The 288,358-nt window shown below is 37.3% G+C and overlaps 7 protein-coding genes across 22 annotated transcripts in view; all 7 read right to left on the bottom strand.

The window, feature by feature from the left end:
* The window catches only part of pde10a (phosphodiesterase 10A), a 145,718-nt gene extending 67,942 nt beyond the window's left edge, over positions 1-77,776 (bottom strand). Inside the window, exon 1 of one of the 5 annotated variants that reach the window (XM_048205811.1) lies at positions 77,505-77,776. Coding sequence is in view for 4 of the 5 variants with exons in the window: in XM_048205807.1 (XP_048061764.1) it covers positions 76,614-76,848 (235 nt within the window). In the remaining variant the exon portion in view is untranslated. Of the gene's footprint in view, positions 1-45,890; positions 46,669-76,613; positions 77,472-77,504 lie in introns of those variants that run through there. The other 4 variants (XM_048205807.1, XM_048205809.1, XM_048205808.1 and 1 more) reach the window with 4 other exon arrangements.
* A 9,968-nt stretch (positions 77,777-87,744) lies between these two features.
* On the bottom strand, positions 87,745-90,499 carry LOC125277439. Its single transcript, XM_048205806.1, has 4 exons — positions 90,058-90,499; positions 89,345-89,425; positions 89,043-89,123; positions 87,745-88,299 (listed from the first exon to the last, which is right to left on the bottom strand). Exons 1-4 carry the CDS (start codon positions 90,174-90,176, stop codon positions 87,963-87,965), a joined length of 618 nt encoding a protein of 205 aa, XP_048061763.1. The 5' UTR covers positions 90,177-90,499; the 3' UTR covers positions 87,745-87,962.
* A 17,725-nt stretch (positions 90,500-108,224) lies between these two features.
* Positions 108,225-117,397, bottom strand: tbxtb (T-box transcription factor Tb). The gene is made up of 8 exons (XM_048205803.1): positions 116,570-117,397; positions 115,966-116,230; positions 115,708-115,842; positions 115,530-115,591; positions 113,998-114,059; positions 113,620-113,796; positions 109,632-109,761; positions 108,225-109,165 (listed from the first exon to the last, which is right to left on the bottom strand). The coding sequence occupies exons 1-8, from the start codon at positions 116,773-116,775 to the stop codon at positions 108,901-108,903; spliced, it is 1,302 nt and encodes a 433-aa protein (XP_048061760.1). The 5' UTR covers positions 116,776-117,397; the 3' UTR covers positions 108,225-108,900.
* Positions 117,398-117,551: 154 nt separating this feature from the next.
* On the bottom strand, positions 117,552-158,163 carry si:ch211-130h14.4. Of its 11 annotated transcripts, none has more exons than XM_048205796.1 (14): positions 157,595-158,163; positions 157,122-157,223; positions 151,269-151,391; positions 138,371-138,526; positions 133,577-133,663; positions 133,326-133,461; positions 131,353-131,468; positions 128,762-128,863; positions 119,278-119,364; positions 119,023-119,123; positions 118,874-118,937; positions 118,408-118,553; positions 118,199-118,322; positions 117,552-117,866 (listed from the first exon to the last, which is right to left on the bottom strand). In XM_048205796.1, exons 2-14 carry the CDS (start codon positions 157,206-157,208, stop codon positions 117,825-117,827), a joined length of 1,371 nt encoding a protein of 456 aa, XP_048061753.1. In that variant the 5' UTR covers positions 157,209-157,223; positions 157,595-158,163; the 3' UTR covers positions 117,552-117,824. The 11 variants fall into 11 exon arrangements, with proteins under 11 accessions (XP_048061753.1, XP_048061749.1, XP_048061748.1 ...); XM_048205792.1 differs by having other exon boundaries at positions 133,577-133,666; positions 157,122-157,243; positions 157,595-158,159; XM_048205791.1 differs by having other exon boundaries at positions 133,577-133,666; positions 157,595-158,159.
* Positions 158,164-158,283: 120 nt separating this feature from the next.
* On the bottom strand, positions 158,284-160,576 carry prr18 (proline rich 18). Its single transcript, XM_048205805.1, has one exon. It carries the CDS (start codon positions 160,191-160,193, stop codon positions 159,429-159,431), a length of 765 nt encoding a protein of 254 aa, XP_048061762.1. The 5' UTR covers positions 160,194-160,576; the 3' UTR covers positions 158,284-159,428.
* Positions 160,577-162,763: 2,187 nt separating this feature from the next.
* sft2d1 (SFT2 domain containing 1) lies at positions 162,764-190,476 on the bottom strand. The gene is made up of 8 exons (XM_048205790.1): positions 190,278-190,476; positions 188,964-189,050; positions 187,788-187,873; positions 180,936-181,017; positions 180,174-180,209; positions 180,016-180,074; positions 175,323-175,352; positions 162,764-163,254 (listed from the first exon to the last, which is right to left on the bottom strand). The coding sequence occupies exons 1-8, from the start codon at positions 190,341-190,343 to the stop codon at positions 163,215-163,217; spliced, it is 486 nt and encodes a 161-aa protein (XP_048061747.1). The 5' UTR covers positions 190,344-190,476; the 3' UTR covers positions 162,764-163,214.
* A 1,784-nt stretch (positions 190,477-192,260) lies between these two features.
* rps6ka2 (ribosomal protein S6 kinase, polypeptide 2) lies at positions 192,261-253,777 on the bottom strand. Of its 2 annotated transcripts, none has more exons than XM_048205788.1 (21): positions 253,389-253,777; positions 235,648-235,764; positions 233,958-234,039; positions 232,166-232,246; positions 231,632-231,711; positions 223,846-223,952; positions 221,594-221,631; positions 221,339-221,481; positions 218,463-218,533; positions 218,200-218,288; positions 216,470-216,534; positions 216,237-216,339; positions 215,753-215,883; positions 204,363-204,488; positions 204,068-204,157; positions 201,321-201,479; positions 200,999-201,160; positions 200,596-200,672; positions 198,472-198,589; positions 196,859-196,996; positions 192,261-193,753 (listed from the first exon to the last, which is right to left on the bottom strand). In XM_048205788.1, the coding sequence occupies exons 1-21, from the start codon at positions 253,485-253,487 to the stop codon at positions 193,628-193,630; spliced, it is 2,202 nt and encodes a 733-aa protein (XP_048061745.1). In that variant the 5' UTR covers positions 253,488-253,777; the 3' UTR covers positions 192,261-193,627. The 2 variants fall into 2 exon arrangements, with proteins under 2 accessions (XP_048061745.1, XP_048061746.1); XM_048205789.1 differs by having other exon boundaries at positions 204,363-204,485.
* Between the last annotated feature and the right edge of the window lie 34,581 nt (positions 253,778-288,358).

Genomic DNA, 288,358 nt, shown 5'->3' with positions numbered 1-288,358 from the left:
GCACCAGATAATTGCTGTTTGTGTCTTTCTTCATATTAACCTGATAACTGTCACCCCCTTTTTTGAGCATAGATCTGAAATTGATTCCTGAATGCTTTCGAAAACAGACCTAAGGTTGCTCTCTTTAAAAAGAAGACACATTGCAGATTATTGCAGAAGTGAAAGCAGCCTAAAAAATGTATGTTTAATAATTACAGAAGTTTACTGTAAAGCAAATGCACTCATTTTTCATTTTATACAAAAATATATATTTTAGGTAAAGTCTACTTTTCCGCTTATTTAATATAGCCTGCTGAAAGGAGTTAAAGTACTCCTATGGTAACATAATTAGGGCTGCACGCTTTATCTCGATTAAACCGCACACGATTTGGCAAAGGCTGCGATTGTTTTATGCGCAGCTTGTCAGAGCTGTACGGCTCTGCGATCAGTAGTAAATGCTTCTTCATCTGAAAGCCAGAGGGCGCTCTTGCACTGGAACTCCAAATATGCACTGCCACAGAAGAATATAATACATGTTATATCACTGTAGCTGAATAAACAGAACATTGAAGCGCTTTGATTGATTAAACATGATTAATAAACACACGACTGCCTTATTCTGTGTAAGAAGCCACATCATCTCACAGAAGGATGCAATAATTTACAAAACTCATAAACTTCTATTTTATTCACAATAGAATATAGATAACATATCAAATGTTGAAAGTGAGACATTTTGAAATGCCATACCAAATATTGGCTCATTCTGGATTTCATGAGAGCTACACATTCCAAAAAAGTTGGGACAGGTAACAATAAGAGGCCGGAAAAGTTAAATGTACATATAAGGAACAGCTGGAGGACCAATTTGCAACTTATTAGGTCAATTGGCAACATGATTGGGCATAAAAAGAGCCTCTCAGAGTGGCAGTGTCTCTCAGAAGTCAAGATGGGCAGAGGATCACCAATTCCCCCAATGCTGCAGCGAAAAATAGTGGATCAATATCAGAAAGGAGTTTCTCAGAGAAAAATTGCAAAGAGTTTGAAGTTATCATCATCGACAGTGCATAATATCATCCAAAGATTCAGAGAATCTGGAACAATCTCTGTGCGTAAGGGTCAAGGCCGGAAAACCATACTGGATGCCCGTGATCTTCGGGCCCATCACATTGCTGTAGCACATCAATGCTACTGTAATGGAAATCACAACATGGGCTCAGGAATACTTCCAGAAAACATTGTCGGTGAACACAATCGACCGTGCCATATAGGTCAAAAAAGAAGCCATATCTAAACATGATCCAGAAGCGCAGGCGTTTTCTCTGGGCCAAGGCTCATTTAAAATGGACTGTGGCAAAGTGGAAAACTGTTCTGTGGTCAGACAAATCAAAATTTGAAGTTCTTTTTGGAAAACTGGGACGCCATGTCATCCGGACTAAAGAGGACAAGGACAACCCAAGTTGTTATCAGCGCTCAGTTCAGAAGCCTGCATCTCTGATGGTATGGGGTTGCATGAGTGCATGTGGCATGGGCAGCTTACACATCTGGAAAGGCACCATCAATGCTGAAAGGTATATCCAAGTTCTAGAAAGAACATATGCTCCCATCCAGACGTCGTCTCTTTCAGGGAAGACCTTGCATTTTCCAACATGATAATGCCAGACCACATACTGCATCAATTACAACATCATGGCTGCGTAGAAGAAGGATCCGGGTACTGAAATGGCCAGCCTGTAGTCTAGATCTTTCACCCATAGAAAACATTTGGCGCATCATAAAGAGGAAGATGTGACAAAGAAGACCTAAGACAGTTGAGCAACTAGAAGCCTGTATTAGACAAGAATGGGACAACATTCCTATTCCTAAACTTGAGCAACTTGTCTCCTCAGTCCCCAGATGTTTGCAGACTGTTATAAAAAGAAGAGGGGATGCCACACAGTGGTAAACATGGCCATGTCCAACTTTTTTGAGATGTGTTAATGCCATGAAATTTAAAATCAACTTATTTTTCCCTTAAAATGATACATTTTCAGTTTAAACATTTGATATGTCATCTATGTTGTATTCTGCATAAAATATTGAGATTTGAAACTTCCACTTTGCATTGTGTTTTTATTCACAATTTGTACAGTGTCCCAACTTTTTTGGAATCGGGTTTGTACTGCGCGCACTGCTTGCCCATTGCCATAACTGAATGACAGCTATCAATTCACAAGACATTTTGTATACAATGTATGGACAGAAAAGATAGCATCGATTTTACCGTATCAGTTCGAGCCCGAGTCCGACGATGAAACGTCTGAAGTAGTCGATCAACCAGAAACTGATTCGCAATTACGACTGGAGTATGACGTTTCTATATGGTAAGTGTCAACTTAGTTATTTATGAGACGCGATAGCAGCGTCACTGTTATACTTTATGTAGGTGCACCTGTGGGAACTGTATCAGAATGCCAAGCGAAGCTGAAAACCTCTAACATAAGATATAGGCCAGATGTGTACAGACTTTTTCGTCATAACTATTAACAAAGAAAGATGGCTATATCATTGTTTGACATTACAAGGGGTGTTTACTGTTTACAGAGAGAATACTTCAGCTAGTTAGCGTGGACTAGCACCTTAACATCCTATTACAATACAGATAGAGCTCCACTATACTGTAATAATAAAAACACAGAGGAAAAAAAAAAGTTTGTTTTGTATGTTGTAAACTGACAGGTTAGCCGAGCACAAACGTCAATAGCTGATAATGTATTACACTTTGTAAAAAAAAGTCGTGTTCCATCCTTGATCATTACTCCAAGTAATAAGACAGACAAGCTGCATTAATCGACAATACTGGACCCACATCTGAATAGCAGAACTACAGAAATGTGAGTTAGCCGGTTAGACATACAGACGAGGGTGTACGTTACACAACATAACATACAAAACCACGAATTTTAAACGATCGCTAGAAAATATAAACATAGATTATTAATCTTACATACAGGTTGAGATTCAGAGGAACAAGCTAGTTCAAATAAACTGGGCATTGATCCATATTTTAAGACCAAGCATTTTGTGAATCTGTGTTAAACTCCCCGAGGTTTGAGAAGCAGTCATCAGTAAAATGACGGGAACACAACAAAAGATTGTACTGCTGTGGTATTGTTGAAAAAACGAATTTTCCCTGGTGTATGTGTGCGTAATAAGTGGGCAGGCAATATGCTAATGTTTCGTTGTGACGTCACAACGGAACATCTTGGGATTCGTTTTACAAACGACTCATTTAATTGACTCAGAGTCGACTCTTACTTTTGGGAGACAATAACTTTATATACGGTGCACTTTCAGATTTAAAACTTTGCAGGATGTTTTCATTCACTTAGAGCTGTGTTACACACTGCATGAAAGGTCATTTTCAAAAATCCATATACTGTATCCATGCTTCTCATGTCTGGAAAGATGTCTGAGGCGTGTTGCTTTTTTAAATGTACATTATAATCCACTCAAACTCGCAGTGCTTTCAGATGGATTAGCATTTGGAGCCATACTTCATTGACAAGCTGCACATAAATAATTACAGCCTTAGAATTACGTTTGAGTTCAATGTTATTTTTCGCATCGTGCGATAAATCGTGCAGCCCTAAACACAACGTCCAATTTCAAAACTGTTTTCACAGGATAAATGTGGAGTGTTAAGCTTTCGAATGATTCCTAATTTATAATGATTACTAAAATATGTGATAGGAAAAAAGCCAATAAAAAAGGCCTACCAAATGTCCAGGCTAAAATATTACATGTATATCGGATCTGAAATATAATATTTTATGATACACTATTTGACATTAAACACTTGGGAATTTGACACAAGTTGTGACATGCTATATGCCATATAAAACTATTGCTAATTATCTTGCACGTAGTCCATTTGAAAGACTACATGGAATAATTTTGTTCCTTTAACCCAAGTGTACTGCATTCGGGTCCATTTTAACCCGGAAGAGGTACACACACTAATATATATATATATATATATATATATATATATATATATATATATATATATATATATATATATATATATATATATATATATATATATATTTTTTTAATCCATAGCTTTTAGTACAAAGATGAAACTCTGTAAGTTTGCTAAAAGTTTTTTTATACTTTTAAACAAACAAACAAAAAAAAAATTGTAAGAAATAACCATTAAAAATAAATTGTTACACCTTTTGCGTTCAGGTCTGTTTTGACTCGAAAGTGTGGCTTTACTCATGAAATTTAAACATCTTTCCTACACTCACACACATTTTTCCCTTCCCACTGGGTCCGCATTTTTTTTTATAAACTTGCTTGCACATGCACACTCAATAATTCTGGAATTAAAATAAAATGACAAACAAATTAATGTCTTAATGTGTAAGTAACCATAAACCAAATAGTCTAAATTTGACAAAGAAAAGATGGTTTGGAAAAGAAAAGGTCCACATTTCACTTTTCTGCCACCTACTGATGAACAACTGCAGCATGAAAAAGATATTTAAGCTGTTTATCATCATCATTTTTTTCATATGAAAGTTAAAGTTTATGCAAGTAAAATTATTTAAAAAAAAAAAAAAACATTATAGAGTAATATTGATGTTGTTTACGTAGGTTTCATAAATTTAGACTGTTTAGAGCAGTCACAAGTTTCAAATGAATTTAATTAAATCCAATGGAGTTCATACTGCTAATTCTCATATTATATGTTGTTCTAAATTTCATCTAATGATATATTCAAATAACATTTCTCATAAATATTGATAAAAACATATATCTTTCTTGCATCAATTTTTGCTGTAGTTCTTGAAAAAAAAAATACATTTCAAAGAATTTCTAATTTAATAAAAAGGATGTAAATGAAGTAATAGCATGGTAAAAGCATGGTAACATTCAAAACTTTAAAACTTTTGTGCATTCACTCATTAATGAGAAGTTACTGATTAGATACAACATGGTTTTAGATGAAAGATATTAAGTTATGACTGTTTTATAAGCTTACGCCGGAATGCAAAAGGTGTAGGCCTATACAGTTTTCAAAAATGCATGGCACTTCATACCAGTATGGTGATTAAAAAGTAAAAAACTGTTTAATTTGAAAAACTGTTTACACATGAGCAGCATGATGTGTGATGCTGACGTAGGGGCCAGCCAATATGAGTAGGCATTCTGACGTAGAACACGGAAACTCTGCACTGCGTTCATTGCGTCAGCTGCATAGAAGACTGACAGGGGAGAGAAGAAATTTTTGAATTGTTGACCTCAAAAGGTGCATGGACGTTGATGTCTATGTATGGATCAGATACCCTCGGATTTCATCAAAAATATCTTAATTTGTGTTCCGAAGATGAACAATGGTCTTACGGGTTTGGAACTACATGAGGGTGAGTAATTAATGACAGAAATTTCATTTTTTGGTGAACTTACCCTTTAATGATGTTTGATTTTTTTTTTTTTTTTTGGCCGATTCTGATATCTTAGAGAGCAGGGTGGCTGATGGCCCATAATTCATATTTATTTTACTTGATATGTAATAAATCAGAAATAAATTATTTGAAAATGAATTAAAAAAGTAAAATTACTTATACTTCAGATGGCAACATCTTGATTCTGAAATCCTTTTACAGTATTTTTCACAAGGAAGTAAACACACTTTTACCAGTTAAGTTTGTGTGCACTGCGAATCATTTTTTTTTTTTTTTTCAATTAAAGACAAGGTAACATTAATCTTACGGACACTGATATATCGGTCAACCATATTGTGAGGTTGGTTGGGATACTCAAACAAACAGAGTCATTTTTAAAATACCACATAGTCAGTGTTTAATAGTAGATGCTTCTATTAATGGTGTACTTATTGTTGTCTTTGTATATTAAACTGAGATAATAGCAAATGTAAATATTTTAACACTGAAAAAATAATTCACACCCTAGCTTTAAGACGAATGGTGCACAGTCACAGCACTTAAGATGTATTTTTGTACAAAACATTGTATATTTTAACCTAAAATCTTGATGTTGAAAACCCGATGTGAGTCACCCCTACTTATAATACTTCCTCTCCTTATCCTAGTCCTTTTTAAAGGCTGCATAAAACAAAAAATAGGGCACATATCTGCAGCCCTTTGGCACCCCATTACAAAGTCCACCTTGCACTGTTCCTTTTCATTGTTTGTTCTGTTACAGGAAAATGAGCTTTAAAAAATATTAGTGGTCTAATCACATGCAACATCATCAAAGCTTCTGCATGCATCACATGACGGCAGAGATCACAACAGCAAACCAAAGCAACAGCCCAAAACCACGAAGCACTCAAGACTCACCACCCTTTCTATCCCTGCATAACACTTTAAACAGCCAATGGCGATGACTGGACTGCCGTGCCCCATCGGGTTTTTTCTCCACAAAGTCAAAAACAACCTTTTTCACTTCCCCAAACAGAACTGAACTTTAATGAATGTTATCGTAATAAGCTGGAATAGAAATCAGCTTTAGTTTCTTTGTTCCACATGTGAAGGTGAAGCCAAATTCAAAGAAATATGAAGTAATATTCAGTGTACTGTTGTGTAAATTAATGATTTTATGGTTATTAGTGGTATTTATTATGTCAAGCTTCACTATTGCTCACAATCAGAGTATTTAAATCCAAAAGTTGCTGTTTGAATTTAAATACGCAGTTGCTTAAGAGACTGGACCATTATTGCAGTGATTATTATGTTTCTAGCATGTTATATGTTTGGCAACAGTTCTTCTAACCCTAATTGATGGAGTGTGTAGCTTTTCATATCTTAAACAACCATGTAAGGAAGACGTATCATGTCCATACTCCAGGATGACAATGTCAAGATTCATCAGGCTCAAATTGTGAAAGAATGGTCGGGAGGGAGCATGAAGAATCATTTTCACACATGAATTGGCACCTCTGAGTCCAGACCTTAAATTCACTGAAAGGGATGTGCTGGAGTAGACTTTACAAAGTGCTTGACTCTTGCATTGTCAATACAAGATCTTGATCAAAAATTGATGCGCATTTTGATGGAAATGACATTTGGTGCATAATTTTTAAAAGAACTTAAAGGTGCAATATGTAAGAATTTTGCAGTAAAATATCCAAAAACCACTAGGCCAATGTTATATATTTTGTTCACTTGAGTACTTACAATATCCCAAATGTTTGCAACTATTTGGACTAATCGTGAGAAAATTGCAAATTTAACCAAGGCTCCGGGACGTGTGAGGAGTCGCCTGTCAGTGGCATCATACCCGCGTTACCCTCGGTTTCTGGTTTTATTTTGTAGAAACCATGGAAACGCCAAAGACGCTTTAATATATTACATGTTTTAATAGACAAGGGAACAACTGTTTTTATATATTTAGAGACAGAAAACGAATTATTGTTATATAGCTCAACACGTTTAGTCTTATTGTTTAAATCTAATTTTCTTGATTTTTACCATTACCAATTTTTCTTGAGTACCAGGCTTTACCATGCCTCAGCTAACATAGCATAATCAGATGCAGCTTTATTTTTAGTAACAGTAATACAGAATTTTCTCCATCATACAATACATCACACTGCTCCGGGTGTGTTCACGGTGTGTGTGTTCACTGCTGTGTGTGTGCACTTGGATGGGTTAAATGCAGAGCACAAATTCCGAGTATGGGTCACCATACTTGGCCACATGTCACTTAATACGGTTAATTGCATGCCATTTATCAACACAAGCCATCCAGCATTTAATATGATATTATAAAAATCGATCTAGCTTACTGCAGTGTGCAACAGTGTCTCACAGCAACCGAGCGAACGCACAGAGTAACATTATAACATAATTTTCAACACACTCAAATGTATCTAATATGATAAACAGAGCTGCGTAACCTCATACTCATGACCAGGGGTGCGTTTCCCAAAAGCATCGTTAGCCAACTAACATCGCAAGTTCCGTCGTTACTTACATAGTTCAACGATTTGGTGTTTCCCGAAGCCATAGTTCAAACCAACATTTGCAAACTGCGTTGCAAACTTGTGTGGTTGGAACGCCAGCTCTCGAGCTGTGGTTAGAAGCATAGTTTCTTGTTTTTATGACATGTGGACTTAATAAATCGTTATCTTGAGCAAAATAAGCAAGCTTACATTAAGTACAATGTATATATTTTATTTCGAATATATACAAATTTACATATTTATATATTTTAGTTTGTCAAGAGAGCTAAAGCACCATTTTTGGAGAGTGTGCATGTGCGTACGTGCTCTAGTATGTCAGAACAAGCATTTGATTTAATCTGAGAATAAAGCAAAATAACTGAGGAAAATGAGAATTAGTCCTCTAATGCCATGTCCGTAATTTATAGCAGAAATTATAGCATTAATTCGACCTCAAACGGATTCATTTAAAGAAGATATTACTCCACCACCCGCGTGACGTCATTCACCAACGTGGTTGAACGACAGGTTTGCGACAATACGGTTTCGGGAAACAGCCGTGACTAGCTAGTTGATTTGTTCAACGATGCATCGTACTATGGTAGTTCAGCAGCGAGTTACATCGTTGTTCGGGAAATGCACCCCTGAAAAGCGGAAGCAGCGCCGGCGACTGTGGCATAATAAAAATTTCGCTACTAGTGAGGCGTGTGTTGCGCAATCGCTCCAGCGGCCTTTTTCAGCTCCCACAACACTCGGTCTTGCTCTGCTTCATACTACAGTAACGTTAACCCTTTAACTGATTTCTCAACCGTACGGTAGACCTTACTTTGAGTGTGAAAAAAATCAGTCAAATGAAGGAGATGAGACAAAAATCTACCACAGCTCTATTGTCCCACCCCATTATCTGCTTTTGTCATGGAGGGATGGGAATTTTCAATTTTCAGGTGACCGCATCAGTTTGCACACTTCAGTCGGTCACACGAAAGAATGAAGTTGCTGATCGGTCATCGAATAATAGGGTTAAACATGGTATCAGTTAAGGAGGGAATCAAACCACAATGTTGTAGTTAGTAGGGTAGAGTCTAAACAATAGAAATCTGGCAAAATATAAGATAAATACAGAAACACCTGTTTGCCATGACTTTCCAAAACTATGCGTGACCGTACGGTTGATATGTCTGTAAGGGGAAAAATAGCCAGATGGTAGGAACTGAAGTGTTACAATAGGGTCATCTAAGAGTGGATTATGAGGATGTCCATAGGGATATATATATTTTTTTTTCCTCAAGCAGACATAGTAAAAACTTAATGGAATATAAAATACAATTTCATAAATGTTACTCACACATACATTTATGCAGTATTTCATTTTGCGTATAGTGGAAAGGAACTGATCGGGTAATGAAAAGTGAGTGTTACATACAAAGACACTTTACTATCTCATGAGGCCTTGGAAGAGGACTTATAAATTGCATGGAAGCAACACAATTTACATTGCAATGTCAAAAATGGCAGATATAGCATGTCTGGATTGCATTCATATAGAACAGGGGTGGGTAAACTCGGTCCTGGAGGGCCACTGTCCTGCAGAGTTTAGCTCCAACCCTAATCAAACACACCTGAACCAGCTAATCAATGCCTTCAGGATTACTAGAAAACTACAGGCAGGTGAGTTTTATCAGGGTTGGAGAGCTAAACTATGCAGGGCAGTGGCCCTCCAGAGTTTGCCCACCCCTGATATCAAACATATTTTTATATTAGTGGCGAACTAAATTCTTCTTCAACTGTAGTACTTTGACAGAGATTTTGCAAGTTTTTAGAGAAAACTGATGAAGAAGAAGACTATTATGGCAACAGCAATAGTGTCCATTTTGCAAATATTGGTAATTCATTTCACAATGTGTGAAATCAAGCAAGTGTAGCTAGTATTTGCATTCACACTCCTACATATGGTATGATTTGTTTCACACTGCAAGCTTCAGCAGAGCATTAGAGAGTGCTTATAAAGTAACACATGTATAAAAGCACTCTGAAATGGTTGGTTGTACCTGTCAACCAAATCAAAAAATTAGGAAAAATTTTGAACATTCAGGAGCTCAAGTAAAATGACTAAAAATAGAATTTATGGACGATAATTAGACTTAGATATTTTACAAAACTTGCAGTATTCCTGTTGTGAAAAATTGCCATATTACCTGAATTTACTGAAATTTGCTGAATTTATTGAAATGGTAATGAATTAAATTCACTGAAAATGATCTGGATATCATATTGACCACCACAAGACAATATGTAATGTATAAATGTTTTTTTTTTTTTTTTTTTTTAAATAAACTTAGTTTCATGTGGATCCTGATAATTATGGAAGGTATCTAAGACATATTAACACTGTTACAGGTATGTTTATTATTCAGAAAAGCCCATAAAATAGTACTGCAAATGTAAAAAATGTGGTCAAAAAGATTTACCATAAACTGACATCTCAACCGTACGGTAGAGTTTTATATCTTTTAGATAAAAACATACATTTTGACAAAAAACAGCTTGAGGTAATTTTTTATATGTTCAATAATAAGAATTTTCAGAAAAAATTTTTTTCATTGGCTCCATCTAGGGGTGAAAGTTAAAGGGTCGCATTCATGAACATGATTTCTTCCCGAGTCCTATCCTGATTATTTTCCACCGGCTGTGAGGTGAAGACCACATGTCCCAAGATTCTGCACTCAAACTTGGCGTCATCAAGCTACGCCTTTGTTTTGAATAGGCCTCTAGCGACCTCTAGTGTACAGAAAATCTTACATATTGCACCTTTAAAAGAACCGTAGCCAAACAAATAGCTACTTTTTTTTTGTATAACAGGAATAATTCATGAAATGTAATGATGCTGTCTCACAAAATTTCACTATTGTGCAACATAATATACAGTAAAATTATATTTTGTGAAAAGCACTATACAAATGAAGTTGAATTGAAAATTGAATATAATAGGCAGAATAATATAATAAAAAAAAGAATTCATGAAATTTAAAGGGATAGTTCACCCCAAAATAAAAATGTTGTCATCATTTTCTCACCCTCATGTTGTTCCAAACCTGTATGAGTTTCTTCCCACATGGAAAAAACCTATATAAACATATATGTTTCAATATAGGTTTGATATAGGTTTTTAATATATGTGACATATATAAAATTGGCCGTTTTCCTATATTATATGTACATATATGTACATATATGCACACATATATGTACACATATATGCACACATATATGCACACATATGTACACATATATGCACACATATATGTACACATATATATATATATATATATATATATATATACACATATATGTACATATATGTACACATAATATAGGAAAACGGCCAATTTTATATATGTCACATATATTAAAAACCTATATCAAACCTATATTGAAACATATATGTTTATATAGGTTTTTTCCATGTGGGACCAATTTCACGTGTTCGTGTAGCGGTGTGTTTTCTGCGTTGTGTCGTAATCAAAGACAGACTGCGAAAAATCTTGCCATCAGGTCCTCACTTTATTCTGTATAACACAAATGGCAATATATGAGGACTTGTGCAGCATACAAACAGCATGCGGCAGCAACGCACAACGCTGAGAAAGAGAGATATTAAAAGTAACTTAAGTAAAGAAAAATAATCAACGAAACATCTGAATGTACATCACAGAGGGGTTTTGGATTACAATCATACAAATATATCATGTGAATTCAGCTGTTACATGAAACATGGCCTTAATTGAATCACCGCAAAAACTTTGTGCGACCTACCGCTGTGATGTCTCATGCAGACTGGGAAGCAGCAAAGTGCGTCAACACCCCAAGTCAGCATGGTGGCAGGAAACCCCAAATATGGTCATGGCAAGTGGAATCACAAAATAATTGTCTAAATACATAACTGCTACATTCGTACATACATAAGTTCTTGCATAATTTTTTTCGTTAATTCTTAGTTTTTGCCTTGATAATAGAAAATATGAGCTAGGCATCATGTATGACAGTCAAAAATGAGATATGAGCTACAAAATGACCAGATCCTGCCATTAGCTATATAGAAGACATATCTTGTATGTATAGGGCATATATATGGATATGAAGAAGCAATACAGGAGACCTATATTTCCTGTATATGCACATATATGCACCTCAATTTTGCCTATATGTGGCATATATACACATATATGCAGCATATATATAGCATATATGCAGTATATATGCGCATATATGCAGCATATATATAGCATATATGCAGTATATATGCGCATATATGCAGCATATATATTATCATATATGTGCATATATGCAGCATATATGTACATATACACTGCATATAGATTTCATATATGCGCATATATCCACATATAGGTTCTTTCCATGTGGGTTTCTTCTGTTGAACACAAAAGAAGATATTTTGAAGAATATGGAAAGCAAAGCCCCATTGGCCCATCAACTGTTTGGCTTTCCATATTCTTCAAAATATCTTCTTTTGTGTTCAACAGAAGAAAGAAACTCATACAGGTCTGGAACAACTTGAGGGTGAGTAAATGATGACAAAATTTTCATTTTTGAGGACTATTCCTTTAATGTACATTTCACTATTGTGTGCCAAACGCCAAATCAAATTCCAATTTAACATCCTGTGTGGCCAGTGTTATTCAAATTCTAGTGTTCTAGTGTAAACTCAAAGGGAGCCAATGTTTAAATTCTGAATTTTGCCCAAACACTTGATCACTGTGGCTGTGAGCTTTGCACAGGCAACACCACTTACATTTTCTTTCATTTGCAGAAAACGTAAAGATCTACCTTTATATTACTGTGCTAATTTCTGCCACATGAAGCCACGGGACACACAGCAGCACTTTAGAAATGTCCCCATTATTTATTCATTTGCTAAGCAGATGCACTTATCCAGGGAGGCTGGCACTTTTCACACTTTCTCTTGTGTGGCATCTTCCAGACATGGGGAAGTGATCATGGTATAACTTGGACATAGAAAAGGTTCAAACAAAACAGCGGCATTTGTTGCGTCCCCTGCCAGTGGTACTTGGAAAGCGCTGGCTGCACATCAGTACAAAACATTCCTCCTGGGTTGCAAAATCACTTACTTCACACAGCACAAGAGAAGCTCTGGGTCTGTACTTTTTTTTCCACAGTGGGCAAAGACACAACACAAAAACAAGGAGAACTATGATCAAATGATGAGAGTGGTGATATGTAGACGTAGGCGCTGATAATGTCTCTTAGAACAGCCCACGCTGTCCTTGAACACAAAGAGCATTTGTTCCTAATGAACGTCTGAAACTCAAGCTAGCAACTATAAACTGTAGATGATGTTATGATATCAGTCATCACAGCAATGTGATCATACAGACACTCCCCTTTCAGTTTGTTCTTTTAATAAATACAAGTGATTTGTAACATCAACAAAGATTATATTTTGATAGCAATATTTTGAAATGACCAGATAATTTGTGGCCTACGCAGATTTTCCCATTTGAAATTAGATTTGCATTTCCTGGAGCAGTAAATGAACAGTGTTATAGTTTTAGGTATGTTTAGGTTTCAGAATGTAAATTAAATCCTACAGCTACAGCTAAAAGTGTGAAGCACGGCGCCAAGAACATGATAAAATGTATATTTTGAATGCAATACAAGTCGCTTTGTATAAAAGTGCCTGCCAAATGCGTAACTGTAAATGCACCAGAGCCGCTTTGCTGGTTTCATGACACACAGTGTGTGTTTTCAGTATTTTCTCTTTTAATGAATCACCACACAATCACTATGCTGTGTAAAAGAGGCTAGAAATGGTTAAATAAGTTCAAAGAAACCAACCAGTTGTATGTGACATATATTCCACGTGTCCTGGGAGTATACGATAGGGTTTGAAATTTAACCGAAATTTTACTTATTATTTAACGAAAATCTTGACCTTGGCCGTTGGTCTTCTGTGCACGGCTGTGCGTTCGTAAGACTCTATTAGCGCCACAGTTCACTCCGACTCACCTAGAAAATGCACACAAGTTATGAAAAATAAAAACATGACATGAAATACAATCCATGTACTTTCTTCTCTGAGATGAAAATATCCGTTGTGCTTGTCGCAACAAAAAGTTATCGCGTTCACATGTGTCAACTGCCATTCTGTCAGCAGACAAGCGAAGTTCTGTTCGGGAGATATTCAACTTAGTGGAGAAACTACACTGATACTTTTTGGGGATTTCTAGGCATTGCATTTCGATTCATCTTGATTTGTTACAACTTGTGTGCTTTTTCTGGGAGAGTCGGAGTAAACTTCGGTGCTAATAGAGTCTTATGAACACGCAGTCGTGCACAGAATACCAACAGCCAAGCTCAGGATTTTTGTTAAATAATACATTAAATTTTGTTTTTTCACTAAACCCTAGTACAGAACACATGAAATATGTGACATGATCATTCTGTGATACTTCTGCATCTTTTTTTAAAGCTTGATGCTTATTGTTATTCACTGCCATTATAGGGACCTTTTTTAAATGCATTAAAACAACACCAGGGCAAGTAAATTATGCACTCTTAGCCCGGATTTTATATTTACTTAAAAAATATAATTACAATATACTTAAAATATTTAAGTTTGGTTGCATTACTTATAAAATATAAGTATATTCTACTAATTTGTAGGTGTATTTGAATGTGTTAATAAATGTAAGTTAAACGCACTTAAATTATGAAGTTTTTCTCCTGACCACGCCTCCTACACACTGGTTTGCGGCAGGTAATGACGCCATTTTGTCGTGGTGTGTGTGAATTCTTTAATGACGTCACTAAAACAGTTTTTTGACTAACCTCCGCCCACAGGAATACAAGAGTTGCGTTTGTAGAATGTGTTTGTCGTCATGTCGTCGAAACGCTGTTATTTTCATCCCGCAGTCCAATCACCGGGTCTGATTCCGGCTCAAATTGATAGGGTAAAATTAAAGACATGTTTACAATAACACTGAGCGCGTGCATCTCCACGTTATGGTAAGAGGCGTGACCTTTCCGGGCAAGATGCGCTAAACTGCTGTCGAATCACAACACAGGAACCGCTGGCACAATCAGAACTCGTTACGTATTTCTGAAGGAGGGACTTCATAGAACAAGGAAGTCATCAGCCCGTTTTTATGACAGTGGAAACAGCGGTATACAGATAAGTAAATTATGTGAAAAATACTGTGTTTTTTTACACGCGAAACATGAACACATGTTATATTGCACACTATAAACACAATCAAAGCTTCAAAAAACCATGAAAAACGGGACCTTTAAAACCAACCAGACAAGCAAAGTTAAAAGATGATCAGGTGGTGTTGATTATGTTTTCACATAATCATTATTTGATCTGAATCACTGAACTCATTTAGAGCCCAATCTCTGAGTTAGATTTACATTGATTACAGCGGCACTGTGATTCTACAGCGGAAGATCAACTTTTACAATACAATTTTTTTTTTTTTTTTAAAGTTGTCCTTATCACAAAAAAAAATATATATTTATAGGCACACACAGACATCAAGAATCAGCGTATGAATCTCAACAACGGTGACAAGCAACATATTCTGATAAACAGATCAACTCTGAACATTAGAAAACAAGCTACTAAAAAGTCACAAAAAAAACAGAAAAATTTAAATAGTGAGAATAAAGAAAATGACTAAGACAATTCAGCTCATAATTTATTCATGCAGCAATGCATGATGGGAGGCATGGATGAATTTTGATTGGTGGCAAGTTAACTTGCTTAGTACACTGAACTTAAATATACTAGGTGTAATAACTACAAAGTAATTAATATTACAAAACATTACAAGTTAAATGAACTCGAATTATTAAGTTAACATTACTTAATTTTTTTAGGGCAACCAGTTTCCTCAAATTTTTAAAGTAAATTCAACTTATCCGGGCTAACAGTGTATTCAGAAATAAATAAGACAAATAAATAAGACAAAATTTGTCTGACCACTGATTGGTTTGGTCTGAATTAATTGCAGAAGTTCAAAACTTTACATGCAGATGTATATGTACATGATACAGCATTTGATGTTTAGAACCAACTCTAAGTGGAATGCTTGGAAATATCAGCACTGTGCTGTTTTGCAAACAATTGAATAAAAAGTGATTTTTTTTTGAAGAAGAAGTTTAGATCAGGCTTGTGGGAAATCGTTTCAAAGGGATCTGGTTTCATCTGCTGCCTTAGTGACATTTGCTGTTTATTTCATCAACCCGAGATTCCACTGAGCAGCTCTTCATCTTTTTGCACATGCAATGAGAGTACATGTGACGTGAATGAACATCGAACCTCTGGGACCAGTGCTATCTCATGGGCTTAAAACAGATGCCTCTCGACCCACGCGCTCCCAACTGATGTGGCCCCCGCTGCTCGGATCAGAGATGGTACGCAGACAGTTGGCCCCTAATTAGGATACAAAGCCCTGCCTTTAATGTGTTGAGGTTTAATGTTCAACCCTTGTATCACACAGTCAAAAGTGTTCCCTCTTGGGATAATGATATGCCTAAATGACGTCACCCTGACTCAGTGTATTGCTGATGAATCAACCCATCCTAAACACTAAGTCATCTAATTAGACTGTGGCTGTGACCTAAAAAAACATGGAACAAGTTACCATGTTTGGAGTGTACAGTAGAGTTTAGACACTGGATATTCACAACCGCTGTCTCATCCCTTCAAATACAAACGTAATTTGTTTATTTATAGGAAATCACCCTCCAGTAGAGGGAAACAACAAATATTTAGTTTCATATTACATGGCTGATACAGGAAGAACGTGACATATATTGAAAATCTATATTTATAGTGACGGATGAGGCTCTTTATTTATACGGGGCAAAATAATGTACATATTACAGTAATTTGACAACAGGAGGGTCTGGGGAATTATACACTATATGACCATAAGTATGTGGACACCCAAACACCACACCCATATGTGCCTGTTTCATTTCAAAAACCACTGGCAGTAAGAAGGTGCTGGTCCTCCCTAATAGCTTTCACTCTTCTGGGAACTTTTCCCAAGCTTTTTTGTCAGCTGAACCCCTTCGACATAAAATATTCACTTGAAGTACCCCCCGAGATTTTAAGATAACATTTCAAAAATTTTATGACACTTTTGCATGTTCACGGTTCTCTGGTGTTGGTTAATGGTCACATGGCAGTAAAAAGATAAAATACATTATCTTTCACAAAATTGTTTCAAAATTTTTTGACGATTTTTTGTTTCCAAATGGAAATAGTTAATTTTAAGGGTGTTCGCACTTGTGTTTCATCTTTACAAGGACCAACTAACACTACAAGTTAAAATGCCAATATTTACTGTATGTCTTCAATTTTTCACTTTCAAATATTCAAGCTTTTAACGTCAAATCCTTGAGCTTTTATTTTGTTGGAAAATTGCTGAAATGCTCTAAAGTTTTGTCCACAAAATTGCAAATTATGCTAATGCAAATAAATAAAGTGATTTTGCATTCTCAAATGCACAAGTGCTTGCAGAGATCACTGCAAAAAATGCTGTTCTTACTTAGAGTTTTTGTCTTGTTTCTAGTCAAAATATCTTAAAGTTCTTGAATCAAGAAGCATTTTCTTGACAAGCAAAAAATATTTTCTTGTTTTCAGGAAAAATAAGTCAAAATTGAGTGAGTTTTTCCTTAAAACAAGCAAAATAATCTGCCAATGGGGTAAGCAAAATAATCTTATTTCAAACCAAAAATAAGATATATAATCTTGTTTTCAGTTTGGATTAAGATTATTTTGCTTACCCCATTGGCAGATTATTTTGCTTGTTTTAAAGAAAAGACTCACTTAATTTTGACATATTTTTCCTAGAAACAAGAAAATAATTTTTACTTGTCAAGAAAATGCTTCTTGATCTAAGAATTTTTATATATTTGGACTGGAGACAAGACAAAAATTCTAAGTAAGAACAGCATTTTTTGCAGTGATGGAAATTGTGAGAAGCAGCATTTACTGTGAACCAAGCTAAAATCACAGTATGCTGTGTTTGCACACATGTAAATAAACATAGTGCCACACAGACTGTATACTCTTTAATTACAGTAAATCACAGCCTTTGGTTTGATAATCGCGATTTGATTATCGCCATTTCAGTTTTATTTTGATTAACTGTGCAGCCCTACTTGTTTATTTGTTTGTTAATTTAATTAATTATTAGCTTTTCATTATCTGGCGAACCACTGAGGATCCATCACTGTCCCCTGTTTGAGACACCTTACACTAGATGTTGGAACATGGGGATCTGCTCCCATTACACAAGGTCAGTGATGTTGGGTGATGAGGATTGGCTTTCCAAATCATCCCAAAGGTGTTCAGGTTTGTTCAGCATGTCAAGTTCTTACAGTCTTAGTAAACTATTTCGATCTGACATTCATGCTGGAAGCATAGAAATCTCCAGAATGTCACTGTATGGTGTACAATTAAAAATTAATTGTCTAACCAAACCTGATTAAATCTACATACATGTAGAGTATGTATTAAAGAAATGTAGAGTATGCCCTTCAAAGAAAGTTAAGCAAAAATTACATTTTGTCATTGTTGATTTTTTCTTCTGTGCAACAAACACACACACACACACACACACACACACACACACACACACACACACACACACACACACACAAAATATATTTCGTCGAAAGTCAAAGTAACTCTTTTCCATACAAACAAAAGTGGACAGTTATGACCATTTTTCCCCTTTGTCCTGGCACACTAATCTCATTCACACATGTGAATGGTCACGTGAGAATCAACAATGGCACGTCTTTAGCCACCAAATTTGAATATGTACAATTACAAATACTGTAAAATTTAAGAATTTGAGATGGATGAAAGTTTGCTCTGTTCCTCAGGCAAAGCTATCACATGACTTGTGGAAGTCTTGGATTGAAGACTTGGAATACAGCACACAAGTCAGCAGTTTTTGGTCTCTGTCTGCTTTTATTGTATGGAAAGTAGTATGTTAAACATATCCTTGGTTCCATGGAAGAAAGAAAGTCACACAGGTTTGGAACATGAAAATGAACTATTGCTTTAAAACACCATTAAAGCACTTTTAAAAGATTGTAGGGCACTTTTTGCCCTTAGAGGCCTTCAGTGGACCAAGCTGTAGTCTCGGTCTCAGACAGCACGCCTACTAACCACCCACTATCCATTCACTGAACATCTGATGCACACTGGACACAAGCTTTCTGAAGCTTTTATCATCCATTTAAAATGTATTTATCTCTGTGCAGCATGTAACAACAAAACAAAACTGTGTTTGGTCACTTTACATGTTGGTCAAATAGTCTCTTCCAGAATAAGCTGCATGGAGGACCAGACTTTATGCTGTTAGTCACAATCTGGCAATGCAGACTAACCAAACTACAACTCGTAGTGCTAGTGCTGTGTCTGATATTCACTTATAATAATAGCTCTCAGTAGGACTGCACAATTAATCTAAATTAAACTGAAATCGTGATTTGGCTTAGTGTGATTATGAAATCGCAAAGGCTGAGATTTGTTTCATCGATTTTTAATTATATAAATATGTACAGAGCGTGTTAGAGCAGCTTTGTGATATATGTGTGTGTGTGTGTATATATATATATATATATATATATATATATATATATATATATATATATATATATATATATATATATATATATTAGGGGTGTAACGGTACACGTATTTGTACCGAACCGTTTCGGTACAGGGCTTTCGGTACGGTGCACGTGTGTACCGAAGCATTACATTGCAACCAATATTCACCACCAATAACTGCAATAAGCTCTGCGTTTTGTTACTTTCGATAAGAAGTCATCCTTCAAATTCTGTCCACGAAATCATGAAGTTTAAACAGAAAATGCCATTTTGACGTGCTTTGATGTGGGGTGACAGATCACTGTACAGGCGCCTCAGTTCAACCGGCAGCGCGAGCACGGAGCGCAAGTGAATGTGTTCATCTCTTCCTCCTTAATACTAGTTACAGAATAAACATGAAAGAACATCTGAAGGTATGTTGCAAGATTCAGTACAACTTACTGAAACGGTCATATCTCATGTAATTGCTCATTCAGTGTTTCAACGGTGGAAAGACATCAATGAAAGCTTCCGTATTCAACAATATGTCATGATGCATTTACCTCAGAAAAGCCATTCAGTGTTCACAGCTTGTTAGTTCGCTAGAGAAATGAACTCTTTCGCTTAATATATGCACTGTATTAGCCAATATATTCATTATTTTACTTAACCTTTTAGTGATATCCTGATTAGGCTATTTAATGTATGTTTAAATAAATCTGATGTTAAAATAACAGCCACTGTGTAGAAATGATTATATTTCAACAACGAATTGGAGTAAAAACATTTAGAAGTTAATGCAAAAACTGCCTTAGGTGCAGCTTACAGGTTTGCATACAATTTGTTATTTGAGTGTTGATTATTTTATCTAAAAATAAAAAGCAATTGAATTTAGGCTAATAGTTTGGGCTTCTTTCAAGTTAGGGCTCCCTACATAGTTTATAGCATTAGCAGAGATCATTTTTTTTATCCTTAAGAAACTTTTAGTTTTAATTTAATTTAATATATTTAAAGACAAAAACACAATTTGTTCAGTAAACCTCTGTTTAATAATAAAAAAAGCAATTTTATGTTTAGTTTTCTCTCCACCTGCTGTACCGAAAACTGTACCGAACCGTGAGTTTTGTGTACCGTTACACCCCTATATATATATATATATATATATATATATATATATATATATATATATATATATACAGTGCCCTCCACAAATATTGGCACCCTTAGTAAATATGAGCAAAGGCGGCTGTGAAAATAAATCTGCATTGTTTATCTTTTTGATCTTTCATTCAAAAAAAAAATCACAAAATTCTAACCTTTCATTGAAGGAAAAGAATTGAAAATGGGTGGAAAAGCTCATTATGAAATAAATGTTTTTCTCTAGTTCATGTTGGCCACAATTATTGGCACCCAATTATTGCAATGTCCTTTTCCCAAGATAACACCTGAGGCGAGATAAGAGACCATTCCTCCATACAAAATCTCTCCAGATCCTTCAGATTCCCAGCTCCATGTTGGTGCTTCTTCTCTTCAGTTCACTCCACTCATTTTCTTTAGGTTTCAGGTCAGGGAACTGGGATGGCCATGGCAGAAGCTTCATTTTGTGCTCGGTGACACATTTTTGTGTTGGTTTTGATGTTTGTTTTGGATCATTGTCCTGATGGACGATCCAACAACTGCCCATTATTGGATTTCTAGCAGAAGTGGTCAGGTTTTGATGTTTTATCTGTTAGTATTTGATAGAATCCATGATGCCATGTATCTGAACAAGATGTCCAGGACCTCCAGCAGCATTAAAGATCCAGCAGCATATTTAACTGTGGGCATGGGGTAATTTCTATCCATGTGTGCACCAAAGCCATCTGGTGGGTTTGCTGCCAAAAAGCTATTTTTTTTAGTTTCATCTTACCACAGAAGCCGGTCCCATTTGAAGTTCCAGTCTTGTCTGACAACTGAATATGCTGGAGTTTGTTTTTGGATGAGCAAAGAAGGATTTTTCTTGAAACCCTCCCGAACAACTTGTAGGTGCTGTTTGGTAATTTTTTTTAGGCTTTCTGAGACTCAAGACTCAACTAATCTCTGCAATTCTCCAGCTGTGATCCTTGAAGAGTCTTTGGCCACTCAAACTCTCCTCACTTCGCATTAGGTCAATTTAGACACACGTCCTCTTCCAGGCAGATTTGTAACATCTTTAGTTGATTGAAACTTCTTAATTATTTCCCTGATGGTGGAAATGGGGATTTTCAATGCGTTAGCTTTTTTCTTATACCCATTTTCTATTTTGTGAAGCTCAACGATCTTTTGCTGCACATCAGAACTATATTATTTGTTTTTTCTCATTGTGATGAATGATTAAGGGGATTTGTCCTTTGTGTTTACACATTTGTACTCCTGTGGAACAGGAAGTCATGGCTGCACAATTTCATGCTCCTAGTCACCCTGGTGTGCTAAAAAATGTAAATGTGAATGGGAATATACTTCAGAGATATTTTACTAGGGATGTCAATAATTGTGGCAAACATGTATTGGAGAAAAACATTTATTTCATAATGAGCTTTTTCCCCCATTTTCAATTCTTTTCCTTCAATGAAAGGTTAGAATTTTGTGATTTTTTTGAATGAAAGATCAAAAAGAGAAACAATGCAGATTTTTTGGTCATATTTACTAAGGGTGCCAATATTTGTGGAGGGCACTGTATGTATATATATATATATATATATATATATATATATATATATATATATATATATATATATAAATAATATAAAGTTTATTTTAAATATGTGTTTAATGGCATCTTATAAAAGTGTTTAATCTTATAAATATGTGTTTAATGGCATTCTTATAAAAGAACTATGAATGAAGGCCAGTATCCCTGATACCAATACTGATACTGATGTCACTATTAAATAGATTTCTTAAATGTATTTTTTCTCAATTTTAGCCATTAATTATAACAATTTAAAATTACAGTATAATTGTAAGCCATCATAACATTTAATAATAAAAAAACAAAAAAAAAAACTTCTAAATGTAAGTGAACTTAAAACAATCTTCAGGTAAACCCATTATAATAAATGTCACATTTAGCTGTGACTTTAATAGAAATAGCAGGGCTCAATTTAGTGGTATCCTGTGAAGCACTGTATTAAAGTGATCAAGTGATGTCACGCGTTTTTAGGTCAAAACATTTTTTGTCACATACAGCAAACATCTCCTCACTATCCGCTAGCTGCCTGTCCCCTGAACACACTGTAAAAAAACGCGGTCTCTATAGTCGCCTCAAGCCCCAAAAACGGCAACAACAACTACCTGGTGCAGCCTGGACCACGAAACATAATAAACATGCTCCAGCCAATAACCGACAAGAATGATTTTAAATGCGCGTTCATGACTGTTTCAGGAAGCATGGAGGGGAGGGGGAGGAGGAGGAGGAGGGAGGGTCTAGCTAGCCTCTGTTTTGTTTGACAACACTTCGAACGTCAACAGAAAGTTACATCCAGCCAGGATCGCTTAGAGCACCTTTAAAGGCTGAACGCGTGTGGATTATCAGCTCCACTCTGGAGCCAGTAGCGCATAGGCCTATATTTATTTTATTTAATCGCAGTCTGCACGATTTGACAATCGCACTAAGCCATATAGCGATATTGATGGTATTCGGGAAGTTGTGGCCTAATAGTTAGTAACCTGTGGGTCGCAGGTTCGAGTCTCAGTACCGGCAGGAAATGTAGGTGGGGGGAGTGAATAAACAGCGCTCTCTTCCACTCTCATTACCCACAACAGAGGTGCCCTAACCCCCAACAAAGAGTATAGAACCCAAGAGGCAACACTCTGATAATTTGTGGGTAACAGCCACTAGATGGCGCTCCAGTAGCGCGGCCGCCATTATGGGGTGAAAATACTAACTGGTCCAAAAATCCAAAAAGTCCAAAAATACTAACTTTTATTTTACCAGTTGTGGAATCCAACCATTCATCCATCGGAGGTAACGTTAGCCTACTTTATTGAGTATTTCCTTTTATGCAACTTTACACATTTGTTAATAGTAAATTAATAATTAATAAATTTAAGATCATCATGTTTGCAGCGAACAATATATTTCAGACCTAGTGGAGTAATAATAATAATAGTATCACTAGGTCTGAATTGAAATATATTATACGTTTTAATGGATCATGCTACAAACATAATGATGCATTGCTGTGTCCGTTATCGCATAATTCCCACTTTTAAACTGTTAAAAAGATTTGAGTGATAGTACATAGTATTCTGTGTTGTCATCATTCAGGTTGGATTTCAGCTTTAATGTACATTTTGTTTTAAAAAAGCAGCTGATATTGCCATAGAAACTAGTGGACTGACGAGTCACTTTCACCCCAAAATGGCGGAAACGCAGGGCGGCTGCTGGACGCCGGTGTTGCAATGGAACTTTCTATTGAGTGTCGCTTCTTGTTAGTGTATATTCTTTGCCCCCAATCGCTCTCTTGGTGCCACTGCAAAAATGGCTGCCCACTGCTCCGGGTGTGTGTTCAATACTCACTGCTGTCTGTGTGCACTTGGATGGGTGAAATGCAAAGCACAAATTCCAAGTATGAGACATCACACTTGGCTACACGTCATGTCACTTTCACTTTATATTGTCCAGCCTTAGAACAATGAATTCAAAAGTGTATCAGTTCGTTCATGATGTCAAGCTTTGACATCACAAAAAGCACACAAGTAAGTCAACTACAGAATGGTTGAAAACAAAACACTTAAAACACTTAAGCCAATTGAGATGCTGTGGCATAACCTAAAGAGGACTGTGTTATCAGGACAACCCAGTAATATGCATACACTAAAACAGATTTGTCAGGATGGATGGTCCAAAATTGGTCAAAAGTCTTAAAGCAGTTACACCAACTGTTCGCTAGAGCTTGCTGTTAAAGGAGAAGTTGCTAAATTCAAGGGTCCATGTAGGCCTACTTTTTTCAGCCTGCACTGTGAACTGGGCCACATTAATGCACGGGCTTGCCTGGGCTTAAGCCCGGGGCTCCGGGCTGAGGGAGGGCCCTGGTGATGCCGGAAAAAATAAAACCGCATTTTATAACGTGATGACTGTCCCTTTAACATCGCTTTGCTTTGAATACATGTGCGGTCCTGCGCGTGAAGTGTACCAAGACACGCCGTGTCTAGCAGCAAGCAACTCACAGTATCAGTATATGGACAACACGGACAGACTCAGTGGCGCTGCCTGTGTGCGTACACTCATAGGGCTCGTTCACACAGAACGCGTTTATGCTTTGAAAAACGCGAGACGCGGAACCGCAAGGTCTCAAGATGCTTTTTAAATCTTTTTTTAAACTGATTTTAACTTAGCTGAACTGATTCATGGCTTTAGAACACCATGTCATGCGCGAGATGCTGCAAGACACGTGCGCAACGGTTCTGCACGTCCTTCTAGCGCATGTTTACATAGAAAAACAAAGAAAAAGTAGCGCATTGGAATGGAAAAGCACATTCTGTGTGAACAGCCCCAAGGAAAACAATATGTTAGAATTTTAAAGACGTGGTGCGGCGCTACGCTTCTTGACCGACGTGCTACCCTTCACTCACTGAACCCTGCAGTCGTCAGTAGTCCAATAAAAATACAAATCATACAAAAATACAGTTTCTGAAAATGTTCAATGAGGTACTGTACTTAAAATGTTGAAATGTTGAAATTAACAATGAACAATACTTTTATTAACCTTACAGATGGAATCTTATTATAAATTGTTACCATTTCATATAAATCCAAACAGTCATGCTTAAAGATGACCATCTTTAAATATCTACACAAAGGCCATAACATTGACATTAGACACACATTGTATGTATGTATACATTATTTGCTTCCATTTTACACTTTATTTGCTTCCATTTTAGAACACTAATTATTATTATAATAAGATTTGTATTGTATTACAGTGATGATAAAAGAGAACTGAAATCGAATGCATTTCTGATTTGATTATATATATATGACTGCTGCATGACGATACAGTTTGCTTTCTCATGACACTAGTTTTAATTATGCAACTTTGCTGCATAACGAATCGATAAACGTGACCAGCTGGATATAAACTAATGCAAATAGATGGTAACAATCATGACATTAAACATTTGGGTCGAACTTGCGTGTGTTTTTGTCACATTGTTTTAAAGATCAAAGTGCAGGATAAAAAAGTAATTTTTGCCTTAAAGAATGAATTGATTCTGAACTGCCGAAATGAGTCTTCAGCAATTCCAGTCTCACTTCCTGTTACAAACCTACATAACAATGTAAAAATGTGCGTAATGGCAGCCGGTTGCTCACGAACAACTATTTTGATCCGCCTTCAAACACTGAGACTGGAAGAGTTTGGTTTGTGTTGTTGACATGTTCACATGACATATTAGCAAATCCACTTTGCATGCACTTCCAAAAGACAAGGACTCGCGCTGGAATTGATACGGTAAAACTGACGCCTTTGTTACTGTTCGAATCTGTGTCTCATTTCACAGGCTGCGTCCTCCGGAGCTCGCATTTGAAGGCTGCATACATCATTAAGGATGTCTTATTTAAGAAAAGTAACCATAATAACATTGATGGTTATTCCTTGTGAGGTGCAAAATGCTGTATTTTCTTTCTTTCTTTGCAATCCAACGGTTGTTTTTCTTAAATGAGCCGGCCTCAATGAAGTATACAGCCTTCAAATGCGACCTCCGGAGGATGCAGCCTTCGAAATGAGTAGCCTGTACAAATAGTTCAGACTATGTGCCAATATGTAGTTCATGCAGTGATATTTATATTTTATAACAGACCTATAGGTTTGGACGTTTTGGTAATGGTATTTATCCATGCAAAATAAAAGGCTGATAACTTTCACTTTGTGATTAAGAAGATTGAGTGAATGTAGGTAATAGTTCTGGTGGATGAAGGGCCCCCTCAAGAGGTAAAGCCCAGGGGCCCCTTGTAGTCTTAATGTGGCCCTCACTGTGAATGATCAGTTATTGTACTCAATATAAATGTGAAAAGTACAATTGTTTGTGTGTTGTTAGTTTAGTCAGATTTTTGTTAAATTAAGTTTAGATCACATTTTATGAGCAATCAATGCAGAAATCCAGATATCACAAACTTATTCATGCCACAGTATAAGAGGAAAACAAACTGCATTCATGTCAAATATACACTGACAGCACACTTGAGACAAATGAGAGAGAATCCTGGAGAACTGTTAGTCCCAATGACCGGCTTGAAATGCCTGTGGATTACACTATATTCTATCTTGAGGAGCCCTCATTTCCTTTCTGCGTATGTCCTTATTCTATAACGCTGCTCCTTTTTTTCTTTTCTTTTTTAGATTAGTTCTGCACAGCCTCAGATCCCCCCAGACATTTTAATTGCGTCATCCAAGTTTTTTTTTTTCTCCTTTTTTAGTTCTGCTTTGAGTAAAAGAGTAATACTTCTTGAGAGAGGGGCCATGGACGTCAGTTATTCATTGCGACATCTGATCTTACTTTACGTGTCATAATGTTTAATTTTCAACATTCAGGTCTGATATCATGGTTTAAATTTGAGTATAGACAGTAGAGACATGGCCTTTCCAAAGTTAAGAGACTACTGAATAATCTACTAAGATTTCTAGTATAGTTGTGACTGTAGTGTGCAATGTTGTTATTCATAATATGAAAGTATTTAAATTACCAATGAAATACAGTTTTAATTTAAAGCATCAGTAGACAAACTGTTTGTAGACAAACTTTATGTTGGCTTGACAAAGCCAATCCTAAAAGTTTGGAGTAGTTTAAAAAGCTTGAAGTTTTCAGTTTTAAGTAGATTTAAAACTTTGACATGTGCAGTCTATGACGCAAACAGACTCTAACATGCATGAGTACACTGATAGCATAATTTAGCACTTTGCTAGCATATTTTAGCATGTTGCTACAATGATTTTGCATGTTGCTAAAATGTTTCTAGCATGATTTAACATTTCTAGCATGTTTCTAGCATGAATTGGCACATTGCTAACATGTTTCAGCATATTGTTAACACAATTTAACTTGTTGCTAGCTTGCACATTGTTAGCATGGCAAAGCAGACATAAATATGAATGAAAGCCAAAATATTAAATGTCACAGATGTATATTTATTGAGTAATCCACTATTTTGTTGTCAATTGTCAAAATGACAATTTTCACCTGAGATTTGGAGCCAATTTACAGGGGTGTAAAAATGACTTTAGAAATATGACAGTATCATCATTTTATTTTTGCACAGAGATCGGTAGGTCTATTAGTAAAATCTGTTGACTTTATCAATCTTTGTTTCATTATATGTCAACAGTGACAAAAAATGGCAAAAAAGCATGTGTGTTTTTGCCTCAAGTTTGCATGCCTGTAACTCAAGAAGTATTAAAGATATCTTAATATCCTTTAGATTCTGGTTCTTAAAGGTGCTCTAAGCGATCCTGGGTGGAGTAACTTCCAGTTGACGTTCGAAGTGTTGTCAAACAAAACAGAGGCTAGCTAGACCCTCCCTCCTCCTCCTCCTCCCCCCAGCTCAATTTTCAATTTTACCCATTTTCAGTGATCGAAAACCAAATGTGGTTAACTTTGCACACAGCTGATACTTATTGCATTTAGAGAGGAATGTCTAAAGAATAAATAATGTTTAAACTATAAATGTATCTGGTTTCCCTCTATCAAAAGACTTGCATAAAACATCCATCTGAGTGCCATAAATCCACTGAAAATGGTTAAGTTGAGGCATATTAACTTGCTCTCAAAAGTGTATTTATAAGAATCTTTATTTGAATCAGTTTTAGAGATATTTGGGAAATGGGATTTTGTTCATTTTAACAACTTCTGAAGCAACCAAGAGCTAAAATACGCAGTATTGTAACTACACGTTACCACATTGACATCCCTATATCTATATGAGATTGATCCATATAGGGCCTTAAAAATGAAGATTCCAAAAGAAAAGTATTTGTTTTTGATAGGTGTGTTGTATTCAATTGTTTTGATAGAAGGAAACAAGATACATTTCTAGTTTCAGTGTTATTTGTTCTTCAGACATACTTCTTTATACACAATAACTATCAGCTGTTTAAAAAGTTAAGTACATTTGGTTCTTGACCATTGAATATAAGTAAAATATATTCAATGGTAAAATGTAACAATTTGGACATGGAGTCACAATGGGGTTCCAATATCTATGGGACTGAACTATATAGGGCAGGGGTGTCCAGACTCGGTCCTGGAGGGCCACTGTCCTGCAGATTTTCACTCCAACCAGCTGTAAAACACCTGCATGTAGGTTTTTAGTTTGCCTAGTTAGACCTTGATTTGCTGGTTCAGGTGTGTTTAATTAGGGTTGAAGCTAAACTCTGCAGGACATTGGCCCTCCAGGACCGAATTTGGACACCCCTGATATAGGGCCTTAAAAATGAAGATTCCAAAAGAAAAGTTTATCAAAAATGAGAATCTAGAAGGATATTAAGATATCTTGAAAACTTTTAATTACAGGCATGGCAATTTTAGAAAAAGAATATTTATGGCACTCAGAAAGGTATGTTCTATGCAATTGAGCTGATAGAAGAAAATGAGATACATTTCTAGTTTCAACATTATTTTGTTATTTAGATATTCCTCTTTAAAAGAAAATAGTGTCAGCTGTATGCAACATTTGGTTTTTGACCACTGAAAATGTATACAATTTAACAATTTACTCATGGAGCCACATTAACATGCTCATATCTCTGGTATTGAATCATGGCCTTTAAAATTATGATACCAAAAGGAAAGTTTGTTAAGAACCAGAATTTAAAAGGATATTTTTTAATATTTCGAGTAACAGGCATGCAAACTTGAGGCAAAAAAAAACACAAGTGCTTTTTGCCGTATTTGAACTGTCACTTTAGGCATATAATGAAACAAAAATTGCTAAAGTCAACAGATTTTACTAACAGACCTACCAATCTCTGTGTAAAAATAAAATAATGATGCTGCCATTTTTCTAATGTCATTTTTCATTTTTCTCTAATTTGACTCCAAATCTCAGGTGAAAATTGTCATTTTGACCCCCCTCTACATAATAATGGATTACTCAACATCTGTGACATTTAATATTTTGGCTTTCATCACTATTTATGTTTGTCTTTCTACAGAATAAGCCTTTTTATTGACAATATGTAAACAGCTATTAACAAAACATAAAAAAATGAGACCTTCCCTGACTTCCTAGGTTGTCTATGAAAACCTGAAGACATTTATGTGAAGGACTTGCATGTTTTTTGCTGGAAAACTAAAAGGATGACATTTATGCGAACTCCAAAGAGCCTCTCTTCTGTTCTATGACACATTAAATGAATGCTTATATAGTATTTAGGATAATTCCGAAAGAGCTGTTCTTTACTGTAATGTCAATGTGTCATAAAATGAAAAGCGATTCATTAAAACTATAGTCTTACACAGCCAGATCTATATAGTCTATAGTCTCAAACATACATTTTAATCTATCAAAACAGTGTAATTTTAATTACTGTGTTGACATGATGCAGGTGAATTGCAGAGCTGGTGCAAACATATCCACATCACTATGATCAGATGCTTTCTTAACTTCCTCTTTCTTGCAGCTGTCATTTTTGTTATGTGTTAGCAGTGTGGACACCATTGGGACTTTCTTTAACAGTATAATGCTACAAGGTATTTCCAACTTCTTTTTACTTCTAAGCAAACAATGAAAAATACCTTATCTGTCCATCTATCGGGCCTTGAATCACGTTCAGTCTCTTGCACATTACGTGTGTGCAAGTGCAATCACAAGCAATAAGTTCCTGGCTGCAGTTCACTTAATGGCCACTGGTGTCGCTAAAAACAAGGTTCCCTTTAGATTGGGAACTCGCACTGTGTACTCAAGAGCAGTGGTTCCCAACCACGTTCCTGGAGCCTCCCTAATACAGGTGCCTGTTTATCAAGGTCGTACCAGTAATCCCATTACAGACTGTTGTCAGCCAATGCATTGTTGCTTTTTTGGTGTTTCAGACACCAGTCACGCTGAGGGCGTTCCCCAAAGTGTCCTCTAAAGGATGCAGTGTCTTGTTCTACTTCTCAGGGAACCATGGTTAAGCCGGGGACATACCTAACGATTAGCTGAAACATTCTAAGACTGAACTGAACACACATACCACTTGTTTCCTTAGACTGGAGCCGATTTATATACTCACACATGGAATTTGAACACCGACTGTAATCGCAGACTGAACGCGTTTGAGCGCGATCAGTCATAAGTATCAATTTACATTCATAATCAGCCTTACAATCGTGTTTGCAAAAGTGTGTGCGTGGCTTTACATGCATATCCTGAGATGGTTTGTGAATTTTATATATAACCCCTCTAAATAGTCTTGGCTCATTTGAACCTTCCGTCAATGTAAGTATATATTTTTAAATGGGAGTTTTAATTGAATGTTCATTTTTGAATTTTATGATAATTCATCACATCAAATAGTTTTTAACAATAAAAATGCATTTCTTTGTATACAATATGTATCAAAAAATATAACATTTTAGATTTAATTATTTATTACATTTACAAACTAAAATAAACTAGATTCTATTATTTTTTTAAATAATAAAATCAGTACACTCGTGTTAGAAAAAAGTTTATAAAAGTTAACTTTTAATATTATATATTAAATATTATAAAAGAACTTCAAAATAAATTAACATTTATTCATGCCACCTAACCCTATGTAATTTCTGTATTAAAGAAATTACTCTCAGAACAATTCAAACCTGAAATCCCACCTAAATGCAAAGCATGTTCATGTGAATCCACAGTCAGCGCAGCACCAACTGTTATTACAGGCCACTACTCAGGGCAGACAGTACAGGATGAACAAAGAGCTGATCACTCAGGATGCTTTTTTGAGTTCAAAAAAGGCAACACAACAGAAAGAATCAGAATGCAAGGGTTTTAAGATGCATTTTAAAGGCATTTTTATTAGCTTTAAAATAGGCTTAGTCTTAAAAACAAAATGCTCATGACGCAAGACACTGAAAAAACAGCAATGTGTGGCGCAATGGCCAAGAACCTGACAAATGTCTTCATAGATCATAAATTTAAAAAATATAATTGGCAGACTCCGTCTTTTGTGAAACTTTCCCAAGTTAGATTCACAAATAATTTTTCCTGAATTTAGGTGTCTGCTCAAGGTTAATGTTTAACCAAAGATCATGGCACATTCAGACTCTGCTGGAGGACTTACAGAAAAAGCACGACTTCATACGCACGTCGCACACTATAAAGAAATCTCTCTTATCACTGAAGAATCCAGATGTTTGCTTACAGCATGATAACACGTGTGCCAAACAATAAATACATGCGTAAAACCATAAAAGATGTTAAAATGACAGATAGTCTAATCGTTTAGCGCTGTGTGACTGCTGGCCGTCTGAGCGTCTCTATTCCCCCCACACGACTCGAGAGATGTAAAAATAAAACACACTGTACAGTAAATCCTGCCAGAAACAGCATCTTTCTCTATCCATTCCCTCACATAATTCAAAAGCTGACAGACCTGTTTACAAAGCATTGTCTCCATTATTTAGGGAATGATGTGTGGAAAAACAGGAGTGAAAAGAAGGAACTACTTCATTGGAGTCATAATATCTTCCTTTTTACAAGGTGAGGAGGAGGTTACAGTAGGGTGACAAGACATCCTGATAAAATCTTATGAGCCATGTACCAGCCATCTGTAACTCTGTCCAGACAGAGGTACAGATGAGACACTGTCTTGAAAATAAGTTTTAGCTTTGGCTTGATTGCTGTAAATAAACATTTTAAGGACTCAATATCAAAAGAGGAGTTTAAGTTTAATATGTGTATCCAAAGATCTGATGCATCCAAACTATTTCTACTTTATTCTTTACAAACCATTGGGAAATAAAACAAATCATAACTTAAATCACAGCAGGCCAGATTCGTACTCTGGTCGGCCGCATATCTATGACTTGTTGCAAATTTTTTCACCTAGTCACCCTAGATTTGAGAGGCCTATAAATGTGTGGGGTCAGCCTCTTGGTGCTGGTTTCCAAAGAGTCGGGGAGCTCTCAAAACCGTACAGTGACCAAAAACAGCAGAGAGCAAAACTCAAGGAACGCCTGAGAGAGAAGAGCTGGTTTATTGTGAACTGCTCTCTTCCTGGAGTGGTGTCAAGGGCAGACTGCCAAGGTTCTACTTTTCACTTGCCTGACATGATTGAGGCGAGTGGGTGCGTGACGAAGGTGTGTGTGTGTGTGTGTGTGTGTGTGTGTGTGTGTGTTGGGGGGGGGGGATGCCTGCGTCAGCTGTGCTCCTGGGACTCCCCTGCCAGAGGTGGGAAGAGCATATGTTTGTTATCTAAGGAAGAGTTTCAGTGTGTCTGAGATAGATAGATATAGATAGATAGATAGATTAGATAGATAGATAGATAGATAGATAGATAGATAGATAGATAGATAGATAGATAGATAGATAGATAGATAGATAGATAGATAGATAGATAGATAGATAGATAGATAGATAGATAGATAGATAGATAGATAGATAGATAGATAGATAGATAGATAGATAGATAGATAGATAGATAGATTAATTTGATTAATCGTGCAGCCCTACTTAAATATCATTAAAACAAAAACATTTCACCAAACCATTTTCCATAAAATTCCATAAAAAAATACTTGTTTTCAGAGAATGTTTTGTTGAAAAAAAATTATATATATATATATATCACAGGCTGGCCCACACTAAAAGATTTTAAAATTTTGTCAGATTTTCAAAATGTGAGAGACCACAAACATGACAATAAAAAAAACATAGATTTAACAGTTTTGTTCATATAGTGTGTGGAGTGCCCGTGATGTGACCAAGACAGATTCCCAAACAACCAGAGTCCTGACTGTGACCACGGGAAACCACGGGAAATCTCGGGAAATCTCGGAAAATCTCTAGCGGTCAAACGTGACTTTAGAGTAAACAAACATGGCTGACGACGGGCAAGAATAACTGGCAACAGTACTGTTTGGACTGCTTTTTACAGAAAATTTGCAGGGGGGAAAGAAAAAGGTTTGGATTAAGTCATGGATATTGTGTGAACATGGATTTTACATGTTACAGTAGGGCTGGATGATTATGACCTAAAATCAAAACCTCAAACCCACCCCCCATAGTTCACTTACAAGGTTTGTACTGTAAATTTGCTTGACTATTAAAGGTGGGATATTTTTTCCTATTGAAAGAGTGCTCTGACATAACAGCTCACTTTCAGCAGTTATTTTATCTATGGTTCCTAACATTTCTTACAGATTTCTACTCGTTGTAAATCAGATACAGATAAATTAGCACAGTACCAGTACGTAATGAGAGCGATTGCGTATGTGAATTAGTCATACCGTCTCTATTAATTGTGAAGCTGTGGGTTGTAAATATTTACTTCAAAAGTAGAAAAATATATGCTATAATAACTTTTGAGTTTCTAAGCTACTTAAGTGATAAATCACAGGACAGCACTGACAACTAGTTTCTGCATTGCTCTCAGTGTGCGCGATCTTCACGTTTTTTTGCAGCTACAGTTTGTATGAGTGTTCAAAATAACCGACATGGGAAAATTACGTCGGTTAGAGGTTCTGAATTTCGGTTTCGATTAATCGTCCAGCCCTATGTTACAGCGCGAGCTGGAGGTGAGTCTTCCATCAGCTCGCTTTCCGAATGGGTATCGTTTCGTTCCATGTGACAATCTACAGAGTGCGTGTGCTTTTGTCCTCGGGGTTCCCCCACACAACAGCATTTCTGATTGTAAATATTCAACATGCTGGATATTTACAATTTGAGATCAGTGCAGCCCCGACGTTCTTCCGAGCACATTCAGTCACTCTTAGCACACCTCACACCACAGAAAAATCTGATAATCTGTAGAACCGTCAAGATAAAGGGGAATTTACCTAGGCTTGTCAGAAGAGCCAAAAATCGGCCCGATTATCTTGTGGGTGCCTTTAAATGGGGACATTCCATAGACTTCAATTATTTTTATATACAACTAGTTATTGATAATATATAAAATATATTTAGTTTATTTTTATACCATTTTCACAAATGAAGATGCCCCCAAATGGAGATTTTGTCAGATTTATCTCACTTCTAGGTAATAAACACACAGGTTTGTTTTGCTATCTTAGTGAGGACATTGCATAGACTTCCACTGATTTTATATCAGGTCAATGATATTTTCTATCCCCCTACACTACCCCTACTCCTAAACCTACCCATCACAGAAACATGTGCACATCATTAGACTTAAATGAAAACCTCTTTTGGCTGAGATAAAATTAGTGAGGACCAGTCAATGTCCTCACTAGTGGGTTGTGAAAGCATTTCACAATGTAAGTGAGGACATTTTGTCCTCACAAGTATAGGCAAAAAGAGTACACAAACACACACACACACACACACACACACACACACCCTCTCTCTCTCCAGGAAACAAATGCATATAGTAGATTTACAGTAACATGACACACACAGTGACTTTCATGGAAAAGTAATTTGCATTATTTCCACTCTTGTGGCTGTGGTCATTAGGAGGAAAGGGTACCGGCAATAAATGGCCAGCTGAGATTGAGATAAGCCGCCGTTGTGTCTGTGTGCTCCCCAACTAGAGTCCTTTACACCATGTTCACAAGGCCTTGCCCTTTATAAAACCACAGCCAAGTTATTCATACTGAAATGCTGTCACTGTAAATCGACCTCTAATCTATGTGCGGTTTGCATCCAAACTCTTGTGATTAGGAAGCTCTGAGAGGTAAAGTGGAGAAAGTTTCCCATCATTCCCATACAGAGTGAGAAATTAACTTTTTGCCCTCAGTGGCAGTGAATGATGAATTTTTTACCAGTCAGTTCAAATATATAATTATCACCATGTATGAGAAATCAAATGCACAAATCCTAATGAATGTGAGTTACATTCACACTTACTTCTAAGTGAATTCTTTTTCAACCTCTAAAGCTGTTGTGCTAGCTTTCCTGTTCTATGTCTCTTTGAAAATGTTAAAAAGAAAACATCCCACTCTGGTTACAATGCATAAATGAGAACAACATGTCTAAGTGTCGAAAACATGACCTTTAAACGTCTGTTACCACAGAATGAAACAGGTCAATATTTTAGCTTCACTGTGATTAATGTGTAGATAAAACTACAAGACACACTCAGATGCCTGACATATTATTGGTCATTCAGTGTATAATAATAAAATATTACTAGTAATAATACTACTATTTCTACTGCTAATAATAATATAAAATGTGTTAAGATCTGATAACCTGCTGGGCTCATGAATATTAATTACGTTGTCTGCGTTCACTCAGAATGATTTGCTAAAATCAAAACAGGGACGATAAGTAGGTGAGTGTTATCCAATGAGATTGCCGCTTGTGGATTATTCTCATTCACTAAGAAACCAGTCAACATAATAATTTGGAATAAGATGAAAAAAAATATAATTTGCATGTAGAGCTCCAATTCTATGTGGCATATAAGAATGAACTTCATCTCCAGAGCTGCTCTGTGAGTGAATTCACAAAAAAAACAAACAAAAAAAAAAAAACAAAAAAAAAACATACGACTCCAGGGGGTTAATAAAAGCCTTCTGTACTGTGCATTGTGTACTATGTCATGGAAGTTAATGCTTGGACGTATGTCGAATGCGTATGGCTGTTGCGCAGGAAGCTCATTATTTTACTTTATAAAATTTTAAATAAGGAAATTTGTCTGACACAAACGCATTGATTCGCTTCAGAAGGCCTTTATTAACCCCCTGGAGTCGTATGGATTCATTTTTTTATGGACGGATGCATTTTTTTTTTTTTTGGGTCTTCAAAATCTGGGCAGCCATTCACAACCATTATAAACCTTGGAGGACTAAGGATATTTTTAAAAATATCTCTGATTGTGTTCGTCTGAAAGAAGATAGTCATATCCACCTAGGATGGCTTGAGGGTGAGTAAACCATGGGATGAACTATCCCTTTAATGAGTATCACACAATTTTTGTCCATGTATTAAAGGGATAGTTCACCCAAAAATGAAAATTTGATGTTTATCTGCTTACCCCCAGCGCATCCAAGATGTAGGTGACTTTGTTTCTTCAGTTGAACACAAATGCTGATTTTTAACGTTGCCGTTGCCGTCTGTCAGTCAAATAATAAGAGTGGACGGGAACTCGAACGATAAGAGTCTAAAACACTTCCATAGACAAGTCCAAATTAAACCCTGCGGCTCGTGACGACACATTGATGTCCTAAGACACGAAACGATCGGTCTGTGCGAGAAACCGAACAGTATTTATATAATTTTTTACCTCTAAAACACCACTATGTCCAACTCCGTTCATCACTCGCTTAGTGAGGCCTGACCGCGCTCTGACAACGGCAGTGATGTCTCGCGCTTATACTTCAATGAGTGCTAGACATCACTGCCGCTGTCAGAGCGCGATCAGACCTTACGAATCGAGTGCTGAATGTAGTTGGACATAGTGGTGTATTAGAGGTAAAAAATTATATAAATACTGTTCGCTCATGTCTGTAGCACAAATAGTGCGAGATAAGTTACATGCCAGACTTTAAAATGCCCTTATTATGCGGTTTCGAATATGACCTTTCATGCCATGTGTAATATATATGTTTGTGAATGTAAAAGGTCTGCAAAGTTTTAAAGATCAAAATGCATGACAAATAAAGTTGTCTCCTAAAAAAAAAAAAAAAAAAAAAAAAAAAACGAGAGTCGTCAGCAATTCCAGTCTCACTTCCTGTTACATACCTACATAACAATGTAACAAACTTGCATAATGCCTGCCTATGGTCTTCACTGGCTGCCCGTGAACAACATCTACTTTGACCCGCCCTCAAGCACTGTAATTGTAGCTGAGACAGTAAGAGTTTGGTTCGTTTTGTCGACAAGACGCTGTTTTCAGGGAACTTTAATATTTAGGGTTAGGGGTATGAATATAATGTATGCACACTGTACAGTATGAGAAATATATAAAACAGGATTCAGTGAATATAGGGGTTGGGAAATGACAATTGATTCTAATGCAGAACTGGATCAACCCACGGCAACAATTTAAAAGAAGCCCATCTGATTTCAAATATCAACAGTGTTTCTCAGAAATTGCTTATTGCATCTTTAAGTGGAATCAGAAGCAGAATTGTTAAATTTCTCACGATTCTCATCCGTACTTCCTGTATGCCTCTGTTCAAGCGATGGGGGATGAGTGTTTGATCTGACAGCGCTGCTCTCGCAGGAGGCCAAAGATGCCGATTTTTACCCGCCACATCTGGAGAATTCCTGTTTCCAGCAGAGCAGTGGGACCAAAGGAAAGCTCTGATGAGAACAGCAGACTCACAATCTGCTTTTGGAGTACCCTAACACAAGGTCATAAAGGAGCTCTGGAGTTCAGTGTCAACTGACATCATCAGAAGAACAGGGTGCTGAGTAACAGAGAGTGTACTCATCCCATGGAAACTTTATATGATGAACCACGAGTCTATCAAATGAGACTCCTTAGTTTTCCACATTTCAAAAGTTCTTCTACTGTCATCATAATGTAGCTGAAATATTAATTTAAGTAGATCATTTTAATTTACTGTAAAAGGCTTTGCTAAAATTGCTTTGGTGAACTGTTTTAGGTATCAAAACTGGTTACTGTTTGGGTGATGACAATGAAAGAAAAAAAAAAAAAAAAAAAAAAACTTTAACTGATGATGCCTAAATCAAGCCACTAACAATGCCAAATTAGAAGAGATAAGCAAGCACTCTTCAACAAGCTAATGTTATCAAACAAATCTATGACAAGTAAACTAGATCTGGACAACAACATGTTCTCATTCAACTAAATAATACAAAATCACATACTACTCATTACAACAGCAATAAGCATTAGCCTCAGATACAATGCCGTATTATGAATAATTGTCTAACTGACTGCATGTCGAGAATTCCATGGGGAAAAGTGAAGGAGGAGGAGCACAGCGAGGTAAAAAGTGTCTTAACCCCCAGTAAAAAGGGTCTAGAAACGCCCCTGGTTAACACTACTGATCGCTTAGTGGCCCTTGTGGCACTGAGAAAAAGAATGCTACTCGTACTTGCATTGCATTATGAATTGCAAAGTGACACATTTCGGAATGCAGCAACTTACAAAATCGAGCTTGCGTAGCTAGAGGCATTTGAATTCATGAACTTGTATTCCCTTGAGAAAAAGAAATACACTTTAGAAAAGAGTATTTATTATGGAAATAATATACTTTAAAAGAACATGCGCAAGGATTGTTCATTCTTAGTTCATATCAACTAAGTAGTTAACTAATAAAACCTTATTATAAAGTGTTACCAAATTAGTTTAAGTGCATATATAAATTCAATTAGTTGAACTTAAGAGTGTTTTTTTAACCCCTTTAAGAAGGACTTAAGTATTGCATAATTATATCTTTTGTCTTCGGAATACAGCTAAAGTACACTATAAATGTCCTGACAAGCATTTATGAAATATACTTTGATGTAATTTCCACTGAAAAAAAAAAAATATATATATATATATATATATATATATATATATATATATATATATATATATATATATATATATATATATATATATATATATATATATATATATATATACATATACATATACATATACATATACAGGTGCTGGTCATATAATTAGAATATCATCAAAAAGTTGATTTATTTCACTAATTCCATTCAAAAAGTGAAACTTGTATATTATATTCATTCATTACACACAGACTGATATATTTCAAATGTTTATTTCTTTTAATTTTGATGATTATAACTGACAACTAAGGAAAATCCCAAATTCCAGTATCTCAGAAAATTAGAATATTACTTAAGACCAATACAAAGAAAGTATTTTTAGAAATCTTGGCCAACTGAAAAGTATGAACATGAAAAGTATGAGCATGTACAGTACTCAATACTTAGTTGGGGCTCCTTTTGCCTGAATTACTGCAGCAATGCGGCGTGGCATGGAGTCGATCAGTCTGTGGCACTGCTCAGGTGTTATGAGAGCCCAGGTTGCTCTGATAGTGGCCTTCAGCTCTTCTGCATTGTTGGGTCTGGCATATCGCATCTTCCTCTTCACAATACCCCATAGATTTTCTATGGGGATAAGGTCAGGTGAGTTTGCTGGCCAATTAAGAACAGGGATACCATGGTCCTTAAACCAGGTACTGGTAGCTTTGGCAGGTGCCAAGTCCTGTTGGAAAATGAAATCTGCATCTCCATAAAGTTGGTCAGCAGCAGGAAGCATGAAGTGCTCTAAAACTTCCTGGTATACGGCTGCGTTGACCTTGGACCTCAGAAAACACAGTGGACCAACACCAGTAGATGACATGGCACCCCAAACCATCACTGACTGTGGAAACTTTACACTGGACCTCAAGCAACGTGGATTGTGTGCCTCTCCTCTCTTCCTCCAGACTCTGGGACCCTGATTTCCAAAGGAAATGCAAAATTTACTTTCATCAGAGAACATAACTTTGGACCATTCAGCAGCAGTCCAGTCCTTTTTTTTAGCCCAGGCGAGACGCTTCTGACACTGTTTGTTGTTCTAGAGTGGCTTGACACAAGGAATGCGACAGCTGAAGCCCATTTCTTGCATAAGTCTGTGCGTAGTGGTTCTTGAAGCACTGACTCCAGCTGCAGTCCACTCTTTGTGAATCTCCCCCACATTTTTGAATGGGTTTTGTTTCACAATCGTCTCCAGGGTGCGGTTATCCCTATTGCTTGTACACTTTTTTCTACCACATCTTTTCCTTACCTTTGCCTCTCTATTAATGTGCTTGGACACAGAGCTCTGTGAACAGCCAGCCTCTTTTGCAATGACCTTTTGTGTCTTGCCCTCCTTGTGCAAGGTGTCAATGGTCGTCTTTTGGACAACTGTCAAGTCAGCAGTCTTCCCCATGATTGTGTAGCCTACAGAACTAGACTGAGAGACCATTTAAAGGCCTTTGCAGGTGTTTTGAGTTAATTAGCTGATTAGAGTGTGGCATCAGGTGTCTTCAATATTGAACCTTTTCACAATATTCTAATTTTCTGAGATACTGAATTTGGGACTTTCCTTAGTTGTCAATTATAATCATCAAAGTTAAAAGAAATAAACATTTGAAATATATCAGTCTGTGTGTAATGAATGAATATAATATACAAGTTTCACTTTTTGAATGGAATTAGTGAAATAAATCAACTTTTTGATGATATTCTAATTATATGACCGGCACCTGTATATACATACAGTCAAACCAAAATGTATTCAGACACCTTGAACATTTAATTCATTATTACAGTTTATTCACTATAGTTAAAAAATGCTAATAAAATATGGCAAGATCTCAGCGTGAAACTGTGTCAGAATAAATTAATCTTAATTATGTCACATAACACTTAAGCAAAACATGGTCAGGTCAAAGTGTCAAAATAATTTTTGGTTCCAAGTTTTTATCAATTTTACTGGTAGTCCACATGAAGAATTTTTGGGTATAATATTTCAGTTTACTTTATTTTGCTATCCCACTTACATAAATGAACTATAGTGTCCTGCACCCACTAGTAAAATGATAACAAAAATCGAAAAAATGTGAATAATTTTTGATTTGGTATACATACATACAGTGTACTTTTTCAAACCATGATTTAAAATGTACATTAAAGTAAAACTTGTAATTTGACATCATTACAAAATTGAGTTTTTAAAAGTGTACCTAAGTATTATCTGCAAGTACAGATTTTTTTTTTTTAAGTATACTTTTAAATTTTGAAGTACACTACAAGCGCACAGGACAGACACAAACTTGCATCACCCGCATGCCAATATATGCCATGACTAATGTGCTTTTGGATATGCCAAAACTGAAGTCAGTGGCATTGTTTGTGAATGAAGGCATGTCCTGAAAATTTCCAATTCCACGTATAATGATCTAATGTGTTGTTCTAATGATAAAACTAATTCAAGCAAGCTTTATACATAGCCAAACAAATATGTAATGTTTACAATGTTTATTTTGCAGTAGAAGTGGAAGCAAAAAAAAGGAATTTAGTTTTCAACTGCTACATCATACACCATTTTTATTCTTTTTTCCACCAAACAGCGAACAGCATGAATAAGATAGTGGGATATCTTAGGCAGCAAGAACACATCTACGGCCTTCAAATGATTGATGAAGGCAGGACAGTAGACAGGACATTTCACAAACATGTTAATGCCTTGCTGCCTCCATACAGTAAATCAAGAAAGATACATTTGAAAACTTTGAAATTGTTCAATTGTCCACTGGCTTTTTTGGCCTTTTAATGAGATTTTCAAAAGTGCGTCTTGCCATTTTGTATGTCTGGAAGAGTGCTGAATGTACATCACGTGAGGCAGTTTCATTGACTCGTACGTAGTGAAAGGCCATTTGAGGAGGGAATTCACCGGGATGATTAAATGACATCCAGCTGGGGGAGGAAGTGTCTTCGATGAGCGTTTCCTGCATGACAATGCAGTGTTCTTCATTGAGTTAAGCACTCTGTAGATGGCCTGTCAGATCATATTAGTGTTGACCTGGAGTAGCCTCAAAAACGGCCTCTGTGGAGAGGTCCATCACACACACTATGGCAGAGCTGATATAAAACAACACCACACCACCGGTAACATGACTTGTCCCAGACATTCTGATAAAAAAGCTGTCGTAAGACTGAACAACTTTTTCCAGATCTAATCTGTGAGATGACATCTTAGTACATACTTTCAAATTAAATTTGGATCCAAATTAAATAACATGCGTTGTGTTAGTTTGGCTTCATTCAGCCCATTATTTAAAGGGTCATGAAACCCTAAAACACATTTTTTGAGATGCTAACAGATATGTACAGTTTGCACATTAACGAAAACAACAATAGCACTCGATTCTATTTATTATTAAGAGAAAAGCGGTTATTTTTTTAGTTTTTCATAGTATTTCGTTCTTCCGGTTAAAAAAGCAAAATTGAACCAACGTCACGAAAAGTATACGCGTTAATCTAGAGTGGTGATTGGCTACAAGTACGCATCTACATCATCAGTTTCTGAGCTTTTCTCTGCATTTATTCATGAGAATGAACTGTTTTAATCCAATCACTGCACTGTATTATGCATGAGATCGCATTACAGCAGAGAATTCAAATGTCACGAAAGACCATTTCAGCACTGTTCCTTCCCCTCTGCCTCTTCAGCTTTGTTTTCGGATACATGTGTCATAAGTGTATGTTTCCTCAGCACAGTAGCACAAAAGTGTTGTTTGCATTTTTTCCCGTGATGCAGTCAGAGCTGGAGTTTGACTACCAACACACGGAAAATATGACTGTAACAATATTTAATATGTTACTATGCACTTGGTAATAAAATGATTTTGGATATAATGCAGGCATCCTATTAAAAAAAAAAAAAAAAAAAAAAAAAACTGATAAATAATGCACTCAAGACTGATTTGTAAGTATTTCTGACTATTTCATTTAAAAGAAATCACTCATTATATTCTATTCTCTCATTCAGATTCATTGGTAACACTTTACAATAAGGTTCTATTTGTTAACATAAGTTAACTACATTAGTTAACATTAACTAACAACGAAAAACACTTCTAAAACATTTATAAATGTCAATGTTTATTAATACATGATTAAAATCAAAAGTTGTATCTGTTAATATTATTTAATGGACCTGAGCTAACATGAACAAACAATGAAGAGTTGTATTTTTATTAACTAACATTAAATAAAGATCAATAAATAACAAATGTATTGTTCATTGTTGGTTATTGTTAGCATTCATTGTTAGTAATCATTGTTAGTTCATGATTAATTCTAATATCAGTTTATGTGATTTCATGAGACTTATAAGAATCCACAAATTCAAAATTTCAATAAAAAAACTACATATGCCAAAATATGTTAAGTAGAAATCAATGCTGAATTTCCATTGTTTACGTGTGGTGATCTGCTGATATCAGCAGCCTTGCAGACAGCAGCAGGAAGCCCAGACTCAGCACTGTCTCTGAGAGATGCAATGACACACCAGCCGCAAGCTCACTTCAACACGCCAAACATCTTCACTACCACACTGCTCTTACTCCTGGAGTCTTACCACATATTGCAATAACACTAATGTATAATAATAATATATTTTTTTTATATAGTCTTTACATTCTATTATTGCTGATTGAGAATGCTTTGCTGGGATTCTCCATTAACATTTAGTTAAGCAGCTAAATTATGCAGCCTGTGTCATGTCCCAGTCTCATCCCCCTTTCTCTCCCTCCACCTTCCTGCTGGTCTAGACTATCCTGTCTAATAGAAACAAACGCGCTCATAAAAATGAGTAGAGAAACTGATAATAAAACTAAATTGCCTATATAGTTAGCATAGCAAAATAAATAGGATTTCCGGATCTTTTGTTGCTGGTGTCAAAGGCCAAGCGTCCAATCAAAATCAATACAATATTTTGATGCAAATTATTCTCTCACTTGCAATCTAGTCAAATCAGGCAGATACTGTACGTTGCATGACATGCTTGAAAGAAGTTACACAGAGTGAAGGAAAATATGACCCGGACTATATTAAATACTGCTTCACTTACAGCGTGGATAAACATGGTTTGTGCAGACCACAATGTGTTATGTGCTGCGAATTATCATCTGCCGACAGCACGGACCCATTGTAATTCATAAGACATATTATTAACTAAAATAAAGGCGTTCCAAAAAGTCTTGTTAATACTTCTGCATATTGATAAGCCTGCGCAGTTTAAGGTGGCATTGAGTTCAATGTGTTTTTTAATTACTTTTGTACACTAAACAATTTTGTTAAATTCAAGAAGATTAGCAACACTTGATTTACAATTAAGAAACCTAGATCCTAAAGCAACCAGTTTTTCGTATTAAAAAAAGGTCTTAGTTTAATAACTAATTTTTCAGTAGCACTAAAATTCAATAAGTGGAAATATGCTGATACACTCCCTAAATAACCACCTTTTACCCTTCATCTTTACACCTTTTTTAAAAAACCATTTACCTCATAAAAATAGGGTAATGTATCAATCTCCATCAATAATGGAGAAATCTCCTTAGCCAAGAGAAACACCTCTTCACAAAACAGCTCAAATGGCAAACTGAGTGATTCACTTTTATAAATACTAATAACATGAATAATTAATATAAACAGATTTTTGATGCAAAAAATGGCCTGTGGCTAAGTCATCACACTACATGTAAAGTAAATCCCGTACCATAAGAGAAATTATTCTGGCCTTTTATGTCTGTTGTTACTTGCAGGAACATGCTCTAAAGTACGAATAGTATGCATTTTGTACGTATCCTCTGAGACTGCAAAGAAATAAATCTTGCCTATGAGAAAACATCATAAGCAGGCAGTTCATTTCAAGGTACTATAACCTCAGCAAAGTCTATGACATTGTTGCTTACCTGTCTGTCATAGTACCACCTCACACAGCTTACGCTGTGCTCTCATGTCAATTGGTTCAATACTAATTCTGTCATGATATTCTTCAGAGGAGTTCACCACAACAACATCTGTTGTCCTGCACACACTTTGAGCTGTTATGCACTGTGGAAAATAATTCCAATAATTTCTCTGCATGTGAAAATAATCAAGGGCTAAATTAATTACAACAGGTAATTTTTAAAAACAGGTCCACTTTTTAGTCTCTGCATTTCTCGGCTTGTCCTGCATTAGATTACTCCAAAAAAATGACACTGGTTAATTAACATTCCAGTAGACAACAGTTGACTTGTGTCTTGTCTTGTGTATCCTCTCTGTGCATTTTAAATGAAAGAGGAAATCACAAAAACAAGTTTACTGCCACACTTAATTCAAAGGAAGAGACATTACCCTCTCTCACATGTATGCATGTCCCCACCCAGCTATTGCACACACACACACACACACACACACACACACAAAACTTAATATAAACACAAATAACAGGTGATGACAGACAACATCCAAATAACTTACTGTAATGGACATAATCATTCACGCTATATCTTGCAGCCGTTGCGCAAATATTGGCACCCAAACTTCACGTTGGAAAATAAAGCAAACCAAAAGTTTCCCAGTATGCAGCTGCAACGCAGTGCAAGAGCGCAACAAAAACGTTACATTTTACAACACCCTTAGATCGCAAGAAAAACAATAATTATACCTACTTGAGCCAAGGAAACAGTCCGTAAATCTTCGGAAACAGCTTGTGGAAGGCGGACCATCTTCCATGTCTGACCGCAAGCGAGTAATGATAACTCTTGATATGATATGCGTCTAGATTAATGTCGACCCGCTGCTATAAATGAAACGATCCGACCCTGAAACACCGGATGACATCAAAGCGCGTCAAATCTAAAAGACGCTATAGAACGCTGTGTTTTACGCGCACTGATGTATCTATGTCCAGTATGTAGACGCGCCCGGTCCTCTCCTCCTAGTATAATGTTGAAAAATGAAGCCAAGAATCGAGTGGAGCCGGAGAACGGCACTGAGAGCGGCGGCGTTCGCGTATCTCCTCCCCGGCTGCGCCGCACTCTGGCGCAACTGCTCTGCTCCGGACTGCTGTAGTGTTTTCCCACTGCTCGGGGGGGAATGGGGGCGTCATTTCTCAGGGTTGGACATCTTCTTATGTTATAGTGTCGAGGCAGGACGTTGGGGAATTAATATGAAAGCAGTGTGTAAGGACAAATGGGTGTTTATAAGTGCTACCTTCCACTAGAGGCCATTCTTCGCGATAAAGACATGTTGGTGCATTTCGGGTACATACAGTTCGGATTTGTTTCTTTAGCTTCTAGATCTCACAGTCACAGTGAGTATTTTAATACGCGTAATACTGTTTGTGCGTAAAAATCACGCTGTCAGGAGCCATAAACGAGTGCATATATTGCGACGAGGCAGACAGCAGAACTGGGGAAATCAACTGTTTGCTGCTGCGGACTGACGCGCTCTGACGTCAGCACGCGTCAATGATTCTGTGTGTGTGTTTGTGTGTGTGTATGAGAGAGAGAGAGAGAGAGCGTGTGAGAGAGAGAGAAAGAGAAAGAGAAAGAGAAAGAGAGAGAAAGAGAGAGAGAGAGAGAGAGAGCGTGTGTGTGAGAGAGAGAGCGCGCACTCGTGTGTGTGTGTGTTTTGTGGGTTGAGGACAAATCAGTTTTTCGTTTTGGTACAGCTTAGGCCTACTAATAACAAACTACTCTTGCAGAAACGACGTTTTTCCACTCAAAAAAAAAATGTATATTTGCATAAATATATAAACTACGAAATGACCACTGTACCCTCAGATATAGTATTATTTTTTTTAAAACAACATTACAATGAAAACAATGTAAAAAGCTTGTAGTACTGTGGATCTGAAAAGAGCAAAACTTTCATTTTTACGTGATAGTATGCGATTTTGAGATGCAGAACACATGATTTTAAAGTTTGTTTTACAAGAAAATACTATTTTAGTCTTTCTACTTCAAAATCATGTTTAATTCAATGCGTTATTTTCCTGCGTAATTCCTAACACTATAATTCAGTCTAGCAAATTCAGACCATGTGTTAAATAAGCATTTAAGCATAAGATTCTATTTTGTATGCTGACCCATTCAATATAATATTAGCTAATAGAGCATACATTCATAAAACAAAGACAGTAAAGGGAAAACCAAAAATAGGCCAGGACAACAATCAGGGAAGTGGTTAAATCAGTGTTATATAAAAATAGAAAAAAAAGATTGAGTTTTATTTCATTTTTTATCCAGTTTTTAAATACATTTACAATTAAATGTTACTGTATTAAAATAATTTCGCCCTTGGCCTATAATCATACTACATTATATTTTATTTGGTTTTATGTACTTATGTGATTTCTGTGTTTACATTTTTTGTTTGTTTTTGTTTACATTACATTTTTGTGTGAAGTCATAGTGCACAGTTAAGTATGATCATTAGCCTTATATTGTCCAAATTTATCACAGCCAACACAATGTCAAATACAGCACTAATAATAATTAAACTCCATCATGGTTTAATAGCCTTTTGAATATACACACTATATAGATAAAGCATCTCATAAATGCTGTTTTATTCTGTAGCACCTGAAGATGTGTAGCTTTAAGTGCTTCAGACCGAAAGAACAAACATTTAAGATAACTATGCTAAAATATGACAACAACCAGTATACACCGGAATAAAACTGGTTTCCATTTGCCATGCAAAAATTAAATAATGATACAACATCTGTTTTCACTAGTATTGTTTAAATCATTTTAAGTCAATAATGCACTTTCGCCTTCATCTTTGATAAGTTTCAGTTTGTTGCTTCAGTATGGTGTGCACAAGTTTGCAGCTCAGTTCTTTGTAATTATTACAGGAGTTGGGTTTCTTTACCAAAATCCTTTTTTACCCTGAGGTTTATTCAAAGGATTTCCTGTATCATTTTGACGTCCCATTGACGTCTGTTGGGCCCCACACTTTCCAAAACTTAGAAATATTTCTTCATCTGGTGACTGAGCACTCAGACTTTTGAGTCAGTGGAGAAAATAAGTGCATGGTCAGACATGGTTAATCTATAAGACTTGCAGTTAATTTGTTTAAAACATTAGAGAAACTAGTTTGAGAACACAGTTTGAGTGTTTTTGTAATGTGACTCCTGTTTAAACAATTCATTGCTTTTCGGTTGCTTTCCGGATTGTATATCAGTGTGAACATCACTGGAGCAGTTTCTCATGGAGTTCTCCCAAGTTCATAACAAGTCTGCAAGAACTGAATGTCTTTTTGAAGTCACTGTGGGATGGAATACAGTAACATGCTCATTTGCAATCTGATGATTGATCTGTGACTGGCCAACCATCCAGGGGTGAGTTTCCCAATCATTAGCTAACTGTGGTCGCAAGTTCTGTCGTTACCAACATAAATCAATGATTCGGTCTTTCTCAAAACCATAGTTCCAACGAGCATTCGCAAACAGCATCGTAAACTTGTGTGATTGGAATTACAGCTCTCGTCCTGTGGTTAGAAGCATAGTTTCTTGTTAGTATGACACGTGAACTTACATAGATCAAGCTCTTGGGCACAATAAGCAAGCTAACGTGCAGTACATTCATCTATCTTTCATTCCATTTAAAGGGGCTATATGTAGAATTCAGAAACCCTTGTTATTAGCAAAACCGGTGGTCATTAAAGGATTAGTCCACTTTTGAATACACTTTTCCTGATAAATTTACTCACCCCCATGTCATCCAAGATGTTTGTGTCTTTCTTTCGTCAGTCGAAAAGAAATGAAGGCAAATATTCCAGGATTTTTTCTCCATATAGTGGATTTCAATGGCTACCAATGGGTTGAAGGTCCAAATGTCAGTTTCAGTGTAGCTTCAAAGGGCTTTAAACGATACCAGACGAGGAATAAGGGTCTTATCTAGCGAAACGATTGGTCATTTAAAAAAAAATACAACCGTTTATGCTTTATAAACAAAATATCGCCTTGAACGTATTTTCTGTTTCCGCATTCTTCATAACACTTACGCTGAATGTTCTACGCCTTCCCTATTCAACTTACGGAAAAAAACTAAACTGGCGCTGCGTTCGTTCCATAAGTAGAATAAGGAAGGCGTAGGACATTCAGCGTAAGCATTATGAAGAATGCGGAAACGGAAAGTATGTTCAAGGCGTTCTTTTGTTTATAAAGCATAAACGGTTGTATTTTTTTTTTTTTAAATGACCGATCATTTCGCTAGATAAGACCCTTATTCCTCGTCTGGTATCGTTTAAAGCCCTTTGAAGCTGCACTGAAACTGCAATTTGGACCTTCAACCTGTTGGTAGCCATTGAAATCCACTATATGGAGAAAAATCCTGGAATGGTTTCCTCAAAAACCTTAATTTCTTTTCGACTGATGAAAGAAAGACATGAACATCTTGGATGACATGGGGGTGAGTAAATTTATCAGGAAAAGTGTATTAAAAGTGGACTAATCCTTTAAGTGAACTGCAGCCAGCAACTTACAATACAAGAGTGTTGCCAGATTGGATGGTTTTGAATTCGATTGTGCGGGGAAAAATGTATTTGGGCTGTAAAATTTGGGCTGGTTCGGGATCAGTTTGGCGGTTTTCAAAAAATTTTATTTTATAGGCTAATTGGTTAACCATCAAAACCTAAGTGTGCATCTACTCCATCCAATCAGTCATCATGACGTTACTAAACTCACAAGCCCACTGCAGGGTTGGCTGGTGTTGGTGTTGACATCCCCGATGAGTCCGCACTTTTAGCCAATCAAGAGCGATATCAGACAGACAAGATAATTCATGAGTGACAAGTTTTTAGCCAGTGCTCGAAGTGGGCCGGTATCAGTACCAGCACCTTTTATTTTTCCACTTCAAGCACTAGCATGATAAGGGATCAGGATTAGGGATAAATTCTACTGTACAACAGTAATATATTTCTGACACAATTACTTCAAGTTAAACTGAACTTTTATTTTGATGGGTTGCTGTGAAGACTTTCGAGTTTCTGTGAGTTTATGATATGACAATAGATTTTCTCAAATGAAATAAAATTCTTACAAGGTGATTCTGGAGATGGAGTTCATGCATTCATGACCTCATATATTGAGGTGGCAGAGGCTGAAAAACGGCGCGAGCGTCACGCGTGCTTCAATGTGTGTGCGAGTCTAGACATATGCCGATATTCGGTAATACGATTTATCACGATAATGAATATACAACATATTGTTACCGTGGGCACCTAAAAATACTGTGAATAATTATTTATTACGAATTATTCACATTTTTATATTACATTTTAAGAATGCTTTACCTATTAGTTGTATAAAATCCAATCTAATCAAACCGCTGTATGCGGCGTCAAAGAGGCACGTGCACAATGTAACAAAGCCAATGTACATATGAAGCACATGGTAGAATGAGTGGAAGAGACGCGCTGAATGAAAGTGCACGTTCACTCTCTGACAGCAGAGGGCGCTGATGGAACAGCAGAAATGCTGTGGTTACCCCGGAAACCCTGTTAACAAAGCAACTGCACTAGTGAATAGTTTTTAAAATGCTTCAAACAGCTATTCAGTTTTTTGTAATCTCAGTGTTGTTCATCACAACACCAAATACTTAAAGGGATAGTTCACCCAAAAATGAAAAATTGATGTTTATCTGTTTACCCCCAGGGCATCCAAGATGTAGGTGACTTTGTTTCTTCAGTAGAACACAAATGATGATTTTTAACTCCAACCTTTGCCGTCTGTCAGCCGTATAATGTGGGTCAATGGAAACTTCTTTTATAAGAGTAAATAAAACATGCACAGACAAATCCAAATTAAATCCTGCGGCTCATGACAACACACTGATGTCCTAAGACACGAAACGATCGGTTTGTGCGAGAAACCGAACAGTATTTATATCATTTTTTACCTCTAATACACCACTATGTCCACATGCGTTCAGCACTCGTTTAGTGAGGTCTGATTGCGCTCTGACAATGGCAGTGATGTCTCGTACTTATACTTCAATGAGTACTAGACATTACTTCCGTTGTCAATAAACTTATAGCATTTATTAGCATTTAAAATAGCATTTATTAATCTTAGTTAATGTTAATTTCTAGTTAATGTTTATTAACATTACTAAAGTCAAAAGTTGTAATTATTATTTAATGGACCTAAAACTAACAATGATCAGGTTGTATTTAACTAATATTAACAAAAAATAATACCTTCTGTAACAAATGTAGCTATTGCTCATTCTTAATCTTAGTTAATGCATTAACTAACGAGACCTTATATAGTGTTACATGTTGTTCTTTATAATTCTTTTGCACTTTAATCTGCTTGAAACATTTTACTTTATAATTTGTGTACTGCATTATTGTATTTAAATGTTCAGTTTTTTTTTTTTTTTGTTATAAGAAAAAGAGTTCTTAAACCTGTTATACTCTGACAATGTCACACTGTGTACTCACAGGAATACAAAGGAGAACAGGTAAATATCAAAAATCCAAGTTTAATCCAAGTTTAATCCAAGTTTAATCCAAGTTTAATCCAAGTTTAATCCAAGTTTAATCCAAAAGGCAGGCAGGCAGGAAACAACACAACATTATAAGACGGTTGAAACAGGAACTTATATACACACAGGGGAATTAACTGATAACGTGCAGCTGTGAAGATGATTAGTGTCCATAGTAACAAATGAGTGTGCGCAGGTGAGGGGCAGGAGGGTTGCTGGGAAATGGAGTGCTAGTGCTGGTGAACGTGACAGACAACACTTTTTTTGCAACTTATTTCAATATTGTGATAATACCGTATACCGTGATAAAAGCTTTGATACCGTCACATGCCTATGCACATCTATACCATTCATTCACACAGAACGTGCAGGATTCATATTTAAAGTCTTTTTGCGGCTTAATATTCACAGACATTAATCAATTTTATTTAAAGCTGATGTCTGCGATTTTTGGCCCTCTAGTGGTTAATAAACAGAACTGCACGCGTCTTGCGGAAGAACATTGTAGCCGGAGCTACTTTTCTCTGTGTATGTCTATGGCGAGTCACGCAGTTACTGTGATACTCTGCGGCGGGTCCTACCAGTCTGGTCTGAAATAGTCCAAATATAAACACTTATTATAAGTGTACCATAATGATTCAGGATAAGACAAAAACACGGTTTGGAAAATGGATTCATGTTGTATATTCTCATTATATAATTTTTGTACATTTTTAACACAAAAAAAGTTGCGGACTGCAGCTTTAAGTGTACAGACCTACTTTTTATTTATTCATCAAAACTATGACAAATTCCGTGACAATCCGCGTTATGCAGTAAATTCTGTTTTTATGACTGGATTCTGGGATTCCGTCCGTGTTTCTCGCGTCGTAGAAATCATAGGGCCCTGTGATTTCAATCCTTTTTGTCTTTTGTTGTTTGATTAACATTAAAACACAGACAGCAGCACAGCAGGAATATTAGATTATGGATTAATCTTGGATTATGTAACAGACATTATACAGCTCAGTGCCTTCATGCAGTTAATTAATAAACCATCGGTTTGTTATATTGGCCTTTTACATGCTATAGCCGACATGCCGATGGTTATAAATTGATCAAAAATTGGCCGATAAATATCGGCGGTAGGGCTGGGCGATATATCGCATGACATTGTCACGCGCATTTCATGAGTAAAGCCGGTTCACTGATTACCGCTAAATCGACATCACCTGCTTTCAAATGCAGCGGCATTTAATAGACAGAGCCGTAGATCACTGATAAGCTACGCAATATCGCGTTCATTATCGAAGGCGATTCATCTGCGATATGAACGCGATATTGCGTGGCTTTTCAGTGATCTACGGCTCTGGCTATTAAATGCCGCTGCATTTGAAAGCAGGTGATGTCGATTTAGCGGTAATCAGGGAACCGGCTTTACTGACGAAATGCGCGTGACAATCTCATGCGATATATCGCCCAGCCCTAATCGGCGGCCGATACACCGGTGCATCTCTAGTTTAAACGTCGGAGGTTCGATCATGTTACTGCAGTTTCAGGAAACAGTCGTGACTAGCTAAAGTCACAATGAAATCAAAATATTTAATTCTTGTTTTTTTAAGGAATATTGCAGTATTTATTATAAATTATGTATCCGTACACATCCTAATTTTTCTTAAAATTAATGTGCACTCATAATCTTTAATTAAAATAATCTCCCCTGCCTCTTGCAACATCTTCTCTTCTCTGATGATGTGTTTACTAGCACGAGGGCGGGACAACAATCCAACTTCTGTTTCATGCTGACTTTAATTTCTCCAATGATGCAGTGTAATACAGTGGTTAAGCAGCAAGATACATTGTACAGGACTGCTAGATAGTCTCTAGCATCCTTGCAGCCCAACATAGGACAAGCGGTTTGGAAAATGGATGGATGATTGTATGTTAATTAATAGCTGTACAGAAAGGTGTCCTAATCAATTTCCTCTCTGACATTATGAAGGAACACAATCCATTTAAACTTACATAAACTGGGTCATTCAAATCAGAGATCCTGTGCCTGTATGATTTGACATACAGCAGCTCTCTAGTTCACCACTTCATCGCTTTTACCATGCAACCACACTGTAAATAGTTGTGTATACCCTGGCAGAGCGAATTACAGGGTAATAACCATATGAAGGAACCTGCCCTGTAACACAGTAAGACGCCACATCAGAGAAGACCAACAGTGACGTGGGTGGGGAGCTCAGGGCTGATGAATGCTGATCCATTAAGAAAATGTAAAGCAGAAATGTCAGTCAGGACTTTGTGGACAAGACATAAAAAGAGTAATTTTACAGCTACCTCTTTTTTCCCATTCTAACCACCCAGTGTTTAGAGCCTGGAGGCAGAGGAAATATTCACAGACCAGACTGTGGTTATTATGTCATGCGGCTTTTAGGGATTTCCTAAGCTCTGTATGTTCAAGTGGTATTACTCTCAACATCAACGAGCTTAGAGGTGCTGGAAATGAAGATGTGTATGTATCAGATGTTTATTGGCATCCTGTGACAGAACGATTTTGTCTCAAATGTAAAATTTTGTATAATATAGTTTCTTGCTTAAGTATTAACTGTTTTATTTATCCAAAAGTATTTTGTCACTGAAATCCAGTGTTATGATTCTGGTCACAGGCCAGAAAGATTATGTGAAACATGAGCACCAATTTTCTTTTGCAAATGAGTGAATGTGGTTGTGATGATGTGACATGGGCATGGCAAAAGCTTAGCTTATGAATATTATTCATGTTACACTTAAATATTTTACTGTTGCGATAAATAAATAACCTATATGACCTACTGATCCAGAGATCAGGCCATTTCTAAACCTATCTTCATTCATCTGTATTTTTTGTCAGTTTTCTCAGAAGAGACTTATTTTAAATGTGTACATTTTCACAAAATGTGTTGATTTGCATTATTAAGATACATTCATCTGAGTAGTTTAGCACTGTTTACTAATACCTTCTGGGTAAAACTTTGTCTAGTTTTGTTGGCTCCACCCACTGGCCATCAAATTCTTCAGCCTACTGCTTTCTGCACAATGCACAATATTTTCTGTATATTGACTACCATTTTTTACAGTACAATACGTGAAACTGTATGCAGTATATGCAATGATAAATCTTTTTAAAAAGTGTTCCAATACTGTCACCATATCCTCACAGCATTGCATTATTAATTCAGCAAGTTGTATTCATGTCTTAAATAAATATTTATAAATATTATATTGCACTTTTAATTTTATTGAACAATGTCATAATCTTTGGCAGTCAAATCATGAGTAAAGGATAATGTAAAAAAAAAAAAAAAAAGAAAAAAAAGTGCCCGACTACTTCTAGGTAACATTCTTTATTGAAAATGGAAGGTGAAATCATGCACATTGCATTAGTTTTGCACACACGCAAACATTATTGTGAAAGTGATTCAAAACCATCTTCACAAAATGGATCATAATCATAAACATAAAATAAATAATAAAACTGTTGTGCAAAAACTTATGAAATACATTAATTTGTTTCAGTCAGTGCAATTTAAAAATGCAATACTTGCAAACAATGGCACATTAACCAAAACTACATATTAATTTATGGTCATTTAAGTTATATATAAGGTATATATATATCTTGGCATAGTGATTGACAACAACCTAAGTTTTGAAGCAAATGTATCGATGACTTTATTTTATAAGTCCTTTATTGAATCAGTGTTTTCTTTTTGCCTTGTAGCTTGATTTGGCAATCTTACATCGAGAAATAGGAATAGGTTGAATAGCCTTAAGGTGGCAGGAAAAGTTACAGGAGTAAGTCAAATTTAGTTTTAAAGGGTAGGTAACACACACTGTTTCTGCCTCTCATGTTAATTTTGAGTACCTATAGTAGGTAGTATTGCATCCTTCATATCTCCGAAAAGTCTTTATTTTTATCATATTTATAAAAAATAGATACGCTATACAGAGTCTTTCTGAAAAAAGCAGAGCTCCTGGAGGCATGCCTGTCGTGGGCAGAGCTAAAGAGTCACGAGTGTGCGCAGCTCTTGCGATCGTCTGCAAGCTGCAACATCATTATAAATAAAAAGGGAACAAAAATTTTTACAGACATTTAATGCAGTTTTACTCACCGCCTGCGATCTGCAAATCCAGCATCGAACTGGGACTTGTTTACAAAGCATTCATCACCGAAATTCCGGGAACAAACAAACATACGTGCACAACTCCATTGCTGACCTGGAAAAACAAACTTCATCAACTGTTCCCTTAAAGGATTTGAAATGAAAACTAGGTGTATATAACTTTCTTGTTCCTAATGAACATAATTGAAGAAATATTAATAAATATCCTGATGCATCCGAGCTTTAAAATGGCAGCGAATAAGGTTCACGAGTATGAGCTGAAAAAAAAGCTTCCATCGTCATCCATCCATCATAAATATGTGCTCCACGCGGCTCAGGAGGGTTAATAAAGGCCTTCTGAAGTGAAGCGATGCGTTTGGGTAAAAAAATATCCATATTTAAACAAGTTATGAAGTCAAATATCGAGCTTCCACCAGACCACCTTCCGTATACACGTTACGAAGAAAGTGTAAACTGGCATCACGTCAGTTACACTTTTTCCGTAAGTTGAACAGGGAAGGCACAACAGGGAAGGCACATTTGAAAAATGCAAAACAGAAGCATTTTCACTATTCGGCTGCTTACACAACACTGCTTTCAACTAAAAATGTAAAACTTTTCATGCGATTTGGCCGTTCATTTACATGACAATGGCATTTGGGTGCCTGAAAACGTAAACCTTTAAAAATGGGTTTCAAAGAAGTGTGCCACACGAGTCCTGAAAAGTGAGGCCAAAGCGTCTCAATTTCCCCCGAGTGGCCAAAATAGGTCATAAACCCCACCCTCTCCATGATATGTAATGGGACACGAGACAAACTAAACAATCAAATTACACTTTAAACATTTTTTTCCAAAGACCATTTCTGTCATTTTAGGCAGATTTTATCACTGATGTTAGTTCAAGTGTTTGTTCTATAAATAGGTTTGGTTTCAGTTAGTTATTTGATGCTATAAAAATGGGGGTGAGACGTAATGATTGACAGCTGATATTGACAACTTCTCTGAGTGAAGAAGTCACTGAGGCACCAACAGACTTTTCTCTGGATTTTCGTGAGGAGAATGGAGCTTTAACTTTAATTTCTACATTTCCAAAACTGTTTATTTCACACCGACATAATGAGTTGTTCTAAGTGTGGGCGGGACCTTGGTATTGCGGCTCTACTTCGCGCTCACTACTGCGCAGACTCCAAATTCACTATGCGCAGACTCAAGACTCAAGATGTCAGCGCCGTATTGGCACACTGGCAGTCTCAGATACTACAATGGAAGAAAGTGAAGGTGTGTTGTCCATCTTTTTTTACAGTCTATGGTTTCAAAGTGCAAGTTTTTGAAAATTGTCTGTGTGTAAATAACAAAAACGCAAATCTGTGAAAATGAGACGTCATGCACATGCGTATTACATGTTCAGTTTTTATCGCGTTTTTAGCGCGTACCTTCAGACATTTGGATGCCACTGTATGTATGATCTCATGTTACATTTTGTTCATCTATAATTCTGTAAATATAAAAATTCATTTTGTTTACTTTTTCAAGCATTACTTCAGAGAAGATATAAATATGGTGCAGTCTGTTAAACTAATTGAGAATTCTCTGTACTCTTTAATAAGCAATGTTCGAAATGCCACCTATAGAAATGTTTATAAGATATTCCAACCTTAATGATGCAATGACAAAACATTTAAGGACTTATTGATAATTAAATGGATGAACTACACAACAATGATTTTCCTCATCCTCTCATTCTAATTTAAATTCCAATTCAACATCCTGTAGACAATTCAATTCAAATGCACACTCTGAATATTGCACAAGCCCTCTTTACAGATACACCCACATGCACATGTACTTAAAACCCACAACCACAACACATGATTTTGAACTCCACCTCTACGTACTGCTGTGCAAGGTTACAGGCTTCTATACTGCAATCTTTAAACACACACACACACACATTCTCTCTTTCTTTAAACGTCTGCTGTGACAATCCACAGGACAGCCGGGCCATTGACGTCAGAGACAGGCCTATGAAAGAAAATGAGTCCCTAGAGGCTTGAGGGAACTTATACTCATCTTCACAGCTAGTAACTATTTCAACAACGATGATAAGAGGCACGCATTTAGCCCCTATTTACACAGCGCCTGAAAAGAAAACCCCAGAATGCATCCAGACTATAATGACATGCATGACAGTGCTTTCATACACAAACCATTTGTGGTTTTCATATTATTATGTTCTAGATCATGACTGTAATTTTTCCCTGGACAGTTTTGTCTTTTTTAAATAAGCTCCACGTTGCTGCCTGTGTCATTCATGTTGTCCTTTGTGCAACAAAGGAAGAGCAATACTAGATAATCAGCAAATACAGATAAAAACCCAGTTTAAAAAAAAAAATGTGTATATCTAGTACTGCATGTAATTCTGAAGCCATTCAATCTCAGTGATCATTGGTTAAATGAGATTCACTGACGTACCGCTGATGCATATTGAGATTAGAGTGACGTTAGGGCAGCGTTATAGTGTTGCGTGAGCAGTGCCGTAAAGAGAATATGAGCGGAAGGTGCCACAGTAGCAGAGCACGGGGGGAGACACCACATTCATCTCTGTCGGCCCACCGTCATTAAACTGATCTAGGACAGGACTAGCTTCAGCATTTATACACTATGAAATCTTCCATTCCTGAACAAAAAATAATTTGGTTTTAAATATTTGACACATTCAATATGATTGGTTCATTTTCCTTTTTCTTGGGGTTGGGCTCTGCTGACTAGGGCCAGTAAGCATCTGCCTAGCAACCACCAAGAATCCCCTAGCATCTGCATGAGTTTTGGAAACACTGACAGTGTGAAACTTTGCAAAACTGACACTGTTACTGAACTAAACTGAATCAATATTGATCTAAATTGAGCTGAATAATGACACTATTGTCTTCAGTAGAGCAGCTTTACTGCTGAAATTGAATTAGTTTCAGATGTTCATAATTATAATAATTTTCAACATTAACACTGTTATTTTCCTGTTTATTACTGTGAAGCTGCGCTTTGAAACAATCTGTGTATGAAGTGTTATATAAATATGTAGCCCTCCTTTTTTGGGTGAAGTCACCATAAAGTCAAAATTGACGATTCCTTTTTATGGAATATTGCAGTATTTATTATAGATGATTTATCCGTGCACATTTTTTTAATTCATGTGCCCTCGTAAACTTTAATCAAAATATCTTTGCACTGAGCAAACAGATTTTAATAATTATCAGATTTTAATATATTTATAATATATAAAAATTATATAGGCTTTTTTAAAACTTTCTTTACTATTTATTTACATATTTATACAAATCCACAGAATATGTTGTCCAAATATTTTGGTCGATTTGAGAACATTTCTATGCAGCTGAGCATTTAGTCTGCACAGCATAGATGGACAACAAGTAGAATCCACATATAGACCTCATGTATCCCTGACCCTTTTCAGCATTGCGCTCATTGTGTTCTGTATTCTGGTTTGTATTTCCACAGCATGAAGGTAAGACCTTATGGATTTATGAATGAATGTGAAAGTAAAAGTGACATTTGAAGGCCAAGTATAGTAACCCATACTTGTAATTTGTCATCTGCATTTGACCCATCCAGTTAGTTCACACACATTAAGAGTAGTGAGTAATGAACAAACACACTGCAATCTGTGGACACACACACACACACACACACACACACACACACACACACACACACACACACACACACACAGAGCAATTGGCAGCAATTTTTGCTGTGGTGCTCAGGGAGCAATTGGGGGTAAGGTGCCTTGTTCAAGGGCACCTCAGTCATTTCCTGCCAGTATTAAGACTCGAACCTGCACCATTCGGGTTACTAGCCTGACTCTCTAACCCTTAGGCCACAACTGCCCAATCATGAATTGCTCGTTTTAAAATCTTCCTAGTCTACTGAATTTTGTTGTGACATCTGCTTCAAAAATTAGAATGCTCATATGATAACATTCGTTAACTCTACAATAAGTAAATCCACTTCACCAGCTGACTACTCTTCCACAGCAATGCCATAAAAAATATACAGAGCTATCGCAAAAACTAAAGTTCAAACACAAAATTCTAAAGATGGCTGCACGCTTGTTTCTCTGGTGCATACGGTAATAATTCTTATTTCAAAGTTTCTTTATGTTCATAATATTAATAAAGCTTGTACGTCCACAAGGTGCCAATTATTGTACCATGGCCTATTGTTTTGCAGGCCCTCTGCCCTCCTCCTTTTGGAGATCAGGACCAGGAAAAGCTATATATATATATATATATATATATATATATATATATATATATATATATACAGCTTTTTGTACCTTGTGGACATACACATACACTTTTAATGTGGAAGGGGAAAGCCTTGCAGAAAAACGATCTTGAAGAAACTCTAATACTGAGCCAACCTGGCAGTTAACTGGATCCAACTGTCGCATTCTGCACCAAGAAGTGAAAACTCTCCACTTCAAGGCATAATGTTTCCTTGTGGAGGGAGCTCTGGAGTGAAGTATGGTCTCAACAACCTCAGTTAAGAGACCCACAGGTTCCATATCTCGGGGCAGGGGTGAAGGACTATGCCTCCCGCCTGAGACAAAAGGTCCCACCTGATCGGAATCTCCAGGGGAGAGCCATCGAGGAGGGACACTAGGTCCGAGAACTATTCGACTCGACCAGTATGGCATTACTATAAGTAGGCTTACTCTGTCCCGCCGGACCTTCTCCATAACTCCTGGGAACAGAGTAATCACAGACGTGGCCTTGGCTATGTCTGTACCACAGCATCCGGGGGGCTGGGTATGTTAGGGAAAACCAAAGTGGACAGTACGTCGTATCCTGAGACACGAACAGATCCACTTCTGCTTAGTCTCCATTCCCCAGGCCTCAGCCAATGTCTCGACAGGATGTCTGCTCCTACATCCTGGTACCCAGGGATGTATACCGCTCTCAGAGAGAGCACCACAGGAGGATCTGGTGTGCCAGTTTGCATAGTGGATGCAAACACAGACTCTCCTGGTGATTTATGTAAGAGACCGCTGATGTGTTGTCTGTGTGAACAACAACATTATGGCCCCTTATTTCTGGGAGGGAGTACTTCAATGCCATGAAAACAGCCATAATCTCCAGGCAATTTATATGGCACGAAAGATGATGACTCCTCCAAAGACCCTGAGCTGAGCGGCCCTCCATTACCATTCCCCAGCCTGTGAGAGAAGCATCTGTCGTGAGCGTAACGCGATGACAATGAGCTCCTAACACAGGAGCCTGGGACAGGAACCAAAGTTCCCTCCATATAACCAAGGCGTGCAGACACCGGCGTGTGATGTTGATCATACGGAGTGGGTTGACCCTTGGGGAAAACCCTTTGGTCCTGAGCCACCACTGCAAGGGTCTCATATACAGCAGGCCAAAAGGTATCATGTTGGACGCAGCTGCCATCAGAGCCAACAGTCTCTGAAACTGTTTCACAGTGAGTGACTGGCCTAGCTGTATCTGTTTTATGGCTGTAAGGATTGTAGAAACATGAGCAGGCGAAAGTACAGATTGCATCGTTACTGATCATCTATTAGATCTATTGTGACAAACCAGTCCTTGGATCTCATTTGAGTCACGATCTGCTTCAACGTCAACATTTTGAACTTGAGCTTCTTGACTGAACGATTCAGAAGACAAAGATCTAAAATAGGATGCAACCCTCCATTTTTTTGTGAACAGTGAAGTACCAACTTTAGAACCCGAACTCTCTGTCGGATAGCAGAACCCGTTCTATTGCTGCTTTTGCTAATAGGGACTTTACCTCTTGTTCCATCACCAGAGCCCGCCACTTCCTGTCATACGGGTACAAATGAACGGCATGCAGACGCACTCACACAGGTTTGTGCTGAGGAGCCAAGAGCGTGTCCCGGTCGGTCAGCGCTGTGGCAGGAGGGACACAACGTCTTATTCCCTCCATCAGGGAATGGAGGTTACACAAGTAAACAAAAGGTTCCCTATCTGTTGTGTCGAATGACGACACTAGGGGTGTCCCTATGGAAAACACCACAGCACTGACATTTCTGTTCTTTAATTTTTTTGGGGGAAGATATCAACAGCTGATGCAGACCAAGGCTGCATTTCTCAAAAGCATTGTGAGCTAAGTTGATCATAGAGACCATTGGTGCCAATTGGAGCATTGAGGAAGCACTCTTCCTCCCAGATGGGAGAAAGAAACTACAGAGACCACAGCCTACCCAAATGGGTGGTTAGTATGTGGAGAATACATCACATGGACTTACCCATGTGGAAAGAAGTCCTTGTGGTAGGTCCAACTTGAAAAGCGAGGGACAACTACAAATGCAGTGATTGGCAGCAGAGACGGAGCCTTGCCTAGGGGAGGACACAAGTTTACCAACAGGGAAACCATATCATAGACAATATGCAACAGGGACTCAATACATATGAAGCACCTAGCTCCAGTACACAGGCTGACCTGATAGGGGCATGCATTCATGAGTACTGGGCCTGGCATTGAATTATTCCACCAAATTCAGCTGCCACAGGGTACTAAAAGTTTAAGATACATCCAAGGTTCGCCGGTCTGGAAACTCACAAGGATGAAAAAGCGCATGTTGTCACCTCAGGGAGAGGAAAGGCGCTGTGTACAAGGGGAGCATCAAGCCCGTTGCCCCGCAGTTTACCTGCTCATACCTAACAACACACAGGATGAAATTGGATCAACTTGGAGATTGTAAAATTTTGCAAAGAATTTTGCTAGGTGTCACCCAGCCTGCTGCTCTGCAAATGTCTGTTAGAGAGTTGCCGTTGGCTAACACCCAGGAGAATGACACAGTCTTCGTGGAGTGTGCTTGAACTCCAAAGGGGCACGGCATATTCCCTTATGCTTGATAAGCCAAGGTTATAGCATCCACTATTCAGTGGATCAACATCTGTTTGGAGACAGCCTTCCCCTTCTGCTGATCCCCGAAACAGTCAAAGAGCTGCTCCAAGCTTCTGAAGCTCTGCATGTGGTCCAGACAAATGCGCAAAGTGCGTACTAGACACAGCAATGATAAGGCTGGATTTGCCTCATCTTGAGGCAGCACTTGCAAGTTTAGCACATGGTGTCCAGGAGCCCAAAGCTGCGTGCCCATTGCATACAGTGGACCAGCCCTTCTTAGACGTGACCACAACATGCCTGGACACTTGTTCTAAGGGAACCCCTGCCCATAGAATTGCAAGGTCTGTCCAAGAGCTGAAAGCACGGCAACAGATTGATTGCCAAGTGATGTGTCCTGCACCACTATGCCAATCTTGGGACTTGAGCCTGAAGCCAGTGCTAAAGCGGTCTCATATGCATCAACCTAAGCTGCGTAACTGCGCCAACACCATATGCCCCAGGCGCCTCTGAAATTGTTTCATTGGAACCGCTATCTTCCCCTTGAATGCCATCATGCTCGTTTGTCACAGTGACCAAGTCCAACTCCATCCCAAGAAAACAGATACTCTGCACACCTGAGGTGTTTGAGCACCAGGTCCCTGTGCTCAAATAATAAATCCTGAGAGTAAGCTAGAATCAGATAGTCATTGAGATAATTGATAATGCGAATGCCCACTTCCCTTAACTGGGTTGTAACCTCTGCAACCTTTGTAAAGATGTGAGGTGACAGGGACAGCCTGAAGGAAAGGACCTTGTACTGATATGTCTGACACTCAAAAGCAAACCGAAGAAACGGTCTATGTCAAGGAGAGATTGAGACATGAAAGTACGTGTCCTTCAGGTCTATTGCTGCAAACCAATCCTGTTGGCGAACGCACATCAGAATGCACTTCTGTGTCAACATCATGAATGGGAGCCTGTTGCAGGGTCCGATTCAAAACCTGAAGCCCACTGCCTTTTTTGGTATGATGAATTAAAGGCTGTAAAACCCCTTCTTCATCTTGGCAGGAGAAACAGGCTCTTTTGCATCATTCACCAAGAGGACTGCAATTTCCGCACACAGAACAGGGACATCCTTGCCTGCCACTGAGGTAAAGATGATGCCATTGAACCTGGGCAAGCGCCTCGTGAACTAAATCGTGTAGCCAAGTCTGATTGTCCTAATGATCCACCGCAATGGGTTGGGAAGAGCTAGCCAGGCTCCCAAACTCTGAGCCAGAGATACCAGAGGAATAACCATTTTTGACATACCTGTGGTAGGGTGGAGATGTGGAGCAATGGCCGTCATGCCAGGAAGCTGTGGGTCCCGATCTCGTGGCTGTGGGTGTATTGGAACACATATCTTGCTCCGTGAACCCCAACAGGAACCAGTCAGTGGCAGGTGAAGAATCTTCACATCCTTGAAATGCACCATGCTGACCTGTGTGGGGTTCTAAGCGTGCTGTAGCTGGATGTGAGGATGCAAGAAGTTTGTCTCCATCATGACCCAGGGAACGTGGAAACTGCTCTTTTTTTTTTTTTTTGAAAATTGCTTTTTGTCAGCGTCCCTCATCTCAGCAAGGTTTAGCCAGAGATGGCATTTCAGGGGCACGAACATGGACATCGTCTGGCCGAGAGACCACGCCGTGACCTTAGTTGGCTCAGCATGGCATGCAGGTTGGAGGCAGCCTGTCCTGCAGCACTGTAAGCCTTCGCAGTCAGAGACGAAGTGACCTTGATTTTGCCAGATGGCAGCACTCTGCGGGCACAGGTGCACTGCAACTGCATGCTCCACCTGGGGAATCTCTGTGTACCCCCTGGCTGCCCCACCGTCAAGGCAGAGAAGCTTGTGAAGTGTGACTGGGCAGTAAAAGGTGCCCTCCACAATTTTGTGAGCTCCTCGTGCATTTCCAGGAAGACCCCAGAAACCAATCATCCAACTGTGAGTGCTCAGGACAGGGTGGAGGAATCCACTCTAATCCAATGCCTGCAGCAGCCTGGGCAAGCATGGCTGCCAACTCGGCGTCACACACTCAGACTGAGCCACCGCACCTGAGGGTGGGAGCTCAGTCGAGTTTTCTGCGTCAGAAGGCTCTAGCGCACCCCCCGATGATATTATCGACAGCTCGTCCTCATCTGAAGCCCAAATGAAAGTCTGTGTGCATCATGAGACGCAACCAGGAACACCACCAGATGCAACATGCAAGAGGAGTGGGAGGTCCATGGGGACTCACCCAGCAGAAACACTCTCACTGTAGCTCTCGTGTTGTCCTGAGCTATAGCCGCAGTGTGGGTAGCAGCTGAGGTTTCTCCCTTTCTTACCAGAAAAGAGAGATGTGACCACAGCGTTACCATGGTCATGCTCTCACAACTTTATTTTATCTAACGATTAATGTTTTTTTTTTGTATAGGTTACCTCTATAAATATTTGAGATGTTTGATGCCACTATTTTAATAAGTTACAAGAAAACTTATGTGTTATTCTATTTTCTGCTAATAAACTATATTCTAAAATATGATTAATGAAACCTCTGGTTTCTCCAGACTTCAGTCATTGTCAGGATACTCTTCAAGCTGACAGCATTATCAAATTATATACTATGATAAATATCAATATTGTTCAATTTGGGAAAAAAAATATGATCGTATTTTTAGGCATATCACCCAGCCCTAGATGGAACTGCAGCTCTTGTCCATAGTTAAATACAAATAAATATTTATATAAAAATATTTCTATTTTATCTTTTTTCTTGTGCTGCTGGAAAGTACAAATCCTAAGTGATCGTTGCTCACTAACTTAAAGCCAAAGAAAATAAGAAAGGGCATCACAGACAAAGGAGGGGGACCTTGCCTCTCCCATTTTAAAGAGCTTCTGTATTTTTCTGTACAGAATCTCCCAGAATATTGTATCAGTGGTCGGAAGGCAAAAAAGCAGAGGCTGATTTCTTGGATTTCACCTCAGTAATGAGAATTTTGTCACACCAATAAAGCCATTAAGTTCAGCAGATACCCAAACCCACACATGTCCGTGATGGCTAAATGTCAGACAATTCTCATAATCAATCAGCCCAGAACACCTGACACAGTTTTCCCTAAACATTACCTTTCTACGTCATTGTGACTCTCTAAAGACAATTTGGAGGACGACACACACACTTACTCTCTCGCATATGACATCCACTGAGACCAGTGACCTGGAATTTCAGAGAGGCCGTTCTGAACCTGAATCATTGCCCTCATTAACTCCAAGAGCTGATTATGATGATAAATATGACACACGTCACTATCTCCTGGGCTCTCGTGAAGGGGGGGAAAAAAGAATAAAAAAAAAAAAAAAACAAGCACGGATTTAGGCACTATATATTCCACACTGTGGTCTACTGACGTCAGAGAGGGATGTCTAAAAGGGCTTGCTGTGCTATAACATCAAAGCTTGCACAATTACGGCTACACACATTCTCTTTCTTCACACTTCTTCCTAAGTGTGTGTGACATTAAACCAAGCACACGTAACACACCCCTGTTCTCTGAAACGCACAGTATGTGCTTTTCATGTCTTCCAATCCTCTTAAGAATTCATTAACAGTTTTGGATCGTATGACAGTCACAGAACCACACACTTAGATTACTTAATTTGAATAAACTGATTTTTTTGATCATATTTATTAATATAATAAATAAATATAACTAGTAAATAAAAATACTGTTATGAAAACATAATAAAGAATACTTCAATTTAATATAATTTTTAACACAAATGTTTAGTACAAATTATTTTCTATGTTTTTTAAAGAAATCTCTTACACTCAGCAAGGCTGCATTTATTTATCAAAAGCACAGTAAAACAGTAATACTGTGAAATATTATTACAGTTAAAAATAATTGTTTTTAATACATTTTAAAATCATTTATTCCTTATTCTTATGATGGCAAAGCTGAATTTTCAGCATCATTACTCCAGTCTTCAGTGTCAAATGATCCTTCAGAAATCATTCTAATATGCTGATTTTATGCTCCAGAAATATTTTTTATATTTTTTTCAGGATTATTTGATGAATAGAAAGTTCAAATGAAGAGCATTTATTTGAAACAAAAACAATTTTGTGACAATTTTAAAATCTTTACAGTCAGTTTAATGCATTCTTGCTAAATAAGAATATTAATTTCTTTAAAAAAAAAAAACTTACTTGACCCCAAGTTATTTCACTGTTTTATGTGGTACATGTGTCCATGTGAGCTTTATGTGCTCAGTAATTTCATTATATAATATGTCAGAGGCTTCAAAGGATGGATGCTAGCATAACCTCTATTCTCTTAATCATTCTCTTTATCAACTCTCTTTTTTTCTCAATTTAAAAAATAGAAAAAACAGCTTGCATGCTCGCTACAAATCTTCAAGAGGAAGAGTTTGAGTCTGTCAGCACTCAGCACTGTACGTACTGCACAAAATCATCCATTTCAACCCCCACTTAACGTCTGCAGCACCGCTTGACACACGAGTGATGTCATACTGCCTGTCAGGGTCCTTCCTGCCTGCTTACAGGATATTTTGTGTATGCATAAGGGCTCTGAACAAAGACGTTATATGGCCTCCTGTGTCTCTCTAATGCTGCCTCACAAACCCCTGGAAAGTACATGCCATTCTCATGGAAGTGTGCCGTTTTCTGTGCTTAAAACAAACTTGGGTCGCAGAGCAATCTCAGAATAATGCATTTGTTCTGCAGTGGTGAACAGTCTCCATCTAATTTGAATTCCTCATGAAATTAGGCCAGCACAATAATTGCAAGGAAAATACACACAGATAATGACTGTCCTGTTAATGCCATTAGGTGTTTCTTCAAATATGGGCACTTTTATGTTCCATGGGGTCATCTTGGAAACTTTTTACCATGCCTTCAGCATTTATTTTTGCTACTTTTTAAAATATAATATAAAATATAAAATATTATTATTATTATTATTTTACCACAGACCCAGACATTTAATCTTAAAATATAGAGAAATAGTTTTTTACATTGTGAAAGCTATGATAATCTAAACAAAATGTGGAATACTTGGATTAACTTAAATTTTTAAACAAACTGCCCCAAAGTTGTGGCATCATCATTCATAAAACAAGGCATGTTATGAGTAAAAATGCTAAGAAAATTCACTGTAAATATCACTTGTGAACATAATATATATTTGTGTGTGTGTGTGTGTGTCCTTTCCAGTAAACTCTTTTGTCAAATTATGTAAAACATGAAAAACTCTTATTTAATTTTGTGTATTTATAGATGCTGGTTATGAAATTAGCCTTATAGCAAGACAAAAGCCATTTTTATTCCAAAAATGTTTGAAATTTTCATCAAAGTCATTTCCGCCACTTGCTATTAAAACAATACACACAAAACACATAATTTAAGATGTGGCGGAAAATATATTTTGGTGGAAATGTTCATTAAATAAATGAGTGTAATAAGTGTGTTTTTTAAAGAGTTGTTTTCTAAAAATCCACATGTAAAAAGTGGCCATGAAGAAACACTCTATTCAGCATGTTTACATGCCTTATTTATAATCCAATAACCATAAAAAGGTACTTCATGTTTTACTCTTGAACTTCAGTAGTGTCACTGCTAAAACTGTACAAATGATACAAATGTAAATGCAATTAGCCATGAATAATTCGACTGTAGAGTATAAAACAAGCAGTCGTAATTTAATGGTAAGCCATTAGAAAATAACATTCAGACTAATATATATATATATATATATATATATATATATATATATATGTGTGTGTGTGTGTGTGTGTGTGTGTGTTAGATTTGAATGATCAGAGCTTTGTGTTTAAAATAGACATTATAAATAAATAGACATATATAATAAATAGACATTCAAGAAAACCAGGTGCAAGAAGCCTTAAATAATCTAATTACAGTACAAATATGTAGTAGGTCAAAAAAGAATTAAGAAAATGAGTACAAGAAATGAGTTTCTAATATGATTCAACATACAGGATGGATATTGGTATCAGAGGGCAAAAGATTATATTCTTCTCTATTTATTCATTAAGAATATGGGATGGGTCAGATATTATTTTTAGGCTAAGGCTTGCCTCAATACAGTCTGCCCATATATTGTTATAATAAGATATCATTAATACTCATTTTCAAATAGCGAACAGAATGAGAGAAATGTATATTAATATGGGGAAAGCTGGTTTAGACTAATGTTTTTTTTTTTTTTTTTAGTTTGATTTTTTAATCTTCTGTACTCCTACAAATCCATAAGTGAGACTTTTTTATCTGATATTGGATTGGATATAATTATAATTGGATATAATTTAGTATTATTACTAATATTATTAAAATGGCCATTATTGCAATGATACACTTTTGCTAGACAACTAAAACATTCAAGCTGAACATTGTAGCTGAAAAACAGACTCATTGAGTTTCCTCTCCCTTTAATAAGACATCTAAGCTTGTCTGTCTATCACAAGCTTTGACAGTTCTGGGAACAACTGTATCTGACATTGTACTGTTGTGAAGAAGAGAGAAGTGTGAGAGATTACTCGATTCGTTATTTTAATCTGTTGACATCTCTGAAATATAATTTCTGATCAAAAAGATTCTAACATAACAAAAGCAAAATCTTGTTATCTCCTATTTATTCAAAAAGTAGGAGAGACCAGGGAGTGTTGTAACATTTAGTTTGAGCTAGTTGTAAGAGGAAATATTCAAGTAGAATATTAAAATTAAAACTAAAATATAACTAGTAGTATATGTATTGCGGTAATCAAATTTATTTGATCAATATAAGTATTTGGCTACGCCTCCTCAATATATCACACCATCTTTTCAGTTTACACATTGAACTTCAACATACACGTAACAGTTTAATGAAAAGGAAACAAATACAGAAATAAATTTACCTCAAATGTTTTTTTTTTGTTTTTTTTTGTTTTGTTTTTGTCTTTTGCACATATTCTTACAATTACTGTCACCTCAGGAGGGTGGTTATGGGGACGTTTTGTCCCCATAATGTAGGGTTTACCATGAACACACACACACACACGTTGGGTTTTCATGTTTTATGGGGACTTTCCATAGACATAATGTTTTTTACACAGTACAAATTGTATATCCTAACCCTAAACCTAAACCTACCTATCACAGAAAACTCTCTGCATTTTTACATTTTCAAAAAACATCACTTAGTCCGATTTATAAGCTGTTTTCCTCATGGGAGCAAAAAATGGCCCGACAAGGAAAAAGATTTTTAATATTGCCATTTTTGTGGGGACATTCTGCGTTTACCAGGACCACACACACACACAGGTTTGTTTTGATATCTTAGTGAGGACATTCCATAGGCGTAATTGTTTTTATACTGTACATTCTATCCCCCTACACTACCCCTACTCCTAAACCCATCACAGAAAACATTCTGCATTTTTACATTTTTAATAAAACACTGTTTAGTATGTTTTTAAAGCTATTTTAAATATGAGGACTCATGAAATGTCCTCATATTTCATGTTTACGTCGTAATACCAGTGTAATACCCATGTCATTATACAAATTTGTGTCCTCATAAACCATGAAAACAAGCACACACACACACACACACACACACACACACACACACCTACACACACACCTACACACACACACACACACACACACACACTACATGGAGTGTTTTAATCATATGTGATTAAAGGTGTTTTAGGTCATCATATTAATTCTATCATTTATCTAAATTGTAGCATATATAACAGATCATCATATGACATGGACATTTTCTTACATTCACTATTCTTTCTTTCTTTCTGTTGATTATATACATATATATATATGTATATATTATATATATAATTTACAATTTACAATCTACTAATTATAATGATGAATTATAATAGCTGCATGCTTCACTGCCTGAGAAGTGACTCAATCTTTTAATGCCATCTAGTGGTTAAAAGCTTTAGCTACACCTTAATTTTTTTCTTGGTAACAATATCTTTTATTTATTGACAATAACATTAACAAACATTATTGCATTATGCTAAACATTACTAGTTTATCAGTTAACTAGCCTAATTTTCATCCTTTTCCACATCCTTGGTTTACTGCACCACTGTACTTCCTGACAGAGAGACTTTTGTTTCATGATGGTTATGCACTGTATAATCATAAATCACACAATTCATGTTTTAAAACTAAAAAATTAAACGCATTTTGAAATAAATATTCATATAAAGATTGTTGATTCTTTTTAAAGACATTTCGCATTGTCTGTCCTTTTACAGACCCCCCAGCGGAATCTTCACAGATTATGTCTTTTTTTCCATAGATTATATATTTTTTGTGTGCTTGAAATGTTATTATAACTGTAAGAAGGGCAGTGCAAGCATCATACAGATGATGCAGATCCTTTTTTACAGTGTCAGCGATTTCCTGGGGTTTCTTTCAGCTTTCTGTCATCTAACATATTTTTTTAAATATTTGATTTAGACTGATATATCAGCCATATCAATTATTGGCCAATATTTGAATATTCTGACATACTCAAAATGACCTTATTAAAGGTGGTCAACCCACCTAGTGTCAGTTCCCAAATCTACCAACAGCTTTTACTATATTTACATTATATCATCAGCCATATAAAATTAAAGCCCATATAAACACTATGAAACTACCAACTATACACTCAAAATATCAAACTTTTCCTGTTTGATAATATATTGAAAACATTCCAGACATTACGTATTTTACGTAATATATAATGTACGTAATATACGTACATTTTACGTATTTGTAAGTGGTGTTTCATTCACACAAACATGTCTGTTCATTCACCATGCTGATATTACTGGTCAAAAGTTTGGAATAATCACAATTTTTTTTGTTTGTTTGTTTTTAAAAGAAGACTATTATGCTCACCAAGATTACAATTATTTGATCAAAAATATTTTTTGATCAATGCATTTATTGCATTAATTTGATAAAAAATTGGAACTGTTTTATATTGTAATATATTTTAAAATGTAATTTATGTGATGTCAAAGTTGAATTTTCAGCATCATTACTCCGGTCTTCAGTGTCACATGGTCCTTCAGAAATCTAATATACTGAAACATTTTTTATTATTATCAATGTTGAAAACAGTTTTTGCTGCTTAATATTTTTATGGACACCATGATACACTACCATTCAAAGTCTGGGGTAATTTTATTTTATTTATTTTTTTTACTTTTATTCAGCAAAGATACACAACATTGATCAGAAGTGACAGTAAAGGCAAATATAATGTTACAAAAAATATATTACGAATAAATGCAGTTCTTTTTAACCATTTTTACTGTATTTTTGATCAAATAAATGGCCTTGGTGAGTATAAGAGACTTCTTTTAAAAACATAAAAAATTAAATCCATTATAACAACAATATACTAAATAAAATGTAGAACACATTTTATTTGTATATGCCACGACAGTCAGACATATATACATTGTACAACAAATATATACAGTATTGGCAAAAAAATTATGTCCGGAGGGTATTGGTTTGGGGATTTGTTTTTAACAACCCCAAAAATTTGATTAAACCATCAAAATATGAGGAAAATATATATATATATATATTTTTTTTAAGGGGGGGGGGGGGTTATAACACTATTTCTTGCATTCTGACTTATTTACACTGTTAAAGAGTTGGATTCTACTGCTAAACATGGCCAAAGTTTCAAAACACGAGTTGGACGTATGACAGAGTATTTCTGTGCCAAAAATACTCTTCCAAATCCTCACAAACTTCTGGGGGTTTTTTCCGAGTATGGGCCTGAGTGATGTAAACAGGGGCAGAATTCCTTGTACGGGTACTTCTCCAGGAAGGGCGCGTGCACACGTTGACTAGAGAGAGAGCAAGAGTACGCCCATCAATGCGCGTTCGGCTTTACAGAAGTCATCGGCAGCGCTGCACAGGTCACAGGACTGCACGAAATCAACAACGTCTCCACAAAGAAGTGTGCTTTTGGTTGTGAGGGAAAGATAACCTTGCCTCCCAAAGAACCCAGCGTTAAGTTGAGCTGAGAGTTTTGTTCTCACGCGTTACATTGATATACTCTCGATATTTGTCATTAAAATAACCATAGAAACTGATAGGTGCAATCACATTTTAATTGGTTAAAATGAACAGAAAATATATCGTGTTTTTCTGTGGCTGTTCGAGCCCTTGGGATTGGTGCTTATGGTTTCATAAACAAGGCCCAGGTTTACAGATTGTTTGAAACTGAAAGACGGAGTGGTCACAGCGGTAATGATCCCGGTCATGAGTTGGAACAGCAGGTGGTGAGTAAAACTGCTTCAAATGTCTGTTTTGTTGGCAATAGGCGCTTAAGTGCATATAATGTAAACAATGTGAACGTAGTGAATTCATAAATTCATAATTCATCATTCACTATACGCTATATTCATTATAGTGATTCAAAAGTTATCCATGGATAACTCAATGGTGTATTGCGTGTGTTTAAATATATTTGTTTAGCTGACCATTGATAGCTTGCAGCCGATCTCTACACAAAAGCTGCTTGTGACAGCTCGTCACTCTATCTCCGCTCACAACTACACGCCTCCAGGCACTCGGCTGTTTTCAGAAAGACTCGGTACAGCGTATGTATCTTTTATAAATATGATAAAACTAAAGACTTTTTGGCGATATGAAGGATGCTTTACTACTCTATAGGTACTCAAGATTAACATGAGATTGGCAGAAACTGTGTGTGATTGGTTAAAGGTGTTTATCTGACAAAATTATTTGGCAAAAAAGTGGAAAACAACAGCTACAGGTTTTATTTTACTATGCATAGAAACAAAAATCTCAAAAGAAAATGCATACATTGACTACATAATCATCAGTTATTAATTTAATCCTGTTTTTGTATCACAGCCTTCTGGTCAAAAAAAGAATGTTTGTAACCAAATAGTATTTTTTTTTTTTTTATTATTATTATTTGTATTTTTCAATGGTGTCCCACAACTGTTTGGTTACAAACATTCTTCAAAAATGTATTGCTTTGTATTCAGCAGAACATATAGCCTACTATATATAAATGATGACAGATTTTTGAACTATCCCTTTAATATGTGCTTTATAATGACTAATAAACAGCCAATGTCCTAGTAATATGCATGCTAATAAGCAACTAGTTAATAGTGAGAATTGGACCCTAAACTAAAGTGTTGCCTGGTTTTATACATACAGTAGAGTTATGTAGACATTGTTAATGATTTGTTTATGAGATCATGATGGACATGGAGCACTGTGTACAAGCTTGCACAGTTACGCAGATGCCACGCTCCACAGGCTAAAGGAAGTGCCCGCTTCCCCGTTCCCGCTAGCCAAAGGGAAACTCGCATTCTGGCTCACGCTCACAGAATGCAGCCAACAAACCTGCTGCTGGGTCACACAATGTGTGTAAACAACATGACAGTGCTCCCCCAGTCACCCTGAGAGAGCGAGAGAGGCATGACCTTCACATGGATTTCACATAGCAACACAGAGCCATGGTAGCAAAGCTTGTGTGTTGGCATATTTTGGTGTAGGGATTCATATCAAAGATGCTTAAGGTGAATTTACACTCACACACACACACACATTTATATATAGTAAATTTATAGTTACAAAATAGATTTGGATCAAAAATGTCTATGTAAATACATTCTGAGGGGTTTACATTCTTCAAAGGCCCAAGTCAACAAGACATGTTGTGTAGTGCATGGACGACAATGCTAATATGATGCATTATAAATGCAATGTGTTGTGATGTCATGATACTCTGAAAGAATCCAGTGTTTATAATTTATGCAAGCAATGCTAGACATTTTGTGCTTGACAGCGCATTATTGAATTCACCCTGTGGGAGTCGATGGAGGCTCCTACATGCTATCTTGCACTTCCACGTCTATCTTCCTTTCAAAGTTCTTCTCTTTTTCACGTGTTTGATCCTGAAATATAGTGGCTCACTCAAAAGTGTTACTCTAGTTCTCTGACAGAATGTTGAAGCTGAAAAAGCTCAGCGCATTTCAGCGCAAAATCAAAACAGACCTAAACTTTTCATGAATAAACTTTCCAAATTTTGACAAAAAATGTTGAATGGTGTAGGGGAGAGCGGGGTAAGTTGTCACACTTTTCACAATGTCTAACATTTACTGAGCACCATACATCACAATGGTATAAATGTCATACCAAAAGAAAGAAGGAAGTCTTGGGCACATATGTTGTATTCATTACATTTTCATATCTTATCTCATTACAGAGTTGTAGACTGTTGAATAGAGAATGTGCACTTGTGACAATTTGCCCCTTCGGCGGGTAAGTTGTCACACTAGATTATCTAAAAATAAGAACACAACTACTTTATTGTTATTATCAATATTATTAATATATTAATATATTAATTCAAACCAGAACTGGAAATATAAACAATCATGCCTAGAGAATTTGGAAAAACTATTATTTCAATCCAAACAATACACATTTCAATCAAAACACATTAAGTGGCAAGACCACTTTACTTTAAACTTTAAACTCAAATTTTCTCTGGCTTGCACATAGATCCATGATAACTGAATGGAATACTGCAGATAACGCGCTTAACATGTTTAATCTCTGAACATAACTGACTTAACATGTTGAACCTCTTTTTTGAGCATGTTCTATGTGTTTATTTGTACTGGGGCAAGTTGTCACATGTGTCATTGAGACAACTTGCCCCAAACTGACATGTGTGCTAATGTCTTTTATTATTTTTAACATTCATACCTAACAAAGTTGTATTGCATAAAATTTAAAGTGCAATTTTTTTACTTTTTAAGCCAAAAAATTAGAAAAATTGTGCTATCCTCAGATTAGAGCGATCTTGACCACGTGTGACCAGGAAGTTGACTATGGAAGAAGAAGTCATACAAAGTGGCTATTTGATTTTTGAGATAGAGCCTCTAGTTTTGGAGTTATGAAGAGTGTGACAACTTACCCATGTGGCAACTTACCCCGCTCTCCCCTACACATAGCAGTTAATTTCTGTCAAGTGTCCTTATTAATTATTTTAACTGTAGTTTTCTACAATGTATTTTTCTGTTACTATATTGGACAGATATATTGCCTGGACTAAGGAGCAGGTTTTTTGGATAGTCTATGAGTTCAGGTTTTCTCTCACGAGTGGACGAGTTGCGTGATTTTGCTCGCAGCTAGAGGCGGATTTTTGAAAGTCAAAGCATCTGTGTTTTTTCTCACTCCTTCCTTCATCACTCTGAGCAGGTTTCTCTGACTAGAGCGGAAAAGGAAAACATGGAGTGGATCTGGAGCCGAGTAATTACAGGACACTATACAGCTCCACTCCTGTTTGCTGTCATCCAAGCTTTCAGTCTGTGCATTGCTCCGTGACACACAAAGTTCGATGCTGAACTATCTATCTATCTATCTATCTATCTATCTATCTATCTATCTATCTATCTATCTTATGTGCAGTCACTTGTCCTTACCTAATATATAAAGAATTAATACAACAGAGGGTTAAAATATCAATCATTTCTGCCTACTAGATTTAGACCAAGTTAGAGGAACATTTCCAGAGAGTCTGAGGGAAAACAAGAGGTTAAATTAGAAAATACTATTATGTTTTTGCTTGTACATTCTAGGGTCTCTGAGACCCCATTCATAACATTAAGTCAGTCTTAACAGTGACGCTTGGGTTTGAAATACTGCGCAAGCTGCATACTGATATGTGCTGATATGTTTTCAGAAAAGACCCTACCATGAGAATTCAGTCTAAGTATGGAGGAATTAGATCATACCTTGTTGAAGGGAAACCTCAGTGCCCGCAAGCTCCCCACCGCCACCACCACCGTCGTCTGGAGTTTTGCGTTTCTTCGACATTGGCGGTCTAATATGACGCGATCTCTGTTGCCTGTTTGTTCTTGGCTCAAAACGGATATACGAATGAGGACGATAAACACTCAATTGTCTGGGCAAGCACATAAAATTGGCAGGATGTCGACAGTTGAAACCTTCACAAAGCACGATCCCCATTCATTCGGGCATCCACAGTTCCCAATTCTCTCCACTACGAAACAAACGCAACGGGAGCAAAAGTTGGCATGGTCGCGGGTGATGATGCTGGTAAAGCAATGTGTGAATTAAAAAAAAAGAAGAAGATGATGACGAAAGAAGAGAAAAACGAATATATAAAAAACTTTAAAAAATGTTAAGCTTCCGGCTTAAAGCATAAGAAAAACGCACGGATTTCCCCTGACAAATGAGAGATGTTGCTACAAAAGTGATTTGCGCATCACGTGTGCCCGGGATTATACTGAAGCAGAAAAGTACGCATCCACGACATTTTGCAACTCAAATCGCTCTCGTCTCTTCGCAGTAGCACGAACACCCACAATGTTGACCATGTTGTTGTGATACACAGCAGTACTAACATTTTTCAGGTATGTTATCTCAATAACGCCCTGTTCAACTGTCAGTCAGCCGAGTTCGCCTTACAGCCAGTGAACTTCTTGTAAACGAGCTGCAAAAAGTCGATTTGAAAAGTCACCGTTGTCTGTTACTCAAGTCAACGCAAAAACAAGAGTCATCTAGGGAGATTTTCTCTTTGTCTGTATGGGTCCAGTTTAGAGCGATGGCAGAGCTCCAATCGATACCATCAAATGCTGGACGGACAGAACACAACACTGTACCTTTGCTCTTACACAGAAATCATCTGTCCAGCGATGCGTTAACGATGTTCGCCTTGTGTTGAGCACGCTCTTCTCAAAACTTCTTAGTCCGGTTGCTAGGAAACCACCACGGATTCATGATTTTAGCGCTCTCTTGATTTTAAGTGACTTCAACTTTACGCAGATATAGTTTTCGTAGTTTTTTGAGCGTAAACGCTCTGTGTGTGTTTGGTGGCACGAAACAGTTTAAGAATTCTGTATAGGCTCCATCAGCAGCAGCATCATCAGGGCTTTAGCGTTTCCATTCCAGAGACAGGATGACGTCAGTAGCCTCCTCCGCAAGTGGTGCCAAGGCTACAGCTTAGATTGACTCAAAAGATAATCTCGTTTATTTTACGCAACAACATTTGAAATGACCAGGTTGTCTGTAAACCTCACGTGTGCTGGCTCCAAGTGTCAGATGGACCTTTTTTGTCCAAGTTTGATAGAAAAAAAGCCAAACAAAGTTCCAGTCAGTCACTTACTTTGTTTGCAAAAATCACACTGGAGATGCTAAGTGCTCACGTGAGGGATTGTAGGCTGTGTTGGTTGGTTTTAGGTTTACTGGACAAGTTTCATCTGGTCATACTGGTTTAAACCATGTAAGACCAGCTGGTTTAAATTGTTGTTAAATTGCTGTTGTTGTTTATTTTCCTACCAGTTACTCATACGTATCTTTAACAAAATGTTAAAAATCGTGAAATAAAAAAAGCGTGTGCGCTGAAAAAAAAGTGCATAAAATAACATTTAGCCTAATGCTTTACCAGAACACATTCTAAATTGCACGTTGTCGGGTTACTAAATATAGATATCTTGCATGTAAACGCCTGCACTCATTAATTGCTGCAGTCTATTTCTTCGTTTGTCCCGTGTTTCTGCCATTAACACTAGACCCTAATCTCTTTTTTTTTTTTCCCCCGAAAAAGGAATCCACTTTTCAGGATTTCAGTGACGTGACATGACAGCTATCACTTAATCGTCACTTGCCCCCTGCGTTGTTGCCAAATTTTTGGCTCTAAACATATCGTCAATATTGCACTCTTCAGAATAAAAATTAAGACATTTAACCACAAGTCCAGCTAATACGACTGTTGGGCAAATAATGTCTGATTTTTAGCAACAGTCTAGTCGGATAAAACACACATAAATCTAATAATAAGCGACTGCTGTGTAATATAACGTAGGTTCCTTCGTAACCCTGGAATTAAATAATAAACATTCATAACTCTGTATTTTGTAACTGGCTGTATTGTGAGAGGACTATATCAGATCACCCTGGCACTTCGAGTGACGTTCGCCTCCAGTGTTTTCTGTGGGCAAACAGCTCCCCCCCACCTCCCCAAATTCACTGCAGCTCTATTGACGTCAGAGCTGCTTGCGTCAATGCTCTCTCTTTGACAGAAAGAGAGTTCCCCCCCCCCCTCCTCTTGGATCCTAATAGGATTATTATAGAAAAATGCCCACAGGCCTTTTCAATGCTGGTAAAATGGCAATTTCAGCCACTCGCGTGATGCATTACATTAAAATGTGAAATAGAACTATAATACATAATCTATAAGTGTGACTACTCTCTACAGATCCACATGTGGTCTAAGCTCTGTGTGCTCCATACATATTGTAGTAGCTATTGTTTAGGCCCATAATCTAGGCGCACTATTCACAACATGTAAAATTACAAAATAGCACGTGTTTGTGCAATACAACACAAATTAAATGTAAAAATTAAAACAAAATTTTATGTTTTCTAGTAGGGGATCAGAATATTACCCCCACCCCCCTCTGAGAACACATTAGAAAGCAGATTAATCATTTCTGTGTTCGTGCAATACGAAGCAGCTATGACGTAATTTAAAAAAAATTTTTTTTTTTTTTTAGGCTTGACTACTCTCTCAGACAGTGCAGCATCATAGATACTTTGTTCTTGCGTGATATGTTATGAGCAGTTCAGGAATGGTTTGCAAACTGGCAAATGCTCCTTTTTTCATTGTCCTTTAGCAGTAATCGATCATATTCCGATCCTAGATGTTTGTTTGGTTCATAGAGTGTTCCAGCTGTGTTAAAATAGCCTACACAGCATTTAGCATTGGCTACTACACCACATTAAATAATAAAATAATACATTCTGGTCATCAAATTTGATTGGCTGACCACTGTTATTCAGTCCATCATCACTGGAACAATTTCACAGTTTTTTAAGACAAACTTTCAGCCTATTCAATAGTCACAATGTATAATTCAGTTTTAACACTAAAGTTTGGTCTATGCATACAGCCGAATGCACAGCCTTTCAAAGGTGATGTTTCATCTTACTGCTGCTCCCCATGCCATGCAGCACCGCTCTGTTAACTCAGAGACCCGAGTTCCAGGGTGTTGTTTCCAAGCTGGAAGGCTGAAAAATCCATTCCATTTGAGATACATTTTCCACACCGGTCATGACCCTGTCAGTTAATTACACAGCAAGCATTCACCATTTCAATGTGTTTTAACTTTAAAATACAAACTTTAACATCTAATTCCAACACTATGCAGTGTCTATGCAGCTTTCGTGTCCTAAAGTCCCAAAATGCACTGGGTATGTACAATTGCGCGTGATGCAAATTTCATCATCAGCATAGAACGTGCCAGGCCAGAATCAAATCACAGATATCCCTTTTCCACCAGAATGGTTTGTGTTCTGGTGCCAGAGCTTATTCTCGTCCAGGCGAACTGGAGCTTGTCGCTAACCGGCTGTGTGTTTCCACAGCCTTGAGGAAGGAACGGTGATGTAATGCTGCTTATAATGCTGTTATAACCAGTCTAAAATCAAACAGTGTGTGTCCCGGTGTTTGTGCAGACAGTACCTGTTTTGCTGCTCACTGTACCAGAAATAATTCTAGCGTACCGATAGCTCAAATAAACTCCTGGTACTCTCATCTGTCCTTTTCAGAGATATATTGAAACTGAAACAGTAAAAAACCATTGCGTGGAACGGTTCGAGAATGGACAAAGGCCAGGAACCCGCACCAGAGCTGTGTCAGTGGAAAATGGGTATGAGAGTGCCTCTGAAATTAGTGAGGGTTGTCCAAAAGGCCCTCAATGGGTCGAACACGTATATAGTTAATTTGGAAGTGTTATTTATTATGTCCAGGAAGTGTGCTGTTTATTATTAATGTTACTTTGAGATGCTGTACTATTTTGTGATGATGATTTATTTTAGGAACCCCACCTAGTGCAAGATGAGCATTTGTGGTTGAATAGTATATACATTTTTATTCTTTTTAGAAAATGACCAATCGTTTTGCTAGATAAGATCCTTATTCCTTGAATTGGGATCGTTTAGAGCCCTTTGAAGCCTCATTGAAACTGCAGTTTGAACCTTCGACCCGTTGTACTCCGGCGAAGTCCACTATATGGAGAAAAATCCTGGAATGTTTTCCTCACAAACCTTAATTTCTTTTTGACTGAATAAAGAAAGATATAAATATCTTGGATGACATGGGGGTGAGTAAATTATCAGGAAATTTTAATTCTTAAGTGAACTAATCCTTTAAGCACAGCATGGTATGAACACAGATGAGAACGGGAATCTAATGAATGCAAAGGAGGTACACAACAGATGGCACATATACTCCACTTAGAGACTTAAACCTGTCATCATATCTCTACCTTCCAGATTTACAGGATTAGTTCATTTTAAAATGAAAATTACCCCATGATTTACTCAAGTCATCCTAGGTGTATATGACTTTTTTCTTTTAGACGAATACAATCTGAGTTATATTAATATTTGCCCTGATGCTCCTAAGCTTTATAATGGCAGTGCACGGAAACCACCTGTTTGAAACTCAAGAAAGTGCATCCATCCATCATAAAAGTACTCCACACGGCTGCGGGGGGTTAATAAAGGCCTTCTGAAGCAAAGCAATGCATTTGTGTAAGAAAAATATCCATATTTAACACATTATAAAGTAAAATAACTAGCTTCCGCCTTCTGTATTCAACTTAATAAAAAGGATAACTGACGTCGACTTGTTTCGTAAGTTGAATACGGAAGCCGTAGGATGTAGTGTAATCATTTTGAACTGTGAGAGGTGTTACACTTTCCTCCTAAGTTGAATAGGAAGGAGGACCGGTGGAAGCTAGATATTTTATTCGTTCATTCAGCTTTTTTTATTTCCGGACTCAAGGTCCATTAGAAAAGAAACATACAAAAAAAAAAAAAAAAAAGACAATTATACCAATATTTTCTCATAGATGTTATCGGATCACACTTTGCCTAGGATTCGACAACAGCATAATAATAGCATTCTGTGAATTATCTAATTCTGTAATTATCTAATTATCTAATATTCTTACTCTTGACATACAAAAGATTACTTGCACTGCTCCACCTCGGTTTTCTCAAGAGAATTCTCATACAATCATTGTAAGCAGTCTGAAGCTTACATAAGCTCACTTTTTTAAACTTGACCCATAAAGGAGCAGTATAAAAAGAGGTACAAAATGTTCTAAAAAAGGTTTATCTTAATCTGATCTGAACACATATAAAATTTTCTTACCAACATATTGTCTTGGGCATATAGCATACAGCGCTGCCTGTACATATCCTCATTATCACCCATTTCATCATTAATTATATGTCCCAGATACTACCCAGATATTATTTTACTTTATAATTTTTTAAATCTAGATATTTTTCTTCAGAAGGCCTTTATTAACCCCCCATAGCCGTGTGGAGTACATTTATGATGGATGGATGCACTTTATTGAGTTTCAAACAGGTGTTTTTATTAATTATAGGTGATTATTAATATAACTCCAATTGTATTCATCTGAAAGAAGAAAGTCATATACACTTAGAATGGCTTAAGGGTGAGTAAATCATGGGGTAATTTTCATTTTAAAGTGAACTAATCCTTTGCTATCGTGGATCTACCTGAGGCTTCTAGTCTCTTCTATGAGCAGACAGTTAACGTTACTGTATGCCTGCCTCACACAGCGTGCTCAAAGGTCGAGTGCTTTGGTCACCTTGTTTAAAAGCTATTTCATCTATATTTTAAACTTTGTCATGTAAGTGTGTGTCCAGTAGGTGTCACTCTTTGGTAATTGGTCACAGAATATAGGTGGGATCCTTCCCTCAGGTAACAGGTGTTGCTGCAGGGAAGGTGGACGCAGTTTTTTGACCGCTACGCAAAGTTATGCTATGCCACACTAAGCAAGTAGGAAATCTGTACTGGTGAAGAACTGGAACTGTGGATTTATTAACTGTTTGTTTGGATTCTTCCTTACTTGAAATAAAGACCATTGACGGTAAAATAAATCTACGACTGTGAGCATATAAACTTTGCAGTGAATAATAACCCAGGCATGCACATCCATTAACAAGCACCGTCCAGCATCCCTCAGCTGCTTTAAGTAGTAGACTTGGCTGCCTACATTTGGTCAAAAAACTGTATTTACTCAAAAGAAACCAAGTGGATTATTGGAAGATTATTGGAAGAACTTCACATCGACTTTGTTTACATCTGAGATCAGCTGCAACCACGACAAGAGGACACAGCAAATCTGTGGATTATATGTGCACATCTTTCCTTTTGGGCCAAGGACCATCTACCAGCACGAGGAAAGCAACCGGAGCTGCTCTACATATGTCAGCAGAGGAACTTTGTTCAAACTTGGTGCCCAACGTGAAGAGGTATGTTTAGTAGCGTTACTAATTGTTGAATGGCCATTTAATTTTGTGTGTCACAACATGGGGTGCAAATCCAATGCATTGGTTGTTAAAGAGGATAACTAACTTTGCAAACTAGTTTCATTGTTGCTTCGATCGTGCTTCTGAATATTCTGTGGATTATGGAGACAGCTGAAACTGAGCACAGGTCTATGGAAGCGCTTCAGTTGTACAATGGTGTTTTTAATGATGTTGATGTTCAAACAGACAAAAATGTGTTGTGGGGAGATCACGTGACCCACCGGTAGTAATGGCGGTGTAGTTTGATTGCTCCCTGACTCGGTATCCCTTATATACTTCTCAGGTAAACCATCAACACTTGGTTAGTTTTGGTTGCTCTACTCATGGTGCAACGAATGAGGATGGCAAAACGTCAATTAACGTTGGCTTCTCCAGAGAAAAAGAGAGTTAAAGATCCTAATGTTCCTGAGGGGGAACTTCGTGCCATTGTTGCAGATGAACTGAAGTTGCACCTCAGCTTCGTCAGGGAACTGTTCAGGAAGAATTTGCCCCGATAGCGGATATTGGAGTCCTGGAAGAGGATGTTCGTCTGATAAGAAACAACTTTGACAACATGCAGGCTGCTCTCCGTAACACGAAAAAAGACACCGTGGAAATCCAGGTAGTAGTGGACTCCCTTCAGGAAAAGTTTTGATTTGAAGAATTGAAGACAAAAGCCACCAGTCTAATGTCCATTTAGTGGGACTTAAAGAGGGTGTAGAAGGAGATGACCCTCTACGATTTATACAAAATCACCTTCCTAAATGGATTCCCTCTCTCGCTGGCAAGGTATTGGAGATCAAAAGAGCTCACCGTATACAGCGAAATCAACCCCTCGTACATTCATCTTCAGGATGCTGCGGTATCAAGATCGGAATGCGATCCTGAATGGAGCCTGAGGTGTTGGACAAATACTTTATAATGGATCTCTGTTGCTCTTCTTCCCAGACTACAGCAATCAAACTGCGTACAAAAGGAGATCGATGGCATTGGCGAGGAAGAAGCTAACCCAATTGGGAATAACATCTTTTTTGCTTTATCCCACGGTAGTGAAAGTCACTCACCGAGGGAAGGTTTCACTTTTGGAGACACCGGCGGAGGATCCCATCGCAAATTCTTCTCTGAAGGGAGTTTCAGTGCCTGTGTCACGAGAATCCGAGGATAGTGAGCACGAATCTGCAGTTCCCATGGAGGACCTTAATGAGACGGTTTGACTGACTATTTTTTCATCCGAAAAATGACCGGGTCAGGCGTTGACGGACAAGCCAGACTGCTAGTTGGCTGCGTATACAAAGATGTACTACAGATGACTGTTACAGATCCCTTGTTCCCCTGGACTCCAAATCCCATGATCCTCCTGTTTCATCACCTGCACTCACTTCCCTCGTCAGCTCCTCATCATCACTCATCACCTGCACCTGGACTCTATTGTCAGCACTCCCATATATTGCACTCACTCCCTTCACTCCTCGTCCGTTCTCTGTTTATGTTAAGTGTATGTTTGGTGCCTCCTGCCTTGTTTATTAAAGAAGTGTATAATTGTGGAAATCCGTATCTGCCTCGTCTCTCTACACCAGTACACGTAACAGAAGAACGGACCAAAAAAACGACCGGATTTTCCACAGAAAAAAAAAAATGGAGACTTCCACCGGCTCCCTGGATCCAGCTCCTCCAACGCCTCTCACCCTGACAGCCAGCGATCGCCTTATCGGGCTCCTGCAGGTAGGTCGTTCGCTGGAGAGGTATGTGGAGGAGTTCGTTGAGCTCGCTTATTTGTCGGACTGGCCTGAAGCAGTTTTGATCTCCCTGTTTTTGGATGGATTGGACGACGACACTATCCGTTTGGATGAACCTGTTTTTTGTTTCTCCTTAAGCGAAACTATCAATTTAATTTTGTGGTTAAATGGCTCCAAATTCTGCGTGGATAGGGTTCAGGATAAGTGTTGTCGTCCAGTCCATCCAGAAACACGGTGGGCCGGGCCAGTCAGTCAATCTCCGTCTTCCTCCGCATACCCTTCCAGCGAACTCCCTGCCTGCCCCATGCTGGACCCACATTCCTCTACTGGGCCCAGAAAGCAGAGGAGGAGGAAGCTCCAGTGTCTCCAGGCCGCTCCAGTGTCTCCAGAGCCCGCTCCAGTGTCTCCAGAGCCCGCTCCAGTGTCTCCAGAGCCCGCTCCAGTGTCTCCAGAGCCCGCTCCAGTGTCTCCAGAGCCCGCTCCCGTCCCTACGGGGATTCTAATTGTGTATGAGGGAATGGATTACAAACCTCTGCCAGCCTCACACAAGCCGCCCAGTGATGCGGCCTGGCTGATAGACTTCTGGGCCGAGCCGAGTTCTCCAGTCTCCGCCGAGCCGAGTTCTCCAGTCTCCGCCGCCGAGCAAGCAGCGCCAGTCTCCGCCGCCGAGCAAGCAGCGCCAGTCTCCGCCGCCGAGCCAAGCTCTCCAGTCTCCGCCGAGCGAGTATCTCCAGTCTCCGCCGAGCAGATTTCTCCAGTCTCCGCCGAGCCAAGTTCTCCAGTCTCCGCCGAGCGAGTATCTCCAGTCTCCGCCGAGCAGATTTCTCCAGTCTCCGCCGAGCAAGCAGCGCCAGTCTCCGCCGAGCAAGCAGCGCCAGTCGCCGCCGAGCAAGCAGCGCCAGTCTCCGCCGAGCAAGCAGCGCCAGTCTCCGCCGAGCAAGCAGCGCCAGTCTCCGCCGAGCAAGTTTCTCCAGTCTCCGCCGAGCAAGTAGCTCCAACCCTCTCCGAGCCTGCGGCTCCAACCCTCTCCGAGCCTGCGGCTCCAACCCTCTCCGAGCCTGCCGCTCCAACCCTCTCCGAGCCTGCCGCTCCAACCCTCTCCGAGCCTGCCGCTCCAACCCTCTCCGAGCCTGCCGCTCCAACCCTCTCCGAGCCTGCAGCTCCAAACCTCGCCGAGCCCTCAGCTCCAGCCGCCGCCGCCGCCGAGCCCTCAGCTCCAGCCGCCGCCGCCGAGCCAGCCGCTCCAGCCGCCGCCGCCGAGCCAGCCGCTCCAACCACCGTCAAGCCCTCAGCTCCATGCTCCACCGCCCTAAGGCCCACTCCTGCCCACAGAAACAATCCCTTCCTCAGACTTTTAAAGAATCTCCTTAAATTCCCCATGTATTTTTTGGGGGGGGCCTAGTACCCGTTCCGGTACCTGTGGGTGGGGAACTCCTGGGCGGGGGTTCTGAAGCGCCAGAGCCCACCAGGGCACCTGACCCTCCATGGCAGCCCGCTGCACCTGACCCTCCATGGCAGCCCGCTGCACCTGACCCTCCATGGCAGCCCGCTGCACCAGACCCGCCATGGCAGCCCGCTGCACCTGACCCTCCATGGCAGCCCGCTGCACCTGACCCTCCATGGCAGCCCGCTGCACCAGACCCGCCATGGCAGCCCGCTGCACCTGACCCTCCATGGCAGCCCGCTGCACCAGACCCGCCATGGCAGCCCGCTGCACCAGACCCGCCATGGCTGCCCACGGCTCCAGACCCGCCATGGCTGCCCACGGCTCCAGACCCGCCATGGCTGCCCACGGCTCCTGACCCGCCATGGCTGCCCACGGCTCCTGACCCGCCATGGCTTTTGAGCATGCCCTGGAGACCTCCACTCCAGTCTACTCCTCCCCCTGCACCGGCATGAGGTCTCCAGGGCGCCCGCCCCCTCCCAGTTGTTACATCTACGGCGCGAGGACGCGCCTACCGGGAGGGGGAGGTACTGTTACAGATCCCTTGTTCCCCTGGACTCCAAATCCCATGATCCTCCTGTTTCATCACCTGCACTCACTTCCCTCGTCAGCTCCTCATCATCACTCATCACCTGCACCTGGACTCTATTGTCAGCACTCCCATATATTGCACTCACTCCCTTCACTCCTCGTCCGTTCTCTGTTTATGTTAAGTGTATGTTTGGTGCCTCCTGCCTTGTTTATTAACCCTCTGGAGTCTGAGGCTGATTTTGGGCCCTGGAGAAGTTTTGACATGCTCTGACATTTGTGCTTTTATCAGTTGATTATAAACATATTAATGACAAAAGTGTCATTACACTGTATTCAGCACAAACTAGGCTACCATAATATGTGAGGAACATGTATGTACATGTTTGTGTTTTTTAAAGGAATAATGTTTATGCGTGGTTATTGAAAAAAAAAAAAAAAAAAGTAACTGAAACAATACCTCAAAATGCATACTAAATGTTTTTTCACAAGACTTTTGAGAATTGTATATTTTAGTGTAGAGTTTTTGCTTCAAAATGATGTGGAAATGATCCTCCCTACTCTGACACATAAAACATTGTATTGATTTTAAATTTCTAAGACACTTTTTGTTTAGCTAGGCCATATGCGAAGAGGTGTGACTCTTCATGAATAATGAAGTGATTTACACCTGGGGAGATTAAGACCCTGCCCTAATGAGCCGCATAATGAGCCATTCAGTCAGGAATGTGACTGAGTCAACTAAGAAAATGCAAAGACAAGACATATCATTGTTTTTTTCTTTTTTATTTAAAATAAAGTTAACAATATAATCCACATATAAACTAGGGTCAAAGGCACATTTTGTGTATACAGGCAAATAAAGGTAAGGTTTATAAAAAAAAAGCCCACTTTTACACCCTATACATAACCTGCTAGATCACATATAGATAATCTTTGCAGCCCAATGGTCAGTGAGAGGTGGTGAACAGAGAATCTGAACAGTCACACATCTGTGTGCCATTTTTGAAAACAGTTCCTTTTCAACTGAAGACACAAGTAAATGTCACATGCCTGGCATTTCCAAGGTGTGTCTTGCCTTTTACCAAGCTGTACTTTGCAAAGCATGCAGTTCCGACGACCAGCGGTGGCATTATTCCTTGCATTTTGAACATTTTGAAGAGACTCTTAGGAGTGTGTTCATCAGCAGGACGCAGCTGTGGTCCAGGTTCCCGTGCAGGTAGGAATCTCAGAGTCTGTGGAACCATGTCAGTGTCATTATCTGTTTTCCATGACAGAGCTGAATGCCTGTTGCTTGTCTGAATGTTTTTCTTGGCCTTTTTTGCAAGGGGTTCTGGAGCACTCTCATTAGGGCTATAGCTGGAGAAAAAAAAACAGTGAGATGGTTATTACACAAGGAGCTATACTATTTGCATCATCAATAACTAATACTAATATAATGTTTATTATTGTATATATTAACATTACCAAGCACTAATGCTAATATATTGTGCACGCATAAGAAAAAAAGCCATACAGACACATATATACATACACTACTGTTCAAAAGTTTGGGATCACTAAGATTTTTAATGTTTTTAAAATACGTTTTGTCTGCTCACCAAGGCTACATTTATTTAATTAAAAATACAGTAAAAACAGGAATATTGTGAAATATTATTCCAATTTAAAATAACTGTGTACTATTTAAATATATTTCACAAAGTCATTTATTCTTGTGATGTCAAAGCTGAATATTCACAATCATTACTCCAGTCTTCAGTGTCACATGATCCTTCAGAAATCATTCTAATATGATGATTTGCAGCTCAAGAAACATTTCTGAACAATTGTAAACAATAAATGTCTCTTGAGTAGCAAATCCTCATATTAGAATGATTTCTGAAGGATCATGTGACACCGTAGACTAAATAGTACACAGTTATTTTAAATTGGAATAATATTTCACAATATTACTGTTTTTACTGTATTTTTAATTGAATAAATGTAGCCTTGGTGAGCAGACGAAACTTATTTTAAAAACATGAAAAATCATACCGATTTCAAACTATTGAACGGTAGTGTACATAGGCCTACCATATAGTGGGTGAACGTGTACTTACTCTTTCTCATTTCCGCCTGTGTTGCTGGGTGCCCTCTTAGTGGGAATTGCAGGTGAATGTGAGAGTGATGGATCCACATTCCTAAAAAAAACAAATTGTAAAAAAAAAAAAACCTGTTATTATTAGCATATAAGATACTACTCTCATACCATTACCTATGCATAACGGACAGGAAAGTAACAGGTATACAAGCATGCTGTATATGTCTGTCAACTGGCCATTACCGGACAAAGTGTGCGAATGTGTAAACGTTACAGTCTGCTATATCAGTTTGCACATATAGTGGGTAAACGTGTACTTACTCTTTCTCATTATCGCCTGTGTTGCTGCGTGCCCTCTTAGTGAGAATTGCAGGTGAATGCGAGAGTGATGGATCCACATTTCTAAAACAAAACAAAAAAACTGTTGTTGTTATTATTAGCATATAAGATACTACTCTCATACCATTAGCTATGCATAACTGACAGGAAATTAACAGGTATACAAGCATGCTGTATATGTCTGTCAATTGGCCATTACTGGACAAAGTGTGCGAATGTGTAAACGTTACAGTCTGCTATATCAGTTAGCACATATAGTGAATAGCAACACGTTCGCGCATTTCACAACCAAGCATATTTTAGCACATTCATCATAATATGCTATTCAACTGCATGCAGTTAATCGATCTAACGCGTGTATCCAACGTATCTATGCATATTAATAACAAGTCGAATATCAACAGAAAAGCATTCTATTTATAAGCATTTTTTGAGATAAAGTTATATAGAGTTATATAGATAGGCCTAGATGTAAATATAAGGCAAATATATAGGCTATGTACGCTTATATAAAAAAAACACGTCAAATAATTTAAGTATATCAACAGAAAAGCATTCTATTTATAAGCATTTTTATGAGATAAAGTTATATAGAGTTATATAGATAGGCCTAGATGTAAATATAAGGCAAATATATATGTACGCTTATATAGAAAAAACACGTCAAATAATTTAAGTAAAACTAAATCACTTACTCATCAGAAACTGTATCTTCAGCTGGATCAAGTCGCTCTTCAAAATGCAGACGTTCATCGTCAGAGTCGTGTTCTTCTTCCGAGGAAAAAGTGAACTCTTCCTCACTGTCCAGGACCATCTGAAGAGCCTGCTCACCTGAGTAGTGATGCTTTTTAAGACGCTGTTAGGGGCGTTTACAGTTTGCATAGATCGCCTCAGCACATTATATTATGAATAGAGCGCTCTGCGCGTGGGCGGGCACACATTAAAGATAATTAGGTAAGACAGGAGAAACAGTACCTCTCTTTACTTTTATACTGATTACATAAAGGGAGAATATTTTTTTTAGAATTTATTTGTTTCGTTTAAAAGTAGACACTTAAAGCTTTGCAAAGACATATCTCTCATGTCCATGTAGCATGTATAAGCCATCTATTTTAGTTACTTTTAGTGACGTTTTAGAATGATGTTTGCAGAGACGGAGATCGCAGGACAGCACACCCTGTATATTTTATTTATTTTTAAAAAGCACAAAGTTTTATTTTGTGAGTGTACACAAAAAAAGAAGACATTCTATAGTTTCATTTGATATATTACTTATGTCTCTATGATAAAAAAATGACGGAGTATTTTAAGTCTGTTTTGCTGCAATGTGAAAAAAAAACTGCAAAACGCGCCGGCGCGTTTTTAGACCTCAGAGTGTTAAAGAAGTGTATAATTGTGGAAATCCGTATCTGCCTCGTCTCTCTACACCAGTACACGTAACAATGACGTACATCTCTTTCAAAATAGATACTTCAAAGTGATCTCATCTTCGGCAGGCAATAAGACTAAAGGAGTGCTGATACTGTCTAGGCGTTCTACTAATTTTTCAATTATACCTTCTGGTGGAGATACAGAAGGCATAATTACCTATGTTGTTGGTTCCCTAAATAATACTAAATATGCTTTTATGTCTATATATGCACCTAACAAGGGTGATCCCCTATTTTTTTCAAGAATAATTACGTTTCGTTTTAAATTTGGAAAAGTGTCTACTGTCCAACCACTGTCTTGTGGTTTTAGGGGGTGATTTTAATGCTGTGTTGGATCCTCAGCTAAATAGATCTCAGGCCTCTAAGGCTGATTCAGTGATTACTGGATACTTAAACTCATTTTTGTGACACTCCAACATATGTGATGTCTGGCGTCTGCAAAATGACGGTGCCAGGAACTATACATTCTTTTCAGCTTGTCATAAGAGCTATTCAAGGATAGACTATTTACTTATGTCCCATTCTCTTATTCCATTTATTAGTAAAGTTGATATTCTGCCACTTCTTTTATCTGATCATTCCCCTGTAATCACTACCCTAACACCTGTATCGTTGGGCTCCAGACACAACTGCTGGAGATTTAACACCTCCCTGTTACAGGACTGTACTTTTGTGGCTGAATTACTGCTAGAGAAGAAATTTAAAAGGTAAATTTAGTGATATCAAAGCCAAAGAATTAAATGTTCTTAAATCAGAATTAAAATCTATATATTTGCATAGAGCTGAATTTATTATACATCGTACTAGGCAATCTTATTATGTCTATGGAGAACGCCCCTCTAAGCTTTTGGCTTTAAGGTTGAAGGATGGTGAATCCAAAGCCAGTATGTCTGCTATTAGACATGAGGGTTCAGCGTATACTCAACCTTAGGATATAAATAAAGTGTTTGAATCATGTTATCAACCGTTGTGTACTTCAGAATCCAGCACTGACCTAACAAATTTTGATTTATTCCTTAAGCATTTAAATCACCCTAAATTGAATGATTCTCAGCGTGATATACTGGACAGTCCTTTGACAGTTGAAGAATTAAAATCTGCCCTGGATTCCATGAGCAATAATAAAGCTCCTGGCTTAGATGGGATTCCCCTGGAGTTATTGAAGACATTATGGGACATAGTGGCTCCACTGATACTTAATTCTTTTAGTTTTGCTTTAGAAAAGGTGCTCTACATAGAGACCAAAACATAGCTTTGATAACTTTACTGTTGAAGAAAGGAAAGGATCCCCTTGAGTGTTCTAGTTACAGGCCAATTAGCCTCCTATCCACAGATTCAAAGCTAATGGCAAAGGGGTACTCGTCAAGGATGTCCCCTGTCACCCTTGCTTTTTAATTTGTCATTAGAGCCTTTGGCCCAAGCAATTAGACAATGCTCTGCAATAGTTCCTATAAGCTGTATGAATACGACCCATAAAATTTCAGTCTATGCTGACGATATTCTTTTGTATCTATCAAATATGATAGATTCTGTTAGTGAATGCTTAAAATTATTCGATACATTCTGTAAATTGTCTGGTTACAAAATTAATTGGAGCAAATCCGTACTTCTGCCCCTTAATATAGCTGCTAAATCAGAGATTCAGGCCTTACCCACTATGATTCCAATCACCGACCAGTTTAATTATCTGGGGATTAGAGTTTTTTTCTTCACTTTCACACATTGCTAAATAGAACTATCAGTCTCTTCTTGATAAGATTAAAAGCAATCTTCTGTGTTGGTCTCCACTCTGTTTGGCTCTTCATGGTAGGATAGCCACTGTTAAGATGAATGTACTTCCCGAGGTTGAGCTTTTTACTTCCTACATTACCTTTGGCAGCACCTATTGGTTACTTTAAAGAGCTTAATACAGTGGTAACAAAATTCTTATGGAATAATAAACGGCCTAGAATTTGTCTCAAATCTATGTACCAGCTGAAACCCCATGGTGGCTTTTCGCTACCAGATTTTTGGTCCTATTATTTAGCATACCAAGTGAGACCGCTTAGGACTTGGATTGATGTTGATTCTCCTGTGTCATGGCGGGCCTTAGAAAATAATATTATTTACCCATTGCGTCTACAGGATTTACCTTTTACTGGAATACCTAAGAAGGTTTTGGAAAAGTTTGGTCCAATTATATGTCATTCTATTAAAATCTGGAAAGCAGCAGAAAAGATCATGGGAGCTTCAGATTACTATAGCAATTCTACCCCCATTTGGCATAACAGTAACCTCTGTACAGGTAATAAACCATTTATTTCTAAATGCTGGGTTGAATGTATACCCTAAAAGATCTGTACAATGATTATGGGCTTAAGTCATTTCAGATCCTTCAAGATGAATTCTCTCTCCCAGGATTTTCCTTCTTTTTGTATTTAAGATTAAGATCTGCACTAAAAGCTTAAGGAGTACCCTGGTCGACTAAAATATCTCCTCATTTTATGATAGATTGGATAGACTCCAGTAGGTCTTCTAAAGGTATTGTGAGTATAATTTATAAACCACTTGTGGTACGACAGTACTGAAACATTCTGACTGAGGACTTCTGGGAGAGAGAACTTAACACTTAACACATTAATTGGGACTCTGTCTGGGGGAATTGTTTTGCTACCTCAAAAAATCCGGCCCACCAAATTATTCATTATAAATTAATTTATAAGGCAAATGCCACTCCCTGTTTACTATATAAAATGAAAAGGAAGTCTGATCCTTTTTGTCACTTGTGTAGCAGCGCAAACCTAGGTACATATATGCATATGTTCTGGGACTGTTCTCGAATTGAGCAGTTCTGGTCTTCGGTCCGGGACTTATTGATAGATCTTCTGAGGACTCAGATCCGAAAGGACCCCCTGGTTTTTCTTTTGCTAGATGACTCTTCACTATCACTGTCTGTCAATCAAAAGAGGATTCTGTCAGCTGCCCTTATTGCTGATAAAAAGGTTATCCTGAAACTGTGGTTGGAACCATCTACCCCAGCTATGTCCACTTGGATGTCCTATTTGCTGGACATTGCTCTTTTGGAGAGCACCACAGCTAAAATGCATGGCGCCCCCAGAAGGACAATACAATTTTGGTTGGACCTTATTGAGACTTCATCAAAAATGTTGAAATCTTGATATATTATTTATTTTTATTTATTAAGTCTTATTGTATCTCTTTTTTCTTATGATTGTAGGTGGATCTTGGGCTCTGTTGTAAATAGTTATAAACTTAAAATGTTTAATAAATGAATCGCACAAAAAAAAAAAAAATGTGTTGTGAAATTAACTCCTAAAGCATTTGTTGAAAAGGTTGAGAGGTTGCAGAAAAAGAGAATATCTGTACTAACCAAAGTTACTAATTTAATGAAAAAGATGCAAGGTCTGATGCAACAAAGAAATAAGAGGTGCAAAGTGCTTTTGTTGATCTTTTAAATTTGTGTGATGAAGCAAAATGTATTCATGGTTCTTTGATGGGTATGTTACCTGAAAGTGAGAATGAAAAACGTGACATGGTTTTAGGCAAAATATGATTGCAAATAATTATTTTATTTCTGAAGTTAAAATGTGGGTATCATGTATTGAAAATGGTGAAATTACTACAAATGAGGTCATGAATGACAAGGTTGATGGGGTTAATCCAAATGATAGTATTTCAAATGTTGGTAGTAGACATTCAAGTAAAATGAGTACATGCAACAGTGTTTCTTCTGCAAGAGTCATACCCAAGTCAAATAAGGCTGCACTGCTCGCTCGTATGTCAGCTTTAAAGGAAAGACATGCCTTGGAGGAGCAAGAGCAGATGATTAAGAGGAAAAAGGAGCAACTGAAGCTGAAAGCAATTCTAGAGAAATCCACTGCTAAACTTGCAATTTTACAGGCCTCTGAAAGTCAGTGTTTCTAAATGCTTCTCATAAAGTCTCACTTGGAAAAGGAAGATAGGAAAGCATCTGCAACTATATTAAATCCAATGGCAGAGGAGAAAATTGAACTTGTTGGCTGCAGCAAAAAAGCAAATCAAGTACCAGCAGTGGATCACGCAGGAGCCTTGTCTTGGCCCTCAATAAAGGGGGATGATGTCAATGCTTTGCAGTCCTATGCTCTTTTTCTGCGTGGCTGTTGCAACGTCACCGAGGAAGTGCAATACCTCCAGGAGTTAGATATGCCAAGCAATATGAGAGCTATCATATCTAAATTAAATTACCTTTCAAGCTCAGAGCAGTGGAGAACTGTTGCACATAAAATTCTGGAAACTACTGAATGTAGAGCTTTGTTTAAAGATCTTGTGGAATTTATTGAAAGACAATTTGGCATCCTAATGGATCCTCTGTTTGATGATATTAGGGACTTGCCAACTAGCATGAGACCTGTTAATTGACCGAAGCTACATCCAGTAGGCAGAGTTAAAGGAAACATCTTTGCCACTACCGTTGCACCTGTATAATCTGGGGAAACCTCTAAGAATATGAGGACAGAATTGCCACTAAACAATTCTAAAGTGATTCTGTTATGTGTTTTGTGCTAAGCATCATGCATTGGAGCACTGTCTACAATTCAAAAGTAAGAAGCATATGGAAAATATGGACATTGTAAAGAAGAAAGAGCTTTGCTTTGGTTGCTTAAGTGCTGGGCACATGAGTCGTAACTGTGGCAAGAGGTTAACTTATAGGACATGTAGTCAGCACCATCCCACTGTGCTTCATGTTGACAGAAATACAGAACAAGCAGTCAGAATTGTCAGAACAAGCTTGAGGACAATCACTATGCCTTGAAGTTGCAAAAATGTGTATCTTCCTAACAACTTCTCTATGGCAATACAGCAGATAGCCTACTTGGATTGATGAGGATATTCCAGAGAGATTATCAGTTTTATCAGGAGTATGTATCATTTGTCAATGAAATGATCAACAAAGGATATGCAGACCAAATGCCCACTCATCAGCTTAAAGGTGAGAGCGGCAAGGTGTGGTACATTCCTCACCATTGTGTACATCATCCCAACAAGAGGAACCTGTGTGTGGTTATTGATTGTGGTGCAGCATTTAAAGGAACATCCTTGAAACAAGTCCCTTTGCAAGGTCCCAATTTTACAATCACATTGCTTGGAGTCCTCCTGAGGTTTAGACAGGAGTCGGTAGCAGTCATGGGTGACATACAGGCAATGTTTCATCAGGTTAGGGTGGCAGAAGAGGACTAGGACTTCATCTGTTTCTTGTGGTGGCAGAACAGAAACTTTTCAAAAGACGTGGCAGTGTTTTGCATAACTGTCCATCTCTTTGGGGCTGTCTCCTCTCAAAGTTTTACTGGCTTTGCTTTGAGCAAAACAGCAGATGATCATCAATCTGAGTTCCGAGAGGAGGTTGTTCAAACTCTCAAAGAAAACTTCTATGTAGATGATTGCCTTAAGAGTGTGGCATCTGAAGAAGAAGCAGTTTGTTAAGTTAAAGATCTTTCCATTCTTTGTCAGCGAGGAGGTTTCATTCTGACAAAACGGAGTAGCAACAAGTGCACTCTCCTGCAAACTATTCCTGAGAAGCGGAGGAGCTAGATCTGGACAGGGACAGCTTGCCTGTTGAGAGAGCTCTTGGGTTGCTGTGGTGTGCAGAAACTGACTCTTTCGAGTTCAAAATGGAGGTCCAGGAGATGTCCTGCACAAGACATGGGATGTTGTTGGTGTCCAGCTCAGTTTACAATCCACTTAGGTTTTTGTCACCAGTAGTGCTACCTGCTAAGATCATGCTACAGGAGCTATGTCGGAGGAATTTCGGTGACTGTGCCCCACAAAATTTTGCATGACTGGACAAGGTGGTTCAAGGAGCTGAATGCACTCTCTGAATTCAAAGTTAAGAGCTGTGTTAAGCCCATAAGCTGTGGGTCCTACATACATGCTCAGCTTCATCATTTTTCAGATGCAAGCGAACAAGGATATGGCACAGTCACTTACCTTAGAATCCAGAATAGTAACGGCGACATCCATGTTGCCTTCCTCATGGGCAAGGCCCTAGTAGCCTTTAAAGGCCATCACTGTTCCTTGTTTAGAGCTAACTGCTGCTGTGCTTGCTGTTCATGTTGATCTGATGTTAAAGAAAGTGCTGAGGCTGAGACAGTAGACAGCACATCTGTGCTCAAGTATGTCATGAATGAGGACAAGCATTTTCATACTTTGGTTGCAAACAGAGTCTCCATTATCAGGGAAACCACAAAGACATCATTGACAATATGTTGGCTCAAAGGAGCATCCAGCTGATGATGCATCCAAAGGAAGGAGGGCTGGAGATTTTATTAAGAAAAATGGATGGATAGAAGGCCCCAATTTTCTGTGCAAACCAGAAGAGTTTTGGCCCGAAAATATTGTGCATACTGCAGTAGGTGTTGATGACCTCAAGGTCAAGAAAGAAGCATTTGTAAATGTGATAAATACTTAAGGCTCGTTGAAGGGTACAAATTGGGTGATAGCTTACTTGTCAGATTGGAGGAAACTTCAAGTAGCAGTTGCCTGGTTGCTTAAGTTGAAGAGGATATTGTTTAGAAGAGGAGGGAGTCAGATACTGCTGATGGCAACAAGCAGAGTGCCTGAATCTAATAGCTAAAGGTACAACAGGAGGACAAACATTGATGGCAGAGAATCTTATGGAGGCTGAGTTGGCTATAATTTGCTACTGCCAACAGAAAAATTTGCTGCGGAGATCGCTGCTTTGTCTTCTAGAAAGGAGAGAATGAGCAAACCGAGTGCCATCTATAAGCTGGATCCATGGTTAGATAATGGGCTTCTGAGAGTCGAAGGGTGGCTGACATGAGGCTCTTTGCCAGAAGACACAAAATATCCACTACTCCTCACTAAAGATCACTATGTGGCTACCCTCATACTGAAGGATTTACATCAACAGCTTGGCCATAATGGGCGTAACCCACTATGTTGTGTAATGTTGTCTACATTAAAAAGGAGATATTGGATCACGGGTGCCACCTCAGCTGTGAGAAAGATCATAGCACAATGTTACTTCTGTAAAAGATATAATGGGAGGATGATGGGGCAGAAGATGGCTGACCTGCCCAAGGAGAGGATTCTGCCAGACCATCCGCCATTTACCAACATGATGTTTGTATTAATGCTCTGCACTGATTTTATCAGTTGAAGAAGGCAAGTGGAGCATTTTCTATCAGATAATGGCACAAATTTCATAGGGGCAGAGAGAGAACTTAGGGAGGCACTTTCATCATTGGATCAGCATAAGATTCAAGAAGTTTTATGTGAGAAGGGCATTAAGTGGAGTTTCAACCCCCCAGCTGGATCCCATTATGGTGGGGTTTGGGAGCGGGTCATCCACATGTTGAGGAAAATCCTCACTGCAGTTCTCCAACAGCAGATGCTTGATGACAATGGTTTCCATACAGTCTTGTGTGAAGCTGTTTATTCACTGCCAGGTAGGACTTCACATTATTCCTTCAGTGGCATGAGTCATGGTGCTAATGCCCCAAGTTATCCACCTCAGCAGCAGAGAGCTCCCCTGACTGAGCCACACAGTGCTACGGGCATGACAGTTCTAATTGGCAAAATCATGGGTCAGTTAAACCTCATGAAAGATGAAGTCACATCAAAGCATAACACACCTAGCGGACCAACACCTAGTCATCTGCAGCTTTATAAAAGCCACCTCCTGTGCATTATGAATATCCCGACCCACAGTGGTATGCACATCCACCTCAGTATGCTGCTGACCAAGCTTATGGACCATTCAACAGATTCCAGAGCAGCTACGAGCCTGTACCTAAATAAAATAAATGACATGTACCACCACCCAATGTCTCTACCTTTTCAAAGACCAAAGCCTTACTGGTCAGAGCATCCTTCCATTCAGCTAATAGAGTTAGCTCTATTACCCTTGTGCAAGATCCAAGCGAGTTTGCTCGTCTGAATTTGCTCTGCACAATCTGCTATCTGAGGTTGGTCTAGTTGTTTAAGTCTGTTTTGATGGCAATAGGCATCTAAATGCATATAATGTAAACAACACGAACATAGTGAATTCATTATTCATCATTCACTATACATTGGACTGCCTGTGCAACCTCTGTAGTGTACAGGTATCACCTCATGTTATGATGTCAGTGGCCTCCACCTGTAAAACCATTCCTGTTTTGGGGGTCGTATCATTGTTGCCCATCTAGTGCACCCATTGTTAATTTCATTAACACCAAAGCAGCTTAAACTGATTAACAACCCCCTCTGCTACTTAACTGACCTGGGGCCGTATTCACAAAACATCTTAAGGCTAAAAGTAGCTCCTAAATTGCTGATTTAGGAGAAACTAATAATGGGCATGTCAGTCCTAATTTTAGGAGTCCTAAACTTTTGCTCTAAGAGTATTTCACAAAGCATTTTAGCGCTAAAACTAGCTCCACCCAAAGACACTGTACACCATTGAGGCAATAGCAATAGAGCCTTAGGTGCTCAACTTTTTCTTCATAAATGTAATGCATTATGATTTATAGATTTGAATCTACGATGAGACGCCAAAAATAAATCTTTAACAAATAAATAAAAATTGTCCGATTACCTGTGGCAGTGGTTTTCATGAGTTCACATTTACAAATGATTGAATAGAGTAAAAAAAAATAATAATAATAATATGCTAAGTGCATTTGGTGTGCTGTCCAAGGGGATTGAGGGCTCCGAGCTTGAAATTTAGCCCAAACCCAAAGTTCTCCCCGTTTCCCCAGCCGAGTAACTATAGGCGAGTCTGCTCTCATCGGTGTATATATTCCTCCTCTCGAGATGATTAGAAAGACCGTTTGAATGTGTTCCTTCCAAAATTTGTTTATAAAACATAATTTGTCGCTTGCATTTTGCATTCTCTTGAAATGCAGACATCCAAGAGGCGGACAATTAATAGTTTAATTAGTGACACTTAGCCTACATTTTAAAATCTTTATTTGAATATGGTAACATTTTATTAAAAAACCTTTATTTGAATAGAGCAACATTTGTGTTTTAAAACCTTTACTTTAATATGGCAACATGACACCTCATTCTACAATATTTCTACGATTAAATCGCTGACTCCTCCCCCATCAGCCAATCACTTTGTGTATACTCCATAGCAACGAGGTCAACCCCGCCCTTACTCTTAGCTTAAGACTTCAGTCTATTCCTTAGTAAAAGTTTGTCTCAGCATCTTTGTGAATAGGTTTTAAGAGAAAACTCTTAGCTAAGAACTTTTACTGCTATTTAGGAGAACTCTTAGTGGTAAGATAGTGGTAGATGTTTTGTGAATACGGCGCCAGATCAATATCCCAGGAGTTTAACTGACTTGATGCTATTCTCTGATTAAAAAGTGTTCATTTAATTTTTTTGAGCAGTGTCTATTTGATTACCTTTAGAATATTATAACCCTAGTGATCATTGTGCAAGACTTTACTGTGGCAGTGTCACAACTTAAACACCCAACTGTAATGGGGAAGGAATTTAGCAGCTTTACCCTCGAGCACTTTGCCAGACCTGTCAGAAGGTCTAAAATAATCAAACACACCATTTGCATCATCACTCTAGCCTCGTAGCGCTTGTAAGCCCTACCTCCAGTTTGCATACTGTGATAGACCAGGTCTCCCAGAGGTCTTACGCAAAAATTTAGATCAGCGCGAGATGTACTTCCTGAAAGCCGTGGACCAAGCCCTCGCCTCTCTAAACTTCATCTCTATAGACATCCCGAAAAGTTCAGAGGGCAAGACTGGTGCATCAGGGAGTTTTTCTATTATTGAATCCACCAGATTCAACCACAAATGCCTCTCCATCACCAACATTGCCGCCATTGGCCAACCAATTGCAGCTGCTGTTTATTTGGTGGCTCAGAGGGCCAGATCCTGAGCACGTCTTCGTATGCATGGCACCACCAGCCTGACCTGCTGCCACATACGCCCTGCCATCTAAACGCAAGGTGGTCTGTAGCGGCCAAGATGGCATGGTTGGAGTCTTCAAAGAGGATGATTCACTCTTTGAAAGATAGCCCACATGTGTATCTTCAACATTCAAATCATTTGAATATTGGAAAGGATAAATGCAACCTGAATATAGTTTCCTCCATGACTTTTCCACTTTTAAGTAGGGGTCAGGAAGAAATGGAAGCCTCAAAAGAGAAAGACAATTATGGCCTGTCCTGAATTTCTTGAATGGCGGAATTTGATCAACCTTAGGCTGTTGAGGAGTTGTCACAATAAAAGAAGATGCTTTTGGAAGCCCATTCTATCCCCCATAGGGCAGCAGCCATGATGATTGTGTAAAGCTCAAATTTAAAGATGAGAAGATGAGATAGAAGGTTTCAGATTTTGACGAGTTTTGGATGGATTGAACCAGTCACCTTGGAAATACCCTCAAAACTGACAGAGAGGGGGTTACTTCAGTGAACCAGTGGATGTCTGAGGGTAAAGATATGTGGTTGTCATATAAAAAGGTAAGACCCTTCATTGTTTAAGAAATAGGTCACTGAGTAAATGGATTAGGTAGGGGATTCTGTATTGTTAGAGAGATCCCAGCACAGGGCTTTATGCTGGGCACACACTAAATGAGTTTGAAAATCTTAAAAGATCTTTAAAATTAAAAGATTTTCAAAATGTAAGAGACCACAAACTTGAGGACAAAAAAGTCCTAGATTTAACTGTTTTGCTCCTATAGTGTGTGATGTGCCATGACAAAGACAGCACACCACACACAAACAGATTTTCCCAACTGTGAACATGGGAAATCTCGCACATTCTCTCTAGACTTCAGAATAAACATGGCAGACAATAGGCAGGAAGAAATTGCAATGATAATGTTTGGAATGATTTTGGTATGTTTTAAAGGACACGTTGTATAAACACTTGTGCTGTTACCACAAATCAACAAGCTGATTCTCCATCTCTGCTGTCCAAAACCATTTAACTTTCTGCTGCACCATGACTGTTTGTTTTGCTTTCCGTCTTCTGTCAGCTCACTTTCTGATTGGATATTGTTTCGTTTTACGTCGTCTCCAGAGCATGCGCGTGTTTGTTTTAACGTAAACAATCAACATGACGCAGGAGATGTTGCAGCAGCCTAAGAAGTCCAGAGAGCAGCAGTGTGGACACTGATTCCACTATGTAATTCCATTGTGCATTTTGAATAATTTATGGTAAGTGTAGATGTGAATCTAGTAAATCTACAGTGGTAGAAGGTGAAGCCGAAAGGTAGAACTTATGTTAGTTACCATGACAACAAGACAAGCCCTAAAGACAGTTCCCCTGTGAAGAACTGGATGAAATGATGAATGAGACCATTCCACAATCTGACTTATGATGCAGCCTGGAATCATAACCACACCATGTTGGTTCATTTGGCCAGAGGAGAACTGTCCCTGCATCTGAGCCTGGTTCTCCCTTTTTTTTTTTTTTTTCCTCCATTTTTGTCACAGATGGAGTTTGGGTTCCTTGCCACTTCAGCAATATGATTGATTTGACTGTACTGACACTATTGGATGAGAACTGAACCGAGCTGGATGATTACATCACTGTTTTCTACAGAGCTGCTTTATAGCTTAATTGAACTTATTTCATTTCATTTGATGATTTTTACACAATTATCGAATAGAACTGAATCAGCACTGAACTGATTTTCTTTTTAGGGCTACTTTACAGCAACTCTTATTGCATCAATGAATCATTATTATTGATTTTCATTATTAGGGGCCAAGCACCGAAGGTGCGGAGGCACCTATTGTATATGTTGGCGTTTTTTTTTTTTTTTTTTTTTTTTTCTTGATTATTCTTCTTCTTCTGCTCTGGAAGTCTATGGCAGACCATAGAACCATATGGTAAAAAGTTGTGAAATTTGGCACAGTTAGAGGACAGTCTGAACTGTGTCCATAGCAAATTTGGAGTCTCTAACTCAATCTCTCTCAGGGCCGGGTCTAGGGGGGGGCTAGGGGGGCATTGCCCCCCCAGAATTTCCTTGTGCCCCCCCAAAAATGTGCAGCCAACAATAAAAATGAATAAGCCTACATAAACATTAAAAACGTCTTATCTATTGAATAAGGATTGGCAACTTTAATCACAGAAAAAAAAGTGAATATTATGCTTATAATGATATTTAATCTCACAAAAATGGACTTAAAATCCAAAAACATGCGAACTGGGAAGTAACGAACATTAATCAGAAAACACGTCGAAAACAAGTGTACACCTAATCTTCAAGCAAGTAGCCTAAAAAAAATATCACAATGAGGATCACATCTGCATCAGCCGAACATATTTTCTGCATGCTGAGATAGCTGTCAGCGAACATTTCCTCAGTAATTTCGTTAACAATGAATAATTTGAACATTATATCCAGGGGCGGCGCTAGGGGTGGGCTAAGGGGGCTGGAACCCCAAATGTTTTTCCAAAAGCCCTGAATCTTTCAGGTTTGAGGTTTCTGTGCTGCGTGTTTTAAAGAGAAGTGTGCATCCGAAAATACAATGTAGACTGAGACTCTATATCACAACTAAAAAGATGTTTGAGCCCTCTTTCATGACCAGGTACAAGTCAATGCTGTTTCTTTGTTCCATTTGCACTCTGTACATGGGTTGAAGCTCTCAGTTTTGAGCTTCCAAAGTGCACCAGACTGATGCATTTAACCTTAAAATACACAAAAATTTCTTACCGGGGGGCATGCCCCCGGACCCCCCTAGATGATGGTATATAATGTACATTTTATGAACTTTAACCAAGAATACTACAAAAAACGCTCCTTTCATGTCAGTACATTAAAATGTCATTGGACAAATATAGATTTCGGTTAAGCCCCGAATGTTTACAATGTCTGGCTCCGCCCCTTATTATGTCCATAAATAATTCACATGGCCTACATTGCCAGTACAAATTAGGCTATAGCCTATCATTTGTTAGCCACAAGACGATTCTTGATGAATCAAAAAAACAAAAAGTTAGCTATGAATATTAGCCTAGAAAATGCTGCCCTACCAAAATTTGTGATTGCCCCCCCAGTCCAGCAAGCCTAGTACCGGGCCTGATCTCTCTAGCGCCACCAGTTGTCCAAAGTTGCACTTATGTTTATGCTAATAACTTTTGAACCGTAAGAGCTAGAAACAAAATTCTTTTCCTCTGATTCCTTGGGTCAAGACGAATCAAATGCACCCTATGACGTCATTTTCCGTCATGAAAATTTTTCTGCCATTTTGAACTCCTCCTAGGCCGAAAATTGAACCAGATCATCTTCAGACCATGCTGACAAAAAGTTATGGAATTCAAGTTGATTCCTCAAACCGTTTTCGAAAAACACGCAAACTAATTATAAGTAGTGCTTGTGAAAATAGAAGTAAGGCTGTATCTCCGCAACGCTTTATCGTATTCAGACCAAACTTGGTACATGTCATCACAAGCATGACCTGAGGCATCATGCAGTGTTTCGGCGCAGCGCCACCTACTGGTGCGGAGATATGAAAAATGGCTATTTTTGCTTATAACTTCTGATGGGTTTGTCCAAAAATCATAAATTTGGTCTCGTTGGATTCGGGGCATCATATTGAGTCGAATGATGTCCAATTTTACTTAATGAGAAGTTACATACCAGCACCCCCTTGTGGTCAAAAGTTATAACAAAATATACAAAAATGCTAATAACTTTTGACAATTTTAACTAATTGTAATGAAATTGGTCTTAGTGGATTCCTTGGGTCATGCCGAGAACACAGATATCAAATTTGCCATAGTCGGCTGAACTTCCTGTCCGCCATATTTTTTTACTTTAAAAACTTACTTTAAAAACGAACTCCTCCTAGACCGTTGCTCTGATTTTCACCAAAATCGAACCGTATCATCTTCAGACCATGCTGACAGAAAGTTATGGATTTCAAGTCGATACGTCAAACCGTTTTCGTATACCGGAGCAACAAATTTAAGGCATGATGCAAAACACACTATTGAACCTGTATCTCTGCACTGTTTTATCATATTCAGACCAAACTTGGTATATGTCATCACAAGCATGACCTGAGGCAACATGCAGCATTTCGGCACAGCAGCACCTACTGGTCCGGAGATACGAAAATGTCTTTTTTTACTTATAACTGCTGATAGATTTGTCCAAAAATCATAACATTGGTCTCGTTGCATTCGGGGAATCATGCCGAGTCGATAATATCCAATGATATCCAATTTTCCCATATTAGCCATTTTGGCCGTCGGCCATTTTGAATTTTGTGCTAAAATGTGTAATTTACGAACGCATTAGCATATCGTTACGAAACTCGGTATGGGTCATCAGCACAATACCCTGAAGGAACCTAAGAAGTTTCAGACCAGCGCCACCTTGTGGTCAAAAGTTATAACAAAATTTGCAAAAACGCTAATAACTTTTGACTTTATTAACCGATTGTAATGTAACTGGTCTCAGTACATTCCTTGGTTCATGCTGAGAACATAGAACCGTAACATCTTTGAACCATGCTGACAAAAAGTTATGGATTTCAAGTCGATACGTTGAATCGTTTTCGTATACCTGAGCAACGAATTTGAGGCATGATGCAAAACCCACTCTTGAAGCTGTATCTCTGCAATGCTTTGACATACTGACACCAAACTTTGCAAGTGTCATTGTCACCTCACTCTGACCATACCACATTAATTTGGTCACAGTGCCACCTATTGGTCGAAAGTGATGAACCAGTAAATCCTAATTTTTTATCATTTTTCAGCTCTTTTGCCTAAAATGATCTTAATAGGTCTTTAATTGCTCCCAGCCATGTTGGCTGGCTTGTTGTGCCTTTTTTGCTTTGCCCCGTAATTGCTGCTTGCAGCTATATTTATTACTTTCCTGTTTATCCCTGTAAAGAAACAATCTGTATTTTATAAAGCGCTATATAAATAAAGGTGACTTGACTAGAAAATTTAGGGTGGATACTGACAGACGTATGTAGGCTAAATTGGTTAGCGAAGGTATTGGGCTTCGAGTTCGAGCCCTGGCAGACTGTCCACTTTCCTATTTCATCGATTGCCGATTTTCTGGATGGAAGTGGTTGAGCTGAAGTTGGAGAGGGAGTTGAGATGGCTGGAGTACGCCTGGCCAGGGGTGGGGAGAAACGGGTTTTATGGTGCCTGGGCGAATTTGCAAGAGGATGGCAATCTGCAAATTCAATCTGCAATCTGGAAATAATCAAAGGTTAGGTGAAATTCACACTTCACAGACATATCACATACAGTAGATACATGATTACTTAACATGCAGATTTACTTTCATATTAATGCAGAAATGAAAGCTCCACAGATGACTTTCTTTTTTTTTATCTCTCTTTCGGGTTGTTTGCAAAGCCCATATGAGAGGGTGAGACCATGAAAGGTTCACTAGTTTTATTGGTGAACAGCATTCCAAAGGCCAACCTATTCAGTTAACTGTATGTTTCTGTTTTTAGATTTTGTGTCAATAATTTCTGCAGAGAAAACCCTGATCCTGACTTTCAAGATAAATCTAACTTGACAAATATTAACTGGAGTAAAATTATACCAATTATTAGTTGTGATCTTTATTTCAACTTATTATTTGATTGAACTGTCAAAAGTCTTTATTTTTAAAATGACTCTTTTTTTTTTTTTTTACATGAAATGTAATTAAAAATGCAAAATGTTGTTATTATTATTGTTGGTTTTTATTTTATTTATTTTTTTTTATTAATTTTTTTATACATTTTATTTCCAAGATGATAGCTACATCTCTATCTTTCTATTCTGTAGAACATTTTGGCATTCTTATAATGTTTTGGTCTTTTAAATTATTTTTTGCTTTCCTGCCATCTTGTGGTCAATGTGGATAATTAATAGAAAGGATTAGAAGCAAACCAGTTCATCATTAACTGTAACATTGAACTTAGATTGTATTATTCATATTGCATTGATTTAGATGTCATTACAGTCATTTTGTTTAACTGAATAACACATTATTAAGATATTGTTGTTGAAATCCGATGGCTCAGTGAGGCCTCTATTGAGAGCAAAGCCATTCTAACTCACAAGGTCCATAAAGTTACTAAAAACATATTTGAAACAGTTCATGTGAGTTCAGTTGTTCTATCTTAATATTATAAAGCGACAAGAATATTTTGTGTGCTAAAAAAACTAAATAAAGACTTTTCAACAATATCTATATGGGCCGATTTCAAAACGCTGCTTCTGAGCTTTATGAATTATGATTTTATGATTTCAGCAGTTTAGCCGTTTGATAGGAGATCTGAATCACTAATTCGAAACAAAAGATTCATAAAGCTCAGAAGCTTCATGAAGCAGTGTTTTGAAATCGACCATCACTTAATATTGTTGAAAAATCATTATTTTGTTTTTTTTGGCTCACAAAATGTATTCTGTCGCTTTATAATATTAAGTTAGAACCACTGAACCCACATGAACTGTTTCAAATATGTTTTTAGTACCTTTATGGACCTCGAGAGTTTGAATGACATTGCTGTCTGGAGGCCTCATTGAGCCAACGGATTTCATCAACATTATCTTAATTTGTGTTCCGAAGATGAATGAAGGTCTTACGGGTGTGGAACAACATGAGGGGGAGTAATAATTTTTTTTTTTTTTTTTTTTCATTTTTGGGTGAACTAACCCTTTAAGTGCATCTCTGTCTGTACACATTTATGGTAGTTAGTTTAAATATGTGTTTAAATAAATTTAATTTGTATTATATAACATTAAAGAAGTTACTTTCTTCATCTTAATACAATTCTGGTTATTCTATAATTAGTTTTGTCAGATAGACAGTTAGGGAGATAGGATGAGCATTTGATTTTGAGTCAGAATGAAAAATAAAACAGCAGTGAGAGAACAGAAGTAATCAACAGGATTTAATTATTCCATTCTCATGGATATGTAAATTAAAATGACTTGTTATTTCTTAGAGACCTCAGTATTTTTCCTGTGTTGACAAGGAAAAGTTTTGGCAATTATTCATGCTTCCCTTTGGCCCCACTGTTAAACGACTGGATTGTCTGAAGATGGATGCAATTCCTCACCTAAGTGAGTGGAATTTTCACATGAGAGAGGACAACACAGTTTTGACCTGCTGGGTGCAGAATCACATATAAAAGTATGAGTGTCCATAAGCAATCTCAGAAGAAGGATCTAGATCCATTTAAGAAAAATCAAGACTTACACAGAAAAATACACCCTTATGACTAGAGACAAGCTGTCTGTAAAATGTTTTAAATAAAATTGAAGATTTTGAAGGCACAATTTATTATATTGATGTTAATAAAAAAAATAAAAAAAACTTAGCATTTATAAAATAGCATTTATAAAAGCTTTAACCATCTATTCTATGCATTATTACATGCATTCATTTTTTTTTTATGTTTCTATATATGTACAATGGAAAATGGGGGGGGGGGGGGTCTTAAAAAGTATTCATGTTTCTTTTATCAATTGACATTTTTATTTGTAACTTGTATAGAGTATGGTTGTTCATTTTTAATTTTTCCAATAGCAATGTTCATCTTTCAATTTTCTGCAAAACTTTCTTAGACTAAGTTTATCTTTAAACCACATTAACTTACTAAATATGCAGCAAGAAAAAAAAATCAGGTTGTTAAATAAATGTACAGAAATGTGTTAAATAACACAATTTGAAGAGCATTTACATTTTTATATATGCTGAATTCAAATGCAAAAATATAAACATTTATTCTTTTTACAAAAGTTTTTCTTCACAAATGTGCACATAGTTTCCTTCATAACAAGACAAAATAAATAAGCCTTATGTACAATATGCCTTAAAATGATGACTTGCATATTTATAAACCCCACATGGCTTCCACTGGTTGAATTAGCATTACTCAAAGACAAAATCATATAACACTTGTTTACAAATTGAGTTTTGAAGAAAGAAAGAATTCAGTTAAGTCTTTAGTTTTGAATGTAAAGCATACAAATCTTGAAATTAGTTTTGTGTGTAAAGAATAAAAATCACACCAACTTGAGTCACTTCCACTGAAAACCAGTTGATCTAATATATAGGTGTCAAAAGCTATTGCACAAAAGCAATAGTTCAACTATACACAGCTTTAATTTAGTCCGTAGGGTCAACTTCCTACAAGGAGGACGGTGTGATTTGGGTCCAGGCTGTAGGAAGGCGTACATGGGCTGAACTGTCATATTGTGAAGCCTCGTGCACCTCAGGCACAGCTGTGGAGTCATATAAAGGAGAGCCAGAAGAGGGCGCTGGGTGAGTCAGGCTGCTGTAGTGACTGGCAGAGCCGCGGAGAAACTGGGAGCCCAGACCGCTGGTCATACTTCCAGCCTGAGACGCTGGGGTCAGAGGTGTGTTCCCTACAGACCACAAGCTGGTGTACTGACTGCAAACAGGATATAAAACAGTAATGAGCTTTCAGTGCTATACAACATCATGTCAATATGAATTTAAAAACCCAGAGGAAAATATTATTGGTCAGATTAGCAGTTTTCAAACTGGGAGTGCTTTTTATTACTAGAGCTTAATTTGTTGCAATTAAGCGCCCTCTTCTGGCTCTCCTTTATATGACATTGTTGAGATCTCTTATTAAACTTGCATGTAAGATTAATGGAGGTTTTTTTCCCCCTCAAGAAAATGTAAGCAAAAATCTCCAGTTAATCTCACTGCTTTTAGGAGAAACTACATTAAAGAGACCTTATTTGTGATTTTACTTTCCTATGAGGATGTGCAAGGAAGAAACAAGGAAAATGATGTATATTTAACATGAACTAAATACTTCTAAAGCATTTATTAAGCTGTAGTAGAAGTGTGTGATTTATTGGCTGTGATATATGGTAAAAGAGCCTCACCTAGAATTTGAGTTTGGGGGAGAGCTGTGGCCCATTGGGAGCACACTGGAGTGGGAGGACATCTGAAGGCTGGACCAGTTATCATGAGACGGCAACATGGAGAGACATGTTGAGCTTTCAGAGTAACCAGCTGCGATATAAACAACACATATGATCTTGTCACATGATCAGTTTCAAACCTGTTTAGTCAATAGCTTTAGAATTCTCTCTCCTACACCTGGAGGTGATGTGACAGTGTTCAAAAACCCAGTAGCTATGGGTTAGCATTCCACCAACATCGTTCCCCTGTTTATGAGCGTAAACTCAAACACAAAAGCTTCAGGAATGTCAGACACTCTGCGGTCAGTAGAACTTGTTTGAGTGGGTCATTAAAGGAACAGTTCACGCAAAAGAAGAAAATTCTCATTATAACCCTCATTGAACAAGCTTAAAGTCCAAACCTTTAGCAGAATCTCCAACATCTTGTTTCCGTTCAGTAACGTAAACAGGGGCAGGTACTGTCAGGTCCAAAAATATTTTAAAAATAGCATAGTAGTAATAGTATAAAGTAAAGCCCACTGTGAGCTACAGACTGATATCAATTAAAGGGTTAGTTCACCCAAAAATGAAAATTCTGTCATTTATTACTCACCCTCATGTCGTTCCAGACCCGTAAGACCTTTGTTAGTCTTCGGAACGCAAAATGAGATATTTTTGTTGAAATCCGATGGCTCCGTGAGGCCTGCATAGGGGGCAATGACATTTCCAAGATCCATAAAGGTACTAAAAACATATTTAAATCAGTTCATGTGAGTACAGTGGTTCAATATTAATATTATAAAGCGACGAGAATATTTTTGGTGCGCCAAAAAAACCCCAAAATAAATTATTTAGTGATGGCTGATTTCAAAACACTGCTTCAGGAAGCTTCAAAGCACAAATGAATCAGCGTGTCGAATCCGCAGTTCGGAGCGCCAAAGTCACGTGATTTCAGCAGTTTGGCGGTTTGACACGCAATCCGAATCATGATTCGATACGCTGATTCATAACGCTCCGAATCTTCCTGAAGCAGTGTTTTGAAACTGGCCATCACTAAATAAGTCATTATTATTATTTTTTTTTTTTTGGCACACCAAAAATATTCTCGTCGCTTAATATTCACATGAACTGATTTAAATATGTTTTTAGTACATTTATGGATCTTGAGAGAGTAAATGTCATTGCTCCCTATGCAGGCCTCACGAGCCATCGGATTTCAACAAAAGATCAACGAAGGTCTTACGGGTGTAAAACAGCATGAGGGTGAGTAATTAATGACAGAATTTTCATTTTTGGGTGAACTAACCCTTTAATTGCTGAAAATCTTCTCCAAAACCAGAGTTCTCATATCTCCTATGTTTTCTGCATGAACACTCACAATTGGTTGTTATGTGTCATAACCAGTGGTAATGCATTACAAGTCAAGCAAGTTACGTAATCAGATTACTTTTTTTTCAAATAACTAGTTAAGTAACAAATTACACATTAATTTACAACAAAATATCTGTTACCTTTTCAAATAAGTAACACAAGTTACTTTGTTTTCCAATTTATTGACTGACAGCTCTCCTGTCCCCATGTTGAGAGAAAGTGGTGTTGTGCGCACTGTGTAAACATGATGGTTATTCTAGACAAGTTTTAGACTAAATGTGAGCATACATTGGCCCTGTCCCAAATGGCACCCTAAACCCTCACGGTCTTCCTCTAAGTCTGCACTTTCACGACGTAATGCCACTTTGACTGCCGGGTAAAGTCCTCTGCGTAGCTCACAGAGACCCTGTCCCAAATGGCACACTTTATGTACACTTTCGGTCTTGTGGACTGAACGCACTGCGTGCGCGTGTCCGTTAAGTCCACAAGACCGTAGGGTGTACCATTCGTCATTTAAGCTTAAAGAAGGGTGCCCCCCTTTTGCAGCTGCTCTGCGCCCTCGATGCGCACTTCTGCTGAGCCCGCAAGACTGTGAGCTACGCAGAGGCAGTCAAAGCGGCATTACGTTGTGAAAGTGCGGAAGACCGTGAGGGTTTAGGGTGCCATTTGGGACAGGGCCAGTCTTGCGCGCTCAGCAGAAGTGTGCATCGAGGGCGCATAGCAGCCGCAAAGGGGGCGCTCACGAGCACCCTTCTTTAAGCTTAAATGACAAATGGGACACCCTACGGTTTTGTGGACTTAACGGACACGCGCACGCAGTGGCCATTGTAAGTCCACAAGACCAAAAGTGCACATGAAGTGTGCCATTTGGGACAGGGCCATTTACTCATTTAATTCTTCTCCTGAATCCTATTCTTTTGTATTCCAGAATGGCAGCACAGCTGAAAGGCTTGTCTGCGCTGCGCCCTCTACTGTAAAGGCTTGAATTTGCATTTTCTTTAGCCTTAGGCTTATTAATTTCACTTTTGGTGTGAAAGGGCCTTAACATTTGCCTAAAATAGAACTTTTTTTGTTGTTATAAAAACAAACTAACAAACAGCCCAATGAGAAAAGGTAAAGCAAAAGTGACGTAACGCATTACTTGCCATAAAAAGTAACTAAGTAACGCAATTAGTTACTTTTTTAGGGAGTAACGCAATATTGTAATGCATTACTTTTAAAAGTAACTTTCCCCAACACTGGTCATAACACAGTGTTTCTCAAATGGGGCTTTTCATGTGGGAACTGCAGGAGATTCCAGAGTTCATGAAAAGCTAATAGTTGAATCAAATGTAAAAATAAAATGAATAAATGTGGCTTCACAATTAATCAAAATAAAAGTGAAATTGCAAAATAGCTTAGTTCAATTATCAAATAAAATCTGCGATTTAATTAAATAAATATATAGTCTGTTGAGCGGCATGTTTCAGAGTGAAGAGCATTAGCTAGCTTACAGTGTTTTCAGCGTCTTAGAGTACTTCAGTTCACAGTAAATGCTCCATCTCTCTATGAGCAGTGTACAGATAGCAATGTCGTATATTCAGTCTTGGGGGTAACGCAGTACAAGTAATGCAAGATATGTAATCAGTAATGTTTACTAAAATTAGTAAAGTAACGCATCGTTTTTAAATTGACAACAAAATATCTGAGTTACTTTTTCAAATAAGTAAATGCAAGTTGTGATTAAGGTGCAGAGGCGTTGTGTGCGCTGTGTAAACATGATGGTTACTATAGTTCTAGACTAAATGTGAGCACTCATCTCACAAAAACAGATTCAGTATTCCTCAAAACCAATAAAAACAGTGAAATGTCAACTCAGACTACTATGCAAACATGCAATAATTAATTGTTAAATGACACAAATATACTTTATGCATTTAAGCTCACTTCATGAACCAATGTCTTTGCTGCTGACCTTTGATTATCCAATTTAACCATACTAATAAGTATTTTAGAATCAGTATTTTAGAAAATATTTTAGAAACTCAAATGTGATGTTTAACTTTTTTGTTTGTTAGTTTGTTTTTATTGCTGAATTAAAAGCTTTGAACTTTCTTCTGCAATTCAGAATGGCAGCACAGCTGAAAGGTTTGTTTGAGTTACGCTCTTTAGATGTGAATTTGCATTTCCTTCAGCCTGAAGCTTATTCATTTCACTTTTGGTGAAAAAGGGCCTTTAAATTTTGCCAAATATAAAATAAAAATTTAGTTATTAAAAAACAAACATACAAGCAAGCCCAGCCCAGGTGAGAAAAGGTAAGGCAAAAGTAACGCAACACATTTCTTTCCATAAAAAAGTAACTAAGTAATGCAATTAGTTACTTTTTTAGGGAGTAACGCAATATTGTAACAAATTACTTTTAAAAGTAACTTTCACCAACACTGCATATATTTGAATATGCTGAAGCATGAATGAGATATGATATGATGACAACTCTATTTCCTTAAATAGCAGGTTAGGGTTAGTCCATATTGCCTTTCAGAAAGTATGTTTATGTTTAGTTTTACAGTTTAGCAGTGACTGGGAACTTTGTAGGACTATATGGGAGGGAGTAACTTACTGGGAGAGGCAGTCCGGTGTGCATATGGGCTGGGGTATGGTGTGGACCGGTGACTTCTCAGAGTCGAGTAACGTTCACAGCCATGGGGTGAGGATAGAGATAGTGGGCTGCCAAACTGTGCATGAGGGTTTGCAGAAGGACAGAGAGACCCTGTGGCTGGCAGAAACCAGCTACTTACTACACCAACAGGAAAATGAGAGTCAACAGGAAATTCATTTTGCACATAACTGTAATTATTATAAATAAATACATAACTGCTGCACAACATAAACTGGACAGGATCAGTCCACATTTAACAGAGAATTGTGAAATAACTTTAATCCAAATGAATGACATTGATGATTACTGAAATGATTAATAAAATAAATTTGATCTTACATTGAGAATAGCCAGACTGTTGACTTTCACTGACATCATCTATTATGTCCTTATGATCACTTCTGGAAAGAAAAAAAAGAAGATAATTTATATAATATATTATCTTAGTTCTAACAAAAACTAGTTTTTTTTTGTTTTTTGTTTTTTTCATTTTTACAATACAAGTCCTCAACAATGTTCACATGGAGGAGAATTGGGGCCAGTGGTTAATATGGGTTAACAACATTGTTAACATGATTTTTTCCATGGTGAAAATTATGAGTTAAAAGTCTAATTATACAAATGCTTGTTTTCTCTATCAGTGGTTTTGTAAGTTACTTTAAACACATAGTTTTAAACACTTGGACATTTTTAATTTAAAAGGTTAGTTCACCCAAAAATGAAAATGATGTCATTAATGACCCTCATGTCATTCCAAACCCGTAAGACCTCCGTTCATCTTGGGAACACAGTTTAAGATATTTTAGATTTACTCCGAGAGCTTTCTGTCCCTCCATTGAAAGTGTATGTACGGTAGACTGTCCATGTCCAGAAAGGTAATAAAAACATCATTAAAGTAGTCCATGTGACATCTTTCACTCCACAGTGATGCTGCTTCTTCTTCTTCTTCTTTCCTGTTTTACAGTGGTTGACATCCATTTTATTGGTGCATTACCACCCCCTTCTGCTCCAGACAGTGACGCGATTAGGACATCCGCGACATGCACACCTACGCACCATTTTAAAAAATATAGCAATACCAAAATACAAACAATGTAGAATAGCTTGAATACAGCGTGCGTCTCCCTCAGACTGTAAACGAATCTCGGGCGCACTACATAACACGTCATCAGCGTCACTGTCCGGAGCAGAAGGGGGCGGTAATTAACCAATAAGCTGGATGCCAACCCCCGTAAAACAGGAAAGAAGAAGAAGCAGCGTCACTGCGGAGTCGTGAACGCGGATATACAACAGACCCGGAAGAGAAGAAAATGCTGAATAAAGACGTAGTTTTTGTTATTTTTGGACCAAAATGTATTTTCGATGCTTCAAAAACTTCTAACTAACCCACTGATGTCACATGGACTACTTTAATGATGTTTTTATTACCTTTCTGGACATGGACAGTCTACCGTACATACACTTTCAATGGAGGGACAGAAAGCTCTCGGACTAAATCTAAAATATCTTAAACTGTGTTCCGAAGATGAACGGAGGTCTTACGGGTTTGGAACGACATGAGGGTGAGTCATTAATGACATAATTTTCATTTCTGGGTGAACTAACCCTTTAACTGTATTCTCCAAAGTGAAATTCCAATACATTTCCATAAATTTGTTACAATTATATGAGGGCAAATATGTGTTTTATATATTTTTTTATTGTATACAGTTTATTGCTACCACAACAGGTATGTGTCTGAACAAAACATTACTTTCAAACATAAAAAAAAAAAAAAAATGACTCAGGTATTTATAATGGTATTTATAATTCACATGTATTACTTTTTTATATATAAAGTCTAATGAATAAATAAATAAAAACAAACAAACCTTTCTTTGGCATCCAGGAAAGCTTTGGCGAATGGATTGTATTTAATTTTGAGAGCAGTAATCTAAAAGAGCAAATTGTAAATATCATCTTGTGTTATTATTATGCACAATACAATATCATTGTTCATTTGTTGACATGCTTTATAAAATCACACTGTAGAAAAATGAAACGCGTTACCTCTTCATTCTGGTAGGCAGTAACTGCTATGAATTGTGTCTCAGAGAAAGAATGAGTGGTGATCATTCTCTGTGGACCACCAACGCGCACTATGTGAATACGTGGCTCATACTTGTGCAGCGAGTTCAGCATAATCTATGAAAAAATGGGACATAATTTTCCTATAGTATCAATTTACTTCATTCGATTTCATGTAGTTCAATTTTAGGTTAGCTAATACAGTATATAAATTGTTTTCGCATGACAACATCCACGAACCTGACCACCTCCGTTCAGTTTGTTGGTGAGTTTGACTTTACTGAAGGAGACTGAGGTTTTCATCCAGTGCGCACCGAAGTTTGGCGAGTCTGGATGGATGTAGACGCAGCTCGGGGCTTGTGGCTCGGGTTTGCCACCCGGTACCCATTCACCGTTCACATACTTCCACCTGTGATTGTCTGCTGCCACGAAATCCAGCAAGAAGGAGTACATGGCGTTTGGGTCCAGACCGGACACATTCACCTTTAGCACTGGGAACATGCGCCTGATCACAACAATGAACAGAGACATTTAAACTTAGAGGAATCATCGTATTTGATTTATTTAAATTCAGCTAAAATTAATATAATAATGTAAAAGAATAAGGAGGAAATGTTTCCACATACTAAGTGTGTAGGCTAAAAACAATTTGGCTAGAAACAAAAAAATAGTTGAAAAATCTATATGTGGCAAAGCCTGAACTTTAATAAGTATTAGCCTAATAAGGCATTCAACTAATCAACAGATCAATAAACAACAGTTAAGGTAACAATTGCACATTTTGCCTTTTTAGAGTGTAATTCTACAGCTTATTAAATATTTCTTCTGGCTAAAAAAAAAATACCTGCCATTCTTGGTCACTATCATTTCATTCGTCAGTTCTTTGAACTTCTTCCAAAGTTCATTTTCATCCAAACTGACTTTAAGGTCCCTTTCTGTTGGATCTCCTTTCTCGCTGCCAGCTTGAAGTTCATTTTCTACCGCAGTTAATAAATGATCCACCCGATACTGGATGCTCTGTTCCGGACAGTCACCAGACCCAGATGCCATTCTGCTATCCAATCGTCTCCAACACGGAAAAAAAAAAATATATATATATCCAAACTGCGCGAGCTCTTCAGTCAAAATACGCCCGAGACTAGAAGAGATGCATCCAATTAAATACTCCCCAGGTAAAACGCTCCCCGTGCTTTGCTCAGGAAAGCTCTGATTGGCTGGTCTCCGCTTTGATGTTTGCGGTCTGGCCAGTCATTGGTTCAGAGCTCTGGTGTAAAGAAATGCGTAAATATTTACACATATTCATAGTCACAACGGCACATTTAAAATAGGACAGGCCCTATATCGACGATTTCCTCACAAAAAAATTATCCAAAAAACCAGTGCCGGTCAAATGATACCCTATCAATACACGTCTTTAAAAAAAAAAATAAAAAAAAAATCAAACTTTGAATGCATGTTAGATGCATTAGGCTGTCATCTGCTGAATGCCACTGGGAGAAAATGCTAAACAAAAAGGCATAATTATACATATTTATTTTATCGTGTATAATTTGAAAAAAAAAATTTGAAGAAAATTTGCATTGTAAAAAAATATATCAAATGATTATACACCCAAAAGCTGTGTAAGTCCATGGCTAAGTGCTGATGAATGTTGGTAGATGTTTATGAGTTTAAAGCCCGTGGGAATCTTTCTCCAAAGGTGTCAAAAGCGGAGGAAACGCCATCCGACTGGACGCATTTCAGGACAATGGGTGTTCATAAAATAGCGTGAAAAGCGTCATCTAGGCGACAAAACTTCCGGTAAAAAGATTTCATAGAAACAACAACACTTTTGAAATTATTTTTATTTAAAAAGCATCTGTATACCAAAATATGTGTACAATTGAGTAACAAATGAAGACAGGCTTAGAATTTTAACATGACATGATTAAAACATGTAGGCTATAACTAGATTATCATTTCGATAATTATTAAATAAATTCATAGTAAATTAAACATTGCAATGGAAAAAAGTTTAAGAAGGACAACTCTGTCTTTCTTTCCTCTAACAGCAACAGCATCTTGGACCTGTTTTAAAGTGGCAGATCAACACCAGTGGTCTAAATATAATTTGTCCACATTTTCATGTCACAGTTTTCCACCTGAAACAAAGTAAAATTGCAGATAACTTAAATCTGATTTTAATTTAATATTGTTGTATTATAGTTGGGTTTTCTTGTTTGTATTTTATAATAAAAAACAACAACTTGTCACTTTATATTAGGTATCTTTACATAAAAAAATTGTATATATGGGTGGTATGGTTATTTTTAAGGGTGGGTTAAACTGTAAAGGAAGGGTCAACAGTGTATTTATAAATGTCAGTACAGAAAAAAAATACATAGAGGTAATTTTTAAATATAAGTACAATGTAAAAACCTGTACACAATAACTGCATTATATCAAGTGATTAAAACACATACAGTGTCAGTACCTCAACAGCATGTTTAGTATAGACATCAGATATGCATAGAGGCACATCTGTATATGATGAACGAGGATCTCCAACACAACTAGATGAGGATTCTTCTGTGCTTTTCCCAGCTGGCTGGAGACTACTTGCATGAATAAAAAATTATAAAGTTTGAAATTGAAAATGACTGACACATTCATCAACACTCTTCATTCATAGTAATTCCTGACCTTGGTGAGAAATGTGCATTTGGATTTTCACTTAAGGAATCTGGGCTCTCAGGTTTACCCTGATCACGGTGTGTAGTAGGATCAGGCTCTGTAGGGCATCTGGTCTTCTGAATTTGGATATTGTGAGAATATTCATGCTTCATCTCCTCAAAATAAAAAGTGGTGATGTTGAACAATAAATTAACTATAAAAGCACATTAGGACTACTTTTACTTTCATGGTACTTTTATGTTTCTTTTCTATTCTTTCTCACATAGTTAAGATAAATCATCAAAACTATATCATAGGATCAAAACAAAAGCTTGGACATTCTGTCTTAAATCTCCTTTTTGGTTTCTTGAAGAAAGAAAACAAAATGGGTCCAAACCACAAGATGGTAAGTACATTTCAGTTAAACTACTTGTTTTAAGAAGTTCACTAATGTGAATTTGTAGTGTTGAGAAAGCTTGTGTTGTGTATAACTAACCAATTCTTTGATGCTAAAACCATCTGTGCATTGCAAGCTCCATTTTTCATTTTTTGCCATGATTCTGCTCACATAAAAAAGTTATAATTATTTAAAATGTCTATACATTTACATTTCATATTTAGTTGATAAACATGTCAATTTCTTACCTCTGGGTGTCAGCCATGTGAGAGAGCGAGAGATTGTGCATTAATCTCATTTTGTAGGTAATGTCAGTAGTCTTTGACTTGATCAGTGGCTCATGGCTTCTCTGTTATGATGAAAACAGAGAAACATAATCCAAACATGTGCAACCTAACTGGTAGCCCTATACTTGTATTGTTTTCCCCCTGGAGAGGTTTAGATAAACATGTCTGCTAAATGAATTAAGGTGAATGTAGGATGATAAAATGTTCTATATGTACCCAACAAAGCAAGTTGGAGCTGAGTTCTTCCAGGAAGGTGGACTTCAGAGTGGAAAATTTAGGCAATTTGAGCTCCCGAGTGAAGACCTGTGGAGACAAAATGCAAATGTCCCTACAACTACATGACAAACATCACTAAAAGAGGTGTCCTGAGAACTCACACCTGTCTCTGTGACTCTTACAACTTTATTATTTAGTGCATGAGGATGTTAGGGGTCTGCAGATTTAAAAAAAGAATAATAATAATAACAATAATAAATACCATAAAATTGAAATAATAATTAGTTAGGTCAAGTCACCTTTATTTATATAGCGCTTCTTACAATGCAGATTGTGTCAAAGCAGCTTTACAGTGATAACTGGTGAATAATTATGTCCAGCTTAAGTAAATCCAGTATTGATTCATTCGGTTGTAAAAAAATCAATAATTAGTTAATTTATCTGTATTTAATTATAATAATTTATCTGTAATTATAATAATAACTAGATTAAAACTTACCAAAGAATTGTATTTTATTGGCAGCCATAGTTTTATGTTTTTCTTTAAGTCTATACATCTAACAGTGGTGGGTAGAAAAAATATTATATAAGATTTTATATACAGTGCTCAGCGTAAATGAGTACACCCCCTTTGAAAAGTAACATTTTAAAAAATATCTCAATGAACACAAAAACAATTTCCAAAATGTTGACAAGACTAAGTTTTATATAACATCTGTTTAACTTATAACATGAAAGTAAGGTTAATAATATAACTTAGAAAAAAAAAAAAAAATGTCAGTTTTACTCAAATTAGGGTGATGCAAAAATGAGTACACCCCACTGAAAGTCTCTGGAGCAAAGCTAAATTTTAGACTACAAATGTCTAATTTAACAAGAATTCAACCACAGGTGAGTCTAATTATTCATTACACAGGTGTCCAGCAGACAGTTGACTATAAAAGGGTGTTAAAACCCCTTCCCATTTCATGCTGTCAGCAATGGCACCACATGGAAGAGAAATGTCACAACAACTGAGAAAGAAAATAATTTCTTTACACCAGAAAGGTGAAGGCTACAAGAAGATCAGCAAAGCTTTATTATCAGTCAGAATACTGTAGAAAAAGTGGTACAAAAATTTTAAAAAGATGGAACTGCAACCATCTTACAGAGATGTCCAGGTCACCCACGGAAGTTAACACCTCGACAGGAGCATCTTCTGATGAGAAGAGTTGAAGAAAATCGGCATGCAAGTTCACTGAAGTTATCTAAAGAAGTAGAAAGCCAAACTGGGGTGACTATTTCCTGTGACACAATATGGCATACACTGCAGAGAAATGGCATGCATGGGTGCCGTCCACAAAAGAAGCCTCTCCTAAAGCCCAGGCACAAAAAAGCCCGCCTAGAGTTTGCCAGGGCCCATGCTGACAGAGATGAAGACAACTGGGAATATATATTCTGGAGTGATGAGACAAAGATAAATGTTTTTGGAACTGATGGCTTCAAAACTGTATGGCGTCACAAAGGTGAGGAATACAAAGAAAAATGCATGGTGCCTACAGTGAAACAAGGAGGTGGCAGTGTCCTTATGTGGGGCTGCATGAGTGCTGCTGGTGTCGGGGAGCTGCATTTCATTGATGGCATCATGAATTCACAGATGTACTGCTCTAATCTGAAAGAGAAGATGCTACCATCACTCCGTGCCCTTGGTCATTGAGCACTTTTCCAACATGACAATGATCCTAAACACATTTCTGAAGAAAAACAGGGTGAAAGTGATTCAGTGGCCATGTATGTCTCCTGATCTGAACCCAATCGAACACCTATGGGGAATTCTGAAGACACAAGTTGAGCATCACTCTCCATCCAGCATCCAGTCTCTAAAAGAGGTCATTCTTGAAGAATGGAAAAAGATAGATGTTGCAAAATGTCGCCAACTTGTTTATTCCATGCCTAGAAGACTTGGTGCGGTCATTAAAAATCATGGAGACCATACAACATACTAGATGTAGTAGTTTTTGTTGTGGGGTGTACTCATTTTTGCATCACCCTTATTTCAGTAAAACTGAAAAATGTGTAATATAAGTTATATTATTAACCTTATTTTTGTTATAAGTTAAACAGATGTTATATTAAACTTAGTCTTGTCAACATTTTGGATATTGTTTTTGTTTTCATTGAGATATTGTTTAAAATGTTATTTTTCAAAGGGGGTGTACTCATTTACGCTGAACACTGTATATAATATTTAACACATAATATTTGTATTTTCATTTATTTTATAATGAGACTTTCTTCATTAAAATATATAGCTGCCCTTATATTTTAGGAAGGAGATCATATTTGGTACACCATTTTGATATGTAACACCTATGTTTCACAATCCAGTCAATTCCCTGTGGATAAAATCCTGTCCTCTTTTTTTCCATCATTGAATGTATTTTCACTTGACATTATGTCAAATTACGTAAGCAACATAAATAGGTTGTGAACTGTGTTTTGTGTATTCCTTCATTGGTGATTATTCATCACTTCCATTGGTTTTACTGTATGTCAGTGACATGTATCAGTCAGAGGTGACAGCACAAGTGTCATCTCTCACAGTTGTCACTCTGTGCACCTCACAATGTTTCAAGCCACACAGTGTGTCGTCTCACACCCTGAGGTGACAGGATGTGAGCGAGGGAGCCATCTGGGACAGCTGAACTGTTGATATAGGTGCTTATTTGCACACGTCACCAAATGAATGATGTTAGGTGGACATCACGTCTACAGCTTCTACACAACAGCAACAATTGCAGTGGTAAAGCATTGACTTTTTAAATGCAAGCACATTGTAATGTGAGTGAATAACAGGTGTAACATTGTGTAAAATCCCTGTAGACCAAAGTGAGAGTGACATTAGATCACATCCAGCTATTTACGTGAGAAGTCATGACTGATTTTACATGCCACAGCTAACTAAAAACTAAAACTTTTTCAGTCCAAAATTAGATATCCCCATATGGCATTTTTTTTTTTTTTTTTTTTTTTTTTTACTGGGAAAAATATAATTTTAAATAAATGCTACATTTATGTTGAACACAGGGCAGATAAAGAAAATTATTTTTTAAACCTTTAAATGCCAAAATATATTACAAAATGTAATTCAAGAGGCAAGAAAATACATTTCCAATATATATTTTTAATATAAATATAAATTATATTTTATATGAATATATTTTGATAGAAAATGTATAAACATGCACAGATATATGAGGAAATATATAACTAAAACCATTTTAAAATATTAAATTATAATTTTAAAAACACAGCTATGTATTTTTGGCCATTTTTGTATATGAAATACATTTTAAAATATATCTCAAATATATATTTTTGGCTATATGGACCGACAATATCAAACTAGATTTTTTTCCAGTGTTGTTTACCCGGTTGCTAGGAGCTTACTTAGCCAAGTCAAAAGAGTTTTTTGGTTGCCTGCTATGTGAAAACTGGTGATAAAGTAATTGACTGCAAGACAATTTTTGCCAGAGTCCAGACTGTATCAAGTCTCTATTTCTAGTTTCAAGTCCCAAGTCTGTGGGATTGTCTCTTCTGTAGCTGTGGTGCATTGTTTAGTACATGTGCAGACTTGTGTATTTACCTTCGTGCATTCAAATTATTCAAATGTGGAAGGACTGTGTGAGCAGGGATACATGAGGATGCCCTGAGTAGAAGAGACCCTTGCCTGGGTTGGCATCATCATTGAAGTCTCCAGTTTTGCCTTCTAAGCTGTGTATGCGGAGACAGGTCAGGCTGGTGGAGCCCTACCAAGCCGACTTACTGATAGACCTGGATCATGGCGGGGAGTTGTTTCCTAAGGCAGTTAAAGGTGGGTTATGTATTTTTTCAACTACACTGTTTGGAAGTTAGTCAGGCCAACAACAAACATCTAACCAATCAGCATTAGGGGGCAATTAACGGTCGAGGAGAGAGAACGAGCTACCAGCAAGAGGGATATTTGAAAATAAGAAAAAAATGGCAGAACTAGAGATGGGACACAATACAAAAGAGCTCAAAACAAAATCACTGGAATGAAGGTTTATGACTGGGCAAACGCTTTAGGACCCACGTTTATATTAGAAAAACTTTCCAGTGCTGTTGAGAGCTAAGTGGGAAGGCCTGAAAACAGACGTGGAGGCTGTTTTGATCCCGCTACTCATGTGAGTAACACAGTTTTGATTGTCTGGAGCTGCTGTGCTGTTTGCGACTAACAAGGAACACTTTGTATTTACTATTGTGTACTGTATGTTCATTTTTTGTGCTTCCTTGTCGTTCATCAACTACGCTTTATTTTTTGTGAAGCATTTTGTTGCGCATCAGCTGTGATAAACAGACATCCACCTGCATTGCGTGTGTAACAGTAGCAAGATAGTGAGAGTTTTGCTGTTAAACCACTGCACACTGACAACCGCTAGAGAATGTGGTGTTTAGCATCATTTAGCGTCACTCGGAGCAGGGTGGTTAGGATTTGAGGTGGGTTTGTTTGGGTTGATTTCAAATATCAAGTGTCCAACAGCGTTGTTCAAAATCTACTTACCGCACTTTTAAAGGGTTAGTTCACCCAAAAATGAAAATTATGTCATTAATGACTCACCCTCATGTCGTTCCAAACCTGTAAGACCTCCGTTCATCTTCGGAACACAGTTTAAGATATTTTAGATTTAGTCCGAGAGCTTTCTGTCCCTCCATTAAAAATGTATGTACGGTGCACTGTCCATGTCCAGAAAGGTAATAAAAACATCCAGCTTATTGATGCATTACTACCCTCTTCTGCTCCGGACAGTGACGCGATTAGGACATCCATGACATGCACACTTATGCACCATTTTAAAAAATATAGCAATACCAAAATAAAAACAATGTAGAATAGCTTGAATACAGCGTGTCTCCCTCAGACTGTAAACGAAGCTCGGGCGCACTAGATAACAAGTCATCAGCGTCACTGTTCGGAGCAGAAGGGGGCGGTAATGCATCAATAAGCTGGATGCCAGCTTCTACCACCGTAGAAGAAGAAGAAGCAGCGTCACTGTGGATTGAAAGCAGATATACACAGACCCGGAAGAGAAGACAATGCTGAATAAAGTAGTTTTTGTTATTTTTGGACCGTAATGTATGTTTTTATTACCTTTCTGGACAAGGACAGTGCACCGTACATACATTTTAATTGTAGGGACAGAAAGCTCTCGGACTAAATCTAAAATATCTTAAACTGTGTTCCGAAGATGAATGGAGGTCTTACGGGTTTGGAACGACATGAGGGTGAGTCATTAATGACAATTTTCATTTTTGGGTGAACTAACCCTTTAAGGAGCTGCGTAAAGCCACAGATCTAGCTCTCCATACCACTAAGAAGATGGCCCATGCCAATGGTTTTTATGGTGGCAACACAGAGGCATCTGTGGCTGAACCTGTCGGGCATTAGGGAGAAAGACAAAAACTTTCTCCTTGATGCCCCGGTCACACCCACTGGATTCTTCAAAACTGCCATTGAGACAGTAGTGGAGAAGTAGTGGAGAGGCGAGAACGCTGTCTGCTGCCTTCAGGAAATGTATTCCTTTCCAGGTCCAGGCTTCTTTTAGCCCTTCTGACCCTTCGCCAGGAACAAGTTACTGGAGGGAGGGTCAGAAGGAGAATGTGGAGAGGGGGCAGAGGCGCTGCACCAGGAGGAAGCCAAAATCCGACCTGAGGACTGTGATTCCAGCTAAGATGAAGAAGTTGGGTGATAAAAGCCGGGGGGCTTGTTCAGGCTCTTGCCCCTTCCTCCTTACTTACAATTATTGCTTAACAAAGCTTTCACTTCCCATCAGTTGCCCCCTTCAGAAAAGTGATGGTGCAAAAATAGTCTGGGCTACATCAGCACGCTCCCAGAAAGTTTTCAAGGGATATTATAACAAAAGGTGGATTTTATCACTGTGATCGTTCCACTTTGTTATGCGTTACCCCTTCAGCTTTAAGCTGAAAGGTGACTTGAGATTTCAGCATGACTCCTCGCCCTGAGAGAATGCCCATTTTGAAGCCACTATGGGTATAGAGCATGGTGGTTGAGAGTTGAAGTGGACTAAGTCGCAAGAAGCGGGCCACTCTCTCAGCTGTCACCCTCCCCAAGTTGTCAGATTGGGTTTAAAGCAGGGCTATTTTCTCTGAATGGGTTGGTTCTAATGTACTCATTATCAAGGTAGAGCTTGGCAGATGAGAGTTGAGGTCACAAGAAGCGGCCCTGGGATTTAAAGAAGGGCTGTGCATCCTTGTGGATGTATTCATAAGTATAGAGCTTGGCAGGTGAGAGCTAAAGTGGACCAGGTCACAGAATGAGGCCTACTCTCTCATCTGTCACCCTCCCCAATTTATTAGATTTGGGTTTAAAGTAGGGATATATGCTCCCCTTTGAGAGGGTTGGTTCTAGCATACTCATTTCAATGTAAAGCTTGGCAGATGAGAGTTGAGGTGGACTAAGTTGCAAGAAGCAGCCCACTCTCTCATTTGTTGCCCTGCCCAATTTAGCCCTCCCTGCAGACATGTCCCCATAGCGTCAGCAAATGACACAGTTCTCAGGGAACAGGGATTACATACGTAACCCTAAAATGATCTTTTCTGTTCTTTGCTTATGGGTGAAAAGAAGTTTAAAATACCTTTGCAGAGGTATAGCGATAATGCTGCTAGGAGCAGCATTTAGATGAATAAGTAAATATGTGCTGCATGTTTTCTTCTTAATAACAAAAAGAAAAACACAACAAAAATAACACTGGTGAGAAAACAGTAGTTAAGAAAGCATTTTGCTTTGCTTTAAAAGCAAGTAGGTTTAAAGTATTTAACATGAAAAAAACTTCAACACCTTTAACTGGAAGTACAACTAAACAACAATTTCTACTATAAAGCAGCTTTTCAGTGTGTTCATGTTTTTACATGCATCTGATTTTGACAGATTAAACAAAAAAATTAACTGTCGAAGATGGAAATCTGTTTTGAACTCCCGAAATGTATCTGAAACAAACTTTTCTTTAGTCTGATTTTGTTTTTAAATGATGCCACATACCAGTTCATTCTTCGATTTGGCTTTAAGTATACCTGGGCCTTCAGTGGCACAAATTTGAGCCTGGCTTGAAACTCTACTACCCATTAATTTCTTGTGTCTCCCCACTACTGATCCAATAAAAATGTGTTACTTAAAATATTAAATACTGATTCTCAAATACAATAAAGTATTCAGCTCAAAGGCTGATATGAGCAAAACAGACATTTTCTCATGCAAGTGTAAGTGAGAGATGTTTGGATATCTTCTAAAGGGCTATACTCTCTCACACATGCACAAACTGTCTGTCCATGTGATGGATGTCTGGTACCTTTTTTCCAGGTGGATCTAACTCTGTTTTCTTATGTGATGACGCGTCAATGGGCCACAGGGCCGAGTAATATCCCTGACTACTGGTCCTTCCCAACTCTGTTTGCCCAATGTTTGCCACCCCCCATCCCTCCTCCAGACCCATGCTCTGTTTGCACACATCCACTATGACAGGGAGGTGTGAGAAAAATGAACCTTTCGTGTGTCAACTCACATCCCAGCTTTACTCCTCCTACTCTTCATCCACCTTACTTGCCTCTATGCAGTCTGATTTCTGGTAATGTCTGGTGTCTTGCAGTCAACTTTAGTTAATGCCAGTTTTCACAAAGCAGGCAACAAAAAACCCTAATATCCCCTAGATTTTCAGTGAAATTGTTTGACTGTAACAAGTCTTAGAGTTATTTTAAATTGTAATAGTATTTCACAATATTACTGTTTTTACTGTATTTTTAATTAAATAATTCCAGCCTTGGTGAGCAGACATTAAAAATCTTACCGATACCAAACTTTTGAACGGTATGTGGCAAGCAAGTCGGCCGAGGACCGTGGGAACAAAGAGGCTGGTGGCACGAGTGCTAATGTGTGTCACCTGTGCCGCCACACTGATCTCGAGTCCAACGAAGGAGCTCCAGAAAGATAAAAGGAGGAGTGACGACAGCGAGCGATGATAGCGGTCCAGACCTGTGACATATATGTTGGTGTTTTTGTTTTAGTATAGGGCAGTCGTGTTACTTTACTTTCATTTTGTTGTTTGTGTTTATTTTTTATTATTAAGGTTACGTTTAACGTTCTCTCTGGTTCCCTGCCTCCTTCTTCCCCGAATTTGTACTTTGTTACATTGGTGCTGAAACCCGAGAAGAAGGAGGAACAGCCTGTCAAAGAGCCGTCATGCCGCCATGAATGCTTGAGGCTGCTGGAGGACCGGATGGCTCGGTGTAGGGAGCGGGGGCATTAGAGTGGAGTCTTGTGGATGCCCCCGGCCTGCAAAGGGCAATGGGGGTATGTGGCAAGCAGGTCGGGGCTGAGGGCCATGGGAACAGAGTGAGGCCGGTGGCACGAGTGCTAATGTGCATCACCTGTGGACCACACCAATCCCAAGTCCAACAGAGGAGCTCCGGAAGGATAAAAGTAAGAGTGACGATGGTGAAAGATGAGAAAGGACCAGGCCTGGGACATTTATGTTGGTGTTGTTGTTTTAGCTTGCGGCAGTCATCCATGAGGAGCTTCCGCTTTACTTTCTTTTTGTTTACATTTATTTTATTATTAAAGTTATGTTTAACATTCGCAGGGTTTCCCCCCTGCTTCTTTCCTGAACTTGAACTTACAGTGAGGTGAATGTAACGGAGGCCAGTTGGTTTGAGCAGGTGAACTTCAGTCTTGATGTTGCAAATAGATGAAACAGAATTCAAAGAGATGCCAGAAAATAGACCAATCACAATTAAACTGTGCCGTTGAGTTAATCGCAGAGGTTTAATACTTTAACCCTCTGGGGACGACGAATGCGCTGATAACAGCGAAAAGAATGGTAGGACCCCTTAGACCCCTTAGACCCCTTAGCATACCTGTAAAATATGTCTAAAATGCCTAACCAAGGCATTCCCAAAGTTAGATGCATGTTGTTCTTTAACCATTTTGTGTATATTTGTGTATACTTTTTTGAAGGGTTTGGAATGCTAACAGGTTAAAACACTCCAACATTATTGCTCACACAGATAAAAGTAAGACATTATTAGAAACTGTCTAATTCTAAAGTGTCTGTTTATTTGTACACATTCAAAAAGATTTTGAACAAACCATTTAACCAAAATGTTTGAGGAATATTAAATCAGTACTGTTGTGCAAAGACTGTTTTATGAGGAGCTTAAAAAGGTTTTCTTAAGACATCAGGCTTTTTGGTTCTATTTGGAACCTTTTTAAAAAAAGAAAAAAAATATATATCTAGAATTATTTTTATATTATGAATTGTTTTAAAAGTTCAATATAGTTATGCGAGATATATAAATGTGAGAGTTATGCATGTTTGTGTGTGAGAGAATGACAGAGCGCACAACTGCTGCAGGTGTGTTTGCCTCCATGTGTTTCTACTTACTGGGATCAGAGACACTGTGGTTTGACACTTACCTCAGGAAACATGAGCTCAGTTTCGTCTTGTCCCCAGGTCTGTTTGCCCTGCAGTTGGAAAGCATTCACCCCTCCTCCACCCTCTCTTAGTGAGACTGGCATCTGTGAAGAGAGCAGACATTACAAACAGACAACCATTTATAACTCAGATTTCGCTACACTTTGAGAGGTATTTTTCAGTTTCATTAATAAGCTTGGGATGAACACGTTTGTCGAGTCCCTCATGTCATTTTCAACCTGTGCAGCTTTTTTTTTTTTTTTCTGTGAAACACAAAAGAAGATACTTTTCAAGAATGTTTCAGTTGTTTTACCCATACAACGAAAGTCAGTCAACCCTATTGACTTTCAAACCATTTATTATATGAATTTGTGTGAATTATCCTTTTAAGTTTGCATTATTGAGAATGAACACAATGCCTAGTTGACATGACTTTGTCTTCTACTTCTCTCTGAAACTAATCTCCACCTTTTTCCCACTTTTCAAGATGGCCAAGCCTGAGCTGTACGTGCGAGCAACCCTTGGAGTGAGCATAGGGTTAATATATTCCTAATGATGTGCTACTTCTCAAGAAGAGTCTCGGACACAGCCCAGCTCACACCCGATAACACTGCACACCCGGGTGAGGACACACTTTGTCTGCTGGGTGCAAACTGGCCCTCCAGAGTGATGCAGTGCAGAACAGTGTTTCCTCACAGCACTGTGTAGCAGCTAAAAGACCTGTAACAAGCCTGTAAACTACACACTGACAGAGAGAATGAGAGTAAAATTCATTTGAGAAAGAAAAGGAGATTGCATTGACGAATGATTTTAGCTATAAGTAGAGCCTACAAACTTTGGATACAAAATAAATGTTCTGGAAAAAAACATGGGTGTGTAAGTGGACAAATATATTGGGAACAATTTGTTCCGTGTATTTCGCCTTTCAACTCAGTGATGATGGAGCGATGTTCCTCAGACATATTTGACTGTCCACCCTGAAAATAAAAAAGTGTGAAATTCAACATAGCAGATAGATATTGTGACTCAGTATCTCTCATAGAAACCAAACAATCTGAGGTAAATATAAAAAGAAACAGACTCAAATGTATAATTTATATTTCCAAATATCTCTATTTCTGGGCTCAGTTGTGATTATTGTGGCTGTGAAGTTTGACAAGCTGACAACTAAGTAACCAGCCTGCCACAGTGACCCAGGGAAAAATCCTATTGCTCAGAGGTTGCTCTTTCATAGTTCAGGAGATGTTACAAAGTTCTTAGTTAAAATGCTTTAGAGGAAATAAAATTTGAAACAAAAGAGACCATTGTTGGTGATAAAATCAGTGTGGATTAGCATAGCTCAAATAATTTGGTCTTGAAAGAATGTGAAGAGAACTGTGCGATTTTGATATTTTCATATATCATAGAAAACTCTAATTAACAGACTTTGGTATCTTGCCAATTTTTTTTTTAATTATTATTATTTTTTTTTTAATGGTTTTATTTTCATTTATAATGCATGAAAATATACATATACACAAAACATTACAACCCTCTTTTTTATCTTGCCAAATTGTTAATGTGATATCACCAAGTACAACATGTTCCTGGTCTTTGTTGCTCATTGAACAACATTCTAATTAACTAATCAGATTTAAGCGACAAGTTTATAGTTTGTCAAGTTTAGGCTTACAACATGGTTTAGGTGATTCTACATCAGTGTTATTCACCTGTCATTTCACTCTGATTTTAGGGATAAGTTATGGGTAGGGTTAGGTTTAGGGGTAGGACTAAATTTTCGGACAGGAATGTTGTTCCAGGATCAACAAAATATGTTGATCCAGGAACATGTCTTACTTGACAAAATCATGGTAACCATTGGGAAACCTGGGCATGGTTTGAGATATTGTTTAAATCTATTCCAGAAAATCTACAGGAGATAAATATGAGATTTCTAAGGTCATTTCTCTAGGAGAAAAATCTAAATCTTTAAACTCACTGCTGTGTAGGGGAAACTATTGAGATATGAAGGAGATTTTTATCTGAGATCTATCTATATATAGAGATAGACATTTTCTTTCTTGAAAAGGTTGTTTAAGGTACAGAACAACTTTTCCAAACAGTTTACATTCCAAACAGTTTCATTCCCTGACCTCTGGCATGATGTGACATCCCAGGCCAAATTGGTCAGTCTCTTTTGTGTGTGAAATGAATTAGACATTCTCCCCTGGGTGATGTTTGTCGATGTGCTGACTGAAGGAGATCCTCCTCCACTACTGGGGGGGGGGGTTCATCTCATTGCTACGTGAACAATCAATTCTCTTTTCTTATAGAGTTGAGGTTAAAATGGCTTCCAGCAGAATGTGTGTTTGTGTAAGGCCAACAGTGCAAATAGCATGGGGAGAGAAGAGAGTTGCAGGCCTTTCAACCCCAGCAGCATTTTAAATAGTCTAAACAGAGGTTGATTTCAGTTTTTCTTTGTTTAAAATGAACTGAAAAGGTTTTTGTAAAAATGAGTAGCTAAGAAATGCAAAGAAAGAAGACAGAAAGGCAACTGAATACAACATTGAAGTGCTGCGGTCAGTGACTTGTCAGTGAATGAGCATAAACTTACATGTTCGTGTTGTGCTGTGGAGTCATCCAATGTGATCTGAAGTTTCGGTAGAGATCCAGACTTCTGTTTTAGCAGGTCCTTAAGAGTCATATCTGGGCTGGAATTACTGCTGTTCTCTGCCAGGATGAAATTACAATGACAACAAATGTGAATCCAAAGTTTTGCAGATATATATATATATATATATATATATATATATATATATATATATATATATATACACACTCTATTATATACACTCTATTGCTAAGTTTTGGGACGCCTGCCTTTACATGCACATGAACTTTAATGACATCCCATTCTTAATCCGTGGGGTTTACTCTTATGGGAAGGCTTTCCACTAGGTTTAGGAGTGTGTTTATGGGAATTTTTGACCATTCTCCTAGAAGCGCATTTGTGAGGTCAGGCAGTGATGTTGGACGAGAAGGCCTGGCTCGCAGTCTCCGCTCTAATTCATCCCAAAGGTGTTCTATCGGGTTGAGGTCAGGACTCTGTGCAGGCCAGTCAAGTTCGCCAGTCACCAAACTCGTTCATCCATGTCTTTATGGACCTTACTTTGTGCACTGGTGCGCATCATGTCATGTTGGAACAGGAAGGGGCCATCCCCAAACTGTTCCCACAAAGTTGGGAACATGAAATTGTCCAAAATGTCTCAGTATGCTGAAGCATTAAGAGTTCCTTTCACTGGAACTAAGGGGCCAAGCCCAACCCCTGAAAAACAACACCACACCATAATCCCCCCTCCACAAACTTTACACTTGGCACAATGCAGTCAGGCAAGTACCGTTCTCCTTGCAACCACCAAACCCAGACTCGTCCATCGGATTACCAGACAGAGAAGCGTGATTCATCACTCCAGAGAACACATCTCCACTGCTCCCAATGACGGCATGCTTTACACCACTGCATCCGACGTTTTTCATTGCACTTGGTGATGTAAGGCTTGGATGCTGCTGCTCGGCCATGGAAACCCATTCCATGAAGCTCTCTACGCAATGTTCTTGAGCTAATCTGAAGGCCACACGAAGTTTGGAGGTCTGTAGCTACTGACTCTGCAGAAAGTTGGCGACTTCTGCGCACTGTGTGCCTCAGCATGCGCTGACCCCGTTCTGTGATTTTACGTGGCCTACCACTTCGTGGCAGAGTTGCTGTTGTTCCCAATTGCTTCCACTTTGTTATAATACCACTAACAGTTGACAGTGGAATATTTAGTAGTGAGGAAATTTCATGAATGGACTTATTGCACAGGTGGCAACCTACCACGGTACCACGCTTGAATTCAATGAGCTCCTGAGAGCGACCCATTCTTTCACAAATGTTTGTAGAAGCAGTCTTCTTGGCTAGGTGCTTGATTTTATACACCTGTGGCCATGGAAGTGATTGAAACACCTGATTTCAATGATTTGGAGGGGTGTCCCAATACTTTTGTCAATATAGTGTATATATATATATATATATATATATATATATATATATATATATATAGTAAAGTTAATATTGCTGATTATTGCAATGTATTGTATTAGTGCTTTGTGTTCAGTTAAAATATGTCTTGATTATTTTAAACTATATTTTGACTATATTTCACTACTTATAGTCAAGGGGATAGTTCACCCAAAAATGAAAATTTATTTAGATATTTTGATATTTTGAAGAATGTTGGTAACCAGACAGTTGATGGTAGCCATTGACTTCTATAGAATAGGGGGAAAATATACTATGGAAGTCAATGGCTACCATCAACTGTTTGATTACCAACATTCTTTAAAATACCTTCTTTTGTGTTCAACAGAAGAAAGAAACTCATACAGGTTTGGAACTACTTTTCATTTTTGGGTGTACTATCCCTTTAAACATTTTGAACCAAATTGGTTACAATTCCTGTTTGGTTGAAATGATGGAAAAATATTTTAGTTATATTATCCATCACAAGGTATTACTATGGTACCTTGTCTAGAAAAACATTGTAATACCATTGCCAATTGCTTGTAGTTGCTTCTCTAATTGACTTGTGCTTCTATGTTGTTCCGCCCAAAACCTGAACACCTCCTGCTCTCTGCGGCTCTGAAGATACCCAAGTCGGGTCAGCTGTTTCTGCAGTTCCAAAACCTCATGAAGGACAGATTAAATATTAGATTAGATGATTATGTGTATTCATTCTTAAGTCTAAAGATTATCTCCTATTAAATATTCATGGAGAAAGATAGCAGAGTAATGCTCTCACCAGGTAGTGATGTGTTTTAGGTAGACACCTCAAGTATGCGTCATTATGTGTGAGGGTTGATCTGGTGACCCTCTGAATGGTGACAAACTTCTGTGACAGAAAGAGTAAAGTGAGGATGGAAAGAGAATGAACTTTGAAAATTGAATCTCTAACTGTTGATTGCAGACACCGATAACAAATTTGGGCACAGCTTTGAAATCTTTGCTGAAACTGAAGAGACATATCTGATGTCTTTTTCTCCAGAGAGAAATCTGACATTTAAGCTCCATTTCCTCTGCATTTAAGCTCATTTCTGTCTAGAACAGTGGTTCCCAAACCTGTCCTGAAGGACCCCCAGCACTGCACATTTTGTATGTTGCCCTTATCTGACACACCTACTTCAGGTCTTACAGTCTCTGCATATGAGCTGATGAGCTGAATCAGGTGTGTTAGATGAGAAACCACTGGTCTAGAACATTTGAGATTTCATTTGAGATTTTTTTCCTATGTGTAAGCATTCCCATTTCAAGGGTCCAGTGAGGACCCCTGTCTTTCAGTAGAGCATACAAATCGAATAAGAAGTAAACATGCAACCACAGGAAGCCATTAACTGCAACAGGGACCAATTAGGCCCCAGCAGGTGTCCATGGCTTGGCCTGCTTTGGTCCCGGCTCATCATCATGAAGTCTGGACAAAGTTTTTCAGGCAGAGCTGAGGAAACAACAGGGCAGTATCATTTGCTCAGCAATTTGTACCAAAGGTTTCCTACTGGCAGCCCATAAAGTCTTTTATAGCTCTCCCTTTGTCCTCCTCTTCAGTGCTGGTCATTAGAGGACACAATTACAGCCCACTGAAGAAGGCTGGCTTTTATAGGAGGAGATTGATAAGCCAAAGACCCCTCCCCCACATCCTTACCCCCCAGATTCTACCTCTTATTGTCCTCAAACCAGACGGCCAAAATCAAAGTCAATCACAAGTCCACACCAACTGCTTCCCCTATATTACAACGACAGGCTTCCTCAATCCTCTGGACTTCAGTAACACTTCAAAGTGGCACTGGGAGACACACATCTATTCTCCTACAATGAGTTGCGCTACAGCATTCTAGATGCATTTTTGCTCAAGAGAATGCTCTGTGGCATTCACCTTTCATGCTGTTTTGTATACATTTTAGCCTAACTTCACTTCAGTAAAAACACTTTTTTTGTGGTTAGAGGTGCTCTCATAGTTAAAGGTCCCGTTCTTCGTGATCCCATGTTTCAAACTTTAGTTAGTGTGTAATGTTGTTGTTAGAGTATAAATAAAATCTGTAAAATTTTAAAGCTCAAAGTTCAATGCCAAGCGAGATATTTTATTTAACAGAAGTCGCCTACATCGAACGGCCAGTTTGGACTACATCCCTCTACTTCCTTCTTTAATGACGTCACTAAAACAGTTTTTTGACTTACCTCCGCCCACAGGAATACACAAGAGTTGCGTTTGTAGAGTGTGTTTGTCGCCATGTCATCGAAACGCTGTTATTTTCATCCCGCAGTCCAATCACCGGGTCTGATTCCGGCTCAAATTGATAGGGTAAAATTAAAGACATTTGCTCTGGGTTCGCTAAGCTGCTGTCGAATCACAACACAGGAACCGCTGGCACAATCAGAACTCGTTACGTATTTCTGAAGGAGGGACTTCATAGAACAAGGAAGTCATCAGCCCGTTTTTATGACAGTGGAAACAGCGGTATACAGATAAGTAAATTATGTGAAAAATACTGTTTTTTTACACGCGAAACATGAACACATGTTATATTGCACACTATAAACACAATCAAAGCTTCAAAAAACCACGAAAAACGGGACCTTTAAGACTTAACTTAATGGAATTGAATATATACTTTGGCTATACTTTGGCTCTAATGTTTCTCCTAAATTTCCTTAGGTGGGATAAAAATATACACAAGAGACAATTTAGACATTTGTTGACATTCAGTAGAGTACAGACTTATAAAATCTATGTGGACAGTACAGGCCAGTTTATTAGGTCTTGGGAGAATTTGATGGAAAAAAATGAGGGTAAGTTCTCTAACTTTTCAACATTTGATTTCAATTTACAGTTGTTGTTTTTTTTTTTCAACTGCTTACACACAAAATCCTTACTTGTCACACAATGTCTGAAATCTGACACTCAAACACCAGAACCACACACCAAACCTGCAAAACCATACACTAATTCTTGGCCTTCAACTCAGTTTTCAATTTCATAAAACACTTTTTGCAAAACACAGCACACAATTCTCTATGTAACACACAAAAATCTAACAGTAAGTACAAACCAGATTCCAAAAAAGTTGTACAAATTGTGAATAAAAACAGAATGCAATGATGTGGAAGTTTCAAATTTCAATATTTTATTCAGAATACAACATAGATGACATATCAAATGTTCTGAGAAATGTGAGAAAATGTATAATTTTAAGGGGAAAATAAGTTGATTTTAAATTTCATGGCATCAACACATCTCAAAAAAGTTGGAACAAGGCCATGTTTACCACTGTGTGGCATCCCCTCTTCTTTTTATAACAGTCTGCAAATGTCTGGGGACTGAGGAGACTAGTTGCTCAAGTTTAGGAATAGGAATGCTGTCCCATTCTTGTCTAATACAGGCTTCTAGTTGCTCAACTGTCTTAGGTCTTCTTTGTCACATCTTCCTCTTTATGATGTGCCAAATGTTTTCTATTGGTGAAAGATCTGGACTGAAGGCTGGCCATTTCACGGATCCTTCTTCTATGCAGCCATGATGTTGTAATTGATGCAGTATGTGGTCTGGCATTGTCATGTTGGAAAATGCAAGGTCTTCCCTGAAAGAGACGACGTCTGGATGGGAGCATATGTTGTTCTAGAACTTGGATATACCTTTCAGCATTGTTGGTGCCTTTCCAGATGTGTAAGCTGCCCATGCCACACGCACTCATGCAACCCCATACCATCAGAGATGCAGGCTTCTGAACTGAGCGCTGATAACAACTTGGATTGTCCTTGTCCTCTTTAGTCCGGATGACATGGGGTCCCAGTTTTCCAAAAAGAACTTCAAATTTTCATTCGTCTGACCACAGAACAGTTTTCCACTTTGCTACCTGTCCTAACTTTTCTGGAATGTGTAGCTCTCATGAAATCCAAAATGAGCCAATATTTGGCATGACATTTCAAAATGTCTCACTTTCAACATTTGAAATGTTATCTATATTCTATTGTGAATAAAATATAAGTTTATGAGATTTGTAAATTATCGCATTCCTTTTTTATTCACAATTTGTACAGTGTCCCAACTTTTTTGGAATCGGGTTTGTATTTTGATTTCCTTTTTCAAACACAACCATTGTTTCTGTCCAACTAAACATGGATGATGTATTTCTTTTCTTTCGTACTGTAATACTGTATTCACAATCACAAATGCTTACAGTAAAAAATAGTTTGGTTTCAATCTTGCTTTCATGTTTGCCATGAATTTTTCAACATCTCTCTGCCAATTACTTTCAGTCTTGTACAGAAATGTACAAAGGAGCTCATGAAAGAAGAGCTTTAGGTTTTGATTAACTGTGTGTATATGATATATCCAAAAATAGAATTTTATGGCAAAGTTGTTTGCAACGTAAGACAAATGTTTGCTTTTGAGATGTGTTTGTGATATTTTGAATGCAGTGCTTCATTTTGCAAGAGATGTGAGGCATTTTGCATTTTGTGTCTTCTTGGATTTGTGTGTAAAATTTTGAAAAAAAAAAGATGCAAAGTTTTGAAAATGTGTCTAAGCAGTTGAAAAAAACTGAAATCGCTGTCTAAGACAAAAAAATCTCTCAGTTGATTTTTCTTTTTCTTTGTGAGTTTAGCAAGGTTAGGGCTGCAACTTTTTCAGGGTCATGCAGCCACAGTAAGGAAATGTATACTGTATAATTGTCCATACACTTGCTGATAATGTTTCAGTAGAACACTGTCATGACTATTTCAGCACAGAGACTTCCTCTCATGCTCTGATGGAGAGACAGGAAATTTGAAATGTTAATGGCTGATGTATATGATGTGTTTGATACTCTAACGTATGGGTATGTGTATGTCGGGTGGGTGTGACTGGCTTTGGCCAGAATGTCTAGGAGCTCATTTCAGATGGCAGAGGAAGTTTGAGGCTGACATGTGAGTTTGGTTTACAATAAACACCCGTAACAACATTCTACTATCCCATGCAGAAGGTCAGCTTATTTGTAAGGGACACTGAATTAGTTCTGTAGGGGAAGTGGGCTATATCCACATTTTTTAATTTAGTTTGTTTTTTTAGGTAAAGGTCCAATCGCATAAAAGCTTGTTTCCACCTGATATCATATTAGTATGATAATATGACAACTTACCCCAGTGGAAAGACTTCAAGGGTAACTTGTGAATACACAGAAATATTTTCAAACATAAAACTATAGCTACTCTAAGCTGTTTACTTGACAACTTTCCAATGTCTCCCTTATAATCAAATCTGATAAAGAACAACTGGGAATAAATGCTTAAAATGCCTTAAATATAAAGAGATGCAAAGATGAAAGCAATGCAACCTGGCCCTGCATCTGCATCAATATGCATACTATCCACCCTATCCGCCCTAAATAGTATTGAATATTACTAATGTCACATACTAGATAGATAGTATGCACATTGAGACGCAGGCCAAGTTTTTTTTTTTTTCTCTCAGTACTGCCGTCTACTGGCGAAATTTAGTAACAGCTACGCTTGCTTTTTGATCTTTGTAATGAAAACAATGTGATTAGTCATCGATGCCAGGAGGATTTACCTGCTCTTTAAGTCCTTTCCTGAGATTGGAATTATCTGGATCATGAGGCTTCATCTCTTGCCTTTGTCTTTGAACTTTTTCCCTCAGTAATGTAGCATACTGATGTGAAAGCATGTCTTTCAAGCGGTGTATTCTGTAGTATGTCTCTAGATGGCGCTTGATTGTAAGAAAAAGAGAACGAAAGCATCAGCGTGTGACAGAGCAAAAAAGAGAACAACATTTAATTTGTGAAACCTTTTATCCATACAGAATATTTCTTAATATAACCTATTCATGGAGAAAATAAGATCTTATTAATATGACTTCCAATAAATAATTAGATCTGATCATTTAGTTGCATTGTTTGATTGCTAACACACTATAACACACAATTTCCCAAACCATGTATTCAATTCTCAAAACAAAGACACATTTCTCAAAACTATAAACATGTTTCACTTGTTTTCACACACATTCCAATTATAACGATTTCTGCAAAACTGTACACAAACATGGCCTTATTTTACAGTGGTTTATCAATGTTCTCATTCAGAAAACACAAACAAATAGTATAATTAACTCAAGTGTAACTATGTAAACTCAAATAGCACACATCCATCAGTAAACATTCAGTAGCAAAAATGATGACACACCAATCAATCTCAGGATATCGGGATAATATAAACAGGAGCTGACTGTGCTTTAGAAATTGCATCCTAGAATCATCGGCAGGGTTTTATACTTACACATACAGAATAATTACAGTACACTGTAATAGTAGCCTACTTTATATGAGAGAAATTTCACTACTCTATGTCCAGTAAACTGTAGTACATGTACACCCACAAATTTGTGATTGTCAAATTTATTTGTAGCCATTTTTTTTCCATGTGCTGTATTTTTGCAGAACTGAGAGATGACTGCCTAAGGATGGCAGAGAAAGTCTTTTGTAACAAGACCAAGAAACTGCTATAGTATTGTATACTGTAATGAAATTTGGATGAAGGTGCAGAGGATGGCGAATTTATTTCCTTATTTATGTATTACTGTAATTGACAGTATACTGTACTGTGTTGCATACACATTTCGTGTTTAGTTCTTTGGTTTTTGAACTTTTCTTCTTCTTGTAAGATCAACTACTTCATATAGCTACTTTCATCTCCTGTAAGATCACTTTACAGTAGTGAAATGAAAATAATTTTTCCTAAAGCTCATTGTTTCATTTTACTCTATCTGCACTCTTTCATTTATGTTGTATATCCTGTAATTGAGAGTGAGCTGCCAAATTATACGACGATTCTCTGCTGTTATTTTGGTGGTTTGCTTCACGATGTGAGTACAGGACTCTTTTACTTAAATGCCCCCTTGTTGGAAGACATTATTTTTATTATTTGCCCTACGTTATATGTTTCGTCTCCTGCTTCTTGAATCTCGCGCCGCCTGAGCTGGCTGGAATGCTTTTGGTTGTCATGGCAATGACGTAGTTTAGAGCGGCTCTATTAAGTTGATAACAGAATTATTTGCAGTGCGTGTAAATCTTTGAAAACCTTTATTTTTCCTTGTGCACTTCGAGAACTTTTCATCCCAAACCCACACATTTTGCTCTCTTTTCTGCTGTCTTTTTTGCGGGTCAAAATATTTTGCTTGCGAGGTGAATAGGTTTGCAAGCTGAAAAGTTTTGCAAGTTGAAAAGTTTTGCGAATTGAAAAGTTTTGTTTGCACGTGAAGCTGTAGCTCAGTGGGCGGTCTCTACCAACCAGGATGAAAGGCATTTTTCTATTGGTCACCCTCGATTGAAGTGACAAGTTGGCCACGCCCACTACGGTTTCCAGCCTCTGCTGCTGCCACCGAGAAGATAAGAGAAGCGAGAATGGCGAGCAACAGGTCGTTTACTGGGTAAGATAACTAATATCATAAACGCAGTGACAAGTGAACTGAATGATTCTCTCTTCTTATGCTGCCGTTGACTAGATTTTATTAACGTTAGCCAACACTAGCAGCCAGAGCCACCATTAGTAACGTTTGCCGTGTGGTCGATGTCCAGTGTTGCTAGCTGAGCTGACATTCATAATCACATTTGGATTTTCTCAGCGTAGAGGTTGAGGGGCACTATTTTCGATGTTCGTAGAGTTGGGCCTAGGTTCTGGGGTAAAAATATCCGCTTGTTAACTCGTGACGTAAGGAACGCCGTTTCTGGGTCCAAGCCCCGGCTAGTTTGACTTGAGAATGCCATCTCCGCGGCCGTTTATGAGCGCTATTTATTCATAATAAACATTTATCATTTTAAAGTTACACGTTTAAAATACTTACAGTCTATACAACAGTCTCCATGGTCACAGCGTCACAGACATTAATATTTTAACGATTTATAAAAGATGAATCACTGTCTGGCCATCTGGGATTTTGGTATGGAGATAAAGGTTATGATTATAATTTTTTTTGTAGTATTACACCACATTATGTCAACCTTTACGCTGAGAAAATCCAAATGTGATTATGAATGTCAGCTCAGCTAGCAACACTGGACATCGACCACACGGCAAACGTTACTAATGGTGGCTCTGGCTGCTAGTGTTGGCTAACGTTAATAAAATCTAGTCAACGGCAGCATAAGAAGAGAGAATCATTCAGTTCACTTGTCACTGCGTTTATGATATTAGTTATCTTACCCAGTAAACGACCTGTTGCTCGCCATTCTCGCTTCTCTTATCTTCTCGGTGGCAGCAGCAGAGGCTGGAAACCGTAGTGGGCGTGGCCAACTTGTCACTTCAATCGAGGGTGACCAATAGAAAAATGCCTTTCATCCTGGTTGGTAGAGACCGCCCACTGAGCTACAGCTTCACGTGAAAACAAAACTTTTCAATTCGCAAAACTTTTCAATTCGCAAAACTTTTCAACTTGCAAAACTTTTCAGCTTGCAAACCTATTCACCTCGCAAGCAAAATATTTTGACCCGCAAAAAAGACAGCAGAAAAGAGAGCAAAATGTGTGGGTTTGGGATGAAAAGTTCTCGAAGTGCACAAGGAAAAATAAAGGTTTTCAAAGATTTACACGCACTGCAAATAATTCTGTTATCAACTTCTTTATTTTTGAGCCTTAAGAAGACTTTTTTTGCAATATATATATTTTTTTAATTACAAAATAATTAGTTTTACTCTCAAACACAATATGTTTGTTTGAATAAAAAAGACACAAAAGAAACTCCATACAGAACAGCCATAAATCGGCTGTGTAAAGATGCCTTTACAGTGCTATGAATTGATCTCACTAGTGTTCACTGGGAAGGAAAGTAGTCTGTGTATTTGCAGGTTTTGTGTGTCATCTGAGGCCAAAGTTTGGCCACGTACACACTGTAAGTTTCAGGAGTGACAATCGCATTTAAATGCGGGAGTGAATCCCCTAAATTATCTTTAAGTTATGTGTGTACGGAATAGGACTCACTCTCGAAAATGCGATGATTGACAGCTTGGAAACCATATCGACGTTCTGGCGTCTCTCGTGTTTGGTATCCCTTATCGTGACCAAAGTAATATTTAAAGTGACAAAACACTCGTTATTTTCAGCAATTTAACTAAACACACTAACACAGTCGACGGAGGCGTCGTGTTTTGTTTAACTGTTGCTTGTATTAGCCAGTTTCACACAGCGCGCGGCACTCATTCTGTGTTGCCATGGTCACTCATAAGCTTTTTAGGCTTGTTGTTTAAGCTCCTCTCATAAAGCAAACGTGTTTATGGAGTTATTAAAGTGAGCAGACATGAATTACGATTTTCAGCATAAAGCATTTGGATAGGTTGTGCTTTCCCTGTGATTCGCCGCGCATACACACGTTACATCGGTGCATGTCATTAACAACTAGTTATTCAGTTCGTTTCCGTATGCTACACACTGCATTGAATTTCTGTAAATGCAGTTGTCAATACCTGTATTTTTCGGGAGTTAATACGGTTGCAGAATGCGGTGTCACTCCCGTATTTTAATGAACTGTGTGTACAGAACGCGATTAAGCACTAAAAGGTGAACTGACAACTAAATTTAGCTGCAGTGTGTAGCCTTTGTGGCCTCTAAATTTAACAGAAGTGAATATTTGATTTTGGCATGGAAGCATAGACGTTGGAACAGGGGGGGCGGCCATATATATATATTAATTAAACATGATGCCCCGTAGAAATATGTGAGATGTAAAGTTTATTTAATCTGTAAAAGTAAAGCATACATTTAAATTATTGTGACCGATGTGAAGGGGGAGGATAATTTATGCGTGCGTCACGTTTCTTGACAAGAAAGACTTCCGCAAAGGATGCACCTGTGTATCCTCGCTCATGACTCCTCAGGAAGCCTCCTCACTCCTCGTTCCTCGCCTCCTCGTGGTGCAATTAGAGAACTGAGATGTCCTTCAAAATGGATGAGCTTGATCAGTTTCCGGGTCATAGGATAGAGGACGGAGGAGCGAGGAAACGAGGAGGGATAGCCTATTGAGAAGCACCCCGTATGTCTCAATCAGCTCCCTAGTTCAGTAGTCAGGGAATCAGCTACATTCACTTGCATGATATACTGATTCACGACCTAGGGAACTAGGGAGCTGATTGAGACGCAGGGTTAGTTTGATCCGCAGGCAGCAGGGGCTGGCGCAAAATGCGGCATCGGCATCTCGCAGCGGCACTTCCGGCGGCATCTCCAGCGGCCAGGGACTTCTTCGGCAGCTCTCCCTACAGCGGCATCTCCAGCGGCCGCGGCATCGGCATCTCATAGCGGCACTTCCGGCGGCATCTCATAGCGGCACTTCCGGCGGCATCTCCAGCGGCCAGTGACTTCTTCGGCAGCTGTCGCTTGAGCGGCATCTCCAGCGGCCGCGGCATTGGCATCTCATAGCGGCACTTCCGGCGGCATCTCCAGCGGCCAGTGACTTCTTCGGCAGCTGTCGCTAGAGCGGCATCTCCAGCGGCCGCGGCATCGGCATCTAGAGCAGCCAGGGACTTTATTCGGCAGCACCTGCCGCTGGCCATTATAATTCAATGTTGTTTTTTGTTTTATTTTAAAAACTACATTTAATCAAAATAACATAATATACCAGAAGACTATCATTTGTAAGCATTTATCACAAATTTTGTTAATAACGTTCTGATGCTCCACTACATAAGAGAAAGTAAATCACATGCTTTGATAAAATAAAATTGCAATGTTATCCATTGCTTTGAAATGCACATGAATATAAACTGATATTTATACAGAAATTAATTTCTGATAGACTCAAGACTTGAGATGCCGCAATTTCAGCTGCACAAAGCTGAAATTGCGGCATCTCGTAGCGGCATTTCAGGTGGCATCTCCAGCAGCCACGGATATTCTTCTAATTTTAAAAAGCTACATTGCAACAAAATAGCATTATATATCACAGGACTGTCATTTATCATTAATTTTTGTTAATATATAGGCCTTTTCTGACGCTGCAGTTGCTATCAGAGCACGCTGAAATTACTGCGTGTGTATATGAGTCATTCTACGAAACGGGTGCTATTTGGGTCAGCAACGTTTGATCAGATGCATAAGGCACAAAAAAATGTCCCAAAGTCTGTTTCCAAAGCTTAAAGTTATTAATTCAAGTGTTCTTTTTAACATGATATATGATCAAATGTTTTTTTTTTTTTTGAAGATTAGCATACTATTTTTAATCATTTTTCATTATTACATAGCCAATTTCACATGTCCGTGTTAACCAACATGACACTTGCATCTAAAGTATCACCAAATAAGTTATATATTTTTTTTCAAACATATACTATTTTCAGGATTATATTTGTACGGAAGCCCTAAACGGCCATGGATTACTTTTTTTTTCTATCTTGTTTTCTCGTGATCACGACTTATTTTCTCGTGATCTCGAGATAACAAAAGTTGTTTTCTCGTGATCACGACTTAATTTTCTCGTGATCTCACGATAACAAAAGTTGTTTTCTCGTGATCACGACTTAATATTTTCTCGTGATCTCGAGATAACAAAAGTTGTTTTCTCGTGATCACGACTTAATCTCTGCTCTACATTACACAAATGTGCCAACAGGTGGCAGTATATTACCAAATATAACTGGTGATGCGCTGTAAATATCCACTTTACTGTATTAGTTCATATTGGCTCAGATTGTACGAGTTTCGGACAGAGATAGTTTTTTTCTGATCGCTTTATTTTGCGCAGTATTGTGTGCCTTAAGCGATTAACTCTACTGTTAAATGACTGATTATAATTATTTTGCTTGAAAGTGTATCTGTTATCGTTCTGACTAGTTGCATGACTCACCACAGTTTCTTGACCGCAATAGTTCGATGTGATACTAAACTTATTGTTTATTAAAACTAATTTTGATGTCACTGTATAGTATTCTGTTTGAACTTCATTGTGTATCTTTAAGACGCTATTTTAATCATCGCAGTTTCAGTGTTCGTTTACCTAAATATGTCACAATGTATATGGATAAGAAATGTGATTTATAGCCTATGTCATTTAATTCAGTGATAGTGTGTAACCTATTGTATTTTCTACATTTCTTTGTAGAAAACATACACATAAACACGCTTCTCAAACAGGAAATCTGGAGTATTGCACCCCTTTTTAATGGAAGATAGGAGGAAGACAGTTTAAAGCACATATCGTCACAGCCCCTACATGACGAATAAAAATAACATACACATTATGTAATATATATATATTACATAATGTGTATGTTATTTTTATTCGTCATGTATGTATATATATATATATATATATATATATATATATATATATATATATATATTAAATGAGTATGGAAAATAAAGTTGGTTTAATCTAAAAGTTTTTAGAATTATAGAATAATCTGGCATCTTTCTGAAGGCACTCTGCCTGCGCTTGAGATGCTCTGTTGAATATTAGCTATGTAAATTACACAAACAATATGTTAAGCGTACATTTAGTGAACAGTGATTAAATAGCCTATATGTATTTATTTATTGTAAACTTTATTATTAAATGAAGTAAACATTTAGCTGAAATATCCACAATAAGAGCGCATGATTTATCCCTCGATCAGATGCGCGTCAAAGTTGTGTTCGTTACTATAGCAACAGTAGAATCCGGGTACAGTGTTTCAGAATCAATCATTGTAAAAAGAACTTTTAATAAGTCGTGATCACGACAAAACAACTTTTGTTATCTCGAGATCATGAGAAAATTAAGTCGTGATCACGAGAAAACAAATTTTGTTATCTCGAGATCACGAGAAAAATAAGTCGTGATCACGAGAAAACAACTTTTGTTATCTCGAGATCACGAGAAAATAAGTCGTGATCACGAGAAAACAACTTTTGTTATCTCGAGATCACGAGAAAATAAGTCGTGATCACGAGAAAACAAGATAGAAAAAAAATTGTAATCCATGGCCGTTTAGGGCTTCCGTAATATTTGTGTCCCTGTTTACACAAAATATATTTATTCACAATAAACCTTATTTTTTTGGTAAATATTTTATGATTTGTGCACGTCCCTCAGTTTGACTTACCACCCCGTCACACTAACTTGTTTTATCTATAAATAATGCTCTGTTCCTTTAAATGACATCACAAAGCCTAAGTGACATCATTTGAGCCTTATAGCCACCAAGAACAAAAGAAGGCAACTATGCACATTTTTTTTACATTGTTTATTTGTTGCTTTTTCATGTTAGGCAGGGCCCGTCAAGCTTAAACTTACCACCCCGGTGGTGGTAAATTTCATCCCAAAATGTCCCCTGATAAAAATCATATTCTGGGGGGGTAAAACTTTTTTTTTTAGCAGGTTTCCTTTGGTAAAATTTACATTCCAAGGGCTAAATATCATGTTATTTGGGCTCGCTTCAACCCGCGGACATGAAAAACAACCCACGGCAACAGTGTAAAAGTAGCCTAGCCCAATTTCGCAGGAAAAATGCAGACTTGGCAACAATGTTTGGTTCATTAATTCACTCATTCACTCACTCACACACTTTTTACTCAATTTGAAGGTATCTCCCCTCCCCCAGTTTTTAAAGTTTAAAACCAGCAGATCATATAGAGAAACACTTCGTCCATTCCACCCCGTCACATCAGTTACCACCCCGTTACAGGGTCATTTTGTTAAAGGTTTTTGGAAAGAAAATGAAATATTACATAAATTAACGTTGAATGATGTTCTTGTTGTGTGGACTGATCAGATAAATGTAACTTTATTTGTATTTTTTAAGTACAAACAATGAGGCCATTGAAAGGTCAAAAGGTCAATTTCAAGATTAAAAGTCTAAAAATAAGAAATATATATGAAATTACAGACTTTCTACTGATGGTTTCCAAAAAAAGGGACATTTTTCTATTATTAGGAAAACATTAGATTTTAAAAATCTGTTTCTTGTTTTACTATTCCAATGGACAAAGCTGAAATTGCTGAAATTGCGGCATCTGCAGCCATGGACTTTCTCTGGCAGCTGTCGCTGTTTGTGGCACCTGCCGCTAATTCGGTGTAATATTTTCACTTTAAAACTACGTTTGAAGAAATTAATATTAAGCTGCTATATACACAGGACTGTCATTACATTATATAGCTACCATAAGTCATATACACACGCAGTAATTTCAGCGTGCTCTGATAGCAACTGCAGCATCAGAAAAGGCCTACATAACAAAATTAATGATAAATGCTTACAAATGACAGTCCTGTGATATATAATGCTATTTTGTTGCAATGTAGCCTTTTAAAATTAGAAGAATATCCGTGGCTGCTGGAGATGCCACCTGAAATGCCGCAATTTCAGCTTTGTGCAGCATAGTCTATCAGAAATTAATTTCTGTATTAACAAAATATCAGTTTATATTCATGTGCATTTCAAAGCAATGGATAACACTGCAGTTTTATTTTATCAAAACATGTGATTTACTTTCTCTTATGTAGTGGAGCATCAGAACGTTATTAACAAAATTTGTGATAAATGCTTACAAATGATAGTCTTCTGTTATATTATGTTATTTTGATTAAATGTAGTTTTTAAAATAAAACAAAAAACAACATTGAATTATAATGGCCAGCGGCAGGTGCTGCCGAATAAAGTCCCTGGCTGCTCTAGATGCCGATGCCGCTCTAGCGACAGCTGCCGAAGAAGTCACTGGCCGCTGGAGATGCCGCCGGAAGTGCCGCTATGAGATGCCAATGCCGCGGCCGCTGGAGATGCCGCTCAAGCGACAGCTGCCGAAGAAGTCCCTGGCCGCTGGAGATGCCGCCGGAAGTGCCGCTGCCGCATTTTGCGCCAGCCCTCTCTCTCCGCAGGGTTAGTTTGATCCGCGGTTTGCAGAAGTAGCAATGGCATCGACCGATTTTTGCAGGTTGTGCAAAAAAACATGAAAGTGATCGGTATTTACACCCACTCGAGCAATTTGTTTGCTAACTAAAGAAGTCATTCAGCATCGTCGAGAGTTTAAAAGGCGACTCTGATACTGTTCTGGTTCAGTGTAAATGAACGCGGAATATAGCCACCCTAAACTACGTCATTGTCATGACAACCAAAAAGAATCCCAGTCAGCTCAGGCGGCGCGAGATTCAAGAAGCAGGGAGACGAAACATATCCACCTGTTTCCGCGGGCCGCTACTGTAAAAGAGAACGTGGGTACAACTTCCGGTGAGGCGGCGGAAGTAGCATACCAATGGTATTTAGTGTGCTAATTAGCAAAGAGGCTAAGTGTTTTTTGGATCATTGTTTACTTTGCAAAGTTGCAAATCTTTATGAGAGATGTCGTTACGGCGCTCAGGGACAACATTTCAGTTTAGTACATTTATTAGTTAATAATATCACAATACAATAAACAGTTTTCGTGCCCTTAATTGCCCTTTACTTTACTGACCTTCCACAAAAGTGCTGCTGCATGACTAGAGCATCCTGACCCTGTAATACTTGAACAACCCGCTGTCAGTACTTCACCTGTCACTGATGCACCAAAGCCGTATGATGTGATATTTACTAACGTATCGTGCGTGCCAGAGCCAGTCGCGTTTCCACTGTCATATATGCGATGCTAAAGGCTACTGATGTTAACCATTGCGATAAATATACACGTTTATGGAAAATATCAGAGACTGCTAGAGGAACGAAGACAATTCTTATATGATTATAATCGTGTATTTATTTAGTTTAATGTTTTATCTGTCTCTTCCCTGCGCCTGTTGATTCCTGACAAATGCATATCTTTCACAGATTCACACACTCCGGTTAACTCGTATAACTCATAACTCCTGTTGCCTTCTCATGAGCTCCCTCTGTTGCTCTGGCTGAAAGGATCAGGATAGATAGACGGAGAGATCGCGCAAACATCCTCGGATAGCAATCATCGCATTTTAGAGGAAAATAAATAGAAATGCTCAGAAAAGTGACGTAAACGTATGCTATCAATATATTTCTAAATGTGTAAGCCTTTGGATTTAAAAGCCTTAGTGCAGTTGTTTTGTGCATTCTCGTGATCGTAAATAAATGGAAGCAGGCGCAACTGAATAGGTCTGTTAGATTTAGCATGATTGATCTGCACTCCTGACATAAATTAATACTATTAATGTAACATTTTTTTATTGTAAAACATTGTACAAATATTGATGCTGGAATCTTAAATCTTTAAGTAAAAAACAAATGTTCGCAAGTTTGGATCGTTAAAACTTGAATGACTGTCAAATGTTGAATGAATGAGTGTCACGTCCAGCTTGTTTACTTCGAACCGGAAGACGCTCCCACGTTTGACGCAAGGCCTCATGGGGCGTAGGAAACTTGTGGATAGAGCAAATAATAAAAATATTGTCTACCATCAAGGGGCATTGAAGTAAAAGAGTCCTGTACTCACATCGTGAAGCAAACCACCAAAAGAGAATCGTCGTGTGTCATCAATCGTTGTTTGTAATCTTCCTATGAAGAGACTGTCGGATCAACGCTCTGCTACATTTCTCTCAGATAAGGTAAAGTTAAATGCTTAACACAATCGGCGTCAGTGTGATTGTGCATTGTTATTTTGGAGTGACGGGTAGATCAGAAGCTGCTTGCCGTCGCTTCTCTATCGTCATCGTGTTATACCCACCAATAGCGAGCAAGGTGGAAAAGCCAGTCTGTGATTGGTTCCCGCAAAAGTGTAACAGCGCAGCAGAAATGAATGCACGGGTTTCCAGACTGAGTTGCCGAGCGAAATCAAATCGCCAGCAGATCAGGCTGGGTTTACCCAGACTAGGAATTATGCGTTTCTCTGGCAACAGTATCAACGCCTAAATGAATCTGCCGCAGTCAGGTGGTACAGCGGTCATGAGCTCTCAGAAAATTCCCAGCTTACAAGTTGTAATTACAAGCTTTACGAGGACGTGAACGCTTTTTACAAGTTGAAATAATTACGATGATTACGATATGGCGTAAAGGCAATATATATATATATATATATATATATATATATATATATATATATATATATATATATATACAGTAGCATGAAAAAGTATGTGAACCCCTTGCAGAATCTGTGAAAATGAGAATTATTTTAAATAAAAAAATTAAAATAAAATAATTGAGGGATAATAAAAAATGCATGTTATTTTTTGTTTAGTACTGTCCTGAGTAAGATATTTTACATAAAAGATGTTTGCATTTAGTTCACAAGACAAAACAATAGCTGAATTTATTAAAATAACCCCATTCATAAATAGGCCTATGTAAACCATTGATTCTCAATACTGTGTGTGGTTACCTGATGATCTACGACTGTTTTTATGTTTTGTGATGGTTGTTCATGAGTCTCTTGTTTGTCCTGAGCAGTTAAACTGAGCTCTGTTCTTCAGAAAATTCCTCCAGGTCCTGCAGATTCATCAGTTTTCAAGCATTTTTGCATATTTGAACCCTTTCCAGCAGTGGCTGTATGATTTTGAGATTCATCTTTTCACATTGAGGACAACTTGGACTCAAACTCAACTATTAAAAAAGGTTCAAACATTCACTGATGCTCCAGAAGGAAACACGATGCATTAAGAGCCGAGGGGTGAAAACTTTTGAATTCAAATATCAAGGTAAATTGTACTTAATTTTTCTGCTGGGAAACATACAAGTATCTTCTGTTGGTTCTGAAGGGCAGTACTAAATGAAAAACAATGATATTTAAACAAAATAAGAAAAATTGTGACATCTTCATCCTGTTCAAAAGTTTTCACACCCGACTCTTAATGCATTGTGTTTCCTTCTGGAGCATCAGTGATTGTTTGAACCTTTTTTAATAGTTGTGTTTGAGTCCGTCAGTTGTCTTCAGTATGAAAACACAGATCTCAAAATCCTACAGTCACTGCTGGAAAGGGTTCAAATATGCAAAAAATGCTGGAAAACTTATGAATCAGCAGGAGCTGGAGGATTTTTCTAAAGAGAAAAGACCTCAGTTTAACTGCTCAGGACAAACAAGAGACTCATGAACAACCATCACAAAACAAAAAAACAGTCGTGGATCATCAGGTAACCACACACAGTATTGAGAATCAATGGTTCACATACTTATGAATGGGGTTATTTTAATAAATTCAGCTATTGTTTTGTCTTGTGAAGTAAATGCAAACATCTTTTATGTAACATATCTTACTCAGGACACATAGGTGTCTACATAGGTGAGGTTTCTATGGACTTCACTTTTTGTCTATGGTAATCAGCAAGAAACAGTGACAGTTGACAGTGTCTGCACCTGGGCCTTTGTTCTGGCATGTCTTTCAATCCATCAAGGCATCCTGATTACTAATTGGGTTTATTATGTGCAGCTGCAATTTAATGCCAGTTTAAGCAGTCTGTTTTAGACTTTGAGAGTGATTTGACATGATGTTCTCTCTACATTTCATATGAAGCACATTCTGATGGTCATTTCATTAGGAACAGAATACTGATAGTACCTGATCTAGAAGAGCTTTTCGTTTTCTCTCAAGGACTTGATCAGAATCCACAGCATAAGTAGAAGTCACTGCAATGTGGCTTTGCTGACTCCTCTGCTTCTGACGTTCAGATAGACTGGCTGCCTTTTGAAGAGAAAATCACACTTGGATGACAACACACAACAGCAGCTGTGCTCTTGTCTTCTCTTGTCAGAGATCACAGCACACCAGTGAGTAATTGCATGGGTTTTCCTGAATTTGCCAGTAATCAGTCTCAAATGGTAAAGAAACTAAGCTTGTACGATTGAAGAGCACAAATTACAGTAATAAGCCACAAGATGCTGTTTGTAACAGTGATTTTTCCATGGCTAAAGGATGTGGGTCATTCCCATCCAGTACATTTTCATGTCCCTGTCATATAGACCTAACAATATATTGGATAAAATGTTAAACTGCAGTTCAACTGCAGACCACATTAGTTCTTTTACAATTAAGTGAAAATAGGACTGAATTTCACCATTTTGGTTTCGCGCACTAATTTTGTACTTAATAAAAATTATTCAGTAACACTTTATTTTACAGTGTCATTGTTACATGTAGTAACTGTAGTAATAACCTGAAATGATGCATAATTACATGCAATTAACCATAAACCAAACCCTCATCCTAACCCTAACCCTATGGTAAGTACATGTAGTTAATTATTTTTACTCAGTACTTAAATGTATAAGAACATCTAAGTGTACTCAACTGTGCTATTTTGAGACACTATGAATATTAACTAAAATGTGCTTTTAACATACTATCTCTGTATTAAAAATACAAAGTTCTGGCATGAAACTCTAATGGGCAGGCTAATAGGTCCTTTAATTCAACCTGCTCGTAATCACATCATTATCTATAAGACACAGATGATTGGTTCCTGCTGTAATAGTAGCCAATGAGCTTGCGAGCTCAATCTTCAAATACATGAGTAGCTTTTGCCTAGTGCAGCACACTTCCAGTAACCCTCCACCTTCTGCAGCTCCACCTGTATAGATCTGCTACGGGTAATTCATGCACGCTATATTGTACAGCAGCAGCATGTCTTACTTGCTCACAGCAGCGTGTTGTGTATGTATTGGCAGTAGCAAGTCCCGTACCTGCTCTGCAGCAGCAGCAGCAGCAGCGTAGCAGATCTAGTCCGCCAAGACCAAATATATCAACATTGTCATACCCATTACCATGCCAAACTCTCAGAGAGTTGTCATGACAGAAATGTATTAAATTACCACTTGTACACTTGAACCCACTAGAGTATGAAAGATGGGTTAATTTGTACTACAAGTAGTAACTAAATACATTTTTTAAATACAGAGATAATATGTTAAAAGCACATTTTAGTTCATATTCATGCAGGTGTCTCAAAGTAGCACACTTAGATGTTCTTAAGTTTATCTTAAGAAGTACTAAAGAAGAATTTTAAGTTTATTAAGTACGAAATTAGTGCGTGAAAATAGAGCACTTTAAGTACATTATGGAAGTGTTTTTTTTTTTCACCTGGGGTAGCAGATCTATACAGGTGGAGCTGGGGAAGGTGGAGGGTTTCTGGAAGTGTGCTGCACTGCTAAGGCAAATGCTGACCAAGTATTTGAATGTTGAGCAGCGAGCTCATTGGCTACTGATACAGCAGGAACCAATCAGCTGTGCCCTATAGAGAATACTGTGATTGGAAGCAGATTGAGTTAAGGACCTATCAGACGGTGCCATCTAGAGTTTCATGACAGAACTTTGTATTTCATTTATACATTAAAATACACAGAAAGCCAGTAAACTTTTTAGTCTCTGTTCAGCTTCCCAGAAACCCATTTCATAAGGCTGTTATTTGTCAACATCTCAATACACCACTGTCCAGGACAGATTATTCCCTCCTGCTGACACTCACTTCTTATGTAATGCTGGCTTCTTATGATGCTGGGCACTTATTGTTGCACAGCTCTTCCTGTGCACCACTGACTTAGGAATCCTCTGCAAATTATTGGCAGGTACAACACTGGTTAAAGTTTGACATGAACTACATAGTTAGAATTGTTTCAGAGCATACTTGAGTCCTGTGAATTCAGAAACGGGTGGTATGATGTTTTTTATAACATCATTTTTTACAATAATTAAAAACTTTTCCCACCATGTCTTATAACAGTACAGTAGGCTACTGTATAAGAAACAGATGCTAACGAAAAGATCTCCCCAACTTATTTTTTCTTTTTTCTCATGGAAAAGTAGCTGCAAATGTCTACACTAGTCAGGTATTAAATAAGCCAATAAGAATGACATTATGAGACAAATACCAGCATGTTAAGCAAGCATATAAAACACAAAGGGAAGAGCAGACTGTCCGTTTTCTTGTACAGGCACTTCATGAGTTTGTGGCGTCCATATCTGGAAAAGGCCAGGCGAGCTGGCAAACATTCCTTCATTTTACAGGCTCCGCCCATTTAGTAAGTGGATGCTTTGTGATCATTCACAAAGAACATTAGAGGAAGGCAATATTAATCAATTCGTTGCCACAGCAATAAGAGAAGTGTGAAGGGGTACATAGTTATCTTGTCTGTTAAATAAGGAAGTGTCATTGAAGGATGGCTGGAAGTGGGCGCTTTAGCCTGTCGTCTGTGTCAGCCATCATGAATCAAAGCTAGGCAGTTTCACACAGCTGGACAATAGTGCAAATATTGAGAAACTTAACAAATTCTGTTTTGCTTTGATTTCCCTTGCCTAAATGATTCTGTTTTTTTTAATGACTCCGTAAACATTTATACTGTATTTTAAATTATTATTTTCCAGTAATGCCTTATCACAACAAAATGTATAATGTGTAAATGTGTTTAAAGGTTGTCATGCATGAAGAACTCTCACTGTCACTGATTCTCACAAGCCTTTAGTCCAACAGGTCATGGTGAAAGTAATAACTTGTTGTTCAATAAATGAGTTGGATTAAAGGGTTAGTTCACCCGAAAATGAAAATGATGCCATTAATTACTCACACTCATGTCATTCCACATCTTTTTGATGAAATCTGAGATATTTCTGTCCCTCATTTGGCTGCCTTTGCAACTACCACTTTGATGCTTCAAAAAGATCATAAACAGATCAGAAAACTAATCCATATGAATTGAGCAGTTTAGTCCAAATTTTCTGAAGAGACATGGTCGCTTTTTATGAGGAAAAAATTTAATTTAGGCTTTTATTCGCATGTAAACATTGATCAGCGAACATAAACAGAAGTTCAATCAAACATGAATAACGCACAAGAACAAACTTCTTGCGGAAGCTCAAACGTGCTGTGTAACGCATAAGAATGAACGTCATTTGTTATGCAGCACATTTCAGCTTCCGAAAATTTGGACTAAACAGCATGATTAGTTTTCCAATCTCTTTATGAATTTTTTGAAGTGTCAAAGTGGTAGTTGCAAATGCAGTCAATAGAGGGACAGAAAGCTCTCAGATTTCATCAAAAAGATCTTCATTTGTGTTCCAAAGATGAACTAAATGACATAATTTTCATTTTGGGGTGAACTAACCCTTTGTTTTTCATTTTCATTCATTGTCATGACTTTAGCTTCTCATCAGATCCTCTGTCCAATCAAATGCTCACTAGAATCTGGCACATAGTGGATAGGGATAGGGAACAATTAAGACAGTGTAAATATGCCTTCCCTTGAGGCAAATGAACCGTCACACAAACTGCAGCGCACACAATCTCCTCCGGTCCAGAGACATGATAGCACAGAGCGGATCATATGCGTGAGTCGGTGCAGACCACAAAGCGTATCGGACGCATTTAAATTCTGCACAGAATGCTGTATTTTAAAGTGATTTGGAGGAGATTAGGAGGAAACGGAGGTTTTACCGAGCTCAACGTCTCTGGCCAAGCTGTGATATAAACAAAAAGCTATTGGCTATTTTAAAAAAGAGGAGTATCTGATCGATATGTCCCACCCTGTTTTCCTGTTTCAGTTGAAATTACATCAACACATTGAATAATGCTGCGTGTTCCAGGGCACTTCAGTGGGCTTTTAAGTCAGTGATCTATTTGCATCATTTGGAAGCTTGCATATATAAAAATTAACTTTTTATTGACTTTTTTGCAAGTTGCAAGTTTAGATATCTCACAATTCTGACTATATAACTTGAAGAAATAAAGTCATTATTGTGAGATATAAAAAAATAAGAATTGTAAAATATTGGCCTACAGTAATTGTTGAAGATAATTGCGAGTTTATAACTTTAGTTTACTTTTTTCTTAGAATTGTGATAGAAACTTGCAAATGAGTTAGTATAAGCTCTGAAATGTGAAATAAACTCTCTCTACATATATATAAACTTGCAATACTTGGGGGGAAAAATCTGTATTGTGAGATAAAAAGTATAGCAAAAACAAAGATCCGTATAGTTATGAAAAATGCACGCTCGAAAATCAGTAGGCCTAATGGAAGTGAACTTGGTCCAGAATTCAGTAATTGCTCCAACAGATTCATAATTATTTTTGATTGTCTAAAAGCAAGCTGGAATCAGATTACACCACACGCTGGATGTTCTTGATTCATTATTAAAAACCTACTAATTTTAGCTATTTGCTCAGGAATCAGACTACACTTGCTGGAATGTTTTAGCTGTGTATATTCAGAATATTTTAGTATGATGATCCATGCACATTCAAACTGTTAATAGAAACAAACCTCATGAAAATAATTTCTTTCTGTTGTTTAAAATGTATCTCTTTTCCCGTAGGGCTATAACAAAAAAATATCTCGGTATTTGCAGAGCCCCATCTCACACTATCAGACTCTGAGAAATATGTTGGAAAGGGTCAAACATGCATGCTAGAATGTTCCTTTTCCCCACAATAACAACCTGTAAGGGCCCTGTGATCCAGCGAACTGGGACAGAATGAAAAAAGAACACTTATTATGGTACAAAGAATCTAACAGAATGGGGTAATGAATGTGCTAAGGTTTGTGGAAAGAATAAGGGCCTTTGACTATTGAAAAGGACTTGTGAAGTTGACCTGGGGACTGTGTTGCTAGTTGTAACCAGGGTGACCAATACAGCAGTTGCTCATTTGTACTTTCCCTGTTCTACTATTTTCCATGGATGGGGATGAGGGCACAAAAGAATGGTATTTTTATTAGGTTCAGATGATGCTGATTACAGTTACTTTGAACCCAGCTGGAGAAAGTACACAAATGCAGAAATGTGTGGCTTGATAGTGTATCTACATGATTCCCCCTCTCCATTTTTATTTTGCATTTGTTCTGTAATTGCCACAGACGCACATTCACATAGAGTCCCTAGAAGTCTGAACACCATATTCCACAATGTTTTAATACATGAGATTGGTAATACTTTAGTTTGAGGATCAATTCTCTATATTAACCGGTTGCTTATTTACTTGAATACTATTACATATTGGCTGATTATTACTTATAAAGCACATATTAATGCCTTATTCTCCATGACCATATTCTACATCCCTTATTCCTATCCCATACCTAAACTTAACCACTACAACAACTACCTTACTATTAATAAGCAGTAAATTATGAGGTTATTGAGGCAGAAGTCATAATGAATATGTGCTCCAAGTGTGACCAAGATTTCTAAGTATTTACTCAACATAGAGTAGGCCTATTCTAAAAACTGGTCCATGCCAAAGAAAATATGCTATTAAATATTTCAAAATGTCTGAAATATAGTAAACATTAATAAACATTGTATTCATTTTCTGTCCATTCATAACAAATTAATGGTATATTTAAAAAGAGGAAGCTTTTGCTTTGTCTGGCTCATTTGTATGTTTTAATATAATGCATGCAATATTGTGTATTTCACACATACCTTCTCTGGACACTGTGCTGACTGGTAAGAGTCCAGGATAGGCGGAAGCGAGCTGATATGATGAATCTCTTCGGTTTTCATTTTCATAATCAGACCAGTGAGCTATTAAGATGTAAATAGGCCTATGTAGTTAACAAACAGGACACAATGCTAAGTATCAGAGAACTTAAATATATGATGTGCTGTAAGTTTTCTGTATGTTTCCACCTGCAGTGACCTTCTTGCAGTTCACTGAAATGAGGATAAATGAATTTGTAAAAGTACTAATAGGCCTATTCGATTTTGGCTACCAATTTATATGAAGTCACAATGCATAGCCTATATTAATTGTAAAATTAACAATAGAATGATTTTACATTGGTCAACTACCTATTATTCAGATGTTTGATTACATTTTTGAATTACAGTGGTATTCTCATAATTTAGTCACATAGAAAATGAAATGAACTCATCTAGAAATAAAAAAGACTTACCAGTTTAGCAATAAAAATCTGCCCTCTGAAGCCTTTGATTATACTAACAATCAACTAGTAGCCTATAGGTTTCCTGACAATTTGAAGAATCACTCCACAAGCTAAACAGCTTTTCTAACGACAACAACTACACAGTGTGTTACTGTAATGACTATATATTTTATATAACCTACGTAGTTTCAACCCTGTCAACGAAGAAATTTTCTAAATGACTAAGTATTTTTCGCTGTAGCATCAAACTCGTCTCCACAGTAAGAGCTCACAGCGAAGTGTGCTGAGTTTCAGGTCTGATCTGTGTTTAAGGGGTCGTTGCCATAGCGCGAGCTTACACAACCTCAGTCCTTTCGATACCTTATAGCCCATTCATTTCACTTTGTTCATTGTAGCCCTGTTGTGCTCACGTTTTACCCAATTATCAAAGAAATATTTGTAAGAAATCCCCCTTGTTAGATTTTAGCAAAAAAAAAAAAGGATGCGCGACCTTCTTTTCACATTAACAAAATGTATGCTAGCTATGATATGTTGTTTTCCATAGGCTATTTTAAAATTCATCATGTTTTAAAGATGTATACAACACTAGAGACGATTCTGTAGGCCTACTGCAGAACCAATATAACTAATAATTCATATTTATGTGCCTACCAGCTGTTCACATTTGATCATTCAAATAGGCTAATAAGAAAAAAACATGTCTTTTCGATTTTATTATCAGAACCTTTAAAAATGACTTGGAACAACACATGGCATATAAACACATTGCAAAATAAATACTGTACACGGCTGGTTCGTCGATCAAACAGTCCTTCAGTTCATATTACACACATACTTGAACAAGTCTCAGATATTAGGTGTCTCTTCTAAGGCTCCCAGACAGTGTCGCCTTTGACAGCTATTGTTTTCTGGCACAAAGGAAGGACCGTGGCCTCTGGATGCATTTCACTGGTCGTCATTCGCTTCATTTTCCCCATTAATTGTCCACATTATTTCCACAGTTTAAATCAAGCATCTGTCATTCAGCCCATCAAAGTGAAAACAATAGCAATGTGCAAAAAACACTACTGTTTTCCAGTCAATGTGTAAAGGTAACCTGCAAAAATTCTCTGAGTGATCAGCAATACTGTACATTTCAATGCAGAAAACATTCCCGTCAGTCCATTAAGAAAGCTGCGTGCGTGTGTGTCTGTGTGTAGGACGCGTTCTTGCGTTCATTCTGCGCTGTTTATTGTTGCTTTATGTGCACTGCGTCATATGGACGTTTTTGCGCAATCACGTTTAAGTGGAGTTGAAAATAAAAAAGGCCTATGCATTCTGTTCCATTCCAATAATTTAGTGGAGCGTAGGCTATATGAACCCAAGTACGTGTCCTGACGCCTTTTTGCATTACACCTTCTCCATTTTAATTTTTGGTCTATGTAAACATTGCAACGCATTTGATTTTTTTTTCAGCGACTTCCATATGTGCCAAATTTTAAGACACCCAGGCCCAGTCACGTTAAAAATAGTCCATTGTTGCGCTTTTTTTTTTTTTTTTTTTTAGCAAGAAGGCGCCCCGTGCGCGCGCCTACCTTCGTTCTCTTTGCGCTGTTTTTAATTGTTGCTCTATGTACACATGCGTCAAACGGTCATGAGCCTTGCAATTAATACTAGTTCAACTTTTACAAAACGCGTCTCTTCAATACCATTGCGCTCCGTCCTGCTGTTTTTCAACGCGAGAACGTGTCCTCTGTGAATGACCCTTAGAGAACATTATTTCTAAAAGCAAATTAGGTGACTTTTGTGTTTGACACAACTCATGGACTGTAGTCTTCACAGTGGAATGAAGTAGCTGAGGTCATCAACTTTTAAGATGAGGCAAAGATGACAGTTTATCAACTTTCCCAAAAGCAGCAGCACTTTCCACACCTTTGAGCCACTCTTTACATTTCCTCATGACAGTCTCGTCCACGTCTCCATCCTCCTCCTCATACTCAACATCATCATATTTGTACTGATCATTGAGGAGGGAGATCTTCACAATGGTGCTAATGTCATTGGAACTGTCCAGTTTGGCAACAGGTCCGGAGCTCTTATTGTTAGAGCTGCCCTGAGCTCTCTTGGATGGGAAAACCCGCCGGTGTCTTAAGTCCGCGGACGCGCAGCACTTCTGTTGCTTGGCCATCATCTGCTTTTCCAGGTTGCGCTTTTGGATGACCAGGATGGCTTCGGGGGTCAGGCTGAGGGAGAAGTGGATCTCTTGCTCGCCTTCTTCTTTTGCTAGAGAGGTCCTGGAGGCATATTTATGGCTGGACTCTCCAGAACTGGACCGTGGGACGCTTTCGCATGAGGTAGCCAAGGGTTTGGGGACGCTCAACCATGAATGTTTGCTGTCCGTCTCGGGATCTGGAGGGACTCTGGTCGGCTTACTTCGTCCTAGCTGCTTTAAATTGGCCGATGGCCACGATGTGGATATTTTGTCTTTCTCCGATTCCTTGTCGTCTCCTGTCCTTTGACTGTACGTGGGCTGAGGAGGTGCGACATTGTCCCTGCTCTTCTTTCTCCTGAACAGCTCCTTTCTTGGCGATGATATCCGTGAGTGCAGGTTTATCGGCGGAAAAGGCATTTTGAACGCAATCGATGCGCAAAACAATCAAGAAATCTGTGCGTGAATGATGGGAGAAATGCGTCCATTCGCCTCGGTCCACCGGATCTTTGGCTATTAGACGCAGTAGTCCATTGCACTCCACATTCGCTTCTAGACTGACAAGGGGCGGGGCATCCGCGGGCTTTATAGCGTGTCAGGCGGAAGGGGCGTGGTTACATCATAAAGGTTAAAACAACAAAGCCATGCTTACACAAGTGTCTGTATGAATGTATCTTATAAAGGAGGTTTATTGCATTACACAATACAAATTAATACAGCCAAATGTCTTGTGTAACCACTGGTGTAGTTCATTCATGACATTAATCATTTTCATATCACCTTAAAGGATTAGTTCACTTTTCAAATGAAAATTAGCCCAAGCTTTACTCACCTTCAAGCCATCCTAGGTGTATATGACTTTCTTCTTTCTGATGAACACAATCAGAGATGTATTAAGTATCCAGACGCATCCGAGCTTTATAATGGCAGGGGTCATGAGTTTGAGCTGAGGAAAGTGCTTCCATTCACATCCATCCATCAAAAATGCATACTCCACACAGCTCAGGGGGATTAAAAAAGGTATTTTTAAGGCATTTGTGTAAAAAAAAAAAAAAACAAACAAAAAAAAACATATTTGACAAGTTAGACCACCAGACCGCCTTCCGTATTCAGCGTACGAAGAAAGTGTAAAACTTTTGCAGTTCAAAAAGCGTCCTACGCCTTCCCTATTCAGCTTACGGAAAAAGTGTAACAGATGCGACGCCAGTTTACACTTTCTTCGTAAGTTGAATATGGAAGGCGGTCTGGCAGAAGCTAGACATTTTACTTCATAACTCATAAATATGGATATTTCTCTTACACAAATGCATTATTTTGCTTCAGAAGGCCTTTATTAACCCCCCGGAGCCGTGTGGAGTACGTTTACGATGGATGGAGGCACTTTCTTCAGCTCAAACTCGCTGGTATCACTCACTGCCATTATAAAGCTTGTATGCGTCAGGATATTTATTAAAATATCTCTGATTATGTTCATCAGAAAGAAGAGTCATATACACCTATAGGATGGCTTGAGGGTGAGTAAAGCTTGAGGTAATTTTAATTTAAAAGTGAAGTAATCCTTTAAGGCAGCTTTTGTCTTATTTTTTTATCTTGCTTTATTTAAAAACAACTATCACTTACTAACCTTTTCAGTGTAAAGTTATATATCCAATTTTACAACAGTGACAACATATAACGAATAAGAAAATAATTGATATAACCTTTATTTATTTTTTGGGGCGGTAATCAGCAGTGAATGCTGTCGATTGATTTGAATCCTGAATATGTCCAAATAGTTTTGTGGACACTGAATATCTGTACATTCTTTTTCTTTTTAAAATAACAGATTTGAAACAGCAATGTATTGGAATGCAGCTATCAGCTTCATAACACAGATCCAACCAACGGTACTTTTTTGCAGACTGTCAATATTTTCTCCTTGGTGACCTTGGCATAGCACAGAGGAAGTTAAAGACAAGCAGCCTCCATCGTTATTGATCCATCGCCCTCTTTCCAGCTATTTGTAATTTCACAGTGACAGATGTTCTGTCACCCAGCCACTGAGAAGTGTTTCAGCCCCAGTGAAATGAGGAAAAAAATCAATAGGCTTATCCTTACTGTTAAGCAGCACACAAAGACACATGTTTATTTTCACAAACAACGTCCATAGATTGCCTTCAGAATTAAATCATAGAGATTAACAGTGAAAAAAAAGCTCGTTAATAACTTCAAAATGATGCGAAGTGAAAACCGAGGGTTTTGACAAAATATACGATTCAATGCCTATAATAAAACAATGTTACAGATGAGTTTGCAACCTGATGTGCTGACAGATGTAGAATGTTCTGAGAGCTGATATCATATATGCACTGAAAGATTTACATCAGATATATGTACACTATCAGACGCACAGCCGGCATATTCTCACTTAATATTAAAGCATTCTTAGAGTTTTTTGGAGTGTAAAATCTAAAGCATCTTTTCAGCCATAAGCTGGAGGGTCCACCAACAGTTGTACCCACAGTCTAACCACGGTAATTACTGACACGTGATCAGCATTGTGAATAGAAGTGTGCTGTGGAGGAGGGATGCTCAAGAAAACAGAGCACTCCCACAGTTGTCATGGAAACCGCATCAGTCTCCTTGCTTAGGCAGTCTAAAAACAGACCAGCCACTCTAGGTTATTAGGTCATGTTAAGAACGTGATGCTCGGAGGTAAGGAACAAACCTCTATCTGAGCATGCAAGAGACAATCATAAGGGTTTATTAAACAAAAACCTAGATTAAGCACAAAAAAAAAATAAAGGGGTGGGGGGGTCGACTCCTGGAATCCCATCAGCTCATCTCCTGAGATTCAGTGTGTTGAGACAGCTGTCTCTGTTGCCCCGGGCTCAGACAACCAACATTATGTACATCATTATTCTGAACACATCAGTCAGAAGATTAGAACATACGACACATTAACTCTCTGTGCAGCACACAAATAAATTCCCAAACAACGAACAAACAAAGCAGGGGTATTGTATTTATTTGGTGTGCATGTGGAATCGTGGTTTTTTTCCTCTTCTTTTTTTTTTTGTTAATATATTTGGTAGAAAGGTATTTTTCTGTACAAAAGTGAACAGTAGTAATTGACTTCATTCATAAACATCACACACAATAAGGCACTTGTTTTTCACTCAGTTTTAACTGGCAGTATATCATGTAATAAGCATTTATACGCCACAAAAAAAAAAGCTTTAGAAAAAAATAAAAAAGGCTAGTAATAAATGCAAATATTATATATTCACTCTTAATATTACACAATACTTATTTAAAATTATTATATTAAGACAAAACATGAATTTTTAAGGTCATGGAGAATAATTTGGCAGGTTCTGAAATGAAAGAGAAAAACAATCCTTTTTTTCCATATTCATTCTTGCAATGCACGTCCTGCCGTCAGATGGAATACTGGGTACTTCAGCTCAAACAGGTGGTGAAACACTTAATAACAGCATCCCTGTGAAAATAAAAAGACATTTACGTTTATGGCTGACGGCTCAAAGAGTATTATATATGGGTGGGTGCTCACAGCAAAATCCACAGAAACAGATGGATAATGAAAATACTATGATGAAAACCATACTTAATCCTAAATAAACCGATAGCTTGCTGTTAATGTGGTTTATTACCTCAACATTCAATTTAATTCTTTGTGCTAAAAAACAAAAACAAAAAAAACGGCTTATTGTTTCTTTGTTGTGGCAGGGTGGAGCTCTTGCATATTTAATTATGTTTTGGCGGGAAAATATTCCATGAAAAGAGTAGCAGATCAACCCCATTTTTCCCAGTGTGGAGTAAGGTTTATAGATTATGATAATTGTAATGCACTTTTCAGGGCATTCATTTCCTTAAAAATCATTTTATTAGGCTAGTTTGATCCAGCAACTCAAGGAAAAAAAGCGTTATTCAGAGATTTTGTTCCTATAGAGGGCATGCACTGACGTCACTTTCCCGCCGGAACGCGCTCCCTCAGCTGGACTGAGTGGTAAAAGAACCCGTTGCATGACTGGATTTAACAGAGGTAAAACGAACGATTACACTAAAGGTTTGGCTCGAAAGTGTCCCTTATAACATGTCAAAGAAACCTAATCCTTGGATATTGACATGCAGCCAGGAATCGTGTTTCCTGAGATTTATATGTGCCTGATTTCGACGCCGGGGAAATACATAAAGCAAATCTGCCTGTGAATAGTTTAACTACAATAGTATAACTACAATATAGGTAGGTTCATATCAGAGTAATCGCTTATATCAAGGTTTACATAATATATATATATATTTATTATTATATATTATACATATTATATTTATTATACATCATATCTTCCAGCCCTAAAACTTGTAGTTTTTGGCAGTGTTTATTTAAAAACACCCAATTATGCAGAACATAAGATGGTAAATATTTAATTGATGAGTTGTCAACACAATATATAACAATACAATATATACTGTATGATTTTACCTCAAAATCCAACAATTTGACACAAAATGATAACTGCAAATCCATGTTTCTCTGCTGGAGTGCAGTTGTTTCTGTGAATTGCAGTGATCCATTTGCTTCTTTTTTCTGTAGCTCTCAGCAGTCTTTAAATATATACCTCAGGTTTTGTGTCAAAGCTATACAGTCAATCACAAAGCTCTTTCCCGTTTTGGATGCGTTTTGTGTGTTTTTCGCGGCATTCACACTGAAAACCAATGCTGCCACTCAGTGGGCGTGATCGCAGTCATAACCGTCGACGGTGACGTCACATGCATACCCTCTATAGTGTGTAGAGTGCCACGATGTGACCAAGACAGCACAGATTCCATTCACAAGCAAACTGACTGTGAACAATGGAAATCTTGAAAAATCTCTCGCCGTCAAAAGTGACTTTAGAGTAAACAAACATGGCGGATGACAGACAAGAAGAAATGCTGAAAATAGGGTTTGGACTGCTTTTCACAGAAAATTTGCAGGAAAAAAAGAAAAAGGTTTGGATGAAGTCATGTTATGCTTCCGTCCGCTCACTTTCTGATTGGGTATAGTTACATTCAACATAATCTATAGAGTGTGTGTGTGTTTGTCCTCGGTGTTCCCCCACACAACAGCATTTCTGATCGTAAATATTCAACATGCTGGATATTTAAAGGTGCCGTAGAACGAGTTTTCAAAAGATGTAATATAAGTCTAAGGTGTCCCCTGAATGTGTCTGTGAAGTTTCAGCTCAAAATACCCCATAGATTTTTTTTATTCACTTTTTTAACTGCTTATTTTGGGGTATCATTAAATATGCGCCGATTCAGGCTGCGGCCTCTTTAAATTCTCATGCTCCCCGCCCCCGGAGCTCGCGCTTGTCTTAAACAGTGCATAAACAAAGTTCACACAGCTAATATAATCCTCAAAATGGATCTTTACAAAGTGTTCCTCATGCAGCATGTCTAATTGCATAAGTATGGTATTTATTTGGATGTTTACATTTGATTCTGAATGAGTTCGATAGTTTGCTCCGTGGCTAAAGCTAACATTACACACCGTTGGAGAGATTTATAAAGAATGAAGTTGTGTTTATAAATTATACAGACTGCAAGTGTTTATGAAAATAACGACAGTCTTGTCTCCGTGAATACAGTAAGAAACGATGGTAACTTTAACCACATTTAATAGTACATTAGCAACATGCTAATGAAACATTTATAAAGAGAATTCACAAATATCACTAAAAATATCATGTTATCATGGATCATGTCAGTTATTATTGCTCCATCTGCCATTTTTCGCTATTGTTCTTGCTTGCTTACCTAGTCTGATGATTCAGCTGTGCACATCCAGACGTCCTGCCCTTGTCTAATGCCTTTAACATGAGCTGGCATTTGCAAATATTGGGGGTGTACATATTAAAGATCCCGACTGTTACGTAACAGTCGGTGTTATGTTGAGTTTCGCCTGTTCTTCTGAGATCTTTTAAACAAATGAGGTTTACACAATGAATGGTGACAATGGTGTTTGAGACTCACTGTATGTCATTTCCATGTACTGACCTCTTGTTATTTAACTATGCCAAGGTAAATTCAATTTTTAATTCTAGGGCACCTTTAAGATTTGAGATCTGCGCGGCCCGACGCTCTTCTGAGCAGATTCAGTAACTCTTAACATGTCACACACCACTGGAAAATCTGATAAGATAATCTGTAGAACCATTAAGATCATTGTAACTTTACCTAGGATTGTTGGAAGGGGAGAATTGGGCCCCAAATCGGCTCGATTATCTTGTAGAGTGTGCCTTAAATTAATTGACTGAAACTCTGACTGTTTTGCATCATCACTGACTATGTTTACATGTGCACCAAAAATGTGATTTCTAATAATCAGAGTAAGGTCATAATCGCAGTAAGGTGTTTACATGACACGAGCAGAACTCTTCACTCTAGTTGACATGCAATTTTCATTATTCTGATTATTCTCTAATAAGTATGGTTATTCCACACTCAGATAGGCAAACAGTATGCATGTTACCGGGCATTGTTTTAATCTACTCGCATCAAATTCTAAATACATTTTTATGGACGTACTGGATAGTATTGGGTGCCGTGTCGAACATCGCAATTCTGGGTTTGCCTACGCTGCCGTCACATTCTTCACACCATCTGGATGAAGATACGGAGCAGAGACTGCGCAGCAAGCTTTGTTGACAGAGTTTAGCGTTTTGGAGAAGAGAAAACTTCAGAATAATGTCACAGAGTTTATTCATGTAGAGCGGTAATATTGCGCTTAAGGTGTTTATATGTCTGTTTATTGTGATTAAAATCGGCGTACGCCACACAGTTTAATGCAAATATGGTTACCCCGATTATGAACTTAATCGCATTAGTTTGATCATTGAAGTATTGCATTTACATAAGGTAAGGTTTAACCGCAATGTTGGCAAAATCCCATTATAATCGCACTATGAGGGTGCATGTTAATGCACTAACTCAAATAAAAACCTGATTATTTAAAAAAAATATTACTGGACTATTTTTAATTATATTTTTGTTGTATTTTATTTTTTAGAGTAATTACAATACTGGCTGTTTGGTTGAAAATGCTGGTTCTCTCTGATTAGGAAAAAGAGCAATTAAAAAATAAATACTGAGATACTGAAAAAATTAGATGAAAAATATTTGTATCTATATCGCTCAGCCCTGATATGGAGCTAAAAGATGAGGTAACTATCATGGTCTCCAAGGCAACAGCAGAACAAGGTCACGGTGCCTTCCTCGCCTCAGCCTCCACCCTTTTTTCTCTCTCCTCCGCCTCTGCCTCTGTCACCCTCTCTAAATGTGTTGCTATGCAGACTTTGTCATGCTCAAAATTCACAGGAAGTGGAGGAGGTGTGAAAGCAGTCAAGGTTAAAAGGAAGAGTAGAGACTTAGAGAATGAAATAAGGACAGAAAAAGAAGGGAGACTGACGAACGTCTGCATATATGTTACTCATCCCTCCTGCATTACACGCACCCACACAGCAGCCGCAATCAGGAGACCGGTTAGTGTTTAGCCTTAAAAGCACTGCACATACAGCACATAAATAAATGATGATAAACTCCCCCTGCTTTCTGATGAAATATCGGCGCAACGGATGTCCCGGCTTTCACGCTCAGCGGGTGGATTTCCTTAAAAAAAAAAGCTGAATAAGCCAGAACTAAATGATCATAGAGCAAAAGAAAAAAAAAAAAAGGGGGGGGGGGGGAATTAAATAAATTAGGATTATTATTAGCATATTATTTCCATAAATATAAAGATGTTATGTTTTTACTTGTCACATTAGGAGAAAACGGAGGAAGAGGGGTAGATATTAGGGTTGGAACTTGTTATTTGTCAGTTTTCTGATCATATTTGATTTATTTATTTTGTTTTCAAATCAAGGGAACCATCATTTCAAGAGGCATCTATCTGCCAAGATTCATTAGCTCCACATTAGGGCTAAGTTCATTTAACCCCCAAAACAGGGCTTTTATCATTAACTAAAACCAAAACCATAAAAAAAAAAAAAAAAAAAACACACAACAACAACAACAACAACAACAACAACGTTTCTTACTTGATAAAATAAACAGGTATTTTATTTCAGCTAGTTGCCAAGGCAACATTACTCATTTTCAGTTAGGATTAGTTTAAATCTACAATACTAGGGCTGTGCTATATCGTATATGTCGTAGTACAAATATATTGCACTATTGACACTTCAGAGTGATGAAATGCATGAATGAGATTATAAAGAGAGGGATATGCTTGATGTTAAAAGAGTTATAAGCGGAATATATCCTGAAAAGGAACTCGGTGTAGCGCTCGTGCTGACTGGCACACAAGTGCGCACACAGAAACCTGCCTCTCTCAGGTGAACGTGATTTCACCAAGTATGACAAGTTCCTGGATCAACATCTTTGTTGATCCTGGAACAAGATTCCAATCAACCAATCAGATTTGAGAGACAGGTTTACCATTTATGTCAAGTTTAGGCTTGCAACCTGGGTTCTTGCAACCTTCTACATCAGTGCTATTCACATATCTTTCCCCTCTGATTTTAGGGATAAGTTATGGGTAGGATTAGGTTTAGGGGTAGGAATAGGGTTAAGACTAAATTTTCGGACAGGAATGTTGTTCTAGGATCAACATAATATGTTGATCCAGGAACATGTCTTACTTGGCAAAATCACGGTGACCTCTCTCAGAAGGCGATCGCAAATTAGAGACGTGCTCGATGTTAAAGTGAATTAAGCACAATAAATAGGGGTGGGCAATATACTGGTTGACACGATTAGCCGGTAGAAATTTGTCAACTAGTAGAGATTTTGGATGATCGTCGCGTGAGGTTGCTATGCTGCGCGGTCACTATGCTGCGCGGTCACAAAAGTTTATAATTTGCATGAGTTTTTAAGCATTGTGGTTTAAAAACAAGTGGTTTTAAACTGTTAAAGTGTAATTAGCAGCGAAAGACAACTAATTTCAGCATTTGCACGTGCTCTCTGAGAGACGTGCGACATGAAGCCGCTACTCATAGAGCGCGTAAGGACTGAACTGAATGCTTTATGCCACCTAATTGGGCTTGGACAGTTAAATACAAATACCTATGTGCCAAAGTGACCACGTATTTGCAAGTACACAGAGCCATTTATGTCTTAAGTGAAGGTACAGTTGAGAAAGACAAGGCTCAAGTTAATGGATTGGTGCAGTCAGTCTTAAAGGGACAGCATCCAAATTTACCTGCTGTCATTATTAATGCTGATCAAACAACAAAAAAGAGAAAATCTCTCACTGCTTGCTTTTGTAACTTTAATAAGAATAAATGTATATTAAATTTACACAGTAAAGACTATGCATTGTTTTTATACCTTTGATTACTTTATACATTTTCTAGTGCTTGACGTTTTTTCATGTAGGTCTATTTCGTCTGTCTTTGTTCTATTGTAGTTTGTTTTCTTTGCTTTCTTTATCAGTTTGTCTTCAGTAAGCTTGAGAGTTTTTTAGGCTAGTATACATTTTTTTTAATTATATTGAAATTGACGATAATTATGAAATTTCAATGTTATGGAAAATTTTGATATCATAAAAATCTTGTTTAAAGGTGCCATCGAATTGAAAATTGAATTTACCTCGGCATAGTTGAATAACAAGAGTTCAGTACATGGAAATGACATACAGTGAGTCTCAAACTCCATTGTTTCCTCCTTCTTATATAAATCTCATTTGTTTAAAAGACCTCCGAAGAACAGGCGAATCTCAACATAACACCGACTGTTATGTAACAGTCGGGGTGTACACCCCCAATATTTGCATATGCCAGCTCATGTTCAAGGCATTAGACAAGGGCAGGTAGTATTAACGTCTGGATGTGCACAGCTGAATCATCAGACTAGGTAAGCAAGCAAGGACAACAGCGAAAAATGGCAGATGGAGCAATAATAACTGACATGATCTATGATATCATGATAGTTTTAGTGATGTTTGTGAATTGTCTTTCTAAATGTTTCGTTTGCATGTTGCTAATGTACTGTTAAATGTGGTTAAAGTTACCATCGTTTCTTACTGCACGGAGACAAGAGCCGTCGCCATTTTCATTTTTAAACACTTGCAGTCTGTATAATGCATAAACACATCTTCATTCTTTATAAATCTCTCCAACAGCTAGCATTAGCCGTTAGCCACGGAGCACTATCAAACTCATTCAGAATCAAATGTAAACATCCAAATAAATACCATACTTGCGCGATTAGACATGCTGCATGACGAACACTTTGTAAAGATCCATTTTGAGGGTTATATTAGCTGTGTGAACTTTGTTTATGCAACGATAGAGTCGAGAGCTCGAGAGGGGGCGGAGAGCGCGAGCAATTAAAGGAGCCGCAGCCTGAATCGGCGCATTTCTAATTATGCCTCAAAATAGGCAGTTAAAAAAATTAATTAAAATAAATCTATGGGGTATTTTGAGCTGCAACTTCACAGACACATTCAGGGGACATTTTAGACTTATATTACATCTGGTAAAAAAAACATTCGATGGCACCTTTAAAGCAACAATAACTATCATGATATATATCATTATCGTGATATAAAATTACTCATATCGTGATATAAGATTTTGGTCATATCGCCCAGCCCTACATAATACCAAAGACTATAGAATAACACAAGATGTGTCACTCGTATTGTTTTGAATGGGAGAAAGTGTAATGCGCAATATGGCGGAATAAGTCCCGCCTTCTAAAAAAAGAGCCAATCGCCGACTGGTAAAGTCATCGCGTCACTTCAGCGGTCGTTAGAATCACCGGTTTCTATAGAAACAGTCAGACGCGCACCTCCGAAGAGACGCGCATTTAGGTCTGCGCCTTAGCTTGATCCAGCCTGAAAAATACAGTTTTTTTGTCATGATTCGAGCATTTAGAAACTACATTTATGAGCCGGTTGTTAGATTTAATTGGTGATTTCAAATATGAAATTTAATCGTAAGGTTGGCGAACAGTTTTGGAGAATTTGATGTTTCCCCATTCAAAGAGATTGCATGATGCCCAGGATGCCCGAGAGGCTTTTCAAAGATGGCCGCCGAGTGAAATGACTTGTCTTAAATGGACTTTGACGATACACATCGTACTTACGCTGTTTTAATAATGAGAGGATTTGCCAGCATGTAGAACTCGTCAGTTAACTTGGGCTAAACAAATACTCTTTTGAAGAAAATTGAGCAGGGCGCACATGCGCTATCTATTAACCTCACGCACAAACAAGCGGCTCTGTCTCACATATGCAAAAGTGTATCGCACATGTGCTACTGAGGTACATTTATTCAATCGCACAGACCCCCCTCCCCCCCATTTTAAAAAACGCATTGGATCTAGATGAATCCCAAAAAATTTGCCTAAAGGTGACAAATTTGCATCCCTGAATAATAATAACAAAAAACATCGGTAACCCTTTAGTTTAAGGTCAAATTCTAGATGCTTATTATCTTGCATATTACTAGAATATTGGCTGTTTATTAGTACTTAATAAGCACATATTAATGCCTTATTCTGCCTGACCTTATTCTACATTCTTAATCCTACCCAATACCTAAACTTAACAACTACCTTAATAACTGTTAATAAGCAGTAAATAAGGAGTTTATTGAGGTAAAAGTCGTAGTTAATAGTTTATGTGTTTCCTATACTAAAGTGTAACCAAAAGTGCTGTTAAATGGTTAAAAAGCAAGCAATTTTAAAGCAAGCAATACAGTCATTTTTAAACAATATTTGGAGTTAAATAAAATTGCCCAGCAGGTTGGGCAAACATTTACCCCAAACACTGAATTAAAACAACACATTCACTGGGTTAAAACAACCCAACTGCTAGATTTGTCCATTTTCAACCCAACTTGGGCCGTTTTTAACCCACCATTTTTAGAGTGTAGAATTAGAGTTTTAAATTGATTGAAATGGACAGTCTGACAGTCATTAAACATACACAATTTCTCCTGTATAAATATTTTTTTGAAGAACCTTATTGACTTTCATTGTATGGACAAAAATAAAACTTTTGTGTTTCATAGAAGAAAGAAAGTCATAAACATGAGGGAAAACGTTTAAATCACTAACAAATCATCATAACACACTCATACTTGAGAGACAAAGAAAGATAATCAAACTAAATCTAATGACATGGTCTTTAGGAATCTTAATGGCCAAAAAAAAGTGCATTAAAATATTAGTTTGTGGATATGCACCATGCTCATGAAAAAACATGTGCACAGCTCAATGTTCAAAACAGAGATCAGTGGGATAAACAGCTCATGACGTGGAGCCTGCTCATGCTAATCCAGTAAAAACACAATGAAAAGAGCCATAACCCACAATTTTAAGCCACTCAAAAACAGCATTACTGAGCTTGTTGAAGGGTGCGGCTATTTCTAGGAAAACAATCAACAATGAAACAATGGTGAGAGGGGCCTCTAAAGATGAACCAGCTACTGATAAATGGAAAGATGAGTCAAGGGTTTGGTCTTAAAATGAAACGAAAGCAGCAGGTGGAATACAGAGGGAATCATTTGAGAGGAATTGTTTTCCTCTTTCAAGAGGTTCTTAAGCAGGGATGGTGTCAGGTTGGGGGGGATGGGGTGCCCTGACTGTCAGAATCCATCAGAAACATGCACAAGCACCTCTGGCAGGAAAGGAGGGGGGTTGTTGGGCTCAGCAAGGGATACAAAACATTTTTAATGATTCTTTTGTATCTGAAGATCCAATAATGCTCAACATTCCAGCGAATGAGGTGACCGCCACCCCTTGAATGTTTTGTGTGTCATAAGTTGTTTACGTTGCCTTCTTGCTTACGATAGTTTAGAGTGTCAGCATAAGCTAGATTGCGTTTTATGTTCATTTCTTTTGTACCTCTTTTTTTTAGGATTTTCATTTAAATTTTCTACACCACTTTATCTTCTGGATTCCTTTATTGCCATCCAGCAGCTAAAATGATTTTAATATCTGTAAACAAAGAGATTGCCCAAAAATGAAGATTCTATTGTAATTTACCTTATTTACTAATTTACCCTTTATGTTGTTCAGTGGAACACAAAAAGAGAAATTTTGTAGAATGTTCATGCTTCTCCTTTCCATTGAATAAAACCATACAGTGATGTGTGTACTATATTTTGAGCCTTCAAAAACAATATGCTAGCTGTAGTCTCAATAAGTTGCCACAAAAAAAGCCTCAAACAAAAAAAAACAAAAAAACATATGGACAAGCAAAATGAATTTTAAACATTTTTAAGGTATTAGATAAAGAACTTTATCAGGCTCAAGATGAAAAACAAGCAGCCGTTTGCATGGCACTGGGAGAGCAATGCGCTCCAGTAGGGGATTAGTGCCATATGGTGAAGGCCAACAGCCTCAAGACCATAAGTAAATAACAACATGTTTTCATTCAGGGAATTCGGCTCCCCATGTGTACACAACCCAATCCCACCCAACAAACATGAACTGAGAGAGAGGGTGTCAGTGTCTGACATGCTGCCATTTGCAGACAAACTTCTGACTTACACTGAAGTTAACTGAGATTTAAACTGGCATTTGAGCTAATCTAGTTTGGCTGACTAATATGGTTAACTTCAGTGTTGCACATCACAAGTAGAGCCCTTATATTCTAGGCTATGCCATCAGGTTAGGGATGGGCGATATGGCAAAAATATCATATCATAATTTTTTTAGGGCAGGAAGGATCACGATCCACAATCTTATCACAATTCTTTTTCATGGTGGATTTTAAGACTATTTTGCAAGTCACTGAGCTAATTTCCCCATTTTAAAAATTTAGCCTTACATGGTAACAAAATTAATTTCACATTTTATTTATTATTTTGTCTTTGTTATTAAAAATAAGAACAAAGATGCAAATTACAAATAATAGGGCAAATACAATATAAGGTACAAATGAAATAAACAGTGCTTTAATTTTTTCAGCTAGAGTAGGTGTATTTAACAGTAGCATTAGAGTAAGAAATTGAAAACGTAAAAATAAAACACTACGTAGTATGCATTAACACTGCAAATCTTAATGCACAGATCCAATCTTTTGACCATATCCGATTTTTTGACCAGTGTGTTTACATTCACTTTAGACGCGACTGGTATCCGATATTTGTGTTTACATTAATTCCCGCCCAAAATGATTGTCATTGATAGCTTTGCATGCACATGATAGACCCTCAGGTTTTGAATGGCCGTGCTATTAAAATTATGTACATATTTCACGTCGGGTGGTCACGATTACCTGCCAGAATGGATAAGTTAATAGGTGTCAGTGTCATGGATGTTTTGCAGCGCAAATTCTGACTTGACGAATATAGACTGGAAAATAAAGGTAATTTGCATTTGTTATTTTATCTACAGTCGTTAGATCTAGAATTCTGAAGGGAAATAAAGTAGCAGGTAAGATTACATTTATTTGAATGAATGATAAAGAGAGAGCGAGCGAAGGAGAGAGTGAACACGAGAGAGTAGCCTACCCAGTGAAGCTTTTGGTTTATTAAAATAAAATTAAAAAAAAAAACACGGCGGTCTCTTTTAAATTAACCAGGCAGAGGCTGAAATTCAACTGCTGAATGTCTGAATTTCTTTCAAGATAAAAAGACATATAAAGTTTCTACCTCAATAATAAAGCTGCAAATTTTTAGTGCGAATGCATACAGACACGTCTGCTTCATAATACAACATTAAAGCTACCTTTTAGTAAGCAAACATGTCACCCCCACTTTGTGGTGGCTTGGAATTCCAATGGGAATCGGATTTGCGTGTTTAGACGTAGGTCGCATGTCCAGAGATCGGTTATGTATCCGATTTAAAACCACATTTGGAAGAGGCTCAGATCGGATGCGAAAAAAAAAAAAAAAAAAAAATCAACATGTTCTCCAACCAATACGCCTATATAGGTCGTTTGTCACTTCCCTGAAATACGACCCATAGGAGCGTTTACTAAAGTTGCGCCCCTATCGACAACAGGACACTTTCATTTTAATTCATTGTTCCCTTTTACCTGCGTCATATTTCGGGTTTTGCGTAGCTCAATTGGCAGAGCATTGCAATATATAAACAATATGCAATCATGTGATCGTGCGATCGTGGGTTTGATCCCAGGGAATGTGCTCAAAGTGTATATGCACTATAAATCACTAAGGGTAGGTTTAGGGGTGGGATTGGTTGTAGTCATTACTAAAAAAATGATTTTTGTTAAATGGAAATAGGACAAATGGTGTAAAAAGTCCACACATTGCATTTAAAGGAACACACATTTTGATTGGTAACGACAGTCATACGTCATTTAATGACGACAGACGTAACACGACACTGTCATTATTTTTACGCAAGCTAGAAGGCGCATGATTTTAAAACGTAAATATAGGTCATAAGACCGTCTCGAAAAAATTTGATCTTGCGTGGAATTTTGTGTTTACACATGTGCAACTAATTCCGATCTGTGTCAGATGTGGTATAAAAATTGGAAGAACAAAATATGAAACATTAAGAGCTGAGGAGGTATTTACTTACCGTGCAAATGGAATGTAGGAGATGCTGTACCTAAAAAATACACACAAAAATGCACAGTGTTAATACCCAATGTCCCATTAAAAGCTTAGAAGAGATTCAAAATCAAAACAATCTGAAAATAAGAGTAAATCCATAAGCACGTCATAGATGCCAGTTACAGCTTGCTTTTAAAGTAATGAAATGATGTAATAGAAAATGTGCTTACACTGTGAGTTCAACAGTGTTTTTTAAAGAAGACACTTATGATCACAAATGCTGTATTTATTCGACCAAAAATACAGCAAAAATGTAAATGTTGTGAAATAGCATTACAATTTTAAGTGATGTGACGTGTAACCAAAATTCTTGGATGAAGAGAAAGTTTAAAAGAAAAGCATTTATTAGAAATTTCTTTAAAAAAAAAAAAAGTTTTACACACAAACCATGTATGTATTTGAGACTGTAGAATATTAAAATACAAAATATAAAGTATAAAGTATACAGTCTAAAGTATGTTAAGCCTCATGTTTCAACCGATTAAAATATGATTAGCGATTTGTTACACATAACTGACTTCAAATTAAATGCTAATGTACTGACAGTTTCTCAGAAATGTCTAGCATCAAGGAATCCTCCCTACAGATTTCCCAGTATCCTATTCATACATATGTGGTTCAAGTGGTTGCCAGAGTGATAGCTGTTAGAGGAAGGCTGGCATTGGTCTGTGTCACAGTGTGAAAGAAGAGAATGTCCTGACAGTGAAACTGACGGCAATTACATGGCTAATAAAACCTGGCCTAGTGACGTGTGCAAAACTGGGCAGGAGTGTTGGAAAGGCCATCCTCACACACACACATATATAGTGTTCCCTCTCTGTTCATCTAACTATCTATCCATCTATCCATCCATCCATCTAGTAATTCTGTGTAAATGCTTAATAATATATAACTGTCAATGTCATAAGCCTTTTGAAACTTTTATTAAACTTTCAGGCAAAGCTTTGTCAAATCAACATTTAGCTTGTTTTGAAGAACTTTTCTAGTTCTGAGAGAAACCACATGTGTGTGATGCATATAAAATAATACATTTGGGTTTAATGTGGCAAATAAAAATCACTCCACAAACATATAACATCCATCTTTTTTCTTGGAGTTTGTAGTGAAGTGGTGAGCCCTGTCCACCTGGTTCTGCACCTGTGTACTGCTCGTGGCCAAGTGAAGGGGTCAAGACACGCTTAGTGGATCAGATTATTTCTGCTGCCCAGTTCCACTTAGCTGCTTTAGTGGCATGGGAATACTGCCCATCTGCCCATCTCCATCTTATTTTCTGGGCAGAGAACAGCCTTTAAGAGGTCTCCAAGTGTGAACAAACTTACAGTTCAAAGGGTCAAAGATGTGTGGGTTGTGATGTCCCTACATTGAAATGGCTCATGAATATTAATTAGCTTGAGCAAGGCATATTATTTTTAGCATTTGAAAACATTAAAGGGGTCATGACATAAAAAAAAAAAAAAAAAAAATCAAATTGTCCTTTTGACATAAAATGTTCTCCTCAGTACAAGAAAGCATTTATGTAACCAAGCTCCAAAAACACCTTGGAGCATCAGGAACAAGTGGATGGTAAATATTTGGGGGGTCCTGGATTGCATCAGAGGATCAGATCAGGAGTGTAATGGAGAGTTCGCAACAAAACTTTTGTTGAAAGATGAAGCAGTAAACTGTATTAGATCTGACAGTAACTGTAAGCAAACTATTTCTTAATGCTTTAAGGTATCATTCACATTCTTAGCACAAACAGTGCAGACCGAGTTACATGCCAAAGTTTAATAGAGATATAGGTTTGTTCAAATTCCTAGCCCTAAAGCTGCCGTCAGTTCAGTGAATTTTCATGGGCGAAATCCAGAAATTAATAGAATCTACGCAATCAGAATCTAGAATTTTGTGTATGAGGGTGAAAGATTTCCCACACTCAGATTTCGCAACAGGTTCAATATGGTCACAGGTATATGCCACATTGCCCAACAGAAGGCTTCTTGGTTTGAAAGTAACTTGTTTGAAAATTGTGCTTCATACATTGCTACACTATTGGCAATAGACTTTTTTTGTCAGTGAAATTTAGTTACTGTTGCTATAGCATACAGCATTTTAAAATACTTGCATTCTTTAGTATGTTTTTACTTTAGTCTTTATGAACACCACTTTACATTCCTTACACCAACAATTTACCTATATAATCACTCCTCTCATTTGTCACATCACCCTTTCTGATCATGGGTCTATTTTTAGACCATTTTCTCACCTTGCCAAGGATTCAACCCCCTGCCTCTAAATCTGCAGCCAGACATTGATGACAAACTGCATGCATGGTTTAATTAACAGGTAATCAGCCTACACTAGTCGAGATGCCCGGGCAGCAGGGTTCCAAAGAGCAGAACAAGCTGCCAATTTGTTTTACTGTAGGTGGCCAGGGCACATTACTACTGAAAGTGCTCAGCTCAGGGCTCAGTTGCATAAAAGCCCTTAAGTTAAGAAAACTCTTAGATATAAGGTTAAGGGTACCCTTAGTGAAACATGGATAGCAAGAAAAAACAAAAGTGAACAAGGGTTCACTTTAACTTCAAGGCTGTCATTAATTATTTTCCATTAATTACTTGGAGTTCCCTTATGTTCTGTTATGCATTGCAACAAGTCCTTAGTAACCATTTAGTCCTAAAAAAAATTAAGGGATCAAAACAGGTCCCTTAAGTCATATGCTGAACTCAAACGATGGATGGATGATTTCATGTAAATTGAGCATGAGTAGGTAACGATGTGCATTTTTAGCAATCAAAATAAGCCTTTTGAAAGTATGACATGAAACAGTCTGTACTGTCAGAAATAAAACAACACCAAAGTTTTCATATTTTTTCATCATTTTCTTCTGTGCACTTGAATTAATTAGCCTATCTCATGCCAACCTTTCATCTTGTGCTCAATAATAACTGATTATAGCAGCAGGCCTGGGTGTTTATATAAAAAAAAAAATAATAATAATAATTGGCTTTTGCAGTAAGAGTCTTTTGCTATTCGAATCAACAATGGAGTTTAAAAAAAAATATGACTGATGGACCGACGACGAGGTTCATGCTTTATTTAAGCTTATATGCAGAGGACGAAATCCAGCGGGAACTGTTAAGTCACATGTAGTCCTATGTCACCAGACTAAGTGCCTAATCTTCACGGTGAGACTACTCCACTACTTTAGACCGTGATGGAAACGCGGACAGCAACCGGTCTGGGGGGGAAAACTTCCTGGGACAAATTGTTCCAGGTAATTTCGGTGAAAACGCGGCTTATGCGAGTAGCACAGCAGGATTTTAAGCATCCTCCAGTGTCGTACCTGGACACTCTTGTCCTTCAGACTGCCTTTAATAATCTCCAGTCCATAACTCAAATATTGTAGTACAGCTGTAGTTTAGTAAATTCTAAACTTGTTTAAAAGTCAGTGATTAAGTTATGTTCTGTTTATTGTGTGAGATTTTGTAACTACAGCAACCACTTCTCCATTGCCGTGTTTTGCCAGAAACTAATCGCGAAATGCGAAGCATAAACACAGTTGAGACATTAGTTGCAACGCTCTTAAAGAAATCTCTTGCCTCAGTATTTTCCCCTCCCTCAGGGATATCTTAAGTCAAACCACTTAAGAGGTTTAATACAACTGCGCCCAGGTTTTTAGCTAAAGTGATCTAGCATTTTTGCTGATTTAACATGTTGGGTTGTGGAATGTTTGAGAAGTGATGTACTGATGATTGCCCGCATTGGTCAGTGTCTGTCAGTGCACTGTGCATTGGCCTTTAAAGGGTTCGTCCAAAAATGAAAATTCTGTCATTAAATACTCACCCTCATGTTGTTCCACACCTGTAAGACCATTTGTTCATCTTCAGACCACAAATTAAGATATTTTTGATGATTTTTGATCTAACCAATCATAATGCTGAATCCGATATTTTGTCCGACAAAGCAGACAGGAGTTAGAAGATTAACATCGGTGGACTTGTACTTGAAAAATGGTGTGTACTGACGTGTAGTCACATGGACTATTTTAACGATGTCTTTACTACCTTCTCATGAAAGGTAGTAAAGACATCGTTAAAATAGTCCATGTGACTACAGTGGTTCCACCTTAATTTTCAATGTACAAGTCCACCGATGTTAATCTTCTAACTCCTGTCTGCTTTGTCGGACAAAAATATTACTGTATTCAACAATTTCTTCTCTTCCGTGCCATTCTCCTTCACTCAGATTCATCAAAAATATCTTAATTTGTGGTCTGAAGATGAACAAATGTCTTACAGGTTTGGAACGACATGAGGGTGAGTAATTAATTACACGAAATGATTCATTTAATTTTTGGGTGCACTAACCCTTTAAGGCTTTGTCAATCCAACATTCCAAGTTTGATTAAACAAACTTTCTTTTTCTAGATACTTTCAGTTCCACTGATATCACAAAAAAAAAAAAAAAAAAAAAAAAATTTAGAAAGTGTCTTTCACATGTATTTTGCTGAACGAAACTACAATCTGAAGTCTCTGAATAAAAAAAATCTTTAAAAAGAGAGAAAAAGTTTATATTCGTTTCACACAATCATCATTTTATTATTATTTGACATAAACCTTGTAAACGTTTTTTTTTTTTTTCCTTTTTTAAAGGATGGTTGACAGATGTTTATCACCTACCATGTCATGGCCAAGAATTGCAAAATGCAGAAAATGATCGCCAGACCCTTTTTGTTCCACTGCAGGGCAACAAGTAGAAAAAATATGAGTAATGTACATTTTCTCAAGTGAATTGTAAACTAATTATAAGCAATAAACCTGTTGTGTAGGAAGCTTACCCAAAACACTGCGCATAATGTCAACACAAGGAATAGCTGGGGAAAGAGCACACACAGGATAAGAGATTGTCATCAAATACCCATGAGACATAGCAAAAAGAATTTTAATAGATATACATGCTTGCATTACATGTGGAAACAATGACTATATTAACAGCTGATGAGGTAAGCAATATGGGATTAATCTAGATAATATGACATTAGCAAAATGAGAGTGCTGTAATTGAGCAAGTGTGAACAGATTCAGACCAAAACAGATTATAACGGAAAGTGATTTTCCAGTGTTATTTTTCTGGATTACTACAGCAGTCATTTGAATCTCTTAATGCCTTGTAGTCATCTTAAGACCATCCAGATTTGTGACTGTAAAAGGCTGAAGCATTCCTTTTGTGTGTGCGTATGCTCGACACAACAAATTATACAGTTTAGCATTATATATATATATATATATATATATATATATATATATATATATATATATATATATATATATATATAAAAATATATAAATATATATATATTTAAATCAATTTTTCTTAAATGTTTCATGAAAGTGTGCTTGTGCATTTTGACATTTTGTTATCTAACACAATGACAAGGTTAAAAAAAAAAAAAAAAAAAAAAAAAAATGTAATAAGGAGAATATCTAATAAGGATGAGTCAACTGTTCTGCTATGAGGTTAAATTTGCCTTTCCAAAATGTCTTTTCTCATTAGATCTCCAGTGCTGACTCAGTGTGGTATGCCAGAGGCTCTTTCTTACCAGCATCATAATAGTGGCTAAAAGCCTGGTGGGCTCAAACATACGCTTCAGCTGTTTAAATGGACCCATCAGGAAACAGGTGCTGTGGAAAAACAGTGACACAGAATGATCTCAGTTCACAAGACACATGTATCCATCACTCACAGTAACACCAAAAGGGGCATTTATAACTAACAAAAGCAAATTAATTTGTTGACATTTTCTTGATTTTATACACTTCTTCCTAAACGACATAAACGTCATTTTAAAAGCATCACTTTGACCAAACAACTACTTTAGCCAAAAAGATTGACAATGTTTAATTTAATTTTTGTTCTACTTTTGTTGATACTGACTGCTTTCTATATAATAATGACTGTTCTGTCTAGTTGGATGCTATTGTGTATCACACTGAGCTTTTTAGATACAGATTTCAACAGTTAGTAAAAGTTTACTGGGAAAAGTCCAAACCAGATCACTGGAAAAATCTGCCCTTTGGCAGCATTTCTGCAAAATGATAATACGTTGCATCTTGCATATTTCACGAGACTTGTAAAGTAAAGTGTTAAGTGAGTGGTGCTAAAAGCATGTTCAGTTTTATCTGAAACAGATGAAAAATCAGGCGTGAATCTGGCAATGTTTTATTATGTTGGTTGTTGTACGTATCACGGCAGTTCTGAATTGAAATGTCCGGTTAGTGGCGCTAAAAGGTTAACGATAAACTACCACTTACACTAAACCCAAAACATACCCAATAGTATTAACAAAAGCAATTATAACATAAAAAAACACATTTTGACAAAATTCAGCTAAAGACATTTTAGATGCTATTAAAACATCTGTCAAGGATGCATCATCTAATGTCTAGAAAATTGAACAGGCAAATTAAAGACACATTCAAATCAGTGTGATATTCATGTTGCTTAAAAACGGTTAGTTCCTGTCCTTGATTCGCGTCGTGCCTAACAACGCCCTTCAGCCGTGACTTATTCACGATACAGCACAGCCTCTCGTACCTTATTGCTTACTTATAATCACAAGCAAAATCATCACAAATATATAACAAATATTACCAAGCCCTTGGTTTGTAGCCGTTACAAATATTTAATCTCCTGACTTTACAAAAGCAAAATCTTATTGATTTTCATTTGAGTGACAGGAAGACACCACCGGCACCAATTAGCATAATTCCTAAATCCATAAAGCCCTTTTATTAATTTATGCTGTGAGACATCAGCAAAATGAGTTAGCATCACAATGACGCAGAAGGGGGTGCAGAATCACAGAGTAGATGGACTCTGCTCAGGTCTCAGGGGGCTGAACCCATCTCCACTGCATTACTCAAGCAACCTTAACCAGGACACTCATTAGATCACAGAAACACTAATGCATGAGCCAGCCATGATGTCATCCTCTCTTCTATGACAACAGGCATCTAGGACAGCCATAATCTGACATTTTCAAAAACAGTCTAACATCCTAAGTAAAGAAATAGGGTTGGCTCTCTAATCTACAGTATGAGTTACTTCAAGCTAAAGGCCAAAAATGGAAAGACCAACATACAAATGATCTAAACTCAAAACCTGTCAAAAACACGCCCAGGTAATATTTCAAAAGTAAGCAAATAAACTCCAGTTCAGATCAACAGTTCTTTTGAATGTAAATGAGCTGTAAATAAATATCATGATCTGAATCATCTTTTCAGTCTGGGTCACGGCCTTTAAATTAAGATTCCTGATGCTACCTGATAATATGTCATGCCAGTAGGTTTCCAAACCGCTACCATGACCAGAACCAATGTTGTGTGTATTTAAAACAGGTAACCCAGACAGCATGACCCGTAACTCTAAAGACTTAACCTCTGTAGCTCTGTCAGGACAAGTCTCTGAATAAAGACAGAGTCTGGTTACTAATCAAACCAGACTGAATTTTTATTTAAGTGGCCCAATGGCTCAGTTTAATGATTTCTGACAGAGTTAAGACCTTCAAAGTAAAAAGTGATCTTCGGATATGCAGAGATGCAGTATGGGATAATGCCAGGGGAATTCTTCTAGGTCATTTTTACATCTCACTGCCCTGGTTACTAACTGGGTCTCTTCCTTCTTCCTACATCATGATTGGAAATAGCTGACCGTAAGCATTCTGTGATACACCAATGTCATGCTTTTCTGGAATTTTAGCTACATTATACATTTCCGGTTAAAAACGTTTTTGAACGGTGAGATTTTTTAATGTTTTTAAAGGAAATCTCTTCAGCTCACCATGGCTTCATTTATTTGATCCAAAATACAGCAAAAACAGTAATTTTTTTAGTGGTGTCTGAAACCTTAGTGGACATTATTGAGTGCACTCATTCAATCCCACAATGCACCGCAATAACAACCGTACAACTGATGTACGCTGAATGGCTAGAGAATACCCTTAATGCACTGTGACAGTCGTGTGCTGAATGAATTCCTAAGTCTCGCCAGAAAATGGTCCCTGTGGCTGAATCAATCCATCCATCCATTTTACAAACCGCTCGTCCGTGATGTACAGCGTAATATAATACATATATAATGAATAATGAATATACACTATTTCACAAGATGTAATAAGTCTAAGGTGTCCCCAGAATGTATCTGTGAAGTTTCAGCTCAAAATACCCCATAGATCTTTTATTATACCATGTTTTAACTGCCTATTTTGGGGAGTAATTAAAAATGCGCCTTTAAATGCTCATGCGCCCCGCCCTCAAGCTCGCAAGAGTCGCAACTCTACAGTATAATACATTGCATAAACAATAAAAAAGTGTTCGTGATGCAGCATATCAGATCAAGTAAATATGGTAATTATTTTTATGGATCTTTACATTTGATTCTGAATGATTTTGATAGTGCTCCGTGGCTAACAGGGCTAATGCTACACTGTTGGAGAGATTTATAAAGAATGAAGATGCGTTTATGAATTATACAGACTGCAAGAGTTTAAAAATGAAAATAAATTACATGGCTCTGGTCTCCGTGAATACAGTAAGAAACAATGGTAACTTTAACCACATTTAACAGTACATTAGCAACATGCTAACAAAACACTTTTTACAATTCACAATTTACAAATATCACTAAATATATCATGCATCATGAACAGTTATTATCGATCAAAACAAAAACAAAGTTCTTCCGCAAAATGCATGCAGTTTTGCTTTTTTAACCTCTAGAGGGCCAAAAGTTACATAGTCTACCTTCAGTTATATTAGCAGGGATGCACCGAAATTTTGGCCGCCAAAAATGGCATTTTTGGTTTTTGGCCGAAAGAGGAAAAAGGCTGATAATATAAGCTGAAAATATGCCGCCCCGCCCCTCCACGTTCAGTGATAAGGTTTCAGTCTCGCTCAGAATGTTTTGTAACTTTGCGAGCGGCTCCGCTTCCGAAGATGCACAACTTACGCTCTGTGTTTGCGCTAAGTTCTAGGCTCAAAATTCCTGTGTCCAAAATCACCCCCTAAACCCATAAATAGAGCACTACTTCAGGGAACAGCCATTTTTAGTGGTGTCTGAAACCTTAGTGGACATTGTCGAGTGCACTCATTCAATCCCACAATGCACCGCAATAACGAGCGTACAACTGATGTATGCTGAATGGCTAGAGAATACCCATAATGCACTGTGACAGTGCACTCGTGTGCTGAATGAATTCCCACGTCTCACCAGAAGATGGTCCCCGTGGCTGAATCATCCATCCATCCATTCATTCATTTTACAAACCGCTCGTCCGCGGTGTACAGCGTAATATAATACAGTTATAAATTCATTTTTATAGTGTCCAAATTCACTCACTCATTTTCAGTCACTCCTTCAAGTGAACTGAATTAGTGAACTAATGTAGGGAATAGTGAATGAGGGTATAGGGGGCGATTTTGGATTCAGCCAATGTTCCAATCCGTGTATGCGCTCTCTGCTCAGTTGCTGGCGGCCCGAATGCTCCACTCATGTACCACTCACGCTCACCGGAAAAGCAATGTACGCTCAAATAATGTGCTGACATGAAATTTCTCTGGACTTGTTTGTAAACTGTACATGGTGTGGTATAGCTGTGCTGGGCAATGCTGGTAAAATGACACTATCCTCTCATTCACTGACCTACTACCTGCTCTCTGCTCACATGCTCTGATGATAATAATATTAATATCAGTAAATCAATATATTATTCTTCATTCAGTTCTATGCAACATAATCAGATTTAACATTTATTTTTTGACCAATTATCAAATTAAAGTATAACATTTTAATACAGGCCTTTTTTTGTGTGTGTTACTTTAAATAAAAGTGTGGTTATTTTATTTTATTGGCATGTATTTTTTAAAGTCATTTTCGGTTTTGGTTTTTGCAAAGAGCATCCAGAATTTTCAGTTTTGGTTTCAGCTCAATTTTCATTTTGGTGCATCCCTATATATTACTATATATGAGATTTTTTATTATTATTATTATTCATGATGGCCATGGCAGAATTGGGCTACTTTAACACTGTTGCCACGGGTTCATGTCCACGGGTTGAAGCGACCCAAAATAACATTATATTTTGCGATTTTTAACTTTTTAATGGTATGAACTACCATAAGCAGTTGATGTCTTCATGCAAGACGACATTCTTTATATCTTTTCTGTAAGTAATAAAGTTGATGAGACCTGAACTAAACACTGAGAAATTAAACATCAGCTGATAAAAAAAACTAGACCATGCAGAGAAAATTCAACAATTCCATTAAAAATACTGGTAACACTTTGCATCAAGGTCTCATTTGTTTACATGAATGCATTAACTATCATGAACTAACAATGAGCAGTGTATTTTTACAGCATTAATTAACCTTTGTTAATGTTAGGTAATAAAAATGTTCTTGTTCATGTTAGTTCATATAGTGCATTAACTAATGTTAACAGACATTATATGATCTTAATAATGTATTAGTAAATGTTGAGATTACCATTAACTAAGATTAATAAATGCTGTAGAAGTATTGTTGTATTGTTAGTTCATGATAACTAATGTAGTTAACTAATGTTAACAAAAGAAACCTTATCGTAAGGGGTTACTAAAATACTGTACTGATTACAGAGACTGTTCAGCCTGGTGATTTCAGAGAACCAGACAGACCCGTTTCAGTCTTTGGGAACAGAACATCTTGCCACATGGCAACCCAACAACATTGTAAGAGGAGGAGAACAAACTTCTAAGCTGAACTGAAAAGACAATGCATGTCAATGGGAGCCAAAGAACATTTTTGAAGGGTAGTTACAAGCGACAGCTTGAAAAAAAAGTGTTATTTTGTCATCCTTTGAGCTGATGCACTGACAAAACTCAAAGTTATGAAACCATACCAAATGCATGGTTTTAGAGGACTAATCCTGTCAGGCTCTTTATGCAATCATGCCTCCAACAGATATGTAACAGAGATATGAACAGATTCCTGAAGTCCAGGTTCATTTTAGGACAACTGTGGCCACTTTGGGTCAGTGGCAGTTGAACGAAAATGACGAAGCAGGGCAGCTTCTGGGCTATGCAAGCAGTAGCTAACAGATGATGCATAAGTTGATTTCCACAAATAGGACAGAACAGAAGGCTTGGGAGAAAAAAAAGAACAAGAAAAAAAAAAACCCTCAAACCTCAAACCTGTGCTGAAACCTCAAATATAACATGAGTGCTTACTTTAAAAATAATTTTGATAACACTTTACAATATGGTTCCATTAATTAATTTTGTAAATAAAGTTGTATTATTTGTGTCCTAATAAGATGGAAAATAGCAATAAATTAATTTTCTGATGTCTTTTATGGTCTTGCCAACTAAAGGGTTAAAGTCACCATGAAATGGTAGATGGACAAAAATTGACAATTCCTATTTTTTATGGAATATTGCAGTATTTATTATGATTTATCCATGCACATCATTATTATATTATTTATTTTTTTAAATTAATGTGCTCTCATAGTTTTTTAATCAAAAGGACAACCTGTCACTCACATGAGAGTGGACAAAGAGTTCCCAATGGACAAAAGTTCTATCCTACAGTTTTTTTCTTGTTTACTCACATAAGTATATATACGTCACAATAGGGAAAAAAAAGACTATTGCAACTTACGTTTCATCCCAACTTTAATTTCTTCATGCCTTAGTCGCATTTAGAAGATTAGAGCTGGGCAATAATACAGTTTAGATTTTGTGAAATCACAAGTAATCAAACAGTTATAGATATGCTATATAGTATGTATTGCCCTACACAAGTTTACTGCATGTATGCAATACTTATATATCCAACTTTATATAAAGAGCTGGGCAATAATATAGTTACAATTTGCAGCAAAATAAAAAAAATCAGGCAGTTAAGACTTGCTATACAGTACATATCGCTTTCCTTGAGTATACTCCATGCATGGGGAGAAAAAAGGGTAACAGGTCTACAGATTTAACCAATAATTAAGCTGTCACCAATAGCGGATGACCAGTTTGGGACCAAATGTTGTAATTATTGATAAACATACATTTCCCATAAATTAAAGATGTGATTGCTGCAATAATCTGGATTGAATAGTTTAAAATTTAATGTCTGGAAAACTATGTTACTATTTATTTATAAATAGTGTCACTATTTATTAATTTTATGCTAGATAATACTGTATGTAACATACCTAATCATTTCCCCAAGTTCCAACAAAAATGCAGGATATTTGTCTATTACCTGCTCCATATCCACGGAAGTGTCAAAACTAGACAAAATTAAGTAGCCTACTTAATATCCAGTAAATCCCACCCACAAAATAATGACACAGAATCAGCATCCAAGAGACTGTGCCATCGTATGCATGTCCTATACCCAGCCATAATTACACTTACCTTGAAATTGCTGCAATGTTTCCAAGGGTGTAGAATACAGCAAACAGTTTAATACCAGCTTTAGGCAAGAAAAGGAGTGCAGTTCCCTGTTTCAGAAGATATAATGTGGCTTGTCAGTCAATTTTCAAACATTTCTATGAAATAACATGTCTGTTATAAAATAAAATCATTCTGATTTACAAACTCTCAATTTCAGAGTTTCATGAACACATTAAACAATTCTGCCACCTAGTGGTGTTACAAAGCTTTTGCGTAGTAGAGCGCTACATACTGTAAAAAGACAGAGTGGCCCCAAAATTTTTTTAGGACACTTCATTACACTTAAAACTGTATGAATGTTGTTGCATCAGATAACAAAATATCACACAAAGTGGCATGCTAAATGATGCTAGAGCTTTTATTAGAAGTAAAAGCCTACATATATAGTTTATGGTTGCGGTCTATGTTATCAGTAAAAGTGTTATCACACAACTGTGGCCAGACAATATACCAACTGAAAGCAGGAACAGGGCGGCGTCAACAGGGCGCCTAGTTTACCCATTTGTAATAATGGTTTTACATGTGTTGCATTGCATGAAATTCAAGAACCAATGGTGTTTTGCTGTCAATTACCTTTTTTTTTTTGTGTGAGAAAACAAAATTTTAGCTGTTATTAAAATTATTCAAACTTCTCAAATATCATTTACGATTGGGGATATTGGGTATATTCAAACTTGCCACATTGAGATTGCTTATGTGACATGCAATTATCTATGGCATTTGGTATCAATGTGCCTTTTTTAAATAAACTCAAGCATGAATGAGATTTGTTGGGAAGATTAGCCTATTAGTCACACAAAATTACTGTATGGCTTCAGGAAACCATATAATAGAAATATAGCAGACATATCATTAAAGACTATGTTTATGCTGTTTTTTGTTATTTTTGGAGCTTGGCAGTACAAATAATGAATACATTTTGGAAAAGAAGAAAAAAGGAGATGGGTTTGGAACATCATGAGGGTGAGAAAATTAATTTCATTTTTGGGGGAACTATTCTTTAAAGACTAAGGTAACAACAAATGACTGTGGGTGTTGGAAATCACCTAGGCCAATATGTGGGCATGGCTGCAGAAAGAACAAATTACTGGACAGATAAAGACCTTAATGGGAAAATAATGAGACAAGTTAACTCACAAGTATTGAGCACAAGATCCCTGCTGCGAAACAAATGACGAACCATTTCACCCGTGTGCTGAAACTGAGTGTTGTGCCGTCCATAACCTACAGAGAAGAATCACAGGATGTCACATGATTCATAATGCCCCATGAATAAAGACCAAAAGTTCATGCTTTTAGCATGCTGACTGCATCTGATTCATTAAAATGCCACTGACCCACAGGAAGAACAAGACAGGAATAAAATGTGCTATTGTTCTTGCTTTTCCATATAAATGGACGCATGCATTATCAAACTGATTAATAGGATGGTTGGTACTTCACATAAGAATAAATGTGTGGCATACTAACTGAAAACCTAAAAAGAACACGTCACTGCATTTTTACAGTTACAAAATTTATAAGTTACAGAATGATTTAAATCTAAAAAAGATAGGAAAATGAGGTTACTCATGATATGACCCCCTGTCAGACACTATGGTATGTAAAACAGGTAACACTTTAGTATAGGGAACACATATTCACTATTAACTATGACTTTTCCCTCAATAAACTCCTAATTTAGTTCTTATTAATAGTTAAGTTTAGGTATTGGGTAGGATTAAGAATATATAATAAGGTCATGCAGAATAAGGCATTAATAAGTACTAATAAACAGACAATATGCTAGTAATATGCATGCTAATAAGAAACTAGTTAAAAGACCCTAAAATAAAGTGTTACCGTAAAACATATCTAGTGGCATTTAAAAGGACAAAACAACTAGAAAGGGTCTGAAACGGTTTAAAACCCAGTGTCAGATATTTCAGTTTGGCTTGCAGGAATTAAAACAACATCCGGATGTCATGACCTTACCTCACATGATCCTTTCCCTCAGGAAGCATGTAAAACCAGCAGTGTTAACAAATATCAGTATCAGATAACAAACTTTTGCAAACAAATAAAAGACAGAGCAGGTATCATTGCAGTAACTTACTGTCCAAAATAGAGCAACATTACTATGTAATCACTTTATGTAGACTCGTTCTCCTTACAAACACCCTAGTATTATTATGATTTGTGATAACAACCATGTTGTTGTTGTTTAACTCTGTAATGACGGTAATATCATACCACCATAGTACACTTTGCAGGACACTAGAGTATTATGCTATTAGAGGTATGGTATGGTAATCATTCACCTCCATGGTATTACCATTTGGTATCACAGTACTTTTGTAAGAACTCAAAGGAAGTTAAAAATACCAACACTGTCAAACTCTGCGGGCACTGGGGCCTCTCAGACGCAGAAAAACTACCAATAAACACACGTTTAAGTTACTCTCCTTATACCTGAGCTGTAAGTCCCACTTCTTCATTCTCGTCTCGACCACTTAATACACGACGCAACTTGTCCATCGTTGCTCGTCAGGTGAAATATTGCTCAGCTGAAATTATCCAACAACTTCCTCGAAGTTCACCATTGACACACAAACCAGACGTTACTTTTCTCCACCCGTATTCCGTGAACTCCGCCCTTCATGTCACTGCTGATTGATATGGTTGGGCGTACTTTGATGAGTGACTTCTAAATTACCCAATCGTAGACAGATTTGGAATATCAATAGCCAATCCTCACACAGGAGGCGGGTATTGCCAAAATGATGGTGGAACGTGCATGCGCAGATTTGATCTCTGTTGGGTTTTTTTTTTTTTTGACGTGCTCCTGGAGGGCCACAGCTCCAGGACCCTCTCATGAATATATTTATGTACTTGTTTATTTATTTGAACGACTAGTCAGGTGCACACAGTCTTGTCTAGTTTATACCATATATTAATTTCAAGAACTTACATGGTCAACATTTAAGTAGGCTATCAATCACACATCATAATATTGACACCAGTTTGATCACATTTTTATGTATTTTATTTATAATTTTTGGTATGCAAGCCAACACAGAGCATAAAAGTATAATTATTTCTTTAGCAAGGACAGATCCTAATACTTTTGCTGTTTGGTAGGTATCACTGAATGTCTCTACACCTGATGCGCTGACATAAACCTGTTTCTGAGTATTGTTATAAAACAAAAATCTAAAACTTCACATTTCACATGTAAAAAATAAGCCACATCAGCAAAAGATAAAGTGTTTGGCTGAAGGACCTGACACAGCCCAGAATGTGTTTCTCTGCTTAACAGAGCTTCATTTTGGAAAAGGTGTTGATCATATTGATACAAAAATAGTGGACTGTCTTCTAGAGAGTATTTTTATCATACAAAATTAAGGTTATTTTCATCTGTACCGCTATCATTAAACTTTCAGAGGCTGCTACAAATTGTGTATGGCATGCGAATAGAATGTCTGATTATTCTTAATTAAGCAGAATGCTATGTGTGGAGAGCAGATTTTCTAATGCACGGTTATGAACTAATGCATATAGGCAAGTTGGATTACACTTTATTTTGATGGTCTAAATCAGATCTACTAACTATTAGTAACTTTGCAAGTATGTCAACTAACTTTCATTAGAGTATAGTATACTGTTAGGTTAGGGTTAGTAGAATAAGTTGACATGTAGTTGCAAATAGTTTGTAGAATGTTTGTTGGGACCATCAAAATAAAGTGTTAAGCAGATATTAAGCAGACAGTCTACTAATACTCTAATGAATGCTCGTTGACATGCAGATGCAAAGCTAATTATAGTTAGTAAAATGTCTAAAGTGGACCATTGAATTAAAGTGTTACTGCAAGTTATGACTTCTGATGGAAGAATTATGTAATACTGGTTAAAGGATTAGTTAATAGATAATTTACTCACCCCCATGTCATCCAAGATGTTCATGTCTTTCTTTCTGCATTCGAAAAGAAATTAAGTTTTTTGATGAAAACATTCCAGGATTATTCTCCTTATAGTGGACTTCAATGGCCTCCAAACTGTTGAAGGTCAAAATTACAGTTTCAGTGCAGCTTCAAAGGGCTTTAAACGATATCAGACAAAGAATACACCCTCCCTATTCAACTTACGAAATGAACGCAGCGCCAGTTCCATTTTTTCTGTAATTAGAATAGGGAAGGTGTAGGATGCACAGCGTAAGCTTTTTGAAGAATACGAAAGTGCGGTTTTGGCGGAACCACTTGGAGGGCAATCATTTGTTTATATAAAGCATATACATTTACATATTTTTTTCAAAAATGACCAATCGTTTTGCTAGATAAGACCCTTATTCCTCATCTGGTATCGTTTAAAGCCCTTTGAAGATGCACTGAAACTGTAATTTTGACCTTCAACCGTTTGGAGGACATTGAAGTCCACTATAAGGAGAATAATCCTGGAATGTTTTCATGAAAAACCTTAATTTATTTTTGACTGAAGAAAGAAGGACATGGATGACATGGGGGTGAGAAAATTATCAGGAAAATTTTATTTGAAAGTGAACTAATCCTTTAAGGTTGCCTTTAACATCATGTAACAGAAGATTGTAATGGTTAACTGTAAGTGTAATAGATGATGACCTCAGTACATAAAGCATGTCATGTGTTTTCAAGATCATTGATCTGAAGACTTTCCAATATATGTTAGATTATTTTGGTAGTCTAGTTCGAACTGTATTTTTACCTTTTTTCTTTCTTTTTTTTTTTTTTTCTATGAAAGTGAAAATACATGCACATGTTTATATTCTAAATTTTATTTCTTTATCATTGTTCAATCAATCTAGTGCAAATGTGTGGCACTTGTTTAGGTTTCGTGCTTATGCATAAAGGTCACTTCAAAATAATTAGATAAAAATGTACGAGATATCTTCAATAAACACATAAATACTTAAATAATTATATAGATAAACGTGCATATCAACAAACACATTTATAAATAATTAAATAAATAATTAAATAAATAAACCAACCAACCAATTTGGTCCAAATACACAAGATGAAAAAAAAAGAAACATTCGAATTAAACACAGCTGTGTTCGAAAAAAATCTCAGCATTAGCCTACATAAGACCAATAAACTAAAAAAAAAAAGAATAAGATAAAAAAAAAGTAAAACTGGGACATAAAGAAAGTAATTACGTAGTAAAACAAAAACCAAAATGACATGAAAGATGTTCTTTGTGCTTTCATTAGCATGTTAGAACCATTTGTTTGTCATAAAAATACATACTGTACCTGGCATGCATGTTCAAAAGATGTTAATAATGCTGGCATATTAAAGGCGCAGCACTCTCACCATGAAAAACCAAAACATCTTCAGTTAACTTCTACATGGCTCTAATTGAAGTGTCTGCAGCAAGTAGTAGCAACTTTTATGAATGACTGGGTTTCCGACCGACTGCACACAGTTTGGGAAAGATAACTGTGATCTTTGCTGCACCATTAAAAGGAAACACTCCATGATGCTACACTCCAGAGGTTCACAAGGGTGGAACACACCAAAAAAAAAAAAAAAATGCACCGCGCTCCGCAAGATCTGTTTTTGAGCACTGACAGCTGTGATGTTTGCATCTGGCCCTCATCAATCTCCACATCAGCAGAGTCACTTGGCAGATCATTTGTCTCTCTTTGGAGATAGCTCTGACACTTTCTGGTCAATCCAATTTTTCCACTCTGCTCCGGAAGCTTTGGCGGTTGTCTGGTACCTTGTCCGAAGCCTGGGCGCTGACATTTCTTAAAGCTGTAGACGCTCCCGTGTCTGGCCGGAGTACTATAGACGAGTGGATGTTAGTCTTTTCATGCCTCTTCTCTGAGCCAAACTGGAAGAGAGCACCGGCTCCAGTTTTGGGGCCTGAGGTGATCGATTCAAAGCGGAGTATGTGGCAGCCATCGCTCCCTAGGAAAAGATGTCATAGATTGAATTAATATATCATGAATTATGCAATGTCAAAGCATTAGTTGGAACCCAAAAGTAGTATCTATGGCCCTGTTTCCACCTGGTATTAAGATCGATAGGATCACAAGTAGACGAGGGAGACACATTCCCGTTTACACCTGGTATTTTAATCCGTCTCTTTTGTCCACTTTCAACCACTTCTGCCCTGATTTCTTCGAGGGGAGGGTTTATTGTGTGGAGAGATTTGTGAACGTAATAATTCAAGTTGTTTTGTTGTTATGTTTGTGATATATTACACACATTTTTGTCATACGTTGCATATGAAATAAGTTTCATAGGTAAGATGTGTTTAACAGAAGATATGTTATGTAAATGTGACTACATGCAGGGTTCAAAGAAGAGCAGAGAGGGAATACACTCATACATACACATACAGAAGATCATCATTATACAGTGTATATTTAGTTGCAACACTTACAGTACTGTGCAAAAGTCTTAGGCATGTCAGTATTTTGACCCCCCAAAAAAGGTTTTAAGCCTGTTATTTATATCTTTCGCTGGTGTGTCAATAGGAAATATCCGTTCACATTTCCAAACATTCATTTTGCCATTAATTGTAATAATCCAGTGAGATTTTTGAATACACAAGGAGTCTGACAACAGCCGGTACTCCACATGGAGATCTGATCTCACCATCATCGAATCCGTCCGTGATTACATGAAACAACAGATGAAACTGAGACAAACTAAATCCAGGAGAACTGTGGCCGTGTCTCTAAGATGCTTGAAGAAACCTGCCTGCAAAGATACAGTACTGTGAAGAGTTTTAGGCACTTGTGTAAAAATGCTGTAAATTAAAAAAAATAAAAATACTGTTATAAATAGATTTTATTTATCAGTTATTTTATATTAAAGGTGCCCTAGAACTTTTTTTTAAAAAGATGTAATATAAGTCTAAGGTGTCCCCTGAATGTGTCTGTGAACTTTCAGCTCAAAATACCCCATAGATTTTTTTTAATTCATTTTTTTAACTGCATATTTTGGGGCATTATAAATGAGCCGATTCAGGGCTACTGGCCCTTTAATTCTCGTGCTCCATGCCCACGAAGCTCGCACTTGCCTTGAACAGTGCATAAACAAAGCTTACACAGCTAATATAACCCTCAAATGGATCTTTACAAAGTGTTCGTCATGCATGCGGCATGTATGCGTCGGATTATGTGAGTATTGTATACTGTTATATTGTTTACATTGATTCTGAATGAATTTGAGGCTGTGCTCTGTGGCTAACGGCTAATGCTACACTGTTAGAGAGATTTATAAAGAATGAAGTTGTGTTTATGCATTATACAGACTGCAAGTGTTTAAAAATGAAAACAGCGACGGCTCTCTTGTCTCCGTGAATACAGTAAAAAACGATGGTAACTTTAACCACATTTAACAGTACATTAGCAACATGCTAACGAAACATTTAGAAAGACAATTTACAAATATCACTAAAAATATCATGTTATCATGGATCATGTCAGTTATTATTGCTCCATCTGCCGTTTTTCACTATTGTTCTTGCTTGCTTACCTAGTCTGTTGATTGACCTGTGCAGATCCAGACGTTACTGGCTGCCCTTGTCTAATGCCTTTCATAATGTTGGGAACATGGGCTGGCATATGCAAATATTGGGGGCGTACACCCCGACTTTTACGTAACAGTCGGTGTTATGTTGAGATTCGCCTGTTCTTCGGAGGTCTTTTAAACAAATGAGATTTATATAAGAAGGAGGAAATAATGGAGTTTGAGACTCACTGTATGTCATTTCCATGTACTGAACTCTTGTTATTTGACTATGCCAAGATAAATTCAATTTTTCATTCGAGGGCACCTTTAACTAAATCAAAACAATCTTTTGTGTGACCACGCTTTGCATTTAAAACAGCTCTTGTCCAGGTACACTTGGGCATCATTTTTCAGGTAGCTTTGGAGGCAGGTTTATTAAAATCTCTTGGAGACACGGCCACAGTTCTTCTGGACTTGGTTTGTCGCAGTTTCATGTTTCTTCATGTAATCACAGACGGATTTGATGATGGTGAGCTCTGATCTCCATGTGGAGCACCGGCTGTTATCAGTCTTATTGTGTATTCAAAAATCTCACTGGATTATTACAATTAATGGCAAAATGAATGAGGCTGAAATGTGAACGGATATTTCCTATTGACACACTACAGCAAAAGATATAAATAACTGGCTTAAAACCTTTTTTGGGGGGTGAAAATACTGACGTGCCTAAGACTTTTGCACTGTACTGTATATTAACAGAAATAATAAGAAATTCCTGTTGTAAGAACAGCTAATGGAGTGATGGACTCTGAGCTGTGTTGTCAGGGTAACATTCAGGTGAAAATAATGAGGAAGAACATTCATCAAGAACATTCCAAACAGCTACATTATGACACACAATTGCCCTGCTCCCTCCAAAGTCCCCACTTCAAGGGCTCTGCCCTTCAGAGTAAGGCACAGGGATGCTCACTTCAGCATATTAGATGAAGGATCATGTGACACTGAAGACTGGAGTAATGGCTATTGAAAATTCTGCTTTGTCATCACAGAAATAAATTACATTTGAAAATATATGAACATAGAAAACACTTATTTTAAATTCTAATGCTATTTCACAATATTACTGTTTTATTGTATTTTAAATAACTGATTAAATAAATGCAGCCTTGGTTAGCATAAGAAACCTCTTTCAAAAATCTTACAGACCCCAACTTTTTGAACAGTAGAGTATGTACTGTCAGTACAGAACAATGGCTTTTTTGTGATATCTATCCTCTATATTTCTCCTCTATATATCAAAAACTGACCCTTTGTTAATTCACTATGGCAACATTTGTTTGATTTGTTTTCACTATATTATTTTTCTTTAGTATACAGTTATGACTTCATTTTAATTGCCATTCCAAGCCAAAAGAACTATTCATTTGTTTAGGTGTAAAACATTTGAAGTGGAACAGATGCAGTTTTACAGGTGAACATGAGGTGGCGATATTGCACTTTCATAGTGGAGACTGGATCTGGCAGAGGCAGATGGGATAACAGGAGCATTACCTTCACCAGTTGCACGTCCTGTCTGATCAGCTGGCTCTGAGATAACTCATCGCGGTTCACTATCCACTGATGTCTGAGAACAAGAGGTGCCGTCAGCCGCTGATGAGGATCCACATGTAGCATTTTAGTGACAATGTCCTGTAAAAATAAATAAATATAATATATATATATATATATATATATATATATATATATATATATATATATATATATATATATTAGTATTTTTTTGTTTGTTTTGCTTTCTGAGGCTGAAATCATTTAGATCCTAATGAAGATGAATTAAAGGAAGAAGCGCCTTCACAGCTGATAGTAAACACTGAATGTGCACATTATTACTAGGGCTGGGCGATATATCAAATACATACAATGCATTTACTATTATAATGTTAGCAATATAAAATTAAGTATTGTGATGATGTTAACATGCTTATATTTTGTCATTAAGTTTCCTAAAGACTGGTTTACCAATCTGTCTCAGTTTAGCATTAGAGTTGATAAGATAGGTTCAGCTCTGTAAATCAATTCAAATCAAATTCAATAAAATAATCCAAAATTATTTGTTTGTGTCATCACTCAAAAATGATCACGGACATCCCTGCATGGGTTTTATTGCATTTTTATTGCCTAAATAAATAATCTATCTACATTGCTCTCTATTACTGAACAGTGATATTGATATACACTGCTATATATATATAAAAAGTTTGGAATAATTATTTGATCAAAAATGCAGTAAAAAGCATTAATATTGTGAATAATATTGCAATATAGTAAAAATAGCTATATTGTGAAATATTATTACAGTTTAAAATAACTGTTTTCTGTTTTAATATATCATAAAATGTAATGTATTCCTGTGATCAAAGTTGAATTTTCAGCATCATTACTCCAGTCTTCAGTGTCACACGATCCTTCAGAAATCATTCTACTATGCTAATTTGGTGCTCAATTATTATAAGTTATTTTTGGTACTCAGTTAATATCATTGTTATTATCAATGTTGAAAACATTTTGCTGCTAAATATTTTTGTGGAAACTATGATACTTTTTTCAGGATTCTTTGATGAATATGAAAATTCTAATCTTTTGAAACCTTTTGTAACATTATACATGTTTTTATGGACACTTTTGATCAGTTTAATGGGTCCTTGTTGAATAAGAGTATTATTTATTTATTTATTTATTTTTTACCCTTAACTTTTGAATGGTAGTGTATCATGGTTTATACAGAAATATCAAGCAGCAAAAACTGTTTTTGACATTGGCAACGATAAGAAATCTTTCTTGAGCACCAAATCAACATATTAGAAGGATTTCTGAAGGGTCATGTGACTCCAAGACTGGATTAATGATGTTGAAAACAAGAAAAAAACTACATTTTTAAATGTATTCAAATAAAAAACAGTTATTTTTTCATAATATGTTTGTTGTTTTCGTTTAGTGAAAGGAAGTGTGGAATACATGCCTTGATTATTTTTAACTAGATTTCACTTCTTGTATTAAACAACAAAAATAATTTCTTTAAATAAAAAAAAAAAGATACTAATTTTGGTTTATGGGCTATATATTGCCCAGGCCTAATGGCAACATGCAAAAATAAGAAACCTGACCTTGGCTGCGTCAGACACTGTGTCCCAGTTGCCTCCTGCGAGGGCAAATTTCCCACTGCCAATGCGAGCCAAGATCTCCTCTGGAGTGTCGTCAGGGCCGTTAGCGAAGGGTGTGAAACTGTGGGACAGATTGAATGCTGAGTGTGTGAAAGAACTTGTGAATGTGCCCTTTCAGAGAAAGGGTGAGAAGAGAAAGAAAAGAGTGGCTTTTTTTTTTATAATACTCCCATTTCCACCTAGATATATTTAGCATACACATATGGCTAGGTCAGAAGAGCGAGATGAATTTTTTTCAAATGTTCTGATTACACAGAGGTTTAAAGCTCTATCCATAGTCAGGAACATTAAATTGAGAGTTCTGCTTGGCTTCTGATAGCTCTGGCATTGTGTTCAGCACAATTACTCTGTGACTTGACCCGGCTTACCTAGTAATCCCCTCCACCCTGCTCTAGAAATTAGTCCCTTCATCTGGGCAATGGGAAAGTAGGATGTTCTACATAGGGTTTTCATTCGTTCGTGTTGACAAGTCACTCATAATTTTATAGAAAATTATGAAAATTAAGGCTGTGCTCTTAGGTCATGTGGGTAGATCGTTTTTTATTGAAATGATTCAAATGGTAGGAAGATGTTAGCTTATATCATGCCTAGATGAAGACTGTCAGTTCATTAAGAGCAACAGACTCTGTTCAAATTGAGATTAGTTAAACATGAAAAAAACTGCAGCACAAGTAATATGGTAATATGGACTTATATATATGGTAATAATGTGGTAATATGGAGTATGTACTAGGACTGGTTTTCTTTCTACTGTTTTTGAAAGTGAGCTTTTAACTATTACTGAGAACCTCACTCGTACGAATTTCTAAATCATACGTATTTTACAAGTTGCCAAACTCATATGAATTCGTACAAATGACCTACCCCTAACCCCACCTCTAAACCTGCCCATCACTGGGGTTTAGACAAATCGTATGAATTCGTACGAGTGAGGTCGTACCAATTCTTATGAATTAGCCATCTCGTAAAATACATACGAATTGGCCGTGAGATAGCGTTGGTAAAATTGTTAACTCTCAGGTTTGGGCACCACTACTTATTCTTTATTATTATTATTTTCCACAAATTAGAATAACATTGAGGTCATAAAATAGTTATATGAAAATTATGTAATGACCACAAAATCAAATCAAATATTTCATAATCGAGCTTCTACAATCTTTCCAGCTCTGCTGGAGCAGATGCATTTTGGGATTTTTTTTTTTTTTTTATTGTTGTTTTTTTAAACACTACTAAAGATTCACATGTATGCTTAACATGTAATGAATAATTTTCCTTCATTATCTCAGCTATTTGTCTTTATTAAAATTACTGTATAGTTTATTTTTTAAAAATATGTAGAAACAATTTATATTTGTCTACAAAACTAATTTCAACTAATGAGACGTGAAGGTTTTTTATATCATGAGAAACAATAAATAAAAATCAAATATGTACAAATTTTGCCTTGTAATATAAACTGTGATTATATATTTAAATACTTCATACACTACCGTTCAAATATTTGGGGCCAGTAAGATTTGTAAGATGTTTTTGAAAGAAGTCTCTTATGCTTACCAAAGCTGCACTTATTTGAACAAAAATATTGTGCATATATTGTGAAATATTATTACAATTTTAAATAATTATTCCATAATCTAATATATTTCAAAATTTAATTTATTCCTGTGATGCACAGCTGAATTTTCAGCATCATTACTCAAGTCTTTAGTGTCACATTTAATATCATTCTAATATATTGATTTGGAACTTAACTAACATTTTTATATATTATTATTATTATTTTACATATTATTATTATTATTATCGAACTGTAAACAGTTATGACACTTTTTTTTAGAATTCTTTTATGAATAGAAAGAATGGCATTTACTGAAAATAGATTTTTTTAGTAACAATGTAAACGTCTTTACTGTCACTTTTGATCAATTTAATGCATTTTACAGTAGTATTATATGTATTTTCTTTTCAAATAAAAACTAAAAATGAAAATCTTACTGACCACAAATTTTTTAATGGTAGAGTATATGTAATATATAACATATATGCAGTTAAGACTCAACTTACCCTGCCAGCATGGTGTATAGTAAGATTCCCAGACTCCAGATATCACAGGCGGCATCATATCCCTGTTTCTTCAGGACCTGTATGAATCACAGGTTTGTTGTTATAAATTGCACAACATATATTATAAAACAGTTTTTTTTAATTGCTTTGGTGCAATTTTCACAAGCAAATGGTGCATTTTCAAAACTCTGAGTACTATGCAATTTTTTCAACCATTTCAGCATATTTTCAATTATGTTAGTACAATACACAAAATGACAATGCATCTTTTCACTAAAAGCAATTGTTATTTATTTTAAATTACACGTATGACTTTTTACAAACATTGAAAAAAAAAGTTTTTTTTTTTTTTTAGATTAATAAATCATAACAGCGCTGAAAAGAAAAATGGATCTAAAAGTACCTCTGGAGCCACAAAGTTTGCAGTATAGCAGGGTGTCATGAGCAGACCATTTTCAGCCCTTAACTGTTTGGCAAAGCCAAAATCACAGATTCTGATGGACTCTGGGTCACCCGTTTCATCAACATACAGGATGTTACTGGGTTTCAAGTCTCGATGCACAACCTGAACACGGAAGTAGAAACAACGATGTAGTAAATTCTACAATGTGACTTAAAAGTAACCAAAATTTGTGTAATTTGTTCTATTAGAACTTGTATGGTATGTTTATCTTCATTAGCAACTAACTATTTAGTGTCCCCTCTGTGACCACATGCAAACTGACCCCCTGTGAATGCAGATACTCCACAGTCTTGGTGATGGTGCAGAGCACAGCTGAGGCCTCCCGCTCTGAGAAGCACTTCTGCCGCAGGATCCGGTCCAGCAGCTCTCCCCCTCTCATCAGCTCCATCACCAGATACACAAACTTGCCGTCATCATAGACCTGCAGCACACAGCACAGCGCTCACTCTCTCCATCACACTGCAGTGATGCAGCCTTCACTCACAGACAGGAGGGAGCTCAAGAGGGCTTATATAACCAGAAGAGAACTTATGAAATTGGATCAAAGGTAACGAAGGTTAACATAGTAAGACAGCTGAGATAAAGGCCCTAAAAACATTTAAAATTATATTAGTGGGCTGCAGTGTTTTGTAAAATTCTGAATTCCTTTCTGTCCAAGAATTTAAACTGAACTGGCCACAACACACAGGATGTTGAATTGGAATACACACAGGATATTGAAAGAGGAGTTTGAAATGGAATTCGAAGAATTTCAACACACAATAGAAGAGTTTCATTAGTCCATTAGCTAATTTGGATTAATTATGTCTATTTATTTCCTGATATGAAGAATATTTTTTTCACCCAACTGATTAGACATTTCTCTAAACTAAAGGGTCTCTCCAAGCTAATCACATCATTTTCAGGCCTAACTTTATGAAAATTAATATTGATATCAAAACTAAAATCTACCCCAGTGAAAAAAACTAAAAAACTAAAATGTATTTAAAATACATTTAATTTGTGCTAAGTGTGCTACAAATACATTTACATATTTATGTGATAAATAAAAATACCCTGCAATTGTACTTTTGGGTATATTAAACTGGTATACTTAAAGTCTGCTAAATTGGAACAACTAATTTTGTGCTTAATGCATTTTAATTGTGTGGAAGTAGTGCTGAGGTCCAACTAAAGACATACTTAAGTGTATTTGATTGTGCTAAAGTGGAACTATTGCAAGAATTCAGTACTTTAGGTACACTTTAAACATCTTGCATTTAAAGACTGATATTATACAAAGATCATACAATCCTCATTAATATGATATTGAAACACTTTTAGGCATACTGTTAAGAAATGTGCATTGTGCAATAAAGAAATAAAGTTTAATTATAATTTTATATCATTTGAAGTATAAAGAATTTTATATAGATTTTGGTATTGGGTTTTTTACTAGGGCACAGACTAGAGGGTATGCACATGATGTCACAGTAGGCGGAGTCACATGCGGCTACACCCACTGACTGGCAAAAGGACTGAGTGGCAGCACTGGTGTTCAACTTCAATGCAGTGAAAACACATAAAAACACATCTAAAATTGGAGAGTGGTGTGATCGACTGTACAAATACATTCAACAAGAAATCTGAGCTATCTTTTTACAGACTGCCAAAAGCTACAGAAAAAGAGAAGCAAATGGACTGCTGCAATTCGCAGAAACAATTAAACTTCAGGCAACGAAATGTGGATTTGCTGTTACCATTTTGTGTCAGATATGGCGAATTTTGCGGTAAGGTTATATATTGTATCGACAACTTATCAATTAAATATTTACCATCTTATATTCTACATAACTGTAAAGTTTTCATCAGCATTTATTAACAACACACATTATAAAGAGCCTTGTGTTCTACAAAGAGGGATGGTTAGATAATGTTAGACAAACCCAGGTTTCCTTACAAAGCAAGGTTTGATAGATTAAAAAGATAGGAGCACAAAGCAGTTGTTAAATAGATTCAATTTACACCGCAGAACTCTGTATCGTCTGCCTTACGGTAACAGCAGACAGTTATCCAGATAACTATAAAAGTTTCTACAAAATATATTGAAACAACCAGAGTATCCATTGATGTCCTCATCACTTGAATTTCGCCAACAAATCTTGTCTTGAAGTGCAACCAAGTGTCAAGTCAAGTCAAATTTAATTGTATAGCGCTTCACAATACACATCATTTCAAAGCAGCTTTCCAAGAACCACTGATTCGAAACAAAAGATTCGTAAAGCTTCAAAGCTTCATGAAGCAGTGTTTTGAAATCGCCTTTCACTATATATTATCGAATGAAGTCGTTAAAAGTATTCTCATCGCTTCATAACACTGCAGTCACATGAACTGTTTTAAATATACCTTTAGTAGCTTTCTGGGCATCTGGCCTCACGAGCCTTCGGATTTTATCAAAAATATCTTAATTTGTGTTCCGAAGATGAACAAAGGTCTTACGGGTGTGGAACGACATGAGGGTGAGTAATTAATGACAGAATTTTTGGGTGAACTAACCCTTTAATTTAAGCAGATACACGTTTTCACAGTTTCCCCTATTAAAGCCAGTCATGTTTGCAGGATGTTTTGCAACTCAGTCTGGCTGAGAGGGCGTGTTCAGACAAGAAAGTGACGTCAATGCATAAACTCTCGAATTGATTATATAACATATTACGTAAATTGGCATTCTTCTACTATGGTCCATAAAACCATAAAGTCAATTTAATAAACATATGGGCAAAATAGAAATGTATTATTGAAAACTACATTTTAGGAAACTGTAAACCTCTATTAACATCTTCATGATAAAATAATAGATTTTCTTTAGATCTACAATCCAACATAAATTAAAAGTTACAAATTGTTAAAATCCATGAGTACAGTTTAGAAACACTAAATATAGATTACAAAACTCAAAAATAGTCAACTACTAGTAGGGGGTCTCTAAAAAACTAAAGTAGCATTTCTCTCTTTTTTCAAACTGTGACTCACATCTTTCAGAGTAATGATGTTTGGGTGCTGGCCGTATCGCAGGAGAATCTCGATTTCTTCAGACGGGTCCTTCTTGGCTCTGTCAATAATCTGAAATGAAGTGGGCTGGTCAAAAGCGGGGTCTGATAAAGCTTCGACTGACACTGAGAGATGCTGTTCTCTACGACAATTCATCAAGAGGCTCTTATGAAACAGCCTCTGCTGTTCACTAAATGATACTCTGCACTGTGTGTTTTGTCACTCAAAGAGCATTTAATGGAATCCAGTGCTTTAATAGAGTAGATTTTATACTTACTTTAACAGCATACTCCACACTGGTGATTCTGTGGACACAACGTTTGCAGACCGAATACGCTCCAATGCCGATATCCTCCTTCAACTCATAGCCGTCAGTGAAATGAATGTTGTTGCCATGAAGCTGCTGCGTTATAAAACAACAACATATTCACAAGAATAAATTGAATAAATGACAACATTAAATTAACTACGGACATGTTCCACTAACTTTTGAACTGTCTTCATTTTGAACGGTGAATCTATTAATAATAATTTATCATTTATTGCAATGCAGTGGCATTCATACATTTTAAATGTGGCTTCAGTGTCCACTCTAGGTGATAATTTATAACCCCCTAGCAACTTACAGCACACAGTAACTGTCCTCCAGGTGTACCTGAGGTTAAGTGTCTTGCTCAAGGGCACAATGATGACAATTCACATCTCCCTTAAGGGGTCTGACCATACAACCTTTCACTTACCAGCCCACATCCTTAACAGCACCCCATATATCTGAAACTGACTGAAAATTTGGTTTTCTACAACACAAAAATACAAAAAAAATGTAATTTTTATTTTTAGGAAACTCTAAATGTACAGACATTCATTATTTTTATATATAATCTGAAAATCTACCATTTACTTCAATTACATCACTGTAACATTTACATGCTAAACTATGTTTGGTCCCTTTTTTTTTTTTTTTTTTAATTTACACAAAACTATGGCCTTTCCCACTGCTGAGGTCCCAGAAATCCAGACCTCGTATTTTTTTTCGAGGTGTATAATAAAAGTTGTGAGATAACTGCTTACTAATAACTGTAGTTTAGTGCGCCAAAGGTAAAATGCCTAGACGTTCTCATCTGAGCTGATCAGTGGTCTGTCAGCACTCATCAATGACTTAAATGCCAATTAAATCATGACCGACAGTAATATCCAGGCATACAAGCAACTCATCCAGAGCTGTTTTCAGCATATAAGGCATAAGATTAAGAATTATGTATGCATACACTCTAAAAAATGATGGGTTAAAAACAATCCAAGTTGGGTTGAAAATGTTTGCCCAACGTGCTGGGCAGTTTTATTTAACCCAACTATTGTTTAAAAATTACTGGCTTACACAATTAAAAATCAGACACATAATTACAAGAGGCAACAATAATAATCAAAAGGTGAACATTTATTAATAGGCAATTTAATAAATGTTTAGTGTTTAATTATTATTCATTAAACTTAATAATAAATGTTAATCTCCAACATACTTTTGGTTCATTTTAAGCAAGCAATACAGTACTTTTTAAACAATAGTTGAGTTGAATAAAACTACCCAGCAGGTTGGGCAAAGATTTAACCCAACCGCTGGGTTTGTCCATTTTCAACCCAACTTGGGTTGTTTTTAACCCAGCATTTTTTAGAGTGTATTATGAATTGTTTAGCATTTCAACTTTGTTACACTTTCCTGGTAGCCTTTCAGTAAATTTACTTATCAACCTCAGATCTACACTAGAACAAGGTAAAAAATGTGGCTTAAAGCAGTGTTTCTCAACTCCAGTCCTCGGGACCCACTGCTCTGCACATTTTGTATGTATCCCTTATTTAACACACCTGATTTAGATCATCAGCTCATTAGGAGAGTCTGCATGAACTGAATTGAGTGTGTCATATAAGAGAGACATACAAAATGTGCAGAGCAGTGGGTCCCGAGGACTGGAGTTGAGAACCACTGGCTTAAAGGATTAGTCCACTTTCAAATAAAATTTTCTTGATAATTTACTCACCTCCATGTCATCCAAGATACAGGTGTGTCTTTCTTTCTTGAGTCGAAAAGAAATTAAGGTTTGTGATGAAAACATTCCAGGATTATTCTCCGTATAGTGGACTTCAATGGCCTCCAAACGGTTGAAGGTCAAAATTACAGTTTCAGTGCAGCTTCAAAGGGCTTTAAATGATATCAGACGAGGAATACAGGTCTTATTTTCTAAAAAAATACAAATGTATATGCTTTATAAACACAAATGATCGCCTTGCAAGTGCTTCCGCTTTCCGTATTTTTCAAAAAGCTTACACTGTATGTCCTACGCCTTCCCTTTTCAACTTACGTAATGAACGCAGTGCCAGTTCCGTTTTTTTCCGTAAGTAGAATAAGGAAGGCATAGGACATACAGCGTAAGCTTTTTGAAGAATACGGAAAGCGGAATGGTGGAAGCACTTGCAAGGTGATCAGTTGTGTTTATAAAGCATATACAGTTGTGTTTTTTTTTAAGAAAATGACCGATCGTTTTGCTAGATAAGACCCTTACTCCTCATCTGGTATCATTTAAAGCCCTTTGAAGCTGCACTGAAACTGTAATTTTGACCTTCAACCGTTTGGAGGCCATTGAAGTCCACTATAAGGAGAATAATCCTGGAATGTTTTCATCAAAAACATTAATTTTTTTTCGACTGAAGAAAGAAAGACATGGACATCTTGGATGACATGGGGGTGAGTAAATTATCAGGAAATTTTCATTCAGAAGTGACCTAATCCTTTAAGTGTGTTTACAGGTTGAGGTTAGGACAGTCATTTATGTTAGATATAATATATTTGCTAACTATTATTTCTTTATTCCTTTATTTTTCTCTGTTTGACAAGAAATCCTAATGTTTCTATAACCTTTGTATATTAATATGCTCATGGCTGCTCTGTGCTTACAATTTAAAGGGATAAAAAAAAAAATATTTACTTTTTTCACTGACACAGACAAAAATGAAAAAGACTGACATAGTTTTAAAGCTATTGTTAACCAAATTTGCCCTCCAGACATTTTCAAATGGACATATGTTTCTCATGGGAATCTACATTTTTCAGAGTGTGCACAGTTTTTGGCAATGCACAGAACCTAAACGTCCCTAAAACTTTAACAGCATTCTTTTGCTGCCTTGCAAACACTTCTTTTTCCTTTAGGAAATACAAATTTAGTCTTCAATGCTTTGTAACAGTACATGGAGATACATTCATATTCATCAGCTAAAAGTGAAACAGACATACATGTCAAATATGCAAATAATCAACAGCATGTTCAGGTGAAGGAGACGCCTCCCAAAACCAGAAGCAATTCACAGCACAGGTTTAGAAATCTTCTACAAATAGCTGCACTCATGCATCTTCATGAGCCAAGGGTAAGTTAATATCGTATGCTCGGCAGATGCCACATCAGATCAGAATGATCTAGACAACGGCACCGCAGAACAGATATCCGCTTGTGTGCCAGTGTGCTCCCGCCAATCAATACATCTCATTCCGGTCACTGCCACGTCAACTCAGACACTTCAATAAAGCAGCTCTTCAGGTATGAATGAACCATCTGGCAGAATTAGTTCAGATTATGTAACACAGGTCTCCGTTCTCTTCTTTTTCCTTCTCATTTTTGTGCTGTGCTACACAACAGTACTTCCCCGAGGAATAGGTCTGAATCGACTGCATGTGCACAGACAGACCAAGGTTAAACGAATATAGAAAACAACTTTGGCTAGGGTGACTGCAATATTTCCTGTATGTTACCTCAATATATCAAAGCAAGCTTTAGTGAAATATTGATTGATTCTCATCACTTATTTATCATCATGACCACCAAAACTAAAGAAACAAAAATTTGTACATTTTCTGAAGTAATGGGAGTTTGTCTGTGCAAAACCGATGCCAATGTTGTGGGTGGTTACTAAGGTGCTGTTATGCAGTTGCTAAGATATTTTGAGTGACTATGCTAAGGTATTTTTAACATTTCACTATGCAGTTGCTGAGGTATTTTGAGTCGCTCAGTTGCTAAGGTATTTAAAGTGTTTTTTGTTTTTGTTTTTTTGCATGTTGCTATGTGGTTGTTAATATATTTTGAATGGCTTTTAGTTGCTATATGTTTACTAAAATATTTTGAGTTGCTTTTAGAATTTTGCTGTGCAGTTGCTGAGATTTAGTCAGGTTTAGCATGTTTCCAGCTAACAGGGAACGTTCTCATAACTTCGGCTAATGTTTTGGAAAGGTTCTCTCAGTTACGTTATGAACAAACATTCTTCCAGTAACATGAATAGAAAATTTGTTTAATGTTATCTTTTCTTCAATAATGTTCTCAAAAGGTTAGCACAAAAACATTATTTATTATTATTATTATTATTATTTAAATGTCCTCATAATGTCTTCTTTGAAGAACATTTTTCAATTGTCCTTTAAATATTAAGGATCACTAAATTTTTGGCTAAAAATGGCTTAAGGTTGGATGTTACTCAGCAAAACCCCCTGTTTTCTTAGTTTTTCTCTGACTGCTTTAATATTGTGTTCAGGAAACCTGTTTACTGCATCAGAGGAAGTTGAGACCAAAAAACAATAGGTGATGTTGGCTGTTAACTAATGTCATTGTGAAGTGGTCTAATCACTGCTCAGAAGTGTGTTTTGTTATTATTTGAACATTGTGCTACTGACCATGTGGTACCACTGTGACAATCTGATATTCTGAAAAAATTATGAAAACATATTGTGAGCAAGATGTTATTAACTACGGTGTCAGATATCAAAAATCAGCATATGAAACTTCATGCTAGCACACAAAACTCATTTATGGCTCTCAGCTGAATTCTTTTTTAGAATATAGATTTCAATATTTTTTGTCACCATTGTTGAGATTCGTTGATGTCTCAACTTTTACACACATGGTTGTAGTGTTTTTTGAAGATCTCATACAGATCTCTTCAGTGTTACAAGTGATCTTTCTATCACAAGAGTTTCATTTATTACCTTTTTTATTCATTAATTCTTCAACTTCACAATGGTTTAAACCAGTCGTGAAACTACAGAAAAAGCAGTAATTTGAATGTCATTAAAATAGACATCATAGACAGTCAATCTGCTTTTCCCCCTGGTTTCACAGACAAGGCTTAAGCTAGTCCTAGACAAAAATGCATGTTTGAGCTGTTTTAACTGAAAGCAACTTGTACTGACATATTTTAAAATATGTCAGTGCTATTGTTTTGTCTCAAGATGTACACCATCAATGTTTTTTTCAAGTGTACATTTATAAAAGCTACGTAAATATCCTAATTAAACTAAGGTTTAATCCTGGCTTAGGCTAAGCCCTGTCTGTGAAACCGGGCCTTCATCTTTCTCTTTCTTCAGCAATGCACAAATGTTCACTGAAAACACTTGCAATTGCTAAAAGAGAAATAAATTATCATTAAGTCAAGAGCCCAACTAAAGTAAAACACTGATCACAATCACGATGATTTCAAACTTAACACTTTCAACTAAACATCAACATTTTAACCTGTTTATCTCAATAAGAACTTTTGTACATGAAAACATCAACTGGTTAGCAATAAGTGAAGCTGGTAAAGCTATTAGTGGAGTTGTTTAATCATCCTCTGCTGAGATCTTGAGAGATTTAATGTCTTCTTTTATCTTCAGTTGATTTAATCTAAGGCTGTGGCTTAAAAAAAAAAAAAAAAACGTTCCACTAACATTTTAACGTGTCCATAACTAACGTTTTTAGAACAAAAATTTGTTAGTTAGGTTGCTACATTTGCTAAAGTATTTTTTTTTTTTTTTTTTTTTTTTGGGATGCTGTATGTGATTGCTAATCTATTTTGAATGGCTTTTAAAGGCACAGTATGTAAGTTTCACCACTAGAGGTTTAACTAATATTATTTATAAAACAATAAAAAAGACATAAGTTGCGTCCCAAATGACGCACTATACACTATGCACGTATACACTATGTACTTGTGCACTATGCACTCATCCATGTAGTGCGTGAATTGTATAAGGTTATTTTGTCATTTAACAACGGAGTCCGATCCTCCCTTCCCCTCCACTACATAATTAAAGCTGCAACATTCCACACTTCGTTTTTTCCGTTAATTTAGTGCATCATCCGGGTATTTAAAGTGTACTTTTTCTTTTTGGAATTTTCAGTGTGAACGCACTACTCGCACTATTTATACTTAAAAACGTCATAGAATAGTGCATAAGTACGCGAATTGGGACGCACCTATAGTTTGATGATGCCATGATTGAGCTTGGAATCATAGGAGTAGTCTTAACATCCACAGCCGATGGAAAGCAGTCTGACGGGACTCGGGCAGAAATCATGTTTGTGGATGTGCTGATGTATTAAAGTTTTATCAATGTTACTATGATATGAAACAGGACGGGGATGAGAGCCCGGGCCATTTTACATTGCTGTTTTTATTATGCTTATATGCTGCAGTCGGCCGCTGCTGCTCCTTTTGCTTTGTTGTTTATGCATATTTTATGATTAAAGTCCACCTCCTTTGTCAATGAACTTGAACTTTGTTTGTTACATTTGATCTCTTAAAGGGATTGTTAAAGAGATGCATTCTCATGCTAAACATGGCCAAAGTTTCAAAACACGAGTTGGACATATGACGGAGTATTTCTGTGCCAAATACACTCCTTCTGGATTCTGATAAGACTCGGAAAGTTTTTTTTGAGTATGGTCAAAGTCCCTTTAAGACAAGTCATTTCACTCGGCGGCCATCAATTCAATCTCTTTGAATGGGAAAACATCAAATTCTCCAAAACTGTTCGCCAACCTTACGATTAAATTTCATATTTGAAATCACCAATTAAATCTAACAACAACCGGCTCATAAATTTAGTTTCTAAATCCTCGAATCATGTCAAAAAAACTGTATTTTTCAGGCTGGATCAAGCTAATGTGCATGCGCAGACCTAAATGCCTCCGAAGAGACGCGAGTCTGACTGTTTCTATAGAAACCGGTGATTCTAACGGCCGCTGAAGTGACGCGATGACTTTACCAGTCGGCGATTGGCTCTTATTTAGAAGGCGGGACTTATTCCGCCATATTGCGCGTTACACTTTCTCCCATTCAAAACAATACGAGTGACATGTCTTGTGTTATTCTATAGTCTTTGGTATGGCCCTGTATTACGTAATAAAGGGCGGAATTCCTTGTATGGGCACTTCTACCTGATAAGCGTGCACACACATCACTCAGAGCAAGAGCAAGAGCACGGCCATCAACACGCAAAAGCTGTGCGTGCTCGTGATTCTTTAGCTCTGCCCACGGCACGCCTCCAGGAGCTCGGCTTTTTTTCGGAAAGAGTCGGTACAGCGTATCTATCTTTTATAACAGTGGTCGCCAACCCGTCGATCTTTATCACTGTTCCAGTAGCTCACGAAAATAACAGTTTTATAGGAGTACAAAAATACATTACATTTCTCCAGTCTTTGTACTGTATTTTTCTATTTATTTTTAAGTTATTTTCTGGAGCTACTGGGACAGACAGATAAAGGTAAATAGCCCACATTATGTCTGAGGGTGTAAACGGCCGTTAACAAGAGGCCAAAGACGCTGAAGACGGACGCGAAGAGGAGAAAATTCTGTAGCAGGCAGAGCAGCTCACTGTTCACGATGCTCGAAATAGAGGAAGAAAATATAAATATTGAATTGGGGGCGAGTGATTATGAATTCGTCTCTAAAAGGAGATCAGTCTTCAGGAAGATTTTGATGGCAATGGCATTTTATTTTCTTCTTACCTATGAATAAAGTAGTTAATTATTAGCGCATTTCAGCTTTGTTTACAGCGGTAACCAAGGAAACGCTGTATCACTGCTGCTCCATAAGCGCCACCTGCTGTCAGAGAGTGAATCTGCGTCTCATTCAGCCTGCTGTTTTTGTTTCATGCTTTTTTTGTGTGTAGCATTTATAATTTCACAAAGATAAAGTCAGACTGTTCTGTTTTTGCTTCAAATCTTGAAATTAACCCCTTAACTGTCACCGTCCCACAGGTGGGACGTTTGCCATTACATATTTAAAACAGTAATATTCTATACTAAACCTAAACTAATCTTGACAAACTATATATCATTTGAAAGCTTAGAATCTCTAGTTTACATATTTGGTGACTGATTTAAAAAAATAAATTACAGAGGAGCAGTAATTTATCAATTTGCAACAAGCATATTTTCATACTCATAAGGCATGTTCAGACTTTTATTTTGAAATAGCGATGAACATGAAAATTCATTAAAGATTGGTTGAAACATGTTTGTTTTCATGCCAAGAGTTCAAAAGATAACATCCATTCAATTTTTTGAGAAAAAAAGGTCTGAAAATGTTTTTAATAGAAAAAAAATACATTTATGATTGTGGCGGCGATCTATAACCCACATACATGTTATTTTTATGTTTATTAGAGGCTGAATTCATATCAAATTCTGCCAAACTTCCCATACTACTTCTATATAGGATGTCTACTTCATAAATTGTATGAAAATAATGGAAATATATGGTTCAGATCACTCAAACCATAAATGGAAATGGAGGCACCTTTATATGGTCAGTAATGGAGCTTGGTTGCCATCTAGTGAAAAAGTGTGGTACTGCGCCCAAACAAAATCTTACTGAAAGCTCATTTTTTGAGATATCAACCTGAAATTTGGAACACAAATTGTTCAGATTTTTGGCTTTGATTTCCTTGCAGCTTTAGAGTAAAACTTGTTTTGTAAAATATATATTTTATATAAAATATAAAATATTATATTTTTACATTTTACATTTTCATAAACTTAAACTTCTGTAACTTTTTTTCTTTTTCACTTACATAAGTTATTTCACATCTACAATAATCTGCCAAATCAATCTTTAAAACAAGACCAGCCTTATGTCTATACTCCAAAGTATTATTGAATTACAACCATTTAAGTTTGGATAGTGCATTTTCTTGTCTAAAAAAAAAAAAGTGGGGGTGACAGTTAAAGGGTTAAATCTAATTCAAATAAAAAACAACTGCTCATGCAACGTGCGTAGCATCTTTGTTTGGATTGTGATTAAAAAGCAGTGGTTCCCTCTAATTCGAAATGGCTATGTATTTTTGTTTATTATAATAATATTAATAATAAATATCTGCAACCAGTATCAGAATCGGCCAATTTGCTTGTAAAAATAAATAAATAAATCAGAATCTACATTGACTAAAAAATACTAAATACAATCTGGGCTGTCTTTTTCTATCAAGTAGATCTTGTCTTTCAAAAAGGTCGAGGTCAGGGATCTTGGGCTTAAAAAGGTTGGTGACCACTGTTTTATAATATGATAAAACTGACTTAAAGAATCATATTTTTTACTTAACTGTGGCAGAAACGGGCTTCCATACCAACGACCCAAACTAGTTCTTCTGATTGGCCGAAATTCTCTGATCTCAGAACAGTGCCCGCCGCTGCCTCTACAGATGCACAGCTCACTTTTGCTCCACGTTTCCATAGATATATGGTGAAAAAGGGAGATCATGCAAAACGTGTCACTTGAAAGCGAAAAACAGTGTTTGAGACTCATCGCAGCAGATTCAAGCAGTTGTATTTATGTACTTGTGTTTGTGCTAGAAAAATATCCAAGAAAAAAAGAGATGTGTGAGAAAAAATTCTACAAGTGTGCAACTCTCATTTGATGAATTCACATACTGATTTGTGGATGAGCAAAATTTGTGTGTGTGAATGCGTTTTACACCATATTCACTGTGTCAAATGTAGCAAAAATGTGAGCGTACGAGTTTCTTAATTTATGTTTTGTAGAATAGGATTTGTGCACCTGCAATGAAGAATTTAAGAAGGTGTAACTGTTTTGTTGTGTTTGTGGGAGAGAAAAAAAATCTACAAATCTACAACTCTTAAAACATTTTTCTCTGTGACTTCAAATTTACTGATACACATGTGTGGGTATTCTCTACAACTTCAAATTCCACTGTCATAGGTGCTCAGTTGTTTTGCACCAAATGCAATACTACTCTATAGGTACTCAAGATTAACTTGAGATTGGCGGAAACTGTGTGTGTTATGTACCTTTTAAATTCACATTATTTTATTTTATTCTAATGAAACAGCCGCAGGTGTTGAATTACTACTCATACAGGTCATTTTGTCTGATGAATTAAAATTGTGGGGTTTACTTGGTCAAAACAATCATACTAAAAATACATTTGAGTGTGTTGAAAGTTGTTATAACGTGACTCTGTGCGTTCACTTGGTGGCTGCTATGAGACCACTGCAGCACACTGCAGTAAGCTAGATTGATATTACAAATATCATATTACTGGATGACTGTTGGTAAATTCAAATATATTGTATGGTGGAAAATATGCTGTATTACTGTTACTACAAACAAGGCTCTTTCTGATATTGCTATGATAGCCACTTAACAAAAACATGCTACTCTCAGTAAATCAAGAAAACGAGATTCAACAACAAGACTAACGGTGCTGAACTATATAACAATGATTAGTTTTCTGTGGATAAAATTATTCAAAAAGTTGCTCAACTGTCTAATTGAAGTGCATAACATATTAAAGCATCTTTGGTGTTTCTGTGGTTTCTACGGAAATCAAGGGTAGCGTGGATATGACATCATTGAGAGGCAACGCAATGACACGGACCATTATACTTGTTAAAATAGCTGATTTCGCTGGATTTAAACATTGCTGGAAACATTTGGGAAACTGTAAGTACAAAAGTCAACAAAATTTATAACATTGTTCTAGTGGTTTTTGGATATTTTAATCCAAAAATCGTACATATTATGCCTTTAAGTGCTATATGTTTGCTAAGGTATTTTGAGTGGCTTTTAGCATTCCACTGTGCAGTTTTTGAGTCTGTTTTAGCATGTTGCTTAAGTATTTTTTAAAGGTGCCATTTTTTTTTTACATGATGTAATATAAGTCTAAGGTGTCCCCTGAATGTGTCTGTGAAGTTGCAGCTCAAAATACCCCATAGATTTTTTTTAATTAATTTTTTTAACTACCTATTTTGAGGCATAATTAGAAATGCGCCAATTCAGGCTCCGCCCCCTTACCAAGCTCTCGACTCAATTATTGCATAAACAAAGTTCACACAGCTAATATAACCCTCAAAATGGATCTTTACAAAGTGTTCGTCATGCAGCATGTCTAATCGTGTAAGTATATTAGCAACATGCTAACGAAACACAATTTACAAATATCACGAAAAATATCATGTTATCATGGATCATGTCAGTTATTATCGCTCCATCTGCCATTTTTCGCTGTTGTCCTTGCTTGCTTACCTAGTCTGATGATTCAGCTGTGCACAGATCCAGACGTTAATACTGGCTGCCCTTGTGTAATGCCTCGATCATGAGCTGGCATATGCAAATATTGGGGGCGTACACCCCGACTGTTACGTTTTTTTGCTATGTGATCGCTAATGTATTTTGAATGGCAATTTGTTTCTATACCTTGCTAAGGTAGTTTGACTGATTATTATTATTATTTTTTTTTAGCATAACATGCAATTGTTAATGTTTTTTGAGCAGTTTTTAGTATGTTGCTATGCATTTGTGGATGGCTGCCACAACTTGCCAGAAAGCGGTTATGAGAGTCCTGCTCACCTGTACAATGGGGTTTACAGAGTTTTGCTTGATCTCGGCCAAAGGTTGTTCTTGACCCAGGTTAGAGGCCACGAAGCTGAAGCCGCGGAAGAGCTGGTGTGCGTTAGCGCTGGGCGGAACACCGGGTGAGTCTGTGGAAACACACAGATACAAATATTTTTAGAAAGCCAACAAGGACACAGTCTCCCTGTGGAATGGAAACACACAATTGATCCCATCTGAGCAGTATGAATAGTATGCAGGACCTGAGGGCTCTTGGTAAACAGGTTCTGCTGTTGCGGTTCACTCTAATTTGTTGTCTCACTCCCCCTGTGCTTGCTGGGCACAGACTGTTATGTAAGAATAGTTTCCAGCTCGTTGTCTATCACATTGTGTCTGATGTTTAAAAGCAAACACTTAAAAAGATTCTTCCAGATATTCTTTAAATAAAACGGCATACGAGTATTGCTTGTATAATCTGAAAATCAGCTGCAATTTGCGTCACCTGTCGGTGTGCGGGATGTAAACTCAGGATCAAAATGAAAGGTGTCCTCTGGTCGGCCCACTGCTGGTTTGAACGGAGGCTTGATTTCTCGTCTGTACAACTTCTGTTAACCAGGAAGACAGAAAGCCCACGGAATGGTCACGATTTACACCATTTAAGACATTTAAGACACATATGCTAATACTATATATATATATATATATATATATATATATATATATATACACACTTACATTCCAGTCTATTGTTGCAAAAAATATATGCCGTTTGATTTCTTCCACTCCATCAGGTCCTGCGCCTGCAGAACAACCAGAGGACAAACATCCAGTCAGGTAACAGGTTGCATGGACATTTTTTTTATTTTGTATGGGATGAAATGCATCATAAAACAAACTCCTCAAATCAAAACAAATCTCCTAAACCCCATCTGTCACATAAAACTATTTAAAGGATGGGATTCCCATGAAACGGCCTATCTGTGAGTCAGACAAGTGTTGAAAGCACTCTTCTAAAATCCTTTACAGCTCAGTTTCTCATCCTGCTTGACGTAGCTAACCTTTTAAACCCCCAACAAATAAGAACCTATAAATGCTGTGCTATAGTGCACAGTCAAGGGGTCAATGTTTTGCTGGTTAGCATAACCAAGTTGGCCTCTGGTATCAGATGCTCTAACATCTGGCTGCAAAAAGCATCTTCCATTAATGATGGTTTATGGCTGAGCTCCTGTTTGGCTGGGATCCCTATTCTCATTGTAATAGTGATTCTCTGATTGGTGGATCTCTCATTAGGGCTATGGCTGGTGTAGTTTTTAGCAGGAATTCGACAATTAAACAATTTTGAGAATAAAGCTGAAGTTCAACACTTTTCAACCAGCTTTGTATTGTTGCAATGTAGTAGTGTATGTACTGTAAATTAACTAAAAATGCATACTCTTTCTCCATGTTACCTGCACCTAGATATCCCCATTTATTTTCAGCAAAATTCCACTGGATGACGCAAAACATGTCACAGCCTCAGAGCTTTTGTTAAAACTACAGATTGATCTTCCGTATTTTTGTATTGTTTTTACTGCATAGACAGACAAGTATTATTACAAGTCCATCTTGTTAATTTACACCTTTAACATCTTCAGAGCTCATGGTAAGAATGTCCTGGAAAGTTTACTATGTTATCGCTAAAAATAAATTGCTTTCTGAACAAAATGAATAGGATTTTTGCTCCCAGAAACCTACTGTCGTGCTTCACCGTGCAACACTATACCACCTCATTAACTATTCCATGATAACATGCATATAAATTCTTCCCTTTCATTTGAGCATTCAAACTATGTTAGTAGTCATACACGAGTGAGTCAGGACTTGGCTGGGATGTATACAGCTTATCTGAGACAGACGAATATTAAGCCACAGTCAACACTGGGTCTCAATGTCATTTATCTCTGCCTTATAAATTATGGATAAAATGATTCACCAAACTAAATTCAATCTCAGCTTGACAAACATTCAGCAGCAGCGTCTGGAAGTCTGACTGCAGTCATTCACACAGGAAATCATCACTGACTAAAATGAGATTCATGCCCACTGCTGCTGTCATAAGAACAATGTACAATACTTTGTTCAACTAAAGGAGGTATCACTGTGACCAACATCTGATACATATGTTGAGCTAAGCATTTTATATTATTTACACTATCCCTGCTGGAGGAATAGCTTAAACCAGCGATTTGCTGGTCTTAGCTGGTCCCTAGGCAGCTAGCTGGTCTAGTTTAATAGTTTAAGAATGGATTTGTGCACTAATCAGCTGACCATCCAGCAGAAAAACAGATTGGGAGACTAACTAAATCAAAATAGATAAGCTAAGACTACTAAACCACCACGGCTGGATTAAGATGGTCTTGTGGAGGAAGGATGGAAGGCAGGTGAATATCATACTTCATATTCATCGTTATGTACGGTAGCCTTACCTAATCTATTGGAAGGGTTTCTTTTGAAGAGAGCACGCAATAAACTCTGGACTTCAGGACTAAGGAACTGCGGCATGCCCAGTTTTGCCCTGAGAAAAAAAAAATCCATTAAATCTGTTATTAATGTCTGAAAATAAATGAGACTGTGATGCACAGCCACAAACATCACATCTTGACATGAGGACAATTTATTACAAATCGTTAAACAAACAAATAAAAAAAGAGCCTTTCAGATAATGCACAAATACAACAATAATTCTTACTTGAGAATAAGTGCCATGGTCTCTTTGCGGTCTTTGCCTTGAAATGGCAGGGATCCAGTCAGCATTTCAAACTAGGCACAGTAATAGAAGCATCAGGATTTGCTCTAGCAAGTTTATTTACGGATGGTACAATAATTGTGTATTCAGCACGGCTTCACAGTATCAGCGCATACTGAAACCAAATCTGTCAGCATGCTCACTCTTATGTAACACTCTTCCCTGTGAGTGAATTAATTTTAAGGCTTGGTTATGGGGAGGATATTTGGAAGTCAGCTAGTTAAATGGGCTGCAGTTTTTAAGTGACATTTTACAACAATGGTTCAACCAAACATTGACTAAGACTAGTCTAAATCATGCTTATCAAGTCAAATTTATTTATATAGAGCTTTTCACAATACACATTTAGCAGATTAGAATGGTGCAATAATGTAGTTTATAAATACTTAATAAAGTAGAACTTTTAATCCAATAATAATTTATCAGTTGGTTCCAGTCAACAGTCATTATGTCCTGCACTCACTCCCAAATTTTTAAAGTTAGGTGAGTAATTTCTCCACATCAGCTTGTCCTGTTCCAAACTCACTCCTTTGGTTGAGCCAATTTTGATTTATCAGTCCAACGGGTCAAGGTTTGTCAACTTAGCATGGTCTAATTAGCCCCCATTGGTAGATTTGGTGGGTGGTGCTAAGCAGAAATGACATATTCACCTTTAAACATTTCAAACTTGAAGTCTCCTCCTTAACTGGTGTTTTTGCCTAAGAAGATCTTTTTAGCATTAATAGAAAAACCTGTGACCCAGTGCAGCAGCAAGAAGATATCCATGGAAATCCTTTATCTAGTGAGGATATTTCCAATCAATATATAATTTTTAGACCTATTGCTAGCTCTATTGTTAGCAGCCCCAAAGGTTAGCAACTCTTGTTAATGGTGCGTTCCATTCAAAGTCAGATTTGGGATATTTCTACTTAACATAAGGTGAACTTTGTCACAAAGCTGCTTTGACACAATCTGCATTGTTAAAAGCGCTATATAAATAAAGGTGGCATGACTTGACTTCATTTAGTAGAAAATTACAGGTAGATGAGTTATGTCAGTTTTTGAGCTAAATTCTGCAGTAAACAATTTGTATGTACCTTGTAACAATAGGGGCCCTATAATACACCCGGCGCAATGCGACGCAAGGCGCAGCGCAAGTGTGTTTGCTAGTTTGCATCCGGCGCCGTTCGCGTTTTCCCGTTCAGCGCCACGTCCTTAAATTAGTAAATGCATTTGCGCCAGTTAGTGCGCCCATGGGTGTGCTGGTCTAAAAAAGAGGTGTGTTCAGGCGCATTGCCGGCGCATTGCTATTTTAAGGAGCTGAAAATAGACTGCGCCATAGACCGACTCAAACCTGGTCTAAAGTCTTAAGTCAATGGCGCAATATTTTTTTGTTAGAGCGCGTTGGTAGAAAGTGCGCCTCTGGGCGCGTCCACAGTGCGCGTTGACTTTGCTTATTACACACAGGGATGCGCATCACACAAACATGCCAAATATTAAAAAAAAAAGGATTACAGTGTAAAAGAATATTATTGTGTAGGCTACATAAATATAAAAATGTAATGATGAATAGTCATTGCGTGTATTAGAATTAGGCTACCTATTTTCAATTCAGCCTATTACTACTTATAATGATGAACGAAATTGGCTAATTAATTGAACAATCGTGCCAATACACACACATATATATTAACTGACTCATCGCACGGAGCTATTTGAAAGCCTGCATTTGCAAGCCCGCTTTAACTTCGCGCACGAGCAGATCGGTTTCTTCGCTTGAAAAGCGTTCAGCTTTTCCGCCAACAAATTCCGCCATGTAAATAGCAATCCGCCATGGCGCAAGCACATCTCGCTCTTAAAGGGAATGGGAGATGACACTCTGATTGGTTTATTGAACGTTACGCCCATTACTCATTAAGAGAATAGGGACAACCCATTTCAAAAATGCGCCCCGGTGCACGGACCGTTTTTCCGTCGTTAAAATAGCAAAAGTGGATTTGGACACGCCCTGAGTGCACCTGCGCTGTGCGCTTTACACTTTGATCGTTAAAATAGGGCCCTAGATGTTCTAGATTATGTCTTTTTCATGGGGGGCAAAAAACCAAACAAACACTTTTTTAAAAAAGTTTAGAGAGCAAATGCAAAAATAATAAGATTAATATCCCATCAAAATTTGGAAAAAAATTGAGATATACATTTTTAACTATATCGTAAATTGAAATGGGTGTAATTTATTTAAACTGCATTTTTATATTGGCTTAATAGAAATTCATGGCTTCTAGTTTTTACCTGTTTTGTTCAGTTTGTCTAAAAGCAAATAACACTCACCATAGGAAAAACAATTTTGCTTAAATAGTATTTGTGTTGATGAGCAGAACACATACCGGCTGACTTTAATGACGTCAAAAATTATTGTGGGTTGTATTGATTTACAGTTTGTTTTTAGCACTACACAGCAATTATGATGTATATTTTAAAAATACATCACAATAAACAAAGGTCTTTCGAAGTTGTCTTTATTTATAGTAAGTAAACTAACTTAAAAATTGACTAATAAAATATTTTTTTGTTAAAATCTACTTTCATTACATTACATTACTTTACATTACATTATAGCTAATGTAGCCTTTGTTTATGCTGCAAAAAAAGATTTTTACCTATTAAAAATCTTTAAAATCCTTAAAATTTTGCCTTGTGTCTGAGAAAATGTATTGATTAAGTATGGTATGTCCTTTATAATATATATTTTTTTACTTTGTATTAATTTTTTGTCTTTGTGAAAATGAATATTTTTGATTAATATTAAATAAACATCCTTCACAATCTGCAAGGACACTTACCATTAAGACTCCAAAGGACCACCAGTCAGCACTTTGAGTGTGACCTCGTCTATTGACCACCTCTGGGGCCATGTACTCGATGGTCCCACAGAATGAGTACGCCCGTTTGTCATGGTCGATTGCCTCTTTGCTCAGGCCAAAATCTGAGAGAGCAGAGAAGATATTAAACCATCAACATACGACCCCTTTAGTCGATGGCAAAAGTGTAGAGAGTTGGACCGTGTGGCGAAAGCAAATGAACAAATTTCCGCTCACCTGTGATCTTTATGTGGCCTTCTTCATCAAGGAGAATGCTGGGAAGGTGAAGCAATAGTCAATTACATTTCATTTCTATATTACTATATAGAGAGCAGCTACAGCTACATAATTAAAATGAGATAGAGGGAACATTTATTAGTTCTTTACAAAAGTACATACCTCTATATATTTAGTTGTTTATGTATGCAGAGAAATGTCACAACTTGCCATATTAATATAGTAGTAAAAAGTTGCAATAAGGAATTATATTCAATAACATAAAGAATTAATATACAGAATTATGAATAAGATTATCCTTTTGTTTTTATTCATTACATTCCAAATATGTTTTAATATTTAATTAAATATTTAATCCACAGGATTATCCATGAAAAGGCATTAAAACTGATTATTAAAATATATACCATTCTTACTGTTACTGTGAAATGAGATTTTGGTCATACTGCCCATCCCTACTGCTACACTACCTTTTATTAATAATTATTTTTATTTTCAAGAATAAATGCATTTTTTGTACAAAGACAATACTTTTTTCTTTTTTTAATTTCTCCCCAAATAACAGACTGCCTTAGAAGAAATTAATTAAACTTACAGGTTTTTTTATTCGTTTTTTTATTAAAATAATTAAAAATATTAATAGTGAGATACAAGGTACAAGGTATACGCTACACCTCCTTTACTGCTCTTATAATCATGTAGGGGTGACAAGATTAAAGATATATATTTTCTTAATGAATGTACTGGTGAAGTGTCCTTTGGATTGCCTTTGCCTATATGCCATTAATCACCTATGACAGGTCTCAGAACAGCATGCCCTTAAGAGATACAGAGCCCTCCACTGAGACCTGCTCTCCAGCCACCTCCATTTTCACCTTCTAAGATGAGAACCAGAAGGAATATCTCTTGTACCATACTGACTGAGTGTCCTTTTCATTATATCTAACAAAGAATTTCCCACAAGAGCCAATTCAGTGTACAGGTGAGCTCGGTTTTGATCCATTGTTTGAATAGATATGAGAGAGACAAGCCCTGAAAGACCATTATTGTAAGTGGGAGCATAGGAAGGATTATATTAAGGGGACAGTATAAACCCCGGCTCAACAATAAGGATGTTTTTCTGTTGGTCGGGCAAGAAAAAAAAGGGGAAAAAAGAGAAAGTTCTAACATCTTAATATTCTTTTTAAGAATAACATGACAGGCATTGGCTTTGATTGTATGCTAGCCTATTCTTGTGGTTGCCTTGTCTATTACAATAAATTCAGTACCTGAACACTGTAAAAGCTAAACGATAAATTTAGAGTCTTTAGAGTCACATGATCCTTCAGAAATCATTCTAACATGCAGATTTTGTGCTCAAAGAAAATGTATTTTTTTTTTTTTTATCAGTGTTGAAAACAGTTGTGCTGCTTAATGTTTTAATGGAAATGGTGATACATTTTTGAATTTCATGATTCTTTGATGAATAGAAAGTTCAAAAGAACAGCATATTTCAAATGTTATCTTTTGTAACATTATACATATTATTTTTAATGTGTCCTAAAAATGTAGTAATTACTTAAAAAAAAACTTACTGAGCCCAAACTTTTAAACAGTAATGAATGTTGCTAGTTTTATAATGCTGTAATGCTTAATATCTAAAAAAATCTAAGAACATTAAGATTTTTTAAGTTACAAAATATAAACAAAATAGTAGTAAAGAATGCTATTTTTTAAGAATCTTTGCCCTTCCAACATTTTCACCATATTTTTTTTTTTCATTATTAACACATTCATGTATATCTGTCAGAACAAATGTGCTAATAACTTTCATTTTAACTTTTTTCTTTTTTTGAGAGCTTCAGTCGAATGTAAGTGTAAAAGCTTTAACAAGCACTCTAAAATCAGCAGAAGGACATAAAACAGATGCTGATCTAACTGCACCAGAGAAACAGGAGCAGCACAGGAAGCTGTCTGGGTAGTTGCATCACCCAGTATGAACCTATGAATTATGACTGTAATTACATGAGAGTTTCACAGAGAACTCTTGACTCTAATCCAGATGTGGATTATACTGCTGCTTGAAAATACAGGACTTAAACCCTCCTGAACATCACGTCCAATCAAGGTTCTGCTGAGGTTTAGGTTATCAACACAAGGTCACTCTTTTGACCTTACTGGCATAAGGTCACTATCGAGGGCACGTATAGGCTAGAGTGTAAATTAGAACACATCATCACTATTTACTAATAAAACATGGGGTTTGGTCTTACTTCTCTGGTTTTAGATCACGGTAGATGATGCCCAGACTATGAAGATGATCCAAAGCCAAGGCCAGCTCAGCCAAATAGAACTTCACATCTTCTTCAGTAAACATTACCTAGAGAGAAAAATATCACAAATAACTAATTTCATCTTCTTCGGTAAACATTACCTAGAGAGAAAAATATCACAAATAACTAATTTTTCATTTTGCTGTTGCTTTTACAGAAATACAAATCCTTTTAGGATTAGGGATTTGAACAAGACCAGTACATTTTGTCATGTAACTCGTCCCACACAGTTTGTGCTATGGACATAAATGATACCTCAAACCATGCAGCTTATTGAGGGGAGGTGTGTTATTACTTTTTCTTAGAAAACAGATTTTTGACTTTCACTTGGTGAAAAAATCCCACAGACTACAGACTTGTGGGTGGGCTCTTTTTGAATTTTGTAAAGCAAACAGGTCCGTATATCTTTCGGCAATTCGATTTTTGATTGAATATAGAAAATGAAAAAAAAAGGCACATTCGGCTTGATTTTTCATTAAGGGGTAGAAAATTAATAAACAACTTGAATATCTGATCTCTACATGTGGGTGGGAATGAAACACGCCCTTTCTGCTGACTGGTCAACCAACATTAAACCGTGCCGTCATCAGTTCTTCTGCAGTTCAGTGCAGCAGAATAAAATAGTCCTCCGCTGCTATGGATTCTTTACACGTTTATTCAACTACATTTAATCTCTTTCTCTTCAAACAGCCAGATTAACGAACACATACTGGGGGAGCCTAGAAAAGGCTTTCTTCTGTGTGTCCATAAATTTGGCAGCCTATGCGTGCTTATCTCAGAAATATTATTACTATACTAGTTTAGGCTATAAGTAATAATTTATAATTTTATAATTTACTTATACTATATCTAGCATAAGTAATAATTTACTTCGCACCTGCACTCACAACTACCTAATAGCCAACACCTTTGGCACACTGCCTGTTTTATTATATGTATGTTTTTATTATTGCTGACCACCTATCAAAATATGTGTGGCAATGCTGCGAGACTCACTGGATAGCACAGAGATATGGTAGCGAAGCCCAGACCAGTATCAATTTAAGTCATCATACACAGAAGTCATAACTTTTGTTTTAGGCAATACGCTAAGATTTGGACAATGGAGGAACTTAAAAGATACATGGACCCAAACACCTAGCAACCCCATAGCAACTCCATGCAACCATCCACAACACAACTTGTAATGTAAAAATCTAATTTTTCAATTAGCTGATGCTTTTACTCTAAACTTACAGTAAAGGTTATTACAAAGACAGCCCTCTTGGGCTTTACCTGTAGATAAATGTCTTTCTCAAACACTTGGTTTCACCTCATGGAAAGATCATTTCTTAAAATAGTATTATCAATTGGCTGTGTTCTGAGTTATAACTTAATGACTATCAGCAAGACTCAACCTGCAGTTTGTAAAATGGGAAATGTATTTATGGTAATACACTTAGAATGCACAATAGAAGCTGGTTCTAAATAACCCAGCATATTCATTTAATGCAGGATATGACCAGTGACAGATCTTCAATAAAATTGCAGGAACACAGAGTGTTCTTACTGTATATATGGGAGACTAAAAACTGCTCTTTTCATAGCTAATTTTAATCACCGGGAGATTTATTTAGACTGCGTAGAGAGCATCAGGGGATAGTGCCATATTGAGGAGAGTAGATTGGCGTAACAAGTTCCAGCCAGGAGAGCAGCAGCTGTTGCAGCCAGATGAGAGATTTGAGCACCAGCGGTAATTAATTTACGTCTCACTTCCCAAGCATGGTTCAGCTCGGAGAATCACGATTAAATCAAGAGCACAAATCTCTAGGTGAAAGTGCTCCAGTTTCTTTAATTTACACTTCACAGAGAGACTGATTAGAGGTAAATGTGCAGGAGTTGCTCTTACAGTGCAATGCAACTGTTCAATGCAGTCTATACACCTTTTTCTCCAATGAAATCATCTAGAGATGAGAGTGTCTCTCACCCCAAAACTACATTCCAGTGACTAGCTTTAGCAAATAGCAAATCAATGTTCATGGCTGTTTTAGGTAAAATAAAGGCTATTGACTATATCAAAAACAAAAACAGTGTGGTATTTTTCTGGTATTTTCCCATAGGTCATGAACCAAGCCAACCAGATACAAGGAAAATCATAATACTACTTTGATTTGAAAGGTACATGACTGTAGACTTAATGGTTTTAGTGAGGGTAAGCATCCCACGAAGCATTGCAAATGACATAATACAGTGGTTCCCAGACCCGACTATTTGTGTCACGTTGGTTAACGAGGACTTAGAAAACGGAGATTGTTAACACAGTCTTTATTGAATAAAATGGCAATGAACAGAAAATGCAGATAACAGGTTACCGAGCCCAGGCCCAGTTCCAGAATTAAATTGGGTGCTCTAGACTTAATGCACATATATCAGACTTTTGTCCCATCCAATTATGAGAGTGAATTCCACATTTGCAGCGTATACTTGGCCGCTACTCAATGAAACTGTCTACACTGCACAATAAATATTTTTACATTCTGTCTACACTTTATTAATGAGAGCATTCGCAAGCTTTCATAACTCAGCACTGAATAAAATCTCTGGCGTTTTGAGTGGTGAGTGGAGTCTTTTAAAAACCTCTGATTGGCCACTGAGTTCAAGAAATCAACACATATCTCTGTGATTGGGTAGATTGCTCAACACTGTAAAAGCATGCTGTAAACAGAAACATGTACTGTTCTCCAGAGCTCAAACACAAATACGTAAAAGAACTTTGTGACTCACCTAATGAAAAGGTTATGTTGTTTAGCATTTACTAAGCACTGTATGTCAGGACGAAGAGAAGAAAGTTGCAAATGGAGATCAGGCTTGACGTGAAGCTTATTCCGGTAAAATAATGTGTAAAGCCGTAAGTGGTAGCTGCTTGTTCTCCGCTCCCACACATGTGAAGACTAGTGCTAGGTAGTCACTACTGTATTTTCTTCCATTTAACTTTATTTTTAGTCTTTTTGATGTCAGGCATTGCTGAAGATTTATCCTTACTTGTAGATGAAGAAACATCTGCATTTGTCCTTTTCAGCGACCCTGTTGATAACCATTTATCCATGTTTAAATCTGTAGCTTAACTGCAGCAAAAGTATGGTAGATAAATTGGTGGTTTATTCTCAACACAACCGAACAGCGAGCTTAAATATTGAATACACAATAACATATTTAATATTGAATTATTATATTTAATTAGACATTTTTACATATTAAAAAATATTATTTTAATTAATAGTAAATGTCAAAAACCCTGTGATATCAGTTTAGATCAGTGGTTCCCAGAGGGGGTATACGTGAAAAAAAATGCATTTAATTCTACACCACATTAAAATAATATTAAAACCAAAAATGTATTTCTAACAGGCAAAATGCCATAAAAGGACATTAATGACATCCAAACTAATTTTCACTTTGAGCACTGTTACACAGAACATGAAAGGTAATACCCGAAAAAGCATAAAAGGTGCACTTTAAAGAACTGTTAACAGAATAGAACACAATGAAAAATGATTCTGTTCTAGTGTAGTTCTCGATATCCTGTGAGTGACTGATTGTAGATGTGATTCACTCACCTTTTGCTGAGTGAAATTTTGCACATAATTTTCACTTTCTAAAATTATAGCAGTTAATTAATAATTGAAAGAGACCTGGAGGAGAAAAGGGGTTTCAACAATTCATCCGTGATTCTATATAATCTTGTTATCCTAAAGCAAAGTGGCCTATATGATGTACAGTGACACAAAGAGGTCCACAAGCAATTAATAAGGATAACTATCTCTACGAAACCAGAATAAAGACCGAACGACGTGACTGATGAAGAGTGACGTGTGCAATAAAGCCTAGACAGGTGGAAAAAACTGGCTATTTAGCTGAGCGAATGAGCATGGCCAATGAGTCACATTAATCAAAGTCTGAAGGAAACGTCTGCTCCAGATAAGTGTGGGGCTGTTTTCATTAGAGTGGCCAGATATCTCAGCTCTCTTTTACTGGGTTGAAGGCATTATGTGCTGGAGCTTAGCAGAAGATTTTGAAATACAGGCAAAAACAACACAACCTGAGTGGGAGAGTCCCACAGGAATAATGTGAAAGTGACATTTGAAGGCCAATATGGTAACACATACTTGGGATTTGTCCCCTGCATTTAAAGGATTAGTCCACTTTTACATAAAATTTTCCTGATAATTTACTCACCACCATGTCATCCAAGATGTTCATGACTTTCTTTTTTGATGAAAACATTCCAGGATTATTCTCCGTATAGTGGACTTCAATGGTCTCCAGACGGTTGAAGGTCAAAATTACAGTTTCAGTGCAGCTTCAAAGGGCTTTAAACGATACCAGACGAGGAATAAGGGTCTTATCTAGCAAAACGATCTGTCATTTTTGACAAAAATACAACTGTTTATGCTTTATAAACACAAATTATCGGCTTGCACGTGCTTCCGCTTCCCGTATTCTTCAAAACGCTTACGCTGTATGTCCTACGCTTCCCTATTCTATTTACGGAACGAACGTGGCGGCAGTTTCGTTTTTTTCCATAAGTAGAACAGGGAAGGCATAGGACCCTAAGATAAGACCCTTATTCCTCGTCTGGTATCATTTAAAGCCTTTTGAAGCTGCACTGAAATTGTAATTTTGACCTTCAACCATCTGGAGTCCATTGAAGTCCACTATAAGGAGAATAATCCTGGAATGTTTTCATCAAAAACTTTAATTTCTTTTCGACTGATGAAAGAAAGACATGAACATCTTGGATGACATGGGGCTCAGTAAATTATCAGGAAAATTTTGTTGTGGCGCCATGGGATTGCTCAAGGGAACTTCAGTCATTTCCTGCCAGTATTGAGAATCGAACCCCCAACTTTCGGTTACCAGTCTGACTCTCTAACCATTAGGCCACGGCTGCCTCGACTGCCCAAACTGCTTTAGATCATGGTGTGTGAACGTGATCTAAACTGAATCAATAATGGTACAGAACACAGTAGAATCGCCAGTAAGGATTGACTGATCAATTGATGTGAAGCATTTTCAAATCAAAACTTGATAGATATTATTATTAATCAGATTTTTACATATTCTGAAGAAAATATGAGCTTGTGCCATAATGCTTTTGTCACGAATACAGCTCCTCCGGTGCATCCTCCGGACCACCGGAGGGAACCCTCACCGGAATACTGATTCGCACCCATCTGGACTCCATTTCCCAGAGGCCCGCATTCCTGGGACTGATCACCTCTCACCTGCACCATATCACACCACACTATTTAAGACGCACACACACACCTAGTCGCGAAGTCTTGATTTGCTACTAGTGATCATTTCTGAGCGTTTATTTGTGGACTGATTTATCGTTACGATCTGGACTGTTTTACTCTGCTGAACCTTGCTGCCTACCCCGAACCTTGCCTGACCATCGATTCTGAACTCTTGCTGCCTGTCTCGATCCTTGCCTGTGACCCGACCTTGTTTACTGCCGCCAGCCCTGAACTTCTGCCTGTCCCCATTTACGGTACTGCCTTGCCCAAGTTTGTGTTTGCCTGTCTTTTACAATAAAGCTGCAAATGGGTCCGCTATCTCCAGACTCTTCATTACAGCTTTAATACTATATGCTATAATACACTGAAAACATTACACTATTTTTTCAGCATAGGGTGTTCTGGGTAACAGTCACGGTGGTGCTCTGAGTGGTTTCTGTAGCATCGACGTGATTGCTAGGGTGTTTTGAGTGGCTGCCTAATGAAATCAAAAGAGCCCAGTCTCTATGATATTCCTATCATCCACCATTCAAAAATAACAAATCTGATTGCTTAGTAAAAAAGTAGCACATCTCTCCTAAGTAAGTCGCATGATTTGATGTATCATTCATGCTTATTAGGCTTATGGGTTTGTTCAAACTGTAAGTATGAGCAACAGTAATAATGGTGCTTGAGTTAACAACCACAGATTTCCATAAATGGTGCATCAAAATAAAGCACATGCACTTAATGTGAGGCATCTATTGAGCTTTTTATAATAAAACAGCAGTCTTGTCAAAGATAACGCGAATACAGAATTCCTTTTTGCTTTCTGTGCTTTGAAACTTCAAACACAGTACATGTTTGTAGCATAGGGATAGATGTCATAATTCCATAAGGAGTAGAAAAAAGGAATATAGCCTATATCAGTATAGCAACAAGAATTGATGTCACATCTTAAAAGCTCAATTTTATGCTTTTAAATAAACCTTGCCATCTCTCACCCGATCACCACAGCAACAAAATTATTCTTGGTGGTTTGCTGCGTGTACTTTTTATAGATTTACACCACTCGCTTATCGGTTAGAGAACTCAGAGGCTGTTATTATGTTAAGTGTGTAACCTAAGAAAGACTATCTCATTTAATTTTCAAAATAATGTAAGAAAGGTCATTCTTACTACACTGTACATTTCCATGTCCTTATTGTGTATATCTTAATATATTGGATATAATATAAAATCAATTTTTTTAAAATATGGAAATCACATTAATTATTCTTTTATCACAATATCATAATAATGTCAACATAGGGGTACATTTTTTTTTTTTAATATACTCAAAATACAACAACCACATCAGAGGGAAATGTACTGTATAACAGGAAAGATCCAGAAGTGCAGTGTATTGATAATAACATCATTATTCTGTACTACTGCAGCTACAATAAAGAATGACCTTGGTTTCAGTGGCTGAGAATATCCTCAGCACACAGGGGAATATCTATTACAACCTCTGCACAACCGCCAGACACAAACTGTGCTAATCAATATAAAACACATTATTTCCCCTTAATCCTTACCAACACCTTAACAGTAGTGTATTATCCACTGATTTTCAGTTTGAAAATCACCTCTGATGTTATAATGTGTGATTCAGAGAGTACAGACTTCGGCAAACGTTGCAATCAATAGATCAATAATGAGATTGTGCGAAGGGAACAAATCCTCGAGGGAAGATTTTATTGAATCTGTGAGATTAGAAAGTGGTGTGGTCAAGAAAATCAAAGACTCCATTAAGGAGAATTACAGTATAGTGAGTGTTAAGAGGGACCAATTACACCATCAATCAGAGAATAGATTGTGTGCTCTGAAATCTCCTTTGCATTTTCACATTCAAACTTTGGTTTAGAGGAACATGAGAACATTGTTAGTTTTGTAGCGTCTCTACCCATTCACTTTCTTTTTACTGTTCCACAGAGAAAAGAAAGTATTCTGGGTTTGGAACAACAGAATGGGTAACACTTTACAATAAGGTTCATTAGTTAAACATTAGTTAATGTATTAACTAACATACAGTAACAAATGTATTGTTCATAGTTAGTTCAACTATGAGCAATACATTTGTTACTGTATTTACTAATCTTCGTTAATATTAGTTAATGAAAATACAGTTGTTCATTGTTTGTTCATGTTAGTTCACAGTGCATTAACTAATGTTAACAAGATTTTAATAATGTATTAGTAAATGTTGAAATGAACATGAACAAAGATTAATAAATGCTGTAGAAGTGCAGTTCATTATTAGCTCATGTTAACTAATGTAGTTAACTAATGTTAACTAATGAACCTCATTGTAAAGTGTTACCGAATTTCTGAATGAATTATTCCTATTAGAAACATTTACAACTAAACAAGCACACCATTTTTGCCTGTTCAGCAACAGTATATTTAGTTTAATAAAAACTGACCTCTTTGGAGAGGCGTGTGAAAAGATCTCCCCCTCTGAGAAAGTCCAATATAAGATACAACTTTCCTTCTGTCTGAAATGCTGTGGGGAAAAAAACAACAAAGGTGACATTTAAGCAGTATTTTTCATCTATTAGAATCAAAAGTAAAAAAAAAAAAAAATGCTTTTAGAAAAGATATTTTGAAACTATTTTACCAAGTTACATGTAACTCAAAATTTAAATGCTACAGTCAAGCTACTGGCAATCTATTTTTAAATAAATAATAATTATAATCAGACAGCATCAAACTTGAACACTAAAGATTACATAATAGCCTATTACTGTAAAGGCTACAGAATTATGACAACTACTGATCTCCTGTCATACAACTGAAGAATGTAGTTAAGTTATTAGCATTGCTACATGTAGTTAGTCACTCCTCAAAACTGCCTGTTTGTCATTGAAGTAGAGCATATAGGGGGTTCAGAAATTGATGTTCTTGGGTAAATGTTCATGTTCTGTTGTTTACAATCTCCTCCTGAGAGAACAACTCACCATAGTGGAGTTTGACAATGAAAGGATGATTCACTTCTGCGAGAATGTCTCGTTCCATTTTTGATCTCACTCTGTCCCGCACTTAAAAAAAAAAAACAGAGATAAAACACAGAGACAAGAAGACAAGTGAAATTCTCACACATTAACTTGGTAAAAGCACACAAGTGCACATGAATTGCAGAAAGCAGATTATGAGACTATTTGCATACTGATTTATGTTCATATTGCTATTTCTTTTTTAAAGTGCATAAAAATAATCTGAAGAATCTGTTTTTGAAAAAGTGTTTTTGTGAATTTACATAGGACATAACCCTTAAGCCATAACCCACTGTATTCACGTGAGATACTCCACATGATGGACATTTAGACATCTGTGTGCACGTGTATTTGACTATTCAGGCGCGAGGAGAACTGAGAATTGCTAGAATTGCTAGAATAACCTGGTCCTACAGATTGGCCTTATACAACATTAGGAAGATCAGGCCCTTCCTATTGGAGTGCACTACACAAATCCTTGTCCAAGCTCTTGTTCTATCCAGACTGGACTGTTGTAATGCTCTCTTGGCAGGCTTTCCAGCAACTGATCCAGAAGGCTGGGTCTTTAACAAGCCAAAGAGAGCACAAGTCACACCTCTCTTCATAAATTTGCACTGGTTGCCAATAGCCGATCGCATCAAATTCAAGGCACTGATGTTTGTCTACAGAGCAACCACTGGCTCTGCACCCCCATACCGAACTTACTACTTCAGACTTATGTTCCAATGTTAACAAATTAATCTTATTGTAAAGTCTTACCAATAATTGCAAAAATAATAGGTTTTGAACAGGTTTCCTAAACATGTCTGCTGTTTTGCCAAACATGCAGACTGATGCTCAAATGAACAGCTTTGTTAGCTTTATAAAGTCAATGTTTACATGAACTCATACTGTAGTTGCCTCTGCACATTTTAACATCTAAAAATGTATATACTTCACCTTTAAGCCTGCAGGATTTAACTACAAATTTTTGACAAATCTGAATACAAAAGCAGCATGATGGATACTGCATTCACACGGGATGCTTTACACTGAATGGTTTGTCTTATGTAACAGCTGCAGCATTGCTGTGGTCTGACAGTGAGGTGCCACAGTCACTAATACGGCTATTTTCATTCACAAGTACATGAGGAACTTGCACAACATCATCGGCCGAGAGCAAAGACTTTGGTATGTAACCATGGTTACAATGAGTGAATAAGTTATGTGGGTTGTGAACAGGTTGTGAAATAGATTACCACTCCAAACTGAGCACTGTGAATCACTACAATAACTGTTGTTTTGCTTAAATGTGTGTTGTTGTTTTTTTTGTGTAAAAACAAAGAGATGAATCACAAAAATTAAGAGAAATGATGAGGAAAGTCAGTTAGCTTCTTAAGACTTCAGGTTTATCTGCTTTGTAAGATAGATTAATTCATTTTCTTTCTTCCTGGGAAGATGCTATGGATCTTAAATATGGCCTAATGAAAAACTGTCACTCTGAAAAATCACCTGATTGCCTAAAAGGGACCTTATTCCCATGATAAACAATTTGATGATTCAGATACCCCTTTAAAAATCAACCAGAGCGCACTTTAGGCCTCCTGGCAGCTTAGTTATGACTCACAGGTTAGATTTCACACTGAGCTAAAATAATAACTGCAGGTTTTATATCAGTAAATAACAGGGAGAGATTGATCAATATGAGGCACACAAATTTTAGAGCAGATATCATAATTCAGATCACATAATTTATGGGCTGAAGTGTCAGTTTTACCTTTTAGTGTTGCCTTTTTTAAGACCTTCATGGCATAGAGTTGTCCTTTATCTGAACCTTTGATTTTTCTCACCAAGAACACCTGTAAATAAAAAGTAAGGTCAAAACACCACTGTATTCACATCTTAGCTGGTGTCCAGGGGCTGACAGGCTCCAAAAAGAGGGGAAAAAACACCATAAAGGAGGTTCACGTGTCCATATGACAGTATATCTGAAGTCATCTTCAGCCATGCAACAGCTTTGTATGAAGACTGACAGACAAAAATTTGTTGAAAATTACTGTTGTTCTAAAACCTTCTGAGCTGCTTATAATATATAGCCCGCATTTAAAGAGTAACATTTTAACGGTCTTCTTCACACAAAGGTATCATATGGCTTCTGAAGACTTACACCGTGTCCTAACCAGACGTGATGCGATAAGATTCCAGCGATAAGCAGTTTGTCTGTCCACACCAGATGCGACACGACTATGAGACACGACAAAATCAATCAAAAATCACAGGTAATCAGAAGAGTGTGTGGGTGGAGTTTCTCACTGCACTCGCAAAAAAATGGATAAGTAGTACATAATCAAATTCATACATATTAGACTATTATAACATTATTAAAAAACATTTGTCATAGAATATATTGTTTGTTCACATTGAGTTCTAAGGTGAATTATCTATTATTGATTTCAGTATTGCTATAAAGATCATGCAAAATGATATTCAAACTCACATTAAACAATAAATAAACATAAGCACATAATCAGTACCTGAGATTACCATGTCATACTTTCTACGTTGTTCCAGCTGCAACGTCGCAGAAATAGAAACTGTTTCTAAAACAGAATTGTTGCGTATCGCCATGGAGGCTGGTTAGGAAATGTGTTGTATGATTCGTTTTTTGTCATTTTTGCAATTTTGAACATGCTTGACATATTGTATGTTTCACAGAAGAAGAAAAAAAAAACAGGTTTGGCATTAAATGGGATAAATAATGACAGGCTTTGTTCCAAAAAACAAGTGAGCTAAGGCAACATCCTAACTGAAATGGAACATGAGTGATCAATTTGAAATATTCTAGATAGGAAACAACTCAACTCACAATTTATTTCAATAGAATTTGGCATTAGCATGTTGCTAAGCTAACAACAAAGCAGTACTCTACTAAGCAAAATACATAGCACATAAATATTGGGTAAAAAAAGTCTAATATATTTCTCTTGATACTTATAAGTTAATGAATTAATTATAAGTGTATTCATAGTCAACATTTCTCATGTTGTTCACCATCTTGGATTTACATGTGAAATACATGCGATGTTGGTCTCCGAAGGTATCTCTGATTATGCGGCCTACCTTATTGGATGGCCTTTATGTCGAGAGTGTGATGATTATGATGTCTTTTTAATGCTGCCTACATGAAGCTTAGATTTTAGAATAGACAGGAAATTTCAGCTTTGGGACTCAAGATAATCATTTAAAACTATGTAATGTAAATCCTGAAACAACTGATCCTCTCTCTCTAAACATTTTCCCATCCCAAAATACACTCAGTTCAACTGAAGGGTTTATAAGGACACAGAAAAGGGTTTTACATCCTTTAACCCCAAACCTGAACACCACTCGCATTAACAAAATTACATCCAAACAAATGGCACATCTAATCTTAGTTATCGATGGCAGTATGCATAACAGTAACTCACCTTTCCATAGGAGCCCTGACCCAACACCTTGAGCAGCTCGAACTGTGACGGGTCTGCTTTCTCAAAGCCCTCTTTCACATGATTGCTGATATCAAACTCCTTTAAGATGCTGTCATCCTGCAAAGGCAACAGATGGCACAGCTCAGTGAGAAATAAACAAATGCTTTTGCCATAAAGCTGTTTGTTTAAGCATATTTGGCAATATGATGCCAGCTGGGATTATGAATAACAGTAGTAAACAGGTCAAGAAAAAGGGTTCAGATGGTGTGATCATTAATGCATCTCATTGCCATTTTCATTTAATAGGTGCTTTCTCACAAAGCAAATGACATATATTAAAGCGTGCAACATACAAATAACAATAAGAATCACAGAAATTACTGAGAGCAAAAAGCAGGTCCGTATGGAACGCAGAAAGCTCCACAGATTTCAGTAGAATTAGAAAACCTGTCATCTACCAACAGCAGTAGAGTATGGTGATATACACTGCCAATGACAATTCAAACTGCAGTCGGGTAGAAGTTGTTCTTCAGTTTGCTAGTCTTAGATCTGATAACATGATATCACTTTCCTGAAGGCCAAAAAAGCAGTTTATGGCCAGGACGATTAGGATCTTGAATAATGGCTTTTCTTTTAGCTGCAGATGATGTGGATCAATTAATGACAGATCTTATCTCCTAGCGCTTGACATTAAGGAAGAAAAGATCTGTCGCTACTTCCGTTTCATCTGCATTTTCACATAATGTATTCAGTAGATTTTTCCTCAAACTTGGTATAAAAAATGCAGCAAAAGTCGTCTGCAGATTTGGCAGATCTGGGCCTGGTGAAAAGCTATGAAATTGCATAAAGCATAATAGCATTACAGATATATAAAAAAAACTTCAGAAACATTATATAAATGAATATAATAATTTAAAAAAGACATGACACCTTCATATCTGGTAGAAACAGACCCTTAAAGGTGCCCTAGAATCAGAATTTGAATTTACCTCGGCATAGTTGAATAACAAGAGTTCAGTACATGGAAAAGACATACATTGAGTTTCAAACCCCATTGTTTCCTCTTCTTATGTAAATCTCATTTGTTTAAAAGACTTCCGGAAAACACTCGGATCTCAACATAACACCGACTGTTACGTAACAGTCGGGATCATTAATATGTGTGACCCCAATATTTGCATAATGCCAGCCCATTCGACGCATTAGACAAGGAAAGGCAGTATTAACGGCTGGATCTGTGCACAGACAAGGTAAGCAAGCAAGAACAACAGCGAAAAATGGCAGATGGAGCAATAATAACTGACATGATCCATGATAACATGATATTTTCAGTGATATTTGTAAATTGTCTTTCTAAATGTTTCATTAGCATGTTGCTAATATACTGTTAAATGTGGTTAAAGTTACCATCGTTTCTTACTGTATTCACGGAGACGAGAGTCGTTGCTATTTTCATTTTTAAACACGTGCAGTCTGTATAATGCATAAACACAACTTCATTCTTTATAAATCTCTCCAACAGTGTGTAATGTTAGCTTTAGCCACAGAGCATAGCCTCAAACTCACACAGAATCAAACGTAACCATCTAAATAAATAATTTACTCACATAATTCGAAGCATGCATACAGCATGCATGACGAACATCTTGTAAAGATCCATTTGAGGGTTATATTAGCTGTGTGAACTTTGTTTATGCGATGTATATACAGTCGAGAGCTCGTGGGGCAGAGGGAGGCATCTCTTAAAGGGACCGTGCTGAAAAAATCAGTGCATAGTTAATGATGCCCCAAAATAGGCAGTTAAAAAAATGTATTAAAAAAAATATATCGGGTATTTTGAGCTGAAACTTCACAGACACATTCAGGAGACACCTAGGACTTATATTACATCTTGTAAAAAAACAATCTAGGGCACCTTTAAAGAAACGAATGCATGTTACCATTTTTTTTTACAGTGCAGTGTTAAATATCATGTTCAATTTTATTCTTAGTATGAAACTAAATAAAAGGCTGTCATTTATCCAAAGTGATTTACAATATAATTAGTGACAGTTTTTTAAATTACAGAAATCTCAAATTTATTTCTATGGGATGCTCTTGTCTGAGAAAGTAACAGTAACCATGGAGGCCGGGGCTTAGTGAAGGGTCAGTTGTGTTCCAAATGCAGTCATCTTGCAGTAATAGCCTACTCTCTCTTTCTCTCTGCCTTTGCCAGGTACCCCAGCAGAGAAAGTGGGCACCTGCAGAGGGGACAGTCTGGACTGCCACGCTGCAGACATGTGCCTGTAAACTCAAACGCTGACCACAGCTGAATAATACACCCCGTACTGAGACTGACACAGCTCAGAGCCCTTAAACCGGCTTATGTCAAGCCATGGAAACGAATAAATAAATGTGCAGCTGCATTACATAACCAAAGTCCAGCCCGGGCCACTCCCGTGACATGATGATGAGTACACTGAGGATATACAATCTTCAACCTCAGCACAGGGGCCTGATTACTGAGCTATGCGCATAAAAGCCAACCCAAGCAAAAGAGACCTCATTACACCTCAATATGATCGTCATCAGGATTTGATAAATATAAACTCTTCTTTAGTGATAATTCACCTTCAGATCATGAGGATGGTGCTTCAGTCTCTGATAGAGGAGAGACTGGGGCTAGTTGTCACATGGGGAATTTTATAAGATTAGAGAGTTGTGAATTCTGTTCTTCAAACCAAAACTCCAATCTTATTTAGTTAATAGCTCTTGCTAACAAAAATAAAACAACATTCAGAACAGACTCAACATTAAAGGGTTAGTTCATCCAAAAATGAAAATTCTGTCATTAATTACTCACCCTCATGTCGTTTCACACCCGTAAGATCTTCGCTCATCTTCGGAACACAAATTAAGATATTTTTGATAAAATCCGATGGCTCAGTGAGGCCTGCATTGCCAGCAAGACAATTAACGCTTTCATTGCCCAGAAAGCTACTAAAGACATCGTTAAAACCGTCGACACAACTGCAGTGGTTCAAGCTTAATTTTATGAAGCGGCAAGAATACTTTTTGTGCGCAAATTCAAAACAAAAATAATGACTTAGTGTCTGTATCTCAGATACAGTGTCTGTATCTGTGTCATTCTCATACATCATTCTCATACAATGTCTTTAGTACCTTTCTGGACCTTGAAAGTGTTAATTATATTACTGTCTATGGAGGAGTCATAAACCTCTCGGATTTCATCAAAAATATGTTCATTTGTGTTCCGAAGATGAACGAAGGTCTTAAGGGTGTGGAACGACATGAGGGTGAGTAATTAATGACAGAATTTTCATTTTGGGGTGAACTAACCCTTTAATGATATATAGAATAGTATGACAGAAATTGAATTTTATATATAAAACAAACCCAAAATAAACCCACCTTGAGAAATGTTCACTGGAGTAAAAAGTGTGACAACTTGCCCTGGTCACCACTTTATATAATGAAATGACATTTATATTCTGAATTCAATTTAAGTGCAAGGAAATGATCTACAAAGAATTTGTCACTTCTAAGGGAAAAAAAAAACCTTTAACAGACCAAACAGGCTTTTCAATTTAGTTTTCAATTTAGGATTCATGCTCAGTGGTTCCATTTTCAGACTCATCTCACATAAGAATTGTCTTTTGATTGCATGAAAGCTGTGCTACAGCAATCAGACGCAAACAGATACAAAATTCATTTCATTTTGCTCACCTAACTGAGGTTTAATGCAAACCCTTGGGGTGAATTTTAAGAGCCACTACTTATGTGAAATCTGTTCCAAATTGAAGGCAGCATACTGCAGCCCTCTATGATAACTGATTTTGGTTTTATTGCATCCAAGAAAAAGAGTGTTTAATTTGATTATATATGTACTTCATTCAATAGCTTACCAAAAAGTATTGATAAGAAACAGTTGAATCTAACTGATGATGATTTTACACAATATTTATGCATCATCTGTTTATGCTTTTTTTCATTATCAAAAATGAAAAATGTAAATCCAGTTAATATCTAATGTCTAATTTTGTCACTTCCAATTTCTCACGAAGGAGATAACAGGAGAATAACATAACCACATTAACAGTGACGTTGACAAAAACAATACCGGACAAAGAAACTGAGGAAACTAAGGGTATATAAAGCAGGGAGATAATTATAAGTAAAACAGAAAGAGGTGGGTAAGAACTAATTAACAGCCAGGGAAACTAACTAGGGAACACAGAAAAACAGGAAATGATCAAACAGAGTGAAAACGCAACAGAGCGTGAATGTTACATTTATTAGGTTCCATTTCATTTTCGAGATTCTGCCTTAAAAGCTAAGAAAACATCTGGTGTTATTTTTCTTCTTAAATACATTTCCTATACATGTAAACCAGGCTTATTTTTGGAAGACTTGATGAAAAACGATATGAATAAATCACATATAAATACTCAGTGGGACCAGATGAAACATCTGAGTAGAAATGGTAAACACTGTAGATCAGAACGCTGTCTAGAAACATCACTGGATATCAACACCATGATGAAAGTGAGCTGGTGTGACCTGCATTTTAAACCTGATGGGTTGGTAACACTTTACTTATATCACAGGGTCCTTCTATTGTTTGTGTTCCCTGTGCATTTGTTTTGTCACTTTTAGGGGCCGTTTACACTATACCATTTTCATCTAAAATGGAAAACCTTTTTATGCATTTTAGTCATTTATTTACATGATGTTTTGGGGGCCTGAAAACGCTAACTTTTAAAAACGGGTTTTAAAGTGCAAGTTTTTGAAAATGATATTGTTATTGTCTCTGTGTAAACTACAAAAACATGAATTTGTGAAAATGCTCGCCAACTACTGGCCTGGCATATGCATAATAAAGCATTTTTAGTTGTTTTCGCGGTTCCGTGTGAACTGGGATCATTTTGACAATGTTGTTGTCTGTATGCGAAAAACGCAAAGGAATATTTTTTTTTTTTACTTTTTGTACTAGTACATTGTTGTAGAATAAACGTATCCTTAGTGAATACGTTTTTTCTTTAGCTTTCCTGCAACGATGGTGTCAAACATCTTGCTGCAGAACACTGCCGCATGACTGCTGTGATGGTACTGTAATCTAAAGATGGATCTTGAAATATGACACCATGTAGTATAGTAATATCAGAGATTCTGTACACCAGCCTGCACGATATATCAGCTTCTGTCTGTGCGTGAGCCACAAACAGCATGTAATCTCACTTTATAGTGATTGAATGGAGGACAGATCAGCAGCACAAGCAATATGGCATTGCTATAACAAGCTATAACTCTAATTAAATATATTTAATGATAATTGCTTTATGCTCACCATAAATCAAATTGTATCAGTTTAAATCAAAATTCCAGTCCTTTTTATTTGTCAAAATGAAGCAATAAGTCATTCAGTGAGTCGCAGGGATTTTTCCACAAGTAAAGAGAGCTCTTTGGCACAGTGCAAAATAAAGGTGAAACTCTGTGTGGTAAAATCTCTGTGATGCATGGTCTAGAGTCCCTCCATAACTGATTTTAAACAACAGTTTATAAATATGAAGTTGAAATGATGGCAAAAAGATTTGCATGCACAGGGTGCAGAGTTTTTTTTGAAAGTGTACATAAGATTGCAAGCGTAAACTAAATTAGTGTGCGCTTCATGCAGCACAAAATAAATATGATCTGTAATGAACAATTTTTTTAAAGATATTTATTTTGCATTAACTTTCTTCTGTTGAACACAAAAGAGGATATTTTAGAGCAGGGCTCTTCAAATGGCGGCCCGCGGGCAAAATCCGGCCCGCCAATCATCTTCATCTGGCCCACGGCACCCCAATCTCCCTCCTCCTCTTTTACTGGCGGTGTGGCTAAATTTGGTTAGATATACGTGGCCGCAGTTGTACGGTTATATACGCACTGTTCGTACCATGCATGCTCCTCTGACTGACCTGAGAAACGTTTTCTGTGCGCATATTTCAGCAGTTATTATGTGTGTTCTGTATTTCTGTCGACTGAACCAGCGATACCTATCATTCGTGAATTAATCATTCTTTTGTCCATTCTTTCTTTTCAGTGAATTGGCCAAACGCACTTGCATAATGATCTGAAATGATTTGGATTCGTTCGGACCGCTCTGTCACTGAATCATCTGAAGTTGTTTCTCGGTCAGTAACAACAAATTCATGTGTTTCACTAGTTTACTTTGAAATATGCAGCACGGCCCAGTGGATAATGGAACGAAAGCTTAAAGGAGCTGTGTTTATTCCCGGTCACCATTATTAAACGGCGTTGCGACATCTAGTGAGGAGCGTTTCAATTCGACACACACCTCTCATTTACAAACTACAAATCACTCAATGATTAAACTAGTTTTAAAATCGGATGAAACAGCCTCAACATTCCCAACAAGACTGATGAGGAAAACAGGAGAAACATGCCATGAATGAAGACAGAAGACTTTTAAATCCCAAAATCACCACCCTTACAAACATTTACTATGAATGAACTGTAGTAAATTACCATGGTTTGTGGAAATGTGGAATATTTATATTGAAAGCTATGTTATAGCCATTTATATTGCAATATATTTATTAGGTGGGTAGGGGAATATATAATTCATATCATTTGATTGTAATATCATTTGACAGAGGTAGTGAATAGCCATGTATGGTTTTACCTGTGGTTACCAAGTCTCACTGTGAGAATACCCCCGATTGGGGTGCCGTGGGCGGGATGAAGATGATGTGCTCTCAAAACAATTAGCACTGCCATCCAAAACCTCATATTCAGTTCAATTTCACTTCAGAATGAAGTAGACACTGCATTGTTTTCAGTCAACACATTTATTACTGTAAAATCATTGTGCTCATCCTCTCTTTCAGACAGATTAGAGTTTTTATTATTACACACACTCCTAAGTGCTATTATTTTACACTATATTTACAAAATTCCCAGTAGCTCTTGGCATGTACAGATTTAGGAAGATAAATTTTGGTGCACTAAAGTAACTCCATTCGTTTGAAGACAAGTGCATGTGTCATAATATAATCTATAGTTGCAAATCTGACACGTGACAACCTGGACAACGTTACATAACCTGATATGGAAATAGACCTGTTAGATCCCTGCATAGAACTAAATGCCAGGACTTTATCTTAGATTTGACTTCAGCTCTTGCATAAGTAGATTAGCCATATGATAAATAGTTAATAAACTCAACATCAAATTATCAAATTATTGTTGAATCTGTACGTAACCCGGTAAGAGCAGAAATACATGGCTGTACTTTAAAAATGTCCTAATAAAATCTTGCTTCTATGAGGAGTCATATGATATGGCAATAGCTATCATGAACACAAATTAGTAAAAACAAGTTTATGTAAGGTTAATATACCTGTGTAGTACAACAACAAGAAGAGAAATATCAAAACTGTCCTTTGAAAAAAAAAGAAAGATGCATAGTCATCTGTGACCTTTACATTCTTATCTCATTCTCTGTTCATGTTTTTTATTCATGTCTGTTTCTTCAGTACTGTAAACACAGATAACAGAACAATTGTGTTTGTTTATGCTACCTATTGTGAGGAAATTTCCATAGCAACTCAATTAACAATTCAGACATTCATCAGACATCCTTTCTGAAAATGTTACTTATGTTTGGGATCATGGATCAGTCTACTAATTCATTGTGAAGTCATATGTACTGTGGTTCTATATGTAATGTAAACATTTACGTATGTGTGCATAGACACTAAAACATATAATATTGTATTGACAGCCAGTGTTGGGGGTAATGCATTACAAGTAAACCGAGTAACATAATTAGTTTTTTTTTTTTTCCAAGTAACTTGTAAAGTAACGTATTACTTTTAAATTTACAACAAAATATCTGAGTTATTTTTTCAAATAAGCAACTCAAGTGATAAGTGGAGGACCTTTCTGGACTTTATACCATCAACCTGGAGTAGACACATACTGAAAGCGTGTTTTCGGGAACCGATGGATGATGAGTTATATGTATTCCTATCGCTCAGAAAGGATCGTACAACCCTGGTCCAACATATAAACTCTGTTCCATTGTATTACCATTGTATGAGAACTGGACTGAGCTGGACGATGTTATCACTGTTTTCTCCAAAGATGCTTTTTGAATCATGGGACGGAAATGAATCAACACTGAATTTATTTAATCTGGACAATTACAATACTTTTTTATGTTATCTCAGTTGCTGTACAGCCGAAACAAACTTTGTTGTGTTATTTTTCTGTTATCACTGTAAAGCTGCTTTGAAACAATCTGTACTGTAAAAAGTGCTATAAATAAAGATAACTTTACTTCTCCGGTTGAGTGGTTCTACTTTCATCATGGAGGAGATGGAAGAGAACTACTCCATGGACCATCCCGATCCAATATCTACTCCAGTCCTCCACAAAACAGCATCCAAGCCCTCCAAGGACCTAAAGCCAATTCCAGCCATGGACCCTGAGCCAATGCCCACCATGGATCCCGAAACCATGTCCGTTCCAGTGGGGTTATTAGTAGAGCTGGGTGATGAAGAGTGGCTTATTGACTGGGATTTGGCAGAGCCGGTTTCCACCCTCGTCTCCACCCATGAGCCTCTTCCTCCTCTGGTGGTCCCATCCAGCTTGATGAATGTCCTTGTCATGATTTCACCAAGTACAACATTCCAATCAACCAACCAGATTTGAGGGACAAGTTTACAGTTTATGTCAAGTTTAGGCTTACAACCAGGTTTAGGTGCTTCTACATGAGTGTTATTCATCTATCATTCCCCTCTGATTTTAGGGATAACTTATGCGTAGGATTAGGTTAGGGGTAGGGATATTGTTAGAACTAAATTTTCAGACACTAATGTTGTTCTTGAGGATCAACAAAACATGTTGATCCAGGAACAGGTCTTACTTGTCAAAATCACAGTGACCTCCCTCTTACTAGTCCCATCCAATCTCCAGCATGTTTCGTCGCCACTGGTTCCACCCAGTTCTCCTCCGTTGCTGATGGTCTCACCCAGCCTCAAGTCTTCGTCACTGATGGAACCACCCAGCCTCCCACCCCCTCCGCCTCTGCCGATTTCATCTAATTCCTCAGGCCTGCCTCTGCTGGCTCCCTTCAGCTCCTTCGGTGGCTCCGCTAGACTGCTTGGATCAGCCTTGGGCTTCCCGGTGGAGTCCATGTCTCCACTTCGGCCTGTTGCTCCGCCTTGGCGCCTTGATCCCTTGGCAAGGGACTCTTACTCCACCAGAGCCCCCATGGTCTTGTTCACTGCCGGCTCCCTTACCATGGTTTTGGTTTCTATTTCCTTTTGATAGACTCATAGTTTGTATATCATTATTTTCTGTTTACCCTCGGTTGTCATGGTTTCTAGCTTGCGTTCATTTGTTGATCATGTCACTAAAATTATAAATAATTTTTTTTGTAGAATATAAGCAAGTCTAAGCCATTTAAATGACTATTTCCTAGCAATTAGTGCTGCTCATTTGCAGGGTCCGCTTGATCGGAATTATGTGCACACATGCTAGATTTGGCACAGGTTTTAATCCGGATGCCCTTCCTGACGCATCCCAGCACTGAGAGTGCTGGGACACACTCACACACTCCTACGGCCAATTTGGCATGTCCAATCCACCTAAACTGCATGTCTTTGGACTGTGTGGGGGAAACCAGAGGAAACCCACGCTGACATGGGGAGAACATGCAAACTTCACACAGAAAAGCTTCCTGGCTCAGCCGGGGCGTGAACCAGGGTCCTTCTTGCTGTGAGGCGACAGTGCTACCCACAGAGCCAACCGCCAACCATATAAATGACTAAATCTCAAAAATGATTAAAAACATATACTCAAAAAGTAGAAAGCTGAAACTTAATTTTTTTTTAATTTAGTGCATAAAACTTAAATGTGTTTCTGGGTCCAAGCAACTAAAAATGATGGGGCAATTCATAATCATGATTTCAAAATGTGCTTAAATGTATTATACTGAAAGATAATTATTATATTGTAAACATTGTTTGACTTGTACATTATGTGTATTACCTTTTATTATCCTGAACTGTGATTACATTATAAATTGCTACAGTGTGTTCATAATGTAATAAATTTCTCATTCAATAGCCTATTAAATTATGTGAAAAAATGTTATAGGTATGATATTATGAGCTCAAGATTTTGTTTCGTTTTAAGAACATTATTACATTATGAATATATGGTCCCACATTATATTAGGTGGCCTTACCTACTATGTACTTACATCAAAAATAAGTACAATGTACTTTTGTGTTCATATTGTATTGCAAAACACTTTTGCTGCTATTGAGGTGGGATACGGGTAAGGTTAGGGACGGGTTTGGTGGTATGGGTAGGTTTAAAGGTGGGTTAAGGTGGAAGGAATGGGTCAACAGTGTAATTTACAGAAATTAAATTACAATGTAATTACATGCAGGTATTTTTTAAAATATAAGTACAGTGTAAGAACAAGTATGTACACAATAAGTGCATTGTATCAAATGATTAATTTAAATGTAAGTACATATTAGTTATTATTATTTTTCATCATTCAATCTTCAGAGATAAACAGTTGACTGTACTCTTGCCTCAAACACTTAGTCGGCCTACGCTATCTGTGTGTACTACTTTAAGGAAATTGAAGGGTTGATATTTTGGGTGTTTTTACAGGTCTGATGGAAACTACATGAGGCACATTGGAGATTGAACCTCTTCCTGATTGCTTAGGATCCTCTCAGGATAATGTTCCTCACAGATTCACTGGCTGAAACGTGAAGGTGAATAAAACGGAAATATCTGGGCAGTTTACTTGACTTCTTGTAAGTCTAGGTTCATTAGCTGTATAAACATGAATGCCTTACTGAGCAGCATGAAAGATTGATGCAAAAAAAGATACTTTTTTTTTTTTTTTCCCCTTGTGTTCTTCAGCTTTACATTTGAGGTATGACCATGCACAAACAAAACATGAATGTTTCTATAAATAAAGTTAACTACAGACCTTAATTTACTCATGAATCAAAAACAGCTACACAAAAAACCCATCTGAAATGTAATATATTCCCTGCATTAGAAATCACATTGGGCGGTTGTTTGCAATGACATCACAGGCTGACATCATACACTGACCTTTCCCTCTTGCAGTGTGCAATGTTGATTACTGATCTCACATTTAATTAAACCTGCCTTCTTATCATTTTACCTCCACATGACTGCTTTTGCCAAACCTGATGACTTCAAAGCTAAGCTGGGTGATACTGGGCCTGTGCTAGCACTAACTAAATTACTCCAGCCATTTCATTTCCCGGGCTGTGTTATATGCTGACTACACTTATCATTGAATTAACTCTCCAGGGCTCTTTGACTGCAGACTGTCTTTCTCTGCAGTAAAGGTTACCAGGACCTTCTTAAAACACTGACATTTCAAATCTAAAGTTAATACATATATTTATTAAGATGATGGAAAATAGCTTTTGTACACAGTGGGACTTTATTTTAGTCTGAAGATCATAAGCAGTCAGATGATTATAATTTTTTAGTGTCAGAAATTTATAGATAGCTGTTTATTGGCCATTGGATGAAAAGGAAATCCACTGCCATGGCCACATTAACATGCATATAAAGTTCATATTCCTATTATGTATGTGTCATGTAAATGCATAACCTGATTAAACCAATATTCCAGATTCTAGAAATGAAAACATCTATCAGAGAAATGTTTGGACACATTTTTGTTTTTACAAACATTAAAAGAAATGAACATATTCCAGTTCACTATTCTCTTGTATTCTGTTGTCAGGAATTGTTAGGAAAGTTGATTTAATTATTGTGCAGAATTACTATGATAAAAAGACATAGGCCTAGTGGATAAAGAATATGCGTGCAGTAGTTTATTTAGAATATCAAGATCTCCTAATTTTGGAATATTCTGAAAGCTGTCATGCATTCATCTTTTTTTGAATAAAGAACAATCAGAATATGGATGTCAATGAAAGTGATGTGCATATAAATGTGGTCACTGAGTTTGTAGCGTACAGTACATGCAGAACTTTGCCAATCTAAAAATAAGCAGCATATGGATTTCCAATATTTCAATCCTGTTCTGGCAACTGAACATTCCATGAAATGTCATTTTAAAAGGCTGTGTTTTGTTGGGTTCAGTGGTGTACAGAGCTTTAACCTTGCCCATAAAATCAAAAGAGGGCTATCTGTCCATCATAAATTAATTTCTGACAACAGTGGCAGCATTTAGCTGCATAAAAATGTTTTAGGGACACAAAACATGCTGACTTAATTTAGGCCACATCCACATGAGCTTTCCCTATCTGATCTTTTTTTTCCCCCTCGTTCTAAAAAAAAAAAATCCGTAAACATAGCGTCTCAAGAAATATCTGACTCAAAACGATAGTATGCATGCCGACCAGTATGTGGCAATGTAATTCTGCCACAGAGATAGACTAAAAATGGAGAATAAGACTTGGAGCATGCGCATAAACCTTCAGGCTCCTGTCTTGACGAAATGCCGATACGATACAAAATTTTTGCGTATACAGCTAAAAGCGTCTCCATGTGGATGGGCTCTTAGAAAGCTTGTCTCTTTAAAAAACATTCGAAAAGACAAAGACTAATTTTAGGCAATAAAGCAATGGGTGTAAAGTATTTAGTGGGTGTAAATATAATTAGTTACTGTACTTTAGTGTCTTTTTGGCTACATTGTTGTTTTACTTAGTATCAAAGATATAAGCAACATTTACTCTCTACTTGACTACATTTTTGAATAAGTATATGTACTCCAACACATTTGGGATGAGTAATGAAATTACTTGTTACATTTTGCATGACACAACTTTTTCTGTGTCAGTTTATATCTGTTGCAAAAGAAGCAATATCACCATCTACAGGGCATTAAAGGCACTATATCTTATGTGTTTTGCCCTTACTCACCCAACTGGTCAACAAGGCTACTTAAAGGGTTAGTTCACCCAAAAATGAAAATTATGTCATTAATGACTCACCCTCATGTCATTCCAAACCCGTAAGACCTCTCGTTCATCTTTGGAACATAGTTTAAGATATTTTAGATTTAGTTTGAGAGCTTTCTGTCCCTCCATTGAAAATGTATGTACGGTATACTGTCCATGTCCAGAAAGGTAATAAAAACATCATCAAAGTAGTCCATGTGACATCAGTGGGTTAGTTAGAAGTTTTTGAAGCATCGAAAATACATTTTGGTCCAAAAATAACAAAAACTACGTCTTTATCCAGCATCGTCTTCTCTTCCGGGTCTGTTGTATATCTGCTTTCACGACTCCGCAGTGACGCTGCTTCTTCTTCTTCTTCTTTCCTGTTTTACGTTTTAAGATGAACGGAGGTCTTACGGCTTTGGAATGACATGAGGGTGAGTCATTAATGACATAATTTTCATTTTTGGGTGAACTAACCCTTTAATGTGAATGCAAGTGCATTAGCAGGTAGTTGCTGAATCGCAGGAGTTTCATACAGTGCACAGCATAAATGAGTACACCCCTCTGAAACTTCTGAAAGTCAGCAATTACTCAACTACTTAGAAGACATGTTAGGGTTCTTTAGAGATATAATGTTCCAGCAAGTCTGCTTAACCAATTACCAAAGAAGCATCAAGATGATAAAATGTTGTGTAGCAAAAATAAGTACACCCTCCTAAAAGTTACTAAATAAAATGAAAATAAATAAATAAATAAATAAATAAATAAAATCTGGTATAAGTTTAAGGCAATGTTTGTTCAACAGGTAAGTATGTTGAACCAAAACATTTGAAGAAGTAATTTTTCTTGACAATTAAAAGTGTTATATAGCCCACTGAATCATTCTCAGACTTAATGCTGACAACAATGGAACCACTTGGGAGAGAACTGTCAGGAGACTTATTTCTTAGCATGAAAGAGGACAGTGGTACAAGAGGATTACCAAAACATTGATTTAAGTGTGAAAACATAGCAAAAGTAACACAGAAATTTAAAAACAATGGATTTGTGACAAGGACCCTGAAATAATCAGGCCTTTATTTTAAGCTTTCATTTAGTGATTATTTTTTTTGCTAGACAAAGGGCAGGAGAAATACCAAGCGAGTGTCTCAGAGTCAGCAAAAGCTATGAAAAGAGTGACTGTTTATCTCACAGAGTAAGATGCAGCCTGCAGAAATGACATGCATGATTGTTGTTCTCACTGGAACTACCTACTGTAGCCAAAGCACAATAAAGTCAGTTAGCCATTTCCAAAGCCCATATTTACAAAATATAGATTCTGGGAATCAATACTCTGGTCTCATGAGACCAAATCTATCATTTTGGATCTAACAGCATCCAAAATGTTCTGGTGTTGCTAGAGGAGGAGTACAGTGAGAAGTGCCTGGTTCCCACAGTAAAGTTCATTGGTAGTAAAGCTCTTATATCGGGATGAATGAGTGCTGAAGGTGTGGGGGAAGTTGTGCTTTATCATTGCTGTCATGGATTCCCACACCACTGTGTAATTTAATATACAAACTTGAAACAGAAGATGTTACCCTTTCCTCGTTCCCTGCATTGTTGGGCATTTTTTCAACATGACAATGAGGATATGCATTCTCCCAAAGTGAAAAACCTTCTGTGGACATGTATTGCACTCAATCTTAACATTCTTGACCACCTGTGGGGGATTCTGTAGAGACGAGTTGAGCAACACTCCCCATTAAAGATCAGGGCGTTTAAGGAGCTCATCATCCAGGAGTTAAACAGGACAGATGTGACAATTTGTCATGAACTTGTACACTCCGTGCCAAGAAGTGTCAGAGCAGTATATTCAAAATTATGGAGGGCGTACTAAGAGCTAGAATATTATACATTTGTTGAATTAAATCTAGGATGTACTCATTTCGGCAATCCTTAATTTAAACAAAATTGTCTAATTTACTTATTTTATGTCTATTAATGACATATATTTCTCAGTTTTTATTATGTATATGTTTAATACATTTTAGTTTTGCCATCTTTCCATGAATTGTATTAGTGATCATAAAGAAAATACATCTTTTGTATTTGTTCAGAGGGGGTGTACTCATTTATGCTGTGCACTGTATATGTGATGAGGACATGATGATGAGGCTGAAACCAGCACGTCCGGTGCAAGTAGGCTTTGACTATTTCATTTTATAACATTATTTTATGTATCCGTTATATTTATGTAAACCTTTCTAAAGGATGTTGGCTTACTTATGCCCTTTTTGAGCACTTGAGCTTAACTGAAACTTGAGTGTTTGTAGATGTTTAAGGGTTGACTTTGATTTATTGCAATTTTGAGGTGTTCAGTTTTATTTTGATTTTTAGAAAATAAACGTTATTGCTCTCCTCACAAATCAACCATTTCTTGTTTTTGACTGGCATGTCTCTTAGGTGTTGAGGACTAGTGTATCTTTGAGCCTACATTCAGTATGAGTAAAATACTGTTCAAATCAGACACTCTAAGACTTTTACTCAGGTCGTATTGGAATTGGTGAAATTTTCAGTGTAAGGTATCTGTACTTTTACTCAAGTATGGTTTTCAGGTACTCTTTACACCTCTGCAATGAAGTAACAAAAACTAAAAAAAAGTACCTATATTTCAATCAAGTGACTGCAGGAAAAACATTTGAGATGCTAAAGTGTACACAATTTAGACTAGACTAAATGTGTTCTATTGTTGTCATTACAGATTACATGCACATCAATTTAGTGTACAGGTATTAGAGACATCAGAAATAAAAGTTGGGTCCTTCATGCATTGGACATCAGCACATGCAGGGGAACAGATGCTTCATAGAATGCAACTCTTCTGAGGCCTTAACTATTAATACTGAGAGACAGGTATGTCAGGTTTGATCAGTGTTGCCAGCAGACATTTGAGGGTTCAGCAAAAAACAACACAGGACTGAATGACGAAGGGTCCACATCTGTTCGAAAACCAACCAGGACATGCTGTTGTTTACTGCTATACTGCTGATGTTGGTGTGTACTGCCTTTGATGAGAATCATATTGCAGTGCTTCTATAATTGTATAATAGTAATTAAAGTAGTTCAGTCTTGAGCCTAATTATAGTCCAAAAAACTGGAATATGTATCGTAATTTTTAACCAATTATAAGGGAAATATTGTCTAATGAGAGGAAAAACAAACAACAACAAAAAAAAAAAATCCACTGTACAAACTGAATAAGTTTGGCAGAACTAAAAATGCTTCTGCCAAAACCGCACTTTCGTATTCTTCAAAAAGCTTACGCTGTATGTCCTACGCCTTCCCTATTCTACTTACGGAACGAACGCAGCGCCAGTTCCATTTTTTCCGTAAGTAGAATAGGGAAGGAGTAGGACATACAGCGTAAGCTTTTTGAAGAATACGAAAGTGCGGTTTTGGCGGAACCACTTGGAAGGCGATCATTTGTTTATATAAAGCATATACATTTCAATTTTTTTCGAACATGACCAATCGTTTTGCTAGATAATACCCTTATTCCTCGTCTGGTATCGTTTAAAGCCCTTTGAAGCTGCACTGAAACTGTAATTTTGACCGTCAACCGTTTGGAGTCCACTGAAATCAATTATAAGGAGAATAATCCTGGAATGTTTTCATCAAAAACCTTAATTTCTTTTCGACTGAAGAAAGAAAGACATGAACATCTTGGATGACATGGTGGTGATTAAATTATCAGTAAAATTTTATTTGAAAGTGAACTAATCCTTTAAAGACATTATAGAAAATCCTTTTGAGGACTATTTTGTAAATATCCTAATTGTATGTGTAATTAAATTATATAATGTCAGTAGAACAACTATTTCTTATTATTTAAGGCTACAATGACTCTCACTTGTGGCCAATAATAATATTAAGAGTAATAGTGTAAAAGTGATGCCCACATGAAGACAAAACACCAGAGTACACACAACATAAACACTCTGAATTTACATAACAAAGCTTTTAAAATATACAACATAAACAAATGTGATGTTTTTTTGTGCAGGGAAATAACCCTTTCTTCTTAAATTAAGGAGACAAATCATCTTTTTACCTATAAAAACTTTTTTTTTTTTTACCAATATTTTTATGTTGATAATATACAATAAATATGCTGCTTTTACATCAGCAATAATGTTGACATTCTTTTTTCCTTTTTGTACAGTAAGTACCAATCACACTATTAGGTTACCAACAGCTAGCCTATATAAAAAGCGATAAAATGACCCTGAATGACAAATGTAAAGAAACTCTTTAGATTTTACAACTTCTGCAGATTTGTCTCCTGCAGCAAATGCAGGGTGCAAAGACAAACAATATACAAACAGTACTGTAAAACTGTACTGTAAAAACTGCAGTGGGATTTCGTTGCGAATTCTTTGATTCCAGGATCCGGATATAGATTCCAAATTACGATAGAAATTCCAAAAGGAATCCTGTACACATTCCTATACTGTATGGTTTTTTTTAACCCCTTCAGGCAATTTCAAACCAAACAACAAAAATAAAACGCATGTTTGAAAAAAAAGCTTTGTTAATAAATCTGAACAACACTTGAACAATGAAATATTTGCCGTTGCGTTTTCACATTTTGCACTTCAGCACAACTTTACACCGCAACGGTCAGATTTCGTCATTGTTTACAGGCACTCCACACATTTAATTCAAGGATTTAACACACATGTTGGTATACGAAGCAAATAAAGCGTTACCCACCTCTAGTTTGCATAGACTCGAGCTTTTAGATCGCGACTTTCTGCGCAGGTAGACGGAAAACCATCTTCTCACCGTAAATTTGCGCATGTTTGTGTCCATTGTCCCGGTACGCCTGCTATCCTCAAAAGATAATTTATCTGCCCAGCGTTTAAATCCAGATCAGCACAACAGTGGGGATTTATAGTCGCCTCCCCTCCACTAATCCATAACGCTCACTTATGAGGGGGTGAGGCCATGACCAAGCCAAACATGCAGGTTCGGGGACGGTTGCTGACGCTGACCCGTCCCACTCAAACGGACTCGCTAGTTCGGTTGTGGCACGGCAGAGATGACGGGAGCTGTCCTCATCAGAACCACCTTCATACTCGTGCTGCACTGAAGAACCCTCCCCAATCACTGAGCTCCTTAAAGCTGAAGTGTCATTTTTATGTTAATATATATATATTTTTTTCTTTTTATTCCAACTAAATATGCTGAGGGAATTACAAGAAAGCCATTCATGTGTTAATTCCCCTAAAATAAATGTAAATGCTGTGGCTCTGTGTGGCTATCAAAACATTGCTCTGATACAGTTGTCTTAAAATTGTCACAACCAATTTATGAGTTTGGGGCAGAAGTATTATGTTTGTTTTTTTCTTCTGGCCAATGGAAGATGGGAAGAGAGTGTTCTTAATCGCATTTTTGTTGGCAATGTGTAAACAGCTTGTAATGAAATGTAAAAAAAACGTGGCCTCCCCTGACTTCCTAGAAAGCCTGTGGACTGATTTTTATGTGAAGGAATAGGGACGTTTTTGCCGGGAAAATAAAAACGATGTGACGTTTGTGACTGAATTAATGCTACATTTTTTGCTTTAAATTACGGATTTGGTATATGAGGACTAATTCTCTTCTCAGTTATTTTACTTTATTTCCAGATTCAATCATAGGCTCGTTCTTACGTACTAGAGTACGTACGCACATGCGCACTCCTCAAAAACGGTGCTTAAAATCTCTTGACAAACTAAACTATGTAAATGACATTTGGTATATATTCTAAATAAAATATATACATTGTACTTAACGTCAGATTGCTTATTTTGCTCAAGACAATGATTTATAAAGTCCCCCTGAAATCAAAATTTAAGTTTTTAATATGTTTTTTAGTTTTAGAGTATGTTAGTTCACGGTCTTAGTACACGATGTAACTACAGAAGAGTCAAGTTTTAAATAGGAAAAATATCAAAACTCTTTGGTCATTTTTGAGCGAGATGCTAACGGTCTAATCAGATTCAATGAACTATGCTAAGCTATGCTAAAAGTGGTACTGCCAGATTGGCTGAATGGATTCAAAAACGGTAAAACTCAGCTGTGAGTTGGAAAATGAGCCTATTTTCAAAACAAGTGAGGTGTTCCTTTAAGGTTATGAATAAGCTGGTGTGTTATATATGTAATATATGAGCATTCAAAACTTTCAGTCTTTCACTTCTGCTAAAATGGATCATAGATTTTCATGACATCACATTGCACTTCAGCTTCTCATCAAATCTTCTGTCCAATCAAATACTCTGTAGAATCTAAAGCATTCCGCCCCCTTCAGACACTGAAGCTGAGGTTGAAATAGGTAATTTGTTCACACATTTACTAGTTTCTACATGGCACATAGTGCACTATATAGAGAATAGGGAATGATTCAGACAGTGTAAATATGCTTTCCATTGACGAGAATGAAGTCCGTTTTTGCATTAGTGTCACGTGAACTGCTGCAGTGCGAGCACAATCTGCTCCAGCTCAGGGACACGAGAACACAGAGCGGATCATATTTGCGGGCCGAGAGTCGGCTCAGACCACGAAAGGTATCGGACCCATTTAAATTCTGCACAGAATGATGTATTTTAAAGTGATATAGAGGAGATTAGGAGGATGAATGGTTAGAGATTAGAAGGAAACAGAGGTTTTACTGAGTTTAACGGCTTTGGCCGAGCTGTGGTATAAACGAAAAAAAGGGGCGAAGCTGTTCGATATGTCCCACCCTGTCTTCGATATGTCCCACCCTGTCTTCCTGTTTCAGTTGAAATTACGTCAATACATTGAATAATGCTGCACGTTCCATGGCAATTCACTGGGCCTTTAAGTCCACTTCTCATAAAAACAAGAAATTATGCTTCTAACCACACAAGTTTGCCAATGTTCGTTTGAGCTATGGTTTCAGGAAACACCAAATCATTGAACCGTTTAACGATGGAACTTGCGATGTTAGTTGGCTAATGATGCTTTTGTGAAACGCACCCCTGTACAGTAATGTCAATATATTACGTCAATATATGAGACTATAGTCTCACATAGCCAGATAGTCAATAGTCTCAAATATACTTTATAATAAAACTATCATAACAATGTATTTTTAATTACCTCATCTGTTGACATGATGCCATTGAATTGCAGAGCTTGTGCATACATATCCACATTGCTATGATCAGATGCTTTCTTCACTGCTTTTCTTTCTCACCACTGTCATTATTTGTTAAGTGTTTATTTTGTTATTGAGAGGAGCAGCACATATTCATCTAAATGTCATTCTTAGCAGCGTGGATGGCACCTGGATGTTTGTTAACAGTATAATCGATTTAAAGCCGATATTTCCAACTTCTTTTTGTTCTAAGGAAAGAACGAAAAAGAACTTCACTGTGAGTATACCAGGGCACTGAATCATGTTCAGTCTCTTGTACGTAAAGCCGAGTTCACATTGCATGATTTTCAAAGTTGTCAGATCACTGTTCTTTTCACACTGCATGACTATCTGGGGTAGCATTCAGTTGCTGCTGTGTGCACATTGCACGATGGATCGGCGACAGTAAAATCACACATTTCATGACTTTACAGTAGGAAGAATTGCATCCTAATGTTGTCTTTGACATTTTTGAACATGTTTGATAATGCACACTGCGTGATTGTCAGCACCGTTTTGCCTCAGATTTCGGGCATTTGTCTGCGATTTCGCAAAATCTGTCGGCGAGTGAAAGTCAGGGCTATTGCTCCAGTGTGAACTCGAGCAATAAGTTGCTGGTTGCAGTTCACTTAATGGCCACCGGTGTCACTAATAACAAGGGTTTCTAAATTCTACATATCCATCTTTTTCCTACACCCCATGATGCTTTGTGCTAATTATAGGAGTAACTTCCATTAAACTGTAAACAATCCGTGAAATGCTTATTATTATGAATGCAATAATAAGCTTTTTTAAAAAAAAAAAAAAAACAAACAAACAAAAAAAAAACTCATGTGTACAGTGAATGGGCATTATTCTACTCACCCTTTGACACCTTCTCATTTACTTACTGATTCTTCTGTGGAACACAAAAGGAGATATTAGGTAGAATGTTCAACCCGATCACATTAAACGTTACTGTTTTATTACGATATGGCGATATGAATTCATACAATGTTTGGATTTTGTTTTGTTTGTTTGTTTTTGTTCATCAGCAGGGTGTGGTAGATTGTACAAAAATGGAGAAGTAAAAAAAAAGTAAAAAAAAATTACTGATGCTAAATTACTTTTCAAATGTATCAAGAATTTGTTTTGTTTTTTTAATGAGAGTGGGTTGAACCATAGACTTACACTGTGCTATGTACACATATTGGTTGATAAACCTCAGTGTACACTAGTGTTACTGCGAAACATATATCTATATTTTGTGCACTAAAATCAAACTTTGTGAACTGAATCAGTTGAAATGAATTTTTATTTTATTGCAGCATTTTTTCTGTAACGCCTGGGGTGTTTAAACCGTTTATGCCAGGTAAGTGCTCTGACCACAGCTCTTTTTAGCCGCAGGGGTTTTTGTGCTGAGAGCAAAGGAGAGATTGCATTGATACAACCCCCCTTGAACAGTTTAGAGGTGAAAACATGTTGTGTTTTATAACAGTTGTGCTTATTTTATCCTGCAATCATTTAAGTGCTTTTTGGGCATTGACATTATTGTATTTTATCAAGCTTCATAAAAGACAACGGTTAGGTATTTCTTGGCAATTACAAATGAGAAATAGCCTAAAGTATTCAACAACATACAGCAGCATTTTCACCACACCTAATTTGTCACGTAAAATATTTAAGTAAAATATTTTTTAGAAGTATAGATAGTTTATGACACTGATTGAACATATTCCGTGAGTTTTATATTGATTGGCTAAATGAGGCGGTGAGTCATCAGGCACTGAGGAGAGAGCTGGCTGTGCTCTATAAATAGAAACAACTGACCTGGCCTCACAGGCTAATCTTGCTTTGAAAGGCTGAGTAGGGACATCTTCAGACGCCTGGTGGTACCTGCAGCCTTAGTTGTGAATTTTACTCAATGCTTAAAGGCGCTCTAAGCAACTTTTCTTTGAAACATCATTACAATATGATAGATAAGGTGTCGTAACATATTACACCTCTCTTTTGCAAAAGGGAATTTCACAAATAAATACAAAGAAACTACAAGTAATGCACTGAATTAAGATGGAAAGAATATAGAATATTTTCTTGTGTGTGTGTGTATATATATATATATATATATATATATATATATATATATATATATATATAGTTACATTATATTATTATATATATATATATATATATATATATATATATATATATATATATATATATATAATGATACAATGTGTCATACTTAAAGCCTAGCTCAGGGCTTCTCAACTCTGGCCTTTGAGGTCCTGACCTCTGTCCTTTGCTGCATCCCATTTGCCTACTTATACTATGCCATAAAAGTACAGTTCTGGTGAAGAAAAAGTATATACTTTTGAGTGTTGAGCAGAATAGTAGGCAAGCTTTGGGACATACTTTATTTCATCATAATTGCATCTTTAACAGACAGCTCTGTCGCTTAGTTAAGTGCATCCTGTCACCGTTAAAACTGGCCTGTCAATCATCTTGTTACAGATAAAATCCTCCACATTCAATTCAATTTAATTTTCTACCATATTGGAGAGAAATGTAGTAGCATTTTGATTTGCCAGTCATAGGACTTTCATGTGGAGAACTCTCAATAATGATGCATTTAAAAGTTAATGACCATACATAATTTTTTATAAAAGTTCAGAATGCTGTTGCAGATTAAATATAATGTGGATAACATTGAACAAATATTTTTGTCAGGTTAGATACTGATTATTAATCACTCCAACCCCTTTATCTAAACCTATAGATACCACCTCTATATCTACTTAAAGAATTAGTTCACCCAAAAATGAAAACTGTCATTTATTACTCACCCTCATGCCGTTCCACACCCGTAAGACCTTCGTTAATCTTCAGAAAGCAAATTAAGATATTTTTGTTGAAATCTGATGGCTCCGTGAGGCCTGCAATGGGAGCAATGACATTTCCTCTCTCAAGATCTATAAAGGTACTAAAAACACATTTAAATCAGTTCATGTGAGTACAGTGGTTCAATATTGATATTATAAAGCGACGAGAATTTTTTTTGGTACGCCAAAAAAACGAAATAACGACTTATATAGTGATGGCCGATTTCAAGACACTGCTTCAGGAAGCTTCGGAGCGTTGGTGTTTTTGGAATCACCAAAAACATTCTCGCCGCTTTATAATATTAATATTGAACAACTATATTCACATGAACTAATTTAAATATGTTTTTAGTACCTTTATGGATCTTGAGAGAGGAAATGTCATTGCTCCTTATGCAGGCCTCACTGAGCCATCGGATTTCAACAAAAATATCTTAATTTGTGTTCGGAAGATTAACAAAGGTCTTAAGGGTGTGGAACGGCATGAGGGTGATTAATAAATTACATTATTTTCATTTTTGGGTGAACTAACCCTTTAACTGCCAGTCTTGTACATCTGCCATGTGTGTAGTTTTTATTAATGGTTTTTATTAGTGTTTGTAGTTCTAATCGAATCCTTGCCCAACGCGCAATGGTTTGTGGGCAATATTAGCCATTAGAGTGTACACGGATCTGCACTTTGAATTCTGACTGGAAAAAGCACAAGATCCGTGTATCTTTGGAATACTCATTTCAACATACTATGATTTGGGACACACTAATTTTAATTCTGAATACTAATTAGGATGGATAATTGGGACACAGCACTTGGTTAGCTTATTCACTTGTGTTTGATTAGGGTTGGAGCAAAAAGTGTATCTTGAGGGCCAGAGATGAAAATGTGGTCTAGCTGATCAGAAATCATTTTGTTGCATTTTGCTGACATTGGGTTGGCAGACCTGACTTGTAGTATCCAAACCCTGTAACAGCAAAAGTTAGAAAAAGTTATTATTTTTCATCTTAGAATATAGAGGTTTCAACAGTGTTTTAAATGTTTCAGTTACAATAAGTTAGTTCATATTTTCTTTTTAAAATGGCGTTCTCCAGAGGAAATAACCATAACAGTTTATGCTTTCCTTTGGTTATTTCTCCAAAGGAAATAACCATAACAGTTTATGCTGTTTGCACACTTTCTATTGCAATCAGTTTCAGGCAGCTCATTGATAATGCATGGCAAGAACTGTCATTATATTTCACTTTATAATAAATTTACATATCACAAAAATGTAGTGTAGTTCTTGTGTTAGCAATGGTTCCCTCCAAAGAAAGACGTGCAGCCATCAATGCTTTGCCATCAAAATGGCCTCACATGCAAGGGAGTAGCTGCAAAGAATATTGCACCTGAGAGAGCCATTTACTGGATCACCAAGAACTTCAAGATGAGAGGTTCAGGAAGTCCCAGAGTGTCCAGCAAGTATCAGAACTGTCTCCTCCTGAGGAATCAGCTACTGAATCGTGTAAGCACCAGTGCAGAGCTGCTCAATATTAGCAGCAGGTGGCTTCGAGTGCATCTGCACGCACAGTGAGGTGAAGAATTTGGACAATGGCCTGGAGTCAAGAAGGGCAGCAAAGAATCCACTTCTCTCCATGAAACACTTAAAAAACACAGACTAAAATTCTCCAGGAAGTACAATGATTGGACAGCAGAAGACTGGTGCAAAGTTATTTTCTCTGATGAAGTTACTGACTGCTTGGGACATCTGGAAAATAGCTTGTCCGGAGAAGAAAAGGTGAACGCTACCATAAGTCCTGTGTCGGGCCAACAGTGAAGCGTCCTGAGAGTGTTCATGTGTGGGGTTGCTTTTTATCCAAGGGAGTGGGCTTTCTCACAATTCTCAAGAAACAAACAAACAAACAAACCTGGCATGAATAAAGAATGGTATCAAAACTTCCTGCAGGAGTAACTTCTCCCAATGATCCAGGAGCAATCTGGTGATGATCCGTGCATTTTCCAGAATGAAGCTCCGAAGCAGTGTTTTGAAAACGGCCATCACTAGATATTGTTGAAAAGGCATCAGACAAAACGGACTCAGACAAAAAGGTATCAGACAAAACTCAAGGCCCAATATATTCACTGCAAAGTTCTTTGTTTAGGGTAAAACAAAGTTGGAAATAATTTTTTAGAGCAATAGGCTGTACAAGAGAGAGCGGCATTTCTATAAATATATGGGCACAACAAAAATGATGTGGATGTTTGACCAGCTCTGCATTTCAGCCATCTAGTCTTTTCACATCATGTTTGCCTACTTAGTCTAATACAATAGATTACTTTATGTTCTAAACAAGGCTATTTTTTTTTTTTGTATAACTTTGTATTGGCTTTTATCCCATCATAATGCTATCAGTCGGTTGTATTTTTCTTTTCCACCCCAGTTTTTTATATTTCACTTTAACTATTCTCAAATTGATGGTGTGTGTGCATGTAGGCCTATGTGAATTAAGTAGAATCTATCTATGGTATTCATTTTATGTAGGCTATTTAAAGGTGCTCTAAGTGATGTCACGCATTTTTAGGCCAAAACATTTTTTGTCAAACACAGCAAACATCTCCTCACTATCCGCTAGCTGCCTGTCCCCTGAACACACTGTAAAAAAACGCGGTCTCTGTAGTCGCCACAAACTCTGAAAACGGCAATAAAAACGAACTGGTGCAGCCTGGACAACAAAACATAATAAACATGCTCCAGCCAATAATCGACAAGAATGATTTTAAATGTGCGTTCATGACTGTTTCAGGAAGCACGGAGGGGAGGGGGAGGAGGAGGAGGGAGGAGGGAGGGTCTAGCTAGCCTGTTTTGTTTGACAACACTTCGAACGTCAACAGGAAGTTACTCCACCCAGGATCACTTAGAGCATTTTTAAGTAATCCCTGGGCAATGTTCTTTATGTTATTGTTATTCAAGCATTAAAAACAAATTTAAAAAAAAAAACAGAGAGAGCGAGAGAAGGGCCTAAAGTAAGCTGAAGGCTACCTGATATTTTATTCTTACAGCTTTAATTAAATATTACACTGGTTAGGTTATATACAGAAAAGAACATTACTATTTAAAATTGGTCTGCAGAAAAATAGCAACGGGCTGAATGAAAATGTAATCGACTCTCTGACAGTAGGTGGCACTGGAACAGCAGAAATAAAGCCGTTTCCCTGGTAACCTCTGTACACAAAGCAGTTGTGCTTATAACAAAGCAGCTCAAAATATTTTTTACTTCCCTTATGAAAATGAAACATGGTTTTACTACAAATAAAACCAAAAACATTATTGTAGTTAACTATGGTAACCACAAATTAACCATGGTTTTAACTATAGTTTATGGCATTTGTAGTAAAACTATTGTTATACAAATACAGTAAACCCGCCAAAAAAACCATAGTTACCACACTTTTACTATAATAAAACCATGGTTAATTTTTGTAAGGGTCACAATAGCTTGTAACATACAAGCTAGTTGCAATGTGTTATTTAGCTAACTTTTTAAACATGCAAATAAAACTAACGAATAGGCTAATACAAATTTACAAAATAATCTCAGTGGGACATGTTTTATAAAAATTAGTATAACATTTAACAGTTAGAAAACTGCGTGCATGTGACATCACATTGAGGCGGAGCAATTCGTTTCCAAGTCCGTTTTGTCCGATGCCTTTTGGTGTGAGGCTGTTTCATCCAATGCCTAATTGTATGAGACCTGACACCTGACATTGTTTTTCCTGAGACCTGAAGCCTTTCAGTCTGAGGCGCGATGCCATTTTGTCCGATGACTGAATCCTTTTAGTCCGAGGCATGACGCCTTTTCATTGTATGACAGGTGTGAAAATGTCCTAAAATGTACACATTATCGGTGGCTTTGCTCTCAATAGAGGCCTCACTGAGTCATCGGATTTCATCAAAAATATCTTAATTTGTGTTCCGAAGATGAACGAGGGTCTTAGGGGTGTAGAACGACATGAGGGTAATTAATGACAGAATTTTCATTTTTGGGTGAACTGACCCTTTAAGTTGATATTACGTTATGTATTTTAGACACAATATTGTTAACATTAACTGTTTTTGATTTATTTTGCCAACAAAAGTTCCAAACATCAACATTTATTAAGGAATAAATTTAAGAATATACATGAAAGAGGGTGCATTTTTAATCTTTTAAAAAGATTAGATAAGTTGGGCAAAGGACTGTGTTTGAGTTCCCGGTGGAGTAAACTCTGCCCTGCATATGTATCGTAGAAAAAAAAAAAAAAGCCAATTAGTACAGTTAAATCAGGCTTGAGAAATTCAGTGGTATTTCAGGGGGATTTCAGGTGTCTTCTGCCTGGTGAAGTTACTGCATAAAGGCATCTGTACAGAACACCTGCGCTAAGTGGACCATTCTGAAGCACACTGGGCTGTGTTAGGAGTGGAGTCTGTTTATCAGCCGTTAATGTGTGTAATGGTGCATAACTCCTGCTGTGGGGTAATGTGCCTGTGGGCTCTAAAAGTACACCATCTGACTGTAATAGCCCTGAGGTTTAAAGATCCGGATGCTGTAAATTATCCTCAGCTCTGTAGTCAAGCAGTAAATGTAAGAAATGCTGCATATGAAAATGCAATATTTGCTCATTCATTGATGTGTAGTGTGCTGTTTATACCAAGGGCAGTGTGCTTATTATTTTCCAAAGGTAGCACAGGGAAAGATTCAGTGTTGAATAATCTCAGTAACTGTAAATAAGTGTGCATAAACGTATTTATTGCTGCAAAATGTCATTACAAAGAACAGTAGCCAGAAGGGCAGATAAAGTTAGGCATACAAAAAGTTACACTCTATGAAATCCCATTTCAGTCTAAAAAAATGGTAATGGCAACTTGCAAATCTCACAAATTAACTTTATTGCCCGCAATTACAACTTTAATTCTCCCAATTGTGACTTTATGTTTCACAATGTGCCTTTCTCAGTTCAACTTTATACCTTACCAATGCTACTTTATATATCACGGACACACAGTGTGCATTTTATGTCACTATTACTTTTTTATTTCTTTTTCTGAGGGGGAAACAGACTTCCGTGACACTCACTCTTTGTTATTTTTTTACACTCTTAAAAATAATGGTTCCTAAAGACCATAGAAACACAATTATTAGGTTCCCTAAAGAACCTTTTAGTGAACACAATTTTTTTTTCTTAGTTTGAAGAACTTTTCAATTAATTAATTACTTTTTTTCATTATAAAGAACCCTTTGTGGAGTGGAAAGTTTTCATGGATGTTAAAGGTTCTTCATGGAACCGTCAATGCCAGCAAGGATCCTTTATTTTTAAGAGTGTCTAGAATACAAAGTTCTGTCGTGAAACTCTAGATGGCACAGGCTGATAGGCCGTTAACTCAATCTGTTTGCAATCACATCATATAGGGCACAGCTGATTGGTTCCTGCTCTATCAGTAGCCGTTGAGCTCGCTGCTCAACCTTCAAATACTTGGTCAGCATTTGCTGTGGCAGTTTGCAGAGCACTTTCAGAAACCCCCCACCTTCCCCAGCTCCACCTGTATAGATCTGCTGTATGTATTGGCAGTAGCAAGTCCCATACTTGCTCTGCAGCAGCAATAACAGCAGCAGAGTAGCAGATCTAATCCGCCATGACCAAACATATCAACATTCTCATATCCATGACCATGCCAAACACTCCGAGAGTTGTCATGACAGAAATATTTTTGTATGTAATGAAATTCAAATTTGAATTACAAATCTGCATTTGGTTTTCTCCCTAAATTCAAATTCAGGAGTTGAACTGAAACTTAAAAGGCCTTCTAATTTCAAAATGCTGCACATCCCTGAGAGTGACGGTGTTCTGGCAGATGAGATAAAGGCCCGGAAAGAACACCACCTGCTGTGTCTGTCACTGCTCCATATGGGTTATCTTACAGGTGCACTGCTGCTTCTATTCATATTGAAAGTAATCCATCAGACAGGAGAGAGCTGTTTAATTCAGTCTTTTTTGACATAATCCCCGTTTCTCTCTCTGTTTCTCTTTCTCTCTCTCTCTCTCTCTCTCGCTCAGAAAGTGAAAGAGTGAGACAGGATGCAACAGCAGACATTTATTCTCAGACACTCACTGTCACATTTCTATCTGCAGTTGCAGTCAAGGTCAAAAACAATGTATTATGTCAATAATTGTGCTCTCTCAGAACAAAAGGTGCACGAGTGAACAAATCCTGTACTTCAAAGAGCACATTACCTTAGAATTAGCCATTTCTATCTACATACACCACGGGTTTCCTTACATGTTAAGTCGCCATTTTGCACCAACATGATTCTACAGTAGCCCTAAATGGACAAACAGAGCATGTCTGCTTGACTAGCTACTCTTTGCTGTCTCAGGCGACGACATATTTGTCCTGTGAAATTTGGCCGACGTAGCTTCTCTTTCTTGGAATTCACAACCTCACCATTAGATGCCGCTAAAATTTACACACTCCACTTTTAAATTATTGTGACAGATGTGAAGGGGGAGGAGAATGTATATGTGCGTCAGGTTTCTCAATGAGAAAGACTTCCGCAAAGAATAAACCTATGCATCCTCGCTCATAGCTTCTCAGGAAGCTTCCTCACTCCTCGTTCCTCGCGGTGCAATTAGAGAACTGAGATTTTCCAGGGCACAGGCTGGAGGATGTAGGAGCGAGGAAGCATCAATTTGAGTATTGAGAAGCACCCTAGGTGTGTTCGACTTCATGCAGCGCTGTGTAGACCGATCGGCGTCTGACTGGAAGCAGCCTTAAAGCACACCTGTTTCACAATTGGCTGGATTCACCGCATGACATTGATCACGTGCGTTTCATGTTTATTCTAATGCCCTCGGTTCCACTAATGTGTTGCCAAGTCTGTGGTTTTCTCGCGGAATTGGGCTACTTTAACACTGTTGAAGCGGGTTGTTTTTCATGTACTGTACGTGGGTTGACGCGACCCCAAATATTTAGCCCCTGGAATGCGAATGTTACCAGGGGAACCCCGCCAAAAAAATTAATGTGAATTTATAAAAAAAAAAAGAATAAAACTGATTAAAAAAAAGAATAAAACATAGACCCCACTTCATTGGTATTTAAATAGTAAAGGCTTATATTGAATTTTATTGTTGTACAAACAGACTCTGTATAAAGCAGTACATAAATTATTGAATGAAAATGTTCTGAAACATCTGTGTATTTGACAAAAATTACATTTATTTCACTTCAGCTGTGATAAAGTATGCAAACACAGCGTGAACGTCACTGCGGGAAGCAAAAAGCATCCGACTGCAAGCAGCAACTTTCGCCGATCGGTTACATCCAGCCACAGCCAATGTCGAATACACCTATTGATTGTGCTGCAACAAAGTCTGAAAATGGAAATCTGATCTAAAAGAACCATATACAAGGGCTTGTACTAATTTTGGTTTAGCTTTCTATTTCTGGATGTGGGCTAACTGTACAAAAACAAATTGTAAAAATCACATAATTGTTCATGTAAATGATTAAGTAGAGCATCAGAAACTTCCAGCAGCTGTACAATTCTTTTTTATGTCATTTTCTAGTTCACCAAAGGATTTGTCTGAAAATCTTCAAAGCTTTCCAATGTTGTCTATGATTTAATGTTGAGGGATTAGGTGAGGTTAACTAGATTTCAGGGAATTAGTGTTTAAAGGGTTTGTGGTTTTATAGCAGGACAGATACAGTGAAATCTGGAGCAGAGACACTATCTACAGTGATATTCCATAACATAAAAACTTCCCACACATTAAATGAAACAGAGCTTTTCCTGAACCCAGTTGAAGTCATCTGTCTAAAAAGACTGAATCGGCAGGTACTCTGTGTAATGACCTTATACTTATGGGTTTTTGAATGAAATTGCCTTAATTTGGGTTCAAAGTAAATGCACTTATTTCACAGATATGCTCTACCCACATAGCAAATGTTTTCTGGCCCAGCTCCGGGCCACACGATCACGCTTCCCTCGGCCCAAGTACCGCAAAGAATGACGGCCCTGAAGTGGCCCAGAACTGGATTAAAGACAGGGGTCACACATGGGCCATAACCGGCCCGAATCTCAGCCAGTGAATCACCCTTAACTGGCCCTGAAGTGGGCCAATACAGGTTTTATTATTGGTACCAATTCTCAGCCATATGTTAACCATATCACCACCACCCTTTAACCAGAAACCCCAAAAATGAGCCATAACCCAGCCTAATCTTACCCAAACCATGTGAACAAATGAGTCACAAGAAAATTCAATTCTCAAAATTAGTTTATTTAACAATATTGCACAAGCCAATAATAATAATAATAATAACCACATTCAGAATTGTGTAACTGTGTAAAGGCTATTTTATTTAGTACAATCAAAGCATATCTTATTACCACCTCATGAATATATGAATGAATCTAGCACTGAAATGTAAAGATATTATAATGTAATTTTACTCTCAACAAATATAGAGCAAATTAAAAAAAAAATACTTAAAACAAATTTACACATCAGAATGTTTGTATGTGTGAGGGAGAACGTGATCCTATTTAGGACTGTCCTCAGGAAGTGAAGTACAGCTCTGCAGCCCCTCATTTCTCCACAAGTGCTCTCTCCTTATTCCAGCAGACTATTAGTCTTGTCCCTGACAGCAACATAGTGTCGGGCCAGATCCGGCCCACATCTAGTCCGCGTGTAAACCACATGTACCAGATGTGGGCCGGATCTGGGCCACACTATGTTGCTGTCTGGGGTGGTGTCAGACAATTTTTTCCTCACAGCAGCTGAAAGACAAAATAATAATACAAAATTAATAAATACATATACAAACATTCATCCATCTACTGTAAATAAATGTAGGTAACAAATGAAAAATAAGGTTGCTTTGGTGTTTTTTACAGGAAATGATTGCCAATAATATGGCACTACTGAATGACTAACTGGCTTGTCAGAGTTTGACAACAGTATTATGACAAATAAGACCATTTTAGCAAACAAAAACCTTAAACATGTTGAGATATGGAAACTGTGGTGTAAACAGAGTAACCAATGCACTGTTGAAGTACTAATAATGTAACGCATTCAAAGCATAACATCTTATTTCCACCTCAAAAAAAGTGCATTTAATTTCAAAATGTACTGGTCTGTCTTAAACAGTTACTTATTGCATAGGTTAATGTAAACTAACAATGACCTCCTACAAATACCAAAAACATGTCTTTGTTTATGTGACACAATGATTATTCCAGATTTGATTCTACATGACTGATGCAAAATGCTTACGAAATAACAAATTGCTTTCTTATTGTTTTAAAGGGTTAGTTCACCCAAAAATGAAAATTCTGTCAGTAATTACTCACCCTCATGTTGATACAACCATGTAAGTCTTTCTTTCATCTTCGGATCACAAATTAATATTTTTGTGATTAAATATGAGCGGTGGAATACTCCTCCATTGGCTTTAAGGGGGCCCAAACTTGTCAGTCCAGAAAGTCAGTGAAGAAAATGTTTAAATAGTCCATGCCACTACAGTGGCTCACCCGTACGTTTCTCAAGCGACGATAATACTTTTCGTGCGAAAAAAACAAACAAAAGAACGACTTTATTCAACTATTCATTTTCTCTCTTGTAGGCCTCTGACGTAGCTCCATGACGCATGCGCGAGAACTAAACTGACGACGGTCTTCTTCTACTACTACTTGTTACTGGCTGCTCACTCCTTAGGAGTATTACCGCCACCTAGTGTTCAAGATGAAGTGCTGGCATAGCCACGCTAAACTTTGTTTACAAGCAGGTGAACGCGCGCGCTGTATGTAAAAACCATTATTTGTAAATATGTCGGCAGATTTTGACGTAGATGAAGACTTGAATTTTTTTAACCAACCTTACTTATTCGAACCTGAATACACAGACACTGTAAAACTCACTGTATCATGTATTATGTTTTTTTTAATTTAATATAAAGCCATATACAAATTAAGACAAAACTAAATGAGTGTATCATGACTTTAACAATTACCACATACTGCTTCCACTTACCTTGTTGGTCTGTATAAACAAGTTGGGCACAGCTGTTGATTTCAGTAATCTTTTTTGTTGAACTGATTTGAAGTCGTCTGGAGAGAAATGTTCACTGCACAACTTCATGTGCTTGACGAAATTAATTGGTAAATTAACATCCCGTTGAACAGCCAGCAGCCATAGATTCAGTCCCTCACGATCATTTGATGGGAAACGGTGAAAGGTAAGCCGTTCATTTTGTGGCAATGTTAAGGCACCTTTACGTTTACTCGTTAGTTTTTCACGATTCGGACATCCAGGAAATGCACACTTTCTAACCATTGTAAACAATTACTTAGAGCGAGACCAAAAGCACGATCAATGTCGCGCGCGCGCGTTCACCTGCTTGTAAACAAAGTTTAGCGCTTCCGGCTATGCCAGCACTTCATCTTGAACACTAGGTGGCGGTAATACTCCTAAGGAGTGAGCAGCCAGTAACAAGTAGTAGTAGAAGAAGACCGTCGTCAGTTTAGTTCTCGCGCATGCGTCATGGAGCTACGTCAGAGGCCTACAAGAGAGAAAATGAATAGTTGAATAAAGTCGTTCTTTTGTTTGTTTTTTTCGCACGAAAAGTATTATCGTCGCTTGAGAAACGTACGGGTGAGCCACTGTAGTGGCATGGACTATTTAAACATTTTCTTCACTGACTTTCTGGACTGACAAGTTTGGGCCCCCTTAAAGCCAATGGAGGAGTATTCCACCACTCATATTTAATCACAAAAATATTAATTTGTGATCCGAAGATGAAAGAAAGACTTACATGGTTGTATCAACATGAGGGTGAGTAATTACTGACATAATTTTCATTTTTGGGTGAACTAACCCTTTAAGAATGTCTACTAGCTAAAACAAAAATATCAGACATAGACCTATCCTGATTATCAAAGATTATCAGAGATTAGATTTAGATATAATTAAATCTGATTGTACAACCTTTGAATCACTTTCAGTTAAAAAAGTCAATTACTGTTGCTGATTTTGCTGTGATTGTTTAACAACAGTGGGCTACATTGTTCCGCACACTGGACAGGAAGCACCGCGCCTCAGACATCCCGCAGGCCGGTCTATCTCACCCCGGTCGCGTCAATCCACATATCTGGGTTCTCAAGTTCAAGGGGCAGTGAATCAGCTACCTTATAGGCAAAATTCACTTCAATAAAGAACTAAGTGGCATCCGAGTTTCATGTATTTCAGAAAGCGCCAAAAATGGGTTGTTATTCTATTTTTAAAGATAACGTTAGCTGTTACGAGTGATGGAATTCATTAATCATAATAACCAAAATAATCTGCGAGTTTTAACCGCATTTGGCGGCTTTTTTGTAAAAAATTTTAAGTTCAATTCTTTCCAAAAGGCCAAATATTGATTCAAAACATCTAACATAACATAACATCTAATGTTAGGTCGTACACAACATAACTTCACTTACCTAGAACAGCGGTTGTCCGACAGACATCTTCACCCTTCAGTGGGAGAAATTGCAACCGACGCATCACGTGAACCTCATCCACCAACCAGAAAAGCTGCTGTTACCGTGGAGATCGCGCCAAAATAAACAATCCGCTTGTTAAGTCGTGACGTAAGGAACGCCGTTTCCGGGTCCAAGCCTCAACTCATTTCACTTGAGAATGCCATCGACGGCCGTTTATGAGCGCTATTTATTCATATTAAACATCAATCATTTAAAAAAGTTAAACATTTTAAATACTTACAGTCTACACAACAGTCTTCGTGCTCACAGCATCACAGACATTAATATTTTAACGATTTATAAAAGATGAATCATTGTCTGGCCATCTGGAATTTTGGCATGGAGATAAAGGTTATGATTATAATTTTTTTTGTAGTATTACACCACATCATGTGTGTATAATAGCACCATTTGTTGTTTTCTTATGGTATGAAATAGAGCGTTAGGACCCGGAAGCGCTGCCGCGTGACGTCAGACTTAACAACCGGATAGTTGACCGCCCAGTTGTATAACTATAACTTTACATATATTTTTAAATAAACTGTTATGTAGGGGAAATATATATATATATATATATATATATATATATATATATATATATATATATATATATATATATATATATATATATATAATAACTATCTTGTTAGGAAAATATATTTTTTTGTTATATTTTGTTTGTATCATTTTTAAATCTGGACATTTTTTTTCAAATGACTCATATATATAAGTCAATTAATATTATTAATTATTAAAATCATTACATCTGTTTCAGAGAGAGGAGAGAGGAGAGGGGGAGGAGAGGGGGGGGGGGGAGGGGGTAAATCTTGCCTTGAATATAGCAGGCCTAAATACTTACAATTGTCCAGTACACAGAGTATGGCACATAATCGTTACACTGATCTGGGCCACACACCTCACATCCACAATCGGCCCAAATGTTGTCTGCCGTCATGCATGCAGTGCCATCATTGCCACACATGGCCCACGGTTGGCTGACATGATGCATGCCAGTGCCGGCAACACGCCAGCAGTGCCATTATAAGGCCACATTTGGGCCAAGTCTGTTTGCTATGTGGGTAATGGGTCTGAAAAATGTTAAAACAATGTTAATTAATCATTGATCATCACATTTTACTTTGCTAAAGAAAAATGTATTATTGGCTAACAAATAAAAAGTGTATTTCTGTACAGAGTAAAACAATTACGAACTACTGAACAATTCATGCATCAACATGATATCAGGATAACTTGCCCCAGTCTCCCCTGCTTATAAGCCCTTCAGTATCACAAATATTACAGTATTAGCTTAACAGATTACTAATATCATACTCTGTATGCTGTACTGTGGCTGCCTTAAACGGTAAGTTCAACCAAAAATTAAAATTCTGTCATTAATTACTCACCCTCATGTCGTTCCACATCCATAAGCCCTTAGTTCATCTTCAGAACACAAATGAAGATATTTTTAATGAAATCCAAGAGGTTTCTGTCCCTCTATAGAGATCCAACACAACTACCACTTTCAAGGTCCAGAAAGGTAGGAAAGACATCATTAAAGGGTTAGTTCACCCAAAAATGCAATTTCTGTTATTAATTACTCACCCTCATGTCGTTCCAAAGTAAGACCTTCGCTCATCTTCGGAACACAAATTAAGATATTTTTAATGAAATCTGAGAGGTTTCTGAACCACGCATAGGCAGCAACATCATTTGAAGGCACCAGAAAGGTAGTAAAGACATCGTTAAAGGGTTAGTTCACCCAGAAATTTAAATTCTGTCATTAATTACTCACCCTTGTGTTGTTCCACATCTGTAAGACCTTCATTCATCTTCGGAACAAAAATGAGAGCATTTTGTCCCTCCATAGAGATCCAACGCAACTACCACTTCCAGAAATGTAATAAAGGTATAGTCCAGAAAGTAGAAAAGACATAATTAAAGTAATCCATGTGACTCCATTGGTTTAACCTTAATTTTATGAAGCAACACGAGTGCTTTTTTTGCGGAAAAAAAACCCTTACAATTTACCACTTTATTTTATGAAAATATTGATCTGCAACGCGTTTATGAGAGCACCACAACGCACACGTTTTGTGTTCACGCAAGAGCTGATGTTGTGTGAATGCTTTGGATAATATTATTTTGTAAATAACGTGATACATTATGTTTTTTGCACAAACAAACCACACACGTCACTTCATAAAATTGAGGTGAAACCACTGGAGTCACATACTTTAATAGCTCACTAGGTATTGGAACAGGCCTCTGTCCACTGAGGAGTATAACTTCAAATGGTCCCTCATCTTCAGTTAGTTAAGCCAAAATACTGTAAAGAGGCACCAGCTTCAGATCTACATACACAACCTCTCACATTCTTTCAGCTTGAAGGACAGTGGTGACTCAGCCCGGAGTGTCCACCACTAAACCACACTCAATGAAACATTCAGAGCTCTTTTCAGGTATAACAGAAAGGTTTCCAGGCAGTCATCTACAGCCATTATGTTTCTGCCTGGAACTCTTCAATTAATTTGGCTTAAAAGCCAGGTAAGCATCTGTCTGTCTTTATTCAAAAGAAAGAGGTCAATGCAAAGTCAATGATTATGGGAGCTCTTCTATCTATACTCACCATGTATGTATATATATGAGCAGGGTGCGATTTGTAGGGGGGGATGGGGATTTCCCCCCTTCTGATCTATGTATCCCTGCCTCTGCTGAATTTTTAAAACTCAAAAAAATTAACACGACTGTACAATCAGCCGTTATACTGTGCTCGTGGCGCGCTCTCAAGAATTGCATGCGCAAATGCAACGGATCGCGCTTTATAATCACTTAAATAAAGCGCAAAAGAAACTACGAGCAAAATGACCGTCGTTGTTCTGTTGTAAGTTAAGTCATGAAATTACCAAACATGCGATTAAAGCTGCATCAAAAACTGTGCATGCATGGCCTTAAAACGTCTTAAAAATGCACATATGTACACCAGGGAAATCTAAATTTTCTCGGGGGAGCATGCCCCCGTACCCCCCCAAGCAAGCAACATTTTCTGACCTCGGTGATTATGAAACCCTGCGTACGGTCCGGCTTATATTCTGTCTAATGAAATCAAAGGCAAACGTGTATTTCTACAAATGTGCGCACTTTTGGACTAAAGGTTTGTATGTGTATGCACTGTGATCAAAAATAAATGGGACCAAACGTGATTGAATGTAAAGTTTTGTGTCTCGTTATTCTATTAATAACTACCGATTGATTTTTAATTTCTATCAGAAATTAAAAATTATTAGTGTCATTGTAGATAGTGGTGCAAATATCTAAGCTATCTAATACTTCAAATCTCAAGGTTAAATCAGAAGATTTTTTTAATGTTTCTGTAACAGCTGCCAAAAATAGTATATAGCTCCACTGTGGTTAACTAATTTTCAAAAAAAAAAAAAAAAAAAATCACAGGCCATCACAGCGTGCTGATATACAGCCATATCGCACGGCTACAAGTGTGATATTGCGTTTATACAACAGTTCGACTGCACAAGTGTGTAAACAAATAAAAACAACAATGGAGTTTCTTTAAAACCCTCTTTTGTGCAGCACTACTTCCTTCCGCCACGGATTCAAATCTCAAGTTGACAGTTGGACCAAACCTCCGTTACTAATTCTAAAATGTCACTTCAGAACTAGTAACAAAAGAACGTGGAGTCCCTTATTGAAACTCATTGAATTTTGTACAGTATTAGAGAGAGAGAGATCGTCTGAGAGAGTAGACTATTACCTGTCTGATATATTGAATAGCATTCATTCTTCAAGTCGATGTCCATAATATTATATCCATTATAAAAGTCCGTTTGAATGTCCGCTGAGGGAAGCGATCTTGTATTTGTCCTTTTTACAGCTATGGGAATTTTCAATAACATAGCATCCATAACACCACAGCGCTAAAACAACTTCCTTTGCAAAAGTTCCTTTCAATTTAAAAGTCTCTTGTGACTGACTGACTGACTCATTCACCTGTAAAGTTTTGCCGCCATCTAATAGCGTATTAATGTAACTTTCACTCAATCCATATTACACACTAATGGACATATTTATATAAAATAATATTTATTGAACAACAAATAAACACAATTGTACAGTTCAGTCAAACGTAAAGCACTAGTTATTTAAAAAATATATATAGGTCACCCTTTACGCTTGTATGTGGGTTTTACAAATGTTTAAAGAATGAAAATGATTTAAAAAAAAGCTTGTGACAAAACCTCATAACTCCATTGGATCCTCAAACTGTCAATCAAACCTCATAAATCTATTTCTATCAGAAATTAAAAATTATTAGTGTCATTGTAGATAGTGGTGCAAATATCTAAGCTATCTAATACTTCAAATCTCAAGGTTAAATCAGAAGATTTTTTTAATGTTTCTGTAACAGCAAAAGTAAAGCACTAGTTATTTAAAAAATATATATAGGTCACCCTTTACGCTTGTATGTGGGTTTTACAAATGTTTAAAGAATGAAAATGATTTTAAAAAAAGCTTGTGACAAAACCTCATAACTCCATTGGATCCTCAAACTGTCAATCAAACCTCATAAATCTATTTCTATCAGAAATTAAAAATTATTAGTGTCATTGTAGATAGTGGTGCAAATATCTAAGCTATCTAATACTTCAAATCTCAAGGTTAAATCAGAAGATTTTTTTAATGTTTCTGTAACAGCTGCCAAAAATAGTATATAGCTCCACTGTGGTTAACTAATTTTCAAAAAAAAAAAAAAAAAAAAATCACAGGCCATCACAGCGTGCTGATATACAGCCATATCGCACGGCTACAAGTGTGATATTGCGTTTATACAACAGTTCGACGGCACAAGTGTGTAAACAAATAAAAACAACAATGGAGTTTCTTTAAAACCCTCTTTTGTGCAGCACTACTTCCTTCCGCCACGGATTCAAATCTCAAGTTGACAGTTGGACCAAACCTCCGTTACTAATTCTAAAATGTCACTTCAGAACTAGTAACAAAAGAACGTGGAGTCCCTTATTGAAACTCATTGAATTTTGTACAGTATTAGAGAGAGAGAGATCGTCTGAGAGAGTAGACTATTACCTGTCTGATATATTGAATAGCATTCATTCTTCAAGTCGATGTCCATAATATTATATCCATTATAAAAGTCCGTTTGAATGTCCGCTGAGGGAAGCGATCTTGTATTTGTCCTTTTTACAGCTATGGGAATTTTCAATAACATAGCATCCATAACACCACAGCGCTAAAACAACTTCCTTTGCAAAAGTTCCTTTCAATTTAAAAGTCTCTTGTGACTGACTGACTGACTCATTCACCTGTAAAGTTTTGCCGCCATCTAATAGCGTATTAATGTAACTTTCACTCAATCCATATTACACACTAATGGACATATTTATATAAAATAATATTTATTGAACAACAAATAAACACAATTGTACAGTTCAGTCAAACGTAAAGCACTAGTTATTAAAAAAATATATATAGGTCACCCTTTACGCTTGTATGTGGGTTTTACAAATGTTTAAAGAATGAAAATGATTTTAAAAAAAGCTTGTGACAAAACCTCATAACTCCATTGGATCCTCAAACTGTCAATCAAACCTCATAAATCCGCCTCACCTCGTGAATGACGCAAAGAGGCGACACTTTGATACTTTTTTGCTAACAGCCACTAGACGGCGCTCAAGTAGCGCAGCCGCCATTATGGGGTGAAAATACTAAATGGACAATAGAATCCTTCACATCTTACGCCCCCAAAATCTGCGAATTTCACTGCCAAATCAGAAGCGCAATAGAACAGTTTTTTTAATTAAATCACCAGTAAATTGTATGCCTCCTACAGTAAATGTTGTATTCTTATATGTTTTTTCAACCATCTGAGGTAACGTAGTTAGCCTACTTTATTGGATATTTCCATTTTATGCAACTTTACACATTTATAATAGTAAATTAGTAATTAATACATTTAAGATCATCATGTTTGCAGCGAACAATATTTTAGACTTAGTGGAGTAATAATCTAGGTCTGAATTGAAATATATATATTGTACGTTTTAATGGATCATGCTACAACCATGATCTGTTCGTTATCGCATAATTCACACTTTTGGACACTTTTGCTTTAACGGACATTAGACAACACTGCAAAATCAAGCGGTTATATTCATATATTTATTGTCCAACATTCCCAATTTTTCTGATGCATGTCCTTAATTTAATTTCATATGTTGGTAATAATTCAGTGTTTATAAGCCTTTTAAAGAATTTTAACCCAAACTGACTGGGTTTCGAGAGCAAAGGTTTTGTGAAAAAAGTGGAAAATTTAAACACAAAGTGTGTAAAATAAATTGTAAAAAGGATTTGATGATCACTAGTGATAGTATTTTATTCTGTGTTGTCATAATTCAGGTTGGATTTCAGCTTTAATGTACGTTTTTTTAACAAAGCATCTGATATTGCCATAGAAAGTTGTGGACTGCCGACTCTCTTTCACCCCAAAATGGCGGAAACGCAGGGCGGCTGCTGGGCGCACGTGTTTCAATAGCTTCTTGTTAGTGTTCTTTGAATGAAGTTGTAGCACGGCCACATAATGGGGGAATATTTATACTGCTGTTTATTATCCTAATTAATAATATAAGTACAGCTGTTTTGTATATATGTTTTCCCCTGTGTTGTATTGCCCAGAAATTTGTTTGTGTTCCCGTTTTACTCACGCGAGACTTCTGTCGGGAAGATCCAGGGAATCCCCGTGACGTCAGGGAGTCAGACAGCTGATTGTCACTTCCGATAAAATAGCCGGTTGGCCGGTGTTCGAGAGAGGACGCTCTCATTCATTGTATGGTGGATTAAGCGATCGATCGCTCTACACCAGTGGTTCTCAAACTTTTTAGCTTGGAGTTCCCCCTGAAGGGATTCCCATCCTTCTGCCTCTTCCACTTCGACTGCAGTCACACCTTTTCCATTAAGGGACAATATTTGCCCCCTAAAATGATTTTCCAGTGCATATTTTTACGTTTATGAATAACTTTATAAAATAAATAATGTTTTAAATAAAAAATGTTTAATAGAGAAATATGCAATGATGGTAAAACGAAGTGATACTTTTAAATATTAAACTAAAACCGCCAGTAGGTGGCAGCAAGTCACTGTTTTTATGAGCGAGTCATCGAGTCATTAATTCTGTAACAAAGCAAGTGGCTGTGAATGAATCATTGAATCATTGACTCTCACGATTCGTTCAAAGCCGCATTCGTGTGTTGTTGTAGTTCTGCTCTGGTTTTCGTTAGAAATATTTTTTCGTTGCAAAATAGAGTAAATACTGACAGTACTGTGTTTAAAATGTACGTTTTGTTTTTTGACCTGTTGTATAATAATGCACGTTTGCAGTCATGTGGATATTTGGGTACAATTGCATTCTCCCTCGTTATCAACATTAAATACAAGAACTCACACAAGGTATGTTTTTGTATCGAAGAAAGTTTGAGTCTTAAATTGATAAAAATCCACTATCTGTGTCTATATTTGTTCTTCATGCAAGTGCTAAATCCCCACTTTTACAAAGGTGCATTGTCAAGAGCGGCAGTAATTTAGCGCGATTTAAGGCAGCAGACTGCACGCGATCTGTCATATGCTTATTGCTTGTGTGGATGAAGTCATTTTAGACTGCAAAACATGAGGTAATTTGATTAAATGTAATGGATTTACGGCATTTTGCCAGTTAGAAATACATGCTCGGTTTTAATATTATTTTAAGGTATGGTAGAGTTAAATTAACTACTCCGCATTTTGTTCGCGTACCCCCTTTTGTCACCTCTTTTTGCGTACCCCAGATTGAGAAACACTGCTCTACACTACGTTGTCGTCGTCTGTGGTTATCCCGTTGTGGAAATAATATCCTTTGGATTTATTTCACCATTCACCGGATCCTGTACAGGACAACGCACATCGAGCTCCCGGACTAAAAGCCTTTCCGGTGAGGGCGATTCAACGCACCCACATACATACACTCATACTGTACATTGAACTGAAACGGAATATTCCAACACACATACATCTTTGTATATATGTATATATTGTATTTATTGTAGGGGTTGTGGTTTGGGTTTCTGGTATAATACACTTTGGTTTGACATTTATTCTGTTTATTTTGTGGAGTATTTTATTCAAACATGTTTAAGAGAAAGGGATTAAGAACCAGTTGACTTTGTGTAAACTGCCTTATATAGGCTGAGTGTTACATATTGGTGGCCCGTACGGGGACTTTTCCTGATTAAGATGTTTGTTTGTTTTTCTTTCTTTCTTTTTCTTTCAACTGGCATTATGGATAGGACAAATACTGAAGCAGTTGTTGAAGTTCATGTTGAGCACACTGATGACACTGTTACACCTGGAATTGTCCAAAATGAGAATGTACCAAATGATATGGATTTTACTGCAGGCCCATTTGTGACAAGGCGTAATCCAGCTGCAGAAATAACGTCTATGATTAGTTCACTGTACATTTCTGATTCTGAACAGTCTGATGATGATGATGATGAGAATAGTATAAGAAATGTTGATATGGCACAATCAATACACACTGACCTGGCACAATGTAAAGTGGATTTATTGGCCCTTAGCCAAAAAGTACACACTTTAGAAAAAGATTTCAAACAGTCAATGGACAGCACATTGAATAGGGAAACCAACTTCAGGCAAGCTGTGGATTCTAGCTTGGCAGGGCTGGAGGATTATTTTATGAAGGCACTGGAAAAATTAGAAAAGGCTGTAACAAATTGTTTTCTGAGGAGAGACCATAAATGGGAAAGTCAAATGAGAAAATTGAGACTGACTAGCACTCCCACACTCTCCAGATTACAGGCCTACTCTCCGGATGCCTCACACTTTTCGTCTGTACGTCATCCACAGACCCCTGTTCCAGTATCTAGGGAGAAAGTTCCAACTTTTAAACCTCTTGATGATACATATGACATTCCCCCCCCCCTGTGCATACTAATCGCCAAAATGTGCTTACTTCTTCTTCAGTAGGAGCTGTCGCTTCCTCATTCTGTGCTCGACCTCCCATCCACATTGAGTTCCCCTCTTTTGGTGACTCCTGTGAGACCTCGGAGGTGCTTAACTTTATTGAGCAATGTGAAAACTTCCTGGAGATCAGGCCACTTCCTTGTGTCGAGCTGATCGGAACCCTAAGTACGGTCCTGAAGGGACCCACTCTGAGCTGGTGGAAGGCAGAGAAGGCGAAGGTGACAGACTGGAAGTCCTTCAAAAAGGCATTCATGGCTGCTTTTCTCTCAGACGATTACCTCTCTGAAGTGGAGGAAAAGCTGAGGACCCTGGTTCAACAGCCACAACAACACCTAAGGGACTTTGCTTATGACTACCGGGCCCTCTGTCTTAAATGGAAGCCAGAGATCTTGGAGGAGGAACTGGTGAACCGCATCTTGAACAACATCAACCCCAGGGTTGCAGGATGCCTGAGAGGGACAGTTCACTCGGTGGAGCAGCTGGTGAAGGTGGGGTCAAGAGTGGAGAAGGACTGCATGGGAGCCAAAGACTACTGGCAAAAAGTCAGCACTCAGAGCAGCAAAGAAAAGCCATACAAAAAAGCTGGAGAACGTACCTTCAACAAAAACCTGGCCGGATTAAATCTAGCCCAACCCCATCCTGGGTCTTCTCTCCTTGTTATGCCTATAAGGGTGAATGGCAGAGAAGTGAGGGCGGTTCTGGACACAGGAAGCACTTACACATTAATGCAAGAGAACCTGTGGAAACAGTTGAAGGGGGAGACACCAGCGGTTGTTAACTCCAGTCCTCAGAGATTTATTATGGCGGATGGCACAATTCACCAATCCAGAGACCTGCAAAAGATCAGGTTTCAGTGGCATGATCAAGAGTGCAGTATGGATACTTACATCCTGAAAGACACTCACCTCGCCTTTCCTCTTATTGCTGGTCTGGATTTCCTGAGTGCCACAGGTGCTGTCTTGGAGGTCGGACAACGCAGGTATGGGTTAAAATCTGAAAGAGGATACACATATTACCCTTTCTTGCCTTCGCTGATACCAACAGGTCCAGTTACCTCTACAGGACAGGCTCATTCTCTTACGGCGGCAAAGCTGAATCTATACTACGCCTTACCACCAGCTGACACTCTTCCTGAGCTCACGTCATTCAAACCCAAGATCACTCAATGGGATTCAGACAATCAGGAAGAGATGATGAAATTGATCTCCACTTGGCCACTCACCACCTCTAACACCCTGGGTAAGACATCAGTGGTACAACACAAGATTACATTAATTGACGGCATACCCATCAAATCCCGAGCATATAGAGTGTCTCCTCTCAAGAAACAGGTCATAGAGGAGCAAGTTGATCAGATGCTGCAGGACGGCATTATTGAGCCATCCTTCTCACCTTGGTCATCCCCGGTGGTCCTAGTCCCCAAACCTGATGGATCATATAGGTTTTGTGTGGACTATAGGAAGCTAAACAGCAAGACTGTACCTGACGCTTACCCAATGCCCTTGATTCATGACATCCTTGAGTCCTTTGAAAGTGCTTCCTGGTTTAGTTCGTTGGATTTACAGTCTGGATACTGGCAGGTTGAGATGGAGGAGTTGAGTCGAGAGAATACCGCTTTTATTACCACCAAGGAGTTGTTTCAATTCAAGTCTATGCCGTATGGACTCAGAAATGCCGCTGCCACCTTCCAGCGTTTGATGGAGAGGGTCCTAGCTGATTTGAGGGGGAAAATATGTTTTGTCTATATCGATGACATCATCATCTATTCAAAGTCACAAGAATAACACATTCAAAATATCAACACGGTTCTACATAAACTTACCCAAGCCAATTTGACGCTGAACATGAAGAAATGCCACTTCTTCAAACGCCAGCTCAAATTTCTAGGCCATATAGTCTCTGAGAGGGGTGTGGGGATTGATCGAGAAAAGACCAGGGTGGTTGATGAGTTCCCTCCTCCACAAGATCTCAAAGCTCTTCAGAGGTTTTTGGGCCTGGCAGGGTGGTATCATAAGTTCATTCCCCACTTCGCTGACATATCTGCTCCCTTGAACCACCTCAAAAAGAAAGGAGTAAAGTGGGAATGGACTCCAGAGTGTCAGGCTAGTATGGATGCTCTTAAACAAAGTTTACAGAACTCACCGGTATTGATTCAACCTGATCTCAACAAAATCTTCCAGGTGCATACTGATGCGAGTGATGTAGGACTGGGCGCCATCCTCACTCAACACTCGGATGAAGGAGAACAAGTGGTGGCGTATGCGTCACGGACCTTAACAGGGGCCGAGAAGAATTACAGCACTTCTGAAAAGGAATGTCTAGCAGTGGTTTGGGCTGTTGAAAAGTGGAGGCATTACCTGGAGGGATGTTGAAAACCCTGCTGAAAATCCTGGATGTGGCATGGTGGCCATCCGTCAGGAAGGATGTGTGGCAGTATGTCAAAGGCTGTGAGGTATGCCAGAAATATAAACCCAGCAATACAATATTATTAAATATGAATAACATATTTCAGGTCTAAACAACTACATCCTCGTCTAAAACAACTGTTCGTGGTACAACAAATATTCGCAAAAATTACGGTGGATTTGATCGGTCGTCATGACTGTCACTTCAAGCGGAGTGATACAAACGGTGAAAAGGTAGGAGCGCTGTTATCACTGAAATATCGCACGGCTATCAGCCAATCAGATTCGAGAACCAGACAGAACTGTTGTGTGTGTGTATATTTTATATATATATATATATATATATATATATATATATATATATATATATATATATATATATATAATATATACTGACATTAACACCCGCCAAATGCGGGTAGATTTCAGTTGTGGCAGGTAAGACAGCCACTCGCCACTTTGGCGGGTTGAATATAATTTCAGCCTACAGTCAAATGAAAGGTAGCTAAACTCGTTGTAGCACAAAATTACAATCCGATCACAATTCTTTATCAATTAACTTGCAGTTAGTGAAGGCGGGATCGGCGGAATCGCGCTGAATGAGACACAAGACTGTAAAAGGACACAACAGAAGCGCTCTCTCTCTCTCTCTCTCTCTCTCTCTCTCTGTGCGCATGTGCTGGGTGAGTGGGCGGAGCACTGAGTGAGAGCGTGTGGCTGCTGCGTGAGGTACGAGTGGTCTTTACTTCTCTATCTTTATTTCCCTTCCTGTCTTTTGCTTATTTGTTTATTTTCTTTATAGTTGGTTGGAGTTTGTTTTTTGTGGGATATCCATGGGTTTCATGTGACGTCACTGTATTCTATCGCCGCCATATTTGTGTCCGGTCACAGCTGCGCGCTCTGTTTAAGTCTATGGTGACAGCAGCTACAACTACCAGAGGAAGGCCAACGAAACACTCTCAGAAGGTTCACAACAAATTTACAATATGTCTGGGATATGTGGTGCTGTTAGCCGTTTCAACAGTCGTCAGAACTACACATTTATTTGATCCCAAAGGAGTTAGATCGGCAGAATTATTGGCTTCATTCAGAAAGGACCATACCACTGGCAGCCAAACAGCAATGCACAACATTAATAACTGCTGGGACTGTCATTTACATAAGATTATAATTGTATACAATATTGTATTAAAATATTGTGAATTCTAGTTGCTGTGTTTCGGCTTGTTATTACAGGATGACCAAATTCATGACACGAGCTGACTACATTACTTAGTTCAAGTACATGCGTGCATGATTTTGTGCAAATATAAGTTGTAATTTTATGTCTGTCTTGTATAAATATATATGAATTACCCTATATAGGATGTGTTCCTTTGAGTTAATTAACTTAAAGCGCTTCATTTTACGGATGTTCATTCAGCGCGCGCAGCTCAAATAATGCTATCAAAATGAGATGATTTGAGAAAAAAATCTGTTATTGTTCGTGATCCTTATTAATCAAACCATGTGTTGCTGAATATAATACAAGAACAATATAAGAGCTAGTTATTAAAAACAATGTATCATTTTAAAAAAAACAAATATGAAAGTTTTAATATTACTGTAAACATTTTAATGACTTAATCATTGCTGTTTGAGCTGCGCACGCTGAAGCTGAAGAGAATAAAAACCCGTAGCAAAACCCGTAACAAAGTTAATTAACTCAAAGGAACACATCCTATATAAGGTAATTCATATATATTTATACAAGATAGACATAAAATTACAACTTATATTTGCACAAAATCATGCACGCATGTACTTGAACTAAGTAATGTAGGCATCTCGTGTCGTGAATTTGGTCATCCTGTAATAACAAGCCGAAACACAGCAACTAGAATTCACAATATTTTAATACAATATTGTATACAATTATAATCTTATGTAAATGACAGTCCCAGCAGTTATTAATGTTGTGCATTGCTGTTTGGCTGCCAGTGGTATGGTCCTTTCTGAATGAAGCCAATAATTCTGCCGATCTAACTCCTTTGGGATCAAATAAATATGTAGTTCTGACGACTGTTGAAACGGCTAACAGCACCACATATCCCAGACATATTGTAATTTGTTGTGAACCTTCTGAGAGTGTTTCGTTGGCCTTCCTCTGGTAGTTGTAGCTGCTGTCACCATAGACTTAAACAGAGCGCGCAGCTGTGACCGGTCACAAATATGGCGGCGGGCATAGCGGAAGTGACGTCTTTGAAACCCATGGATAGAGGAGTGAGTATCGTGTTTAGCCGGGGCATACGCTCCCAGGTTTGGGGAGCATGGCTGCCACAAGCAGCGGGAGTTTTAATTCATTGACAAGGCGTCATGTTGTGAAAATAGATTTAACTGCTACTGTAGAGGATTGTAGCTTAGCAGTGGGGGAAGAGATTGGACATGAGAATATATTGTTGGCGTCCCGCATGAATAGCGCTGTTGTTGTTTTTGTGAAAACAGTTGATTTAGCAAATCAACTAGTGCAAAATGGGATTGTAATCAAGGGTATTTTTACACCAGTGCTTCCTTTGTCCACACCTTCCAAGAAAGTGACACTGTCAAATGTGCCGCCCTTTATCCCTAATGAAGTACTGACTAAATTGCTTGCGCGTTATGGTAAGATAGTTTCGCCTATTAAAATGATCCCGATTGGCACCAAGTCTCCTCTCCTGAAGCATGTTGTGTCTTTCAGGCGTTACGTTTATATGATTTTGCAGGAACACCTTGATGAACTTGATTTGTCCCTGAATTTTCGGCATGAGGATTTTAATCATGTAATTTTCGCTACAACAAACAATATGAAGTGTTTTAGTTGTGGTGAAATAGGACATCTGGTCCGTGCGTGCCCTAATAGAGTGGATAGGCCAAATGAGGTTTTGCCAGTTGTGAGTGATGTGAATAATGCAAACACTGAAGAAAATCAGAACGCTGTGGTACCAATCACTGATGGTGAGGTACCTGGTCCAAGTTCAGCTTTGGTCGAGAAAGCAGTGGCAGTAGAGCCGGTGGATCGATCTATGGATAACGAGGATATGATTGTTACTGTAGCTGAAGTGAATGAAGTGGAGAGTAAATTAGACAATGCGGACGCTGTGGGTGAACGTTCTGTTCATCGTGAAAGTGTGATGTTGTCTGAGTTGGATGACTGTACTTTTAAAACGCCACAGAAGCGAAGGCTAGAGCAACGTCCCCCTGATGAACAAGCAAAGAGAGGATTTAGTTGCGATATGAGTCAAACTGACACGGAAAGCGAAAGCGATTTCTCAGAATGTAGTATAACGTGCAGTTTGCCGCAAAGTGGATTCTCCAGTAGGAGCTATAGTGCGGATGACATTAAGTCTTTTTTAAAAGAAACTAAGAATTCAAGAAGTTTGTGTTGAGCAATTTTTTCCCGATGTTATACAGTTTATTGATAAAGTGAAAATATATAGGACTGAAGGGTGTTTTAGTAATCAAGAGGTGTATCGTCTTAAGAAAATACTTGCTAAGCTGAATGCTCAACCGGAATCTAATGTCAGTAATGAAAAATAATCTGCAGGCCTATGCAAGTTTTTGTTTATTGAGCCTAATTTGCTTTTGGCTTTCCTCATTTATGGGAGAAATAAATATCGCTTCTCTGAATATAAATGGGGCTAGGGAAGGGAAAAAGAGGTTTCACCTTTTTGAACTAGTCAAACAAAAGACAATTGATGTTTTATTTGTTCAAGAGACTCACAGTGATGAGTTGAATGCGTGTAATTGGGCCAGAGAGTTCGATGGCATGTCTATATTAAGTCATTTGAGCTCCACTAGTGGAGGTGTTGCAATTTTATTTTCTAAAGGATTTTTTCCCTGCACATATCAAGTAGAGGAAATCATAAAAGGCAGACTTTTAAAAATCAGAGCCCAGTTTGAGAATTGTTTTTTTGTTTTTATTTCTGTTTATGCTCCCACTAGAGCAGTTGAAAGGATGTGTTTTTTAGACACTCTGAGTGATGTTTTGGCTAATTGTAGTACAGAGGATGTTTTGATTTTAGGTGGGGATTTTAATTGTACTGAACAGCCATCAGATAGAAATCATGTAGAACCCCATATGCCATCGCGTAGGAAATTAATACAATTGATGATTTCTAATGAGATTGTTGATGTTTGGAGAAATTTTCATTACTTACAGAGACAATATACTTGGGCACATGCTCATGATAATTTATTATCCCTAGCTAGGTTAGATAGATTTTATGGGTATAGACATCAATCTAATTTGTTTAGAGAGTGTTCAATTTTGCCTGTTGGTTTTTCAGATCACAGCTTAGTTAAATGTGTTGTAACCATTGGTTCTTTAAAGACAAAGAGTGCTTATTGGCACTTGAATGCTAATTTGTTATGTGATATTTTGTTTCAAGAGTATTTTAAAGAGTTTTGGATTGGTTTTAGATCCCAAAAATCATCCTTTCAATCATTGCAGCAGTGGTGGGACTTTGCAAAAATACAAGTTAGACAGTTATGTCAGCAATACACGTTTAATGTCACAAGGGATAGAACAAGTATAGTTGAATCATTAGAAAAAGAATTAAAAGATATGCAGGAATGCACAGATGCCTCAAGAGATTTAAATTTTACAAAGAGTTTTAAAGAGAAAAAGAATTCTTTAAATAAGTTATTGGACTTGATTACACAAGGAGCTTTGGTCAGGTCAAGATTTCAAAATATTGAATTGATGGATGCACCTTCAAAATTTTTCTTTAATTTAGAAAAAAAGAATGGGCAAAAGAGGTTCATACACAATTTACGTTCGGAGACTGGGGTTTTGTTATCGGACCCTTCTGAAATCAGAAAAAGGGCAGTTGGTTTCTATCAGAAACTATATGAGAGTGAGTTAAATCTTGATAAATTAGACATGAGTGTTTTTTTGGGAAATTTACCTCAAGTACCACAAGACCTTAATTTTGAACTTAGTAAGGTTGTTACCTTAGAAGAATTACAAATGGCACTTCAGAGCATGGAATGCAATAAAGTGCCTGGTATTGATGGGCTTCCGATTGAATTTTATAAGACTTTTTGGGCAGAGGTGAGCACAGATTTATTGCAAGTGCTTAATGAAAGCTTGACAAATAAGCAATTACCTTTAAGTTGCAGGAGGGCAGTGCTTACATTATTGCCCAAGAAAGGTGATTTGAATGATATCAAGAACTGGAGGCCTGTCAGTTTGTTGTGTACTAATTATAAATTACTTTCCAAAGTTCTGGCTAACAGGTTGAGTGAAGCCCTCAGTCATGTGATTCATCCTGACCAAACTTATTGTGTTCCAGGGAGGCGAATATTTGATAATATCTCTTTTATCAGAGATATTTTAGATATTGGTAAAAATCTTAATTTGAATTTCAGCCTTGTGTCTATCGATCAAGAAAAAGCTTTTGATAGGGTGGAACACACATATTTGTGGAACACATTAATAGCTTTTGGTTTTAATAATGACTTTGTGTCCATGTTAAAAGTTTTGTATAATGAGGTTGAAAGTGTTTTAAAAATGAATGGGGAATTGTGTGGCCCTTTTAAGGTCTCCAGAGGTATCAGGCAAGGTTGTGCCTTATCTGGCATGTTATATACTTTGGCTATAGAACCACTCTTAATCAGAATAAGAACAAAGCTATGTGGTCTATCTATTCCAAATTGTGAAAATGTATTCAAACTCTCTGCGTATGCTGATGATGTTGTTGTTTTAATTAATGAACAGAGAGATGTAAACATTTTGTTGGACATTCTGAATGATTTCAAGAACATTTCTGCCACAAAAGTAAATTGGTCCAAGAGTGAAGCAGTATTGGTCGGACATTGGCTCAATGGAGAGCCGAAGCTCCCAGAAGGGCTATCTTGGACTAAGGAGGGTTTTAAATATTTGGGAGTGTTCCTGGGGGATGAAATGTACATGCAAAAAAATTTTGAAGACATTGTTGAAAAAGTTAAAGGCCGCCTTGCTAAATGGAAATGTTTGCTCCCTAAAATGTCCTATAAAGGGCGTGTGCTGATTATCAATAATCTTATTGCATCTGCTCTTTGGCATCGATTAATTTGTGTGGATCCTCCACGAGATCTGCTGCCAAGATTGCAATCAATTTTAATTGACTTTTTTTGGGACAAAATGCATTGGGTACTGAAGTCTATTCTGTACCTACCCAAGGAAGAAGGAGGACATGGTCTAATGCATGTACAGAGCAGAATAGCGGCCTTCAGGATCCAGTTTATTCAAAGACTGTTGACTGGTCCAGTAGATTCAAGCTGGAAGTTTGCTGCCTGTGCCATTTTGCAAGGATTCGGAGGCCTGGATTTTGGGAGGTCCTTGTTTTTGTTAAATTCACAGATGATGGACTTGTCTAAATTACCCATTTTTTATCGGAATCTTTTTAAAGTTTGGTCTCTGTTTAAAGTGCAGAGACATGACACTACAACCTCCTTACACTGGTTGCTCCAAGAACCTCTGATTTATGGATCACGAATGGACCTATCAAATGAGAAGTTGCTTCCTTCTATCAACCTGATACTTCTTAACGCTGGAGTTTTAACATTTGGGCATCTGTTCAAACTGACTGGACTGGCTTTTGAGAATGTTGATGTTGTCACCAGTTGTCTGGGGGTAAAGTCGAAACGCATAGTAGGCAAATTGCTTGAAAAATGGAAGTCTGCTCTTGTACCTGAAGA

The sequence above is a fragment of the Megalobrama amblycephala genome, linkage group LG10 (assembly GCF_018812025.1).
Source record: "Megalobrama amblycephala isolate DHTTF-2021 linkage group LG10, ASM1881202v1, whole genome shotgun sequence".
NCBI classification, from domain to species: Eukaryota; Metazoa; Chordata; class Actinopteri; order Cypriniformes; family Xenocyprididae; genus Megalobrama; species Megalobrama amblycephala.
Note: the sequence above shows the minus strand (reverse complement) of the source record. Positions and strands in the feature narration are given on the sequence as shown.

Excerpts from the sequence above, each read along its gene's own strand:
- prr18 (XM_048205805.1), bottom strand. The coding sequence starts at position 160,193 with ATGCCTTTTCCGCCGATAAACCTGCACTCACGGATATCATCGCCAAGA.
- sft2d1 (XM_048205790.1), bottom strand. The coding sequence starts at position 190,343 with ATGGACAAGTTGCGTCGTGTATTAAGTGGTCGAGACGAGAATGAAGAA. Across the intron at positions 180,210-180,935 it reads TAGCCACTATTATGATGCTG|CTATTCCTTGTGTTGACATT; the intron begins GTAAGAAAGAGC and ends CTCTTTCCCCAG. Across the intron at positions 180,075-180,173 it reads CATTATGCGCAGTGTTTTGG|TGGAACAAAAAGGGTCTGGC; the intron begins GTAAGCTTCCTA and ends GTTGCCCTGCAG.
- rps6ka2 (XM_048205788.1), bottom strand. The coding sequence starts at position 253,487 with ATGGACACAAACATGCGCAAATTTACGGTGAGAAGATGGTTTTCCGTC. Across the intron at positions 216,340-216,469 it reads TTGCAACAATAGACTGGAAT|AAGTTGTACAGACGAGAAAT; the intron begins GTAAGTGTGTAT and ends CCTGGTTAACAG. Across the intron at positions 196,997-198,471 it reads CAGTGTCTGACGCAGCCAAG|GACATTGTCACTAAAATGCT; the intron begins GTCAGGTTTCTT and ends TTATTTTTACAG.
- si:ch211-130h14.4 (XM_048205792.1), bottom strand. The coding sequence starts at position 157,208 with ATGAAAATGAAAACCGAAGAGATTCATCATATCAGCTCGCTTCCGCCT. Across the intron at positions 119,365-128,761 it reads CTGAGCTCATGTTTCCTGAG|GTCTTCACTCGGGAGCTCAA; the intron begins GTAAGTGTCAAA and ends TTGTCTCCACAG. Across the intron at positions 118,323-118,407 it reads AATGCACATTTCTCACCAAG|TAGTCTCCAGCCAGCTGGGA; the intron begins GTCAGGAATTAC and ends TATTCATGCAAG.
- LOC125277439 (XM_048205806.1), bottom strand. The coding sequence starts at position 90,176 with ATGGTCCTGGACAGTGAGGAAGAGTTCACTTTTTCCTCGGAAGAAGAA. Across the intron at positions 89,426-90,057 it reads GAAGATACAGTTTCTGATGA|AAATGTGGATCCATCACTCT; the intron begins GTAAGTGATTTA and ends GTTTTGTTTTAG. Across the intron at positions 88,300-89,042 it reads ACAGGCGGAAATGAGAAAGA|CTATAGCCCTAATGAGAGTG; the intron begins GTAAGTACACGT and ends TTTTTTCTCCAG.
- tbxtb (XM_048205803.1), bottom strand. The coding sequence starts at position 116,775 with ATGGCATCTGGGTCTGGTGACTGTCCGGAACAGAGCATCCAGTATCGG. Across the intron at positions 115,592-115,707 it reads CTGCCTACCAGAATGAAGAG|ATTACTGCTCTCAAAATTAA; the intron begins GTAACGCGTTTC and ends TTGCTCTTTTAG. Across the intron at positions 113,797-113,997 it reads ACAGTCTGGCTATTCTCAAT|TAAGTAGCTGGTTTCTGCCA; the intron begins GTAAGATCAAAT and ends CTGTTGGTGTAG.